General features: G+C 45.7%; 2 protein-coding genes, 2 long non-coding RNA genes, 1 other non-coding gene and 2 pseudogenes across 15 annotated transcripts; 3 read left to right on the top strand and 4 right to left on the bottom strand.

The window, feature by feature from the left end:
• Positions 1-2122: 2122 nt before the first annotated feature.
• Positions 2123-7310, bottom strand: Rtp1 (receptor transporter protein 1). The gene is made up of 2 exons (XM_006985071.3): positions 6750-7310; positions 2123-5050 (listed from the first exon to the last, which is right to left on the bottom strand). Exons 1-2 carry the CDS (start codon positions 7019-7021, stop codon positions 4531-4533), a joined length of 792 nt encoding a protein of 263 aa, XP_006985133.1. The 5' UTR covers positions 7022-7310; the 3' UTR covers positions 2123-4530.
• A 2990-nt stretch (positions 7311-10300) lies between these two features.
• LOC121821857 (U6 spliceosomal RNA) lies at positions 10301-10407 on the bottom strand. Its single transcript, XR_006062732.1, has one exon. It is a non-coding gene; the product is annotated as a U6 spliceosomal RNA (small nuclear RNA).
• A 73912-nt stretch (positions 10408-84319) lies between these two features.
• Positions 84320-216811, bottom strand: St6gal1 (ST6 beta-galactoside alpha-2,6-sialyltransferase 1). 8 transcript variants are annotated; one of them, XM_076548626.1, is made up of 9 exons: positions 216287-216754; positions 188391-188533; positions 169624-169836; positions 131964-132099; positions 127794-128435; positions 122391-122488; positions 90957-91055; positions 89390-89564; positions 84320-87156 (listed from the first exon to the last, which is right to left on the bottom strand). In XM_076548626.1, the coding sequence occupies exons 5-9, from the start codon at positions 128386-128388 to the stop codon at positions 86915-86917; spliced, it is 1209 nt and encodes a 402-aa protein (XP_076404741.1). In that variant the 5' UTR covers positions 128389-128435; positions 131964-132099; positions 169624-169836; positions 188391-188533; positions 216287-216754; the 3' UTR covers positions 84320-86914. The 8 variants fall into 8 exon arrangements, with proteins under 8 accessions (XP_076404741.1, XP_006985131.1, XP_042115032.1 ...); XM_006985069.4 differs by lacking the exon at positions 169624-169836 and having other exon boundaries at positions 216287-216811; XM_042259098.2 differs by lacking the exons at positions 169624-169836; positions 216287-216754 and adding an exon at positions 215368-215502.
• LOC143268097 (uncharacterized) lies at positions 215342-216634 on the top strand. Of its 2 annotated transcripts, none has more exons than XR_013043688.1 (2): positions 215342-215480; positions 215782-216634. It is a non-coding gene; the product is annotated as an uncharacterized LOC143268097 (long non-coding RNA). The 2 variants fall into 2 exon arrangements; XR_013043687.1 differs by lacking the exon at positions 215342-215480 and adding an exon at positions 215531-215656.
• Positions 216812-236123: 19312 nt separating the features above from the next.
• Positions 236124-244545, top strand: LOC102928245 (L-lactate dehydrogenase A chain-like; annotated as a pseudogene).
• A 2736-nt stretch (positions 244546-247281) lies between these two features.
• LOC121821676 (uncharacterized) lies at positions 247282-258792 on the bottom strand. 3 transcript variants are annotated; one of them, XR_013043684.1, is made up of 7 exons: positions 254075-258792; positions 252343-253031; positions 251775-251899; positions 251195-251338; positions 249909-250059; positions 249402-249680; positions 247282-248583 (listed from the first exon to the last, which is right to left on the bottom strand). It is a non-coding gene; the product is annotated as an uncharacterized LOC121821676 (long non-coding RNA). The 3 variants fall into 3 exon arrangements; XR_013043686.1 differs by having other exon boundaries at positions 257222-258792; XR_013043685.1 differs by lacking the exon at positions 251195-251338 and having other exon boundaries at positions 254075-258786.
• An 11035-nt stretch (positions 258793-269827) lies between these two features.
• Positions 269828-277265, top strand: LOC107402225 (small ribosomal subunit protein eS24 pseudogene; annotated as a pseudogene).
• Positions 277266-288358: the final 11093 nt, after the last annotated feature.

The raw sequence follows: 288358 nt of genomic DNA, 5'->3' as shown, positions 1-288358 counted from the left end.
TTCCTATGCTCGGGATATCGCCCAGTGTCTCAGTCAACTTCCTGTTGCCTGCAAGATGTAGGACTCTCAGCTATTCCTCCAGCACCGTGGCTGCCTGCATGTCACCTCGCTCCCCGCCATGATAATAGACTGAGCCTCTGAAACTGTAAGGGAGTCCCCTCAATTAAATATTTTCCTTATAAGAGTTGTTATGGCCATGGTGTCTTTTCACAGCAATAAAACCCCTAAGACATCTACATTCTCAATGTTAGACAAAAATACAAATTTTCATTACGGGATAAACATGAGCCTTTAGGGTCCAGGGGTAGTATACTATGATTTGAATATAAACTGTTCTCTACGGGCTCACATGTAAAACACCTGGTCTCCACCTGCTGAACCATTTAGGAAAGTTCTGGAAATTTTCAGGAGTGGGGCCTAGCTGGAATTCGTAGGTCACTGGGATTAGGCTCTTGGAAGGGCCCGTCCTTTTTATATTCTGTCTTTATCCACCATGAGGAAGTTCCTTCCACTGCCACATGTTCCTGCTGCCATGATGTTCTGTCCAAGCACATGGAGCCAAGCACCACAGAGTGAGAGCCCTCAAAGCCGCGAGGCAAAACAACCCTTTCCTCCCTGACACTGGATTCTTGGGAATTTTGGTCACAGTTACAGGAAGCAAATGATACGGAGAATGAGCAAACAAACATCAGACCAGGCTGCTAATTTAACAACAGCTCCTTCTATTCTCTTTTCCGCCTACCCTCCTGGGCTGGTTAGTGTTTGTTTGTTTGTTTGTTTATTTGTTTGTTTGTTTGTTTGTTTTGTCAGGTTGACACACACTAGAGTTATCTAGGAAGAGGAACCTCAATTGAGAAAATTCCTCCATCAGATTCCCTGCAGACAAGACTGTGGGGGCATTTTCTTGATTAACGATTACGTGGCAGGGTCTGGGCCACTGAGGGCAGTGTCACCCCTGGGCATGAGGTCCTGGGTTCTAGAAGACAGGAGGCCCAGCAAGCCAATAAGCAGCACTCCTCCATGGGCGTGGCCTCAGCTCTGGCCTCCAGGTTCCTTCCCTGCTTGAGTTCCTGGCCTGAATTCCCTTAGTGATCCTCTGGAATTGTAAGATGAAGCAAACGCTTTCCTCTCCAAGACGCTTTCATCCACGGTGTTTATCACATGGTGTTTATAGAAAGTAAATTAAAATACTCTCTTTGCTCCGCCCTTCTAAGCCCTGCTTCCTTGGGTCATATTCCTTCATAAAGAGCCAACCCATAAGCCCCTGCCTCACACTCAGAGCTCTGGGGACTCAGACAGAAGCACAGGCACAAGAGATCAGGGATAGGGTGTGAGGTGGGCATCAGGCTGTGGCAGGAAAGAGCATGACAAAGGAGGCCTGACTGAGGATGAAACTCAAAAGGACTTGAGGGAGGTCAGAGAGTGAGCCAGAGCCTGTCACAAGACCATTCCTGGCAGCGGGAACAGGACAGACGGGCCCTAGGGCAGAGCATGCCCACCGTGTATGAGAACTGCACATAGCCAGTGTAGCTACGGGAGTGGGGCAGGGGTGATAAAAGCTGCCGTAAGATGATGACAGCCACATCATTTCCGGTTTTTACAGAATGGGCAAAGGTACAGCGAGATGATGGGGTCTGACTCAGGTTAAAAAAAATCCCCTAGCTGCAGTGCTCAGAAAAGACCCAGGTGAGGAGAAGAAAGGAGCCTCCCTGTGCCCATTCCACTTGTGAACGGGTGACCGCAAAATACAAATCCTTCGGGAAAGACTTCGTCACTAGGCAGAGCTAGCCGAAGAGGGCATGAGCTGCCTTGACCAATGATGATCCCTGACATCTGGGGTATTCAGAAACAGGCTGGGTAACCTGGCACCGGGACATGCCCTCCCTGGAGGAACCAGGCTTCATGTGGCTGAGTACAGGTTGGGAGGGGGAAAGACCTCAGGATGTTTTTAACCCCAAGACAGGGAGGGCACCTGAGCCAGAGAGAAAATGAGCAGCTTCAAGTCCCAGAGGAAATCAGTCCAGAATTAAAACAGAACCCACAGCTTCCAGTGCCTGGAGAGTGCAACATCGCTTGTCTGGTTCCATGCTACCACCTGAAACAAATGAGCTCTGTCCTCCACATGCTTTGGCTTAAATCTTTTATTTGGGGCATACGAGTACAAGATCTAGGGAAACAAGTGGCGATATGAGAAGAGGAACTTATTGTCATGAGCACACACTACAGAAGCAGAGGTCTGGCTGTAGGCCATGCTCATTGTTGACTTAGTCATTCAATGGGATTTTACTGAGCTCTTATTACATGCTCAATAGAGGTAAATATGATGCGTTGAATCTGTGCTATTTGGAACCTATATTCTAATGGGGAGTACATCCAAGAATGAGGGATGACAACAGGTCTGATGGGTGTTCCAGCAAGAAAGAAAGATTCGGTCATGGAGACCCAGGGGCGGGATAATGTCACTGTACCAACAGATCGCCATGGTGGGAAGGATAAAGGAGGATTACATTCAAAGAACACAGAGTGAAAAGCAAGGCAGCCGAGGAGGGAATTAGAGCCTGAGTTGTGGAGAAGTCAGGGAGGTTCATCAGAGGAGATAAACCAAGCCAGGCATAGTTTATAAACTGGATACAAAGGAAGCCGCCGCTCACTTAGAGGTATTGTACCAGGCAGTAGAGGCAGGGAGCCAGGAGATTTGCTCTAACTGGGGGTCTTCAGATGCACCGCTATCTCTTTCAAAGCTCCCCAGGGTTCCTAAAATACAGCCAGGCAGGCCTGAGAAACCCTGAAGTGACCAGAGGCCTCTGATAGACCGAGCCTGGCTCAAGGTGGCTACTACTGTAGTATCCAGCACCCAGATAAGAACTTGCTAGAGGGTGGGTACCCAGGATATGTGGCTGACTAAAGAAATTAATACTGTGAAGGAAGAAGTCACAGCTGGTTACTACTGTCAGAGCGAGGGCTGGCCCGTGTGCTGACCTACCACATCTCTCCTGACTATGGACAGGATTGGCCCAGAGCAGTACCTGGGTAGTCTCAGTAAGAGAGAAAACAAGATACTGGGGGAGGGGAGGGAGTAACTAATGGCCCAGTAGAGATCAAGGGCCATGTGGGGAATCTCCAAGGTGCACTAACGATGTCCTGAAGGTCTTTATGTACCCCGTCTAATGTAAGTGGCCCTCCTGTCTCCCCCACTGCAGACATTGTGACTTTGTATAAACAAGAAATGGCAGGACAGGAAGTAGGTTACTAACAGAGACGGTGAGCAAGGTCCTCTCTACCGCTCGGGGTGGGCAGCAGGCCATTTCCAGCTTTTCTCCTCTCCCCCACCAGCCTTACTCTACCCTCTATTATCAGAGGGTGTCTGACCCTGTGACTGCAAATCATATGGCATGCCTTTTTGAAGAGATGTGAGATTCCGGGCACTCTCTACCAACTAGTTATTTTGTAGCTTTAATTTACCCTTTCTTGCTGAGATGCCCCATCCCTGTGGTCCAGAGAGTCTCCTTGGCAAAACAAAACAAAACAAAACAAAACAAGCCATTGTGGAAAAGCCAGTCAACTATCATTTCAGCAAAACCATAGACAGCCAGGCGGTTTCCCTGTTCTGGTCCTCAGCACTGCCGAATGAACAGCCGAGGATCTGAACCCTGAAACCCCTCCACCCTAACAGAGAGTGACTCTGTGTGGTTTTCTTCCAAACCTCTCTAAATTCTATGCTGGCTCACAAGCACTGAGTGGGAGGCCTCACTGTGACTCTACCCGGCGACCAGTCTTCTGTCAGCCAGACAGACTGTGGGATCCACCTGAAGGACAAGGTGCTAGGAGCTTCAAGTCTGGGAAACATAGCAAAGAACAGTGGAACAGGCAGCCGAGTGCCCCCCCCCCACACACACACACCTCTCTACTTCAGGGGAAACTACTGTGTGTGCATGAGGCAGAGCTGTGGATCAGGCTCATTTTGAAGGCAAAGAGGTTCCTTTAAAGCTATAACTCGATGCTAGGTAATGACCAGGACAGAGGAAAAGATTAGCAGGAGAGTAAAGTCAAGTTCATTGGCTTTAAGACCTTTTGCAATGACCTAGTCCTATAATTTCCAAGCTTGTTTTCCTTTTGAAGCAATTAAGCATACACACACACACACACACACACACACACACACACACACACATCCTTACATGGAAAGCAGTTCTGTTCTGATTGCAGCAAGGGAGACGACAGAAGTTGGAAGGAGCTGTTGGACGAGGAGAAAGCAGCTCACTCACTCCATCTACCTCCCAAATCAAATGTCCCCGGGGTACCTAGAAGGACTTTGGAACCCTAGATTTCTGTAGAAAAAAATCAACGATCCAGCCCAGACCCTTAATTTTACAGATGGAAAAATTGGGTAGATTGTCCAGGCTTCCCACTGAATCAATGACCGCATCGTGTTAGAACGTGCCCCCATTTTCCCAAGCCAGGTCTCACCTCATCCCCTTCCCACCAGCAGACTCCCCACCCCACCCCAAGCCTCAGACCCACGCGGGAATCCTAGACAGAACTGCGGAAGGAGAACTGCAGGTAGATGATGAGCAGCAGGACCGTGGCCCAAAACAAGCACCAGGGAACGGAGCAGAAGTTGCAGCCTGAGCCCGCTTCCGCCTGTGGCTTGGTGGGGCTGGGCGCACGGGAGAAGGTGTAGGTGGTCGCCTCCTCCTCCAGCAGCTTCTCGCTGGGCTTCCAGTGCACGATGCCTTCCTGGCAGGCCTCGCAGAACTCGCCGCGGTGTCGCCGGTTGTCCTGGCGGCTGGCCACGTGGATGCGGTAGTGGCCACCGCGCTCCCCGTAGCACTGCTCGCGCAGGCTGGTGATGAGGTTGTCCACCAGGCTCTCGATGTTCTCCTCCAGCATGCTGGACTCGTCCAGCCGCGCTGTGCCGCACTCGTAGCACAGCTGCTTGAACACGCGCATGCGCACCGAACCAGCGCGCTGGGCACGGTCCAGGTACATGTGGAAGAGGATGACCACATGGGGCGACTGCCAGGTGTGCCAGCACCAGGAACAGTGGAACCTGCCAGCGAGGGAAGAGAAAGAGAGGGCCATATGGAGGGATGAACAGGCCAGGAAGAGGTAAAGGGATGCGGAGGCGGGCAGAAGCAGAGCCCAGGGGTGGGGCGGTATGCTGACCGTCCCCAGGGTTCATTAGCTCCCCCAGGAGGCCACCGTCCTTGGTCTATGTGAGTGCCCAAGGGACAAGACTTGGCACACGGCATCTAGCAGTGGTCTGCTTCCTGGTTGCTTTCCAGAGACCTTGTCTCCCTTCTGCCTGGTTTCCTCAGGCCTTGTCCTTTGCCCCAACTCTAAGGAACTCATTCTTCACCTATAAAATGCTCTGGGTGCCTTGAGTCCTCTGCCCACACCACGTGAAGTCTGACAGCAAAGCTAGAAGATCCACGGGCCTCTCTGTCAACACTGACTGAACAGGCCGGGCCTACATCAGGAGAAAATGCATGATTAACACCAACTATTAGCACATGGCCAGAGCGGAGGCATTCCCAAATCCTGGAGGTAGAGGCAGTGTGAGCACAAGGTGACCCCGCTCCTGCCAGGACCAGCATTTCCCACACTGACCAGTCAGCCGGGGATCACAGTTCAGCAACCAATTCTGAGTGACACAAAGCCCCCTGCCGACATCTGATGAAGGAACTATTTCTCTCACTCAGACCACACTTGGATTTTCAAAATGTCAGAATTGGAGGGGCCGCAGAAATTAACCTATCACTCATTGTCTTTCAAGACACAGAAAAAGAGCCATCCACGTACACACAGCTGGTGAGAGGGAGCATCGGTATCCTGCTGACTGAAACGGATGGAACAGAACGGAGTTGACTGGGCCAAACTAAGCAGGAAGGCCTTTGCTTCTGACCCAGATACCTGCACCACTCAGCTGCCCTCGCTCAAGTCTCAAACGTATGTCTGAGCCAAGACCCGTGAACTGGACCCAAGGAGTAGAAATACTAGGTTTTCTCAGATATTTTTGTACCTACAAATCACCCGGGAGCCTTCTTAAAATCTGGGTACTGATCTGAGTGTGGAGGGGCCCAATATTCTGCAGCTCTAACAAATTCTAGATGAACATGTCTATTGTCTGTCCTCATCCCTGGAGCGCAAGGCGAAGATGTCGGCTGACCCTTCATTCAGGCTTGGGGAAAGCATAGTCCAAAGAGGAAAGCAGATTGCTTGAGAGGCATGGAGGCCACAGCAGAGCCAGTTTCTAGCCTGCTCCATGTGATAAATGTTTTAAACCAAATCGAGCTGAATTAACAAGGTCTGAACTGAACTTCCCTGATACAAGAGCACAGATACCTTGAATCCCAGGGAACCCAAGCCTCCCTTTTCTCAGCTTATGGACAATTTTAAAGACATTATTAAAGTCTAAAAGTGTGTAAACTGTCAGTCAGAAACTAATAATTATATATATACACACACACACACACACACACACACACACACACACACACACATATATATATTCTACCTTTTTATTTGCTAAGTGGAGAAACTATAAGAACAGTTCTAGCGGTCAGTAGAAGAGCTGAACTCAAACTGGGTGTCCCTTTTTGGAACAGCCTGCCATCTAGTCTACAGTAGCCTAACCGTGAGACTGAAGCAGGCACTTGGGTTCTATGTGTCCTTCTCTCTCCTCTGAAGGTGGCCCAGGTCTAGGGTCCCAGAGGCTGCCTGCAGGTCCCTCTTTCTGGGCCACTCACCTGCCTGAGGCATGAAGTTCCAGGTACTGCTTCCAGCCAGGGGCCAAGACATTGTGCTTGAGGTTGGGGTCTATGATGAAGTCCCAGCTGTCAGCTGGCTTCGCCTCCTCCATCTTCTCGTAGAAGACTTTCTTCCACTCGCCTGTGGTCACGCTCTTACACATGTCCTCGTCAGGGATGAGGGAAGGCAAACTCCACTTTATAGAGAATGTGGGGAGTGAGGGTAAGTGCAAGGCAGGGCAGCGCAGTCTCCACGGTCTAAAAATCCTCATTGGCAGGACCAGGAGGAAGCAGGACCCAGCTCCCTCCTTTGTCCGCAGTGGAACCTGTTTCCAAGGCAACCAGGCAGGGTGCCAGGAGACACAACTTGGGGAGGAAAGAGTCTCTGGAAGGGTACTCCAGCGCCCCGATTGCAGTCTGCAGAAACAAGGTTTCTGAGTCTAAATGATCCAAGGCAGCTTGGGGGCCTGATAAAAGGCTAGACTGCAGACCATATCATCTTGGCCCACAAGAGCATAGAGAGGAGATGACTTGAGAGCTGGCTCAATTTCACCTTACTGCCCCCTGGAGGCATCATCAGCACCTGGCTGCTATGGCAACCACTATGCCTTAGGGAGCCAAGGAGACATGAGGGATGGGAAAATGTAGACTTGTTAGTAGGTAGAAGCATAATGTGGTCTCCCTCTGCATAGCCGCCCCTCTCATACCTGAAACACTACCATTTGATATACCTCATCAGAGACCTCATAACTCACAGTGACTCTGTCACCGTGCAGATCGTATAAATGGCAGAGCCGCTGATGAGCCGCTCCAACTCATTCATTCCCCCGTTTGAAGCATACTGATGTGCCAGACCCCTATGCAAGGTGCTTGTAACTGGGTATGTACCGGGTAACAATAATGTCATGAGATGCATACTTCAAGAACCATTTACAAGAGCAGCCACCTGTGCCCAAAGGTGAAAGTCGTTGCATCACCCAGGTAGCTAGGCAGGACTACTTCCAGGCTGGTTTCAGAGGAGTGGTGGAAGAGAAACCATCTGAGGTAACACGGCCTGCATATAGAAACCTGTAATCTGTTAGTTTATTTAATGGTAAAATAGCTCTCCTTACTCACTTTGATCCAGATCATTGGAAATATTCAACAACCATTGAACAGAGCAGGGGCTGAGGAAGGCAGGCTCGCTAACCTCACTGGAAATTCGTTGAGGGATAATCAGGGGGGAACATAAGATGGGGGGGGGAAGCAATTTTAAACATGGGACACTGGAACAAGGGATTCAAGGAAGGAAAAGTACCCAGAGGATTGTGGCTCTGAAGGGGACTTGGGAACCGGGAAAGTGATTGTGCAGGGGTGGGCTGGGAGACGGGTCCATCCACTAAAATGAGCAAGGTCTGTATCAGGCTCTTGGGAAAGGGCCAAAGCTGGCCCTGTGGGGCGGAGCCTGTGCAGGGGGAGCCAGGATAGAAGCTAAGTGTGCAGATGGGTTAGGTGGTAGAGACAGAATCCACCCTGGGATGGGAGGAGATGAGCAGGTGGAACTGGCTGATGCTACATGTTATCTGGGTAATGACACCATTGCTGTGTCCTGAGGCTGGTAGCATGAGATATCGCTTTGCTCATCTCTGCCTTCTCCCTTCTCCCTCCAAGCTTCCTGAAGGTGTCAAGAGGCACCTGAGGCTCAGGAAAGGATGACAGATAAGAAGGGAGCTGATTCCATCTTCCACATCTTCCTCAAGTCAGGTGTTGATGATGGAACCCACGGCCTGCCAGCGGCTTGCTCCCCAGGACACGTGGCTGGTGGACAACAGGAACTCAGGGCCTACTTATTGGGGGCTAGACTTATAATTTTTAGCTTGTTGTTTTTCCTTAAAAGTTCATACATGCTTATTACAGAAAACTTATAAAATAAAGATAAAATTAAATAAATGCAATGCTCTTCCATAACATCCCTATCCAAAATAACTGTTGTTAGTATCAAGATAAATACTATAGGACATGGTGTCGTGTTTTATAAATAACAACATCTCATGAATATTCTTCTAAGTCATTAGTATTATTCTCTAGTCATATGCCATAGGCTGCATTATTCTGTCATATGAGTGGGCAAAATTAACGTAGCCCATCTTGTTCTTGGGGCAGTGAAGTTGGGTTCAGTCCCTCACAGATGAGCCCTTGTGTGTTTAAAACTCACGCCCATAAACGTGCATTCCCAGCATCAGAAATAATGCTGCTTACAGTCAGAAAGCACATCTCTCAGCCGGGCATCTGTGACTCGCACTTGTAATCCCAGCACCAGAGAGTCAGAGGCAGGAGGACTGAGCTCAAGGTCGTCCTCAGCTCCATAGGGAGTTCATGATTAGTTGTCTCAAAACATAGAAACAAAAAGGAAGCCATTTCCCGACGGTTCCACAAAGTCTTGCTGTGGCTGCAGAATCTCCTATGGTGGGAATTACATACAGATTGCCTGCAAATCCTGAAACTGGAGGTTAGGAACGAAGGGCCTCAACTGGCCAAACAGCTTGGTGGGTAAGGACTTTGGCCACCAAGCCTGACAAGGTGACTGAGTTCTAAGCCCAGGACCCACAGAGTGGAAAAAGAGAACTGATTCCTGAAAGTTGACCTTTGCATTCCACATGCACACCAACGCCATTCCATACATACTCTATAAAAATGGTGGGCCGGGGGCAGAGAATGTAATGAAAACTTAAAAATAAAAAAGGCCTGAAAAATCTAACTTTTCTATCTGGTACCAGACACAGTCCTCCAGGTACTCTTGACTCTGCATGGATGATGCCCTGGTGGACACGGTTCAGCCTCAGTTGGTTTAGCAATGGGATGATGAGAAGACAGTGTCGTCAGTTGTTAACTGCATCAGCCCTGGAATAGCCCATGCCGGTTCGTCGTTGTTTTGTTCCGAATTCCTTTCTATATAGCTATTCTGTTATGTCTGATGTGTATCTTTTCATTAGGGTAAAATGTGTCATTGTGTGAATATATATTTATATTTACATATGAACGTGCAGCCTAATAGCGATCACTAAACAGCAGCAGGTCTCAGGCCCTGTCCCAGATTCTTTATCCACAGTAGTTTATTTTACCACAGTGGCAGTGGCAGCCGCTTCATCGTACAGACACCCCTCTGTAACCGAGAGCTTAGATAACCCGCCCGGGGTTCACCAGTCAGTACTGGCTGAACTTGGATTTTGAACGAGTATGACTGCTTTAAGCAGTGTGCTGTCCAGTGTGGAGTCAAGGACACACTGTTTGCTAGTTAAATGAGTGTGCCCCGTCTCACCACCAGATGCGCCCATTTCAGCCTCCGAGGGTTGCAGACGCGACGAATCGGTATCCTTTCAGCAAATGGCTCCCTGTGGTATGCTGAGGCCACAGCTCCTCTAGATGAGGAGAGAACAGCAAACGATCCCCCAGGCACTCTTTTGCTCCCAAGGTGCCACCCTCAGTGTTGAATTTAATGAATCAATCACACCCACAAACCCACAATGTTCAGTATAAGTATTTGAGAGCCAAAAGAGTCCAAAAATCCTTCTCTAAATTTGGAACGATTCCCTAATCTGTATGTCATCCTTGCCCAGGGGCCGTGCTAACCCTCTCTGCAAGGATCCAATTTTGGTATGTGTGCTGCTGAAGTGAGCACATAGTCTGACGTCTTTCCAAAGAAAATACAGTCCAAGTTGTCTCTGTACACAACAGCCCTGCAAGATCATAAACACTTGGTGCCAGGTACTCAGGCTCAGTGGAAAGAGCTGTGTGTCTGGAATCAGGAATTCAAACACCCACACTGCTAGCCCTTCTGCCAGCTAATCTTGTGACCTCATGTGAGCCGTTTACTTTCTCTGGGCCTTGATGTGTGCATGCATCCACTCAAAGAACCAGAGTAGGTGAAAAAAAAAAAAAAAAAACCTCTGTGGTTCTCCTGACTACAGCCATGCATGCATGCTTCAAAGGGTTTTAGACTTAGTTGGATAATAGAAGGTCGGATGCGGTCATAGGGTAGACGAGAACACTTCAGAAGAGGAGTGCAGGGTTGCCTGGAACCAAGTGCTGACTCCTTGGAGTCTATGGTGTAGAGCCTGCTGCTCCCCGCAGGGCTCAATCCCGGGTTTGTACTAGAAACAGTAAGAGGGGCGGGAATTAAACCTAGAGCCACTGAATATGAACACTGGAAATGACTCGGGAGTTCCTTGGGATATTTCCACAAACCGTTAACTGAGTCAGCACTCTTGTCTCCGAATGAAGGCAGTCAACTCTGAGATAAGTTAACTGAGTTAACCAACTTCTGCAGTTGGTTAAAGATGGAAGCGGTCAGAAGTGGTGGCCAGGGAGAGCTGGAGGCTGGAGAAGTTCCTAGACAGACTCCTAAAGCGAAGAGAAACGGACAACAAACATGGTCAGAAAGAATCTTCTAGAAGTATTTGGCAGTTGTTGCTACAATAAACATTCTGATGAAAAACAAGGACACTAAAAGTGAGAATCACTGTGTGTGTGTGTGTGTGTGTGTGTGTGTGTGTGTGTGTGTGTGTGCGCGCGCATTTAGCCAACTGATGCAATCCCCATTGGCACAAATTAAGTTTAATTTGAGACCTGAGCTTGCTTTGCAGAGGCCAGCGCAATCCACCCTTCTGTATAGCAAAGTGCTTAATAATAATTTTAAAAAAACTACCAAGACTAAAAAGCAAGTAAAAACTTGCCCTTGTTGAATGAGCTCTGACGCTATGGAGTCCAAACTCACAGATCACAGATTTAAATGTCTGGAGCCTTTGGGTTCAGTTTGGTTTTTGAGAAAACCAAACCAAATATAATAAAATATTATGTGATAATATTATAAGCTCACAAATGGCTTAAAACTAAATCCCTACAAGAAAATACAGTGATTAAAAGAAAAGAAAGAAAACCATGCCTCTGACGTATTTGGCTTCATGGGAAATATAATATACAGCTTATTATGCTGCCATTGTTTATCAAGATTCTACAAAAATAAGTATTGTCCCTCTTAACATGCCATGCTAATGAAAAGCCACTACCGACCAGGATGGAGGTCACATCCCTGTGTGGCATTTGTGGACATAAAGGTGAATTTTGGGGAGCTACACCAAAGACCAAAAGTTTCCCCTGGGTCTCAGTGGCCAGAGATCAAAGATGTATACTTGCTTGATATCCCACAGCAAAGAATCTTTCTTCCCCAAATCCCCAGATGTGCTGAGCCACAGCAGTAAGCCTCTTCATGGTGTTGACTTAATGATGAAGATACAGTTACTACTCTCGATTTTCAGTTCAAAGGAATCATCATGGTTCTTCCTCAGTAGAAACAGCCTGTCCTTGGGAATCAAGCTCTCTACACCATCCTGGGAAGAGCATTACTAGCATACTACTGGAGCTAGCTTCGAGAGTGCCGTTGCCTTTTCTACCCCTTAATCATTTGGGACTAGACAGAAAAAAAAAAAAAAAAGAAGCACTGTATCTTGATTACTAATTCAGAGCATGCCGCACACCTCAGAGAATACCGCTGGAGCCTGGCAAGACAGTGTCACCCAGCTGGCTCCTTCAGTGAGCCTCCCAAAGACAGCCCCATGTAAAATCGGGCCAGATGCTTCAGGATGACGGTATGTGTTGCAAAACTAATGAGTTTCAGCTGTGAAGGTCATCCAGCTGCAACATCTGTCACCCCCATTCATCAGGAAGTTGATTTGGCAGACCCGGCTGGGTAGGCAGGTGTCACCTTCCTGTCTCAGCACTCCACAAATACTTCCCCCAGAGCTGCACACTCAGGGAAAGAGTCAGCCTTCCTCAATAGAGAAGCATCCTTCTTCAGTCAGTGTTACACAAGCGCTCATCTGCTGGGGTCTCCAAACAAGCCCCGAGGGTCCAATGGCCCCACGAACTGCAGATGAGCTTCTCACGGAGATTAGCTTCCCCTGGTGATCTTAGGTGGTGATCTTAGGAGGACATACAGCTAACTCGCTCTCGGGATCTGACTCGTGGACTGTCTAGGCAGGAATAAGGCACATTGTCAGATGTCTTGCTGTGGTTCAACATCATTCTTACAGTTCAGAGGACACCAAAAAAAAAAGTAGCTTTTTTCTATCAAGCCTCCAATGCATCTGTTCAGAATTCCCAGAGAATGTGTGTCCAGAACTTTCCCTTCTTTTCCTGGTTCTTCTATTATCTCTTTTTCAATTTTCCCCCCTCTATTTTCAGGGCCCTATGGCCAGTGAATAGACCTCCTTGTCACTGATTGTGACCACTTCACACGGGAAACTCATTCATTACCAGGCTACCAAACATTGGCTCACATGATAATGGAAACTGAGAAGTCTATAAGGCAGAGACTCACAAAAGCAGGTGACATAGTTTCACTCCGTGTCGAAAAGCTGGACAACTAATAACGTCAGTGATGTGAAGACCATTGTGGGAGCTACAGACAACCCAGCCCAAAGCCTCAAGGAGGAGGGTGAATCTCGCTTTGCCATTTAGTTCTGTCTCTTGCTCTAGCATGTCAAATCTACAGCCCATGCACACCAATGTGGTTCCCCTCAAAGTCACAAACTCATTTAAAACACAAGTGATATTTTGGCTAATTTTTTTTTTTTAGTAACTCAATTGCTCAGTTCTAATGTGTAGACTTCGTAGGTAACAATGTCACAGTGTGTCAAGGTTGGAAGGCCTTCAAAAAGATTGGACAGCCATATGAACTGAGATTCCAATGTTCAACTCACTTGAAACATCCTTAAATAGACTAAACAGAAGTAAAGCTTTCCATATTCCTTCAGGGGCCGCAGGATAATTACTGAATTGCTAGATAGCACCTCTGAATCCCAGCTCCTCAATAATGAACTTGTTAATGAGATAATTTTTGAACTTAGTGGGAAAAATAAGGGCTTATTCCCACACTTGTGGTCACATTTGAGTTTTTGGGTTTTTTTTTTTTCTTTTCTTTTTTGAATGTTTTTCTTCCTGCTTTACACATAGTAATTACACATATTATGGGCACAGAATATCAGGGTAATCTGCATATCTATCAGTTCAGACATTTATCATTTCTTTGTACTGGTAATATTCAAATTCCTCTCTGCTGGTGATTTGAAATGGACAAATACCTGTGGCCAATGGTGTTGGCTCTACTGTGCCATGTTGGAAGTGGCTCCTCCTCTCCAGCAGTATCATTGTGCTTTCTCTCCTCCTTCCAGAAGATTCTGCTTTGGGGTCGGAGGTTTTGGAACCATGCATGTAATTTAAAGCTTGTTATATTTGACACAAGCAAAAAAAAAAAAAGTTGAGGGTTCTGTGCAACATGCAAATAGGGCACGAGGCAGGGAACTGCTAAATATGTCCTTCACACTGGTCACATTAGGTGCTGGATCAGTCAACCGAAACCTGCACCTGGAAAAAGTATAGCAACCAATGTTGATCTTCCAAAGACCTAAGTCAGTTCTTTAGTGGATGTGATTCAGGGGAGATACGAAAGGGTCCTCACTTGTCAGCCACTCGGGAGCAAGAGTCCTTGCAAGTCCTGATCCTGCTCTTGAGAGGAACAGAGCAGAGATCTTTTTCCCTAGGACCCAATTCTTGGTTCAGATTGACTCCAGTATGAATGACAGAAGTTCCAGAGAGAGAACCCCCATCTACACTTGCTGAGCGAGGCCCTTCCCTTGAGGTGGGTATGAACCATATCCACCCAAAGCTTAAAAAGGACAGGATAGCTAATGCTGGAAAGAACCCTGAAGAGACATGGTAGAGCTGGCAGAAGACAGAATACCAAGGTCGGTCTTGCTGACAGCTGAAAGTGATAGCCAAGAGCAGGATGATTTCACTCCCTCTCCAGGAGCCTACGGGGCCCTGAGCCCTGCCAGAAGCGAGGGAGGAAGATGCTTTCAGACCAGATCCAAGGCCAAGACATCTGCATCTGTGCACCCAAGGCGAACAGGTTCTCCAGGCCCAATCAAATAAGCATGGCAGGGGCAACTGGCCAAGTGTGCCCCACAGTGAACTAGTCACTGACATTAATTGATGTCATCTTACATAGTAGTCAGTGCAAGGCTGTGTCTGAAGGCTTTGGCACCCACAGCCTTTTGCATGTAGACTGCACCTTTACTATTTTCTTTGGCTCTTTTCCACTGGTTGGCTGAATTGCATTCTAGACACCCAAGACCTACGCTTTTGAAAGCAACTGGCATCTGGTATGACAAAGTGGGGCCACGGATGCCTGCACAATATGCAGAGCTATTTTAGGTGTAAATATGATACTCAGCTAATACTTACCTATGAGTGCAAACTACAAGAGATTGTATCAACAGCAGGATGTCTGTGGAAAGGGAGAAATGACAGCCCCGAATTCTGTCACTAGTGTGCGGCTTGCTGTGTGACCCAGAGAACGGCTTCTCTCCCCTAACATTCCAATGTCCCCTGGACTGGAGCACGAGATCTTGAAATCTTCTCCATGCTGTATCCAGGTGTGGAATAAATGGCAGTCGTCTCCAGCTGAGGTGAAAGAAGGCTTGCCTCCCCACACCTGCCCCAGGCACTCAGAAATGCCTGTTTGCGTTTGACCTCTGTCTTCTGCGTGGGTTGTTGCAGTTTAGCTTCTTTTCTGTTGCTGTGATAAAACACTCTGACCCAGAGCAACTCAACAAGGAGAGGGCTTGTTTCAGCTGACGGGTTATAGGCCATCACTGAGGGAAGTCGTCACAGGGACTCAAGCAGGAACGTGAAGCGGAAACCGTGGAGGAAGTCTGCTTGCTGGCTCCTTCGCAGGCTCATCCTGAGCTATCTTCCTCATACAGGCCAGGATGGCTGCCAGGAATCCACGGTGGTGGCTGGCTCCCCTACACCAGCTAACAGCCAATCCCCCACAGACACGCCTACAGACCAATCTGCTCTGGCTCTCAGGTGACTCTAGGCTGGGTCAATATGGCAATTAAAGCCAAACAGGACAAGCTAGATCGTTCATTTTCCCCTTGCCCAGCATTTTCCAAATAAAACAGAGAGCTATCTAGAAACTGCCTCAAATTCTTAAATACATAAAGTAATTTAAAAAAAAACAGTCACCTTATGATACAGTTCTTGGTTGTGTCTTTACATGAATCAAAGTACCCCCCAACTTTGTTCTGGGTCCATGGAAACCCAGCAGGGTCTGGAAAGAGAGAAACCTAAGCACGGAAGCCAGAACCTGGTCTTATACTTGGGCCATTCCATCTGTGTTGATGATACTCAGGTTCCTCCACGAACTGGGCTCACTCTAACCTGCCAGACACCCTCCCTCATATTAGTGTTGCTGTGATAAAACACCATAACCAAGGCAACCTATTAAAAAAATGTGTTGAAGCCATGCCTGCCAGATGACCAGGTTGGTGCCTAACACAATCGTCCCCAGAGAGGCTTCCTCCAAAAGCTGATGGGAGTAGATGAAGACACCCACACCAAAACATGTGGTAGGGTTCGGGGAATTCCTTGGAAGAGAGAGAGGATGGATTGTAGGAGCCAGAGGGGTAGAGGACACAGGAGAACATGCCCATAGAATCAACTAAGCAGGGCTCATAGGGACTCACAGAGAGTGAAGGGACAATCATGGAGACTGCATGGGTCTGTGCTAGGTCCTCTGTATACATGGTTGTGGTTGTTTAGGTTGGTGTTTTGTGGGACTCCTCACAGTGGGAGTGAGGTTATCTCTGACTCTTCTGACTGCTCTTGGGACCCTTTTCTTCCTACTGGGTTGCCTCGTTGGTCTTGATATGAGGGTTTGTGTCTGTTCTCGTTGCATTTTGTTATGCCATGTCTGGTTGATATTGGGAAGCCTGCTCTTTTCTGAAGGGAAATAGGGGAGCATGGATCCAGGGGAGAAGAGAGGTGGGGGTGGGGAAATGGGAGGAGTGGGGAGAGGGGAGACTGTGGTGGTCCGGATATAATATATGAGAAAAGAATAAATAAAAAGGAAAAAATGAAAGAAAGTGTTTAAATTGGGCTTAGAGTTAGAGTCCATGACGGCAGCACAAAGGTGTAGTAACACGGATAATTGAGAGCCTACCTCTTTATTCACAGGCTGAAGGCAGAGAGAGAGAAACTGGGGAGTGGCAAGTCTTTTGAAGCCTCAAAGTGTTCCCCCAGTGGCACACCTCCTCCAAGAAGGCCACACCTCTTAATCCTTCCACCAACTGGGGACCGAGTATTCAAACATATGCACCCGTGGGAGCCATTCCCATGCAAGCCACCACACAGATGCTGTCCTTGCCCAGGAAAGGACCTGGAATCCATGTGTGTGCCTTTGTTCATCCACCCATTCCCATCTCACCAGAACCTCCACCTTCCACACTGATAGGCATACTGTCCTATACGAGGGTGGCGGGGCAGATGCCTGTGTCTTTCTATAGTACTCTATGTTCGGCACTGAAACATTTGTACAGAATTCTAGTATGGACTGAGCACTGTCTACGTGCCTAGCTCTCACTCGGCTAGGTTTATAGTCTCTCCACACACCAACCCTATGGAGCTGACTTCTGGCTTTCTTCCGTTTGTTTTTCCTCCTCTCATGAGTGACTCACATATGTCTTGAAATGACTAAGTAACTTGTTTTGGGTCACCTGATGACAAGGGGACTGGAGGGGTTTGAACCTGTGTGGGAGCCCGTTCTGGGGTTCCTCGTGGCTTTACCCAGCAGGTCCGAATAGAGGATGATCAGGACCACGGGCCTGAGTGCAGGTGTCTGAGATGGCCTGCACTTGGCTGTGCTGGGGGAGGAGGTCTTTTGCTCCACCCCTTGGCGTCTCTATAAAAACCCTGGACCAGAGACAGTCCGGGCCCGTTGGAATAGGTTCCAGGCCCTCTCGAGGCTATCCTTTATTTTCTATCTGTTTATCTTCGCAACATTCTCCGCTATAAATCCTTCTATCTAATATTTCCTGCTGCTCGCACTCAAGAAAACTCTGGGAAGCTGTGGGGGTGGTGGGTAAACGCCCCACAGAATGGCGCCGTGAACAGGGACTAAAGAAAAAAAAGGGACTAAAGAAAAAAAAGGGACTAAAGAAAAAAAGGGACTAAAGAAAAAAGGGAAAAAAAAAGGGGGGACTAAAGACAAATGAACAGGGACTTAAGACAAAGTAATAGGGACTAAAGATAAAGGAAAATAATAGTTTTAATACAGAGTTTTTGGTGAAAGTGCTGAGTCAGCCCTGCCAGTGGAAAGGCATGCCGGTGTTATGGAATATATATATATATATATATATATATATATTTTTGGTAAGGCAGGGGTTTTATCCTCGAGAGATAAGGAAAGCGGACTGGAAGGATGTCCGATGCTGCAGCGAAATTCTCTTCTGTCAAAATTTTCTATCTTCTATCCCTTTCTCAATTTCTATCTGTGATAAGTATAAGGTATAGGGTAGTAATATAGTTTAGGAAAAACTTAGAAGTATAAGATTGTGTAGGAAAAAATAAGTAAGGCAACTAGACAGAAAAACTCTTCAATTTTCTAACTTTGGGGGCTTTGAAAGCAAACTGGGGAAAAAAATCTTTCTTTGGGCTTTTCGGGTAGTAAAAAAGCTCTTCTTGGAGCTTATGGGGAAGGAAAAGTTTCCTATGGAAGCTTTTGACCTGGGGACAGCTGAAATGCTAAGTCCAAGCAGCAGGAGAAAGTAATTTCTCCCTGAAGCAAAAATAGGGGTGTAAGAAGTCAAAGTTTAAAGTTGGGAAGTTTTGGGAAAAGTTGGTCTTTCTCCTGGGGGGAAAAATCTTTCTCTTAAACTCTAAAGCTTTTCTTGGAAAATTTGGGGGAAAAAACTCTCTTAAAAAGCCTTAATCTATCTCTCTTAAGAAACTTAGAAACTAAAGCCTTTCAGAACTTTCTCCCTCAGAAGGACAAAAATTAGAATCACCTGAAGATATTAGTATGGGGACCACCTGTGATTAGCTCTAAGGGAAAACAACAAACCTCTTAAGACAGCAAAACCTCTAAGTTCTCTTTCAAGCTTTAAAAATCCTCCCTGCAATGCAGGAGGCAGGGACAAGTTCCTAAAAAACCTCTTCAAAGCTCTCTTCAAGCTGGTAAAAGACAGTGGGTCAGAGTACCCTGAGGGAAACGCTTGGGGAGAGCAAGGGTGAACAGCTACAGAGAGCCCAAAAGGGCAGCAAACTTTACCTGAGAAAAGCAAAAAGCCAAGCTTTTCAGCTACAGCCGAGCTGAGGCAGCAAAGGTTTTGAGTGAGCATTTCAGAATGAAAAGGTGCTCCTAATCGCCCTAATGCAAAGATCCCCTGAAGCAATGCAAACTGTTAGCATTGTATCCTCGATTGTGACCAAAAACCCAGAGGTGACTGGCCAGTGTCTCTGAGTTGGAGTGCATTTCGGGGATACTAGGGTTCCTGCAGTTGCAAACTTCCTGGAGCACAGAGCTGAGGCAGGAAGGTGCAGGACCCAGGGGAAGATTGCTAATGAACAAACAAAGCTAAAGCCGGTGGGAAAGGCACAGTTGTCTGCTTTCCAAAAGTCCCGGGATGATAGGTCCACAAATGCAAAAAGGAATCTGAAAAAAGCTTTCCTAACAGAGAAAGGACCTTTCTGGGAAAACAGTAAATCTGAACTGTGTCTGAAGCAGTTGTGCTGCTGAGTCAGAATGCTGTCTGGGGAAAGAGCCCAGCCAGGGCAGAACAGACCTATCCAGGAGTAAAGCTTTCTTTCTGTCAGAGAAAGCATCTCTTTGAGAAAAGCTTTGTTTCAACTGACTTCCTGAGATGAGGGAGTATAGCCCTGAGGGGTGATTGCCTCTGACATAAGCTCTGTCCTTGAGCACCCAGACAAGCAAACACAACCCATTGGGGGACTGGGCCAGGTGAAGGCCTGATGATACAAAGCACCTGTCCTAATGGGAGTTTAGAAATGGCAAAAACCTCCCTTGTTAGATTTTCAGTCTGTACGCAAACAACACAGACCCCGAAAACAAACGGACAAAAAGCCCCTACCTTCAGTAGCAGGGAAAGCCGCCACTGTAGTGTCCGAAACTGTTTCTGGGGTAGAGGGGATAAACTGAGACCAAACTGGGAACTGTCTGGGAGAAAGACTCTGAAGAAACAGAGAAGGGACATAATCCTCCCCAGAAAATATGACCTGAAAAAGCTGCTAGAATTTGAGGCAGATTCAGGGGGAGAAAAAAAAGCCCCTACCTCCAAAGGCAGCTAGCAGAGGTACAGAGCCGCAGACAGATAGCTGAAGGCTCTGCATCTGGCGGGGAAGGAACAAGAAAAATGAGAATAAGATCAGTGGGAGAAAATCTCTCTGAAGGAGCTATGGAAAAGCTCTGTTGCAAATGTTTTTCACTGACCGGCTAAGGCAAACACAAGCCCCGAGGAAAGTTGCTATCAGAAATGCCAGCCTCAATGCCGGCTAACGAGGCAGGTGCGGTTCTGATTCGGGGGCCAGTGTCAAATGAAGGAGAGACACCTGTTGAAGCCAGCTGAGGAGAATAGAAACCTCCCAATGTGCCATAGCTGAAAATGTAAAATGCTTGTCCAAATCTCCCATTGCAAAAGCAAAAAACTTTGTTCAAACCTCCCGGGCAAGAATTTGTAAGCAAGTCTGGTAAAAGAGAACCAGATGACTCTCAAACCCGATAAGAACTATGGGAAATGATATATGGGACTGATATTATTATGGACTGATATAAGGGAAATGCATTCTGGGAAAGGTAGTTTTTCTGCTAAAGATGGCGACATTGACCTGAAACACTTTTGTCAGCTCGAAAATACATTCATGGTAAACTTAAAATACAGCTTTTAAAAGAATAAGGAGGAAAATCGTCTAAGAGTTTAAGTGTCAGTTCCAGTGAAAACTTGAAAGGGTACGGAACTAGGTGCTTCGCGGTTTGGGGCTCCATTGGTAAAATGCCTTCTTTACCCCAATAGCTGTGCAAAGTTTTTACGGTAGTTGGATGACAACAAGCTACCTATAAGAGCAAACAAGCCACTTTAAAGTCCTTAAAACAAGGGAAAGCAGTTTATACACTGAACGTTGTCTTAGATATGAAGAAACTTACGTTGAAATTAAAAAAGTTCTTTGCCTTTTGAACAAACTACCTGCAATGAGTAATTCCTTTGCAAATCTAATAAGGAGACAAGGAAACAGGCATTCAAAAAAGAAATGACTGCTTTATACATGGGAAACAAACTTCAGAAAATCTAGCTGTCTTACAAAAGAGTTGCTTTACCTGAAAGTTCCTTATAAGAAATCAATGCTAAATATCACCGCTGCTAATAACATCAGGAGTTAAAACTAATGAAGTGAAAATACTAAATCCTGAAACTCAAATGAAATGGAAAGATCCCTGCTCGGGATTATGGAAGGGTCCCGATCCTGTGTTAATATGGGGTCGAGGACATGTTTGTGTTTTTTCACAAGAGGAGAATGAAGCTCGGTGGTTACCGGAGCGTTTGGTAAGGAGTGTGGAACTAAGAAAAGTCAGCTCCAATGACATTTCCTATAAAGGAACCAGAATGAAAGTGGCTCGATTAGTATTTCTGAGGTTTTGTCACTGGTGAATGCAAACAGTAAGGAAATAGAGTTCAGAGTTGTGCCGCTTTTGGCTTTACTAGCTCTTTTAGAAAAATATCACCTAATAGTTGTGCAGTATTGGCGAAGAGCTTTACAGCAACTAAATAAGATAATTTCACCCTCAGCGTGAAGTGAAGTTTTCAGAAGAGCATACCAAAAGGACTGCTGTAATAGAAACGTTTGTTTGAATTAAAGTACTTAGGGGAGCTATTATGAATTTGGGTGAAGGGGACAGCCTCTAGTTAAAAACTGTCTACCGCTGACAGTGCATCTCTGCCGGTCCGGAAAGGCTGAGAGAACTCACAACTTTGGGGTGTGGCTTTGTCCTGAGAATGTTACAATCCCCTAGCAACAAGTATCACAACTCTATAATGACAACACTCACTAAATCCCAGTGCTTTATAACAAAGCTAACTATAAACTGTAAACTTTAGAAATGATGTACATACTTCCTGTCTAGTTAAGAGAATCTTTCTAATAGAGATGGTGATAATAAAGAGTAAGAAGTAGAAAGACGAAAATAAGATGTGAGTTTGTAAAAATTCTGTCTTGTTAGATCTGTGTTAAGAAATCTTAACTGTAAACTTTAGAAATGATGTACGTACTTCCTGTCTAGTTAAGAGAATCTTTATAATAGAGATAGTGATAATAATAGTAAGAAGTAGATAAATGAAAATAAGATATGCGAGTTTGTAAAAATTCTGTCTTGTTATATCTGTGTTAAGAAATCTTTAGGTGTTTGCTAAGTTAGATATATGCTAATGGTAGCCTATATAAGTTTGTAAAATACATCTATAGAGTTCCTTTAAGAATATAAGCTTGTAAGAAGTATCTAAGGTAGTCTTAAGACATGTAGTAATAAGCTTGTAAGATGCTAGTTGTAAATGTAAGTTTAAATAAGAAATAAGATGGAATGAATATAAGTATATAAGAATTAATAAGAAATATATTTGCTAAAGTAGTTCTATAGTTTCCTTAAAGTATAAATAAGTAGATGTTAATATGTGAGTTTGTAAAAATGTGTAATGTTGAGTGAGTTTATGCTTAAGCACATGTTATGTGAGTTTGTGAAAAAGTGTAAATGTTAAGTGTGAGTCTATTAACGTATATGGTGAAAACACCTGAGACACAGGAGATAGTGTCCTAGTAGACTGCAAAGTAGGCAGTCTGAATGATTTCAAAAGCTCCAGAAGCCGCTAAGAAGCTAAGAATGGCGGACGCCAGAACCAGCACAAGGCATCCGCAGCTGAGATCCATGGAATATCAACACAGCACAGAAAAACCTGAGCTAACAGCAAAAACGGTGCGGTTTAAAATCTTACTATAACTAAAAAGGTCTGTCTGTGAGAACAAAAGTTGCAGAGACACTTGTTTGAACAAAAATTATTAACTGCAAAAAGTTTTGGTTGAAAAACGTCTCTTCATATTTGGAAGTGAAAGCCTGATACCAGAATTTATTTCTTGTTTGAACTTTTTGAACTTAAAATGAGATAAAATTACAAAAAGATTTTGGTTAAGGATTTCTTCAAATTTGGAAGGCTAGTACCAAAATTTATCATTTGAATTTTGGTACTTAAATGAAATGAACAATAGAAATTTCATTGCAATGGGACAATTTTGAGCTTACTTATAGTAATGACCTAAGAACGGTTTTCTGGAATTGGGTTAAAAATGGAACTGTTTAAATGAAGAAATGTATTTCTACTTAGAATCAAGATGCAATTTTGTGTATGCATTTATGCTTTATTAACTGGTGACTTATGAATTGTTTTGTGGAACTGTTTATGTAAAAATGGAATTACTTATGGAACTGGTTTTGTGTTACAAATGAAACTGTTTAAACATATAAGTTTGGGTTCCTCTAACTAGGTTTGAGTTTTTGTTTAAAAATTATAAAGAAAAGGAGGAACTATGAGATCGAATTATGTTCGCAGAAACCTATTGATATTAATGCATCCTGGCTTTGTGGAATTGAGGAAATGTTTAAGTTTGATGTGAATACATCGAAGTTTTTCCTATGTTCTGTTAACAAGAAAAATGAGTTAAAGTTGTAAGACGGAGAAAATTGTTAACTATATATAGCACCATATATGCTAATTCAAATGTAAGATTGAGAGAATTGTGACTATGTATAGCAATATTTGTTAACCTGTTAATGGTAATGATGAAGCTAAGGGATTCTTGAAGTTTGTAGTCACCGAGTTTTGGTTTAGAAAGGGCTTGAGGCAGCTAAGACTGCTGTAGTCACCTTGGACCTAATTCACAAGAGAAATGCCATCTATATCATCCTCTACTCCCATACTGGGAGGTGTAACAGCTATGGAGATTGCTGTAAGCCATTAATAGTTATTTTTTTTATATATTAAGAAGGGGGGACCTGTGGGAGCCCGTTCTGGGGTTCCTCGTGGCTTTACCCAGCAGGTCCGAATAGAGGATGATCAGGACCACGGGCCTGAGTGCAGGTGTCTGAGATGGCCTGCACTTGGCTGTGCTGGGGGAGGAGGTCTTTTGCTCCACCCCTTGGCGTCTCTATAAAAACCCTGGACCAGAGACAGTCCGGGCCCGTTGGAATAGGTTCCAGGCCCTCTCGAGGCTATCCTTTATTTTCTATCTGTTTATCTTCGCAACATTCTCCGCTATAAATCCTTCTATCTAATATTTCCTGCTGCTCGCACTCAAGAAAACTCTGGGAAGCTGTGGGGGTGGTGGGTAAATGCCCCACAAACCTGGGGCGTTCCGGTAGTTGCACCCACTTTCTTAACCACTGAGATATGTAATGACAGGATTAATTAACTCTCGTCTTCCCCAAGAAAAGGCAAACCCACCAGGACAGGTCCCGTATCAGCCTACTTGCTGATACGGTCTCAGGAACAGATACACAGGAAGCTGGCACTGAATGAAAGAGTGAAAAGTCTGCTCCTTGGGAAGCTGCTTTCTCTCTTCTGGGCCACAGCTGTCTCTATTACACTTGCCAGCTTACTGTGCGTATGATCAAGATATGATAGAAAAAAATAATTCACATATTCAACACGGGGATTATATGGTCTGAGTACTCTTAAATTTGAACCCCGGATAATTTGAAGGGGCCATAATGGGATCTGGTGGACCCCAAGAAACACAACTACACTTCCTCCCTTCGGATACCCTCCCATCAGATCACAAAACTCGGTCACCCATTCACAAATCTTCTTACAAGAGAAGCAGAGAAAGCCATATGCAAGCGTTCCACACGTGCTGAGGGATCAGCTGCTTGGAGATTGCCTGTCAAGAGCCTGATTATCTCTTTGCTCTGAGATAATAGGCAGTGAAGTGTCCTCTGGGTGATAATATTTGTAGACACATTGTAGATTACTGAGCTAAGTATCTCACCAAGCAGATGGGAAATCCACTAACAGAGTCTATCATGTGTCTGGTCTTTTCCTGGTCTCACTTTCACACCTGTCACAGAGGATGAAGGCTGTGGAATCTGCCTGGCTGCATTTAAGGCTTGTCTTTACCTTTTACGGGCTGTGTGACAGCTGGCTAACTTGGTCTCTGTGCTGGTTAGTTTTTTGTCAACTTGATATGAGCTACAGTCATCTGAAATGACAGAACCGCCGCTGAGAAAAATGCCTGCATCAGATTGGCCTGTAAGCAAGTCTGTGGGGCATTTTCTTCATTAACAGTTGGTGTGGGAGGGCTCAGCCCATGGTGGGTGGTTTCACCTTTTGGCAGATAGTCCTGGATTACATAAATATGCGGCTGTGCAAGACATGGGAGCTGGCCAGTTAGATGGTATCTGCTTCAGTTTCTGCCTCAAGTTCCTGCTCTAGCTTCCCTCATGATGAAATAAACCCTTCCCACTCCAAGCTGCTTTGGGTCATGGTGTTTATCACAGTAGGAGAAACTGAACTTGGATAACCCTATGCCATGATTTCCTACTTACAAAATCAACAAATTACAGCACTCCCTTGATTTGCTTACAAGTACTTAATGAGGACACACAGTTCTTAAAACTGTCTTGACTCTGCACAGGATCGTATCTGACTTACATCACAAATGTCAAGTGAATGTGAGTCATTACCACATTTCTTCTGAGCTAGAATGAGCTTTAAAGATCTCTAGGTCAACTCTGATCACAGTGAGCGAGCCCTTAGTGACCTTGGCTGTGTGCAAGCTTCTGCAGCTAATGACTTCACAACTGCCAGAGATGGGCATGGTAGGGCCTTTCATGAAACTCTTTCAAGGAGTTGCGCCATTAGTTTTGCTGTTCCATCCATACCGTGACCCCAGTTTGCCTTCTGGTCCAGTCAGACTTACAATTACTCTTCCTCCTCTACTTCACCAGCTTCAGGAGTTTAAAGGCAGGAGCTGCTCAGATCCTCCATGAAAGGACCAAGCAGACGCCATGACAGGCTGCTCAGTCTTCTCTCAGAGATCAGGCCTCAATTTCAGTTTCCTGAGACTGAGCAAGCAGTTTCTGAGAGGGCCATAAACAAAAGACAATTAATCACTGATGCCCCTGTTAGCAGGGACAGGGAAATAGGATGCACCAAGCCTGGGCCACTGAGGCAGCCCCCACAGTCAGTATGAAAGACCCCCGAAGGTAGTCTTCCCTCTGGAGAGACCCTCGCCCAGAGATCACACCGAGACCACAAGTCAGATGCAACAGCAAGAGGCTTTATTCAGGAACACAGGTACCCGGGGCAACACAGTCCCTCAAGAGGCTCAAGAGACTGGCGCGCTCACGGGCTGGAGTGGAGGGTTTTTATAGGGTCTGGCAGCAGGAGCACGAGGAGCATGGTTTACAGGGTTCTGATTGGGCGATTCAAATGAGGCCAGGTTCAAACTCAGGACAGTTCGTGGTTTTTCCCCCGAGCTCGACACGCCTGTTGACTTGGTTACAAGTTGTTTTTCTGACCTATAGTACCCTGTTCTGGGGCCAGGTGGCCGGCCGTAGACACCCCGTGCTTTTCAGACCTTACTCGAAATGGCATTAGGCTAAGCTAGTATGCTGGGGTCTTTCAAGTACATGCTAGGCTAGCCTGCCTCCACAGCAGCTCAAGGACAAAGCCTGGGACTTGTCCAGGCCTGCCCCAAAATGGATAACTGTAACCCCCAACTAACCCTAGTCAATTAAAAGTTACTAACATGATTGCCACTCGCAGAAACCAATCCCGAGTCTGTTCCTATGTAGTCTGTAGACCCCAAGACACCTCCCTTGTCTTAAAAACCCTGCCCCATTGCTACTCAGGGTCTCTCCTGCTCTGCAGCGGCATGAAGCAGACAGAGAGGCCCAGGTTAACTCGAAACAATAAAAGACTCTTGGCTTTTGCATAGGATTCCGTCTCTGGATGGTCTTTGGGAGACTCTGGGTACAACACTCAGAGCTTTCCTGGTCCTCATCTCGAGTCGGTATCAGAAAATGGCTCTGTGGCGAAATCCCACTAAACGTGGAATGGTAGAGACCAGAGTAAATCTGAAAGTGTGTCTTAGTCAGGGTCATTACTGGGGTGAGGAAACACCATGACCAAAACAACTTGGGGAGAAAAGGGTTTATTTGGCTTATACACTTCCATATCACTGTTCATCAAAGGAAGTCAGGGCAGGAACTCATGCAGAACAGGATCCTGGAGGCGGGAGCTGATGCAGAGGCCATGGAGAGGTGCTGATTACTGGCTTGCTTCCCTGGCTTGCTCAGCCTGCTTTCTTATAGAACCCAGAACCACCAGTCCAGGCAGGGTACTATCCACAGTGGGCTGGGCCCTCCTCTATCAATCATTAATTAAGAAAATGTCTTACAGGCTTGCCTACAGCCCCATCTTATGAAGGCATTCTCCTTGGTGGGGAGGTTAAGACAGGGTCTCACTATACATCACCGGCTGTCCTGGAACTCCCTCTGCAGACCAGGCTGGCTTCAAATTTAGAGATCCATCTGCCCCTGCCTCCTGAGTGCTGGGATTAAAGGCGTGTACCAGCACTGCCTGGCTTGGAGGCATTTTCTTAATTGAGGTTCCTTCCTCTCAGACGACTTTAACTTGTGTCAAGTTGACATAAAATTAGCCAGCACAAGGCGGGGGGGGGGGGGGGGGGGGGGAGGCGGGGGCGCTCCCCACTTGCAGCCTCCTGCCATGTTACCCATGCTAACACAGGAGAACACCTTCAGTGGATGCTTCTCTTCCCGCCCCCGCCCCCCGCATCTACTCACTTTACCCCCAAGTTGTTAAGGAAATAGGGCTCCCCCATTCACAGTGTTCTCTCTTCCAAGACCTACACAAAAAAGTACAGTGGACTCCAGACACCTACTTCTGTCTGGATTCTCGTCTCACCTCTCATTCCCACCCCTTGAAAACTGCCCATCAGGCTCAATTCAAAGCTATCTCCTCGGGTGGTGTAACTGTTTCCTCCTGGATTGAAACATTCCATCCTGTGGGGAAGCTCCTTAACCAGGAAAGTCAACAGCTCAAAATAGATTAAGGATGTCTCTGAAACTGACCAGATTCACTTGGCCCCTCCCAGACTAAACACTAAAAGCTGAGAGTCCCTGAGACAAAAGGAAGCTGAGCTGAAGAGACTCTGACATCAACCCGTCTGCCTGGAAGAAACAGGACCCAGGCAGCCTTTAGGAAGAGGTTTAGACCAGTCACTGGGAAAGGACCCTCTCCAGCCTCTTGAGCTGCAGGCTGTTCAGTGTGCTCCAGATTCCCAGCTCCCGTGCGGGGGTGGGCTTTGGTGATGCAGCTGTCTGTGAGTCGGTTCTGGTTCTGTATCCCCTCACCCATAGCCCTGTAAAGAACCCCAGTAAAACCTATTGGTTCACCAAGTTAGACTTTGGTGGTATCCACACTCGATCTGTCTTGGGATCCCTATCTGGGGTAAGTAGACATGTGCGTTGTGTCTCCCCAGGAATAGTTTGGCCACACAACACTCTGGGGGCTTGCCCAGATTCTGTGCCAAGAATCCCTCCTTTTCTGTCTTCTTGTTCCTTTACTAAATTAGTTGCTATCTATCTCTTTGTACCGTGCATATCTGATAAACCGTTCATTCATCACCATCACTGCACTAGGAACCATAAGGAACAGAATTTCCCCAGGGCCACATGCTGAAAGAGAAGAGGTTGAAGCAGGGACCAGAGGGGGAGGAGCATCACACACACACACCCTTGATGGCCCAGCCTACAGCTAAAGCTACATGTGCATATTTCCTGGCTTTTAAAAATCCCAATGCTGGTGGGATCAGGATCTATCCCCGGTGCGGTGCATGAGCTGGCTTTCTGGAGCCCATTCCCTATGGTGGGACACCTTGCTTGGCCTTCATGAGGGGATGGGGGCTGGTCCTGCCTCACCTGAATGGACCAGGCTTTGCTGACTCCCTGTGGGAGCCCCTACCCTTTGGAGGAGGGGATGGGAGTGAGTCAAGGGGAAAGGCTGGGGAGGAGCAGGAGGAGAGATGAGAGGGAGATCTCTGGTTGATATGTAAAATGAATAAAAAAAAATTCTTAAAAGAACAAAAAAATCCCAATGCTGCTCCTGGAAAGACGAACTTTTCTCTCCCTACTTCTGGCCCAAACTGCAAGCACACCTTTTCACTGTACTCATGCGGTGGTTTTCTTTTGGTCTGATGGCAAGCTAGGACCTCAGATTCCAGACTCCAGAAACTCTATGGCTGTAAAGAGAGGGTATGTGGGCACCCACTTTCACCAGGTGGGTGGAGATAAGATCCTCCAGACCCCACCGCCACTTTCCTGTCAGGAGTCAAGAGCTGTCCCTGTCCCTGATGTCACTGGGAATTGCCTCTCACAAAGCCCCGGAAGGCCAGTGGCTAGCTGGAGCATACGAGGCCTGTTCCTTCTGCCTGCCTAGGGGTAAGCTTGAAGTGCAATCAAGGGTTTCCCACCGCATGAGCTGAAGCTGAAACGCAATGTGCTGCCTTTCAGCTCTTAGTAGCCATTCCTGCCTTCTTCATCCCACAGGGGGAATGTTCTCCATAGCGCTTCCCAGTGCGCCGGCATCCTCATCCCAGAGGCTGCTTCCAGGAAACCCAACCGTGGCACCTTCAGACTACACAGAGCACACTGCCGCTGCCGCACACCTGGCGCATCCTGCTCTCTTTAACAAGCTCCAACAAGTGAACGCAGGACCAAGGGGATGCTGATGTAAGATGTGAGCACACATGCTGCAAGAGAGGCTGCCACAGGGAGAGGCTTCACCCTGGAGGCCTGGAGACTGAAAAAGGGCCTACAGCCTCAGACTCTGTTGCTTCTGCCATAGCACAGAATACAAAATGAGAGGCGTTCATGACGAGCACTGCATGCTGTCTGTCTGTCACAAGGCTATATGCATTAAGAGGGAGAACGGGGGATATAGGGCAAGTAACCACAGGAGGGAAGGAGGGTGTGTGTGTGTGTGTGTGTGTAGGAAGAAAGGAAGAATGGGGAGAGAAACAATGGAGCCACAAAAAGAGAGTGTGAGGGGGCCAGATTCTTTACAAGATGCGTTGGAAACCTGCAGTCAGCTTATCTGAGTCAGCATTGCCTTCGAATGTTCAGGATGCTATCTATCATGCTTCTTCCGGCCTGTTAGTTTATTTGGGTTGTGTTTTAAATGTGACTGGCTTGATTTGGTTTGTTTTTGTTTTTGTTGTTGTTGTTTCTTCCTATTTGCCCCATTTAAAAAATATCCCACTGAGGCTCAATGTCTGCCTGCAGGTGGCGCCAAGCATCCCCTCATGCTGTCCACTGGCCCGGGCCCCCCTCATGTGGACAGCGGCTATGAGGGGTGACTTTCCCGTGGACATACGTCAAAAGCAGCTCCCTCAGACTGAGAAGGAATCCTCTGCATCTTCCACTGCCCATTGGGATAGCTGTGGAAAGAAGGTAGAGCTCTTCGTGGCACAGAGCCTCAGTAAATTCACAGTCCACAAAGACGGTAAAAATCATTGGTAGGATTGTTGAGGTCTCTGGCGTAAGCTTCTGTTTCACCCAGCATTTCCTGCATGACGGATATCTCTCTGTTTTCTTTCTCCAAAATTCCGTCCAACAGCCCATTCCTTCCTGGCTCACCTGGGCACTTTCAATAAAATCTAGTAACTTCTTTTCTTTTTGGAGTTTTTTGTTTGTTTGTTTGTTTGTTTTTAGGTTCTTTCCTGAATGGCTCAGTGGCCATTTTGTAATGTTCCTTGGTCTTTCTAGACCTGCTTCTGTTGACTCAAGGACCTAGAGGGTAGGCAGTTTTCACTCATGAACCCAACTCCCTGACCTCACCACCTCTGAACTCCTAACTCTCTGCCGGGCTGTTTATACATCTTGCTCCAGACTAAAACTAACTTTGACTCTACCTCAATTTCCTCTCACTAAGGACATCGCTGTGTCCAGAGGTGAGGAAGAGACAGGGAAGGATGGATGAGTGGTGTACCAGTCACTTGCATGGATCATCATGATAGCTCTGGTGTGCTGTTTGACCGGTCAGAATGAGTGTTGGCCAATAATAAGCCCTTCTACATCTCATGTGTGGAGAAATTTCCCATTCTTAAATCGCAGTGTTGTGGCCACACTGGGCTTTGTGTGGTGCTATGCATTTGATGGCTAGCCTGAGTGACTTGACAGTCATGTATTAATGAGGACAGCTGGTTGGCAGCCGGAAGGATGGATCTGAATGAGGAGAGACAGTGGAATGGCCCTCTGAAGTCAACAGCTATCCTCCCCAGGGACCACTTGACAGGAAATGCAGAGGTTCATAACATGTGCTTTGGAGTGTGACAGGCAAGGCTGGTCACTTGCTAGGCCTGAAACTTTAGAGAAGTTCCTGTCCTCCAAAGCCCTTTCCTAATTGGCTCATGGGTGACAGGGTGGGCAGCCTCTCACTCTTTGCTACTTCATGGTTGTTGAGCGGATGTGAGTGATAAATATACGGAAATTTCACACTGACTTTTAAAAGTTAGAACTGAAACCAGAGTGGTGAGCAGAAAAGAGGACATTGTCTGGGGATAGATGCCACTGTCGGCACGATAATCTGGAACTCAAACGGTGTGGTGGGGAGCAGAAACCAGTCGGGTTCCTACACCGAACCCGATCGGAGGTAAGTAGCTCAGGAGACAATGAGTGGCAACAACTTCCCCAGGATGCTGCAAGCAGCTCTTCTTGAGAGGCTCCTGACACACACACCAAACAGCTCACAGAGGCCTTCCTTCAGGGAGCAGAGCTCCCATCAGCCCTTGGGGCCATGGACAAGAGAGCTCAGGCTCCTCCCACTACAGCATCAGTCTGACCATAGTTTGATTCCCTGGGCTCCTCTGCTGGGTGTGTGCACTGGCTTCGCTTAGCGTCAAGTTCTATTTTCCATTGCTATGCTTCATTTCTTTTTCAGGACTCTTGCCAATGATTGATGTAATTCTATTTGCCAAGACCTGGAGTCAAGCATTAGGATGTAAATGGACATCTGGTATGGCTCAGCCTTGCCTTGTAGGTCTGCTTATAATTAAAGGAAGTGTATCTCTAGTGTAGGAATGTGAATTTCTTCAGTGAGCACAGACACTCAAACATGTGTTAATGTCTGCATAACCTGTCTCCAGCGACAGACAACATCGATCTCAGTGCAGTACACATGAACTCTTAAGTGTTTCCGTTTGAAGATTTGATGTCCTATCAAAGCTACAACACATCAATCTCTACATGACACTATACTTAAGATGCATACATAATACAAGAACTACCCAAAAAGTAATTGTAGAATAATCGATGTAGAGTTTTTCCAAAGAGGATGAAGGTGGCTCAGATTCACAACTCACATTACTCACATTTCTGTTTTCCTCCCCTGCTTCTTACCTCATGCATCCAGCAGAGAGCTCACTAGCTACCTCCATGTGACCCCTCCAGGCCTCTAGTTGCCTAGGTGATTCTCCACCATAAAATCATTCCCTCTTTATAAAGATTTTATTTTTTTTAATTATGTGTGTGTGTGTGTGTGTGTGTGTGTGTGTCCATGTCTCCATGTAGCCATGCACACATGGATGCAGATGACGTCAGAAGCCAAGCAGGTAGGATCCCCTAGAGTTGTAGTCACAGGCATTTGTGAGTCACCCAACATGGGTGCTAGGGATGAAACTCAGGTCCCCTAGAAGACCAGTGCATGCTCTTAGCAATTCAGCCATCTCTCCAGTCACACAGAATCATTCTTAACCCTTCTTTTTTTTTTTAAGATTTGTTTATTTTTATGTATATGAAGGTGTGCACCATACGTGTGCCTGGTGCCCTTGAAGGTCGGAAGAAGGCATTGGATCCCTGAAACTGGATGAGAGACAGTTGTGAGATGGCATGTTGGTGCTGAGAATTGAACCTGAGTCCTATGGAAGAACAGCTAGTGTTCTTAACCACTCAGGCCCTCTTTTAATCTATCTTACAAAAATCTAGGGGCTGGTCTGGTGATGACAAATTGAAGTAGTATGGTAGTTTGAATGTCATTGGCCCCCATAATCTCATAGGGAGGGGCACTATGAGGAGGTGTGGCTTTGTTGGAGTGGGTGTGGCATTGTTGGAGGAAGTGTGTCACTGTGGGGGCGGGCTTTGGGGTTTCCTATGCTGCCAAGTTTGTCAGTCAACTTCCTGTTGCCTGTAAGATGTAGGACTCTCAGCTATCTCTCCAGCACCACGTCTGCCTACACACCGCCATGCTCCCCACCACGATGATAATGGACTGAACTCTGTAACTGTAAGGCAGCCCCAATTAAATGTTTCCCTTATGAGAGTTGCTGTGGTCAGGGTGTCTCTTCACAGCAATAGAGACCCTAACTATGACGGGGAGAAGAGATGCGAACAAGCCAAGATGAATCCATCTGGCAATTGCACTCTCTTTGGTGGGCCAGGTAAGGGGAAATTTATGGGCAATCCAAATTAATACCGACTTCCACAACATAGTCTCATGTTTATAAAGGGTTGATGTGTGTATCATTGTAAATCTATTGACTTCATACTTTATTGCAATATTATATACAAGCTAAATTATACCTCAGCTTTCTCTAAAGAGTTTAAGGACACTTTCAATGATGCATAGGGTGTAACAATATATTTTCTTTAGTTCTCTTTTATGTGTTCAGTCCTGACTAGTCTGAAACTCAAAATCTCCTGCCTCTGCCTCCTGAGTGCTAAAATTACAGACATACACCACTACACTCAGTTTACATCTATATTTTAACACTTCCAAAATGTATTTTTAAATGACCTACATATTTCCTTCTACTAAGCAATCCACATTTGGAAACATATGCCTATGATTCATGGGCAATGATGGACAATGCTGTAAGCAAAGGGCTCTTGGGTAGTATCATGTGTATCATCAAAGACTGGTGACGACATTACTGCTTAGAAGCAAAGCTTAGACAGTTAGCACACGGAAAATCATCCCATGGGAAACAACTGAGTTGAACAAATGACTACAGATCATCTCTACAAGATCTAGTGACACCCAGGGTATCACTTAAGAACGTGAGGCAGCAGCCAGGCTGTAGATAACGGGCCCCACCTTTCCTCTAAGGAGGAAAACTAAATATTTGGTATATGAAGATAAATGGAGAGATGAAAGGCTACCACTCGCTAAGGGGGGGGGCAGGACAGGTGGAGAGGATGGAGACGGAGGATCTGATGTTTTCATGTGTGTTTATTGCATTGTTTTTATCAGGTTCTCGTGCCATGTTTTACCTGACGATATACCAAAATTGAGCTTTTATGTATCCTTAAAATTTGAAAAAATATGATAAATGAAGTTTCATAAGTTAATTATTTTGAGTGAACCTAAAACATGATGATTTGGCTGTATTTCCCTGTACCCTAAGTCTGATTGACTGCAGGAATGGGAACAGACCTGCCAAGAGATACTGAACTATTTTCAGCAGTAATAATAGCTATTAATACATTTTTGAAACAGGGTCTCCTTATAAAACCCAGGCTGCCCTGGTACTCCTCATGTAGCCCAGGTTGGCCTCAACTCATGACCTCCTAAGTTAACTTCCTGAATGCTAGAATTATAGCCATCCCTGTTTCTCTGTCTGGTGTGTGTGTGTGTGTGTGTGTGTATGTGTATGTGTGTGTGTGTGTGTGTGTGTGTGTGTACATGTCTGTGCATGTGTGTGGAAACCAAAGGTCAATGTAGAATATCTTCTTCTATCCTAATCCACATTTCGTTTGAGACAGGCTCTCTCACTGACCTGAGAGCTCACCAGTTCGACTAGACTGGTGGCCAGTGAGCTCTGAGGACCCACCTGTTTCCCTCACCCTCACCTGAGCCTCCAGCACTGGGGTTACAGATGCGTGCCCCTGTGTACAGCTTTTATGTGGATGTTTCATCCTCCTATAGACACGCTTGCTCAACCATGTTCATGGATGCTCTATTCGCAATAGCCAGAACCTGGAAACAACCTAGATGTCCATCAGCAGATGAATGGATAAAGAAAATATGGTACATTCATACAATGAAATATTACTCCACTGTTTAAAAAAATGAAATCATGAAGTTCACAGGTAAATGGATGGAACTAGACAATGATCTCCCTGACTGTGATAACTCAGACCCAGAAGGACAAATGTTGTATGTGTTTGCTTACACACGGATGTTAGCTGTTTAAGTCATTGATGAGTAAGATACAATTTGTATAGCCACAAAGATCAGGTAGAGAGTCAGGGACTTGGGGGAAGGGATGGATCTCCCTAGGAGGGGGCAACAGAATAGACAGTTATGGATGGACAAGACAGGAACTGGACTGGGAGGATAAAACAAGGAAGAGAAGGGGCAGCTAATACTAAGGGTCATTTGAGGGGTCATATGGAAACCTAATACAGTAGAAGCTTTCTATAATATGTACATATGTGAAGGCAATCAAAATAAAATCGCCAAATAACAGGGGAGATGGAACCCCAACTGAACATCTCTCAGCACCAAAAGAAGCTTCCAGTACTGTGAATGGGTTACATCTAATCAAGCTGTTGGCCAAAGGGTCGCATGGGAACCACTAAACAGCCCAGGCTATTGCTGAGGCTATTGTTAACAAACTGACAGCAAGACAACGCCTACACAGCTCTTTGAACAAGGGGAAGTTGAGCTGGTGCCTCCCTAGAGCCTGCATGCTATGGACTAGTATTCAGAGCACTAGAAGGTATTCTGCACGCTACCAAAGGAAAAAAGAAAGCAAACACCAACCTGGCTATAAATCCTTCCGTCTGCAACGCTGACTGGTGCAATAGTAACATAAAGCTTGTAGGATAACCAACATACATCTGATTGGAGTTAAGGCACACTCCATGAGATGGAACCCATACTCAGTCCTGCTTGGGTAGCCAAGAACCTGAGACTAGATAGGACAGAGACCAGGAGGAAAACCAAATGCTACTGTTCTGCTAAAGGACCATAACAATAAAAAGACTCCTAATGACATTCTGCTAGTCACAGATCAATGCCGTGCTCAGCCACCATCAGAGAGGCTTCCTCCTGCAGCAGACGGGGCAAACACAGAGACCTATAGCTGGACAATGTGCAGAGAGTGGGAGACCTTAGAGCACTCATTCCCTGAAAGGGATGTTTCCACTTAAATCCCTCCCCCCCCCCCCCAGGGCTCAGAGAACCTGTTAGTTAATTGGCCGCGCTGTGTCTTTATCCTGCAAGGAAATGTCACGAAACACAACAGAATCCGCTAATAAGAATTTTATTAAAGATAAAGGGACAGAGAGTGCACAAGCCTGTAGGAAACACATGTGTGGAGAAGAAGAAGGAACCGGGAACATGGTGCCAGATTTTAAAAGCTGGACGTGCACAGGTCAACGTCACTATTCCACACGTGAGCGCGTAGATCACATGGCCATGTTGCGTGCCTACGTAGCCATGCCACATCACGGATCCTGGTCACGAGAGATGCCTTGACCCGGAAATGGCTATCTTGACCTGGAACTGGCCAGGCGGAAGTGTCCAGGTCCACCGGGCATCCTGGTCACGTGAGATGCCCTGACCCGGAAATGGCTATCCTGGTCTGGAACTGGCTAGGCAGAAGTGTCTGCCAGGCATATGCAAACACGACCGACCATGGGGGCGTGTTGTGAACCCTTCAGAACCCTGCTGAAGAGGAGGCAGAAAGAGTGTAGGAGCCAGAGGGGATGGAGGACACCAAGGAAACAAGGTCTTCTAAACACAGCAGGACCAACGCACACATGAACTCAGAGACTGAGGCAGCATGCACAAACCTACACAGGTCTGCACCAGATGGGGTCCTAGAGCTGAAAAAAAGTAGACACACACCCCATCCCTAACAGAGAAGCTGTCTTCAATTGATAGCCACTTGCAAAGGAAAACTTAGTTTTCTTAAAGCGAGTTTCATTGGGAAAACAGAGAAGTCTTAAGGACAGGCCCCATGTACAACAGAAAACAAACTCAAAAGCATCTTCGTAGAGTCACTTAATGGGGAATATTGGGGTCCAGCCCCTTGATAGTCCTCTCTCAGGGTCCGGGAAGAATCTACAACCAGCTGATAATTAATTTTTGGTGATGGGAAATGAATCTAAGTACACCAAGCTCTTTGTCCGTCTACTTTGTTCCTCTGAGATAAAATCCTATCTACACAGCTTCAGTTCTGCTCTCGTGTCTAGCTCCTCTCTTGCCTGATTTCTCTCTACCTTTGTCTACTGTTCCCTCTAAGTTCTATCTTAATTCTCTCATCTTAAGTCTCTCATCTTAATTCTGCCTCATCTAGGCCCTTCTCATCTTGTTCTTACCCAGCTGGTACTTCCCCCATCTGGCCCTTCCTCATCTTCCATCTCGTCCACACCTTCTCTCTGGTCAAAATCCTCCTTATCGCACTTAGTTCTCCATCCTCAAGTTCTCCTTATACCTCAGTCCCCTCAGTCTCTGAGGTGTACAGTTATAAACCCAAGTCATAGCGACCCTCTGCTAGAGCAAGGTCACCAGGCTTGAATTCTTATAGGGTCATAAAGGCAGGTAAGAATTTTCCTCAGGCAGTGGCTGTCAAGCTTTCTTTTACAACCCAAATGAGTGCTAATGATGGGTTAGTCAAGAAGGGAATTTATTTGCTCAATCTCCATTCCTAGAAGTGGTTAGGTAAGAAATTAAGAGTCTATTAGTAAGGCTGTAAGGAAGGAGATTCTCATCCCAAACAGCACAAAAAAATAAAGCTATCCTCCTGACCTAGGAGACAGGTGTTGTTTCATTTGGTCTTGGAAGCTTGATAGGCATTTTAGATAAACACACTGTTAGGAGTTCTTGGAAGCACGCACAGCATTACAAGAAAATCACTGTAGGAACCAGCTAATATACATACAAAAGCTAAAATATCACCAAGACTTCTTAAGCCATGGCTTGACCTTTAGAGAAGTCCTTGACTTTTCCAAGTAGTAGCTTTTGTAATAAGCTGAATTCCATTATATTTTTCTGTGGCTTGCGGCAGTCACTCTCTCTCTCTCTTTTAAATTTTATTTTATAATTTAATTTAATTTTACATATCAGCCACGAATTCCCTTGTTCTCCCCCCTCCCGCCCCCCCTTCTCCCCCAGCTCACCCCCCATTCCCATCTCCTCCAGGGCAAAGACTCCCCTGAGGATTGAGTTTAACCTGGTAGATTCAGTCCAGGCAGGTCCAGTCCCCTCCTCCTAGGCTGAGCCAAGTGTCCCTGTATAAGCCCCAGGTTCCAAACAGCCAGCACATGCACTGAGGACAGGTCCCGGTGTGTGTGTGTGTGTGTGTGTGTGTGTGTGTCTGTGTGTGTCTGTGTGTGTCTGTGTTATCTTATAGTTCCTTTCTGTATATATCATGACTTCCAGTGTGGGGTTTTACAGGATTTATGAGTATGTGACTGTGTGTGTGTGTGTCTGTGTGTGTCTGTGTGTGTGTGTGTGTCTGTGTGTCTGTGTGTTACCTCATAGTTCCTTTGTATCTATTATGGCTTCCAATGTGGGGTTTTACAGGATTTGTGAGTATGTGACTGTGTGTGTCTCTGCATCTATCTGCATTTCTTGTGTTTTCCTTGGCTCTTTTTCTTGTTTAGTTGTTTTGTCCAATTCCAATTCATTTGTTTTTTATTTATCTCATTGTATTTATTTTACTATTATTCCTTAGATGCCTGCTTGTTTTCTTTTTTATGTATTTTTTATTTTTCTATTCATTTTACATACCAACCACAGATTCCCCTATCCTCCCTCCTCCTGCCCCCCAGCCTTTCCCCACAACCCACCCTCATTCCCATCTCTTCCAAGTCAAGGTCTCCCATAGGGAGTCAGCAGAGCCTGGTACATTCAGTTGAGGCAGGTCCAAGCCCCTCCTCCCTGCACCAAGGCTGTGCAAAGTGTTTCACCATAGGCACTGGGCTCCAAACAGCCAGCTCATGCACTAGGGACAGGTCTGCCTGTTTGTTTTCTAACCAGAGAGACAGGGTGTGGATTCCAATGGAAGGGAAGGTGAGGAGACACTGGGAAGAGAGAAGGGAAAGGAAATTGTAACCAGAATATATTGCATGAAAAATTGCAGAAAATATTGCATGAAAAAAAATATGTTCAATAAAGGGAAAAGAAAAAAATGCTAGCCAGGTAACATTTGTATTAAGTGGAAAGAAAAATCAAAAATCTGATCAGGACTCTGGACTCACTAGAGGAAATACAAAGTATGAGAAAGATGTCAGTCAACACTAAAGGTCCAGTTCTGTCAGCAAGGAGCAGTGTGGGAAATGGCGAGACAAGTGATTTCCTCAAATACATGAGAAAGGAGAAAAAGACCGGGGCTTGAGGGATAAAACTGAACATGAAGTGTGGGTATTTGGGCAACTACTAACAGCCTCAACTATAAAGACACAGTTAAGATCTCACAGGAAGCCTGAGGGATGGCTCAGGCAGTGAAGTCTTTGTAGTGCAAGCATGAGGGACCTGAGTGCAGACCACCACCACCCTGCTACCCGGGCACGTTTGAAAGATAAATAAATACATAGACCTGGGTATGGTGGGTGACGGGTGACGTCATTCTGTATGCTGTGAAAATGTGTTGCTCTGATGGGTTGATAAATAAAGCTGTTTGGCCAGTGGTGAGGCAGAATAAGGTTAGGTGGGACATTCAAAAGAGAGAGAAAAGAAGGAAGAAGGGGGCGGGGGGACGCTGCTAGCCGCCACCAGAAGAAGCAAGATGTAAAGGTACCTGTAAGCCACCAGCCATGTAGCAAAGTATAGATTTATAGAAATGGGTTAATTTAAGATATAAGAACTAGATAACAAGAAGCCTGCCATGGCCATAGTTTAAAAATAATATTAGCCTGTATATGTTTATTTGGGCCTGAGTGGCTGCAGGACTGGCAGGTGAGAAGGATTTGTCCTGACCACGGGCCAGGTGGGACACAGGAAAACTTTCAGCTACAGGTGCGTGCATTTTTAACCACACCAGTGGGAAGGCAGAGACAGGTGGTCCCACACCCACACACAAAAAGGCTGTACTAAATAGACCCTGCAGTTTTTTGAAGGAAACAGTATAAGAAGTTGAATATTAAAGTTGAATATTAAATAAAATGTTTTAAAATAATGATCATGAATACTTTGTATATTATATTTGAAATGGTTTTTAATACTAAAATCTTACTTAAGCAGTAGAAACAAAAGCCCAAGGGTGCGAAGTAAGATTACAAAAGAGATTAATCCAGGACAGGAGTTTTGGTGCACAAATTAATTCTATACATCCCTAGCTATCTGGTGTGGGTGTGGCCATATTGGCTCTGTGTCTATAGCCACCAACATGAAAACAGAAATGGGAATAGTGAGAAGGTTCCTAGTGCCTACACAGAAAAAGAATCAGGTCTTCAAGTACAGCACCATTCCAACACTGAGGCCTGAGCAAAACCTCTCCTCTGGGTCCTCATTAGAGAGCTACAGGAAGGAGCCATCCTCAAACACACCCAAAACAAGCCCAGGACACCTCTCTTCCTAACTTGATTTACCAAACATTTCAAGTGTCTACATCAACCGTGACGACCAGACTAAGAGCCAAAAGACTCATCCCTTCCACACTGAAAAGATGCTGGCTAAACTCTTGTCTCAGCACATGCACGGAGCATCAAGCATGTTTTATAAATAGGATGCTTCTGCAGGCAGAGAGCTCGGAGTCTACTGGGAAATGCTGCTGCTCATGAACCTACGCCATTGTGTAAAGATGAAATGGGCCACAGGAGAACAACAGTGATCCCTGGAAGTGCATCCACGGGCTCAATTCTGATTCTCAGGACAAACTAGTGTTTTTCTGAGAAATGGCTGAAGCCAACTACAGAGATCATCCTGAACTGTTGGTCTCTTTCCCCATCCTCATATTCCTTATCCACACTGCTCCAAAATACACCCTGAAGTGAGAACTCTTCACCATGCCACCCTTTTACCAGTTCCGAACTCTGTGATTTCCTACCAGACAAAAAAAAAAAAGCCTGTTTTTGCAGCTACATGTGCTACATAATCAACTTCCTGCCCACAGCCACAGAGAGAGCTTCAAGGGGCTTGAACTACATCACACCACACTCCTTCTCAAACTTTCCAAAGGATTCCTTTCACTCACTACAGAAATCTAACTTTTGAGTCAAACACATCGCAGAACCCCACCCATCTTCCCGAGAAAGAGACCACTGAAGGGAGACAGAAAGTTGCCGGGTCTTGGTGGTCACTCATTAAAAGAATGATGTCTGCTTCCTTCTCTCCATCCTCATGTTTTCCCTCAACAGCTTGGCTACAAAACACGAAAGTGGACCACAAAGCCCAAGGGTTTAGAGCATGGGACCCCCTTGGGGCTGGAACAGCTAATACGGATGAGGCTCAAGAGGCTCCCACAAACGATCTGAGACCCTCAAGACAAATGGGTAAACAAAGGCTTGGCGGGAATGGCTAAGAAGGCAAAACCCTCATTGCATAAAATGCCTTCATTAAGCCCCCAAATCAATCCAGGTATCAGACTGTCCAGCACAGTCCCTTCATAGGGAACCCCTCTCCCCTGAGGTGAGGCACCAGGGCCAGAATGGGAAGATCTAAAGAAGGCCTCGGACTTCATCTGCTGCTACTTACGCTGTAAGTCACTAACTTTGGAGGTCACAGCGCTGGGCCACTGTCAGTAACCGTTAGGTCTGCAATGGCTCATGCTTCTGGCCTTTGGCCGATGATTAACAGTTGCTAAGGTTGCTTTGGGAAACATAAAAGCTGCTTTTGCTAAAAAAAAACACTAACACTTCACTTGAGCCTACAGATCTCTGATGAGGATCTAAAAACAATGAGCTAAAAGGCTTATCTGTATTTGTATATGTGTCTATCCCCTTTCCTGTCTTAACCCTTAAATTAACCCTTAGAGTGTCTCCTGCTCTGCATGGGAATCATAGTTTTAAAATGCTTTGGCCAAGACTAATAGAGGGTGAAGCAGCCTATTTTCAGTCACAAGCAGGATGTGTTTCTTGTGCCTTGTCCTTGAACTCTCTCTGTAGCTCAAGCACCCCAAGTCCCTAGCCTTGTTGGATAAGGCCAGGCCACACCAGAGGCCACAGTGTTTAAGCAAGAAGCCACTGACAGCTGTGTGAATAACTCAGGGCTCCTGGGTTAAGTAAACCACCCACTGGCCTAAGGACTTCAAAGCCGTGATGCTTGTAGACACAAGGCAAACACATTTGGAAACCACAGCTATGTTCATTGGGAAATCACCCGGTCTCAGCACACCCTAGAGAAAGAACAAGAGCTGCCGCAGCCTCTGTAGCCCGACCAACTCTTTGATCAACATGGGCCCCCTTTTCCTCACCGGCTGAGGGCCCGCTAAAGACGCCTGTCCCGCTCACGGAGACGTGCCCTTCTTTCTGCTGTCCCCCTCCCCGTATGACCCCACTACAAAACACGGCCTCACCTGTCTCCTGCTGCTCCTAGCTTCCCTCTGCTAAAATTGGTTTTTTTTTCTTTTATTGAAAATTGATTTTTCTCACATAAAAGATGCTGATTACATCTCCCCCTCTATCTCCCAGCTCCTCCCTTCCCATCTGGATCCCCCCCTTCCCATCTGTCATTAGAAAATAAACAGAATTCTATGAGATAATAACAAAATAAGATAAAACAAAAATTAACACATTGGAATAGGACAAAACAAACAGAAGGAAAAAGGCCCAAGAAAAGGAAATATATATATATACCCACTCATTTGCACACTCAGGAATCCCATAAAAACTAGAAACAATATATATGCAAAATGTATATTTTATAGGAAAAACAAGACAAGAATGTGTGTGTGTGTGTGTGTGTGTGTGTGTGTGTGTGTGTTTGTAAGATAAAATTTTTTTATAGTGTGGTAGCACACACCTTTAATCCCAGCACTTGGGAGGCAGAGGCAGGAAGATCTCTGAGTTCCAGGCCAGCCTGGTCTACAGAGAGTGTTCCAGGACAGCCAGGGCTACACAGAGAAATTCTGTCTTGAAAAACAAAACAAAACAAAATAAAGCCCTGCCTGACACATTATGAGACAAAGAACTTCCAAAGATGCCATGGTGCCATTGAGTTCATTTTTGGTTGGCCATCTATTGCTGAGCATGGGACCTACCCTTAAGAGGAGTTTGTTTGCCCAGTGAGACTCCATTAGAGAAAACCACTTTTTCATTTGCAAGCAGTTATTAATTGGAGATAGCTTCTGCGTTAGGGATGGGGTGTGTGTCCACCTCTTTCAGCTCCAGGACACCATCTAGTGCAGATCTGTCCAGGCCCTGTGCATGCTGCCTCCGTCTCTGTTCCTGTGTGCACCAGCCTTGCTGTGTCTAGAAGGTCTTGATTCCTTAGTGTTCTCCATCCCCTCTGGCTCCTCTTCCACAGAGTTCCCTGAGGAGAGGGATTTGGTGGATCCATCCCATTTAGGGCTGAGTGTTCCAAGGTCTCTCACTCTGCATAAGATATAAGATGTGGCTGCGGGTCTCTGTATTTGTTCCTATCTGCTGCAGGAGGAAGCTTCTCCGATGATGGCTGAGCAGCACACTAATTTATCTACGGGTATAGCAGAATGCCATTAGCAGTCATTTTATTGCTTTTTTTTTTTTTTTTTTTTTTTTTGAAACAGTAGTATTTGGTTTTACCCTAGGTCTCTGGGCTATCTAGTCTCAGATTCTTGGTCAACCACCCAAGCAGTGTCAGGTAAGGGCTCCATCTCATCTAGTAAGTAGGTCTCAAGTCAAATCAGACACTGGTTGGTGACTCCCACAAGATTTGTACCACCATTGCACTAACTTGTATTGCAGGCAGGTCAGGGTTGTAGATCAAAGGGTTTGTGGCCGGGTTGGTGTTTACCTTTCTCTTTTTGTAGCATGCAGACTGCCTTCCTGCACCAAAGTCACTAGAATATAGGGTAAAAAGCTCTAAGAAGGCAGCTCAACGTTCTCCGTGTTCAACGACTTGTGTTGGTGTTCTCTTCAGCAACAGGGCCTCGCTGTCAGTTTGTGGAGAGCAGCCTAGAGTCTTCACGACAGCATAGATTATTTGGGGGTTTCCGTGTTGGGGTTCCCTAACAACTCAACTAGATGTAACACAATCCCAGTACTGGAAACTTCCTTTGGTAACAAGAGATTTGACAATTTCATTTGGGTTGCCTTCATATAGGTGAATATTTTAGGGAGCTTCTACTGTGCTGGGTTTCCATATGATCCCTAAGTGGTCCTTGCTTTTAGCTGTTCTTCCCCATATTCCCTCCCCTGTCTCCCTCTTCCTTACCTCACTCCCTTCTTCCCTCCTCATCCCCACTTTATCCTCCCATTCCACCCCCTCACCCACCCATAATTATCTATTCTATTTCTTTCTCCTAGGGAGATCTACTGTCCCCACCTAGTCCCTTACTCTATACCTAGCCTCTGTGCTTCTATGGATTCTAACTTAGTTATCATTGACTTAACAGCTAATATCTGCATAAGCATATACATACCTAATATTTGTCTTTCTGGGTCTGGGTTTCCTCACTCAGGATGATTTTTTTTTCTAATTCTATCCATTTATATGAGAATTTCATTATTTCATTTTTAATGGCCAAGTAATACTCCATTGTGTAAATGTACCACATTTTCTTTTTCTACACATCTATTGAAGGACATCAGATTGTTTCCAGATTCTGGCTATTGTGGTTAGAGCAGCAATGAACATGGCTGACCAAGTGTCTCTGTAGTAGGATGTAGAGTCCTTTAGGTATGTCTGGGAGTGGAATATCTGGATCTTGAGGTAGATCGATTCCCATCTTTGTGATGTGCTAGCACACTAATTTCCTTAATGACTGTACAAGTTTGCACTCCCACCAGCAATGGATGAGTGTTGTAGGAGACTCTGGGAATCCAGCTCCCACCTTTCCCACCTTGTCTAGAGTTCTTAGGAGGAAAAGATAAGAAAATATCAGATAGAAAGAGAGACTTAGATGATGAGAAGAAAGACAGAAACACAAGATAGCTTTGGGAGGGCCTGGATCGATATCCAACAGCCTCATCCTTTATTCAAAAGGGCTTTTTATAATATGCCAAGGGGAGGAGCAAAAGACCTCCCCCTTGCAAGATCAAAGCACATCATACAGCCAAGAGTAGACCCTTCCCAACACCTGGCAAACATGCCCGTGACCAAATCATCCCATTATGCAGCCCTGCTGGGCGAAGAAGCTCAGATTCTCTGACTCTGAGTAAGTTCTCACTAGGAAGCCTCTGTGGGCTCCCCAGAGTGTTCTCCTTACTCTACTTCCTCATCAGCACAAGCTGGCACTTGTTTTACTGATCTTACATTCTGACTAGTATAAGATGAAATCTCGAGGCAGTTTTGTTTTTCATTTCCCTGATGACAAAGGATGTTGAGCTTTTTTATTTTTCAGATTTATTTATGTATACAGATGTTTTGTCCGTGTGTACATCTACACACCAGAAGAAGGCATCAGATCCCATGGGACTATAGTTATAGACCGTTGTGAGCTGCCATGTGGGTACTGGGAATTGAACTACAACCCTCTGGAAAAGCAGCCAGTGCTCTTAACACCTGAGCTATCCCTCCAGGCCTGTTGAACATTTAAGTGTTTCTTGGCCATTTGAGTTTGCTCTTTTGAGAATTCTCTGTTTAGATCTCTACCCCATTTTTTCAATTGGGTTGTTTGTTTCCTTGATATCTTACTTTTTTTTTAAGTTCTTTATATATTATGGATATTAGCCCTCTATCAGATGTATAGTTGGTTTAAAAAAAAAAAAAAAGTTTCCTGTTCTGTAGGTTGGTGCTAGCACTTTATCCGAATGATGGTGTTCTTTGCCTTACAGAAGCTTTTCCGTTTCACGAGGTCCCATTTATTAATTGTTGATCTTAGTGTCTGTGCTATCAGTGTTCTGCTCAGGAAGTTGTCTCCTGTGCCACTGAGTTCAAAGCTACTCCCACTTTCTCTTCTGTCAGGTTCAGTGTATCTGGTTTTGTGTTGAGGCCTTTGATTCATTTGGAGTTGAGTTTTGTGTAGAGCAATAAGTATGGATCTAGTTGGATTCTTCTACAAACAGTCATCCAGTTAGACCAGCACCATTTGTTGAAGACACCATCTTTTCTTGGTGTGTGTGTGTGTGTGTGTGTGTGTGTGTGTGTGTGTGTGTGTATTTCTGACTTCTTTAGCAAAAATCCGGTGTCCATAGGTGTGTGGATTTATGGCTGGGTCTTCAATTCGATTCCATTGATCTATCTGTCTGATATTATGCCAATACCATGCTGCTTTTATTACTAAACCTCTGTGTAGTACAATTTGAGGTTGGGGATTGTGGTAGTTTGGAAGAAAATGGCCCCCAAAGGGAGTGGCACTATTAGGAGGTGTGGCCTTGTTGGAAGAAGTGCGTCACTGTGGAGGTGGGCTCTGAGGTCTCATATATGCTCAAACCATGCCCAGTGAGACAGACCACTTCCTGTTGTCTTCTGATCAAGATGTAGCCAGCACCATGTCTGCCTTCACACTGCCACACTCCCTTCCATGACGATAACAGACTAAATCTCTAAACTGTAAGCCACCACTTCAGTTAAATGTTTTCTTTATAAGAGTTGCCCTGGTCATAATGTCTCTTCACAGCAACAGAAACCATAACCAAGACAGACGTGGTGATTGATGCCTGCAGTAGTTCTTTCATTATTCAGGACTGTTTCTCCTATCCTGGTTTTTTTTGTGTTTCCATATGAAACTAAAAATTGTCCTTCCAATTTCTGCCAAGAATTGTGTTGGAATTTTGGTGGGAATTACACTGAATCTGTAGATTGCCTTTGGTAGGCTGGTCCATTTCCTCTATTAATCCTACTGATCCATGAGTATCTTTCCATCATTTATAAAACATCACAGCCCCTTTCCATCTCAAGGCCTGTCCTGTACTCTCCCTGGGGCCTTCCGGCAACATGCATTGTTATTTCATTATTTCATTTGTGTTTCTAGTGTCATTGTCTTTGTGTGGTTTTCCACAAATCACTCTTGTACACTTAGAAGTAGATTGTGGTTTGTTTTTGTTTTATTGTATTATACTGTATTGTACTATTATTCCTTAGAAAGCTGTGTGGATCCAGATGGGAAGGGAGGTGAGGAGGAACTGGGAGGTGTAGGGGCTGGGGAAACTGTAATCAAAATATATTATATGAAAAAAAACTATTTTTAATAAAATAAATAAATAGAAGTAGATTGCAGTAGCTCTTTGCTAGTTATTTATTGTTTAGTTTTATATTCTTATGCCAGGAACATTTGACACTCAATAATTCCAGGTAAATTAAAGAATGAAATACTCAGTAAAATGAATGGGACAGGCTGGAGAGACGGCTCAGTAGACAAAGCGCTTGCTGAGAAGGCATGAGGACCTGAGTTCAGATTCTCAGCACCCACACAAACACCGGGTGGGCAGAGCAGGCTGCTTGCAACCACAGTGCTCAAGAGTCAAAGATCAACTTCCCGGCGCAAGCTGGCTAGCTAGATGCCCTGATCTGCTGGGCTTGGCAGTCAGGTGAGATCCCACCTTAGTCTGTAAGGTGGAGAAGGAAGACACCCAGCGTCAACCTCTAGACTTTATAGCCATGCGCACACGTACACCCACACCTGCACATACATGTGTGCCCCCACGCACGTGAGCATGCAAACACACATACATGAGAAACGTCGTTATTCCACTTTCAGAGTAGGTCGTGGTACATGCCTTAACCACATGGTAAACAATAGTGTCTTTGGGGGGCATTCTGGTGAGCCCCTGACCACCTGCCCACTCCGTGACTGCAAAGGTTCTCATGCCAAATTTCTTTCTGATGGGCTAAGGAAACCTCAGCAGTTAGGCAGAGCTGAGCTTCCTCCTGGAAACAAAAGCCGTTACATGAGAAAGTTCCTTGCAATTGACTCCTGTGGCCTCCTAACCTTCCAGGTGTAATTTGAGCAAGCAGGCATTCTGAAACTCTAGCTGCCTTGGGAGACAGTTGATTGCCTCTGAAGACTGAGAAAGGAATCATGCAGAAGGCTGTTATAATCATAATAAAACACAAGGGGGCAGCACTTTCCGTCCTTACTTTCAAAATCTGAAACGGGAACTTGGACAACCAAAGTTAGGTGTTCAACAGATTATCTAAATCTCAGTGTGGGCATTAGCCACCAGTGAAAATAGGAACTATAGCTATAAGCAACTGCATGAAAGACTCTCACAACACACTGCCCGACACCAAGTGTGTGTGTGTGTGTGTGTGTGTGTGTGTGTGTGTGTGTGTGTGTGTGATGTTCACAAACAGTCCACACTAAAGTATCTCGTCTGGGATATATTCATAGATGGTGAGACTATAAAGAACAGTGAGGAATGGTAGCCTCCACTGTGAGCTGACCACAGTGGAGGCACCCAGGGTCAGGAGGGCGCACAGATGGTGAATGGGCCCTGCAGCGTTCAGTCCCTTCACCTTGGCAGAAGGTACACACATGCCCAATTGATGCTTATCTGTTAAACTTCTCATCAGCGGTTTTGTAACCATCCCAGCAGCAGGGGAGATATTCAAAGGAGAGACACCTGGACCCTCCCTTTGGCCATCACCCCACTGAAACAAAGAACCCAAAGAATTAAAGTTCCCCAGGAATCCCATGCTGGGGGGAAGAAAACCGGCAGGGAGGGATTCACATTCCAGGAGGGGTTCGCACAGTTCTGACAATTTAACGTGCGTGTATTTCCTAGAGCCTGTCTATCTTCTTCCTTCCTTCCTTCCTTCCTTCCTTCCTTCCTTCCTTCCTTCCTTCCTTCCTTCCTTCCTTCTTTCCTTTTCTTTTCTTTTCTTTCTCCCTCCCTCCTTCCCTCCCTTCCTTTCTTTCCCTTTCATTTTCCTTTTCATCTTCTCCACAAATACAAGGGAAACGGGGGTCCCCTTTTGAGGGTCTTACTCTCTTTAATAAAATAATTTTAAAATAGTCAGAAGCGCCCGGACAATTTTATGAGACTTTAAAAGGAAGCCCCCACGGTGACAAGCTGTAAATCTTGCCCGGGGGAGGAGAATGGAGCAGGGGACGACGGCCACGCTGTTTGAATTAAGCAGACACGGAGGTCTGCCACAGGGGAGGACAAGCAGCCCCGCGGCAGGGATGGGCGCCTTAGAGGAAAAGTCAAGCCCTGCGTGTCAGGGAAGGCATGCTGAGAAAGGTAGGAAGAAGAGCAAAGTTACTCTTCTGTGAGAAATTCAGAAAAGCGAGGAGGCTACCACCGCAGCGTGGCTGTCCTCTGAAGAGGCTGTGCTGGCCATGGGGATTCTGGGAAGGAAAATACACTACCTCATTAGAGGGTTAAGTATTCCTCCTGCTTGAGGTGGGTCATTTTTTCTAAGGGGTGGCTCCTTGGCCAGGTGATTGACCTGCTCCGTCCCTGGCGGATTAACTCTTAGTCAGGGAGACTGTAGTGTGTCTCCATGCAGAGGCAGATTCCACTTTGTTATTCCTTAATGGGTCTCCAATGATGCTATAACCCTACAGAAAGGGATGGGAAGGGCTAGGAAGCTCACATGCGCTCTCTCTCTCTCTCTCTCTCTCTCTCTCTCTCTCTCTCTCTCTCTCTCTCATTTGACAAAACTACAGATAAATCCAGCTTCCTTCATCAATGTTTTCTAATCTCTTTCTCCCGTGCAGCGGCTTTATGGGCCCACAGTCCGCAATCACTTGCTTCCTTGCAAGAACAGGAAAGGGAAATAAGAGGTTAAGGAAATGCGGGAAACACTAGTGGGAGGTGGCAGGTGTGTGTATTCAAGGAGGCACAAAGAAACCGCCAAACATGACCGCTTCATTACTGGGGCGGGGTATTGTAGCTGGGAGAGAGAATAGCCTGAGACATCGGGGGAGTCTGAAGTGGCTACCTCAGAGACAGAGAGAAGAGGAGAAAGAGAAAGAGGGGAGAGAAGCAGACTGGCGATTGCCAGGGCTATGGGAGCAGAGAGACAGCAAAACTCGTGGAAGAGACGGGCCAGTTCTAAGGGGCTATGGGAGGGGGGCACGTTAGCTGGAACAGCCTGGGAACTAGTGTGGGGCTCTACTCCGTTAGAGGCCTCTGAGTTCATAGAGAACTCGTTCATCTCCCAGATGCTGGCTCTGGGAGATGGGGAAGGGGCATACGAGCAGATAAGAAAGTGTTGGCTTTTCCTGGCAAACAGAAACCCACTTTACAAGAAAGTTTCTGAGAAATGGTGAGTGTTTACCGGGTCAGAGACCAGCCTGAGCTGAGCCCCAATTGTCATTTTGGGGGGTTGAGACCAGACAGCACACACTTGTAATCACAGCACTTGAGAAGTAGAAGCAGAAGGATTGGGAACTCAAGGTCAGCCTTGGCTACATGCTAAGTTCAAGGCCAGCCTGGGTTACATCACACTGTTATAAGGCAGAGAAGACCACTCGGACACTGGTTCAAGACAACAGAAAGTATTAGTCAGTCCACAAGTACCCTAAGTGTTCAGGACCTGAGCACAGGTCTGAGCCCTTCTTAGGGTGGGCTTTGACACACAAAAACTACATCCTGGGCCCACACACCTCAGTTAGCAAGAACAGTCAGCTAGAAACAGAACTACAGAAACGAAAAAGCAGGGTTAGTACTTCTAGGGACTTTCCCAGAACTGTGGGCTTTGATAGAGGAGGTCTTTGTTTTCATTTTAGCAAGTGTTGCTGACTATGTGCTGAGTTCCAAGCCCTGAGTGGTACTTCCATCATGGCCTTACTGGTGCTAAGGTCTAGGAGCCTGTTACATTTCCAGCAGTTCTTTGGGCATAAGTCAAATAGTGGACCTATCTGGAGGTAGAGGTTATATCATCTCCTTTGCACTAGTAGTTTAATGGAAATTATTCTGTTTTACAGAGTAGTGACTTGAGCAAGCGGGGTCCTATGGTGAGGACCAAGAACCAGAGAATCAAAGGTCCAGCCATGGCTGTAAGTGGAGCAGTCAACCAGGGGGCCAGGAGAACAGAGATGGGCACCAGTTGTTGGATTCTTGACATCTCCTTTCTCTGGCCTGAAGGTTGTTTCTGACCATGGCTAAGCCTTCTCTAATCACCCCTGACTGACTGAGAAGCAATGAGTTTCTCCCAGTGTCCTACAGAAACCCCCTTGTCTCCTAAAGAGGAGGTCCAGTCCTCTTCGACTCTGAAGAACAACCTCATCTAAGGAGTCTAACTGGGCTTCCAGATGGGAAGCAGAATTTTCTAGATGGCTCAGGTCTATGTCCACTTGAGCACTGAGTTCCTTAGTTTTCATTCCCCATAACTAAGGCTGAAGTCCCAACTGCAGCGGAGCCCACGGTGTCCGCCCCACCAACAGGGGCATGAGAACGGGATGGTTTGCCATGCATGGGGGAACCCAGAATCTAGATTAGGTGGACCCCGCCCTCTTCTCCATTACAGATGAACATGTGTGGTATAACATGCATGAGGATGCAAAGTCTGCATCTTCCGAATTGTTTGCACCGGAGGAAACCCTCTCCTTTGCATCCTCATGCCAAGGAGAACCACACGTGTTCATCTGTAATGGAGAAGAGGGCGGGGCCCATGTTGGCTTCAGGCTCTGGGCTGGATTCACTTTACCCACACAAGGTTGCCAGGCTGCAATTTGTGGGCAGGCTCAGACATGGGATAAGGCTCAGCCTCTCGAACCATCTGATGAATAGCCCTCTGGGTCTATGGCAAGGCCTGTAAGGACTTGAGGAAAGAATGGTTAGTAATTTCCGTCTTATGAACTTCACGATATGGGGTGTACCTGGCCCTTAAGGGGTCAAAGGGTAGGAGGTTGGCCCAATTTTTATTAGTCTCACCAACATATTTGTTTACCTGTTCTGAGATTACGGCTTCTAGGAAGAAAGTAGTTTCTAATCAATATTTAGGATCTTTGTAAGATGTAGGGAAACTTTGGCTGTGAAGGCTGGGCCATCCATCATCAGATCCCAGGGAGAGGGGCACCCCAAATCTATTGTTATATCTGGGCCCAAGCAACTCGGCAGTTTTAGTTGCCCCCCAGATGGGTAGCCTGGTTGAGTTTGGCCACCTCTGTCTTCTGATAATACCAGGTAGAATGGGTCTCTCATCTGTTGAGAACCACCACCCATTTGCCTCCTTTATTGGGTCTTTCCTCTGTGTCCACTTGGTTTATTTGTGGATGGATAGGTTGAGCTCTGGAGAAGTTCAAGTTCAGACAGGGTAACCAAGATCCGGAGAGGCCCCACTGTTCTAGGTCACCTATGTGTGGCCAAGTCTGCTGGCCTGTTCACGTGGACCTCTGGGGATTCCTCTTTTGGGACCCTCTGCCGTGGACAGTGGCTACCGCTTTGTTAGCTGTATGGCTTCTGGTAGGGCCAGGAACTCTGTTTTTGGCTTGTTTGTTTGTTCTTTGCTTTCTTGGCTAAGGTGAGGAGCCCCCTCGCTACACAGAGAGGGTCCCATGAGCGTGGGCCCTGGCAGATGCTTAGTGACTGTCCATGCCCACAGTGATGGTTTTGCCCTTCCCCCAGTGAAGCGCCTGGGTTAACACCAGAAGCTCAGCCCTTGGTGCTAAGGTCCCTCAGCAAAGGGACTGGGCCCACAGCACCCTGGCCAAGGTGACAATGATGGCCCTGATTTCATCTTGAACAAAACTGTTCCTCTTCCTCTTCTTGTCGCCGGACATCTGTTGGGTCGGGTTTGACAGACTGGACTGCATCAGTCACTTTCATGCCAATCTGGGATCAGAAAGTAGAGCAGGAGCTGCAGGTTCCCGGCCCACCAGCCCCAAAGCAAAGCAGAGGGAAGGATCCAGCAGGTGTGGCCACAGGGGCAGATAAGCAGAGCTTCGAGCTCCTCCTGGCTGGAGCCGGGGGGCCAGGGCCAGGGCAGCACTCAGAGAGCATCTTCCCCCACAGCAGTGCCGGGGGATGACATCCGAATCCACTGCACCATCACAGAATCACACCTTGCCGTGCCTCCCATCTGGTTGGTGGAGTCTGATGACCCTGACGTGGCTGCTGTCTTGATGGGGCTCTCTGTTGGGTTATTGTCGGGGAGCAGGCTCGCTGGGCTGGCGGCTGAAGTTTTATAGCATCAGATATATGGGTCTGATAATGTAACAGATGAGGAGAGAGCCGAGAGGAGTCATTGAGCAGAATGTGAAGGATCAGGGGGAGTTGTTTTGTTTGTAGAAACCCGGACTGGAGTCCTGAGCTGCAGAGGGGTCCAACCTTGCAGTGGGCTTAAACTAGAAAGCGAGGATGCCACCGTGTTAGATGCCACCAATGGCTGCAGACCACCGCTTCAGCAGATCTGCAAAACACAGACCAGGCAGGAACTGGGCCAAAGTAGGTTAGCGATCCATCCCGTGCAAGAAATGATAGACTCAAGACAACACAGCTACCCATCCTTTTGGAGACTTTCAGGTAAAGCCCACTCACATGCCCACTCTTTGTCCGGCTCTCTCCCCATCTTCAGACACTCCTACATACTTGTCAGGGGCCCCAGATTGACAAGAGACAGCAGTAGTCTCTATGTTGGAGAAGCAGTTAAATATGCTAGGGCATTCTCCATCCCTCTGCTCGGAGAAACAGGTTTATTTGGAACTGTGGCACTAACAGTTGGGTTGGTCTGTGGAGCAAGAGCATTGGTTGCCCTGTGGGCCCGGGTACCACATCCGTGACTCCTACCTCAGCTGCCCTAGGTGTAGCCAGGAGTTTGGGTCCTCAACATAACACCCTTTTCTTTTTCACCAATTCTGCTTTCTTCCTCTATTCAAAGGGTGCCTCCTCCAGACAGAGACTGTATCAAAGGCAACCCTGGAGGACCGATCCTCATCATCTCTGATTTGCTTAGGGGAGCCTTTCTTGCCATGGACAATAATAATCTAGCTAAAACTCAGGCCTTGGGCTGACTCATGGAAGGGTTAACTGGAAGGAAGGGCGGGCAGAAGGAAGTCTGTGTGGCTCCTGGTGCTCTTAGGAGCCCGGAGACACAGCAAGCCAGGGAGCATGTGCCTCCCCGCCTCAAGTGGGGCTTCCACTTTAATCAGACTCTTAAGCAGTGCACATATAACTGCCCCTCCTGGGTCCTTGTCAGATGTAGTGTGGAAGCCATGGTTTTAACCCCTCTTCCAGTAAACTTCACAAAGACATTTTTTAAAGGTGCAAACACCGAGTAAAGAGGGTTGAGGATTTCATTCCATGGTAGACTGGTTGCCTTGCAAGCAGAAGGCTCCAACACTATAAATAACTAAATAATTTTTCCAAATTTGAGTGACAAGGCCAGCAAGAAGGTTTAGTGGGTAAAGATGATTGCCATGCAACTCTAATGGCCTGAGTTAAATCTCCTGAACCCATAAAAAGGTAGGAGAGAACTGACTCCCCAAAGCTGTCTTCTGACCTCCACATGCATGCCATGGCATACAGCCCCGACACACACACACACACACACACACACACACACACACACACACACACACACACATCACACAATACATACACACCACAAAATATACACAGCAATCATATTTTTTTAATGGAGTAATCATTTGCAATACCTACAGCAAAGGAAATAGTAGTATCGGGTGACCAAGAATGTAAAGACATTTTGCGGGGGAATTATGTTGGTGGGATGAGACTGCAGAAAGTCTTGAGCAGCCACCACATGTGAAGAGATAGCCTGAGAGAAAAAGTAAGTGAATAAAACCATGTTAGAACCTTCGGGAACCACCAATGCAGAGCACGGGAGCCGGGGCAGGCCAGAGACAGCACTGGGTATCTGATCAAATGATGGGATAAGAAGACAACAGCATTGGGCGGCAAAGCCATGATCGCAGCTTCTGATGGGAAACTAGGATGTGCTAAAAATTCATTCCTGAGAGGTGACTGGTGATGCCAGATGTTCAAAAGTCTATAGGCATCACACTAGACGCACCCTGTGGGTGGCTGTTGCAGGCATTCTGCTAAATGCTTCCCATGTGTTGATGCCAGTATTGAATTCTGATATAATACCTATATGCTAGATACATAGTTATAACCATCTAAAGCAGTGGTTCTCAACTTTCCTAATGCTGCAGCTGTTAACAGTTCCTCACGTTGTGGTGACCCCAACCATAACATTATTTTTGCTGCTACTTCATAACTGTAATTTTGCTACTGTTGTGAATCATAATATAAATATCTGTATTTTCAGATGGTCTTAGGTGACCCCTGTGAAAGGGTTGGTTGAACCCCAGAGGGGTTGCAACCCACAAGTTGAGAACCACTGATCTAAAGGATGAGGAACCAAAGACTCAGAGAGACTTTGCCAAGGCCCACCCAGCTCCAAAATGCTTCCTGGACTAGTCTGGCATAGACTCCCATATTTCACAACACAAAATACTTCCTCTCATGGAACTCCCACAAGATCTAAAGGCCCAATCAGAAGGAAGAGCCATTGGGAAACCTGTGCTTGCTCAACTGCTGAGGAGAAGGCGCTGTGTGATGTGTTCAGCTTTCCTCGTGATACAGAGAGTGTGGTCAGATCAGAGCAGCAGCCCTTTGATCCCCTTCTCGCTTACACAATTTGTCAGGCTGACCTCTGGAGGCTCTTTGGGAAAGGGAGGGTGGGTTCTGATTGGGTTACTGTCTGTTTAGAGGTTCATGCCTGATGTGTGATGGTAATAAGAAAGCGATCATCTGTTTCTTTCTCACTGTGCTGTTTTCCACTCTCAGGTTCTCAGTGCTCTTGCAAACCAAAGGAACCCAGTGGCCAAGAACAAACCACAGCACAGAACGACATTTTCAACTCATTTATTTACAGTCCTACAGGAGTTCTGAATATGTGCTGAAATGTTCTAAAAAACTGGGAGGGGTCCTGCCAGGACTTCTGCTGCCTACTCATGCTCAGCAGACAGAGCATATTATGAATTACAATATACAATACCATCAAAGAATCTTGAACAATCCCAAAGAGATTTTTTTTTAATACAAAATGAAATTTTTGTTTGTTTATTTGTTTGGTTGGTTGGTTGGTTGGTTTGGTTTTTTTTAAGACAGGGTTTCTCTGTGTAATGATGGTGCCTGTCCTGTATCTCACTCTGTAGACCAGGCTGGCCTCAAACTCACAGAGCTCCACCTGGCTCTGCCTCCCAAGTGCTGGAATTAAAGGCGTGCACCACTACTGCCCAGCCCCATGTCAACTCTTATAAAGGAAAAACATTTAATGGGGTGGCTTACAGTTTCAGAGGTTTAGTCCATTATCATCATGGTGGCACATGGCAGCGTACAGGCAGACATGGTGCTGGAACTGAGAGTCTTCCATTTTGATCAGGAAGTAAACTGAGACATTGGAGGTGGCTTGAGCATATAGGAGACCTCAAAGCCCATTCCCACAGTGACACACTTCCTCCAACAAGGCCACACCTCCTAACAGCACCACTCCCTATGAGCTTACATTCGAACTGCCAGAGGCAGCGAGTTCATGAGTGTGTCCAGTGTGCCATGTCTAGTGGAGACTTTCACAGCAGTAACTCCCACTACAAGCTCCGACTTTCTACGAACCTTGAAAGGGTGACATACACGCCCCACGTATGTCCAAGCACCTCACAGTCACTTAGTCTCTGTCCTTCGATGACTGGTGAGTCTCTGTATTAACCGCAGTCCACTGTAAAGAGGAGTTTCTCTGAGGAGGGCAGAGGGCTGAACAGATCTCTGGGCATAAAGATAAGTAGTTAGAGGGCAGTTTAAAACCATGGGGTGTTTTGATATGAAAGGTCGAGGTGGCAAGTTGGATGACAGAGGCACACATACTTTAAGACAATATTCTCCTCTGTGGAAGCAGAAGAGAAGTTTGCTAACAGAAAAGGTCCACAGCCACCTTCTTCCATTATAGAGAATAAAGACATAAGTAAATCTCAGAATTTTAGAAAAATAATTCTGCTCAGGCCTACCTATCTCAAACCACACATGCAACTTCTATAAATATCTGGCACAACCAAAGTTTACTTTCCTTAAGACTGGGGTCATCAAAAAGGAGCCAGAAAAGGTGTGTGCTGAATTATAAGAACAACAGAGAAAAGGGACAAGAAAATGAATAGAATTTAAAAGACACTTATCCAGGAGAAAGAGTCACCCTGGACATTCTGAAACTTCTCAATATTTTGTCATTAAATCTTCACACACATGAATGTACATATACATGCACACACACATGTATGCACACATGCATGTACACAGAAATATAAAAGCTGGAACAGTTCATGGGGGAGTGAACAAAAATGGAACCATCACAGAAAGAAAAAAAAAAAAGACTATCATGGGAACAGCACAGAGAAAATACAAACTCTGAAACTCGCTAATGGACGCAGAAAAAATGAGGGAATAGACCCAAATTAGATGGAAATAAAGGTAAGAGGCATTGCAAGGAAAAACTACACAAAACCCAGTGTGCATTGGCATCTCCGTGTTTAAATACACGGCAGGGGAGCAAAAGGATGATTCAGATGCAGTTTTCAAAAATAGGAGATTTGATTAAAACCTGAAGTGACACACCATGTCCCCAGGAGAAGGAACAAAGAGACATCCTATAACAAAAGTTGCAGTCTTCAAAGACAAAGGACTCTTTGGGCGACCATGGAAAAATGCTGTCACTTAAAAGGAGAGGAAAAAAAAATAAAGCTGACCTCCAATTTCCCCAGAGTAAAACCTCCAACCCAGAAATCAGTGCAGAAATGCCTTAAAGTCCTCGGGGAGACGAAGCTAAGACCTGTGGACTTTGACTACGTGATGAGCCCTCCCGATAGAAAATACTAACTGACGGACTTCAGTCGGCCAAGGGACTGGCGAAAATGCAGCCGAACTCGCATTGAGAGTGAATCTACTTTGTTATCTGCCAAGGCTTAGAGGAATTCAGGGGCTGTGGTAACGGGGAAGAATGCAAACTTGGGGAAATACTTGGCACAATAACGTTATACTCAGGCGTATTGAATCCTTTATAGAAAGGAGTGAAATGATATCATTAGAAGATGCCAAGTCAAGCAAAAACACTGAAAAGTTATTTACAGAACAGAGGCAACTGCTAAGAAGATAGAGCATTGCATTAGGTAGAAGAATACAAAGAAGAAAATTTGGACCAATTTGAGGATACTCATGGTATGGTCAGAAGATTATGTCTACCAAAGGGTTAAAAATTTCATCTTAAATCCTGGGTATAGTAGTAGCCTTTATACTAAAAACAATACTCTGAAGTATTAAGTAAGCCTACAAATTTAAAAAAAATCCTACCAAATATATTTCATGATAGATACAACACGAAAACATGAGTAATCTGACAGAACTAAGCCGAGCTGAGAGGTCCTGGTGTTGGCCATGCTTAACAGACAGGGAGTACTGGAAAGAGGACATGGTGTCTTTGTTGGTGTCCCTGGTGTACAGAGTCCTGCCATGGCCAGTATCAAGCTATTGATCTGATATTGCTGGTGTCAATTTGAGAAGAAATGGACACTTTTTTTTTCTCTTATGAGTTGTGAACTGGCTTTGACACAGCAATACATGCAGCAATAAATAGAATTCAGATACGGAGAGAGATTTCACCTTGGACCACAAAGCAAAACTAATTTGGGGCTGTCTACGAGGGGTCCTTTACAATGTGAGAGTTGAACACTTTGACAGTGGTGGCGTGGGTGCTGTGGGGCAGAGGAAGGGCAGGAGGAGAGTGTAGCTAGAGTCGTCCTGCCTTGCCCACAGTCAGGACAAATCTCTGTCACCCGCCAGTCCCACAGCAGCTCAGATCCAACCAAGTAAACACAGAGACTTATATTGCATACAAACTGTATGGCCATGGCAGGCTTCTTGCTAACTGTTCTTATAGCTTAAATTAATCCATTTCCATAAATCTATACCTTGCCACGTGGCTGGTGGCTTACCGGCGTCTTCACATGCTGCTGGTCATTGCGGCAGCTGGCAGTGTCTCTCTGCCTCAGCCTTCCGCTTCCCAGAATTCTCCTCTCTCCTTGTCCCACCTACTTCCTGCCTGGCCACTGGCCAATCAGTGTTTTATTTGACATACAGACCATCCCACAGCAGGAGAGAGCACACTTAAAGACAACAGTATTAAATGAGATGTTTTAAAGAATAGTAATAAAGTGCACAGAAACACAATACCAATTGTGAGAATCTATGCACCAACAAGGAATATCACACACACACACACACACACACACACACACACACACACACACACACACACACATATATATATATATATATATATATATATATATATATATATATTCATAGATGCTGCAAGGAGAAATGGATAAAGATGTTTGGGTTAAAAGAGATTTTTATCACTTCCATGCCAAGAAATCCTAAGTGAATGAAAATGAATAAGGATATAAAAGGTCCAGGTGAAGCAAGTCATTGAAAAACAAGAAAACATAATCCTTTTTTGTCAAATCTCCTATGCAGGGACCTTGCCTTCTTTACTAGAAGCCACAAAGGGACAGTCATGACAGCCAATCACACACTAGACTATAAGAATATAGTAATGTTTTGTTTTGTTTTTGTTTGTCTTGTTGTTGTTGTTGTTGTTTTGCTTTTCAAGACAAGGTTTCCCTGTGAAGCCCTGGCTGTCCTGGAACTCACTGTGTAGTCCAGGCTATCCTTGAACTCAGAGATTGACCTGCCTCTGCCTCCTGAGTGCTGGAATTAAAGATGTGTGCCATGATTGCCTGGCTAGTAATACATTTTTTTAATGGAGAAAACCTATATGGGCTACATTCTTTAACATAAATAATAAAACTAAGACATTTACACTAAATTTTAAATACAATTCCCCTACCAGTTGGAAATTTCAGCTTTACAACTTTAAAACAATTCTTGAATCAAATTTAGAGCTCAAATTATAGAACATGTGAGAGTGAATAATAATTATCAAATTATACCCAGAATCCGGGGGTGAAACCAGAGTGTTCAGAGAAGATGAAGGTGAAGGAGTGTGTGCAGTAACCAGCAAGAGAGAACCTTCAGAACTGAAGGACACAGCCACCTGTTCGGGTCAGAAAAAAAGAAAAAAGGAAATAAACAGTGAGCGGAGAGAATTCAAAAGAAAAGGGCTGGGGATATTATGAATTTAAACTTTAAAGCCCACATGCTTGTTCTTTAGAGGACAATAAAGAAAGCAGTAACACTGGTCTGTTGTTGGTCTAATTTCATTAAATTAAAAATTCAGTTGTATAAACTGAACGGTGACAGAGGAAATCATTGCAGACAGAACCACACGAGATGCGTTTGCAAACCCAGGCGACTAAATTTGAAAACGGTGATGAAATATATAATTTTCTAATGAAGCTAATTTTATTGAAATATAACTCAGCCAAAACTGGTCAAAATAGATCAGTTGTTACCGCAAACTTATTTAAAACCTTACAAAGTCCTGTCATCTCCGCTCAAGATACTATTTCAAAACAGTTTCACATGGGACTGTTTCTGAATCTAAAATAAACAGATGACCCAAGAACTTCAATTTTGGAACCAGTTCCTTCCACAAAAGACAGAGGAGAGATGGAAAGAGGGAGGGAGAGAGGGAGGGAGAAAGGGAGAAATTGTACACCCATACAACCTCACTCAGGTACATATATACAAACTCCTAAATAAAAATCCACAACCAAAGCAACACATTCAAGGACTTTCTACCCTGATCAAGTTAGCACCATGAGATAGGACCGAGGTGTCTGCAGGGAAGAACGTGAACTCTGTGGGAATCCCTGGAGGTGTGAAGAGCATGGAACTAGGCTTTGGAAACATCCTGAATCCTAGACTTCCTGGCATTTCCAGCATGCTCAAGCCTACCTCCCGACACTGAGTGACGCACATAGATGTGGACCAAGAAGGGCTGGCATCATCCCACCCTCTGGCTGCTGGTGGTCAAGGAAATGAGTTTCCGATATGGTCCTGGCATTTCTGTGTCTTGACACCTCTTTGGACTCTTCTACTTCCAGATACTGGTCATTTTAATTTTACCAATTGTCACTACTAATGTAACGGGTCCCCAGACCTTAGCACAACTGGTTCCATGATGGAAGTACCATTCAGGGCTTGGAATCCAGCATGTAGGCAGCAACACCTGCCAACATGAGAACAAAGACCTGCACCATCAAAGTCTGTAGTTCTGGGAAAGTCCCTGAATGTGCTAACTTTGGCTTCTGTTGTTCGGCTTCCGTCTAACTGAGGTGTGTCAACACAGGATGTGGTTTTTTTGTGCTTAAAAGCTCATCCCAAGGAAGGCTGGAGACTGCACCCAGGTCTCGAATACCCGGTGTAGTTGCTGGCTGGCTAACAAAGACTTTCTACTGGCTTGAACCCATGTCAGAGCAGTCTCCTCTGGTGGCTTCATCACAACTTTAACATTTGGGACTGGGAAATTCTTTGTGCATGGGGTTGACCTATGCCTTACACCAGCCCTCTTGGCTTTACGACTAAACACAGGAAACTCTACACCCCAGTGCCTACTGTCAGCCTCACCACAGCGACAACCATAATGTCTCTAGACACTGGCAAAAGTCTCCCGAGACTCAAAATTGCCCCAGTTAAGAATCATTTCTGTAGATGAGCCTGCCTGCTGACGTTTTCTGATTCTAACCTTTCCATTTGACACACATAAATTTTAGACCCTGCCGAATTCTCCCCTGACATCCCTCTATGCATACTCTCGCCTCTTTTCCCTCTAGAACCCTTCATATAAACGCGGACTATGTCAACGTTACCCCGAATTCCTTCTTTCATATTCTAACACATAGGTTGTGCCTTAGCCTGGTTCTGTGGACTACCTTCTCTCTTAACTGAAATAGTTTACGCAGTGAATGAGGTTATTGCCAGAGTCAGAGACACAGCCTGTGTCCTTAGCAGCCCTAACAAGATAGTGCCCCCTCCCCCCACTTCTAGCCCATTCTGGCTCCTTTGTGCCAACCACCAATAGCTAGAAACACTGTCTACCTGGAAACCCAGGGGCCTTGTCGGGCTAGAAATCAAGTAGGCAACTTTGCTCTTTTTCCTGTCCTTCACTGCCAACTCCCCGGTCTCATCTGCAGCCCTACAGCAAATCACTTTCAGGGCCCTGTCCTGTGTTCCTGGGGGACACAGTCCAAACCTTGCAGTGGACCTAGTTTTCTTCCTTCATGGGGCCTCTCTCAATCCTCCCTCCTAGCCAATTCCTTTAGCATGAGTCCTAAGTGGTCTTAATAAAAACCTGGAGCCAGATATCAGGGTAAACACTAAAAGATCAGAGAGACAAAGGAAGAAGCCACAGCTACCTCTCACCTCACCAACTCCTCAGCCGAAAGGGAGTGAGCTCCTGTCTCCTCCCACCTTATATTCCTCTCTCTGCCCAGCCATATCACTTCCTGTTTCTACCTCCCAAATGCTGGGATCAAAGGTGTGTGCCACCACTGCCTGGCTCTGTTTCTCTTCTAGACTGAATCAATCTTGTGTAGCCCAGGGTGGCCTTGAACTCACAGAGATCCATCTGCCTCTGCCTCCCAAGTACTGGGATTAAAAGTGTGTGCCACCACTGCCTGGCCTCTCTGGCTAACTAGTGGCTTAGCTCTGCACTCTGATCTTCAGGCAAGCTTTATTTGTTAGATCACAAACAAAATATCACCATAAACTCCCACCCTTTTGTGTCAACCACTAACACCTAGAAACAACGTCCACCTGGACTGCCAGTAGCCTCACCATACTCAGGCTACTTGTCCTGCAGTACAACCACCCCATTTTCATCCCCAATCCTATAGCAGATTGCTTCCAGAGGCCCATCCTCCCACCCTACCTCCATTCCCTGCGGACTTGGCCAAACCATGTGAGGGACCTTCTGAGTCCTCTTATCTAGCCTATCCTCATTCCTTCCTGTCAGCCCCTAATACCTTGAAACACACTCTACCTGGGACCTCCAGTGACCACACCTGGCAGGAGTTCAGAAGCAGTCCTACCAGACACCCGCAGCCACCACACATTCCTAAGATCCAGAAAGGGCGACAGAAACCCAGGACTGGGACATGTGCCCAATAAAGACAAGAACAGATATCAAAGCCTACAATCACAATCATCCCAAACCCAGATGCCGAGACATCAGCAGAAAACCACCATCATTAACAGCCAAGACAACATGTCTCCACCAACCCAGCAAGCGTAGTACAGTAGTCCATAAGAAATGCGATATAACTGAACCACAAGACAAAGACTTCAAAATAGCTATCATGAATATGCTCAAGGGCCTCAAAGAGGACACCAGTAACTCCACTAGGGAAGTCTGTGAAAACACAAATAGTGGAATGAAATGAAGAAAATAGTTCAAGACTTGAAAGTAGAATCACTGGCGTTCCCTGGGCACCCGCCGGCCCTGCCAGCCAGGTAAGCTGGTAAGTGATCTTCAGACCTTCATTCTCCTTCCTCTTCTCCATACCCAACCCCCCAGTTTCAGCCTCAGCTCTGTAGTAGACTACCTACAACAGGCTCCTCTTCCTCTCTGTCCCTATCTCCAGCAGATCACAGAGATCTTCTCCTACTGGCTCCTTCACACACACACACACACACACACACACACACACACACACACACGCACACACACACACACACACACACACACACCATTTTCCCTCAGCTGCTGCCAACTCCCAAAGACATTTCCTGGGAACCCACCCGTGAGACTGCCCAGGACACCAGGTAGGTGATCTTTAGATCTTATAAATCAGGTAAACAACACTCTCACAATAGCCCAAGATATGTGTGTGTGTGTGTGTGTGTGTGTGTGTGTGTGTGTGTGTGTATTATATATATGGATAACTTTAACCAAGCAATGAAAGACTTTTATAATAAAAAAAATTGTGTGACATTGAAGAAGACACCAGAAGATAAAAAGGTTTCCCATGCTCATGGATCAGTTGGATTAATATAGTAAAAATCCTACCAAGAGCAATCTATGATTCAGTGCAATCCCCATCAAAATTCCAGCACAATTCTCCACAGAAATTGAAAGAAGAATTTTCAGCTTCATATGGAAACAAACAAAACAAGCACACAAATAAAAACATAATAACTAAAACAATTCTGAATAATAAAAGAACTGCTGGCAGTATCACTATCCCCATCTCAAATTGTATTTCAGAAATCTCAAATTGTATTTCAGAGTTATAGTAATACAAGCAGCATGGTATTGGTATAAAAACAGACATATTGATTAATGTAATCAAATTGAAGGCATAGACATAAGTTCACACATCTGTGATATCTGATTTTTAATTTAAAAGATCAGGACTGCACACTAGAAAAAAATAACATCTTCAACAAATTGTGCTGGTGAAACTGGATGGCTGGATTCAGAAGAATCCAAATAGATCCATATTTATCACCCTCTACAAAACTCAACCCCAAATGGATCAAAGACTTCAACATAAGGCCAGATAGACACCCTGAATCTGATAAGAGAAAAGTGGAGAATAATATTGAACTCATTGACACAAGAAAAGTCTTTCTGACTGAACACTGGTAGCCCAGGGGCTGTCTTAGTTACAGTTTCCATTGTTATGAAGAGACACCATTACTACAACAACTCTTACAGGGAAAACATTTCATTGGGGCTGGCTTGCAGGTTCAGAGGTTTAGTTCATTATCATCGTGGTGGGAAGCATAGCACTGTGCAGGCAGACATGGTGCTGGAGAAGGAGCTGAGAGGTCTACATCTGGATTGGCAGGCAGCAGGAAAAGAGAGAGCCACTGGGTCTGGCTTGGACAGTTGAAACCCCAAAGCCCACCCCCAGTGACATATTTCCTCCAACAAAGCCACACCTACTCCAACAAGGCTACTTACCCTTTCAAATAATGCCACTCCTTATGTGTCTATGGGGCCCATTTTCATTCCAACCACCACCACACCCAACAGCGCATGGGTGGCACTTCCCACAGTGAGCTGGGCTCCTCCTCTATCAACCATCAGTGAAGAAATTGAGCCACGGTTGCCCACAGGCCAATCAGATGGGGGCACTTTCTTAACTGAGGTTTCCTCCTTCCAAATGACTCCAGCTTGAATCAAATTAACACACAACCAGCCTTCACAGTGGACACCTTGTCAACTTGACACACAAACACACCACTGTGCTGCTAGAACTTTTCCTTTCCTTTGTCTCTGAAATGACTTGTCAATATTAATATCACAATATAAAACATTCTGACTTTTAAAAGTCCCACAGACTAAAAATTCAAATGCTTTAGAAGTTCAATCTCTTAAAACATCTGAAGTCTCTAAAAAAGTTTCTATAAAACATCCAGTTTCTCTGAAACATCCAAAGTCTCTATAAAATTCCAAAGTATCTTAATTGTGTGCTCAAAAAAAAAAAAAAAAAGTAAAATACTTCCTTATTCCTTCTTCTTCCAAGAAGAAAGAACCAGGACACAGACACAATCACAAAAACAACTCCAACTGTGTAAATAACTCAGTGTCCAATGGACCCCAGTAGGCCGGGACAGCTGCATCTCTCTGGCTCTGCCATCCACACCACATACATCTTGTCTCCTAGCTCAGGGCAGCTCCACTCCACAGCTGCTGCTCTCCCGGGTGGTCCTCCCATGGTACTGGCCTCTCCAAAGTGTTGCATCTCCATTGAAACTGAGCCGCACCTTCACCAAGAGCCTGTCCTGGTCTCTCTCCAGGGACTCTGCCCCTGCCACATGGTGTCAGGCCTCAGCTTATCTCCATGACCCCCTCAATCCTGAGGGCTTCACCGCTCCTGAGGTTTTATTTGCACCAGTGGCCTCTCCTGGCCTCTCATCGTGCCAAGCCTCAGCTGCTCTCCATGACTCCTTGGTGCTTTCAAAACCAATCCTACCTGGGAGGCTCTTATACATTACCAAGTTCAGCTGCCATCATGAGATGCAGCCTTGGTCTCCTCTGGACCAGAGTTTCTGGGGGAAAAAAAATACTCCCAGAAGAGTTCATCTCAATGGAGCTGGTATCTTCTTAAGCATCACTAATTTCTCAGCTCTAGGTAACCAACATCAATTGTCCCAGCAAAGCAAAGGTTTATTTTAGTGGGTCTGGTTTCTTGTTGTCACTAATCACAGCTGACCTGGGCCACAAAGTCTTAATTCAAAATATCTAATGCCCCTGGTAGAGTGTTTAAGAGACTCTTAAAACTTCTCTCTGAAACTTCGCAAGCCAGGCCTCCATCCTCTGCCTGTGGCACTCTTACTTCCCAAGCTCCCACAGAATTACCCACTGAGCTCTAAGCACTCTATGCATTCTCCAGCCCAAAGTTCAAATGTCACTCAGTTCTCTCCAAAACGCATGGCCAGCTCTGTCACAGCAACACCCCACAACCTGGTACCAATTTCTGACTTAGCTGGGGTTTCTACTGACGTGATAAAACACTGTGACCAGGAACAATGTCTTTAAAGTTTGTACCGAACACCACGAGGATTCTTTTCCCTGCATTCATGTTGCTCAAGCATCCCTAAAGGCCACGTGGAAGGGCAAAGATGAAAAAAAAAAGACAGCTAAAAACCCTCCCAGGAGTCTATCACATGATTTCCCCCTCCGGCAGGCCAGCTAAGAGCTCGGAATGAGCGGTCAGCACCTGCTCTGTATTGTGCTCCAGGAAGGCTAAGAAATATGAACCTGTAATATGAAGAAAAACTGACACCTCTCCAACATTGATCTCTTTTCCCTTACAGTAATACTTACTTTCCTCTGGGAAACCGCTACTCATCTAGTCTGTGTAATTCTGAGTGCTTCTTGTTAGAGTATCTTGGGACTGAGGGTGTAGTTCAGTGGAAGCACTCACCTAACATATGTGAGGTCCTGGATCCTATCCCAGTAAAATACACACACACACACACACACACACACACACACACACACACATACACACACACACACACACACACACACACACACACACATGCACGCACGCATGCACGCACACGTACACCTCATAACTGAGGCCTATATAATCACAGCAGTCCCTTTTCCAGCTGCAGGGATTGGATGGGATACAGGCATTAATCATATCAACCCTCTCTGCAATTTTCTATGAGTCCCTAAGGGACAGGCTTTCAGTTTCTTCCAGGTTATAAAGGTTGGAGGTTGCCATACACTGTGAGAAACTCTTATAGTCAGTGATATTCTTCATAGTACCTTAATGGCACAGAAAACAAAAGAAAAAATTGACAGTGGGATTACATCAAACTAAAAAGCTTCTGCAAAGCAAACCAAGAGACAACCTACAAAACGGGAAGAAATATCTGCCAGCTCTTCATCTCACAAAGGATTAAATCCAGATACGGAGAGACCTCAAAAGATTTCACAATAGTAGTTATCTAATTTCAAAATGTGGAACTGATCTGAACAGACGCTTGTAAAAAAATAAATAAATACAAATGGCCAACAAACATGAAAAACATGTTCACTGTCATTAGCCACCAGGGGACTGCAAACCCACACTATAACTGGATACCAACTCACCCCAATCAGAACGGCTTTCATCAAGAAAAGAACAAAAAAACAAGCCATTCCTCATTGCTTTTATATTTCCTTTCAAGAACTCCTGTCACAGATGTGCTGTCTCAGTTTAGGCTTTCATTGCTGTAAAGAGACACTGTGACCACAGCAACTCTTATAAAGAAAACATTTAACTGGGAGCTAGCTTATAGCTTCAGAGGTTCAGTCCATTATCATCACGGCAGGGAGCATGGCGGTCTGCAGGCAGATGTGGTGCTGGAGCTGAGAATCCTGCATCTTGCAGGCAATAAGAAGCCAACTGAGACACTAGGCAGTATCCTCAGTATAAGAAACCTCAACGCCTGGTTCCCATGGTGACACACTTTCTCCAACAAGGCCACACCCACTCCAACAAAGCCACACCTCCTAATAGTGCCACTTGTTATGAGATCATGAGGGCCCATGACATTCAAACCACCACATGTGTCTGGTTCTCTTCCATGTCAGTTGTTTTATTCATGACTCTTTTTACTACATTATTTTGTTAAATTCTCTTGGGGTTTGCTCATCCTTCTTTTTTTTTTTAACTTTTATTGATTCTATTTTATTGATTCTATGTGGATTCCACATCATGTACTCTGTTCCCAATTAGCTCCCCATCCCCTTGAATCTGCCCTCTGCCCTTACAAAAACAAAACAGAATTTAAAAGAAAAACCAAAAACTAAACAAAACAAACTAATCAAAAAAAAAAAAAAAAGAGGGGGTAGAATAATCTCATTGTGGAGCTATAGTGTGGCCCAGTGTGTCACACAGATCACCCTTTAGGCCTTTCATCTTTACACGCAAGTGTTCATCACCATTGTCATTGCTGTGCCTCAAGGCCTCTGGCTTCCACTACACCACGGATAATGGGCTCTCACTGGGGCTCCTCTTAGATATCCTGTTGTTGTGTCCTGTGTCGTGGAGATCTGTAGCTTCGTCCCCTTCGCATGCTCCAGCAGCTCTTAGATGAGGTGGATGTTGGGGTGGGTCAACTCACAGCCCTGGTTCTGAGCCTGGGTGGTAGCTGGGTTGGTCAGCCCGCCAGCTTTCCCCCATCGTCACTATCCGGTGAGCTCTCCAGCACTGCCTCAGCCTGGCCACCCAGTGCAGCCTGCAGCAAGGGGCGGGGACAGTTAGTTCTTTTCTGTCAGGTCCTCAGACCTGGGCCACCCACACTCACACTGCTAGGGTCAGCTCTACTGTTTTGCCCAGGCGATGTGCTGGGCCCTCTCTCCTGATATATATAGGGGGGTGGTCTGCTGTCCTGCTCTCACACCTTTGCCCCTGACAATAGAGTCTTTTGCTCAAAACTAAATGGTCTTATAAAAATTAATTAATTAATTAATTAATTAATTAATTAATTAATAAAAAGGAAGAAAACCCTGGAGCCAGATATTGAGATAAATGTTGAAAGATCAGAGAGACAAAGGAACAAGCCATTGCCACCTCTTGCCTCTAGCACTCCTCAGCCTGAAAAGCTTCAGTTCCTGTCTCCTCACACCTTTTATACCTTTCTCCACTCAGCCATCACTTCCTTCCTAGCGCTGGGATTAAAGGCAGGTGTGCTTCCCAAGCAAAGGCACGAGATCTTAAATGCTGGGATTAAAGAGTGCGTGCCGCCACTGCCCGGCTCTGTTTCTCTCCTAGACTGAATCAATCTCATGTAGTCCAGGGTGGCTTTGAACTCACAGAGATCCAGATGGATCTCTGCCTCTCGAGTGCTGGGATTAAAGGTGTGTGCCACCACTGCCTGGCATCTATGTTTAATCTAGTGGTTCTGTCCTCTGATCTGAAGGCAAATTTTATTAGGGTACATATGATGTCACCACATTGTCAGCTCTATCGTGCTCCCCAGGTGGGGTGCAGGGCCACTACCCTGTGCGCTGCAGCTGGTAGTGGGCAGGGCCAGTTCTCTCACTCTCAGGACCCCGGGGCCAGCTCTCTCACCTGGCACACGTAGCAAGGGGCAAAGAGGGGCAGGCATCTTCCCTTCACCCATGTCGCTGCCTGACAGATGAGTGGGGAGAAGCTCTGTCGCTCTCACGCTCTCAGGGCTGGCTGGCCCGCATCCCTGACACCAGGGTCAGCTCTCGTGTGCTATACAGATGATGGGGTGCAGAGTGCTCCTCTTTCTTTGGTCCTCACTGTTAAGTATTCACAGCAGTATATGCTCCACAGGAAACTACACTGGGTTGAATGATGACCTCTTTCCAAAGAAAAAAAATTAACAAGTGTATGTATAGGACCCACTTTGCAGGTCATGAGAAAAGATTACCCTAGGTTGGTGGTTCTCAACCTGTGGGTTGCAACCCCTTTGGGGATCAAATGACCTTTTCACAGGGGTCTCCTAAGATCATCTGGATAGCAGATATTTACATTACAATTCATAACAGTAGCAAAATTACAGTTATAAAGTAGCAATGAAAATAATTCTATGGTTGCGGGGGTGGGGTGGGGGATCCACCACAACACGAGGAACTGTATTAAAGGGTCACAGCATTAGGAAGGTTGAGAACCACTGCCCTCGGTGATCTTGGTGAGCCCTAATTCCAATAGTAGGAGTTCACAAAAAACAGAGGAGCGAAAGGAGAGGAGAGGATCAGAGAGGAAAACAGAGAAACATTCCGAGATGTAAACATTGGGAAGAACATTCTCACTGGAATCCCAATAATACAGCAAATATCCCAGCAAATATGACTAGTTGAAATAAAAATCTTCCAAATAGCAGAAACTATCAGCATATGAGCAGACAGCATACTGAATGGAAAAAAAACAACTTTGTTTGCTATACTTTAGACAAAGGGTTATTATATAGAATATATAAAGAACTGCAAAAAAAAAATAAACACCAAACACCCTAAAACTGCCTACCAATAAATGGGCCAATGAACTGTACAAACAGTTCTAAGAAGACATGCAAATGCCTAATAGATATTTTAAGAATTGTTCAACATCCTTAGTCACAGGAAAATGCAAATTATAACTATTTTGAGATCATACCTCACTCGAGTCAGAAAGGCTATCATCAAGAAAACACACGACAATGAGTATCTGTGCAGATGTGGAAAAGGGGGAATCTTTCCTGATGATGGGACTGTAAATTAGTGCATCCAATTTCCACTTTGGAAATCAGCACGGAAGTTTTTCAGAAAACTAAAAATGGAACTACTATGCCGGGCGGTGGTGGCGCACGCCTTTAATCCCAGCACTTGGGAGGCAGAGGCAGGCGGATCTCTGTGAGTTCGAGGCCAGCCTGGGCTACAGAGTGAGTTCCAGGACAGGCTCCAAAGCTACACAGAGAAACCCTGTCTCAAAAAAACAAACAAACAAACAAAAAGTACTAACTACATTACCCCACTATACCCATCAGGGTGTGTGCCCAAAGAACTCTACATCCTACCACAGAGGGACTGGTACACCATGTTTACCGTCTTCTATTCACCACAGCAAGAAATTGGAACCAAACTAGATATCCTTTAACAGATTAGTGGGTTATGAAACTATGGCACACACACACAATGGGATTCTATTCTGTCATTTAAAAAATGAGATTAATACATTTTCAGGGAAGTAGGTGGAACTGGGAAAATACTGTATTAAAAGAAGTAATTTAGGTTCAGAGGGGCAATTTCCTCCATTAACTCTCATATGTGGATCCTGACTTTTAATTTTTATACATGCATTTATGTGAGGTGAGTATGGACAGAGGCCAGGAAACTGGAAGGGAGAAAAGAGGTTTAAGAGAGGAGGTTGAGCATTGGAATAGCACATGTGATATGACTGTGGGAGGGAAATAGTTCAAATAGGGATGGGGTCCCGGGAGACAGGGGACAGAAGCAGGTGTGGGACATCAACCCAAATTAGGTGTATATAAAAATACCAAAAAGAAAATTTGCTACCTTGGGTACTAGTTCAAAAATAAAGAATACACTATGCACATTATAAATAATAAAAATAAATAATAAATAAATTTTAAAAAGAAAATTCCGTAGTCATGCCACATTTTAATTCCTTATTTTTATTTTTAATTTGTTGTGTGTAATTTTAGTGTCTGTACACAAGTGTGTGTGTGTGTGTGTGTGTGTGTGTGTGTGTGTGTGTGTGTGTGTGACAGCCAAAAGTATCTTGATCACTTTCCACATTAATGTTTTGAGATAGGGTCTTTCTGTTCACACTGCTAATAGTTTCTTTTGCTATTCAGAAGATTTTTAATTTCAGCTGATCATATTTGCATGATTCTGAGCGTATGTCGCTGTCCACAGCTTTTTAGGCATGGGTCTGAACCCAGGTCCTGATGCTTCCATGGCAAGCATTTCACTGACTGAGCCATCTCATCACCTTTTTCATTTTCCTTTTGACACTGCAGATGTAATATATACGTGCTCATGGTTACAACCTCACGCTGTTTTCCTTCTCATTTACCACACCCTTGGATTCCTTCCTAAAAGCGGGCTTTTATGTTTGGCCATAGTGTCAGCATGTAACCGCCCTAAGTTCTTGTAGCATCTGTGAGCTCTCACTCCTAAACTTACTTAGAGATTAAATACAAGGGCAGCCACATTACACGCTATAATGACTTCTGGTATTCTAACAGCACGAGGAGGGTTTATGCCATTGTTAGAGCGGCATATCTCACAACTGAAACAATGTGTTTCAGTCCTCAAAGATCCACACATCCAAATTAACCTCTGCCAGATTTGGCCTTAAACGTTAATGATCTTGGTTACCAGGTACCTGGAGAAGAAGAGGTCCTGCTGTTTCTGGTGCCCCTTTTAGATGTAACAATGTATGCTTTTGTTGTTTGTGAAATTGACAGAAATCTAGAGACATACCTGGGAAGAGAAGATCTTAATTAAGAAAATGTTTGTAGGCAAGAGAAAATTGGGTTGTAGGCAAGTCTGTAGGGCATTTGCTTGATTAATGACTGATGTGGAAATGCTCCATCCACCGTGGACGGTGCCGTCCCTGGGACGGTGGTCCCGGGCGGAATAAAAAGGCAGCTGAAAAAGCCATGAGGAGCAAGTCAGTAAGCAGTGTTCCTCCACGGCCTCTGCACGTTCCTGCCTTGAGTCCCTGCGGCAGCGACTTCCCCTCATGACGGACTGTTACCTAGAAATGTAATAAGCCCTTTCCTCGCTGGTTGCTTTTGGTCAGGATGTTTTAGCACAGCAATAGAAACTCTCGGACAGTTTCATTACTTACATATGGCTTGACATCCTGAGTAATAACACCCTCTTCCGGGTTTCTATTGAGTGATGCCAAACACAATCTGCAACACTCAGGTTCTCTCATGTCCCCCTTAGATGCCACTAATGAAGACTGTCAGTCCCTGAATAAGGAGTGTCTATCTCCCTGTTTAGTACCAAGTAAGTGACAGAAGATAGATTTTCAGTCTCATAAACCCTGAAGATTAAGTGATCAGAGTCACAGAGGTGGACATTGAGGCAGGATCAAAATGTAGGAAAAGTCATGGGGACATGAGAAGGAAGTAGAAAGGAAGACTCCTTTCACCCCTGAAAATAAGAATCCCAACACGACAGTGTGTGCGTGAGCTCCTTCTCCTTCTCCCTTCCCAGCTGTACACCTGCAGTTTCCCTGGAATCTCACCTGAAACCCCATTGAGAGGGAAAGGACACGCCCTAACCCCTCGTGTGCCCCAGTGGCTCCTGCTCTTACCTCTTCAATCGCGACGCCACCCGCAGTACCTCTGGAGCCACCCTAGCCTCAATTATTGAAAAGAGGCTTAGAGACAGAGAATGGGAGGGTCTGTTCTTTTAGTGCAGTTTTTAATTTTAGGAGATTTTTCCTTTTTCATTTTTGTCCTGACTTCAAGCAGCAGTCTTAATTTCATCCTGTTTTTTCCCAAATCATTCATCATTTACTTAATTTCTGATTAAAAGTCATTTCCTTCCAGATATTTGTTTGAAGTCTCTTGATTCAAGCCTTGTTTGCTTTCCTGGCCATGTTTATTTACTTTGTCTCTGTTCCTTGCTTAGGGTGCATTGAGTTGCCGGCTCCTTTTCTTTAAATGGTCTTGCAATGACTTATTCGACCCAGTTCTTTGTGGAGTTGGGATGAGTTACAGTATTCTTGGATTAATGGTGCCCTCTTCTGTCAACATGGCAAAAAGCAGTGATTTTAATGATTATGTTTTGGATGTTTATCCTTTCTGTGAATCCAATCTGAGAATACTGAATCATGCAAAGCTCCGTCTAATCCACTGTGGTCAAAATTAATATGCAAACAATATACTTTGTAGGGATAGTGGGCATTGGTGGGAATGGGAGGGAGATAAGGGACCAGGGGAAGGCTAATCAGAATACATTATATACAGGTATAAAACAGTCAAAGAATAAAATTATTCAGCAAAAAAGTGAGTGGTAAGACTAATTACTATCATCTCCCACTTGTGGAATGTATACTTCTTGTCCCTCAAACTCATGCTCTGTGGATCTAAAGCCCTATTTCCTAGGAGGTATAATTCCATCAGAAGATGCATTATGAATTGCATTAAACTTCAAGCTTGGTGACTAACTGGTTACTACCTGTCAGCCAAAAGATACAGACATCCATACTAACAGGGCAGTTGACTCTCAGCATGATGAGGTAGAGCTGTGCTACATAATGAAAGTGAGGAGAAATGTGCTAAGTATTCAGACAGTTCATTGGAAACTTCTCATGGCTAACATCCAAATGTAAATGGGTGACTACAGCAGCCATGGTCTGGAAAAACATGGCAACCATGGGCTTGGACTTCCTGTTTCTAAGGTCCAACTCCAAGCACCCTGAAAACCATCTGAACCATCACTAGTAGTAATATCTAAAGACAAGGAGAAATCTTAAAAAGTAAGGTAACAGAGGGGGAACTGACAGTTAAATACAAACTGAAGATGAACTGCCATGGCGAGGGTCGTGGCTTACACCGTTAATGTATTCCTTGTAAATGTGTCATGTCCCCACCCCCAATCAAGCTTTACCCATCCAGAATTTTGGAAAGGTGTGAGAAGACAGAATGAACTCAGGATGGAGAGAAGCCAGTTTGTGTGGGAGATATGAGATGAACAAGCGGACCACAACAGAACACGTGGTCTCCAGACCCTCTTCACCACACTTTTCCTGTTCTGTGCACGCACACTGCAGCTCTGCATGTTTGACGGCCAACGATATTAACAGGATTGATCACAAGGCACAGGAACTTGTGATGGTCAATCTTGGTTGCCAAGATGATTGGCTCTGGAGACAAGTAGGCTTCAGGGTGGATCTGTGAAGGTTTCTCCAAGAAGGAACCTCTGAAGGGGAAGCCCCACCCACCCAGAGTGGGCAATGCGGTCCTGCGGTGGTCCAGGTATAAAGAGATCAGAAAGGAAAGTGGCGTTGCCTGCTGGTCTGCCTTCGCTTTGTCCTGGTGAATGAGTCCATCTTACTCCAGCCACCATCCTCGGCTGGCATCGGCAACTAGCATCTTTGGCTTGCCCGTACTGACTGAAGACCAGCAGCATCTTTCCAGGAATCCTCCAGGCCAGACTGGGACTGCTGCAGCCTCCAGCCTGTGAATTGGGCAGCTACTGGGTTCTCAGCCTCTTCGGCACACTGCCAGCCATTGTTGGGCTACCTAGGTCACATTGTGTAAGCCAGCCTAATAAATCTCACCTGTCATGAATTGGTCCTGTTCCTCTGGACAGCCCCATGAAACACAGAACGCTGTAGGCTTGTTCCACCACTTGACTGTCATACCCAAAGAACCTGGGGATTTTACACCTCCACACACACACAAGGGTTCTGGTTGCCAATTACTGGCTGGCAGGAACTCAAAACCCCAGTTTCCTTGTTTCTAGACAGGTTAAGCTGCAATTTACACTCCTGTGTTCTCCTTAGGCTCAGATTAAGACTGGAATTTCATCTGAAAGTACTCCTTTGCTGACACTTTATGTCTCTGTCATGCATCCAATTCCCTTTTTTTTTTTTAATTGGTTTTTCAGGACAGGATTTCTCTGTGTAACAGCCCTAGCTATCCTGAAACTCACTTTGTAGACCAGGCTGCACTCGAACTCACAGAGATCCATCTGCCCCTGCCTCCCAGGTATGGGGATTAAAGGCATGCATCACCACATCTGGCATGTACCCAATTCTTACGGATTCCTTTGCATAGGTGTTCAATCTTTTTGCATTGAGGCATGACAGTCTAATCCACAATTATACTGGGACACATTAATAACTATCTTGGGACACAGGCTACAGGTTGGATGAGCTGTTTTGGAGGGTGCCTTTTTAGTCAATCACAACCACTCAGCTCCTTAACATTGACTTTTGAAAGAACCTAAGACATAGTCCTTTGTCCCACTTGAAATCATCCTATGACATGCACTGTTCAGGCTTGCGCAGATACTTGGATCTAACTGTGGACCTCACTGCACATAGTATTGGACATCTGACTACTCTGTACATGCCTTTGACCACAGGGGTCACGTCTAACCAATCTGCCTTTTTGTCTGCACAGTGATAATGACAGTGTCTTCTCACTGGGTTTAATGACTTCTGAGAAGCTCACCAACTTCTCAATGGTTGCTGGCAAGTCCCGTACAAGAAGCTGTCACTGATGTTGCCACTGTTACTTTTGTAACTATATCTTGTGGTGCCAGGTCTGAGCACAATCTATCTAGACTAACATTTGTTGGTTGAATAAATGAGTAGACAGGAAGATGCACGGGTGGACAAAGAATCACAGCTGGCCAGCATACAGAGAACAGTTTGGCTGTGGCTTCCTCATTCCTGAATGAGACATCTGTATCACACCCTCTTCCCACAAGGCTCAGGAAGCATGGAGGAAGAAGGGGCAGAAAGACTGTAAGAGCCAGAGGTTGTGGAGGACTATTGGGAAACAGTGTCTTCCAGGCATGGCGTGGCTGATGCACTTATGGACTCACAGCCACTTGGCTCCCTGTACAAGGTCATCGTAGGGAGCAGAGGCAGTCCTGAGTGAATGTGATTATTGATACAGGCACGGCTATTTCAAGGACTCCATGCTTCAGACCCTTGAAGTGCCACAGCCTTCCGCTGGTCCAAGCACAGATGTTGACAGCAAGTGCAGAGAGCATGGTCCACAGCTTCCTCCTTCCAGATGTTGACAGCCCGAGACTTCTCCCCTACAGAGACCTCGCACCGAGACTAGCTATCCTCTCCTCCTTGTGCTGTACATAAATGCTCTGCGTACTGGGTTACATCGTAAGTGGCTTCCATTAGAGTGGGTGCAGCAGCCCACCCGATTCCAGCTGTTCTGTATGTGTGTCTGTCATGGTCTCCGTGTCCATGTCACCCCGGTCAGGTTTCCAGGACTAAGCCCTGCAGGATGCTGTGGGTCAAGCCAGTCAGCATTCCAGCAGGATGGTGGAGGGATACAGGAGGTTTCACCTTTAGCTGAGGAGATCTTAGCAGATGGCTGAGGACATCTTGGCAGATGGCTGTGGAGAGGAGAGTCTGTTTTTTTAGGGGTGTGGCCATTGATAAATTGCTCATGCTCTTATCAATAGTGAAATAGTCCTATACTTAGAGATATATGGGCAGCACTCATTGGACTCAGAGGGTTATAAAAGTTAATTATTTGTTTTTAATTAATTTAGTTTTTAAATGATTTTTGTTTTATTATTTTATGTATATGGGTATTCTGTCTGAACATATGAACCTAGTGCATACAGGGCCCACTGAGCTCAAAAGAGGGCATTGGGATCACGTGGAACTGGATTTGGAGACAGTCGCAAGCTGCCGAGGGGGTGATGGAAATAGAACCTGGGTCCTCTCGAAGAGCATCCAGTTTTCTTAACCACTGAGCCATCTCCCCAGCCCCCTATTTATTTATTTTAATAAATTCATTAATAGTTAAACTATTAACTTATTTAAAATGTGTTAATATATTTTAAGACATTAAGTTGAGAGAGGAAGTTCAAGAAGAGTTAGAGCAGGAGAGAGGGCGATGGATAGTATCTGTGAACATTGTATTCATATATGAAATTTCCAAAGAATAAAAAAATGTGGTCTACATACACACACTGGAATATTGTGTACTTACAAAAAAAGAATGCGATCTTATTTGCAGCCCAATAGATGGAACAGGAGAAAACAATGTTAGGTGAACTAATCCAGACACAGAGAGACAAGCACTGTCCTTATCTCCCATCTGTGGATGTAGATTAGTCATAACTAGAGGCCAGGAAGGGAGATTAGATTAGTTCCATGTGTACTGTATGCACATGCTGATAAGCTGAATGGATCCCCATTAATATGTTCAATCCATCAATACTAATCAAGTGTACAACCTTTAAAGTTCTAAGGAAAAGAATGGGAAGGCATTGGCAGTGGTAAGGACACCATAGTAAGAGTTTACAGTGCGCTCCGGGTGTGTTAGAGACTAACAGTCGTAAGTCATTGAGTTAGGCAAAATGGTAAAGGCTCCAGTGTGAGGAGAGATTCAGAAAGCCAGCAGAGCTCTTGGGAAGCAGGCTGGCAGGGCTGTCGTTCTTTCAGTGGGTAAATGTGAAACATAGCCGTGTTTCAGATCAGCTTCGGATGGCGTTTACCGTGATCTGATGAATGACTTATTTCCACTGGGATCAGAGTGGTTCCCACAGCCAGACCTGCAGCTTGCTTTTCCTCAGTGATGCTTGGGGTGCTGCAACCCAGCATGGCTGGATTATCTCATTAGAAAAGGGGGCTGCTCGGGGATTCTCCGTTGGCTGTCTTCTCGAACTCCTGCGGAATGTCACTTTAGTATATCACATGCCTCTCCCGTGCAGTACGCTGCGGCAGGAATCAGGTACTTCCCACTTGCAGAGGGGTCCTCTCCACAGCTTCGCACATAGTTCTCTTTTGATCTCCGTCAATGGAGTCACAGAGCTGCCGTAGCCTTTCTCTTAGTCTTGGCTGTTGGGTTCAGCTGGTCTCCAGGCATTTTCTGAGCAATCTGCCCGTGCATGAGACAGCTTCTTTTCCATCCTGTAGCCAGGATGCCCCAGACGGCAGAGCCAAGTGGTTTTCAGAGCTTGCTGAAGAATTTTATGGAGCCTTTCCCCACCTGCTTTAAGGCTCTCACAACCCACTCCCCTTTGGCAAAAGCTTAAAAGAGACCTCTGAGGAGGCACCACTCAGATCCTCTGGCAATGCCAGGCTTTAGGCTTGTACTCCTGGTCCCAATTTATTCAGCCGAGCTGTGGGTTTCCACAGAGCCAAACAGTGGCCATTAGAAACAAAACAAGACCTCGTCACCACAGAAAAACAGCTTAGCCGTAACATCCAGAAAGAAGCAAAGACTTAAAATCCACTTATTCAAACCAAACACATCAACTTGTGGTCCACTGCCCACCCCACATCCTGCCCCCATTCCGGCTGACCTATTTGCCGACAAGCACAAGTCAACCCCACGCACTTCCCTGTTAGGAGCCATTTTTACTCCCCAAGGTCTTGTTGTGACCCTGCTCCTATACTTAGAAATCCAGGCCTCTCAAATTTTGACTGAAATGGGGCCAAGAGCAAGGCTCTTAGGGGGCTTCATCTTCACGGCAGTCATTGTGTTCCTCATTTTTTTCATTTGTTAACACTAAATGCTAGGCACTAGATATTTTTGTTTCTTCTCCACACTACCATATCCTGTTATTGGCGCTGTAGACTGTTCACGCCATGCTAGGATTTCAAATCCCATAGGTCTGAAGAATTAGAACTTGCACATCTTCTGTTTGCTACATTCTCAGGATGGAGAGAGCCAATCCAATGACTATCCTCCCTGCTCCCATTTCTATAGGCTCTTGAAATTGAGCCAGGCAGGTTTGACTCAGCTTTGCTGTCCCCTTATAGGCAAATGGCCAGAAAGTTCCCTACCAATGAGGCAAACCAATGCCCGAAGGATCCCTACTTCCTGTCTCTACTACAGATCCAAATGGCTGAAAGAACTGTTCCCCTGAAGTACACCTCCGGTAACAAAAGTATCCACTTCAGTTTCAAATGAAGACCTTCAGAGGCCTGACTCTGCTGAAAGTGATCGGATTCTTCTCATGAACTCGGTGGTAATAACAGGTAGTAAGCAACCATGACCCTTGAGAACTAGGGAGGAAACAAACCAGCAATCAGTTTCGAGAGACAACAAATCATTGCCAAGAAGCTTAACTGTAATCCTAAAACAAAGCTGAAGATATCAGAATCCAAAAGTACACAGTAGGCGAGAAGAAACTATTTACAATGCCTGGCATCCAGTCAAAACTTACCAGGCAGACACATAAGCAATAAAGTTACGCTGTTTCCAGGAAGAGAATACAGCTGGAGGTGGTTACAGAAAGTGAATAAACCAATTTTAGAAAGAAAAATACTGTGTTTTTTCTCTCATTTTTGGTTCTTAGATTTCATAGAGATACATAAAGTCATGTATGTGTATGTGACATGAGAGACAAAGCAAAACCATCCAGGGGACAAAGGGACCAATGGGAGGGGACAGGCACACAGGAAGCAGGTGGAAAACACACTCGATGTATAATATACACTTGTAAGAAAATGTTCTTACAGTTTCCGTGCACAGGTGCCTAAAACATGTGGTGATATAATGTGTACCCCAATAAAGCTTGCCAAAGGATCAAAGGATAGAGCCAGCTACTAGATTAGATTTAGAGGCCAGACAGTGGTGGCACACACCCTTAATCCTATCCCTCAGGAGGCAGAGATCCATCTGGATCTCTGTGAGATCGAGGCTGCACTGGAAACAGAGCCAGCCAGTTGTGGCACACACCTTTAATCCCAGTACTGGGAAGCACACACGCCTTTAATTCCAGGAAGTGACGTGGCTGAGTGGAGAAAGGTATATAAGGCGTGGGAAAACAGGAACTAGGGTAATTCAGCTGAGACCCTTTCAGGTGAGGACTCAGAGGATTTCAGCCTAAGGAAACAGGACCAGCTGAGGAGGTGGGGAGGTGAGGTTGGCTGTGGCTTGTTCTGCTTCTCTGTTCTTTCAGCTTTCACCCCACTATCTGGCTCTGGGTTTTTTGTTTTTGTTTTATTATAAGACCATCTAAGATTTGAACAATAATAATAGAACACAAAAGACAGGAAATAGACCTCCACAGAAAGAATTAGGTTCTAAAATATAAACTCTGAAGAAATGGAAATATACGGAATGACCAACAATTAATTCAGAATAGTTGATTTGTTGAAAAATTTTTAATCATGAAAGAATAATGAATTGTTGTTGAATGGCCTAGTATATCCATTTTGGTCAAAGATGTCCAATACTGTTCTGAAAAGAAGTGTCAAGCATGCTATTTTCCTCTGGTTCCAGATCTTAAAGGAAAGATTTTAATTATCTGCCACTGAGGAAAATGTTAGTTGTAGACTTTTTTGTTTGCTTTTTTTGTTTGTTTGTTTGTTTGTTTGTTTGATTTTGTTTTTCAAGACAGGGTTTCTCTGTGTAGTTTTGGTGCCTTTCCTGGAACTCACTTCGTAGCCCAGGCTGGCCTCGAACTCAAAGAGATCTGCCTGTCTCTGCCTCCTGAGTGCTGGGATTAAAGGAGTGTGCCCCACTGTCCAACCAGTTGTAGTCTTTTCATAAAAAGCCTTTATTATGTGGGGTGTATTTTTCTATATCTAATCTGTTGAGTTTTTCATAAGGAAAATATATTTATTTTTAAGAACTTAGATGAAAGGATACTGTATTTTTAATTCATAAACAATATGAAATTAACAGTGACTTAGAAATAAGAAAATTAGAGCCCCTAGAAATACAGAATACAATAACTGAGCTAAACATTTTAGTAGAAAATACGAGCCACAGACTAGTGAGACAGAAGTATCAGAGGATGTAAAGACAGAACGTTTGAAATTATACATTCAGACAAGTGCAAAGAGTGCCAGAAGAGGACTCAGTAGGTAAAGACTAGCTGTGTGAGCCTGACTCACAGAGTTCAATGCCAGACATGGATGTAACAAGCTGGATCAGGTGGCATGTGTCTGTAATCTCAGAACTCCTATAGTGGGATGGGAAGTTCACGGGCCAGCTAGCCTGGTGTACACAGCACGGCAGAAGGCAGAAAGAAAGCCAATGAGAGGAAGGGATAATCGCACCTGTGATTCCAGCAGCCCACCAGAGGAGGGGGAAGAAAAAGAGGAGGGAGGAAATGGAGAGGAGGAAGACCAGAAGGAAAGAAAGAGAAGAAAAAGAGAAAGAGGAGGAGGAAAGAAAGGGGAAATCTGTAGTGGATAGCCATTCCAGCTTTGATCTGGAAATTCCAAGCCCCATTGAGGCTTCGGCAACTGTCACGCCTACAAGGCGGGGCCAAGGGAGGCGCAGAGAGACCCAAGATCTGGATGGGCCAGCATGTTCTCTCGGTGCCTGGACCCTGAACGGTGGAGGTTGACTGAGCGGAGCTCCAGAGAGCACCGCTGGACTTCGATACACCTTCCCCAGACCCCACAACCTACCTTTCCCTTTCTTGTAAGTTACCCACTAAATAAATCTTCCTTTTAACTACGTGGAGCGGCCATAATAATTTCACCAATAGAAATCCTGTCATGTTTCAAAATTGGTCTCCACCGAGGCTTCCCTATTTCCCATTGACAAGAGTCCCTTTGCTCTTCAGCCTCCTCTTTGAACTTGACCTGCACTCTCACGTTTCTCCACTTGACATTTGCATGTATTTTCCTCGGGACAATTATGAATGTGTGCTCAAGAATATAGCACTGTTGTCCAGCTTAACGTTGCTGAAAATGTCTATACGTAGGCAGGGCAGGCCCATCTTCCAGGCTCCTGTTTCATGGAGGGCAGAAACCATGAGACACATCATTCATTATCTTCCAGTGCCAGGCACACAGTAGGTGCTCATGTGCACATGTTTTTGATCCCAGCACTCGGGAGGCAGAGGCAGGTGGATCTCTGAGTCTGAAGCCAGACTGGTCTACAGATCAAGTTCTAGGACAGCCAGGGCTACACAGAGAAACCCTGTCTTGAAAAATGACAGCAATAAAAATTTGTTTGCCAATTAATCCTGAGGAAGACTGAGTATGAGCATGACAACATCCTTTCCACTCTGCTGAACTGATGGCAATCTCCCAGCCTGTGGGAGGAACTTTCTGGAGCACTCCTGCCTCCCAAGAGAGGGAAAAGCCAGTCCAGGGCCATAACACACATCAGAGTACACCCTAGAGGCTGTGCTGAGGGTGACAGCATCTCACGGAGGACAAGGAGCTGGGAATAAGGTAGTGACAGTCCCTGAGATCTGGCATGCCCTTCCCCCCATTCCTAGTCTGGTGTTTGACTAGGGGGCAGATGTCAGCACGAGTTCAGTGCACTAACAGTTTGTGAGCTGGCACAGAAGAACATTCTCTAAGATACCGAGCACTGGGCTGACAGTGAGCAGAGCCCTACGGGTGGGGGTGGGCATGGAGGGTCAGGTGAGCCTCTCTCTTGAGGAGGCATGCTTCTTCCTTCTTACAATTAGCCAAGGAACCAGGATCCCACTTTCCACAGCCCCCATCTTTAACATGTATATCTTAAAAACAGAGTCGGATCCCAGAGTGAAGAACACGAGAAAGCAGTCTCCAGACACAGATGGAGACCCACCCACCAGCTCAGCAGCCCAGCGGGAAGGTCCTCAGGCACAGAGCCACTGGAAAGTTGGCCAGATAGAAATATTTTCCTGTAACTTCTGCTTCCAACTCCCATGCTTGTGGGATCTAAACAGCATTGCTTCTCTATCATTATGGAGATGCGGGAGGCCAAGGAGCTCACAAAGCCAAAGCATTGGATGAAGGGTCAGGGATACACTTCAGTGTTCTCTGGCCAAGCAGGAGGACTCAGGTCAAGGTGTGACCACAAGCGGCTGCCGAGAGTCCTGTCTTCCTAAAGAAGCTCCACTCACCTCAGCATCTATGGCTGTATTTCCCAGAGTCCTAGCTGGGGAGTAGGTACCACTGTTCAACAGCCTTTCCCATCCCCAGCTCAGGAAGCTGCAGCTGGGAGTGGCAAGGTGGGGGTGTGCCAGAGGGGGTGGGGTGGGGGGGTGGGGGTGGGGTTGCACGCCTTTAATCCCAGCACTCGGGAGGCAGAGACAGGTGGATCTCAGCCTGGTCTACAGAGCGAGCTCCAGGACAGGCACCAAAACTACACAGAAAAACCCTATCTCAAAAAAAAAAAAAAAAAAAAAAAAAAAAAAAAAAAAAAAAAAAAAGTGGCAGTGGTGGTGTGGAGGGAGGAGGCATTAGGCTAGATTTGTTAAGGGCCTCCAAGTGTGTGGCTCTGACAACACAAGTGTATTGTCTCAAACTTCTAGAAGCCAGAACTCCCAGATTGAGGTTAGCTCCTCTGAGGACTGTCGGGGAGAAATCTGTTCCAGGCGGCTTCCCCAGTTTCTGGCAGGTTTCTGGCAATCTTTGGCATTCCGTGGCTTGTACATCACCCCGACCTCAGCCTTCATCATTACATAGTGTTTTCTCTGTGTGTGCCTGTCTCTAGATTTCTCCTTTTTATGAGGACACCAGTCATACTGGAAGAAGGGCCCACCCTGCTGCAGCATGACCTCATCTTAAATAATTCGATCTGCCATGATCCACTTCCAAAGAGGTTCCATTCTAAGTCCTGGGGTTAGGAATTCAATATTAAGGATTTGGGGAGACGCCCTTATCTTGAAAGCCAGCAGTTCAGGGAAAAAGAAATCCCTCTCCAAAAACCCGGCTCTTCTTCGGGATTTTTCTCCAAACTCTCTTGGATATTCCCTTGAAAAGTCACTACCCTAAGAATCTAAGGGTTCTGGAATCTGGAACAAGGGCTTTCCTTTCATTCTGTGCCCTCCTCTCTCCTAAGGTGTAGGGTGAATGAAAGCTTCATTACCCGTATCTAGCAAGAATAAATAGAAAAATCAATAAACCATCAACATTTCTAAGATCCTGTCCTTCACAATAAATACGAACACTTGTACACCTGGAATGGTAAAGAGGAAGATTAAGGCCAGAGACTCCTGGGGGGGGGGTATGGGGAACTTGGCATTCCAGATGTGTCTTCTTGGGACACAAGAGTGAACCACTGGTCATCCCTTTTAGCAGGTATGAAGAAAAGAGGCAGATTTTTGGAAAAGATTTATTTTAAAATTTGTACAGTCTTTGGATAATTTAGAATCAACAGGTATGCTGTTAAAGTTTCTGTCACACTCTCAAACCCCAGACCAAGAGCAACAGATTTGATTGGCAGAAAGATCCCATGATTGAGGATGCATAGATGGCTACTGAAGTCAATGCCCGTGTACACAGAGGCCTTCCTGTCAATCACAGACTTTAAACTGTCCAAAAATATTAAACATCTCATCAAATCAATAACAACACTTAACATCCATGTCATAGTCTATTTTACTCAGGCCTCCACATTTACAGAACACAGAGAAAGTTTTACAGACACCAGAATCACATTACATTTAATTAATTTATTCCTCCACATTAATAACAGTTAAAAACTAGAATCTACCCAGTGTAGTTCTCCATCCCGACATCAACATGTACCTCCTGCTGACGGAACGCCAGCCTCCTGGGTGCTCTGTCCCCGGGTCCTGATGCGTTATAATGAGCATGTGAGATGAGAACTTGAAGGAAGCCAGGGATTCCCTAGCCTCGTCCCACACAGCAGCCAAGCAGCCCAATGCTCCGTGCACCCTCAAGCGGACGTGGACCTGAGGCGCAGGCAGGCAGGAGGGCAGGCTCGCGAGTGTTCCACATGGGGCAGTTGCCTCACAATAGAAAGGATGCCATGTTCCTCGCCACTGCCCTCCCTTGCCCCATGGATCACTGAGCAGGCCCTTCATGAGTAAATAAGGACAGCAGGGTACCTACTTCCTATGCACCATGGACACAGTCCAGCCACATGCCCCCCTGTGGTCCCCACACAGCCCTGTGAGGTAGGATTATCACCCCCCCTTTTACAGATATGGAAACAAAGCCTTGAAGAAGAGACTCTGTGTAAAGTGGCACAGTGAGTCAGTGGGGGGTCAACCTGAAAACCCAGGGCCTTTCACTTCAGGCTCTCTATTGTCTGTATAAGGCAAGGGGTCAGCAGTAAACAGGTGTCTGAGGCTCAAGCACTGGAGCCCTGTGAGCACAGGGCCAGCCTTGGGAGTCCACTGGACTGGATCCTGGTGGCCTCGCTCCGTTTGCACTCATTTTTTTTTTAACCATAAACAAGTCATTGGACCACGGGCTGAGTGGGCCATTGCAGTTCCCCACCGGGGAGAAAGGTCTCAGAAAATCCTTATGAGAATATACTTGCCAAACACCGTGGGTACTTCCTGCCCAGAGACCAATGTCACTCCCCTGGCAGGGAGCTGGAGGAGAGAGCGGGACAATCACCAGTCAGTCACCTCACACCTTGTGAGAATCGGTTCTGATTAAGATTCTAACCTAAGTCCTAGAAAACATAGTCCCCATGCCCTGAGAGACCTTCCATGGAGGGCCCATGAGGTCAAAGAAGTTGGGGGTCAGGATATTTGTCAAACAGAAAATGATTAAAAGTAATCCAGGATGGGGCGGAGGGGAGGGGGAGAGAGACTGATTTAAGGGAAGTTAACGAGAGCAGTTAGAAGGCTAGGGGGCAGACATTTAAAAAAGATAAAAAGAGCCCCGGTCTATCTGACTCGCCTGGTGTCTACTGAGGGGCAGCACTTGCTGCCAGCGTGGGTAGGGGATTCCTAACAAAAATATCTTGGGCCCCATGTCCTACCAGGTCTTAGAGAATGTAAGAGGAGGATAACGGGAGAAAGGAAAACGCAGCCCTTCTGATTCGGGTGACAGCTGCTTGACATGTGACTTCTCCTCCTCTAAGATGTCCCCAATGCCACACACAGCTGTACAAGAACATGGCGGAGCCGGCTCCTCCTGGGTGTACAGACAGCAGTGTCCCCCCCCCCCAAAGCCCAGCACCCTGAGTACATGGAATCTTTGCATTCAAGCTGCCTGTTGGGTGTCCGTCTCGTCTACTCAACGGTGAACGGGTTGAGGACAGAGACGGGGGTTTCTGTACCTTTCGTCTCCACATGGAGAGGGGAGGGAGCTACTGCAGAGCCTTTGCTCATCCGCACCCAGGCTTAAGGATCAGCCTCGCCAGACAGGGTGACAACAGGACTGTGTCCCCAGGGACGCGCCCTTGGGAATGACTTCGCTCTGCAGTCACGGAGCAGGCTTCCACGTCCCACACCAATGGTTTGCTTTCCCTCCTCTGAGCCACCCTGCATCTGGAACAAATCATGCCTTGGGGGGCGGGGGCGGCCTCTTTAAGGTGTGAAATCAATACCTGCGTAGAGATTTCAAGCCGCAGAAGGTGCTGGTTGGTGAAGATGACATCATTCGGTTGGGGAAAAACCAAAGTCTGGTTTTGGCGACCCTGGTGAGAACTGTGGCTCTTTTCCCTGCCTGTGTGGAAAGAGAGGAGGGTGCCATCTAGGGTGAATGTGTGGGGCAGAAATCTGAGCTCCCATGCTCTGTGGCTGCAGGGAAGGCTGGGTCTGCCTCCTTGCCATCAGGCTCTGGAAGCCCCAGAGTTCCTGCCAACAAAATTCCCTAGAGTGTAAGAAGCAGGCTTGGGCCTGGTTACCGCTCCTCTAAGCAGGGGTAACCGGGAGACTAGCCATATAATGACCCAAGGAGAAGAATGAGAATGCCCGGCTAGAGACATGTACTCAACAGCGAATGTTCCGGAAGCCGGACAGCGTGGCTTTCCCAAACAAATAAATGTCTTCATCTGTCCCCTCATTGAGATGCTTCACCATATTCTTCTCGAAGAGGAGGGGGTGGTATGCCCCCATCGTGCAGGCGTTGTCGAAGAAGCTCTGGTGGTAATAGCACACGTCAGTCTTGCGCTTGGATGGGATGAACTCATAAACATCTACCTGGTCACACAGTGTCATCATGATGATGATCCCTAGAGAAGGAAGCAGAGGTGAGCCACGCCCAGTGACCACGAGCAACCCAGAACCCTGCCCGCTGACTGTAACTGCTCAGCACCTTGAATTTGGTGAACAGTCACCCAGAGTCCTATCTATTCCTACGATCCCCAGTCTGGGTTTTTCTGATAAGCCGAGGCCAACAGACTGGTCCGTTTTATAGCTTTGGACCCCCAGCACCAAGGCTATGGCTTCGTACATATAGAACCTTCCACCATTCTACAGGATTAAAGGACTCCGCCAGTGAATTCACCAATGGAGTAAGCCATAGTAAGTCAACGTGAAGGAGACCATGAGTGAAACAAGGCTGTCACTGTACTTGGCACTTCCTAGCATTACTACAACCCTGCCAAAGCCTCACAGAGAACAATTAGGAAGACTGACTCAGAGAATGCCTGTTGGACACAGTTCCGAGGACAGACAACTTCTCCCCTTTAGTTGGAGTGAGACAAGAGGAAAGCAGAACCAAAGCACGACCCACTCTGGTACTGTCCAGAGAGGCAGCTGAGTGAGATGCAAGCCCATCCAGGTACAGGGGACTCATCTGACCACCCAGACTTGACCCCGACTGGCTGGGGTGTCTTGTGCAGGAAACAATACCTCCATGTGCCTTCTTCATCAGCCCTAGGAGGGAGAGCCTTGCAATGCTCCTACTGTGTAGGTTATTGTCAGGGTTCAATAAGACCTCAACTGAGAGAGCCCTTTTCAGTGACTACTAATACGGGGTATCTTTAAAATGGAGCAGGCTCCCAACCAGAGGTGAAGCTAGAGACGGTGGCGGCATCTTTGTTCTGGAAGAATCACGTGCTGGAAGAACACATCTGCCCTCCAACTGTTCCTGGCTCCCTGAGGAAGAAGAGCAGCCCTCTGACTGACAAGGTTACCAGGGAAGCACCCTTAGGAATGACAGGAAGGGACACTTCTCCTCAGTGAGGCCTGAGAGCACTGGCGTGGGGTCAAGGGCCAGTGTACTTCGGAGGGAGGATAGGGACACAGCCAACAGCAGGGCAGCGGGGCCACAGGCAGTGTGCTCCTCGGCATGTCAGCCATGGACGCTCTAGAAGCTCCGGGAAGAACCCAGACGCACCTACCTAAAAGCTGAAGCGGAGGTCACAGAGGGGATGACACACCGTAAGGGCCCTAATTTCCTCTCTGCCTCTAATAGGAGAGCTACTCATTCACTCTGGGAACATTTACTATGCCAAACCCACGAGGATAAATAAAACACAGCTAGCACCCGAGCCTGGGACGTAGAAAGATACAACTGCACGGTGGTGGGTCCTGGAACCACCTGGTTCAGAGTGTCCCACTGTAGGTATCCGTGGAAGGTGTGCCCATCCTGCTGCACAGACAGCCTGCACACTCATGGAACCGTCCCAGTGATCCATCCAAAGAGAAAGGGCGGAAAGGATAGATGGGCAGTGAGAACCGAGGGACGTGGGAAGAGCTTAAGGGGAGGGTCTTTGACCAGCAGCCAGGACCCTCATGCCCAGTCCATGCCACGTCAGCTTCCCGCTTCCAACACGACCCCACATGGGCAAGCTTGCCCATCTTCCCTCAGGGTTGTGACCAAAGGCATCCACCAAGCAGGAGAGGTATGACTGGCTCGGGTTCCCAATACGATTCTACAGAGCCGTGTTACCAACTCTATCTGTATTTGAATATGCAACGTTCTGTTCATTATAATTTTTTGGCATTGTGATTTTTAATGACACTGACTTAAAATAGTACTTGATGAATGGGCTTTGGCATACGCTCTACATTGTAAGCCTGAGACGGAGTCTTGCTCGCTCCATCCGTCCAGGATCCTATCTTCTCACTTCCTTCTCTTTGCTTGTGCTTCCCTTTACTCTACTGCCCCATGTCAAACCCTGACTTCTCTCCTCCTCCACAGAACTCTCACCCTGACTTCTTCTCTCCTCCACAGAACTCTCACCCTGACTTCTCTCCTCCACAGAACTATCTCTAACCACCCAGCTAGCGGGGTTCTTCTCTCCCACAATAGCAAGTGTCTCCCTCCTCATTGTAGCCTGAGCTGTCTGAACTGAACTCCCTCGGCAGACGTCCTAAGGAGAAAAATTGCATCTTATTTGAGCTAGAACTTAGTACAGTGTACAGGCTGAGCGACTGTTCTGGTGAATGACCGAGACCCAAGAAGAACGCCAACCTCTTGTACAAAACAACACAGGACTTCTCCACACGCGGACTCACCCAGCATGCCGGAGGACGGAGGGTTTGGCTGAATCCAATCTGAAGAGATCTCCTGAATGATGTCCCACAGTTCCCATGGCATCTGAGGCCTGAGCATGTAAAAGGGCTGGTTGGGGAACAGCCTGCGATAACTCTTATATGTTTCGAAGAAGTTGTAGTCTGGCTTCCGGTACCACTGGAAAAAGAGGAAGTGGTTGGATCAGTAAAGGAATGGGCTCCTTGCACAAACATTCTTGCCAGACATCAACCTTGTCTTGCCGCAGATCATAAACATCTCCAAATCTCAGCCCTTAGTGGGTGGGATATATAAATATATAGTGAGTAGGGCCCAGGACATAGTCTATGCTTATAGGAGTGTTGGACTGGTGACCTTGGAAAGGCTTTCGATATCAGAGTCACCAAGTCTGGGAATGATATCAGCTTAAAGGGGCCTCTGCACCATCTAAACTGTCTTTTATGTGCTGCTCATTTGTTTGTGTGAAAGCCATTTTTGCAAAGGTTGTCCTTGAGCTCCTCGTCTCAAGTGATCCTCCTGCCTCAGCTTCCCCAGTAGCCAGGACCAGTATACCTAAGGAGAGGAAATTGGGGCCCAAGTAGTTGCCTCTGTGGGTTCAAGAGTCCTGCATCCGACTCAGGCAGACTTGGGTGATAACTGAGCTCAGTGGGAAACTGGAGACTTCAGAAGTGAGGGCACTGGTGATTGCCATGGCCTACTAGCCATCAGTGGGCGTTTCAGGATTAAGTGTGCCAAGAGAAGAGCTTTCTGTCCTCCTTCTGTAAAGCTGTTCTCCCAAGGCCACTATAGCCCATGTCAAGAGAGGCTAACCTACATATATAACAAAAAATGAGGGGACAGTTTCAGATAACCTGTGACCCACATCTTTTTCCCTAAAACAATTGATATTGCAGATCTGTGACATTGAGTTAGGAAAGCTAGCCTTGGCACAGGTTTCTCCTAGCTACGCTCAGCTTACCCATCTGTAAAATGGGAGCCGCCACACTTCCACATACTTCCTGATAGTGTTACAAGAGTGAGATGAGAATTCTAGACATTGAGAGGAGAGATGGTAAATTCTTCTCCCACTAGGGCTCATCAGGAGTAAGCTGCCTTGATGATGAATACAGCAAGTAAGCATTAAGGAACAGACCTTACTCCAGATTACCATTGGTCCAGGCTCCATCCCTCCCAATATGTGCCAGCACTGGAAAATACACAAATGAACTCCAGGGAAGGCATGCAGAGGGGCTGGTTAGGATGGGGGGTCTGAATGTGCTAGCCCCCACATAATGGGCTGCCCAAACCTCAGACAGCCAGGAATGGCTCAGTCAGCTACGACTTTAAAAATCTAGAAACAAGCCGGGTGGTGGTGGCGCATGCCTTTAATCCCAGCACTCGGGAGGCAGAGGCAGGGGGATCTCTGTGAGTTCGAGGCCAGCCTGGGCTATAGAGTGAGTTCCAGGAAAGGTGCAAAGCTACACAGAGAAACCCTGTCTCAAAAAAAAAAAAAAAAAAAAAAAAAAAATCTAGAAACATGGAAATCTAAGGGCAGATGGGAGGTCCACTTACATTTGGGATATCTGCATGGTACAAAGATGGGTCCCACACAATGAGGATTCCTTCGTTGTACAAGGTGTTCTTCAGGAAGTGCTTTTCTGTGGTGATTAACTGCAGTGAGAAAGAGAGAAGATGTAACGTAAGCATTTATGTGTACACATTTGGTTCATAATTACAATGGACACATCACCAGGTTGGGACCATCTGAGGCCCTAACCTGGTTTAACGCTAACCTTCAATGGAAAGACAGGAACGATGCTCACGTGAACTGTGTTTATAACAAGCTGTTAGCCATAGAGTAGAAAGGGTCCCACTCAGACTTTGAATCTAAAGGTCACAGTGAAATGGTACAGAACCCCAGTCCTATACTCATACCTTGCCAAGGGGAGAGAAATGAAAAATAATGGCCCATTTTCAAAGATGCCACAGGCAAGCTTGGACCCAGTTACAGATATACTGGGGATACTGGGTCCCTGCTAGCGTCTGCCAGTTCAGCTACAGTCCCACTCCAAATTACTAACAGCCAAGTTTGCCTAATCACCGGGGACATGACAAGGTCACACATCTGAGAAGCTTTAAACAAACACGACATAAAATATAACGATGAGCCCACCCACTATCTTTGGTAAGAAATAGACAAACGTAAGTGGCAGAGGGGAGGATAAACCCAGATGTCATGGACGCTCCCTCCAGATTACTCACTGCATGAGGAAAGGGAGGAAAAATCAGACTCTCTGGGTTAGAAATCTGTTCTTTGAACTCAGTCAATGTGTCTGCCACTCTGGGCTGATGCCTGGACTTGCAAAGTCATAAAATGAATAACTAACTGCCAGGGCTGGAGAGATGGCTCAGTGGTTAAGAGCACTGACTGCTCTTCCAGAGGACTCGGGTTCAATTTCCAGCACCCAATAAAAAAAATACTTCATTATTTGCCTCTGAGAGCTCAAGGCCAGCCTGGTCTACAGAGCGAGATCCAGGACAGGCACCAAAAACTACACAGAGAAACCTTGTCTCAAAAAACCAAAATAAATAAACAAACAAACAAATAAGTAACTGCCTTGCTCTGGTCGCCCTGGGTCTCAATGCTCATATTCTGAAGCAAGGGTCCTCATGCCTCACAGGAGAAGTTAGAGTGCATTTTAAGTCCTTATTAAATATAATTAAGGGTCCACGGAAATCCTTTCAACCATCCGCAAAGTCTAGTGTTTAGTCTGGTATTAGTCTGATTACATCATTTCTCATAGGAGCCAATGCATACCATATAGTTTCTCTGTCACTGAGACAAGGTCACTGTGTCTATGGTTGGGCACCAGAAGTCAGCAGCTCATGTGGAGGGTCCAAATACACTAAAAAATATACGCACTTCAGATGCAGGCGAGAAATGCTCATCTGCAGCCTACTATGAGTATGAGCCACAGCCCAATTCCTTATCCTTCTCTGGCTGCAGATAGGCATTTAAACACATCTGACAAGAGGTGAGTGTGCCGACCTTGATGGGGCACTTTTACAAAACAGATTAAGAACCTTAAACCAAAAATCATATTTAGATTCAATCATTTCATTTTAAGGAATTTATCCCAAGAAAGAATCTAAGCTCGAGGGAATGGATGCATGGAATTGTCAATTGTATTATATATCAACATAATAAAAGTGTGGTAGAAGGCAAATGATAAGACTTGGATACAAAAAGACTCAGGTCCATTCTTTTCTTTACCACTAATACTCACTCTGTTCTCCCCAAAGGAGCTATTCTAAGTCTACCATATGACCCAGCTACACCGCTCCTTAGCATACGCCCAAAGACTCAACATCATACTCCATAGACACTTGCTCAGCCATGTTCATTGCTGCTCTATTCACAATAGCTAGGAAATGGAAACAACCTAAATGTCCTCCAGCTGATGAACAGATAATAAAAATGTTACCTATGCACCTTGGAATGCTATGGAGCTGGAAAGAAAAATGAAATCACAAAGTTCGCAAGGAAATGGACAGAACTAGAAAAGATGATATTGAGTGAGGTAACCCAGGTCTAGAAAGACAAACGCCACACATTCTCTCTTAGTGGAGGTTTCTAGCTCCCAATCATCAGATGTGAGGACGCAGCCTGCAGCAACTACGGAAAGCAGGAAAGTGAAAGAGGACCTCTGCCTGGACAGCAGGGCTGGGGAGTCATGGAGAGAGAGCAGCAGGTACAAGTAATATAATCAGGGAAATGGAAAAGCGAGGCTCCCTGGGCAGTGGGGAGCTAAACACTGGGAAAGGAGGGATGTGGGAAAGAACAATATGGGTTCCTGAAAAAGCCACAGAAATCATACTATTAACTATTTACCTTAAAGAAACCCTATATGTGTAATTTCGTGTATAAATATACAGATACAGTTTTTAACTTTTCAATCTAGGCTAACAGTGCCCCCTCCAAGAGCCAAAGAGCACCTAACAAAAATGTCAATACCAGACACGGGGAGCCCACTTTTGAGTTGTTGGTCAAGGCCATCCAAGCGACTCCCAAAACATACAGCCTATTGCTGTGCCCTTGATTCCAATGACACAAGGGAGATTTACGTATGGTACAAAGAATAGCAACGTCATGTGCTTCCCTATCCCTTCCAATAGATGGAGGATCCCTGCAAGCCTGAACACATAATCTTTAGAGCATGCTCTTCTAAGAGACAGGAGCTACCAGTGGAGGACTCACATCAGCCAGGATTTGTATAGTTAGATTGGTTGCTAAGAAGCCAAGGGTGACCCACAGTCCCTGCCCTCCAGGTGGCCACAGCCAGATAGAAATGGTAAACAATGAAACCATGTCTAAACATACAATAGTATGACACTAGAGACTATGTAAGGATGGCAGTGGGGTGTTGGAGCACTAAGGGATGAAAAATATGAACATGCCATGCCTTATGAACATGGGAGTGGCATGACATTCTTGCTCAAGGGAGCAAGAATGTCCCGAACACAAAGAACAAGTGCAGATCCCCGATACAAGAAGATGTGAGAATCTGGTGAAAATGAAGAGCTGTCGTCATGAACCCTTTCTTTCTTCCTTCCTTGGGAACACCTCAGATATTGATTTCATTGAGTGGCAACCTAGAAGAGGCTATCTGAAAGAAATTCTCGTCAGCTTCTCTTGCAGTTAAATGACTATGTAACACATTCTAACCAGTAATATGCAGCGAGTGTGGCTTCCAGGAGGGACCCTCCCGTCCTGCTGGCTGAAATGGGGAAGTGATGTCTAAAGCTCGAATGGTCATCATGATGTCGCATGCTGACAGCAGCAAAATAAAAAGTAGAAGGGCCTGGCGTTTTGCTCCAGCAGATAATGTGCAACTCAGCAATCAATGTCTGCCCTGAACTTTCAGAAGACGGAGGAATACATTTCGGTCTAATTAAGGAAGTTTGGGGGAAGAGATGAGGTGGTTCCTGTCTCTTATAGCCAAACCTAATTTCCGTTCTATAAGGAAGGTGTCTGTTTGGGGATTATAAGTTGTTCAACGTGGTTAGATTAGAGAGACAGATGCGGGCAGGAGCCAAGTGGTTGGTACTTCCCATCTGTATCCCAAAGGTGAGTCAGCTTCTGGTAGTCTGGCACGCACGAAGGCACACAATGGAGATGGTCATGAGGACGTCCCCACTGTATCTTCCAGGACAGAACTCTGCAACTACAACCCTCATCTTTAGCTTACTCCCTGTATCCCACAAACAGCTGGTCACGGAAAGTGATCAGGGTTGTCTCTATCCCTGTCCCCGTTCTGACAGAATGCTAATACCAGGTGACTGTACAGTAAGTATGTCACTCCATCCTGACACTGCCCCCATCCAGCTGCTTCCTTAGTGCACAAGCACCAGCCTCTCCGGGCTTCTATGAGCTTTCCCAGCACCTGTGGCTTTACTGTCCTCACATACCCCAAGACAGAAACAAAACTTTCTCCTTTATAATAAAGGGTAATAATGTGCCATTGAATGAGGCTTACTCCAACCTGGGTGTTTTTATACATTGTCTCAAAAATATTCACAATGGCCCTAGGAGATATGAATATGCTCGTTAAAAAAAAAAAAAAGTTGTGCTAAACTCAGGGATGCCAAGGAACTTATCAAGTCACACAGCTTATTCGTGTATGAGTCAGACCATGAGTCTTGTACCCATCTCAAGAGGCCAGACTTCCAAACCACTAAAGTGTGGGTTCCAGGCTCTTGGAGAGAGATGTCAAAGTGGAGGAGATTGAAAGTATCATGAAAATACTGATTCCTGTCTGAGGTTAGCACATCACATCTGGAAGATTCTGGAAGGATTGATTAAAGCACCCTTGTACAGGTGAGTAAAGCGAAGAGAGAGGGCAGCATCGTCAGAGGTTATGAGCGTGAGGCAGACACAGAATGAAATCTCACTGGCAGGTTCCCACCAGCGTTCTTCCTGCTCCGACTGAGGACACGCTCACAGCCCCCAAGAGTTTATATAAAACACATCTCCCTGTACATACAGCAACCGCTTGGTCACCTGAGCTGCTGGAGATGCATGAAAAGGCATCTAAAGAAACCAGAGAGGAGAGAAATGGTACACACAGGGAGAGCCGAGCAGAAAGTGGCCAGGGCTGGGATCTGCTGGAGGGAAAGGGGAAAGCCGTGAAACATCACTGTACCCACCCCTCCCACACCCCCCAAATGACATGGTTCTGAACACATCCACATCCATTCCTACTAGGTGAAATTGAAGCACTACCTAAAGAAAGATTCCCTGAGACCTATGGAGGGCTGGCAGTGTGAATCTCTGCCCTGCTCCCCCATAGCTACCTCTCTGTGGTCTTGGTAGACTTACTCCTCATCTCTAGGTCTAAAATGTTTTGTTCACACACACCACATCCTATAAGGCCTTACCTAAGGTACCAGTGAATACTAGAAAGAGCAAAGCTTTTAACTAAGAGTCCTGTACTTATGTGGCAAAGCAGTAAGACCTGGTTCAAAGGATCCTGATGGGAGAGGGGTGAAATCATGATGAGAAGATTCAATCATCCCCATAGCAACAGAGCTTACAGGAACATCTAGCAAGAAAAGGCTACTCCAGGGAGATATGTGTTGCTGCTCAAGGCAACCTTCCCAACCACAAAGTAACAAATACTAACACATTGAAAACTAGTGGAGAGCACGCGCGCGCGCGCACACACACACACACACACACACACACACACACACACCACAGAAGGGGGTATTCATCTATGATTGCACATAACTCCACTGTTCAGACTTTACCTCCGTCTAGTTCTCATTGGGACTTTTTTCTTCCCAGACCACTTTCTCTCTATGTAGGGCTGTGCTCCATTCAAATGATGAAAATCTGATTCACGGTGTGTCTGTATTTAGAGACAGGGCCTTTAGGGAGGTCCTGAGGGTTAAGGGAGGCCATAGGGTGGAGTCCTCACCCACTAAGTGTGACAACCTTACCAGAGGAAGAGGCACCAGGGTCTTTGTGCACGCACTGGAAGAAAAGTCAAGTGAAGACACAGCAAGAAGCCGGCCATCAGTGTGTGTGTGTGTGTGTGTGTGTGTGTGTGTGTGTGTGTGTGTCCTATGAGTATGCATTGTGAGATATAGAAATATATCTGAACATCAAAGAAGGAATCTAAGTGCTTGAAGCTTCCAAAGATAAAGGCAAGCATGTGTATGCACATGTATATATGTACCTATGTGTATATATGAACATGTGCAAATATGCATATACCATATATTTGTATGTATATAAAACATCTCTGTATGTATATGAACATGTGTAAATATGCATATACTGTATATTTGTATGTACATAAAACACATATGTGTATATACATGACCATGTGCTTATGTGTGTAAGCTGTATATGATGTGTATGTACATACACGTTTCTTAGCTCTACCTGCGCAAAGCATAGGGGATCAACACCACTCGATCAGGAGTGAGCACACCAGGACCAGAGCTTGGTTTCCAGAACCATTTTTCAGTATAAAGAAACTGTGAGATTAAAGGGACCTTTGAAGAAATAGAAGTTCCTCTGCAGCCAAGACAGGAGGAGGCAAGAAAGGCTTCTGAACTTTCGGTGCTCCTGAAAAAAAGCCCTACCCTTACAATTCTTCATGTGAGAATCAAATCTTAGCTGTTTCCTGAGTTCGGGGCTCTGCTCTGATACAGACAATACATTTTCTCTTAGGTCCCCAGTCAGGCAAATGGTCACAGCCCACAGTGCATGTCTAGGGGAGCCCTCTGGAGCCAGAAGACGGAAGTGGGCGAGTTTCCTGGGTCTTTATATTTCCAGGCAGGGTAAGAGGCCTGGGAGCTTCACTTCTGGGTGAGTTTGTTTATATATTTGTGGTGGAGTCTAATTAAGGAGAGCATTAAGAGGGCTCAGGGGCAACCACACTTGACTTTCACAAGCAAGGAAAACAAAACCACTTTTGGGAAGTCCTTGCCTGAGCAGTGTCTGGCTAGTAATTCCAGACAGTGGACCAGGCTTTTGTTGGATCATCTTTAACAGCAAAAACTTAGGCAAACGGGGTCAACTCATTTATTTACTTCTTATTTAGAGGCAAGGTCTCTCTGCATTACCTGTCCTGGCCTTGAGTTCCTAGGTGTAAGCAAACCTCCTGCCTCAATATCCCATGTAGCTGGGACTCCAAGAGTGCACCATTATGCCTGACTCTCACACTTCACTGTACAGTATTTACTAAGGAACGTATCTCCGATCCCGAACATCTCATGTGTACATTCACAGCCAAATTAATAGTTAAAGCCCAATAAATATTCTGGAACATCTCACTATATCAGAAAGCACACAGTGCAAAAAAAAAAAAAATAGAGAGAGGGGTGGGGAGAGAAGAAGAAAATGTGAGGGTGTGTACATCTCAAGAAAAAGAGAGCCACCACTGGCCAGATCTAGAATAATTTGCATACAACAGAAATTCAGAACAGTAACAAATTATAAACCACCCAAAGAATAACAATCTGTGATACCATGAAGGAAAGAAGTGTGTGTGTGGGGGGGGTATTTAGCTTGTACTGTAATAGCCCGCCTCTTAACCTGCCTGTCATAACCTCACTGGGATCATGTATCACTGTGGGGATTTCAAAAAAACAAAAACCAATGTGGCGACAGGAAAGGGTTTCAGAACACACAACAACCAAGAAATAGTTCAAAAGCCAACGTGCAAGGAATCTGAGGTGTTTGGGAACCGCTCACTCATACTGCATTACGGGACCTCCTTGTAGCGGTGGGTAGGAACACAGGACACTGCGTACTGCATTCTGGCTGCCAGGCAATTTGCCAAGCCACACCACAATTTGCCTAAACCGCGTAGGCTCAGATGTGAAACTATTGTGTGCTGTGAACTACAGCATTTTTGCTGTACATAACAAAATTTTCTGCTCTTGCATAATAATTTAATAACCGAAAAAATAAAATATTTTCAATTAAAAAAAAAGCCTTGCTATAATGGGATTCTGAGGATTGACTCAGTAGTGTGGAAAGAGCCACCACCAGCTGGAGCAAAGATCGACTCAAACTAAAGCAACTACTAATGCTAAGGAGGGAGAGAAATTTTGATGAACAGAATACAACCGTTCACTTATGGACCACAGATAACGCTACATCTAGTGATCAAAATAAAGTCAACAACAAGAGGGAGATAGACATAGTCTTTTTATCATACAATATTTTGAGGCAATTGTAAGAGGCATGGAGGTCCCTACACTCACAGATAAACCAGGGAAAACAGGAATGTTAAACACTGGCGGGCTATCTCTTCAAAGGGAGAGGTGTATAACTTGTTTTCCACCCAGAAGACTGAGAGTGGACATGGTTAATAGCCTGGTGAGCTCTGTGCTATCTGTAAAGCACACTGCCCAACCCCCAACACTTATGTTGATCTCAGTCAATCTATGACGACATCCTCCTCTGAACCCTAACCATGAGAGTATTGCTTACCTTGAGCCTGCTTCCTTAGGTAATCTACAGAACCTATCTTTACGGAAGATGCCACTTGTACTTTGCTAGAGTGTTGATGCAATCATGTCTTAAGCTTTGTTATATAAACAGGATTGAATTAATTATCACCAGGAAACTTCTTTTCCAAATTGGGCTGTACTTAAATATGCCTAAAACCTGGTGTCGGACTCCCTGAAGTTTGAACCGACACCAACTACTGAGTCACATTGAACCCAGCGTCCTTCTTGTCTCCCCAGGAACAACACTCTGCTGGCCTTGGTGGTCGCAAAGTGCCCCCCAATAGGAAACAACATCATTTATGTAATTTTCCATGCAGGAATGCTTAAAATTAATCTAATACTGAGAAAACAAGGGAGAAACCCAAAGTAAGAAACATTAAAAAAAATATATTGATTTTCCCAAACGTAAGTGTGTTAAAATATTTAAAAAGGGGCTTTGACACACAGGAGAGCGGGATCTGCACCCTGCCTGGGCAGTACACTAGAACTGACCCTGTTGGCAGTGGTACAGGTGAGTCGGCCCTGGGGGGGGGGGCGATGAGAGAGCAGGAAAGATGACTTCTCACCCCCCCCCCGCCCCTCCCCTCCTGCCATGTTGTGACATGGGTAAGGGAAAGATACCCTCCCCCTCCCCCTTGCTACCTGCAGCAGGCAAGAGGGCTGGGGCCCAGGGTTGGGAGCTGCAGCACACAGGAGAGGGGACCCTGCACCCCGCCCCCAGGGGAGCACACTATAACTAAACCTGTTGTTGGGGGCAGGCGCAGGTGAGCCAGCCCCAAGGGTGGGAGAGCAGGAGAGCTGACCCTTGCATGCTCCCTACAGCAATCAGGAGAGAGGGCCCTGCACCTTGCCTGGCCAAGACAGTGGAGCTGGCCCTGGTGGTGTGCCCAGGACCTGAGGGCCTGAGAGCAGGAGCACCGGCCCCGCCCACTTGGGTGGGCTGGCCAAGGCGGTGCTGGAGAGCTCACCCTGGTGGCCAAAAGGGGAGAAAGCTGGCGGGCTGACAGCTACCAGCCAGGTCCAGGCTATGAGTTGGCCCACCTCAACATTCACCTCATCTATGGACTGTTGGAGCATGTGAAGGGGACGAACCTACAGATCCAAAACTGCGGGATCTCCATGACACAGGACAACAGGCTATCCAAGAGGAGCCCCAGAGAGAGCCCATCATCAATGGTACAGCAGAGGCCAGAGGCCTCAAGCCGGACCAAGGACTCCTGGCAATGAACATTTGCAAGGGAAGGTGAGAGATCTAAAGTTGGAACTTGAAGAAAGCAGTAGCGGCTGGCAGATGGCTGCGCTGGGCACTTCCTGGCACATGCAGAGCCCTGGCCTGTATTTCCAATGTTGTAAAACTAATAAACAAAACCACAAAAGCCACTTTGGGGTTTCAGGTAGCCCCGGGAAACAGAGCATATCCAACCCCACCTATGCCCCCCATTGCTTACTTTCTGCATGGCTCAGAGTAACAACTCCCTTCAACTGCTTGAGCCTAAATGACCTTGTGTGACACAGTGATCAAGCTTCACGTCATAAAAATCCAGTGAGCTGGGGCTGGGGATTTAGCTCAGTGGTAGAGCTTGCCTAGCAAACACAAGGCCCTGGGTTCCAACCTCAGCTCCGGAAAAAAAAAAAAAAAAATCCAGTGAGCTAAGACGTGAGCACCTTGGCTGTTGTTTAATTAACGAGGCTCGATGTTACTTCAGGATCAGCGCCAATAGCCATCCAGGGGTGTCCTGGATGAACCTGCCAGTGCACTTGTGGCTCTCTTCCTGGGGCTCCAGATGCTTCTAAGGAAGCTGCTATATTCTCCTGTACTGACATCTCTTCTTTCAGGTCCCCTGAACACAACAGGTGCACAGCTGAGTCTCACAGAAACCATCTCGAGCTGAGAGTTAAAACCAGAGCATTTTCCTTCCTGCTGACTCTTACCACATCTGGCACGGGGCAGATGTGGGTCAGCTGAGCCTTTAGGTGTGACACTCATTTCTATAAAAAGTCATCTTCTTAATGACAAAGGTACCAAGTTTGCTTCCCATGGCTTTGTCACAGCCCAGCTGTGCCCAGGGCTAGCCTCGGCCACAAAGACACAGGGATGACGGAGGCATTTTCTCAACGGAGGTTCCCCGCTTTCAAATAACTCCAGCTAGTCTCAGCTTGACATAGAACTAGCCAGCACACTCATTGTTGGTGTATGTTGTGTAAAAATCCAACTGTTTTTCTACGTGTGGAACTGGACTCTGATTTTTATCAAAATAGTTATTAGTCCTAACTTTAACTGGGGGAGGGGGATTTAGAGTTTTTATAGTAATATTTGTAAATAGATGAAATTTTACTTCTTGCTTTCCAACTTAGATCCATTTTACTTTTTTCTTTCTGAATTACTCTGGCCAGGACTTCCAGGACTTCAATACAAAGAGCACAAGCAGGTAGCCTTGTCTTGTTCCTAATTTTAATGGAAGGCTTTTGGTCTTTCATTGAGTACAGTATCTGCCTGTTTTTCATAACGGCACTTACTATGTTAAGGCAGTTTCCTTCTATTTCATTCTAGTTTATTGAATGTTTTTAATCATGACAAAGAACTGAATTTTGTCAGGGACTTTTTGACCATCATTTTTCCCTTATCCTATTAATTCAGCATATTATGTTATCAACACTTTATGTCAAACCATCCTTGCATTCCAGAAAGAAATCCCACTCGGTCATGGCTGCAATCCTCTTAAAACGCCATCTAATTTGGTTTGCTGACATTTTATTAAGGACTTTTGAATAGTCCATGAGGTACATTGACCTAGTTTTCATTCCTTCCAGGGTCATTGCTGGTTCGACTATGAGGACAATGTTCACAGAATGAGTTAGAGCCTTTCTTCCTCTTCATTCTTTGGGAAAACGTTTGAAAAAAGAATGCTGATAGCACTTTAATATTCAGTATAGTTCACACCATGACGTCATGGGGTCCTGGGCTCTGTCTAGAACCTTTTAAAAATATTGATTCAGTTTTGTTACTAGTTGCAAGTACCAAAGGCTTTATGTTTCATTATGGTTTTGATAGGTTTTGTTTCTAAAAGTTTATTTCACCTAGGTTGTAATATTGATTAGTGTAACTGTTCATAGCATAATCTTTTTAAAAAAAATTCTGCAGAATTATAGTAATGTCTCTATTATAATTTCTGATCTTAGTGGTGGGAATCTTCTCTCTCTCTCTTTTTTTTTTCTTTCTTGAGACAGGGTTTCTCTGTGTAGCTTTTGGAGCCTATCCTGGAACTCCCTCTGTAGACCAGGCTGGCCTCGAACTCAGAGATCTGCCTGCCTGCCTCTGCCTCCCGAGTGCTGGGATTAAGGGCATGCACCACCACCACCTGGCTTCCTCTCTCTTTTTACCTTTGTTCCTTGAGCTAAGATTTATCAATGTTGTTGAATTTTTCAAAGAACCAACTTTGGGGTCCTGGTTTTTCTTTACTGCTCTTTCTCTTCTCTTTTGAAAATCACTCATTTTATTATTTCTTTCCTTCTGCTTGCTTCATATTTAGCTTGTATTTCTTCCTAGGTTGTAAAGTTATGTTAATTTGAGGTCTTTCTCATCTTTTAATGTAAGAATTCAGAGGTAAAAATTTCCCTTTACTGGTACTTTAACTGAATGTGTAAATTTTATATACTTCATTGTGTTGTAAATCATTTCTAAGTATCAGCTGATATCCCTTGTTGTGGGCTACTGAACTACAGTTATGACATATCATAAAAAGTATCCCTAAGAATACTGTATGTGCTAAAACAATCTTGGGTAAAACTGGTCTCAGGGACAGCCCTAAATTCCTACACAATATGACTCTGAGCTAAAGGTTAACTGCTGTCTCTCTGCTTCAGTAAACAACACTTGCTTGCTGCAAATGTCCAGAGCTGCCTTTCTGTATATGTCATAATTGAGTCTTGTGACCTTCAAAACTTGAACCAGCTGGAGGTCACGGCCGATTCCCGAAAATCTGTTTGGGAAAGTCCCACGAGTGGTTAAGACTCCATTGGACTTATTCAGGCCTCTCAGCAGTTTTTCTCTTCAAGGATCCCACAACACCTTTGTGATTTCTTTTATCCATTGGTTACTTAAGAGTGGGCTGTGTGATTTCCAGAGTTGTAAAAGAATATTGGAGATTTTAATACTACACTCTCAGTAAAGGAGAGAACACACAGATATAAGGACATGAAGAGAATCACACAATAAGCAGAGATCTGATCTAATAGGCATGTGGAGGTGCTCTCCAACCAAGAGCATATCTACTCTTCTCAAGGGCAAATGGGATGTTCTCCAGGATAGATTATAAATTGCATGACATACTGGGAGGGCTAACGTTATGTTTTAAGTTTAAATTACTGTACTTAAGAGATCTATGGAGCACAAACGCCTCTAACCTGTGAGCCCCACTTGCCCGAGGACAGAGAACTTCCTGAGATGCTAGGGGCTGGTGTTCATGGAAGACAACAAGTCATGCGTTTTTGCTCCAGTAAAAAAGCTTGGTTGCCCCAACTGTACAGGATGTGCTTGATCACATGTATGCAGGAGATACAGAAGCAGGAAGTATGTCAAGATGTGTGCTTGCCCCTAATTGGATGGAAAGGTGGAAAGTACATAGCCTTGTGGGTTTTGCCTTTATAAGCCTCTGACTAATATAATTGGCAGCTATACCCTGGAAATCTTGGGTATGGATCTGGTTAGTATCTATAGTCCTGGCCATTTAATAATGCTTGCTTCAAATTTGGCTCAAAAAGACATGGTAGAGGTCTTATTCTCGCCCAGTGGATAAACATGTCCTGGAAGCCTTCGGTGAGATCAGACCATCCACTCAAATTCTAAAGCCAGACTCTGGGACTCGAGGGCTGAAGGGCCACCTCAGGAGGTGCACACCTTGAGACATTCCAAGGCTTCGAGGCTTGCTTTCGGTTCTTCAGACTATCAGAATGAACTGTCGTGCTGAGAAAGACAGCAACTATCTACGAAGGCCTCCCGTGGTAAATCAGAGTCATTCTCTGTGACATCTGGTTCTGTTGGGATTCCAATCTGGGATGAGAGGGGGTTTGATGGGACACAACAATATCCTCCTGTCCAGGGCAAAAAAGCAAGATGTTGGCCCCTCTCTTGGTTCTAATTGTTTGGATACTGGGAGCCTGGACAGAAATTGGTTAGGCCCAGTTAAATGTTGTCAAGTTTTGTCTGTCTATTTTGTGTGTGCGGATGGGTCTGTGTTTTCTGGTATACAAACATGGGAACCTAGAGAGAAATTGGTCAGACTCAGTTGAATGTGTGAATAGTAGCAGCCACACCACGTTTTTGGTTAAAAATCTGTAAAATCTGTAACAAAAAGGTTAACTGAAAACTCGTAACACGGGGTTGATAGTTAAAAATCTATCCATAGGTCATCTTATAGGAACCATGTGGGCGCTATCTTGGGATATAACCAACAAGTGGCTGGCCACTGTCCTGGCTGTTGCTCCCACTGGGATGAGGCAACCATGTGGCTGGCAACCATCTTTGCTAGAGTGGATGCCCTGGGACTTCACCACCATCTTAACTAAAGGGGACGTGGCATAAGCCAACCAAGGGGGCGACACCACACAAGCCAACCAAGGAGGCAACACCACACAAGCCAACCAAGGAGGTGACACCACGTCTCCAAGAAACTTCGGACTAGGATGGATTTTTTGTATGGTAATTCTTGTCATAAAAACAAGGTTTATGGGGGAGCTGGAGAGATGGCTCAGAGGTTAAGAGCACTGACTGCTCTTCCAGGGGTCCTGAGTTCAATTCCCAGCAACCACATGGTGGCTCACAACCATCTGTAATGAGATCTTATGCCCTCTTCTGGCATACAGGTATACGTGAGGGTAAAACACTATATACATAATAAATAAATAAATAAATAAATAAATAAATAAATAAATAAATAAATAAAATTTAAAAATAAAAAACAAAAAACAAGGTTTATGAAAGATTTTAAAACGATGCTTGTTTAATAAGGTCTGAAAGCTGCGGCTCCATGCATTAATATATAAGAATGTATCTCATGCTGGCAGCCAATCTTGGTCACTCAAGAGCCTCCCAGGTGGTATTTGTTTTAAAGACCTGAAGGGGTCAGGGAGAGCAGCTGAGGTTTGGCACTGTGTGGCAGGGCTGGAGTTCCTAAAGAGAGTCCAGGTGCAATGGGGACCTCAGCAGTTTTGGAGGTGCTGGTGCCACGTGACAGCCACCAGAAACACTGGCCACAATGAAATGGAGCTGGCTGGAGCCTGGAGAACAGGCTGTGTGTGCTCGTGAGGCCGGGATGGGAGAGGTGACCCAAGCGCCTTGGGGAAGCCCAGAGGATTGCAAGAGAAGCCCAGATGTTGAGCATTGAGTTTAGTTGGCGTTTAGGCCTTGTTTTGTCCAGACTGTGGCTGTGTCCTGTTTCTTCCCTCTTGAAGTAAAAAAAGGTACTTAATTTATTTTTTGATGGTGGAGGAGCCCACAGTTGAGATATTTTAAGCTTTTTCTTAGTAGGAAAATTTTGGTGTTTTGTTAAAAAAAAAAAAAAATTAAATTAAAAAACTGGATATTTTCTTTAAATGCTTAAACTTATGAGACTATAAGACATTTTAAGTTCATAAAATGTTTTATATTATGTTGTCTTTATTAATATGTAATCTTAAAGTAAATAAATAAATAAACAAACAAACAAAAAATAAATAAATAAAAAGCTAAAGCGTTAGGGTCACAGCTATGAGCACCAAACACTAAACACCAGAAACTGGAATATTCCTATCCTATGATACAGGAAGACAATGACCTAAGCAGTCTGGCAAAGAGCCATAGAATGTCTCGCCTTGCCCAAGGTCTGGCCAGGCTAATGGAGACTGACTTAAAAATGCACGTCTAACCTCCTTGTCTTTACTAACTTTGTTCAGCTTTAGCTATTTTGATCAATTGAGTCATACAAGAAACAGATATTCTATAACGGTGCACTATAAAAGGACCAGGAAAATAAAGTTGCCAGTCTCCCTGTGGACTGTATTTATGATTCAGAGTTTTCTTCTGATACTAAAAGAGCTTCAGTTCAAAAATGGTTATTTTTTTTAAAGCTACTTATTATAAACTGTTAAAGACGATTAAGACATTTGCGTTAATAGCCACCTTATAAATGGTCAAATTCTTTAATTGGTTCAGAACCATACTTGTAGTCTTGCTACGTACTAACGTAATTTATTTATAGGCATAAGCTTTATTTAGCCTCTTCTATATGTTGTCAAGGTTAAGCCGAAAGCAAGTAACTGAGAACCAGTAAAGTCTACTTGAAATCAGGCATATTAATAGATGGTCCTCCAAACTTCTCCGAGGCCTGCTGAATACGGCATTTAAAATGTTTAGCGGAAAAAGACCTCTGTGACAGAGAGAAATACCCGCTCCTCGCGGCAACCCTAAGGCTTCCAAACGGCTCACAAAGCTGGACTGCGGTGACACTAACCACTGCCCCATGCCTTGCCTGCTGCCCGGGCCCTGCATAAACCGTGGACACTGTTGAGTTGCCTGCTTTACTCTGCCTAAGTCAAACAGGCAGGCCCCAAGTTCCTCATCCACAGGCAAATCTCAGACCTTCTGGGTCTGGCAGCTGGAGGCCTATGCTGTCCTGTGTGACTGCTGAAGACCTATGATGTCTGCCCCCAATGAAGCCATCAACACCACAGGAGCCTACTAGGGTAATCATCCAGGCAGCTGATGAGTGTCTGTCATTTTAACTGATACAGAGGTCATTTGGTTTATACTCCTTGCTATAATTTATCTTCTCAGGTCTCTGATGGCTGTTGGTAACTAACTGTTGCTGTTTTGGCAACAGCAGGCAATCACGTTCGTCCCCAAAGCTGCAGCCACCTGGTTAGTTCATTTCATATGTAAAAATCAGGCCTTGCTTTTTCTAGAGCTACTAAGTCTCCTACTGAAAAGGTAGACAGATTTGGCTAACAGGCTCCATATTTAAGGATCCACAGGTTGCACATGTAACTTTCTACTATCCCTTTATTTAAAAGAACTTGCACATCTTTCTCCGAGTTCCAGGAATGCCTAGCGTGCTCAGGTTTTGGACTTCTGTCTGCCTCATCCATGGGAACTGTGGCATAGACCTCTTCACTCCTATTGGGACCCTCTTCTTTGTTTGTTGTTGTTTTGTTTGTTGGAGACCCTCTGACGATCCCTTTCAAATCAGGTCTGGCCTCAGGGTACCATAGACCAAGTGGCCAGGAAAACAAAAAAAAAAATTCTCCACTCTCTTTTTCTTCGTTCCAACACCTGTTTGTTGCTATCTGCTCTTTCTCCCTAAGTGTCCTGTTCATATGTGTGTTGGAACGTGGGAGTCAGAGATGGAGAGGCCAGCTTCGGCGTGCTCAGCAAACACCTGTTCCCCCGCAGCGTCTGCTGATTAACCCTCGGTAAGGTATGTATGAATCATTCGTCTGTGACTGAATCGGATTTCAAATGTTAGAGTCCGATTCTTCAGCTGCTGCTTCCCTCTGCCCTGCGTTAACCTCCACCTGGGCTCCGGCAGCCTGCTGCCCCCCCACATGGACATCTCCTCTCCTGCTCGCTCCCCTCTCCCCGCAGCCTGGGAGACCCAGGTTTAAGCTCTAGGCTGCTGTATTCTCCACGTGGCTCTGGCTCTTTCTGCCTGCTGATCCACATGGACACATCCCTTCTCTTCTGCTCCCTCCTGGCTTTTTCTCATCTGTGCAGCCAGCTTGCAGACCTACTATGCTGTCTCTCAGTTCCCACGTGCAGTCCTGCGGCTCGGCCTTCACCCTCACCTTCATCTTGGAACCCACAGGGAACACACCTGCACAGTGTTCCAACTTGCTAAACCCCTCCCTTCCTCCACAGACTCAGATTTTATCACAACAGCCTGGCCTCAGTGCAAATCAATGGCCAAAATTGGCAAACTTTATTTCTAAATTCTCACAAATCATTAACAACTGCCACTGCCACAGACAAATGACCCCAGATATCTTCCATCTAAACTCACTAAGCTCTACACTTACCTCTACTTCCCCACTCCTAAAAATCTTTTCTATGATTTCTTTGCACTCTGTTCTCACACACAAATATATAATATATATATTACATATGCATATCTTATATATCTACATATAAGGTATAGATCTATATCTATCTATAGATCATGCTGTAAACTCTTATCTCAGGATTTGTAAGTTGCTCACTGGGCATGACTTAAAAATCTATATAACTTGTAACAAAGTCTGTTTTCTGCAGAAAGTTTTGTCCATCTTGTTGGAAAGTTTTGTCTGTTTCTTGAGAAAGTTGGTGTCTGCCCGTGTCATTGGGAAGTTTTGTCTGTGTGTGTTTTCTGGTGTTTCCGTAAGTGTTGTTTAAACATGCTGGGACAGAAATGGGTCGATAGTTTTCCTGTCTCTCCTGTCTCTCTGAGTTCTCTGGCCACTGAATTCAGCTTAGCAGGAGCTCAGGTGTCTTTTTGGTGTGGATATTAAGGTTGTTTTATGTTATGTTGGATCATGGCTCTCCCTTCTCGAGACTCAAGTTATATTTAAAACTTTCCTCTATAAATTAGACTTAGTTTATGTGAACATTCTGTACCTCGATATTTATAAGTTTATTGGATATAATTAAAAATTCTATAAAATCTGTGAGAAAAAGTTAACTTAAAACTAGTAACACTGGGCGTTGATAGTTAAAAATCTATGAATGGGTAATATTAAAGGAACCATGTGCCTGATTCCATTTGGGGATATAAACAACATGTGGCTGGCAGCCACATGGCTGGTCACCATTTTGTTAGGGATGTCATGTGACTTCACCACCATCTTGATTAAAGGTGGTCATGTGGAATGGGCCTAACCAAGGAGATAGCAACAGGTCTCCAAGATATTTTGGATTAGGATAGAATTTTTTTTTTTGTATGATGATAAAAACTTAAGGTTATATCTGCTACAACATTTCATTTATGTGGTTCAACTCTTCTTTAGGAAAAAATGTTTTAAATAGCAACCATGTGGCTCTCCTGGATCTTGGCTGGTGACCTCATCAGGATGCAGGCGGCTACATGACTGGCAACATCTTTACTAAAGTTGAAAAGTACATATCACGTGACAACTCTTAGTCCTAATGAGCTCTGTTCAGTGTATCTCTCTATAGACTAAGCAAGCAACAAGTCTCAAATATTTTGGATTGGTATGGACTTTCTTATGATGATAGAAACGTAAAGTTATATTTGCTACAACATACTGTATATGTGATTCAATCCCAGATTTAGAATATACTATCATGATAAAAATTTAAGGTTATAAAGGCCTGTCCAAATTAACAAAAGCTGACTTAAGAGATTAACATCTAAGTACTCATGTCTTTGCTAAGTGCTCAACACCAAGCTTCTAGAGAACTTAGATAAGTGGTAACATGTCTGATAAATAATATACTTGATAAATAAGATTTATAGACTCCTAAGGTCTACTCAGGTTCACGGTAATATCTGTCTAGCTTCATCTTTGCTCACTTTAAGCTTTAGCTACTTGGATAAACTAAGCTATACAAAACACTGCAATATTCTATAGTGGAGTATCTGAGCCCCGGGAGGGTCCTTTTTCCCAGGGTTGGGCCTTTGGGCATTTCCCCCATTCCCTCCAGCGCTTAAGGAAAGTTGCTCTTTGCTAGGAAGAGAGTCATTCTCCTCTCTGGTGGGGAGCTTGTGGCCCTTCCATTAACATGTGGCCATGGTGTCCATTGGCTTGTCAAGGGCAGTGCTGGCCTCTGGGCTCCCTCAGTCCCTGGCTCATGGGTCCCACCCCAGCTCACAGGCCCCCTTTTCTCCTGTTCTGAGTTGACCCTGGGGATCTTTCCCTTGTCGCCTTTTCTGGATTTCTCTGGAGACAGCCTTGGCAGTTTGGAACAAACTTGTTTCATTTTCGCCCACAAAATGGCTATTTTAGTTTCTTTACTGTGCCCATTTTCTATGATACTAAAAGAGCATCATTTCAAAATTTGCTGGTTTTTTTTTTTTTTAAGACTAAATCTAACAGGAATGGAAAATGGAGTGTAAAGTCCTATTCTTATAAAAGCTACTAACTTATTGTAATCTGTTAAGGATAATTTAAAAATGCAAGTTAATGGTCAGTCACCTTAAACAGGGATGGAACATTTAAGTCCTAGTCTTACAAAAGCCGCTTGTTGTAGACTGGTAAGGAACACAAGTGAATAGTCAGTCACCTCATAAAGGATCATATTCTTGGTTGTGGTCAGATTTAACTTTTTATATGTTTTTCAAAGTTAAGCCTTAAACAAGTAACTAGAAACAAGCAATGTTTGTCTAATTTAGCTATACTTAACAGGTAATAGTCCTCAAATGCTTCAGAGATCTGAGAATTTGGCATTTAAAATGTTTAAGAAAAAAGCTTTTCCTGAGAGAGACATGCCAGCTCCTGGCACTACCCTTATCTTCTCAAAAGAAGATGATGGGCACAGAAGAACCTCCACCTGGAGCTTGCTTTAAATGTGGCAAAGCCGGCCACTGAGTCAAAAACTGCCTTTCACCTCAACTGCTGCCGAGACCCTGTCCAGACTGTGGACAAGCAGGACACCGGGGAGTCGACTGTCCCGCTTTGCCTAGACATGGTAGGTTGGTCCCTGCTCACCTCCCCCAACTCACACACACAAGTTCCTGCTCCACAGGAAAGTCTGTCAGCGATTCTGGCCCTGGCAGCCGAAGACTGATGTTGCTCTGAGACCTCTGCCCCCAACAACCACGGAGGAACCTAGAATGGCCGTCTAGGTAGACAGTTTGTCTGTCATTTTTAGTAGATTCAGAAGCTGCTTAGTCTGCACATCTGCTTACTCAGGTGAAATTTATCCTTCTCAGAACTCTGATGGCTTTGAAGACGAGGCTAGTGATGGCTTTGAAGACGAGGCTAGTGAAGACGAGGCTAGTGTAAAATTCAGGCCACGGACCACACTTTCCTAGTGCTCTAGACACAGTTTAATCTTGTTACCAGACTCTGAAAAGAGATTAAAGGAACTCACTCTCCAATGAGTGCCCTCAGTAATCAACCACCTGGGACTCCTGGTGAATGATTAGATAGGAAGAAGGTGTTTTAAGGTGTAAAGTTGATGTGAGGATGTGAAAGCTTAAGCTGTGATAAGAAAGTGACTTAAGGTGTGTAAATCCAAGTTATTAAGGTGTGTAAATCCAAGTTATTAAGGTGTGTAAATCCAAGTTATTAAGGTGTATAAATGCAGGTTATAAAGGCCTGAGGATGTAAAAGCTTAAGTGGTGATAAGAACATGATTCAAGGTGTATAAAAGAATAAGTGTGTTTCAGTTTTATTTTCTTTGCTATGCTACTGTTTAATTAAGAGTTCAAAAGTTCAGCCTTAACTTTAACCAATGGAGTTCTGATAAGCTTTTTATGTAGCTCTGGCAGAGTACCACCCATTATACTATACCACTATATTATCATAGTCACAAGCTCAAGATTTCAAATTCCCTTTGGTTGTTTTCTAAGTATAGACTTTAAATTGCTTCTCATTGTGATAAAAAGAAACATCTGTATAATCTATCTATACACATCTAGTCTTTTGGAGAGAGGAAAGAGTGTTAATATTTTTAACCAGAATCATTTTTGTGTCTCTATCACTCAAAGGTGAGAGTCTACTGCCTTCTCTACAATGGGACTTTAGTACAGATTACCAACAGTGGGGATGCTAATGTGTCTAAAAGTTACCTCTTTTTGTAAACTCAATAAATTCTTGTAAGCTCCAGGGAGTCAACTTGAATCCACCTCAAACAGGTCAAATGGATCCCAGATAAGTACTGTCAATCAACAGCTTAAGTTTCCCCACCCACTACCTATTCCAATGGGTGTGATCTCCCCCTACCTTTCCCAGGTCTTGGGACTCCCCTCCCTCAATTACCAGGACCTAAGAAAAAAATTTCCCCTAAAACTTCTTAACTTTATCTTCTGCCAGTATCCTGCCAGGTCCCCTCAAAAATCTGCATCCTGGACAGCTTCAAAATGGCTACCCCCATGTGGTCCAACCTCAGAGACTGCTTCAACTAGGACTCCACTTTCCTAGTGCTGAACGGACCCACAGAGCCTGGACAGCGAGTGAAATATCCAGCTATCCCAGCTTTCTCGGGTCCCCCAAAGATGCTGATGCCCCCAGATAACAGAAAGCAGTCTAGAGAACACAACTGCCCCATTCCCACCTCACCAGCTACCCCTCTTCCTAGTTCCTCACCTTTTAAAATAAACAAAATGGAGGAGTGTTAGTTCCCGCCATGGCAGCAGCCTGCCTTGGCTGCCAAGACAGTTACATCATCACCAGTTGTCATGTGCACCCCTGAAAAGTGTCCGCCAGGCACAGTTCTCTCTCTTACCTTTCTTGTCTGTTGTCTCTCTTCTTGCCTGGTCTGTTTGTCTGTCTGCCTGCCTCTCTCATGTCTCCACTCTGAGATAGTCTTTCATTCTTCCACTCCTCCGGCCCCACTTCCCCAATAAACCTCTTGTACACCCACACAAAATGAAGTTGCTTTGCAATGACTGCTCTCAGTAATGACGACTCCTGGCTCTGGTAAATGATTAGATGGAAAGAAAGATTTAAAGTTACAAGGGTCTAAGAAAGGAATTTAAAGCTTAAGTGAGTTCTGAAGGTCTAAGGAAGTTATTTAAGGTATGTGAAAAATAACAAATGCTTCAGACTTCTTTCCTTTTCACTGTGCCAATATTATACTAAGACCTCAAAAGGTCGGAGTTTTGACATTGATCAATGGAGTTCTGATAAGCTGGTAAAGCACTGACCACTATTATCAGTCACAAGTTCAAGATTTTAAATTTCTATTGGTTGTCTTCTAAGTATAGACGTAAAGGTGCTTCTCACTGGGCTAAAAACATTTCTGTCCAGTCTATAGATCCGTCCAGCCCTCTGGACAGAGAAAAGAATGTTCATGCTTTTTCACCCAAAGTCATGGCTTTTGCTATTGGCCTGAGTCTACTCCAGCTGTGCTACAGATACCTGTTAGCTTGCTTTTTCTACAACATGGATCTCAGCACAGACTACAATGATGATACTAACATATCTAAAAGTTTTATCTCTTTTGGTACACTAAGAAAGTTCATGTAAGCTTCAAGGAGTTACAACTTGAATCCACCTCTCACAGGTCAAACAGGCAAGTACAGCCTGTTTCCCCATCTGCCTATAAAACAAAAATGGTCTTCAGCCTTCCCAATGCTGTAACCCTTTAATACAGTTCCTCGTGTTGTGGTGATCCCCAAGCATAAAATTATTTTTGTTGCTACTTCATACCTAATTTCACTACTGTTATGAATCTTAATGTAATTAATTATCTATGTTTTCCAATGGTCTTAGGCAACCCTGTGAAAGGGTCATTTGACCTCATAAGAGTCGTAACCCACGGGGTTTGGGAACCACTGCTCTAACCTGTGAGCCCCACTTGCCTGAGGACAGATAACTTTCCGAAATACTGGGTGCTATTGTTCACTTATGTAAACAAGGTTGGTTGCCCCAACTGCATGGAATGTACTTGAACACAAGTAGGTGAGAGGTACATAGGCAGGAAGTACATCAGGATTTGCTTGCCCCTGACTGGACAAAGGTGGAAAGTACATAGCCTTGTGGATTTTGCCTTTATAAGCCTCTGACTAATGTAATTTGGGGACACACCCTTGGAATCCTGAGTATAGACCTGGCCAGTGTCCATCATCCTGGCCTGTATTTAATAAAGCTTGCTTCAAATTTGGCTCAAAAATTGTGGTAGTCATCTTATTCTCAGTTGGCAGGATTAACAATACTGTCTCAGTGAACCTTAACAGGCAGATGTCATTCAAATGGTCTTTTCTTTTGAAAATAGGATGAAGAGAGACAATAGAAGGAAAAGTATTAATTATAGGGATGGCATTTAATAGTCTGAATCTCCAGCAACTGAATTCTAACAACACACACCTCTGATCTTACCTTTTGCTCATAACTCTATTTTTTGTTGCATCATTTAAGAAACTAGTGCATTGAAATTATTAGTTTAATATTTTAAAGTTACAGCACTCTAGACCGAATTTCCAGCAACTGAATTCTAACAACACATACCTCTGATCCATTAGCATCTGTCTTCGCTCCTTCCAGTCAATAAGGGAAAATAATCACATCATCACACATTGTGTGTCCCCACCAAACACAAATGAATAATTTTAACGCACTAAAGTTCTTAAATTATGCAGCAAAATATAGTTAGGAGCAAAAAGGAAAGCCGCATTGGCTTTTAGACCAATAATCTGGAAGTCAGGTTCTGTTTTTCCTCAGGAGATACACTTCTTTGTTAGGATCATGTCTTGGAAGAGGGCACTTGGGTACCCTGCTGCTCTTCCCCTAGTCCCAGACACAAAGCGAGCGACTTTCCTCCCAGCCATCATGCGCTGTCTCCCACAGCTTCAAATTTCACTGTGAGACAAAGTCAACATTTTCTAGGCTTTAAGATTTATTATCATTTTAAATTGTGTGCAGGGGCGTGTGTTCACGAGTGCAGGTGCCCCTAAGCCAGAGTGACAGACAGTGGAGGGTCACCTGGCATGGATGCTGGGGTTGATTTAATTATCTTGCCCTTGTATTTCTACCAGCTTCCCCCCTTAAGGCTTCATAAACCTATTGAACACCACCGCAGCAGCCACTTAAATTGCCACCGATGACATCACTGTGGCTTATGAGCTTACCGTTACTCAATAAATCCTGGCAATGTGGAGAGCCACTGCAGTAGGCTACTGAGCTATAGTTACACCATCTCCTGAAAGTATTCTTAAGGAAAAAACTTTAACTGCTGAAATTATTCCTTCCAGTTACCAGCTTCCGGGTAGGTACATTCCTTAGAGAGGGAGATTCTTCTATGATTGAAATTCCTTTTGGCATACTTCCTCCTCTCCTACCTATACTACCAGATGTACACTCAGTGGAAATTTCTAACCATTCCTTTCTCTAGGCCCTGCGGGCCCTGCAACAGGTTCTTCAGCATGTCTGCAAAATCTCAAGAGAAACTCAGCCAAGAGACTCTAACATGATACCCCACCCTTACCAGGCTGGTGACACTGTCTGGGTTAAGAGACATGATCCAAGCTGGGCGCACGCCTTTAATCCCAGCACTCGGGAGGCAGAGGCAGGTGGATCTCTGTGAGTTCGAGGCCAGCCTGGTCTACAAAGCAAGTTCTAGGAAAGGCACAAAGCTGCACAGAGAAACCCTGTCTCGAAAAAAAAAAAAAAAAAAAAAAGAGACATCATCCAAAAGACACTTGAGCCTCGCTGGAAGGGATCATACATATCCTGTGGTTCCTATCACATCCACTCCTGGATTCATCAGACCCAGCTCAAGTGAGCAACAGACATTCCTGGCCAGTGAGTGAACCATGACTCATTCGAAGGAGCCTTTAAAGGTTAAATTCACCTGGCTCCCAGAGGTGGATCCTGGTCACAATTTCCATATAAAACACAAAAACATCTGAGTACTCTCAAATTTGGTTCCCCTTTCTACTATCTTCTCTGCCTTAACTACCCAATTCTAGGACAAAAAGAAATAGAAATAAAATTCTGTTATAATAGGACAGTGTTTACATTATAGCACCTGGGTAAAATTAGATCATATTGTAAGTACTACTGACTTCTGTCTAAAAGAGAAGTTAAATGCTGAATGTATGTTAGGCACATGTCTTACACCCATTTGTAAACTTGGCCAGGATATTGCCAACCTAACCAGGTTAACTCTTCGACAGGTATCCTAAAGACCATCAGTTATAAAGATTCTTACAACTGGGGAAGAGCCTCTAATGACAAACACTAGATGCCACAGAACTCCATACTCCCTGGGTTATAGTGCATCCAAATGGCATATGTACTAAAATACAAAACTGCCCCCAGACATGTTCCACATTCCCAAGGGACAAATAAAATTGTTCCCACACTGAGGCCGTCCTCTATGGGCCAGTCATATTTCTTTCCCTGAAGGATGATTTTTCACTTATGAACAATACACCTATAATTATATTCCTATACACCTATAATTATATTCCTTTTAACTTGTCTCACAATGCCCATTGATATTTAAGGAGACTGTCTATTATTTTTCCAGTGGTCCAGGAAGAAAGAAGCACAATATGACACTGATGTCAGAGACAGTGCAAGCCCCTAACTAGAGACTGCATGTGGGGGGGCAGCTCCCACCTTTTAAAGGGTTCTTATGATGAGGAGGAGGAATGAGAAACTTTTAGATAGAAAGATAGTGGAGAGGAAACAGACAGAAACACAGGATAGCTTCGGGAGGACCTGGATCAAAATCCACCAGCCCCTTCTGGCTCTTCAAAAGGACTTTTATAACAATGCCAGGGGGCGGGGCAAAAGACCTCCCCCTTGCTAAATCAGAGCACACCACACAGGCAGGTGCAGACCTTTCCAAACACCTGGTAACCATGTCCATGGTCAAGCCATCCCATTATGCAGCCCTGCTGGGTAAAGCAAGCTCAGATTCTCGGATCCTGAGTAAGTTCTCACTAGGAAACCTCGGTGGGTCTCCACAACTGTGATGACAAAATAGCCCTCTCTCAAAACCTGAGGCTGTGGCCATCACTCTCCTGCAGTAGGTCTTCCCAGTCAGGCTGTAGACACCAATAAGGAGCTTAGCCAGATGACCTGTAAAATAGCTAAAGGTTTAAACGATACATCCACAGCTACCGCCTAATTAAATAAAGAACAAAAAGAGCATGGACAGGCTGTACTAGATAATAGAACCACTATGGATTACCTACTGTTACTACTCAGAAGTTAGAGAAATGGGCTGTTTTAATCTGACAGAAGCAATTCAATTAAAATTTAAAAAAAAAAAATTAGAGAGCTATAAAAGCTTGCAGAAGGGGTTACTCAAGACGAGCACTGGGATCTGATTGGACAGCTCCCTTCAGGATTATCAGATTTTACCTGGGGAAAGCAGGTGTTTATTTTTCTCTGTCTTGTTTTATGCATCCTGATGCTCATTGGTGGGTGTCAATGTTTACCCCTTTCTATCTTGCCCGCCCCCCAGCCAATCAGAAGAAAAAGACACTAGAGATACCAGGGGCCCTAAAATTAAATCCCCCAGACTGACTCAATCATTCGACTCATTCTACGAGAACCAGAGAAGAATGAGGGGGCTACTAAACTAGAGTTATGCTGTCTCGTGAAAGAATTCTTAGGAAAAACTTCAAGTGCTAAAATGGTCACTGGTTACACAAACGTCTATACAATGCGTCCCTGACCTCAAGGCTACGAGAAGCCTGAGTCTCTGCTATTTCTCCACTGCTGTAAACAACACTTTGCTTCCTACTGATGTCCACAACCACCTTTCTGTAATCACACAACTGCAGTTTTGCCTTTAAAAGCTCAAGCAAATCTGAGGTGGGGGCTGCTTCCAGCTACTCTGTGTGGGACAGCCCTGCCGGTGGAGAATAGAATTTGCCTTATGCAGGCCTCCTGGGAGGTCTTCCTACAGGTAGTCCATACAACAGGAAAACATGTGTCTGAGTTGCTGACATGGCACAGGGATACACTGGCCCTGGACATCTCAAGCCCCATCTCTCCCCGGTCATACACAACCAGAATTCTCAAAACAAACAAACAAACCCAAAAACTCCTGCTAAAGAGGGAAGATGCCACTCAGCCTTCACCTGAACTGGCTCCTCAGCAGCAGCTGATACAGCTCACTGCTCATCTTCTCTCTTCTTAGTCAGCCTAAGCTCCTGGTAGGACCTCCCTTCTTCCTCTCTCCTCCCTGTCTTTCTGTCTGTCTGTCTCTGTCCTTCTCTGCCTCTGTTCTCTTCTTCTTCTCCTCCTCCTCCTCCTCCTCCTCCTCCTCCTTCTTCTTCTTCTTCTCTCTCTCTCTCTCTCTCTCTCTCTCTCTCTCTCTCTCTCTCACACACACACACACACACACACACACACACACATCAACCCCATTGTTTCCTTACCACATACATGCAGACCGGTCCCAGCTCCTCCTCTCCCATCCAGAGCTGCCTAAACCCCACCCCTATTTGGGTAAATGTCTACCTGACCTCTCTCTACAGATGCCTAAAAGACATCTTAAATAAACCCCAGCTAGAAGTGTGGGATGGCATCCTTGCCCTTGCCACTGTTTGGATAGGAAGTAGCTACAAAAGACGCTCACAGCTCACATGCCGGCAGCTTGGCCCGCAGATGGTGGTGTTATTTGGGGTGCTGTATGGACAGCTTCTGGAAATTCTGGGAGGCAGGGTCTAGGTAAAGAAGTAGGTAACTGGGGAAGTGTCCTTGAAGAACCATTTTGTCCCAGCTCTGCCCTTTCTTCAACCATGGAGTGAAGAAGCTCTTACCTCACATGCTCCCACTGCAGTACTCTGGGCCAATAAGAGGAGGACCAAATAGCCATGGCTGACCCATCTGAAACTGTGAGCCCAAAGTGTCCTTCCCCTTAAGTGGGTCTTGTGTGTTTAGGTCACAGTGATGGAGAAGAAACTCAGAGTAATAGAAGGGATGTTATAAAGGATTTACTCATAGATTTGCTTAGGAGACATTAAGTCACACTGTGGTGGTCTGAATAGGAATGGCCCCCATACACTCATGTGCTTGGATGCTTGGCCCATGGGAGTGAAACTATTAGGAGGTGTGGCCTTATTGGAGTAGGTGTGGCCTTGTTGGAGGAAGTGTGTCACTGTGGGGGTGGGCATTGAGGTCTCAGAGGCTCAAGCCCAGGCTCAGTGGCTCACAATTATTTTCCTGCTCCTGGAAGACCAGGATGTAGCAACTCTCAGCTACCTCTCTAGCACCATGTCTGCCTGCATGCCGCCATACTTCCCTCCCACCATGACTAAACCTCTGAACTGTAAGCCAGCCCCAATTAAATGTCTTCCTTTATAAGAGCTGCCATGGTCATGGTGTCTTTTCACAGTAATAGAAACCCTACTAAGAGACACACAAAGTAGAATTCACCTCAGGGAGCACTGCCTCCAAAGTACACCCTGTATAAGCAGTCTTCTAAAGAGGCCTGTCAGAGCAAAATTTAGGATGCAAAGATGTCAATACTTGTTCGCCAGGTTTGACCTGCCACTGGACCCCATTCCCATAACACAGGAGACAACCCTGACTTAACAACCATCCATTAGGCCTATCCCCATCTCAAGTACCACGCCTTTAACAGGCAACTCAAGGGGGCAGCTCTTCTTGAGAAAACAAAATCCTGCCAGGTGAGCAAGATGACCCTGAGTAACAATTGTTTCAACCAAAACCACACTGGTGTACTTAAAACAATTCTTTAATCTACGGAACCACCCAGCTGACCCCCTATAGTTCTCAAGTGCAGTCTCTACTCTGGTCCAAGCGCACTTTTACAGGCAGCAGGACCCTCCTAACTGAGTCCCTCTGGACACCACAATTCCTCTGCCCAGATGGACGACAGCGAGCTACAAACTCCAAATGAGATGATGACAGAAAAGTGTTTGGTCGTCTGATTACCTTTATGTCTCACCACAACCTACCGCTACCTCCCTCTTCTTACGTCCTCCCATGTCCTCAGCGGGCTTTCACACAGGCTCCCACCCAAGCTGCTGCCATGTGCCCATCTCGTCATCATTTACTCCCCCACCCCCATACATAGCTGAGTAGCACGTCCCCAAAGAAGCCATCCTGACTTCCTTGGCAGGGCTCCCCGCTAGCTCCACGTCCCCACCCCCTTCTGAAGTTCTCTGTTGTAACTTGAGGCTCCTTTGTGTGAGAGTACTTGATTTTATCGATGGGTGGTCAGAAAAGAGAGGCTGAGGCTGCTCCACTCAGGACTGCACTCTCCACGCCCAGCTCCCTGTCTGCAGATAAACAGTAAGAGCAGCTGACTTAGAGACCTCCATGCCAAGGACTGTCCTGAGAGCTAGGAAGCGCCCACATTCCAGAACCAGGTGATGGCTCCCCCCCCCCCCCCCGCCCCTACCCCCCCCACCCCCCGGCCACCTTCAGTGACCCAGCACCAGCAGCCACCAAATGTGACAGATTTTCACTGTCGCCATCAGTCAAGCATCCTTTCTGAAGTCCACACCATCACGGCCCTCTCTGTGTCTCTGTCTCTCTCTCTCTCTTGTGCTCACTCAGAGGCACCCACCCCCCCTCTTGTGTGAGATCTGTTATGTAACACTAAATACCTCCCACGTCTTCTTCATCTGTATTTCACAATGACTCTATCAGGAAAATACTGTTATTCCCCTCTTCAGAGAGTGAACTTATGCGTGATGATTCTGCTAGGAAAAGATAGGGCTGTCCTGCCAAGCCCTCAGGCACGCTAACTGCCGAGGCCAAGAACTGACTGCTGCCGCGTACCTAATACTCTAAACACTCGCTGAATGAATGGGCGCGTGTGCGCACACTCGTCAGTCAGTCCGTCTCACATGGAAGCAGAAGATAGCTCTCAGTGCTCCCTAAGGTGCTCCCAGCTCAGGGTTCCTGTGTCTGGGGCATGAGAAGAAAACCAGGTGAAACACTAGAGGCGAAACGTAAAGAGGTTTCAGAAGGGGAAAAGATCCTAGCTGCACACCAGATTTTCAGGTGTGTGAATCTGAGCCACCGGGAAGCTCAGACTCACCCCCTTCTACCAGGCAACATAAGTCCTGCCACGCTCTTCCTTCAGGCCAGCCCCAGCTAGGGAGAATCTCTCACTTCTTGTCTCTCTGTCCTGTCAATCCCTCCCTCAGGCAGGCCTCCCTGTTGGTATTGTTCCAAATCCAGCCCCTTTTGGAGTCAAGACCAGAGAATCTTGCTAACCAAACCATTTCTTTAACATTTATCTCTTTTGTTGCTGAACAAAGTGATATAGAAATCCAAACTGTGGCCCTAGGGAGATGGTAAAACGCTTGCTGCAGGTGCCCAGGGGCACGCGCTCCATTCCTAGCACCCACAAGAAAAGCTGGGCATAATGGCATGCTCCTGTAACCTCAGTGCCGGGGAGGCAGAGATCGATCCCTGGGGTTTGCAAGTCAGCCAGTGTAGCTGAATCTGCAGCCCCAGGTCCCTGTGAGAGATCCTGTCTCAAGAAAACAAAGGAAAAACCCCTAGGTGGAATCACAGAGACACTGAAAATACCTGGACACTGGAGATGCCACCGGGATAGAGAGTGACGGCTTCTTTAAATTAAAATGACAAAAACACAAAGGTTTAAAACCGGGCATGGTGACTCAAGCAGGTGACTCTCTGCACTTGAGAAGAGAACTGAAAGTTCAAGGCCAGCCTGAGCAGCATAGCAAGATATTCTCCGCCCAAAAGAAGATATGACAGGGGGAAAAAAATAAGAAACAAGTTTGCATGCACAGCAGTTCTGTGCCTCCTCTGTCCCCCCTTCAACTGTGGGCCTCACCCAGAAAGAACACTGTACAGGAAGCAGTGCAGGGTCCAGCTCCTTTCTTTTTTTATGGACACATCACAAGGCTGGCCATGGGATCACTGCCCCTTCTTCAGTGACGTATCTGGGAGATCAAGAAACTGAATCAAGCCGGCAGCTTTGATGCGGACACACTCTGCACCAGGGCCCTGCTGCAGGAAAAGCAGCAGGGCTCTATACTAGCCACATGCTGGCGGGGCTCCTCTGGTCCTCTCCAGGCCCTGGAGTCCTCAGAGGCAGACAGAGATGAGACACTGACCGAGGAACGGCTAAGGCTCCTGCCTTTGCTCAGGGGAGAGCAAACCTCACTGCCAACAGTGCTGGCCTGGAGGCCCTGCCCAGAACTGGTTTATTTATTTAGAGATGGAGTCTTAACCCTGGCTCAGTCTCCTGGGTGGCTGGGACTGCGTGTGTGCAGCGCTGAGCTTGGCTACGGGCTATGTATAATTCAGTGTTTGTCACTAAATTTAGTAACAGGAATTTTGGCAAGAACGGGTCTAAAGTTCTTGCTGGCGTTGAGAAAACAGCATGTCTACTACTCAGAAGTACTTTGGGGAAGGACTTGGGAAACCCAGGAAGCAATGCGTGGATTCTAGGACATGGTCTATAGACTCCGGTGGCGGGGGTGTGTCCTATGTTGGTGCGAGCTCTACGTGGATCCTTGCTCCCTTTTCACAGCCTTCCTCCTTCTCTCTCCTCCTCTCCTGGATGCCCTGGACTCTGTTGTCTCTTGCCATAAATTACAGGCACAATTGCATGGTTACAAGGAAAACCAGAATCCCATTTCCCTAGACCCTAGGCAGCTCCATCCATACACGCTACCAGCATGGAGACATTTTAAGGACACATCACAAGGTTGGCCATGGGATCTTTGTCCCTTCCTCAGTGACGTATATCTGGGACCCGGGAGGTCCAGAAACTGAATCAAGCCGGCAGCTGTGATGTGGATGCCCTCAGCACCGCGGCCCACACTGTAGTCGCTTTCGTCTGGTGCGCCATCTGCAGGAAAGAACTCTTACCTGAGAATTCATCAGGCGAATGGTCGTTTTCGAGCCCACATCCTGTTGGAAGTTGGCGATAGGTGCCCCATTAAACCTCAGGACTGCATCGTGATTATCTGTAAACCACAGGAAATGGAAATGGGGGTGGGGGAGTGAGTGCTAGCAATATGTAGGAAGAAAGACAGAGAAGAGGAAGGAAGGGGAGATCAAACTACATGACATTTTTATCTCATGGTGCATAGAGGCTGCCTGGAGCTGTTTCCACCCCAAGGCATAGCAGGGCAGGAGGAGCAGAGACTCTGATCAGAGGAAGGTCACTGTTCCCAGCTGTGCCCTGCAGGAGAGGAACACTGCTTCTCCTAACATCCTAACAGCCAGCAAATAGACTGAGGGAGGGAATCAGCCCCTCCCCCTCCCCCTCCGCTTCATTTCCCCCCCCCCCCCCACCTCCATCTCACAGAACTGAAGGGAAATGAGAGGAAAACCAGAATTGGAAAGTCCCACCTGATGGGATCCCAGAAAACCACAGCCAGAGGTCATGGGGGGCGGGGGGCACTAAGTGAAACGGAGCCCTACCTTCCTCCTTCCCAGATGCAAGCTAGTGCTCCCCTGAGCCGGCTCCAGACAAGCCAGAAGGCAGGGCAGACCCACTGACACAGCCCAAAATTTCAACTTCCAGAGGCAGGTGGGAAGGGGACGGGGGGGGGGGGGGGAGGTTTGGAGGGAATAATGGAGGAGGCTCCTCCTCGCAGAAAGTTTTGGATAGGTCCTTGATGTTGAGCCTTAGAAAGGATGATCGTTTCTTCATGCAGAAAATACCGATTGAAGACTACAATGCCAGGCACAGTTTTAGACACTACAGACAATGATATGGGGAAAGAAAAAAAAAAAACAGACAAGATCCTTGCCCACAAAGACCTTGTATTTTACTGCATGGAGACAGAAGGTATACACAGCAATCTACGCCTGTCACAGACTATGATTCATGCCGTGACACAGGCACTCGGGAACTCTCCTTTTAATAGTGAGGCGGTTCAGTGTTGAGACCGGAAGGATAGATAGTCAGGCATGGCCAGGAGTCCCTCCAACCAGAAAGCACAGCCAATGCGTAGAGCAACACAGACAGGGAACTGGTTAGGGCGGTGGTTCTCAACCTTCCCATGCTTCGACCCTTTCATACAGTTCCTCATGTTGTCATGACCCTCCCCGCAACCATACAGTTATTTCCGTTGCTACTTCATGACTGTAATTTTCCTACTGCTATGAATTGTACTGTAAATATTTGTATGTTCTGATGGTCTTAGGCAACCCTGTGAAAGGGTCATTCACCCCCCCCCCCCAAAGGGGTTATGACCCACACAGGTTGAGAACCACTGGGCTAGGGAAAGGAAAATAAAGAGAAGCAAAAAGATGCACAGCTCAGCACAGATCAGCACTGGACTGGGGCATGAAGTTGGGATTGATTTTTTTTTTTTTTTAAACCGAAGACCAAAATCCAAAGTCCTTATGGAGCGTGTCATCTCTCATGCTGATTCCTGGATCTTTCAGACCTAAGTCTTCACCCTTTCTCCGCCCACTGGGCCCCACACCCCAACACACTCCACCATTCTCCGCGGAGTTCTCATTTCTTGCTTTTGCCTCAGGGTGCTGTTTTTCTTTCCACTGGGGAAGCAAGAAAGGATGAAGCCAGCCAAATTCACTTCACTATCATTATGAGACATAAGAGAAGAAACACTAACCATGGGTGTCTTTGGGTCATGTGGCCACTACTCTGCTCGCGACCAAGTGGTGCAAATCTCTTGGGCCTCCACAGTTAGCTCACTGTTGTGGGCCTAAGACAGCGGGTGGTGCTGCACAGGACAAAACCAGTCCACACCCCAGCTTGGAGCGGGGGAGGGGGAGGTGTGCCCCTAGCTGAAAAGTCACAAGAGTTTATGGCTTCTAAAGGAAAATGAGTCAGCTTTCTTTAAGGGTGTAGCCCCTAGAGGGTAGACGAAGCCGCCGTGGATGGCCCCACACCCATGAGTGCATGAGCAACCAAACTGAACTCGATGACTAGAGAACTGGAAGTTGGGAGGAGCCAGGGGTGGGTCTGACAAGGGTGGGTGTGGGTGTGAATAGGATCAAAATAAACTGTGTGTGGGGATGAAATCCTCAGTGAACAAAAATGTTACGTGTTTGAAACTGGGGGGCTGGAGAGATGGCTCAGCAGTTAAGAACACTGGCTGCTCTTCCAGAGGACCCAGGTTCAGTTTCCAGCATCCACATGGCAGCTCACAACTGTCTGTAACTCCAGTTCCAGGGGATCTGATGCCCTCTTCCAGCCTCCATGGGCACTAATCACACACATAGTGCACAGACACACATGTGGACAAAACACCCATGCACAAAAATAAAATGTAAAAACAAGACAAAAGCAGGTATGCCAAGCACACAGTGAGTACACAATATGTCATTCTTATTGGTGGCAGTATGTTAAAAATATGCTATTACTTGAAATAAAATTCTCAACTTATCTACGTAGTTTATATTCATAAATACTCTAACAATAATAACATTTAAAAGGTCCCAATGATTATGGAGCCACAATAGTCTGATCTGTGGGACTACTGGAGGCAAGACAGTGAGGAAGGAGTCTCTCTAGCCAACAATCTCGTCATGGATGGAAGAGAACCGACACGGCAGTGGTTCTCCACCTTCCTAAGGCCGAGACCCTTTAACACAGTTCCTCACGCTGTGAAGACCCTCAACCATAAAATTATTCCGTCGCTACTTCACAACTGCCATTCTGCTACTATTATGGATTATAATGTAAATATCTGCTATGCAGGATATCCAGCATGGGACCCACAGGTTAAGAACCACTGCACCAAAGTTCTGCACAGTGGACTTTTCTAGCCCAATTCCTGGGGCTAGTTCTCCACTGGAGGAAAGTAGCAGCCTCTCAGATGGTCTGAACTTCACTGCTAGAAGCAGCATGCACGAAGCCATCACTAGGCTCCATAGTCGGGACATGCCCAACAGCTTCAATGCTGCAACAAGTCTGGAGCCTCAGTGGTTCAGGCTGCTAGTCTGTGGTGTGGATGAATCTGTGAATGAACTCGAACGTTTTTTTTAAAAACTGCATTAAAATGAAGCTGTGGCTCCAGTTTACAAAGAGGTTTGGCTTCCTCTTTCACCCTGAACACAATGTTAGCCAGACAATAACTTGATAGAAAGAACTAGGGTCATCTAACATGAACCATCCTAAACGCCGTTGTTCTATATAGCAAATGCAAAGAGAAGAAAAAAAGAAAGGAAATTGATTCTATTACACACAACAGAAATCAACAACGTTTAGTTTTCTAGAAAGAAATTCAAAGAAACCAAAAGGGTAAAAGCAAAAGTGGGTGTGAGGCTGGCCAGTTGGGAGGCCTTATTAGGATCACTACGGACTTGGGGAGACAGAAAGTGTGTTTTCACCTCCTGCTCTAGAGAATCCGGTTTGGGTCTGTATTCCCCCTTTGAGTGTTTCTGCCTGGTTCCAGGCCCTTCTCCCTGGCAGTCACCAGAAGGAAATTAAAAGGAGCATATGACCTCACCTTCGCCAGGACCCCAGCCTGACGGCAAAGCTTTCCCTATAGCCAGAGTTCTCTCAAAACAACAGAAATAAATGGCTTTGCACAAATGAGTTAGGCCTCAGTTGCAGGGTTGCCAATATGAAAACAGACTTGGGCTCTTTATTAGCTGCTAGGGGTTTCATGAATAGTAAAACAGTGTATTTTGACCTGGGGTCTCTTTCAATTACAGAGCGCTCTGAGAATCAGGCGCATGATTAGAAAAAGGCAGCCAGACTTGCAAACACCTAATCCCCAGGTAGCTTTGCAGGCAACTTTAAGGATTCATTTAACACCTGGTGTTAGCCTATGTTTGCCCCCTCCCTCCCCCCCAAAAAAATTTAAGAGTTCCAGCTGGAAGGCCTGCAAAGGCTCATCAGCTAAAGGCACTTACTGCCCACGTCTGGTCACTGAGTTTGATCTGCAGAATACACATAAAGGTGTCAGCAGAGAACTAACTCCACAAAGTTGTCTTCTGACCTCCATATCCAGTGCATGTACGCGTGTGTATACACACACGCATGTGTGAGCACACACACAAGTTACTGCTGAGTTATATATAACTTAGCAGTAAAAGAAAAACCACAATATATATATATATATATATATATATATATATATATATATATATATATATTGTGGTTTTTCTTTTTAAGAGAAATCTGAAAATTAGCCGGGTGAGACTTAAAAGACTTTGCCATGTATCAGAATTGCAACGAAGGAGACAGCTCAGGGAGTAAAACGCAAGCCTGAGGACGTGAGGCCCAGCTCTCAGTACCCACCTGAAGCCAGACACAGAGATGGGAAAATCCCTGGTAGCTCATAGGTGGCTAGACTGGGGTACCCAGCGATGGCAAAGCACAGAGACCCTGTCTGAAACAGGGTGGAAAGTGATGGCCAAAGCCTGAGGCTGACCTCTGTGGTATGTGGCTGCCCACTCTGCACAGGATTTTAAACAAACAAACATAAGCTTAGATACCCGAAAACAAAGTCCAGTTCTCTGCTTCAAGTATTTTGAAGGTCACTGAAGGGTTTTTGCTTTGGGGCAGCACTATAAATCTCTGTTTGTTTGTTTAATGGAATACTCCATAGAACACCAGTATTTGAAAAAGATTTAAAAAAAAATATTCTAATGGAGAAAGACACAGTAGACCTTCAAGTGATGTTATGGAAGAGAGGATAGAATGATTGTAAGAGCCAGAGGCCAGGGAGGACGGGGGCAAAACAGTGTCTTCCAGAAATGACAGAATCATGGCACTCATGCACTCACAGCGGCTGCGGTTGCCCATCCAAGACCTACATCACCTCAACAACCTCAAATCAGCATGGGGGGCGGGGGGCGGACACTGGAGATCCCACCCCTAAGTGGAGAAGGAGTAAGAGCTGATGGCTTTGGGGTGAAGGACTGTTTTCTTTAGGGGTGTGGGACCTGGCAGGTGGATCACACTACAGTGGAAGACCATATCCGTGTGCATGTGGGCAGCATTCATTTGACTAAGTCGGTCATTAAAAGAAGGGGGGAAGGGACATGGAGATGGGAAGGGGATGTGGTGGGGAAATAGGAGGAATGAGAAGGAGGAAGTGGATTGAATACAGTTAAAATAAATATACTCCATCAATTCTTAAAATTACATTAAAAGAAAAAATGCTTAAGCCTTGGTCCCTGACTTTTTAGACATCTTTGGGGGTATTTCTCACTCCAAGCTGAAAACACTGCCTTGGGACAACTCTCCTGGTCCTCTAAGCTATGTATGCATGGGTTCTTGTTTTAGGGTCTTGAAATTCCCCCAAACCAGTCCCTGCCCAGAGAGCGCTCTTGACATACCAATCTCTCTGCCCAGCTGGGAGGATTTCAGAGCTCCTGCCGAGGAGACAACGGCACACCTGTGCCAGGGCCCAGCCTTGGTCCTAAAGTTCTCCTTGGGCAGGTAACCCTTCCATTCAGTAGTGTTGAAGGGAAAATCTGTGGTCTCTACCATGGATACGTTCACGTGGTCTCGAAGGTGGCAGCGCAGGGTCTCTGCACTGAACTTGACCCCTGGCCCTGGCCCCTTGTAGGACACTTTATACTTGTTCATGTTCAGATAATTCTTCAGGATCTTTTGCAGCCTGGGGTTGAGGTTTTTGGATGAGGAGTCCTTGTCCCACACCTGGTAGGAGGGCTGTGGTTTGACCTTGGCTGTGACCCTGAGATGACTGAGGATTTGACTGTCCTGCTTAGGGTCTTGTTGGCTGCTTGCAGACCTAGACTGTAAACCAGACCCCATGGCCAGCTTCTCCAGGCTCTTCGGCACCTGGAATTCCTTGGCTTGCAATTTAAGAGCCTCATAGCTCCCTTTCTTCCATACACAGATGACTGCTAACAGGAGAAAGGCCAGGATGAAGTAGCTGAATTTTTTCTTCAAGTTGGTGTGAATCATAATGACAGGTATGGGCGGGAAGCCACTGCTGTGAGCAGGAACCAAGCCTAGGAAAAGCACAACAGGGAAAGAACGATGATGGAGGGAATATCCAAAGCGGCATGCAGCGGGGTGGTGGGCCAAAGCAGAGTCCAGCATCAGTGGACTGGAAGTCCACCCTGACTGCCTCCCACCAACGATGCAGCCTTGAGCAAGCCAGGAAGGGGGGAGCAGGGGGAGCCTTGGTTTGGACTCTGAATGTAGACAGCATTCCTCTGAACTCCTCACTGAGCCCTGAACATTTATGCATCTTCCTCGGACTTAGTCTGCACACCGTGACTCTTGACCTTGACTCGTGACTGGTTATACCCCAGCTCACACAAAAAGCTTAGACCAGAGCCTCTCACATCATTTCACTCCTGCAGCCCATGCTCTCTCTGAAACCAAGACGTGTCTGCTTGAAAGCAACAAACAAAAAGGGAGCAGACTAACTCGTCCATACACAAGACCCAGATTCTCTGAAGTCCGACATCAGTGTAAAGAGCCAGAGAAATCCCGCATGCGCTTGGGATACAGTTCTGGAAGGCCTATGATCTGGGACTTCTAGACAGGAGTTAGTCAGCCTCACAGTCCAATATTCCGTGTACCTGAGTAGCTACATCATTTTGTGACAGAGAATAGGAATCCTGTAAGTCAGCAAAGAGAGTCCCTTTCCATCTGGGCAAAGGGCTGCTTTGTTTTCTCAAAATCCTCAGTGTAACTAAATGGAAGATGGGAGCCCTTTGAACTCAAACAAGGTCTGTGTCCTTTGGAAAACACTAAATTCTTTCTTCAGAGTTTACTCACTGTGATGAGTCAAAGCGATTGCACCTGGGGCTTTGTCTACACGGGGAGTCTGAAGTCCTTTCCCACCAAGCTTGTTTATAAGGCTGTTTGAGACAAAGCAGTAGAACCACTAGACGGGAAATTCAGGAAGCCTGGGTTCTTGATTCCATTCTTAGTGACCTTGACCAAGCCAATATGTCTGCCCCTGAGTAGTCATCTCTGCTCGCTTCACCTGTGGTGTGTTGTGAGCGTTAAATAAAAGGATGTGTTGACCAGCTGGAACTACATCAAAGCAAAGGCTGGAGGGGTACTCTGAAAGGGAGGGCAGCCTTTTGACAAGAGGGTCGTGTGGGGAACGATACCAGTGAGTGAAAGGTGGAATGGAGGGTATTTTAGACACAGTAATGTACTCAGGGGATAAGAATTCAGATACGCTGGGCAGTGGTGGTGCACACTTTTAATCCCAGCCCTCGGCAGGCAGAGGCAAGCAGATCTCTGAGTTCAAGGCTAGTCTGGTCTACAGAGCGAGTTCTAGGACATCCAGGGCTACCTAGAGAAACCTTGTCTCAGAAATCCAAACGGAAAAACGAAGAAAAAGGAAAAGAAACCCTACCACTTGAGCACTTTACCTTAACGTCCCACCAGACAGACACTATGAAGTAAATGTTTACAACTCTGTGTGAGAATGAAGACGTTAAGGCTTCAGCAGTCTCCTCCAATGTCACCAGCTCACTGCACTGCGAGAACCAGGATTCCAGTTCAGATTAGTCTGTAGCCACCGGTTAACAGCAGCAGCAGTGGTTCTCAGCCTGTGGGACGGAACCCCTTCGGGAGTCGCATATCAGCTCTCCTGAGTATCAGATATTTACATTACGATTTGCAATAGCAGCAAATTCGCAGTTATGAAGCACCAACAAAATAATTGTATGGTTTCAGGTCACAACAACATGAGGAACTGTATGAAAGGGTCGCAGCATTGGGAAGGTTGAGAACCACTGGTCAGAACTCGGAAACTAGAGCGCCCAGAAATGAAACTCTCAGAGCAAAGCAGCCTCCATCGGGCACCGTTGATGGGCTCCCCTTGCTAGGGCTCTTTCACGTGAATTAAGTGTTATAATATCCAGTATGGTCCTCCCATGAGATCTCTGTGTAGGTTTGGGAAATACATGCAATCCTAACTCCTGTGAGTGATGTGGAAATGGTGAGTTGGAATGTGACTTCCGGTTCTAAGGGAAAGGCCATGGCAGGAGGGTCCCACTTCACTGTTACCCGAGCAGAGGCTCAGGGGAGGCTGCCTCTGCCTTTCCCGGGATGCTTAGGAAAAAGGAATTTCTACAGATGACCCCAATGACAGTCTGAGAGCCCTCAGCTGGCCTGGGCCTTCAGGGCCTTACCACACTCATCTGGAACCTTCCAACAGTGCTTGTGTGGTCCCTTCATTTTATCTTCACCTGAGGCAAGCAAGGGTTTCTCTTCATGGTCACTCAGAGCTGAAGGGCCCATTCTCACTTGCCTAGCTCTGTTGTTGTTTGGTTTCACCCTTTTCTCGGGGGACCCACCACTCAGCTCCCAAATAAATCACACACGGAGGCTTATTCTTAATTATCAATGCCCGGCATTAGCTTGGCTTAGTTTCTTGCCAGCTTTCCTTAACTTATCCTGACTACCTTTTGCCTCTGGGCTTTTCCCGTTCTCTAACTTCTGTAACTCTTATTCTTACTCTGTGACTTACTGTGTAGCTGGGTGGCTGCCCCTGGAGTCCTTCTTCTTCTCTGGCTCCTAGCTCTCTCCTCCCAGATTTCTCCCTGTATATATTTTCTCTGCCTGCTAGCCCTGCCTATCCTTCCTCCTACCTTGCTATTGGTCTTTCAGTTCTTTATTAGAACATCAGGTGTTTTACACAGGCAAGTAACACAGCTTCACAGAGTTAAACAAATGTAACAAAAACAAAAGTATCACACCTTGAAATAATATTCTACTACAAAGCTCTTTGAGCAAGAGAGACCCAGAGAAAGACCCCCACCTAACACTTACCTCAGGGAAAGGAGAGGTGAGCTTTTCTCCACAAATTTTTGGAAAACAATATATGCTTTAATTGTTTTTTATCACCAGACTTAGTGTGTAAACTTCTAGGCTTCGCAGCTGATGAGTTCTCTGCCCTTGACTTTCACCACAAGCCCTACTTGTTAGCAAGCTATGTTTACAAAGCTTGGATTTTGAGCCCAGCCCTTATCAGAGGAGAATGCTTCCTGATATCATGTCTAAGCAACTGGCCCCAGAACCGAACCTGGAACAGAGTGATGCTCAGTAAGGCATTAGTGAGCAGACAAAGCCTAATCAAATGAATCCTTATACCTGGAGAAGACGTCTTGAAAAAGAATGTTGCAGTCATTACCACCCACGGAGACCAAACCAACACTAGATAATAAAGAAAACCTCTGTAAGTAAGGAATCTGCTCTATCTACTTCTTGAAGCACGTTTAATGTCAAATGGAATTCTTGGCATATAAGCGCTCTCATAAAAGGCTGGCAGTTATAGAACAGTTCAGACCTTTTGTCTGTAGTTTATAGAGTTGGACAAACCTGCTGTCCCGCCTCCTTGGCCCTCACTGAACAAGTGCTTAGAAGACTAAGAAAGGAAGAAACTGAGGAAAGCAGCAAAGCTGTGGTGAGACAAGAAAGACCCAGGCCGCTGCCAGCTCAGTCAGGTTCATGCTCTTCTACTCAGGAACGGCACCCTCCACTTTCTCAAACTTCTAGGCATTTCTTACCTGCTTCTGGCTAATCCCTCTGGGGCTGCAGGCCCTCCAGGTCCTCAGGAACCAGCACTATTCTCCATGGGAAGGAGGTTTACTTGATTAGGTCTGGTGGCCAGGGCTCATTTTTCTCAGGATGATCAAAAACCATCTTAAATACAAATAAAAGGGGGCGGAGGTTAGAGTGATGTTTCTGGGAGAGTGTGGTGTTAAACATTAACAGGATGTGTGGGCACTTGTACAGCTGTGGACTATGGCGTATCCCAGGAAGCCCAGAACATGCCGGGAAACATAAAGACGAATTACAGACGCAACACTCAAGATGCATGGACAGGGTAGAGAGTAGGAATGTTTTAGAAAGATTAAAGTGGGCACTACAAAACCATCTGGGGAGAAGCGTGTGATTAGTCTCTCCTTAAAAATAAGTAGCAAAAAGGTTCGCCACCCCCAAAACACTCCGGATAGATTTTTAAAAATTATTTATTTGTACAGAATATTAAATGATATGGGGAAGTTCAATTCATGTATTTTAACATGGTTACCGAACTATAAATACTATTCAAATTCAGAAATAATGCTTTAAAAAGAAAAAGCACTAGGAAAAAATGGTGCCTAGGGTTGTGGAATAAGGGACATTTCCATCTTTGAAGTTTTATGTATATTCAACAATATCTAAAATAGACATGAATTACTCTTTAAGATAAAAAAAAAACAAATATAGCTCAAGGGGGGGTGGATAAAAAGGTATTTAGCTCAGTGGTAGAGTATCTGTATAGTAAACATATAGCCCTGGGCTTGATCCCTAGTGTATCAAAAGAAAAGCCAAGCTTTATATGTTTAGCATAACATATATAACAGCTTTTTAAAGCTAAAAACAGAACTTACTCTATATTTATTGAGTCTTTCCAGTTTTGATGCTATATTCAAAAAATAGCAGCGGGAAAGCTAAGTGAATTTAACTGCAAGAAACTTTAAAAATACAAATAAAGGGCTGGTAGGGTAAAAAGCCTCCCAAAAGAAAGAGGCAAGTAACTTGAACAGATAAATCGTAGATTAAAAACAGCAGTTGAGAAGCATATGATATTTAAGGCTGATCCTAAGAAGGACCCGGGAGGAGCACTGAAGTCCCAGTTTACAGACTGGACAGCACTTGGTGGTCTTGGAAACAGTCGGAGGCATTGCTGGGCAGACCACAATAGTTGTCAGAGCACTGAAGGAGAAGTACATAGCTTAACCCTTCTAGAAAGTATGCGAGCACTAAGACCCTGTGACTATTGATCAAACTGCCATAAATCTAGGGCTGAGTAAACAAAAAGGAGGAAATATGCATTTCAGTCTCCTGAAGTGTAAAATGAGTGCCTACCTCCTACAGTGGAGGGGATTAAAAGAGGATTAATGAGGGAAGAATGTGAACTCTATAAAGCAAGATGTGTATAAAAAGAAAAGGGTTTTAATCTCAAACTTATTTATAATGGTTTTGAAACCTATTTATAAACCTATTTGTATCTAAACACCCCTTAAAGTTACATCCATATGAATATAAATACGTGTGAACTTTGGTAGCTATAGAGAGGAAAACACTTTAACTATTTTAGTGGAAACATGTTATCTTTACACCCATGATTTCAGTTACAAATCAAGCATGTTCAAGGGTCAGGCCTGGAAAGTTGCTGAGGAGCTGGCATTCTTTCTAAGGCAAACTCTTGGGGACAATATTGAAAGTACACTTCATCTGTATTCATCTTCAACTGGCTGCACAATACTAAGCTAGCCTCGAAGCCCATTTCTGGAGACCCAGCACTGTAAGGCAGAAAGAAAGCTTGTGAGCATAACCTTTGACTACTGAGTCTCCTAACACTGCGTTAGCTTTCCTGTAAAATGGAAACCGGAAGAGATCCTATCAGAGAGGACTAGCCACACTCACGGGGTTCACCTTGGTACCCCGACAGCCATCTTTGTCAGCAAAATGGAGAAGCTGCTCCATTGAAGACCACGGGCTCTGGCTGAAAGAAGATGTTGCTATCATGAGCAGGAGCAAGACAGAAGGCAGGCTCTGGGCATGACAGAAGCGCACGTGGAAGATGTCATTTTATCCTTTACCAAAGAGTTCGGGGCTAGGGTTGGGGGTTTAGCTCCGTGGTAGAGCGCTTGCTTAGTTAAGTCCCAGGCCCTGGGTTCAGTCCTCAGCTCAGAGGGAGGGGGGAAAAGTTCAAGGTTTTCTTTACCAATTCCAAGAATAACTGGATTTGGAGCAGTCTCCTGGGAGAATCAGAAAAGGGCTATGACAGCTCCCCCTCTATTCATGAGTTCCCCTTGTGGTGTTAGTATTTACCACTGTATGCGCATTCGTATTCAGGGATTGCCGCCTCTTTTCATTACGGATATAAGAGACCCTGTCAGCCTTCTTCAATGCTATTGTCAGCGAGTAACTACAGACACTTGGTGAGTGTCGAGCTCATAGTAGGAGCTCAGTAAGCATTTGCTGGATGAAGCAGGTCTTTAAACGGTTTTGCTTGTTTCAGGCATTGTTGACGGAAGAGGCTCTTTCATAACCCCCTCCTAGAGCACTGACCCTTGGATGAACCTCTCGCCTGCAGATGAAGGTTTCCTGCCAATCTTAACACACAAGCTTTTAGGTCATGAGATTTTTGATTGGTAGCACCCTCAGACAGAAGGAGGAGGAGGAGGAGGAGGAGGAGGAGGAGGAGGAGGAGGAGGAGGAGGAAGAGGAAGAAGAAGAAGAAGAAGAAGAAGAAGAAGAAGAAGAAGAAGAAGAAGAAGAAGAAGAAGAAGCCACCTATCCAAGCTCTTCCTTTGTCATATCGACTGCATTTCCTCAGAAAGTCTTGCCTCCTAAGAGGATTAAAAGCCATGCCTGACTTGATCCCAAAAGTAAACCAGTTGAGATGGTCTATCTAGATCTACCAAGACAAGGGTCTTCCAAAGGTAGTCATTGCCACTGATGAGATGGCTAGTCTGGTGATCTTCAACCAGCTATAAATGTGAGACCAGGGCCCTTGGCCCTGGAGGACAAACTAGACTATGGTGACGACATCGACGATTCATTTAGCATTGGATACAAGCTAAGCACTGACGGAGCTTACAATTCAGAGCATGTGACTTGTTATCTGCCTGATCTGGGGGAAGAGTCCACGCTCAAGTTCTCACCAGTCACATGATCTTGGTTGACTCATGCCCCAAGACTCAGCTAACTCACCGTAAAGTGAGGATGGTCACTGATCCTATATCCCAGGCCTATTTTAAACACCTACTGAGGTGAGAACCCTCCCCCCACCTGCCGAGGACTGCAACTGTGATAAGTGTTCATACACAGCACTCCATAGAGGCCAATACTATCCCAGTGTTACAAATAGAGAAACAGACAAGAAAAAGAAATGCTTTATCCGGGGAACCCAGGGAGAGCTCTCAATGTTCCAGACACTTTTGCTCCTTAACTTTCCTTCTGAGGGGACTGTCTTCCATGTGGGCCACGCCTACTTTACCTTCCAACACCAACTTCTGTCTTTCAAGCTTTCGGCATTCTCAGTTTTTGTTTGCTTTTGAGACAGGTTTTTTCTGGGTAGCCTCAGCTATCCTGAAACTCACTCTACAGACCAGGCTGGCCTTGAACTCAGAGATCCACCTGCCTCCCGAGTGCTGGGATTAAAGGTGTGCACCACCACCACCACCACCACCACCACCACCACCACCACCACCACCACCACCACCACCCCCCGGCTCCTTATTTCCACAGGGATCACTATGACTCTAATGTGCCTATTTTAGCCCTCTTCCAACTATGGGACATTCCCCTGATGGCAGATCTGTTCCAACCACATAGAGAACTTCTTCCTTTCAGACATCTCTGGTTCCCTTCGTCTAGCTCATAACTAAGAAATGCTCAGCCATTTTTTTTTTTTTTTTTTTTTTTTTTTTTTTTTTTTTTTTTTTTTTTTTTTTTGGTTTTTCGAGACAGGGTTTCTCTGCGTAGCTTTGCGCCTTTCCTGGAGCTCACTTGGTAGCCCAGGCTGGCCTCGAACTCACAGAGATCCGCCTGGCTCTGCCTCCCAAGTGCTGGGATTAAAGGCGTGCGCCACCACCGCCCGGCAATGCTCAGCCATTTTTAATGAAAGAATAAATTGTCTATGACACAGCCCCATCCCTCTTCATCAGTTCCAGCTGCTAGAATCTCCTTTCAAGCATTTTGCAGATGTTCCTTTAGTCTGTTGGTTACTCAAGACGACGTGACAATTTCCACCTCTAGGGACATGTGGCTGTGCAAGCAGCTGCTTCTCTTGTTCAGAAAGACTTTAACATGAAAGAAAAATCGCCCTCCTTGTAAAAATACACCTAGTGGCTTAAGCTCTGCTCACTGAGCCAAGTGGACTCAGAATGACAGCCACGGATACCTGCTCAGCACATGTCCCTGAAGGCTCAGAACCTTCTCATCACAATCTTGCAGCAAACACTCTGAACAGTCTATGCCATTGACTTCTGTATCCCACTTGGTGTTGACATCTCCTCTCTAGTCCAGAAAGAGATGCTCCTTTGCAGTCCGGAAAGATTTTTCCTACTGGCTCACTGTCATTTTCTCCACCATTTCATCTGTCTCAACGCTCAGTGATATTCCCCACTCCCTGAACGTACTCTAGTTCCCAGGCCTCACAGTTCTTCAGTCTTCTCTACTGGGGTGGATTGTGAGCTCAGCCACTCACTCTCAAGGACTTGTTAAATCTGGTTGCATTATTTCCAAAGAAATTTACGCAATGAATAACGTTGGTTTCAGACACCCTCTTTCCAATCCACACTTCAGTCTTTGGAACTTATTCTAATGATGACCTCAAACCCAACAATCTTCTCTGGAGATCCTCCTCTCCCCTCGCGGCCTCACTTCCTCCTGGCCACCTTAGAGTCTGTGCTCAATCCTAGGATGGTTCCCTACACATACATGGTTTGTCAAACTGCAGTTCTGGCTAAATCAAACTCTATCCTATTCAAGCCCCAAAGTCATGCAGTTGAACTGACTCGAAACACACACAGACACATACATGAACAGACATACGCAGACACACGAACACACACTGGTTTCATTTCACATTATTGATCACTGATAGCCAGTCTATGCTTAATGCTGTCCCTCAGTTATGGTCTCTTCAAAATGTACTCACCTGTCACTCTTCTAGAGTTCTGCTTGATCTCCTCCCCTCCTAGTCTCACTCCACTCTGATGAACTTGCTCCTTGTTTTCTAGAAAGGCAGAATGTCCCAATGTCCCAGCACAGAACTTTCTCTGCCGCAGTAATAGCCCACTTTACCTGAGTTCACCCACATTCCTCTTGTTGTTTCAAATGAACTGGCTGGGTCCAACACCTACGATGACTACTACTCATCCACTAGATTCCATATTTAAGCCCGTCCCCTGAGGACCTCTACCTACCAGTTCCAGCTGTAAGCACTGCAGCTCAGATTACCATACGCGGAGCAGTTCTGCTCCGCTCCACTCCTGTTCCTGAGAAAGTTGTTACTTTTCTGCTCTGGCTCTAAATTTGGCGAAAGAAGGTCATCATCCAAACCTCATTCAAGAGATTTATTGGGAGGGAAGAACCCAGGAGAGTGACTGTCTCTGCCAGAGTGGGAAAGGGCAGCAGCAAACTAAACAGGTACAGGACTTATATAGGGCTTCTTAGGGGCGGAGTTTTTCCAGGGTGAAGACTTTCAGGGTGAGAACTGGTCGGATTTCAATCCCTGAGTTTGGACACGCTTGGAGATTGGCTGGATTTTGTGCTCAGGGATTGTTTGGTTTCATGCTCAGGGATTAGTTGGTTTTCCTGCTCAGGGATTGGCTGGTTTTTGTGCTGAGTTGGTCAGGCACAAAGTGTTTTTCTTTTACTGGCCCCTTTTAACCTTTGTCTCTGGTTTTAGGGCCAGTGAATTGCACTGGGCTCAGGGTCAGGCTATATTTCTTTGACTGACCCATTTATCCTAACCACCCCACAAATCACTCTAACTGCCCTTACTCCTGGACTCCGCCCTCACCCTACAGAGTAAAGAGCCCAATCTCTGGACATGAAATCCCACTAGTCTCACCCTGGAAAGCTCTACTCTGAAAAGTTCCACCTCATTCCCGAGAAACTCTATATAAGCCCTGTCTCCTGTTCAGTTTGCTGCTGTTTCTCACCCAAGCAAAGGCAGCCACCATTCTGTGTTTTTTTCCCCCTCCCAATAAATCTCTTGTGTGAGGTTTATTGTGCGGTGTGACTTTGTGGTTTTCCTCGCCTCCAGGCCAACTCGCTATCTTTCCATCTGAGCTAAACCACTTACACTGTATACTCCTGCCTCTAAGGAAATGGTTTCATGAAGCCCTCCCCTCTTCCTCTACACTAGTAAGTGTCCCTTTCTCAATGGTGACCCGATCTTCAGATAAACACACTACCAAAAAAAAAAAAAAAAAACTAAACTAAATACAAGTCATCTCTCATAATTCAGGAAGCCCCATGAACAGTGAGTCTTGGCATCGATAAGCAGGGCACCTGGACAGAATCTGCCCCCAGTACAAGATAACACAGAGCACAGAGCACCACCTATGAACACCCTTACCACAGATGTCTAATCTATATATTGCCCGGGCTTCAAATGTAATTCCAGTTATTAGGAAATGGGGGTGGGGGTGGAGGGGTGATAACTTAAAATAGTAAATAGGGAAGTTCACAGGCATTTCTATTTACTAATTCAGAAAAGAAGATTTCTATAAGACAATTGAACTGATTTTTATCAGCAAATCAATAGACATATGAAAACCAGGTTTTTTAAAAGCTATAATAATAATATGTAATTAGACCTTATTTGAACTTTAATTTGAACAAAAAAAAGTCTTGGAGGAGAAATGGGATTACTTGTATACGTAGTGGGTGTTTTTACTTTAAAATGCTTCAGGCAAAACCAAACCACAGATAAAAATTCTTTTCAAATGTATTTGCATTAAGCTATATAGGGAATAAGACTGATCCGTAAACTCCTGTCCTCTCGACCAATGGATATGATTTGGGAGTGGAAAGAGTTTAAAACTTGAAGAAAAAAGGTTACAACAGGTAACGCTTTCTCTTTTGCTGAAGGAACTAACTGTAAAGTCAGATGCAACTTAACAAAAGGTGACCCACTGTGTGGTTCTAAATAAATCCAGTGTCTGCCCCCTCTCTCCATTTCTCAGTCCCATTTCACCTCCTAGCCCTGGCCCTAGTATCCTCCGTAGTAAAACTCTCTGCGAGATAGTCCACATGCTCTCTTCCCCAATCCCCATCTTCCCATTCTCACTTGAAAACCCCCCAACTTCATGAACCTGCTCTTGGTAGAGGCACTGGGACCTCCGTGTTGCCAACCACGCAGTCTACACTCGGCCTCCCTTCCACTCGGCCATCAACAAGACTCTGCGCACCTGTATGTATATCCTCCTTCTTGACGCACAGCCTTTCTGCACCTGGGCTTTCTCCATCTCTTTGGTCCCCCCCCCCCCCCCCCCCCGCAGCAGTCTGCAGCTGGCTCCTCCTCATCTCCCCCATCTCTAGGCACTGAAGTGCTTTAGCTTCTGTACTCATTCCCCACTGGCTGTTTGCATCTCACGGTCTGATCTCCCTCTACCCAGAAGGCGTTTGCACCCAAAACCTGTTCACTACAATTCATCAGATGAGTTCTGATGGAGAGAGGTGGAGGTGATGTGAGACTAAAGAGTGCAGGGTGGCGAGAGGGGAGCCGGGAGCAACTTCAGCAGCTTCACTATCTACCCACGGAGGCAGGATGGCAGAGAACCCACGATTCTCCAGGGAGTTAGCAAAACGTCCTGTCAAAATGTAGCTTCCTAACTTCTATCATAACCATTCTGATCTCAGTGGTCTGTGCTGGGGATGAGCAGTGTGCATTTAAGAAGCACCAGGAATGCTTTTTTGTTGTTTGGGGTCCTGGGGATCAAAATCGGGGCCTCCTGCCTCTGCCCCTGGCCTACACTCCCCATCCAGTTCAGATGCAGCTGGGCAGTCTACAGCCAGGCTCTGAGGAGGAGGAGGATGCCAGAGCAGCGCCACTCCAAGTGAGGTGTGGAGAGAAGCAACAGCCTGGGAGAGCCTTTCAAAATCCAGGAAGACAAAAAGCACAGGAATCAAGAGTGAGTCACATTTACAGTCATTTAACAAAACCATTTAATGCCTGACTTACACACTAAGACTTTGAAAAACGGGGCTAAGATTTTGAATATCCTTTCTTTGCGTATTTACCATAAGCTATGTTTTGAAAAAAAATGATGACATATGAGAAATGGGGGTGGCTAGTAGCACTTTATCACAAATAGAGAGAGATGCCCAATTTTGGAGAAAGTCTCAGCTGGAGCTATTGCCTCGAAACTCCAGGCTGAAATCCTGTCTTTTCTACTTGTCTGTTTTGTGACACACACACACACACACACACACACACACACACACACACACACACACCCCAGCTAGTGAACTGGTGAAGTTCAGGGAGCCTTGGACTTCATCTGCAAGACACAAGTCATTCTTAGAAGTTCACCTCTACCAGATATGGTAACGACGCAATGACATGCTTTTGTGGCACTATCTCACAGTCTCAAGACAATGATACTTGAGCGCTTTCGGCGTGCTCCTGCGATGTGGTGGGGCTCACTTCATGGCTGCAGCTACCGTGGTTCCTGGAGGAATACATTTAGCAGTTGGGAACATACTTCTGCTGTCTGGTTCTAACACCCAAGCTTCCAAAGTTGGAAACCCCCATGGGTCAAGATGAAAACTTCCACTCAAGTGGAAGCAAACTTCTGCCCAAACACTTCTGACGAGTCACTATTTTGCTAGCAAGGGCACATGATAAGCGACAGGAAAGTGAGTGGTAGCCGGAGACTCTGGAAAGTGAGTTTAGGAAGTGCTGAGCCAGTTTGCCGTTGGAGGGGCAGCAGCCCTTGTAATGTTTACCCAAAGCCAAGCTTCCTAAGGCTAAGGGTGGGGCAGGGGTAGAGGCAGAATCCTGCTCAGATCAAAGCTTCAAGGATAAAGGGGCCTTCTAAAAAGTTCAGGCTTCTAAAGGGTTCTCTTACCAGAGGTCTGATGTTTCTCCAGCCTGGCAGACAATGACGGAATAGAAGCCAAAGTCTTCAGAAACACCAGAGCGTATTACCACGGAGCTTGTCCGACAGCCTACTGACCAGAACTTGTGGGGAGGAGAGTACCGACCCCACAGCTACAGTCCCTGACCAAAGCCAGTTAATTGGAACAAATGAAACACTTCCTGGCCATTTGCTATTTTCTGCCATGTAGCCTACAGGCAAATCAGCAAATGTTGGCCAGGCTAGTGTACAGGTTCTTGACGAAAAGCAGCCCTTCACGTCCCATCAGCTCTCCCTCTGTATAACACCCACTCCCCAGGGCATTAGCTCTCCTTCTGCATAACACCCACACCCCAGGGCACAGATGCCACGTGCCCAGAAGGCATCTCCCCCAGTCTTACCACACCAAAGACCAAACTGCATTCCGCTCCATAATCAAAGGGAATAAGCAGAGGAGGAAGGCACAGAAGGAGCCTATAAAGAGGACTGAGCAAACACCATACTGCTAAGCAACATATCCACCTCTTTCTCTCCACTCCTTCCTACACTACACCATACCCTGTGCTTCAGAAAAATAGAAGACTAGGTCTGTCTCCACAACAGGAAGAGGGACTGTTTCACTTCCTTCAAATCTCTACTGCCCCCACCATATATAGATATATATATAATATATATTATATAAATAATATATATAATATATATATATAAACTTTTTTCTCCTCGAGTGCTTTAGAGTTTCATATCAGCTTCCCATCCCTACAGCTTTTCTCAGCTAAGGTTCCACGAGGAAACAGAATTCAAATATCCTAAAACATTCTTTGTTTATAATATGTAAGGTCATTAACAGGGATCTAGACTGTCTTGACTGTGCTATCATCCTTAGGAGAACAGAGAACATGCCCTCAGAGAGTTTCCTATAAAACTTGTTCTCTTAAAGATGGCTTCTCCCTGGTGTTATTGACATTCTCCCAAGTCCTGCAAAATGAGCCCCAGATTTCCAACCTGGAATTGATACCTGATCATTTCAAGTTGAGCAGTTCTCACGGATTTCCTCACTGTTGCTTTGGTTTTATCTCTAAAAAGATCTAGGCCCTATCATCATCTCAGGGCCCGGGAGCAGGGAGGGAGGGAGGGAGGCTCTTCTACCTCGCCGCGGTCCCGGAGTGTGGAGGAAACCTACGCCAGTGGTCACAGTGGGCACACTCAACCAATGAAGACTGAGGTGGAAGTCCTGAAAGTGGCCAGAGACTCCAGGGCCTAACATTCGCCATGCAGTTAGTTAGAGGGAAATAAAGGAGGCCAGCAAATACGTGTGCAGTGGCACTTTGGAAAGAGATAATGTTTTTTGTTTATTTGTTTTATTTATTTATTTATTTAAAAGCGCATTCTTATACATTAAGTCTTTATTATCTTTTCAAGGTTTATTTATTTATTTACTATGCATGCAGTATCCTGCCTTAGTATATGCCGTAGGCCAGAAGAGGGCACCAGATCTCACTATAGATGGTTGTGAGCCACCATGTGGTTGCTGGGAATTGAAGTCAGGACCTTCAGAAGAGTAGCCCATCGTCCTCTAACCTCCAGCCGAGATAATGTTTGTTGCTGTTGTTGTTGTTATTGTTGTTACAGGCAAAAAGAGTGGGCAAAGAGACGGATGGGCTGAGTGGGCAATAAACTGGGTGTGTGGAAGGCCACTGAAAACAGAGCATCTTCACAGACAGGCAAGGTGCAAGGAGGGGCCATGCAGTCTTCTGAGAGAAGAGGGCTCTACACAGGAGGAAGGCTTCCCAGACAGGGGCAAGCCTGATGCTTCCAGAGCAATGCAAGGCCAGCAACAGAGAGCGCATGCAGAGAACTGGGTCCTGAGAGACATGGGATCACATGGGCTTTAGACTAACATAAGAATTTTGGCTTTCTCTGGGGGACATGTTGGAGAAGTCTCAGTCCTGCTACTGTACTGGGAATCCACTCCAGTAGGATTGGACTGGACTGGAGAAGGCTCAAAAGGAAAACCTCCAGAGAAGCTACTCCAACAGTAGCCAAGTCTAGTGACTCACGCCTACAACCTCAACTCTCAGGAAAGAAGCTGAGGCAGGAGGATAGAAAGCTTAAGTCCAGCATGGGCAACAGTGTGAGACCTGTCTCAAGAAGATAAACAAAGAGGTGGTGGTGGTGGTGAAGAAGAGGGTGGAGAGGAGGAAGGGGAAGAGGAAGGAGAGGAAGAAGAGCTGCCATTGCAGCTCACAGATTGTAGCCCATAGAAGACACGTAGACTTCCTCATTGAGATCCTACTGTGTGCTAGCATTTTATGTTACCAAAATTGATCTTATCACCCTAGGAGCCAGGGTATTGGCCAGCGTCTTCTTTAGTGAAGAAATGAGGTTCAGAATTTACGTCATCATTTTAAGACATCTTTCTGTGTTATATAGCAGTTTCCTCTAAATCGGAACATTATCCTTCTCCGACCCAGGAGGAAGGCGGAGGCTCACAAGATGGCCTCCCCCTTACGGCTACAAAATGAACATTTGAGCCACCAGTGGGAGCGACTTGAGCTGCCTGGCAGCTACATAGAGCTCTGGAGCTGCAGCCTTCCTGAGTTGTCGCCCACCCAAGCTGGGCTCTTCAGTGACGCTGCTGCATGTGACTCATGCCTGCTCCTGTAAGTTACCCCACCACCAAACTCCGGTTAGTAATCCCAATAAAAACTCATTGGTTCACGAAGTTGGAACACAGGCTTTTCCCATCATGCTTTTTGAAATACTGAACATTTTTAGTGGTTCCCGGGAGACCTTGTGCAAGGAATGGTGGTTTTCATAGCTTACTTTAACTTTATCATAACTTTCTTATCTAGGACCATAGCACCTAGAATGTACACCCAGTCTCGCCTTATTTAATAACTTCCAGCCCCAGCAGTGGACAGAATCACACCTCCAAGAGAGCAGGTTTCCCCAGATGGCAAAATGGTAGGCAGGCACTTAAATGCCCCCAACTGCCCCTCATCTGGCAGGGGTAGCTCATTCTAAGTGTATCCAGAAGAATCAGACGGAGTGCTTAGAAATCAGAGCATCAGTGTAAAACCGGGATTTCAGTGATTGCCAAATCAGACATGAGTCTCCCTTCCCAGCTGACCCTTCAGCGGGCAAATGCATCTATATCACAGAGAGGCCTTGCGTGTGAGGGTGTCAGCACCAGAGCTATGCAAGGGGAGGGGTGCGCAGTAACGAAACTGCCCAGAGGACTGGTCCAGGGTATGGTTAGGGGGAAGGTTTTTACAGTAGACAAGAGGGAGAAAATAGTCAGAGGCATCTGGGAAAGTCCAGAGCAGAGAGAGAAAGATGTAGACTGAACCTGGCCAGCGGACTGGACAGGGCCAGGGCTATCTGCAAGAGAGGGGAGCCAAGCAGAGGAGAGAGAGGAGAGGGAGCATGGTGAGAAGAGCAGGAGCCACGATCCGGGAGAACAGCTGGCTTATGAGGAGAAGACTGAGTAGCCGTGGGGAGGGAAGCCCATGAGCTGGAGGGAGTGGAGGCTGAAGGAGGAGGTGAGAAGCACTAGGGTGCTAAAATGGACTTTGAAATCTGTAACAAGCACTTGTGAGTAGAGACTGAGGGAGTTTGGGGGCTACCATGGGCCTTGGTACTTGGTAGGAGCCACAGGTGTGTGTTAATTTGAGAGCCACGGGGCCCCTTTTGCCAGAGGTAAGGGAACTGACTCCTTTGGGCAAATGGGGGACAGCTTCACTAGTTCCTAAGAAATCATTTAACTGCCAGAAATCCTCCTGGGGTTCAGGTTGAACTGGGCCTAAACTCAGTTTTGGATGATGCAGCAGGCCTGCCCTTTTATTAGGGAAAGGATGCCCTTTGGCCCTGACAGGTCTCCGCTTTGGACACTCAGCAGCATAGTTATAGCAAGCGGGGGAACGGACTGCCCGAAAGTCCCATATGCTGAATTGCAAAAGAGGACCAGATGGCTGGAAAGGAAAGGGAGATAGGAAGTAAGTCAAACATTAAGAATTGTCTCAAATCCTGGACGTGCATGATGGTATACAACAAAATTCATGATGGTATACAACAAAATTCCGGCCCTGAGGCAGAGGTCAGAGGACAGGAGAGGCCAGCCAGGGCTGCACAGTGAGTTCAACGTCACCTGTGTGCTACATAGCAAGATCCTGTCTCAAAATTAAAGAGTTTTCTCTTAAGTCTGAGGTCGTCAATTTCTCTATTGGAACTGTGTCTTTTGTGAGGACAGGCTTCATGTCGCCCCTCCCTCCACGTCTACGGGGCATGTCAAGGGCTGTTCTTGTCTTCTATCGTGTCCTTGCCCGTGTGCAAAAGGAAGTCATGGCCAGAGTGCCCTGGCATTGTTTTAAATTATAGTCTTATGTGTATGGGTGTCTCGACTGCACGTATCTCTGAGAGGCACGTACATGCCTGGTGCCTGCGGCGGTCGGAAGCGGGCCTCTAGAAGGCGGCTATGGATCCCTTGGAACTGGAGTTACAGGCAGTTTTGAGCTGTGGATGCTGGAAATGGAACCCAGAGCCCTCTGGAAGAGCAGCCCATGGTCTTAACCTGGAAGCCATCCCTCCAGTAGACATTTCCTAAATGCCACAATCACTGAATACAGCTACCCACACCTTAAGGTTACCAGGGTAAGAAGTGCTTGGCGCTCTCATCTTAGTAAACTAGCGTCTTCCGGAGGAGCAGGCCAAGCCCACACAGGGCGCCACACACAGAGAAAGGGCGAGGAAATCGGAGGAGTAAAGGCTTGCTCAAGTCTGCTAACAGCAGCATCCCTGCTAACATTCCGGTGCCCAACATTGCTCTCAGTGGATTCTGACTGAACCGATCCGCACCATAGGCAGTAGTGAAAGCATGTTACAGCTTACAATAGGGTGGTCTTCACAGAATGGGATGAGGCCGCACCTTCCCTGGGAGGGGCACAAGCAAGAGCAATACCAGCCCAGCCCCAGGTGGGACATGGCTGAGTAAATGCCGGCCCAGGCACTGGCATTACTACAGGCTCTTCCCAAGGCTTTCCTGCCAGAGAGGAAGTGGCAGGCCCATAGCGTCAGACCAGGTCTCTGGATCCATGGCATCGATTCTGGACGTCCAGACATAATGGGGGCTGCCGCTTCGAAGTCTACACAGCACAGAGCACTCCGTCCTCACAACAGGGCTATGAAGTTGGTCTGGTAAACGGCAGGACCAGCACTTGAACCCAGGATCTTCTGAACTCAAAGACGCTCTTGTGCTTATTCTCATACTTAACTATTTTATAAACTGTCATCTTCATGTGACTTTCAGTGAATTTTTTCCAAATTCATTAAATAACTTAATAATATTTCTGTAAAGTTGTTTTTATTTAATTTAGCATTTTATATTTATTCTTCTTGATGATTTGTGAAGTTAGCATAGAAACAAATGGGGTCCACAGTGACATTTTCTTTGTGGTCCCCTTTCTCTCCCTATATAGCCCCCCACTCCTCCCATGACACATATATCCCATTCCCTTCTCCTGTTTTAGACCTCTTCCTCTCCGGGCTCCCTTCCTACACCTACACACACACACACACACACACACACACACACACACACACACACACACCACAACTAGAATCTGTATATAAGAGAAAAATGAACCCTGTCTGATTGGCTTATTTAACATAGTGACCTGGCCTTCAGTTTCATTTTGCTGTGCTGTACTGTCACAATTCTTTACAGCTAAATAAAAACCCACGGTATCTAGGTACCTCATTTTCTTTTTCCACTCATCCACTGATAGACATTTAGGCCAGTTGCATGTCTTGGCTACGAAAGAATATTGCAGGACTCCCTACAGATGTGAAGGTATCGCTGTGATGTGCTGACTTTCCATCCACTGGGTCTATACCCAGGTGTGGTGCAGCTGAGTCATACAGTAGTTCTATTTGTGGCCTTTTCAGGAACCTCCATGCTCACATCTGTAGTGGCTGCACCATGTACATTCCCACCAGCAGTGAAGAAGGGCTCCTTTTCCCACATCCTTGTTAGCATCTGTTGACTGTTTCCTTGATGATAGCCATTACTGGTCATTCATTCTTATTTCTTCTTTTAAGAACTATCTGTTCAATTCATTAGCCCATTTCTTGATTCAGTGGAGAGGACACTTAATATTTTTACTTCATTGTAAAAGCTCAGTCTCTAAACCATTCAAAGTCTCTCTAAAATATACAGTCCATAAAACTCCAAAGTCTCCAAACTGTGGACTTCTGTAAAATCAAAACTAAATTAAATAACTTTACTCCAAGAAGGAAGAACCAGGGCACAGTCACAATCTGAACAAAGCAAAACCAAACTGCCAGGGTAAATAACTCAATGTCCAATGTATGAGACTCATTCCCGACCTCCTTGGTTCCAAAGGGACGCAGGCAGTGGCATGTCCTTGGCTCTGCGATCCACAGCACACACAGTTTGTCTCGTAGGCTCGGGCCAGCTCCACTCCACAGCTACTGCTTTCCTTGACAGTCCTCTAATGGTCTGAGCATCTTCAGAACCCCGGGGTCTCCGTTTCAACTGGGCTGAACCTTCACCACTAGCCTCTCCTGGGCTCTCTTCAAGGACTCTGACCCTGCCACATGGTGCCAAGCCTCAACTTCTCTCCATGACCCCTTCAAACCTAGGGCTTCAACTACACCTGAAATTACACCTTCACCAATGGTCTCTTCTCAGGGACTCCAGCTCTGCTAGGCAGTAGAAGCCTCAGCTGTTCTCTATGACCCATTCATGCCATCAAAACTGGTACCACCTGGGTGACTCTTACACTACCAGGTTTGGCTTTCAGCATAAGGTACAGTTTAGCCACCTCTGGTGCATGGCTTCTGTGTGCTGACTTCGAGGAAACACTTCCCAAATTCCACCTCAATGATGCTGGTCTCTTCTCAACAGTGGCCCGATTCCTCAGGTCCAACTGACCAGCATCCATTGTCCCAACAAAGCAAAGATTTTACAGTTTTACTGGTCTCTTGTTAATCACAGCCCTTTCTTCAGTCCCAGTGAACCAGAACCACAGATACTTAATCCAAAATATCAATGGCCCCAATAGATAGTCTTTAAGAGACTCCCAAACTTCCCTCAGAAGCTTCACAAAGCCAGGCCTCCACCATCTGCATTTCTCTCAACACTTTTACCCTCTAGACTCTCACAGAATAGCCCACTACACAGACCCAACAGCTTTTCCCACCCAAAGTTTAAATGCCACTACAATCCTCCCCAAAATATATAGTCAGGTCTGTCACAGTTCCTCAAGACCTGGAACTAGTTTCTGTCTTAGTTAGGGTGTCTATTGCTGTGACAAAACACCATGACCAAAAGCAGCTAGGGGAGGAAAGGGTTTATTTTATCTTATAACTCTCAGGTCACACTCCATTACTGAGGGAAGTCAGGGCAGGAACCCAAGGCAGGATCTGATACAGAAGTAACGGAGGAGTACTGCCTATTGGCTTGTTCCTCATGCATGGCTTGCTCAGCCTGCTTTCTTATAGACCCCAGGACCACCATTCAGGGGTGGCACGCCCCACATCAATCACTAATTAAGAAAATGTACTGCAGACTTGCCTACAGGCAGGTCTTATTGGGGCATTTTCTCGATTAAGATTCCCTCTTCCAAAATAACTCTGGCTTGTGTTAAATCGACATAAAACTAGCCAGAACAAAGCCCCAACTTAATGCATAGGGAGCTCACACTGGCAAACAAGGACCCAGTCTTTCAAGTTCTCTGTAACCTCCGTGTATCCAGAAGTGAAAAGTAAATGCTTGTAACCCCTGGCTCCCAAGAAACCAAACAGCAAGCTCATGCTAAGGATTTTTGTATTTGGTGATGAATTTCATTCAACAAATGTAGACATTCCTATAACCCTCTGTTTATGGACTCAGTGAGGGACAAAAGTCGTGTACGTGTTCAGTTATGCCTGACTGCACAGAAAGAAGACATGACGTGCTCTGGAAGAATGTGCAGGGACTCCTTATCTGTTAGCCAGAACAGCTCACGTCAGCCGCAGCAGAACAGACATCAGGTTATCAGGTAAGCGTGGCCTGGGGATTCTCTGAGATTTCAAGATAACTCTCTCATAAAGGTCAACAGTAAGCCTACTATTCCCACACTCTAGATGTGGAGAGACTAAGGCTGGGGAATGTCGGAGGAACATTTTTAGAAGGTTTTTCATTTTTTTTTTTTTTTTTAAAAAAAGAGATTCAGGAGAAGTATGGAATTCTCCACATTCACCCTGCTACAGAACCAGAACATTAGTCAGGCTTGCTTCTGGCTCACAGCATATGGAAACCTGGGTGCTGGCCCTTAGACTAATAAAACGAGCCCCAAAGCAGAAATTGGGAAGTCTTTGACAAGGCCCAAAGTGGAAGATTTGTGGTAACTGTCATTGGAACCACACCCCAGAGACAGACAAAACTAGATTTGGATCCCTGCTTTATTAGTCAATCTCTGAGGCAAATAATAGGAACATCCCAGGATTTATTTCCTCTGCTGTAAGCTGTGTACAACTGGACCCTCAGGAAGTAGGCAAGAGTGCTAGGAGCCCGGAGCCTGGCTCAGTTGCTGTGGGATGGGGAAGTCTTCCTTCCTGAGGTGAGATGGCATTTCTGGGAGTGCCGTGAGCCAATATTTGCCTTTGGCTTAACGCAGGACTTAAACGTTCGTCTCAACCAAACTAATATTTGCCCCTTTCAAGTTCTCCCATTTCAAACACTGCCCCCATGGCAAAGGGAACAGGAACACAGAACCTTAAGGGAGCCAGAGCCAGAGTGGCTGACACTGAGGCTAACAGGACACTGAACTCTAGAAAAACCCCAAAACAGATCTAAGGTGTGTTCGTTCCTGAATCAAATCACAGTCTCCACGTTCCCCTTAGAAATCACCCACCCTCTGCGTCTATTTGGACAGATGAAAAGGTTTATGGTCCCTATCTCACAGCTAACTGCGGTACTCAGGAAGCTGGCACAGAAGGTTCACTGAAGTCCCGGAACTGAAGACAAGCCTGACACATAGTGGGACCCATGTCTTATGCCTGTAATTCCAGCACTTACAGAGCTGGGTCAGTGAGGAAGCCCACAGAGGTTTCCCAGTGAGATCTGAGCTTGTTTTACCCGGCAGGGCTGCATAAGCGGATGGATTGACCATGTGCATAGCTACCATGTTTGGAAGGGTCTACATTGGCTGTGCTAGGGGGAGGTCTTTTGCTCCACCCCTTGGCATTCCTTTCAAAAGCCCTTTAGATGAGACAGAAGGGGCCAGCTGATAGGATCCAGGCCTGTGTTTCTTCTCTCTCTCTCTCTCTCTCTCTCTCTCTCTCTCTCTCTCTCTCTCTCTCTCTCTCTCTCCACTCACTCACACACACACACACAACCAAAATAGCAATAACCCTCCCTATTCACAGAATTATGATGAAACACAAAGAAATAATAGACATGAGAGTTTATCAGATGGGCAGATGAAATCTGTTTTACTTTATCCTTTCCATGAAGCCACAAACAAAATGTAGACAAAGCTCTGTCCAATTTGAACTTGGTCCACCCAAGAAACACAGCACTGGAGGCTCCTCCCACAGCACTGGAGACTCCTTCCCCAGCACTGGAGGGTCCTCTCCAGCACTGGAGGGTCCTCCCATAGGACTGGAGGGTCCTCCCATAGGACTGGAGGGTCCTCCCCAGCACTGGAGGGTCCATCCCCAGCACTGGAGGCTCCTCCCACAGCACTGGAGGGTCCATCCCCAGCACTGGAGGCTCCTCCCAAGCAATGTAGGCTCCTCCCACAGCACTGGAGGCTCCTCCCACAGCACCAAAGGCTCCTTCCATAGCAGCTGATATCTGAATTATTTCAGATGTCATTATTTCAGTTTTGGTTGTTTTGCGCTGGTTTCTGTTTCTCTGCTGAGGATTTCAGTTTCTCCACTAATCTCAACACCGGAGCATGGATACAATGGCTGCCTCAACCCCATCTGAGTCATCCTAGAGTCAATGTTTGTTAATTACTTTTTCTTTAAACACTGTTTGAATTTTCCTGTATTTGTCTTTAATATTGAGTAAACTCGGGCTGAATTATAACCTGGACATTTGAACACTGTCATTATAAGATGCTGGGTCCTGTTGAAATCCTCTGGGAAATGTGGCTTCTGTTTGTTTGGGCAGGTAATTAAGCAGCTGACACTGTCCCTTCCCCTTTTACGAGTGGCAGCTGACATTAGTTCAGACTCCAAAACCTTGGCTACACGGTTCATGTTTGCATATCACATGGGCCACTCGGAAAGCTGTCTAGGACTTGCTAGTGGTTAATACCACAATTCTATTCTCAAAGCTTCTACAGTACATCTTTAGATCTGCTCCAAGCAGGTGCATCCCTAGTGTGCCCAGGACCTCTTTGACCCCACGCTGAGGTTATGTTAGTGAGGTTCCTTCACCATCTCTCTCTTCTCGGGATGTCCTCACACTTGCTGGCTTCCAGTGGCTTCTTTTTCAGGTACCCAGAGCTAAAATGACCGTGGTGGTGTCACAGAAGTTCACCCTTCTGTGTGTAAGTCTTGGAGAGAGGACTGGCACGAGTTCATGGTCTGACTCCAGGACCGATCCTATCTGTTGTTTTCCAGCGTTTCTCAGGTGGCTGATTTCTGAGAAGCTGTGGCAGAAAAACCAAACCTCCCCGTTTCTTCTTGTCTTTTTCATAATAGAAACGCTATACAGGTTTCCCTGCCCAGCCAACAGACACCAGCAAAGTGTCCTTAATTCAGCTCACTCTATCAGTTGTCTGCTGAAGACAGCATCGGACCCCTCAACTCTCTTAACCGCCATTATGCTTACTGCCTAGGAATCTAGAAAAGTGTAGTGATGGGTAAAGGCTGTGGAGCCAGGCTGCCTCCATCCCAGCTAAATGTAGGATGTGTGACCTTAGGCAAGGCAACCACTTCTACAAACTTTAATTTCTATAAAATACAAATCATGATGGTAATGATACCTCCCCGAGCTTTTGGGGGAAGATTAGATGAGTTATTGTCTAATAGTCAGGATGGACCTAGAAGAGTACCACATGTATGTATCCTCAGAGTCTCACAGGTTGCCACAGTGATGCTGCAAAAGAGGGAGCCCTGTGCAGGGAAAGGGGGCAAGAGCATGGGAGGAGTCCATTCCCACTTTTTCCTATTTGCTGAAAGTGAAAGTGATTTTTGTTTTGAAAAACCCCAAATTGTTTATCTGTGTGGATCCTCTGAAAAGTCCCACAGCAGAGGGGAGGAGGGTAATATGAGACGGATCAAGAGATCTGTGCTCTGGCCTGGTCCTCCTTGGGAGTCTGGGTCTTCTACGCCACGTCAGGACACACAGACAGTGTACTCTACATTTACATAACTGACAGGGACCTTTAGGGTCCAGTGGGACAGGGCCATTTCTCCAGTTACTCAACGACCCTAAACAGAAAACGAAATCGAAATCTTTAAGCTGTCTTGTAGGGCCTAACGTGACTCTTGCTCTTTTTATTTGTCCCTCATTCCAGAAGGTTGCTACTCCTTTAACAACCTTCACTTTCCAGCCGTACTGAACTAAGGTCAACCCACCCACTTCCCTTATCCTTGAGCTCAAATGGTTATCTACTCATCAGCGTTCCTTGTGTCTCCCTTCCCAACAGGATGACTCTAAGGGTCTCCCAGAGAAAGTGACCTTCCTGTGCCAATACTTCCACAGCCCTCTGTACACAACCCAGGGTCACTTTATAGGAGGTGATTCTGTCCAGCCTAATGTATACAACCCAGGATCACTTTACAGTGGGTGGTTCTGTCCAGCCCACTGTACACAACCTGATCATTTTACAGTGGGTGGCAATCACCTGTTCCATGAGCTTTTGTCTCTGTGACTACACCAGCATTTTCCAAAACAGGTATCATTTTACTGTGTCAAAGTCAGGCTGGCGCCCATGGCCATACCATCCCGACACACCTGGTCTCAGGGTCAACGTTATAGTATAATAACCAGATTTATTAATACAAGAAGCTATATGGTTAAATATCAGAATTCACCACATAAAAGGACAAGCAGTGTTTCATGAAATTTTGACTCCAATAGATATAGAGAACTCCCATGGACCAAAGTCAATGACCAACTCATGGACATTCTTGTTTACAGTCCCATCTATTTCTGAACCTTCTAGATTATTTTTAAACAAATCTCATGAGTCATTCCACTCACAAATACTTCACTGTGTGTGTCTTTAAAAATAAAAGCTTTTGCTGAACGTAGTAGTACCTTTCCTTAATCCCAGCACTTGGAAGGCAGAGGTAGGTGGATCTCTGGGAGTTTGAGGCCAGCCTGGTCTACAGAGTGAGTTCCGGGGCTGCTGGGACTACACAGTGAAATCCCATCTCAAACAAACATACAAACAAAGAAGGATTATTGTCAGCCTTCTGGATACCAGAGAAGTGTAGGTACGGCCTTGCAGGGTATAACCATGAGTAATTTTGGGAGCACACTTTACACCTGTATGCTGTTTTATCATTACCAGAACATTTTCTTCCTTTGGACCTCATAAGGGCTCTTGGGAGACAGAGGGATTACTTTCCTCCAAAGAAACGACACTGAGGTCTAGGACTCCTGTGAGGGGCAGAATCGGCCTCCGGACCCAGAACGTGTCCTGAGAGAGGCCCTCCTTCCTCCTGTACCAAAGTCACTCTCCATGAAGCTGACTCTTTATGACCGCTACTGAGAACACATCTCCAAGGGCCTCGTCTCTGTGGAGACTCTCCAGCTTGGGCCTTCCCAGACAATTTGGGGGTGGGTGGGGGGTGAAGGTAACGGAGAGGAAAGCCACAGCAGTCGGTTATGTATCAAGTCCTAGAGAGGGGAGGAGAACCAGGGACAGTGCTGGCCAACATGGCGTTTTTGAGTCAGGCAGGGACAAATGCTGCTTTTATGTGGTGACCCAAGCTGCAAGCAGTGTCACATGTCACACCCCAGGGGTTAGCCGAGACACACACGGACACCTTAATTATCCAGGAGTGTGTTGAGGCTGAGAAACATTAGCTCGTGCTTATTTTGTTTCTCTGCTTCTGAGAAATTTACGAATAGGACTCTCAAAATGCTTCAAAGCTAAAGGAGAAGGGATTGATTTCTCGCCTCCTTTCTGACTTCCCACCACTCTGTCCTTCCCTCCATCACTCGGTCTGTGCAGAGTTGCACATGCGGACACAGACACAGGTGAGCTGGCCTAGCTCCTGTGAGCTTGGGAGTCTTACAAACTTTTTACTTTTATTTCCATAAACAATAAGCAACGTGGCTGCTTTTTTAAAAAGCTCTTTTGTTTGTTTGCAAGTTTTGGTTTTTGAGACAGGGTCTCACTACGTGGCCCTGGCTGTCCTGGAACTCACTTGGTAGCCCAGGCTGGCCTCGAACTCAGAGATCCGCCTGCCTCTGCCTCCCAAGTGCTGGGATTAAAGACGTGTGCCACCACCGCCTGGCTTGACGGTCACCCTTCTAAAGCCTCTGCACGTAAGTCCTTAAAAGTGTCAGTTCACAGATACTTGGAGAATATATTTTGCATTCCATTTTCAGTTGAGAAAGACCGCATGCCATGTACAATTATTGCATCTCAATTTGAAGAAACAGTTTTAATGAAAGATGGGCAGGATCTTCCTGAAAACTACACAACATCCTGGGGGTCATTATCAAAAGACTTAAATAAATGAGAATATATTTATGTTCATGATTTTGAGGGTTTGGTTTTAAAACAATTGGACCCCCAAACAGTTGCGAGGGTTAGTTTTATAGCAGCTTAACTACTTCACATGCGCCAGATATCCAGTCAAATATCCGTCTGGATATGTCTGTGGGGTTTGGATGGGATTACTATTTACACCAGAAGTCGGAGTGCGTAGCATTTCCCTATCCCACCAACCCCCCACCCCCATGAAGGCCTGACCTAGTCAGTCAAAGGCTTATATAGAGCAAAAAGGCTGACCTGCCCACAAGCAATATGCAAATCATCCTGCCCTGAGCTGGGCCGCTGAGGGTTCTTCTTGCCTGAAATGTCATCTCTTCCTGGGTTTTCTGCCTTCCAGCATTTGGTCTAAGGTTTTCTGCCTTCTAGCATTTGGTCTAGAGACAGCATTGTCAATTCCCAGGTCTGAGACCCAACACAGACCATAACCCCATCCATCCATCCTTAGCATTCTTGTGTTTCCAGCTTGCCAACTGCAGATCTGGAGACTTTTCAACCTTCTCAAAAGCATAAACCAACTGGGGGACAGGGGGAACGATTGGTTCTCTTTCAAGCTTAGCACGCTGATCAACAGCTTCAGTACGCTCTCAATCAAAATCCCAGCTACTGTTTTGTGGGAATCAACAACCAGCTGACTCTAAACTAAGAAAAAATTATTTAAAATCCCAAAGTGTGGCAATCTTAAGGAAACACTGGAAGGGTTTCATCAGACTTCTCATGAAACTACCATCCCAAACAGAAAAGAACAGCATAACAGACTCACACAAGAACAGGCTCTTGAAGAGGACCACACACCTAGGGTCATTCAATTTCTTACAATGGTACCAATGGAGTTCAGTAGAGGGAGGGAAAAAAATCCAGAAAGACTTCTTAATAAATAGTTCTGTGTCTAGATAGCTACACAGGAACAGAGAAAATTCCCTCACAACCACTCTATCCAGAACATAAATTTGAGGTAGATCCCGGGTTGGTTGCCTTTCTCTTTGCCATGACAGAAACAACTCAAGAAGGATTTCCTTTGGCTCAAGGTTCCAGATGTTTTTTTGGTCCATGATCACATGATCGCTTGGCCCCATGTGGTCAGAAAGCCATAATGGCAGGAGTGTGTGACAGGCTGAGCTTCATGTCCCATAAGCAGAAAACAGGGGAGTACAGGTAGGGGACAGGGCAAGCCATGATCATGAACTTCCTCCAAGTCGGCCCTACCTGTACCTTTCACCACCTCCTCACAATGCCAATGTCATTCATAAGCCCATCAAGGGCTTATGATCTTGAGCAGACTGAGCCCTCGGGGTCTGTCTCTGGAACACAGACACCCAGACATGCACTTCACAAAGCCTTCGGTGTTACTTCATCCAGTCCAACTGACCATCAAGATTAACCATCACACTGCTGCGCTACCTAGTGTTGTGTCCAAGAAAAAATAGGCCTGTCTATGATCTGTGTAGCATGAAGTCTGAAGAAGGAAAATAGTCTTACCTTCTTTGACATGTCCAAAGTCAGCTTTGATCCATAAAACAGAGGCAGACACACCCAGAACTTCCTCCAAGCAAGGGGCACTTATATAGAGAGGGTTCTGAGAGCAAGCAGCTGCTTAGGCTTGTGAGTGGGCTGGAATAGGGATTAGCCAATGCTTCGGGGAAGACAAGGTCATTTGGGCAAAGGGAAAGTCCTTGGCATTTCCAGGCATAATCACTGCTTTCACTTTTCCATAGCGTCAATGGATAATGGCACATAACTCGGCCTAGTCTTGCTTTGCAGATCCACTTGTCAGGACTACCCATCTTCTAGCATCTCAAACAGATATGACCAAGTTCATCAGTGTAGCCAACAAACACTCATGACCAAGCACCTACACCAAACATCACAGCATTCCCAAGTGTCTCAGCTCCCAAGAGAGAGGGGCAAAGAAGAAAATTACCCCTGCAAGGTGGTCTACATTTGGAGGTGCTAGAACCCAGTCTAAAGGTTTCCGGGAGTGCTCTTGGGGATGCACAGCTCACCCTAGATGTGAAGAAGAGGGATTCACATCGCATATGAGTGCCATCAGTGATTTCTCTGTGCTTCTTTGAGAATACAACTTTTCCCTTCACTGGTAGACATCTCTGATAAGTGTTGCTGAGCGAAACACATGACATTTTCCATAAGCCTGACAGTTTCTTTGGAAGCTGCCTATAGAGAGACTCCCTAAACTAACAAACATATCAAGTATAATACCTTTCTATGAAATTTTGCTCTGGTTACCTCAATGAGACTTCGTTAAAAGATGAAAAAAAAATCTTGATTCGCCACCCATTTTGATTTGTGGTAGCACACCGACAATGTGGACTGAAAAATAGTCCACAGAAACAAATGCCGTCAAAATCAACACTGTGTAAGGGAGGACCATCTTTTTCTAAAGAACAACATAAAACTGAGGATGGGTGCTCCCCCGCTGTTGCCCCTGTGGAGGGCCCTTGGCATGCAGGATGTTGTGCTCAAATGCTCTGAATACAATCCATCACTCACCCCCTCTCTGAACACAAGTACCGCAATCCCACTCACAGAAGCCTGTGCAGGGGCAGCCTCTAGAAAGTGTTAGGTGAGCGGGAAACCTGTGCCTGCATTCACTGAGCACTGCTCTTGGGACTTTATGAGCAGTATCATCCTTGCACTGATGCCATACACAGGGACACTGCTGTCACTGCTATTTTATTGTATTCAGAGACACAATTTTGCCCTACATGTGGATGAGTCTCAAACTCGAAGCCTCGACCTCCAAGTTTTAGTATCCAAGGTGTGAGCTACCACATCTGCCCTTATTAACTAAGAGGTAAACAAGATTTGAGCTATATAAGAAAACATGTTTCAGATTTCATTCTCTTGTTATCCTGCTGTTTTGTTGAAACTCCAGAGGTTCAATAAATTTGCTCTGACAAAGTATCACCACTGTTAGCTTGTTGCTAATATGTCTTTGTCTCTTGAAGAAGATTCTTATAAGATTTGGAAGATCTAAGTTCACCATTGCCCACAAGCTGGAAAGAACTTGAGAGAAATACTACCTGACTACAGTTTCTTTTCCCACCTACATTTTTTGGGAGGGGGGGCATTCCCTCTCTCCCTGCCCTTCTCTCATCTGCTAAAACTATATATTTAGTATTCCAAATGTACACCTAAGAGAAAAAGTGTCCTCTTTAAAACTCCTTGACTTCATGTTCTGCCATTAACAAGTATTTGTTCCAGCAGAAATTCTAATCATTTAAAGAGTCACAGGTTGTCACCCTCTGGACCACAGATGTGCTGTCTAGCTGCAGATCTGCATCCTGCCCTCCAGCCCACACTCCAGGGGGTTCTGCTGCACTCTCCAGGCTACCTCTCTGATTCAAATGCCGCCTGCATGGACAACACATGAAAAGGCCCACCCTTCCCGTATCTCCACTGGGTTCCAGCCTTCTGAACTCACAACTTCGCCCCATGTTAGCATGAAGCAACCACAAGCGAATTCTACACCCCCATTCCTTTTTGCTTACGGAACTTTCTTGCCCAGAGACTGGACTTCCTTTTAACAAATGTTCTATAACTAATTGTATACATTTTGCTCATTATCCTGAAATGTATGTATTTCAGATATTCCCCTCAGGTACCTCTGACAATTGTTCTATATGTAAAGCTTGCTATGTATGCCTCAACACATGTTGAAACTGTCCTCTCCATAGCTAAATGGTCTATTATTGCCTTGATTACAAATTTAAATTATTAGGTCAACTTCAACTACAGCCTTGGTCCCACAGATGCTCGTGATTAATTCAGGTAACTCTTTATCTAATAATACTTCATTAAAATACAGTTTAACCAAACTCATACTACTAATCAGAGATTAATAGATAAGAGTTAATGTTCCAAACTAACCATCCCCTTTTTGGTAAACTCAGAACCATAATATTTAGACACACTTAATCATACATGCCATACTAGCTAAGGATAGATTTTATATTACTCCTCTGCTCCCTTTTTGGGACAGAGATATTCTTATTATATACAACTATACCTATTAGATGGTTAAGCTAATTCTCAGCTTGCCATCTATACAGATAACTGACTGATCACTAATCATAAATACAGATAAGTGATTATAAGTATAAAATATTAATTGTTGATTATAAATATTTCATTGATTATAAATATATATTATGATACAAATATTGATTAGATATCAATATTAATTACTGATTATTAATTTCAAAATCATTATTTATCAATTTTTCCAGTCATCTCCAAGCTTTTAATTTATCCACATTACTTGCTGCCCTAGAGAGAATTATACATTCTTTTCTTTCTTTTTTTATTAAATGAAAAAAGAAGAGATATTGAGAGCCCCGGGTAGCAAAAGACCATGGGAGTATACAGCAGTGACAACTAGTGTTCAGAAGGTCAACCTGTCAGAACTAAGGGTTCTGTTAGAGGAAACTATCACACAAGGTGTTATGGAATTACTGCCTTTTGAATGAACTGGCTGTCTCTTGTTGTAAACTTCTCGTGCAATAACAGCTATGATTCTCCCCATTTACCATGCATCTCCATGTCACGATTGCATCTCAGTCTTGGGCACAGCTTTTCCTATACATTTGGGACAATTGGACAACTGTCCCCAGCTGTGTTTATTTTTCATTAACATAAATCTGGCCAGGCCCATTCTCCAGACAAAAGTATTTCAGCAAAGATACCTTTTTCCAAGGACAAATGCAGAGAGATAAACATTAGCTCATCTCACTCACAGAGAGAGAAAATAACCACTAACAATTAAGTCCTCAACTCCTTACCTTCATCCTGGTTTATTTACACAAGACTTTTTAGAATTCCCTAATTGATCTTAGCCTTTAGTCGACCCTACCAGAGAAAAAAAAGTCACTCCCCTTTTGGATTGTAATTAGAAGCTGACAATTATTGCTTTATGTGTGGATCCTTATCTCCTCCCTCTGTGACCCTGAAAACTTCAAGCCTCCACTGCTTTGCCAAAGAATTATTGCATATATATACTGGTTCCCCCACAGCACTTGAAGGAATTGATTTAGAAAAACAAAGATGAGGACAGAGATGGAAAGAACTAGACAGATCTGAGATAACAGCAGAAGAGACTGAGAGCAGGAGGGACTGAGAGGAGCTAAGTATGAGAACAGAAAAGAAACCATATAGATAGAATTTATTCAGAAGGGTAAAGTGAATGGACTAAAGAACTCAGTGTGCTTAGATTCGTTTATTATCCCTCAGATTAGAATCCTAGCCACTTGTAGCTTCTGTTCTGGACCCTGGTAGAAATCTCCTCAGGACAGGCACCTGGTGAGAATCTGTTACCTGGCACCCTTGGGTAACCATGGAATCAGAATAAAACCACGAGGAATCTTTGTGAGGTAAGAAAGGGCAGGCCGCGCATGGAGGCCTCATGCTCTGTGCTTTGCCTGCGTGCTCTCTGAACTCTGCACCCCCAGGCAGTGTGTCTGCACCCATGTCTCCGATATGGAAACTACAGCTTGGATGCAATTAATCTCCTCTCAGAGCTGCCAAGTGCCCTTCCCAGCACGTGGTCATCCAGGCAAGGGGTTCCCAGCCCAACTTCAACAAGCATTTCCTCCCCTAAGGGAGTCTGGCTCCACCTTGTGGGACAGATTCACAGGCAGACCAGGATAGGTGGCAGAGACTCCCTCCCTCCCTCCCAGGGAGAAACCTGCTGCTATTTCATTAGGGGTCTTCCTAGAGGTAAAACAATATTATCACGCTACGAGACCTCCTGAGGAGGCCGGCCTGAAGGAGCTTCAGGAGAAACAACCTCACGACAAAATGGCAGCACTGGTTGGCAGTGCTTGTGATGGAGTGGTCATCCCAGAGGCTTGAGGAGAGCAGGGCACTATCAAAGGAGCGACAGGGGGGGACTCCAGGCCACACACTGACAAACAGGAGGATGCAAAGGTCTGAGCAAGCTCCGACTCCATGGTGTTTGGCCAGTGTGCGGGATACAGTGGCTGCTCAGTGAAGTGAAGGGGATGGTGAGGCCCCGTCTGGCCGCGGGTCCCTCCTGCCGGTGGGAAGCTCTCTGGCTTCTCTGCCTGTGCTGCCCCGGGCCCCCCTCGCTCACCCCACAGCCCACTCAGGGATGTGTGCGGTAAGCTCTTGAGAGCTCGAGTGCCATCTGTACAAACCTCAGCTACTTTCACAGGGGAACTGGTGAGTGTAGGCGAGCCTGTCCCCAAACATCCTGTTCCTGCCAGGTGTGGCGACACCTGGAACCCCACCAGCCACTCACGCTCCTCACGGCGGGGGGTGGCGAGCTAGTTTCAAGGCCAGCCTGGGCTGCATAGCAAAACCCTGTTTCAAAATAAAAGGAAAAAAAAATCTAAAAATAGGTAGAGGAGGAAGGGGGAGGGGCAGCCCCCGCCAGGCTTCTAGAGTCAAGAGTCAGTGGTGAGTGAGGGGTGAGGACAGCCACCTATGGCCACACAGCCAAGCGCGGATGAGAAGGGACTCAGGGTGCAGGCGTGCGCTGATGACACGGGCCTCTGTCTACCCACGGGGGCAGAGCACCAGTGACCACCGTCCTGTCCTCATCATCATCGGGTCATCAGCATCATCGTAAGGAGCCTTTACACAAAGGACTGTGCTGGGCGCTGTATTCGAAACCTGCGGGCCAATCCTTCACCTCTGAGGACACTGAAGCTCACAGACAGTGAGTGCTGCTTCCAAAGGCCACACTCAAGAAAGTGGCAGAGGAGTCACTTGGCATTCGCAATCCTAGCCCTCTCTCCTCAGCATGTGACGAGGTGGAGAAAAGGCCTTTAAGTTACTTCACTGGACACCCTTTGTTTTCTAAAACAATAAAACAGAGAGAGAGAGAGAGAGAGAGAGAGAGAGAGAGAGAGAGAGAGAGAGAGACAAACACACACAGACACACACACACACACACACACACACACACAGAGCTGCGCTGTCTAAGATGCAGAGACCATCCCCACTCTGTGATACCCATGGGATGGCATCTGTTGTTGCTGCTGCTGCTGCTGCTGTTGAAGACCTTCCCTTCAATTCCGCTGATATGCTTGAGAAAGCAGAAAAATGACTATATTTAGACTGAAAAAAGTACCGGTAACAGAGCAAGATTTAAAAGTGAAGAGAAAGCTGGGGGGGGGATTTTTTCTTTAAACCTCAGTCCCATTGGGTTATTATGGCCACTTAGTAATTGAGTCAGCTTGGCTGCTCACAAGAGAGACCCACAAAAGATATGTTCCGACCAAAGCCCAGTCAAGCAGTGACCACAGAAACCCCAAGGCATTTGAACTATAGATTCCTTGGTGAACTGTTCCTTGGAGTCTTCCCTAAGGAAGAGCAAATGCCTCTGAAGGCAGTCTCTGCCCCAGCTGGACAGTGAGGCATCCGATCCAGTCAGAGACCCAGCTCACAGTGAGGTCCAGCTCTCAGAACTCAGGAATGCTGTCCTCTCCATGAGGACGCACACTGTCACCCCAGAAAGTCCCCAAGAAGATGGGCTGCAGTGGGGGAGAAACAGATGGTCATGGGAGCCATGACATTAGCTTCTGAGTATCTTAGGGGTGGGGGTCATAACCACTCTGCCTTTGTAGTCCCCTAAAGAGTGCCCCCTCAGATGGGTGGCAGTGACACATGGCTTTAATCCCAGCACTCGGGAAACAGAACCAGGGGGATCTCTGTGAGTTCAAGGCCAGCCTGGTGTACAGAGCGAGATCCAGGACAGGCACCAAAACAACACAGAGAAACCCTATCTTGAGAAACCAAACCACCCCCCCGAAAAAAAGAGTGCCCCCCCCATCAAATTGCTAGCAGTTTACTTTTAACTTGTGGTCATGGCCTATGTTTGGAACCTTTAAAGATACTTTTAGATATTTAGATACTGAAACTAGTCTCAGGTGGTATGGCGCTCTGAAAGATTCAGTTTGACTTTTGGGGGGAGGGGGAGGGGAGGTTGGAAGCACAACATCATACTCGCTGGACTCCCACAACACAGCCCCATTCTTAACATTCCCAGACTTGGATGATTTGGTTTGCATCACTGGATTCCCGTCCTCAGGAGGAGTGTGGCCATATAGGAAGTTGGGTGGAGGGGAAGGAAATGGGAAATGGTAGAATGGGCAACCCAGAGCCTCTCAAATCACCGAAACCACTGGCAGCCCAGAGGACGGCAGCCCTGGCACCTTTGAGAAGGAACCGAGAGGAAGCCCAGTCCAGCTTCTATCACAGGACGGTGTTGTGGTTTCTCCGTGAAATGTCCCCACAGGCTCATGTGTCTCAACCCTTGGTCACCCAGTTGATGGTGCTGTCTGGGATGGTTGTGGGAGACTTAGAGGCTGGAGCCTGGCTGGACGAGGTTTTCTAGCCAGGTCCTACTGCCTACGTGCTCATTCCTTCTCTCGCTCCCTCCCCTCTCCCCCCCCTCCATCGCTCCCTCCCTCTCTCCCTCTCTGCTTCAGGACTGTCAAACGCAAGGTGATGGGGGAGCCACCCTGTCCCTGCTGCTAGCCTTCCCATCATGACAGAGTGCATCCCCTCTGGAACTTGAAGCTAAAAATACACACACACATCCTCCCTTAAGCACTTTCTGGTCAGGGTATTTTATCATAGTAACATAAAAGTAACTAAGAAAGATGGTGCACAGAATCAAGCGCACGCCCTTCTGTCTACAAGTTTGATAGCTCCGGACACAGCTCTGACGTTATGGGAACAAAGAAAGTATGATGGTCAGTGACCACCACAGAACGTCTGGAGCAGCGGACATCCATGTTCGGTATAGGGTGAGGCCATCATAGCCTGAGGGATCCATGCTTCAAAAGTTACAGATTAGATTTATCTGTGAGTTCTGGAAGAGGGAGGAATTGATCCCTTGGGCGGAGAAACTCAAAGACTGTATCAACCACCCCAAAGAGAGCTGTAAGTGCCTTCTGACCTGATGTGTGAAAAGAACCAGTGGGTCTTTACCTATAGTTTGTTGGACACAGGGAAATTCAGAGGCATTCCCTGTAGGAAGAGCCCCTGCCCTGTGTGCTCACACATGCTGGGTGAGGAGCCCCTGCCCTGTGTGCTCACACATGCTGGGTGAGGCGCTCCTGCCCTGTGTGCCCACACACCCTAGGTGAGGAGCCCCTGCCCTGTGCGCTCACACACGCTGGGTGAGGAGCCCCTGCCCTGTGCGCTCACACACCCTAGGTGAATCCAGGCCATGCACTTCTCCCAGTCTCTCTCCATGTACTTGACCGGGTATGGATTTTCAGAAAGTAGGAACCTCCTGAGCCTTCTCTGAGGCTCAGGCACCGAGCACACTTCTCAGCCCGGACTTAGTCCCACGAGTTGGCTTTTGCACGCCTGTGATGAATGCTCACCAGTGAGTTGCCTGCCAGCAAATCAATCATGCTTCCCAAAATCCAGGCCTAGCTGACGAGTCCAATCCCGGCAGGAACCGGAGGGGGCAGCAGCAGGCACTACCTGCTTCTCCTGTTATAAATGGGAAGCTTCGGTGGAAGGTCTTGACTACTCTCATAGCTTAGTGACTAACAATGACAAAGGACAGAAGCCTTAGTGAGGTGACTCAGGCCCATACCGTGAAATTAGCGGAGTATTTGCAGGGTAGAGGCTGGGATAAATAAAGCAGTGAAGAGCTCACTGGAACAAATATCAAAGTTAGCTGCTTCAGAATAAAGCCAGAATCCGGTTCATACTGTCATCCCTGCGGGAAATCCTTAGAGAACTAGTTCCCAGCACCCTCCGACACCAAAACTTACTCAGTCCCTTTCACACGATGGTGTACTTGCATGCCACCAAACATATCTTCCAACGTGCTATAAGTTATCTCCAGATGATTTATAATACCCCACACAGAGTTGATGCAGTGTAGTCATTAGACTGCATACGGTCAATACAGACACAGAAATGTTTTTCCAAATAGTCTCTGTCCAGAGTTGACTGAATCTACGGCTGACAGATACAAAGGAACACCAGAATGATTTGTCCAAGGTTTCTTCTAAAAGGGAAATCGGGAAGGAGATATCCCATGGGAAAGAGTTGCAATGGTCTGAAAAGGAAGACACCTCTATCAGCTCCAGCAGTGCTCACCAGGGAACTCTCCCCAGCTCCATGCTGGAAGGTAGGTCTGATGTCAATCAACCATCCGCACCACGGCCTGGTCAACAATGTGTCAGAGCTGTGCTGCTCAGTGGTCTCTCTCTTTCTAACTATTTTAAAGATCATGCAAGGTGGAAACAAAAGCCTATGAGTCTTATAAATAGAGGTTAGAATCTCTGTTCTCTCAAGACCACGCAACAAACGAACGCAGAGCTGAGACTCAAACACGCGCCTACGGCACACTGAAGAAAGGCCATTCCCACAAGGAAGGCTGATAAGGAAGGTTTCCTGTGATAAAGCAGGGATTGGGTCTGGACCTGGCTAAAACAGTGCTGAGGGACAAGCAGAAGGTGCTGAGCATCCCTGAGGTTTCCTGGGAGAAGACACTCAAATGCAAATGCCTGGTAGTTAGCTGATGTTTTTCAAATACTAAATACTACTTCATGAACACTTTGCTATACTCAAATTGGCCAGTTCTCCATGCTGAAAACACAGCAGGCGAGATCATGCTGAAAGCAAGTCAAATGCGTGTAGATTTTGATCCGTAGTTCTACATCCAAAGCTCACACCTTCTGCACTATGTCACACACACACCCCTCCCCCCTCCCCACTTCCTGCCCGCCAGCAGTCCTTTCCTGGATTGCACGTGGCAACTGAGACCACGGACACTCTGAGACTGGGCATTATTGTCGGGATTCTGCCACTCCAGCTATATGACCGCACATGCGCAGTTCAGTAGCTAAGCAAGGGGTCTTACATCTTACGTCATCAGTGAGCCATGCGATGGTGCAAATGCACGCAGGACGGTCACACAATCAGTGCATATGTGGTATAGCTCTCTAAGCCCATCTGCGCATGTGCAGGGGAATCCTTAAAAAGCCGGACACAGAACTGCTTCCCTCTCCTTCGCTCTCCCCCCTCCACACACCCATCCACTCTCTCTCTGCACGTGCCTCTTCCCAGGCCTGGTTACTCTTTTCTGTCCCCTACCTCCTCCTAATAAAGCTCCGATACAGGGTTTTGTCGTGTCTCTGACCTTTCCTCACACGGTAACCAGCGCCGCTTACTATTTTTTAAAACCAACCATTATTAGCGTTGTGGTTAGGAAAGGCTGTAGAAGACAGGCTGGCCACCCTTCGACCAGCAAACACAGTTCCACTCGATTGCACAAAGAAAAAGGAAATGGGCAGCTTCCTCCAGCTTGACGCCTGTAACGAACACAGTCTCCAAACCACGACAGCACGTGTCTAGGTATGGAACACATTTTACTGGCACACGTCCGAACTCCTCCCTGCAGCCTTTGGCTCCCACTGTTGGTTCCAATTCTCCTCTCTAGACGGAAACAAATCTTTCTTAAGACACTGCAATCTCCCCAGAACCTTTGCTTGTTCAAGTTAAACAATCTCAGCCTCTGAACTGTTCCTTAAGATAACATAGCTTCTGGAGAGATGGCTCAGAGGTTAAGAGCACTGACTGCTCTTCCAGAGGTCCCGAGTTCAATTCCCAGCAACCACATGGTGGCTCCCAACCATCTGTAGTGAGATCAGATGCCTTCTTCTGGTGTGTGGGCATACATGCAGATAGAGCACTTGTGTGTATATATAAAATAAATAAATAAATCTTTTTAAAAAAAGATAACATAGCTTCTGAACTCCTCGTTCCCCTCTGGCCTAGTCCCGTTTGTCTGCACCTGTCTTTCAGGACCCAAACACAGTTTCCAGATGTGACCAAGTATGGAAAGGATGGTAAAGCACCTTCACTGCCAACTGCTAAGCTGCTGGGCAGTTTCCACTGGGTTCATTTGAATGACTCTCGGTTCAGTATCTCAAACTCACTGACTTTCCTTCCAAGTCCTGCTCTTCAGCCAAATGGCCCCCCTTGTCTTTCTATTGGTAGCTGGAGCCTGTGGTGGTTTGCATGAGAAATGCCACCCTCCCCTCTGCCCCCCAGTCTCAGGCATTTGAACACCTAGTCCCCAGGTAGTGGTTATGTTCGAAGAGGCTTAGGTCTGTGGCCTTCTTGGAGGAAGTATATCCCTAGAGGTAGTTTAAAGGCTCCACGTCATTTCCAATATGTTCATTCTGCTTCATTCTGGCTGTTCAAAATGTGAGCTCTCAATTCTTGTTTCTGTTGTCACGCCTGCCACTTGTTGCCATGATGGACCTTTACACCTTTGGAGCTGTAAGTCTAAGTTCCCTTGGTCAGCATGTTTTACCACAGCAACAGAAAAGCAACTAATACAGAGCCTACAGACAGATCCTCACATCCACCTCAGCGCATCCAGCCTAAGTATACAGAGAACATAGACCCTGGCATGTACAGCGTTTGCTAAGTCCTCCAGCTCCCCATCACCCGGAATGTGATCAAGAAGCCCCCTATACATTCATCTAAGTCACTGGTAAAGTTGAGGGAATGCAGCATCTCCATGCGCACCCTTTAAGGTCACTGACATGCAGTACTCCCGCACTACATTTAAACATCATCTCCCAGACCACATTTTCCATCATGTCTATAAAATTGCACCATGAGTTATTACACACACCTGCAATTGCAGCACTCAAGAGGCTGAGGCAGGAAGATCTTGGGTTCCAGCCCAGTCTGGGCTACGTAATGAAGTCAAGGTCAGCTCAGTGGTAAAATGCTTGCCCTAGCATGTCAACCTACAATTCCTAACACTGAAAAACATTCCAAGTCAGCACCATCACCAAAGTTTCCCTAGGTTTTCATATGGATGGTGGTGACTCATGACCTTTTTTTTTTTTTCAAAGATTTATTTATTTATTATGTATACAGTGGTCTACCTGCATGAATGTCTGCACGCCAGGAGAGAGCGTCAGATCTCATTATAGACAGTTGTGAGCCTCCATGTGGTTGCTGAGAATTGAACCCAAGACCTCTGGAAGAGCAGCCAGTGCTCTTAACCACTGAGCCATGCCTTTAATACCAGCACTCAGGAGGCAGAGGCAGGTGAATCTCAGAGTTCGAGGCCAGGCTGGTCTACAGAGTGAGTTCCAGGCCAGCTAGTGCTACACAGAGAAAGTCTCAGGGAAACAAAAAGAAGCAAAAAAGCGGTTTGGGATAGCTGGCATTATCTGCGAAGAACAGGCTCTGGGACTTCATGCAAATGTCTCCGTGTTGACACACAAAGAAAAGCTAAACCAGAGGTGCAGGGGTGGGGGTGTTGTTTGGTTTTGGTTTTTGTTTCTTTGCTTGTTTTTTGAGACAGGGTCTCTCTGCATACCCCTAGCTGCCCCGGAACTCACTATGTAGATCAGGGTGGCCTCAAACCTAAAGAGATCTTCTGGCCTCTAGCTGCTGAGTGCTGGGATTAAAGGTTTGTGCCACCACCCCGGACCTCTAAACTATTTTAACTAGAGAAAAGCTCTAGCTCTTCCCAACCTTAGCCTCTCTGTCTCATGTCCAGGTGTGAAGAGAGTCCGTGGGCATACATTCACTTAACAGTAACCCCCTTAAACCTCAAAGTGATCAGTATTGAATGCTACCACATGCTATGCGTTAGACATAGGCCATCTTAACCACTTGCTTGATATTGTGGGTTTATAATTTTCTCTTTTGAAAATATATTTTCCTCTCCCCTTATTCTTCCATTCTCTGTAAGATCCAGAGTACTGCCAATATACTTCAGCAAAAATAAATGAATAAATAATAAAAGCCCAGGAGTTTTCTCCAGGGTCTGATCATCCCTTCTATTAATAAACAGTTCTCGAGTCTCCTAAGAACGAGGCATTGTGCTAGCTGCTGGGGAATCAGTGGGCTTGAAGCACCTATGTCTCTTAGATTTGTTCTTCAATTTTCTGTCCCCATTGTGTGTCCTGCACTCTCTCTACTGCTGGCCATGGACTTGAGCAGGCTGCTTCAAACATTGATACAATATCCTCTGTAAGGATGGTTGTAAGTTGTGCGTGTGCCTAGCCCAGGTCTGGAGACACAAGATGCATAATCATTCTGTGGTTTGGTTTTGATTTTTCCTCTCTTTCACTCTTTCTTGTGCAGTCTGATAATGTGTCCCTCCTCAAAGACGATGAGATTAAAATAGAAGTTGAATAGTTCTGCTTTCTCCCAGGACGTCTGCCAAAATCGTATCATTGGCTACCATTGGGGAACTAGAGCTGCATTCTCAGCACACTGCTTATTTAAAGGGGAGGGGGGCTGAAATTTTAATGTGGTTTGCAAGTTATGGTTTAATTTTTTTTCAGTCCTTTCCTCCCACTATTCTCTTCATCAAACCACAAACAAATTACCTGAAATCGTGTAAATCTACCTTTCACAGGGGTGGCTCCGCTTGCTGCAAGAGGCAGCTGGTTTGGTGCCAACCTCTGATCTGAGTGCCGAGGTCACCCCGCCATCTTTGGGAAACTCTCGTTCCCTTGGTTTCTCTAGACTGACTGTCACGTTCTCTCACATTTTGTGAAGGATTCAGATAAAACATTATTCTAGTCATGCAAGAGAGCTGCCTGGAGATTTATCTGTCCAAATCATAACCACGACGCAGTTTAAAAAAAAAAAAAAAAAAAGGAAGCTAATAAAACCACATACAGACACACAAGGCACCAAGGGATGTGTTGCTAAGGCAAGAAGGCACCCAGCGCCAGCCCTCCCATGAGACATATTTTGTTGGTGCTCATCAGCGGCCTGCTTCTAAGTTCTACAGTGTTTAATGGACGCGACACCTTTTCTTGTGGACTTACTGTGTGCCGAGCATGGTGATGGGGCCTTGAGCTGAGTAGCAACTGTTCAACATGGAGCAAATTTTCAGGCATAAATGGATGATGTTTCAGAAGTCAGTCACATGTTATCTGTTCACTGAATGCTCCTCCCCCAATGACTTCCGCACAGCTGGGGAGGGGGGGGATGCCTTTTCTGTGGCAGAGTGTTCTGAATTGTTCACACTTCCCCATTCCCTGAAAATAGTTGAAATTAACTCACAGAATTCCACTGAAATTGCTTGTCTAACGGCAAAATCTAGAGACCACCCCCTCCAGGCCTTACTTGAGTTGGGCCTTGTTGACTATCTCAGACTCCCTCCACGTTTCCCTTCTCCCCGCCCACCACTGCACTGACAGTGAGCAGCAACTTGTTGGCCCAGGAGTGCTTACTTAGATCTACCTCTTGCATGAAAATTCCTATATGCGTGCAGCCAGACCCCTGGCGTTGTCCACAGAGTCCTCTGAAAATGTCCGAACTGGAAACCTGTTGTACAATATTATTTTAAGATGTGTTACATTTGTTTGTGCTGTGGGACATTTGTTTAATGATGCAAAGATGTGTTACATCCTTTTGTGTTGCGTTTCTTTAACTCTGTGAAGCTGTGTTACTTTGTCTAAAAGACCTGATTGGTCTAATAAAGAACTGAACAGCCAATAGCTGGGCAGGAGAAAAGATAGGCGGGGCTGGCAGGCAGAGAGAATAAATAGGAGGAGAAATCTGGGAGGAGGAAGACCAAGAAGCATCGAGAAAAGAAGGGGCCAGTCACACAGTCACACAGTCACACAGCCACACAGCCACACAGCCACACAGCCACACAGCCACACAGCCAGCCATGGAGTAAGAGTGAAAGTAAGATTACAGAAGTAAGAAAAGGAAAAAGCCCAGAGGCAAAAGGTAGATGGGGTTAATTCAAGTTAAGAAAAGCTGGCAAGAAATAAGCCAAGCTAAGGCTGGGCATTTATAACTAAGAATAAGCCTCAGTGTATGATTTATTTGGGAGCTGGGTGATGGGCTCCCCAAAGAACAAAGAGCCAAAAAAGTAAAAAATAACCAATTACAGAAACCTATACAGAAATGTTATGTTCTACATTTACTCATTTTTAAACACATACAAACACACACATGTATACACACCACACCACACCCACATCACACGCACACAACACAAACTTTATACATATTAACTACTTACTATGTGCCCGGCACAATTCTTAGTGCTAAATAAAAAAGAACAGAACACAGAATAAACAAGATGACAGCCACCGCCCTGACAACATTCTAGTCCAGCAGCAGGAGACACAAAAAAACATAATGTAACCGTCAGAGGTGCTTCAGTGGGAAAGGGCTATCTCATGCAGGCAGAGTCCTGAAACAGGAAGAGTGTGTGTGTGTAAACCCTGAGGGGTGTGTCTGGTAGGAGGGATGGAAGGTGATGGAGAACACAGAGGAGGAGTCAGGAGGTGCCGGATCAATGGTGTGGACACGGAGCAGAATACCAAGTGCATCCTTCAAGTGCATCCCGTGGTCATAATAAGACTGTGAGCACAGGCAGAGCCCACTTGGACTTAATGCCACCAGAACCACTCAAGGAAGTCACTGTGTGGGGACAAGGACAGGAAGACACATAACACCACTCCTGGCTTAGACTAGGCTGTCTGCAGTGGAGTTGGTCAGATGTAGACGCATGTGAGATGCGCTTTGAAAGCATGTGACTGCAAACAAGATTGGGGTTCCCCAGCGATAAGGGTGGTTCCACTTTCAGTGGAATATGAGGGGCCAGAGAAAAGCAGATCGGGGCCATCCATTAGAAGTTCAACTTGGGAAATTTTTGGGTCCCGGTAAGATTGTCAAACAGCAAGCAGCAGGGAGACCTTTCGGATGGGCTTGTCTGTCTCACTCCTGATCGGCCATGAAACCTCACTGCCCTTCTCTGGTCCTGGTGCTGCCCAGCTGCTGGAATACACGGTCATGTGCATTTTGTTTTGATTGACACTCTCCTCTTTCTCTCGGAGAGATGCCGCCGCCCTTAGCCCTCATTTATCACACTGCTCATCCCTTCTCAGTATTTCAGTCACACAGGGAGCACTTCCTGGGGGAAAGGCCAACTCCGGCCTGCATTCACAGAATATGGGCTGCAGAATTAGCTTGCTGAGCATCACCCCCAGATCATGGTAGCCTGATCCCAAGTGATAAAGACAACGGAAGGCAGCTCATTCTAATCACAAATAGTTACAGATCTAGACTTGGAGAATGGCTACTCACTAATCCGGAAACTATAGCCTCTTTAAGATCAAGTCCTAGGACGAATGAAGTTTTTAAAAGATGAATATCCTTTCACAGTAAAGTGTCTTTTCAATCATAACACACACACTAGCTGACGAGTGAGTCACCACGAGCCACCCCTTATACCAGGCAAGAAGTTACCATACAGTGTTTCTAAAACTTATTACAGGGGTGCCCTCCTTCCCAGCTGGGCTCATTTTTAACAAGAGACCCAGGGAGTCTCAGGACCAGACCACTGGCAAGCGGTGGCACAGCAGTGAAGGAGAAGCACACCGGTCCACAGCAGAGCACCGTTATTTACCCGTGTTACTTTAGGCAGCTAACTCTGCTGAAGTTTAGGTGTGCGTCTACGATTTCAGTGTCACCAGCACTGTCTCACAGGGGACTTAGAGGCATCAAGAAGGCAATGGTCATGTGCCACACACTGCACAATGCCCAGCTCGTCAAGACACTCATCAGAATCAGCAGCAGCCCTGAGCCTGAGGATCTTAACAAACGAGACTCCTTTGCTATTCTCGGAGCTGCACACTTAGCCATCAGGGTGTCCGAGACGAGGCCTTAAACTCAGATCTGGCCATCCGCAGAATACGAAGCATGGCCACCGGCGACTTCCCATGAGCCTCAGAAGTAGGAGGATGCGGACGGGCAGGACGCCAGGGGGGCAGAATGGCCTCCATGAGCACTTCTGACTCGGAGGCCAGACTTGGACACGGTTCATGTTGCTTCCTCAGGAGCTGCTCTCAGGGAGGGGCACCCGCCATCGAGGTGCCCCAAAGCACCTCAGGGAGGAAGGGACGCTTGCCTGGGGCTTCCTCCAGTCCCCCGACTTTACCCCACCCTGCAGGGCTTCCCCTCAACTCCCGTGGGAAATATTCAGTATTCCCATTCTTCCTGTAAGTCTGTACTCAGCCCCGCCTCCTGGGGCTGCTCTCCTGGAAGACAGACTGGCCAGAGTCTGAGAGAGAGTTTTACCTGAGGACCCTGGGCTCCACTCTCTACACAGCCACCCCCACTATGTGACCCTTAATAGGGCGGCGGGGGGGGGGGGGGGGGGGGGTTGGGGACCTGGGGTTAGGAGTGGGAAGGAGGCCTTTGGTACTGTGCTTGGCCTTCAGATCAACCAAACCCACCACGTCTCTTGTCTCTCAACAACTGAGCCCAGGATTTTGATCCGCCCGTTAGTATGCAACTTATTAATCAGTCCTCATTCTTTTCCCACGCAGATGTGTCCCAAGTCCAGGTGATTCAGGAAGGAATAGGATCCGCCCTCTGCCGCTTAGGCCTTCAGGGAAGAGCCATGGCCTGATGGGTGAGAAGCATTAAGAACTAGAGGCTGGGGTGCTGTCAACATTGTCAGAGGAGGTCAGAAAAGGGAAGGCTCATCCCATTTTGAAGCATGAATAGGAGTTGACCAGGCAGAGCAAGGTAAAGTCCGGCTGAGGGTGGCAAGGTCAAACTGAGTCATGAAATGGGCCTGTTGTGTTCAGGGCTAGGGAAGCTGGAAGAATAAGCAGCTCTGTGATCAAATAAATAAATAATAAAAATAAGTGAATGAATAGATAGATAGATAGATAAAAAGCTGGGAGGTGGTGGTGCACGCCTTTAATCCCAGCACTCAGGAGGCAGAGCCAGGCGGATCTCTGTGAGGTCGAGGCCAGCCTGGGCTACCAAGTGAGTTCCAGGAAAGGCGCAAAGCTACATGAAGAAACCCTGTCTCGAAAAGCCAAAAAAGAAAAAAAGCAGCAGCTCTGTGATCAGAACTAGGAGGCATCTGCTGCAGGAAGGAATGGCTCCACTCCAAGCAGAGAACATCATGACATTGGCCTCTAAATCTGTGGTTCTCAACCTGTGGGTCTAGACCCCTTTAGCAACCTTCTGTCTCGAAAAAAGAAAAAAAAAATTACATTATAACTCATAACAGTAGCAAAAGTATAGTCATGAAGTAGCAACGAAAATAATTTTATGTTTGGGGGAGCCACCACAATGTGAGGAATTGTATTAAAGGGTCTCAGCATCATGAAGGTTGAGATCCATGGCTCTCTCTACACTGTGAAGAGCCGAAGCATTCCAGCAGACGGCAGGCAAGGTGTGGCCCATCTTCTCCCACTCCCGGCCTGTCGGCACCACAGTCGCCCTGAGCAGCTGGTGTTGAACTCAGTCAAGTCCACATCGGAACGCCAGGCTTAGTCACAGGGGCAGAGGTGAGACACCAAGGAGACTGTAACCGCCCTAAGAGGGAGGAGGACATTTGAGGACACTTTGGAGTCATCACTTGGGCTGCCAGACTACAGAAACAATGGACCCCAGGAATCTGGAATTCCCCCCAAGAAATTCACACTGGAAGAAGGAAAGGTTGTGTTTCTGAGGACAACCAGAGGAGGAACGTGTCTGCTGTAGAAAGGGTGAGCTTGCCAGAAGGCCTTCCACCCGAGGCGGGGGCGGAATTAACAGTAGACGGAGCTCACACCTTGGCCAGGATTGCTTGGTAGACATACTTCCTGACACCTGTGTAAGCCTTAGCTTCATCTTAAATCCCAAAGATGGACTTGAGGGAAGAGGTCATTGGCTCTTTGTCTCTCTTCCCAGGCCACCAGGGCTCAGGGGCTCCCCCCAAAACTCAGGGACAACCTGAGAAACACTAGGCTGTGTCTCGAGGCACCAAAGTCCCGAAAGGAACCTCAATACGTCACACCTGGGTTTGCATTCTACGGCTGTCCTTTACTGCCTGCACAAGCTTGAATAAGAAACTATCTTCTTGCCAGGCAACGGTGGCACGCGCCTTTAATCCTGGAACTCAGGAAGCAGAAGCAGGCAGATTTCTGTGAGTGTGAAGCCAGCCTGGTTTACAAGCCAATTCCAGGACAGCCAGAGCTACACAGAAAACCCTGTCTCAAAAAACCCAAAACAACAACAACAAAAACTGTCGTCTCATCTTTGAAAGGATAATACATACATACATACATACACACATACACACACACACACACACACACACACACACACACACACACACACACGCCCCCATAGCTTAGTTCTGAGCACTAAAGCTAATTTCCTTCAAAGTGGGGGTGCTGTATGCAGCCAAGCCTCTCAGTTGCTAAACTAATTACTAATATCTTTGTTTTTATCTTGCTGAGGCTTCAAAGAGCCCCACAGGGAGCAGGTGGAGTCAGCCCAGAGGCACAGCGCTGCTCCGTCTCTATGGGAGACAGAAGAATTCTTCCAAATGCTTTCTGCCTCCCCCGCTTCTCTCCACCTCTACAGGATCAAGTTTCCCCCTGACCCAGTGGGTCCAGGAGAGCGCTGGGTCTCACATGACAGCCTGGCAGGCGCAGCTGTTCCCGGGGAGGGCATTAATAATACAGGCCTTTTTCCGCAAACTCTGGCAAAGCATCTGAAGAGACAAGTGAAAACCCTGTGTCCAAATTCTCACTGGGACTCAGGGCGGGGTGGCCAGAGGAACTCACCTCTAGCAAGAGGAACTTAGAACTCTCTGGGGGAGGCTAAAGGAAATGGCTAGAGCTCAGGGGGAGGGGCGCGATCACAGGCATGCTTAGGGAATGCCTAGAGGCCAGAAGCAAGGGGCTACAGCCCTGTGACTTACTGGCCCCTGTGGTGAACAGAGCCACGGATTTCCCCTCAGCAATAGCAAACTACAGCAGCACAGTTGCCTGAGACAGGAGACATGGGAGAGTGTTGTGGAATATTATTTTAACTACGTAAAGATGTGTTACATCTGTTTATGATGTAGAATATTACTTTATCTCTGTAAAGGTGTGTTACATTTGTTTATGTTGCAGAATATAACTGTGTAAAGGTGTGTTACATTTGTTTATGTTGCATTTGTTTAACTAGGCAAAGATGTGTTGCTGTTTCACCTTGCCTGCCTAAGCCACCTGATTGGTCTAATGAAAAGCTGAATGGCCAATAGCTAAGCAGGAGAGGGATAGGCAGAGATGGTGGGCAGAGAAAATAAATAGGACAGAGAGGGAAGAGAGAGAAGAGAATGAGAGAAAAAGACATGCCCGGGGCTAGAAACCAGGCAATCACCAGCCAGTCAGAGAAAGAGAAGCAGAAAAGTAGAGGGAGGAAGGAAGGAAGGAAGGAAGGAAGAAGGGAGGGAGGGAGGGAGGGAGAGAGGGAGGGAGGGAGGGAGGGGGGAGAGAGGGAGGGAAGTAGGTAAAAAGCCCCAAGGCAAAATGTAGATGAAGAGAAACAGGTTAAGTTATAAGAACTAGCAAGAAACAAGCCTAAGCTAAGGCCGAGTATTCGAAACGAATAAGAAGTCTCTGTGTCATGATTTGGGAGCTGGTATGGAGAGCACCCTGGGGTGAGGGGCAGCAGGACTTGCGTGCCCTTTGTCCCTACGGTCTCTGCGCTAAGGCAGTAAGGCACTAAGTACCAACAACTGAAGGGGGATGGGGTGCACAGGAAGAAAACCCCAGCTTTGCCTCCACAGCATGGTCCACACAAACCGAACCCAGCCCTTCACTTGCTCTCAGCCTCTGTCTCCTCAGCAGGAAAACGGGATGGTGCCACGGTCTCAACGTTCCTTTAAAAATGGGATGTAGAACATCGTACATCACCTTGAAGGGATGCATGGAAACAGCGGGCAACCCATAAATGGACTTCTCTCCTTCGGATACGGAGCAGACCCCAACTGTCAATCAAGTCTATCTTCAGTTCCGAAGACAGGAACTGTGGGGAGGTGAACAAGGTACAAAACAGCTGGCCATACCTCCCAGGGTCTTGAAAGAAGTCGGATCTGATCTGGGGTCAGCTCTGAGGCGTCAGTGCTTAGCAGACCAAGACTTTGTCATGGTCATCAGTACCCTCCCAGCTACTTCTCCAGGGTCCAGGATCTGACACTCTCCAGGGTCAGAACAGGGGAAACATGCAGAGTTTAGATTTAAGGAGAAACTCACTCAGTTGTACAAGCTCAGATTGGCACCTATAGGTAGCAGGAGCTTATCTGGACCTGATCACAACCCTGAGGGTCTGGCCTCCCTCATCACTTCTGTGGTGTGGAACAGCTGGACACTCTCGTGGAAACTTCTCTGTCCTGCACTGATGATCAATGGGACAGTGTACACACACACAAACACACACGCGTGGCATAGGTAGAGGGAAAGAGACACAGGACAGAGACAAGTTGAGAAGTGGATAAAGAGGAAATCTTGCTGGGGAGAGAGAAGTGTGGTGTGGAGAAGCTGCTGGTGTGTCTGTGGACAGGCGGAGTTCAAGGTCCCGGAGCAGCAACAGATGGCCAGGGCAGAAGCAGAGCTGAGGAGAACACGGGCACGGAGGAGTGATTGGCTATGTTCACCCAGCACGGTTTCACTCCCATCCACTGCGGGGCGTTTACCCACCAACCCCACAGTTCCCCAGAGTTTTCTTGAATGCGAGCAGCAGGAAATATTAGATAGAAGGATTTAGATTGTGGAGATAAACAGATAGAAAATACAGGATAGCATTGAGAGGGCCTGGAACCTATTCCAACAAGCCCTGATGGTCTCCGCCCCAGGGTATTTATAGAGATGCCAAGGAGTGGAGCAAAAGACCTCCTCCCCCAGCACAGCCAAGTGCAGACCATCTCAGACACCTGCCCTCAGGCCCATGGTCTAATCATCCTCTCTATGTGGACCTGCTGGGTAAAGCCACGAGGAACCTGAAAACGGGTTCCCACAATCCACTCCTTTTGTACTGTTCCCCTTGCACAGATTTGGGATCCATTGTCTACCTCCAGGACCCTCACCACAGTCACCTAATCAACCTCTGCTTCAGATGCCTCGCCTGTACAAGATGAAGTCTCCCTCAAGTCTATAACAACAATAATCAAAAGTGCCTCGAACACTTGAAACAATCCCTGTGTTTAATCCACTCCATCGAAATTTCTCAGTCTAGCTGACGAAGTACACACCTTGCCCCTCAGCCACCAAAAGCACCATCTTTGGAACCCACAGACCCTTAAACTCTAGGCCCCCCTCACTGGCCACTGGCCCTTCATTTGCTCTGGTCATGTCCTCACTCATTCAGATCTTTCCCTTCATCTCACTCCACCTGCCCAATCTGAGCACCCTAATCAGCTCACCTCATCTCCTTCCTCCAAAGCCCGTGCACCCAGGCCTGCGGAAGCCTAGAGCTATTTACCGGTGTGAGAGCAGCTTAATCCTGCTGCTGGGCCAGTACCTGAGCACACCACCCCGGGCTGCAAAAGCCAAGGTCTCTGCTTGCTCTACACCTGAGAGTCACGGAAACAAACACTGGCCCCACACCAGAGAGCCGGAAGGTCAGCTCAAGGTTAAACTTGTCTACAGTGAGAAGCTGGTGAGCCACAGAAAAGCAGCTATCAGCACCTGTTTATTTCTTTACTCACTTTTGTACCTAGCCCAACTGTGGTCTTCAGCAGGCTCTCAGTAAACAACAATTGGAATTGATTAATCAATGAGGTCCCCCTCCTGGAAACACAGAACAATCTTAGGCAAAACAAAATTTTCTCTCATCTATTGCTTGGAAAGATGACCCAACCCATAATGGATTGTAGAAATTTTGCACAACTCAGTAATTTACTTAAAAAAAAAAAATCACCGAGTTTCTCTCTCTCCTCTCTCTCACACATATTTATTATGTAGTTATTTTGAGAAAATATGTGTGGGTACATTTACACAGCATTTGTGGAGGTCAAAGGGCAAGCCGTCCGCTCTCTCCTTCTACCACATGAGTTCTGGGATGGAACTCGGGTCATCAGGCTTGGTAGGAAAGTTTTTACCCACAGGGCCATCTCTGAATCATCTACCCTGGCTCATTTTCATGGACTATTGAGTGCACCTCAGTAAAGCTGTTTCAAAACTATATATATCCACGCCATCATGGTGGCCCTCTAGATTCATTGAACAGAGTCATAAGCACACTCCACAACAGAAAAAGAGACTACCCCTTAAGGCACAGTCTCGGAGTATCCCCTCATACCCATGGGTACATCAGCATGTAAAAGGCTGGACATGGGTAACCTGTAGAGCAGGTTGAGGGGGAAGGTCCTGGATGGCCAAGCATTGGGCCAGGCTACAGTCATCACCCAGCACAAAGCACCAGTACCTTCTCGAACATCACACAAGGACTCTGCCTGTTGCCCAAAGCTAAGGCTGAAAGCCTCAGGTCAGAATCACTTCCTGAGGAAGTGTCCTGTCTCTCAAACCATTCACTTACAAGTATGGGAGTTTCCCACAGATTCTGTGACTTCACATTTGCTAGTGTTAATATTTATGTCTGTCTCTTCAGACAATGTGAGGACTCGGCTCATGTGTTCACACAGAACCAAGATGCTCCACTAAATGAGCAGATGGGATGCTTCCCCAGAGGGACAGGGTGAGGCATACCTTCGGTGGTTTTCATCCATCAGCCCTGCTGGATGTGTTCATGCAGGGGGCACCTGAAGGAGAGGCAGCCAGAGCTAACACTCCCCATGCCCCCCCCCCCGCCATGCACCCCACCACCCCAATCTCCTCTCTGCTCATAAAGCAGCCATTAATCCTGCCTTCCTTAGCGGACAAGCTACTGGAGCCCAGACCCTCAGAATAAACTGCTCACACTCTCTTCCGCCATTCCTGATGGGCAGAAGTCGGAAGAAGGGGAGAGCAGTCTCTACAGTTCGACTCAAGGTTACCTCTGCCCAGGGCCAGTAGGTGAGAATCTTAGCATCAGTGAGGTCACACGCTATCCCCCAGGTCAGGGATCTGCACCACCCGCCTTCAGCCTCTCCCCAGGGTGTGTATGAGTGGGCCCTGAGCACACGGCTGGCTCAGAAACAGCACTGCATCCCCCAGGTTTGGAACCTAAGGTCCACTCATACCTGCGCAGCCGAGTGGATCCCATCAGCTCTCCAGGGAAGTTCCCGATCTCCCGGGAAATGCATCCGCTCCCATCAACCCTATTTTCATCGCAATATCCCAAACTGCTCCTGCTCCAGGAAAAAACTGGCAGCAAATTCTCTTCTGAGTTCCTAAGGGGAGACCTGCGACCATTCAGACACACAGCAGTCTACTCACCGCAGCAGGGTCTCCCCACAGACTCAGATAGTATTCAGGTAGAGTAGTAGGGCAGAGGCAGCTGCAACTGCAGCATGGTTGGGGTTGCAACGGCTACCTATTAGCTAGCTGCAACAACCTTTCTGCATGCCTGCTTCTCTGCGTTCCAATATTTAAACTGGGACCCTCTTAGATTTGTGTTGAAGACAAATGAACTAAGCGGAGAACATTTGGTGGCCACAGCACGTTGTCGCTGTTAATTGCCCTTGTTCCCTCTGCACTGTCCAGAAGCTGCCTCTCTGCCTAGACGGAGCAAGAGCAGAAGGCTCTGGGTCTGAGGTGGCCCTGAAGAGGGGCAGCTGCGCTTGGCACGGTCACACCAAAACACACTGAGAAAACAGTCCTCCCGGGCCAGTTCCAGAGGTCCAGACGTTGGTACACCGGGGCCAGGGAGGGGCAGGCTGGGACCACAGCAAAAAAAAAAAAAAAAAAAAAAAAAAAAAAAAAAAAAAAAAAAAAGCACTTGTAAGTTGTTTGCTCAACTGTGAAGCAAAAGAGAAAAAAAAAAAAAACAGTCCTCCTGGAAAAATACACAGCTCTGAAATATCTCCTTCGTTAGCCACCCAGAACAATGAACTGGGTCAAAGGATAAATAAGAGGGAACATGTCCAGGGCAGCTCTGGAAATGGTGAGGGATGGAAGCCAGCACCGGATCCGTCTGTTTGCCCATCGGAGGGCAGGCACGCTAGGCTGCAACTGCAGACAGGTCTACATTCAGACGGGAGGCCTGAGAGGGGCCGTCACTCTCAGCCAGGAAAACAAGCCGTCGGGCACGGGAGCTACCACTGCAGTTACCAGAGCGGCTGAAGGAAGCAAGCTAGCATCCCCCCGACGTGGGCAGGGAGATGGGGTTGGGGGAGGCGGAGTGGGCCATCACTCTACAAAACATTCTGGCATTCTCTTTCAAAATTAAACAACACGTACGCCATAGAAACCACTGTTTCTAGTCCTGGGCACTTGTCCCAGGGGGAGAGGGGGCGAAAAAAAGAAAAGAAACTTTATGTTTATACAAAAGCTGATGACATCAGCCCCAAGCCTGAGAGTAACCAAAATGTCCTTCAGCAGGTGAAGGGCTGTAGTGAATGAGAAAGGAGTTCCCCACAGGCTGAGGTGTTTGAACACTTGGTCCCGGGTGGTGCTGCTCTCTGGGGAGGTGTGGCTCGGCTGACGTCAGGTATGTCGTTAAGGGAAGGTTGAGAGTTGACTCTTGGTTTCCTTTGCGCAGTTGACACGTGAGCTCTCTGTTTCCCGTTCCAGCTAGCATGCCTGTCATTTGCTGCCATGCCATCCCCACCATGATGAACTCTGACCCTCTGGAATCATAAACCCAAATAGACTTTCTTCCTTGACTCACTTCTGGTCACGGTGGTTTCATCACAGCTACGGAGAAGCAACTAAGACACAGGTCAGGGTAGCTGACATCTGTACCGTGGAATAGTACTCAGCGATGAAAAAGAAAAAAAAAAAGAAACTAGCCCTAGAGTTAACAGCCTTGCTGGGCTTGAGGGGCACCCAAAATGCATCTCAAAAGACTGCATGTTGTGAGAGACAGCTATCCAGGTGGAGAACGGGGAGGAGCCAGGGCGATGACGAAGGCAGAGCAACCAGGGAGGTCTCTGGCTATGGAACACTTCTGAATCCCAATCGCAGAGGCAGCTGCCCTGGTCTACGCACAGAAGAGCAAAGCACTGCCCCGTCGGCAGCACGGTGGTTTCAGGGCCCGCCCTTCCCAGCGCCCCGTCATTATGCAAGATGGAGGCACTGGAGAAACCACAGCTGGGTCTCGCCCCTCTCTCACCCCACCCCCCATCCCCACCTCCCTGTGCAGCTTTCTGTGGATTCTGTAATTATTTCAAGGCAAAAGGGGATTTAAAAACAGGAGTGCGCAGCCAGTAATCAGGAGCTGGGATTACAGACCACCTCCGTCTACTCCACACCCTAGTTAGTGCTCCAAGCAGATCAGACGGCCCTTAGCTCTGAGCGACAAGCTTCTGCTCAAGCCAATGTCTACCCGACTACACACAGCCATCTCTCCGGGTCCGGTACTCCCCCCAGGCACTTCCCACTTCAGGACCGCTGTTCTCCTCTTACCAGAATGTACATCATACTTTCGCCACTCAACTATAATTATTACGTTATTTGTCTGTAGCTCCAGTTCCATGCACAGCACAGAATTGGAGGACATATTTACAAAACCTAGAGAACAAAGCCTTGATGGTAGAATATATAAGGCAATCTTCCAAGTGAATTGTAGGAAGAGATTCAATGTAATTTTTAAGACAAACATTTGTTTTACGACTTCTTTTATTTATTGTGTATACAGTGTTCTGTCTACATGTCTGCTGGCACACCAGAAGAGGACATCAGATCTCATGACAGATGGTTGTGAGCCACCGTGTGCTGGGAATTGAACTCAGGACCTCAGGAAGAGCCGTACATGCTCTTAACCTCTGAGCCATCTCTCTAGCCCCATAAAAAAGGATTTTTTTAAGTAAAAGCCCAGAGATTTGAGCTGAAATTCATATAGGGAAATATGTGGATAGTAGATGCATCCATGAAAAAAGGCTGATCAGCATTAACCCTGAGGGAAATGCAGACAACTCCATAAAGAAGACATCCAGGGAAAGCGGCTGAAGCTAAAATCACCCGGCAGACAGGAACTGGCAAGGATGAGGAACACTTACAATACCAGTAGCAGCTATTCTAGAAGACAGATTGCAGCTTCCTAGAAAGTAAATGCACACTAAATGCACGACACAGGCATTCTCTGCCACGGGTTTTCACAGGAGAAATCTAGGTCTATGACTATCTAAAGCCTTTTCCCCCCCCACAAATTCTTAGCCAGTAGTTCAATTTAATAGTTGCAAATTGAAAGCAATCCAAATGTTTGCCTACAGGTGGGTGGTTAAACTGTAGGACACCCACACCCTTTCAGCAATAAAGGCCGAGATGGCTGATTGGCACGGCAGGGACCAACACTGTAACGGTGCTGAGGGGTGCATGCCGCGGGATTCCACCTTCCTGAGGCCCTAGGAAATGCGAACCGTGGTGACAGGAAGCGGACTGGTCATTGCTGAGGTGCGAAGGACACAGAAAGGAGCAGAAAGAAAGAATACAGCACAGGGAGGAAGGTGGAGAGGCAGGCAATCGGCTGTGAACACTAATGAGATCCACAGCCGTATACATACGCCCAAACTCCTCATGCTGCGCAATGTCAATACAGACAGGGTGGTTGTCTATCAATCATTCCTCGGTAAAGGCAGATGAAGCATGATAATGGGACTATTTAGCAGGCATCTCCTTTAAGGAGAAAAGCCTTATGTAAATTATTAATCTTCCTTTCAGATAGGAATCTTGCAAAGTATCTGATACAGGAGGAAGCTGGATCAGAAAGCCTCCAGGGCCCATGGGGGGCAAGGCGGGTAAGGTGGGGGACTACAGCTGTCATCAAGTCAGGCTCTAGCATCAAAGCCCTCCAAAGCTGAGCACGTCTCGGTGAGGACTCAACGGCAAACGGCTGGCCTGAAGGCTGAGGTGGCAGATCCTAGCAAAAGCACACACTGAAGACTGGGAGGGAGGAATGGCCGAGACCTCTGGAAACTGAGGCGCCACCTCCCCATCCCGGGTTGTCATCGCTAAGAATGCCTCTAGCAGCAGCAAAGCCCACTGCAGACTGCGACTGAAAGGTGGCTGTGCCAGCCTCTAGAGCAGCATTCTGTGTGGCCAGAAGGGTTGGGGGACACAGACCCTGGTCAGTCAGGAGACCAGATCCCAGCTCCACTTGAGTAGTGAACAAGACCTTCCTCTCTCTGGGCCTCTACTTCTGCCAAGGAGGGAGGTGAAGGAACTCTTCCAACCCTATTTTATGTTCTCTGGGCGTCCTGCAGAGCCTAGCTTTTCCTCCTTCTCAAATTGCATGGGTGTCACAGTCAAGAGGAGTCTTGATTCTCTGTGAAACGGCAACCCCTGATCCCCACCAGCCCCAGCTCAGAGAGGAGCACCCTTCTCCATCTGGCAGTGACTTTCTAGACAGCCCCTGGCCGCTCTGCCTCCTCCCTCAGTTACCCCGCGTGCCTCCGTGTCCTAGTTAGGGCTTCTATTGCTGTTGTGGAACACCACAACCAAAAGCAACGTGAGGAGGGAAGGGTTTCTTTCACTTACGCTTTCATAGTCCATCATCAGAGGAACCAATGCAGGATCTCAAGGCAGGAATCTGGAGCCGACGTGCAGGCCATGGAGGGGTGCTGCTTACTGACTTGCTCCACATGGCTTGCTCAGCCTGCTTTCTTATAGAACCAGCCCACCCAGGGTTGGCACCACCCTCAGTGGGCCAGGCCCTTCCATATCAATCACCTCTCAAGAAAATGCATGCCAGGCTTGCCCATAGGCTAATCTAGCAGGGGCATTCTCTCACTTGATGTCCCCTCTTCTAAATGACTCTAGCTTGTGTCAAGTTGACATAAAACTAGCCAGCTCTCCATGTGTTGCTTAGTGGGCTAGTCATACATAGACTCAGCACTTCAAACTGAGGTTAGGGGTCAGGGCACCCTGGGAGGCACAGTGGCTTCAGATGTAGTTTCTGCCTTTCGCGTCGAGCCAGGGAAAGACAAGCTGGAAGTGCATGGCTCCAGGAGGAAGGAGAGCCTATGTCTTATAGGGTCTTGCTTCATGGAAGTTCCTCCCCTTGTCTTTGTCAAATCTGTGTGCCCAAGGCTGGGCAAGAATTTCCTGCCCAAGCTAACTGGGCCTTTTGGCTGCCACGTAGTAAATATCTATGAAACTAGATCAAAGTCTTCTTGCCTGAGATTTTTTTTTTCTGAACAGGACTCCAATATCACAAGGAATAATCCTGAGGGTTGAAATGAAATCAAGAAGCTTCCATATAACAAAGAGAACAACCAATGGAATGAATGGACAGCCTACAGAACCGGAAGAAGTCTTTGCCAAGTGTACCTCAGGCAAGGGATTTCTATCCAGAAAACATAAAGAACTGTAAAACTTAGACACACACACACACACACACACACACACACACACACACACAATCAATGAATGTGTCAATGAACTGAACAGACAGTCCCCATAAGAACAAATACAAATATATGGCAATACATATGTCCTGAAATGTCCAATGTCCTTAGCTACCAGGGAAATGCAAATTAAAACTAGTTTGAGATTCCATCTTACCACAGTCAAGAAAATCAACAACAACAAATTTTGGTGACGATGTGGGGAAAAGGAACCATTTTATTCACTGCTGATGAGCAGGTACACTAGTCTAGCCACTGTTGAATCCCTATGGAGGTTCCTCAGCAATCGACACAGAACTGCCGTAGAGTTAACCATACCACTCTTGGGTATATTCCTGAAGGGTTCAGTCAACACATCAGAGAAAAACGCCTTCCATATCTGTGTTTATAGCAGCACCATTCACAATGCTAAGGAAAGGGGACCATGTAGGTGCCCATCAGCTGAGGAAAAGATAAAGCAAAGGCAAGTCTCTCTACAGAACAGAATTTTACACAGCCATAAAGAGAAATGAAATCACAACACTTGAAAAATAGACGGAACTGGAAATCACTGTGGTGAGCTAAGGAAGCCAGATTCAGAAAGACAAATGTCTTACGTTTTCTCTCACACGTGGACCCTACCCCCAACCACAGAGGAAAATGAAGTATATCCATCATACCCTGGCCCTTGTAAAGAAATCTGAGAAGTGGGGGGACAGACACACAGAAACCCTGTTTCTAGGCAGCAGGGAGGGCTGGGACAGCCACAGTAGGCCCACCTCCTGGGGCATTGGGTGGGAGCCGCAGGAAGCTCCCGGATCTGATGTTCTCTCACACTACAAGAAAGAAAGAGAGCCTCTAGGATTTAGCAGATCAGTTCAGAGATTTGCAAACTCCACTGGCCTGTTCACTGCAACTCAGAGGTGGAGCGAGACTCCCTTAGGGGAGGAAATGCTTGTTGAAGTTGGGCTGGAAACCCCTTGCCTGGATGACCACTTGCTGGGAAGGGCACTTGGCAGCTCTGAGATGAGATTGATTGCATCCGAGCTGTAGTTTCCACATCTGAGACATGGGTGCAGACACACTGCCTGGGGGTGCAGAGTTCAGAGAGCACGCAGACAAAGCGGAGAGCATGGGGCCTCCATCCTCGGCCTGCCCTTTCTTACCTCACAAAGATTCCTCGCGGTTCTTAGAGTCCGGCCTTCGCCGGCATCATCATTGAGAAGGAAAACCAAGCCCCCGAGGAGGAAGGAGGCTTACATCCAAGAAAACCACAGGCTGCTTCTGAAGGGTACTGGGGCTTTGGCCACTATGCAGGGAAAGGCCTGGGAAGGGCAGAGGCAAGGCTGGCAGCCGGAAGCAACAGTCATGTTCCCTTGCTGGTTAAGTACAACAACAGCTCAGGGTCAGACGGCCTCGGGGACCAGGCCACCCCCCCCCCCCCAGCCTAGCTTCTTCTTCCCCAGGATCCCATAGCTTCACCACCAGCAGCTGCTAGGTGGCCTGGATTTTTAGGATGAGGGGGAGGGCGGGCCCAGGTGCCTGCTGAGGACCCTTCCTACCTTTCTCTTTTTCTGAACCACAGAAGGAAACTGGTTGTCACAGATGTCTCACCCTGTCCCTCAACCCTCTTTTAGGGAGCCTGCAAGAAGTGCAAAGTAGGAGTCAGAAGACTCAGAAAGAAGAAGGGCAGAGGCCAAGACTTCATTATGCTAATTCAATTAGCTCTAATCTCCTGACAGTGGGGCCTTGAAGAAAGGGGCTTTTGTGGAAGCCTCGTGTTTGTCAGGAAGTCACAGGCACTCTCTCCCTCACAGAGTCAAAAGCTCCGACTGGGTCCTGGCCTTCACATCCAGTGTCCCTAAGGCTTCCTTTCCACACTTCCCTGGCCAAGCCCCTCAACTTTTCCAGGAAGAAAATGCACCCCAGATGTTGAACAATAAATGGAGGTCTTTCATCCGCCTTTATGAAAGAGTATCAATAATTCAGAACCCCCCAAGTTGTCAGTCAGAGAGAGAAATGCAGCCAGTTTCTCTCCATCAATAAACCAAAGGTTTCCTGGTGGCCCAACCCGCTCCCTGCAGCCAAGGAGGCTCCCCACATCAGACATTCCCATGCCCTTATGTAGAGGGCCCCTCATCATAGCTACTCATGAGGTACTGCGAACAGACCACAAACCACACTCTCCCATTCTCACGGATCGGATCGTCCGTGTGTACTGAAAGCCTACTGTTCATAGGGGAGGCGACTCAGAGTCAGTGGTCCAGCATTTCCCTCCCATGCTCAAGGCCCCAGCTTTGATCCCGAGCACCAGCACAAGAAAAAAGTCCTAGAAAGTCTGCTTTGGTAGCTTCTCTGGTTTCCAGGGCAATTTGTCACTTTCCCACAATAGCCAATTTTAAGCTGCCAACTGTTTTGTATCGTTTTATCTTTTTTTTTCCCCTGGGGTTCTTTTGAGGGGGGAGGTTAGTGCTTTGTTTTGTTTTATTTTTAACAATTGTTTTGTTTTGTTTTTCAAGACAGGGTCCTCTCTGTGTAGCTCTGGCGGTTCTGGAACTCACTCTGTAGACCAGGCTGGCCTTGAACTAAGAGAGATGCCTGCCTTTGCTTCCCAAGCGCTGGGATCAAGGGCCTGTGCCGCCACATTTTAACAACCAGTTTGTCATTTCCTGGATGCTTAGAACCAACTCTGGAGAGATTCTAGACTGGACGAGAGCTCTCCTGGCTCCTCATGGGGTCATCCTTCCACCTCCAGGCAGAAGGGACCAGTAACCCATGGGAGCCTAAGAGAAACTCTATAGAGAGCTATTTTTAGACCCTGCTTTATTTTCTTCCAAATGTTATAGAAGTACTTATTACCTTTATAATCAGAACACATCTAAGTTTATTAAAATCATTTTCAGTAAGCCTAGCGGAATGCTTTGCCATAACCTGCCTGCATAATTTCTGTCATCTCTGTATGTCTCTTGGACTGGTGTGTGTGTGTGTGTGTGTGTGTGTGTGTGTGTGTGTGTGTGTGTATGTGTATGTGTGTGTGTGTGTGTGTGTGTGTGTGTGTGTGTGCGCATATGTTTCCTGGAAGCTTGCTTTCCTGTGCAGAACAGAGCACAGAAGCATCCATCTGAAACTGATGTAGCCTTTGAGGAGAAGTTCATTCTCTTCAGGGTTCAAATTTCCTTAGCAAAGGAGAAAGACTCTGGAAGTTCTGCACTAACAAGGCCTCTTTGGCCTCCAGTGACTTTGCCTCCATATGAACTGAGATGGAGGCGGAAGTTGGGACTAAAACCACCCGCTCCTTCTTCCCTGAGCCTTAGAGAATTGCCCAAAGAGGCATCCTGCCCTCTCCCGCCAGCTCGATTTAAAGGTTCTTACCTCAGCATTGAGATGGAAAGTGGGTACCAGGCCTTTGGGAGGGGCTCAAGGGGGCCGGTTCATTTCAGTTGACTTCTGTGGCACTGATGACTTCTCTCCGGGCCGCTGGCTGCTGCGGTTGGCACAGTTGGCTCTACCCCTGCCTGCAGGGAAAAGTGAGAACACAAGCTGGGCTCAGAAGCGTAAATACAAGCATGTGAGTGCGCACCCTTCCCCTCCCCCCTCACCGCCTCCCCCCTGCCCCACTTCTGAGCCCTTCCAGAGCACGACACTCTTCCAAATGACCTAAGTAGCCGTCTGTTGACCCATGTCCATCTGTTTTTGCCCGGTCTGAGTAACAAATTAAATAAGGCAAATGTTCCTAGAGCCACTGAAGCTACTCGGTATTTGTAGGGAGAAAGGCAAGGTAAGAAAGACATCTTCCGACCCTGTGCTCAGGGTTCCGAGTCCTGTGTTCAGACAGAGCCTGTGGTTTTGTTGATCTCGTCAACCCAGAGCCTACTGTTTCTGCTCTTACGAATGTGAAACTTCTCATTCGTTCTGGAAGCACTTCTAACTGGGTCTGAATTTTCGATCCATAGATTACATCTGAACAGAGTGAGTTAACTGCATTCTTGTGCCAAAGAAATTTTGCTTCCATTTATACATTTAAAAAATAAAATAAAATTTAAGTGAAAGGAAAATGCTACTCCATCTTGCTCTACCCAAGAAAACCACCCATGATAGGCATATCCTTTTTGATTCTCGTATTGTCTTTCTTGTTAGCCAGATTTTTTAATAAAGATAGGGAAGGGTGAGGTGTGGCTTAATGTTGTCACAGTGTTCTGCACTGTCATTTAATGGCTACATAACATGCATGTGCCCCTGGGTTCCCTATGATCTACATGCATACCCTACATAGCTGGACTATAAATTCTACATGACCCTCAAAGGCTTGACATTTAAGTCCTCATGAATTCTTCTTGTGCTAATCACATACAGTATTTGAAACTGTATCCCCCTCCAAAAATATATGTAGAAATCTATCAAAACAAAGAAGCAAAAGACCTCTACAACAAAAACAGATCCAGTGCAATACCTATCAATCATGTCATAGTTCACAAGTTTGGGAAAAAGAGCAATTCAAGGATTCGTATGAAACCACAAAAGACCATGAATAGCCAAAGCAATCCTGAAGAGTATGGGCACAGCTTGAGGGACCGCAGTACCTGGCCTTGACTTACACACTTACACATTGATAGTAAGTCACCAGTTCGCTAATGATGAACACAGCCTGGGGTGGCATCGAAATCCACAGGAAGATGGATGGAATAGAGCAGAGGACGCAGAAATGAATGCCAAGATAATAGTTAACCTAAGTCTTGACAGTGGAGGTAAAAACATACCATGGGGTTGGGGGGGGGGGGGAGCGACTGAGACAGCCTGGGGGGGAGGGGGAGACGGAGGCAGCCTCTTCAACATGCCGTGCTGGTAGAGCTGGATTTCTACCTGCAGAAGCTGAAATTAGATCCATGTCTCCACCTGATACAAAAATCAGTTCCAAATGGATCCAAGGCCCTCATTTACCACCTGAAACGCCTCGATTTCTAGAAGGAAGCCTAGGGAATGCTCTTCGTGGGGGCAGGTGAGAACATTTTAAATAGAATGTGAACAGCACAGGCACTAATCCCACCTATTAACAGATGGGACTCCGTGAAAATAAAAAAAGTTTCTGCAAAGCAAAGGAAAACATCAGCAGGGCATACACACAGCCCACAGAGTAGGAGAAAATCTTTGCCAGTTACAAGGCAGACGAGGGGCTGGTGTCCTGAATTACAGAGACTTGCATAAACTGAAACCCAAGGAAACAGAACTGCCGATTAACAAATGGGCAAAGGAACTGAACAGATGGCTTTCAGAAAGGGGAAAGAAAAAAGAAGAGACACAAATGGCCAGTGAGTATTTTTCAAAGTCTTCAGTATCCCCAGCCATGGTGGAACTAGGAATTAAAACTACTCTGAGATACTATCTAATCCCGGTCAGAACGGCTGCCATCGACAAATCCGACAACAAACGCTGAAGAGTGTGATGTGGAGAGAACGGAATCCTTACTCACTGTTGGCGGGAGCACAAATTAATACAGCCGTTGTGGAAATCAGTCTGAATATTTCTCAAGAGAAACAGAAATAGAAACAGAACTACCACATGACCCAGCTCTTGCACTGCTGGGCACACACCCAGAGAACCCCTTCCTTCCCTACCACAGAGGTGTGTGCCCACCATTTTCATTGCTGTTTCATTCCCTCTCGCAAACAACTGGAGCCAACCTATTTGCCTATCAACAGATGAACAAATAATGAAAATTTGGAGTGGGTGTGTGTGTGTGCGCGCGCGCGCGTGCGAAATCACAAAATCTGCAGAAAAATGGAAGAACTTGGAATGCTCAGAATGAATAACATCACACAAGATCACATAACCTAAGAAAGAAAAAGGCAACAACACAAGTTCTCTCCTTCACCTGTGGAACCTAGCCAACAATATATGTTTATATGTAAACAAATGTACTTGTGGGTATGGTAGAGTACGCAGGCAGGAGAACAGGGACCAATTAGATAACAAGAAAGACTGAATGTGGGCACCAGCCATGAAAGAGGATGAAAAGCTAACTGTTTTTATAGCTTCAATTCTCTCATGCACTTTTTCATTTTTGTGGTGGAGGATACGTGCATAAAACATATTTGATACTGAAAACTTAAAATCTAATGTGAAGCTCCACAACTTCAGATATTCTAACTGTACAGAAGTTCAGTGAGATGTTCAGACTTTGGGCTTTGGGTCTGTTTAATTTTAGAGTGGGCAATTTTTTTTTTCAAATGTGTGGGGGGGGGGGGGGGTGCGTGTACTGGGAAAACCCATAATTAATTCCTTAAGCCACAGTCTGGGAGATCAAATTGCCGGGTCAAAGACTTTCCAAATTGCCCAGGTGTTCCCACAGCGGAGACATTCGACCTCCAAGGCCACTGTGTAGAGAGGCGTGGCATCTCTCCCATGGTGCTCTCTCCTCCACACCACAACCACACTAGGGGAGATGAGGATGGGGTGGGTACCAGGAGTCTGGATTAGCCTTTCTTGTGCTCACAACTAGCTCAGCTTCCATCTCAGATAAGATCCTTGATGCTAGATCCAGGGACCAGTGCCTGAGTAAGAATAGGCAAGAAGAAGTCAGAAAGCCATGAAGGGCAGGGAGGTGTGGTCAAATCACAGAGAGGTGTCCAGGTGGAAATAGGGGGGAAAAAAGCCTTTGAGACAAAGAAAAGCAAGGGCCGTGCCCAGAGGAGACAGAGGTGAACGGAAACTAACAGAAAACTGAAGCCAACCTTGCCATTTGCAGGGCTGGAAATACCAAGGTCTCATAAAAACTCAAGGCAGCACACAGCAAACAGTAAAGGCAACAGGTGATACCAAAAAAAAGAGTTGCTGGAGGCCTTGGCCACTTTGCTGCTGTGTATAATTAATGTCAACAAAACACCAGAAGTCAGCCAGAGGCACCGTGGTGAAGGCGGGCAGCCAGGGCTGCGTGCTCACAGCCAGCTAGCCATCAGCAGCAGGCCTGCAGGAAGGGGCCTTCCCCAGAACAGGAAAGCCGTGGGCAGCCAGCTCCCCAGCCTCCGTAGTGAGAAAGCCTCCCCCCATCCCACACCCCACACCCATATTCTCTCTGCAGTCAGCCTGCTTACCTTCTTTATTCTAGGCCATTTTGATTTCATGAAGGATAGTAATTCACTAGGTAATCCGTCCAAACAAATGGCTGGGTCTCTGAGACCCTGATGTCCCGGGCAACGGGGAGCCATTCTCCTGGCCTTTCCTAGTGGACTATCCCTGCATACCCTGCACTCTGGCAGGCCTCCCGAGGGGATTGTGGGCTCCCTGGGGGGGGGGGCGGTTTTCCCAACTCCTTAAGTAAATAGCATGCAGGTTTCCAACACTGATAGTAAGTCACCTCACATTCCTGGGCCTGCCATGGGAAATGGAGGGGAGAACTTTGAGAACAACTGGAGAAAGAAATAGGCTGACCAGGATTTGTTTGGAAGACTGGGCATAGAGGGAAAGTAGCAGAACCTGAGATAAGCAAACACATACAACATTTAGGAAGGACCAGGAGGGGACCTGCTGAAGGATGAAACTGTTGTGCAGAGACCCACGCCATGGCTGAGGGAGGCAGATGAGAAACCATCAAACCCAGAGAGCACATGTTTGGTGGCCACAGTAGCTATGAACTCTGCTCTTTTATTGTATTCATCCCTTATCTCTTTCACCAAACCCCCTTTTTGATGGGATTTGGGTGAGTTAGACTACCCCCCAGAAACAGTCTCTCCCAGGCCCTGAGTCTGCAGCAATAACGGACTTGTGGAGCAACCAGGCTTGCTAAAGTACTAAAGTTGCTAAAGGTGAGTTTGCCAAGATTTTTCTACCCACACTGGGGAGGTCACTGGTCCACAGGCATAACCTCCTTACCACGCCCCGCCCCCATGGCTTGAAAGAAATGGCCCCCAAAGGGAGTGGCACTATTAAGAGGTGTGGCCTTGCTGGAGGAAGTGTGTCACTGTAGGGGGTGGGCTTTGAGTTCTCCTATGATCAAGCTACTCCCAGTGTCACAGTTCACTTCCTGTTGCCTGCAGATCAAGAGGCAGCCAATACCACGTCTGCCTGCATGCCGCCATGTCCCGCCATGATGACAACGGACTGAACCTCTGAAACTGTAAGCTGCCACCTCGATTCAATGTTTTTCCTTTTAAGAGTTGCCGTGGTCATGGTGTCTCTTCACAGTGGTAGAGACCCTAACTAAGATGTCCCCATGTGCATCTTGTAGTTTCCACGTAGCTCTCATTCTGTCCATACTCCCAACTCTACCTGGTTCTCCCAGCAGCTCTCCCCTGGTCACCCTCAGATCCCAAGAGGGTCACTCATTGGGTTTGACATCTGAATCGGTTTCCCATTTTTCTCCTGGGGTCTAAGCAGCCAAGGCCTTCTTCCGCGTCTGCTCTGTTTGAATCTTCCCACCTCACTGGACTGTCCCCCTATCTTGCTCCTCTGGCAGCAACCCAGGCAATCTCTTCTTTCTTCCACAGATGACTGTAAGGAAGGGGCTGCCTCGGTGATATTTGTCTTCAGGGGTGCTCCCCCAGAGTACTGATGTCTGAGGTACTGACCTCAGACCACAGCCAAGACTTCAAGAGCAGTGCCTGTTGGCCAAGCAGTCCACACACTGAGGAAGAACATACACTGAGAATTTCATGGCCCAGCCTTTGCAAAGCAGGGCAAAGCTAACAAGTTCTGTGTCCTGTCAGGGTGCTATAGCCTGTCACAGGAATGAAGCAGAGGCCAGGTCCCTGGCATCCATTAGCAGCCACCACCAAGCCTAGGGTAAAGGAGTATGCTGTTGACCCTGGAGCCATTATTCCACACCACTTGGGATGTGGGCAGTTTTTCCCAATAATGGCGCATGAACATAAATGAGCTAAGTGCTTTTGTAGATCTTTACACAGAAGACATCCCAAGACCTAAGCCCTGAAAATTTGCTGGGCGCTGAAGTCAAGTGAGAAAACACTATACTGGAAATCCAATAAGAGCATCTGCTAAATTCAAGCATGGGATGGCCCCTACCCCCTCTACCCCCTTTTCCCCCTCTACCTCCCCCCTGCACCTCCCAGGACCCATGCTCCCCCTCAAAGGTTCATCTGTGAGGCCCCAGCCCAGCATTAATGGGATTCCTATCTCAGACCAAGGATTAGCTGCAGCTGTCCCGTGGGTTTCATTCTCATTATTTATCAGCTGCCATCCTAAACACGCGGTGTTCTGACCGACTTTTTTGTTCCTCACACAGTCCTGGGAGGTAAGGAGTCTTCTGCCCATGTGCTGATGAGGTGACAATTTTAGAAAAGAGCCTAGGCACGAAGCTGAAGAATTTCACTCACAAACCTGCCTCCCAAAGGCCTGTACTCACTCCATGTCAAGAGCTGAAGTTAAATCCGAGCTGAAAACAAAATCCAGGAGCCGAGAGAAAAAGCATAGGGGTTCGTTTTCAGAGCTAAGCTCCTCTGACACCACCATACAGAAAAGAACCCCACGGAGAATATATGTGACCACGCGGTGAATGTGGTGTCTCCAGCCGTTACCATCCTGATTTCAACACCCATCCAGATACTGGAACCACTGAGCCCTCTTTTTAATCAAAGCAAAACACATCCATGACCCTTCATGTCAAGGGGTCCCGCCAGGCTCACGGCCGTAGCAGCAACCCCTTCCCAGCCCTCCACAGCCTTGGTGTCTGTGGCTCACATGCAACAACTTTGATCTCTTAGCTACTTCTACGCTGCTGCAGTGTCTGTACACCACACACTTACATGGCTCTTGTTTTCAGCATGAGGGGTTGTTAGTCATGGACTTCCTGTTATGCAAAATAAAGGTTTAGTTCACTTTGAGCCCACATGCTGCTCCTAATGAATTACACCAATTCTATTACGTCCACCTCAGGGCTTCTCATTATTATTATTATGACCGTGTGGTGATGCTCACAGGAGAGCCACGTGAGGGGTCATGACTCACTGCTTTCACATACACCTCTTATCTATCATTTCTGGAGTCTACAACTGTCTCCTGTTTGGATGCCTGTGTTTCAATGTAACTATCACTAACGAATTCAGCGTCATCTTTCCCACAAAAACTATACAACTCACAGTACAACCCAGTGCTGTTTGTTTGTTTGTTTTTAATTTCTTGTTTTTAATTTAAGCTCTCCCTTCTGGAAATTTCTCTGCTCCTACACCAACCCAAACTAGTTGGCTTCGGGGCTTAATAGAGGAGCCCACTTTTTCTTGTTTACTCCCTCGTTGGAGGAACAGAAGCTGTCGCTTCTCAGAAAGCCTCTGTGGGAGGCAAGAAACTGGCTCTTCTCGCATCTGAGAACACCGTCATTCCACCCACGCATCTGATTAATAATTTCTCCTGCAGAGTTTCTCAGAAATCATCTCCTCTTGAAATTTTTCTTAATTTTTAAATGTATTTAGTTATTTATGTAGTGTGCCTGTGCATACAAGGATGCCATGGTGCCTGTGTATACGTCTGAGGACGACATAAAGGAGTTGGTCTGGGGGATCCTGGGGATTGAACTCAGGTAGTCAGGCTTGGTGGCAAGTGTCTTTATCTGCTGAACCACCTTAAGATCTCTCCTCCAGAACTTTAAAGGTCTGGACTCAGTGTCTTGTCACCAGTGTTACCATCTTGTTCTCACACAGAATCCATGCAGGCTCCGGAGTCTCACATTTCGCCTATTTATTTGCATGTACAGGCTATTTGTTCGGTGTTCTTCCACTGAGTCACACCCCATCGCTCTCTAGAAGCTTCCATTTGCATGCATCTTTTTCTTTTTTCATTTGTAGACTTTGTTCCAAGTACTCAGGTGAAATGCTTCAATCCAGCAGCCTACATCCTTGTTCTCTCTACTGGTTTCTGCTTTTCTTTTATTGAAAACAGATTTTTTTTTTTTGATAAAATATATTCTGATCATGGCTTCCCTCCCAACCTCCATTCTCATGGGGAATCCACACCCTTTCCGTCTCTCCATAGAAAACAAACAGGCATCTAAAGAATAATTAAAATAAAATAAGACAAAAGGAAAACAAAGAGAAGAAAAAAAAATCCTATGTATTTAGTTGTTTGTTTATTTGGCTTTTGAGACAGGTTCTCTTGTAGCCAGGCTGGCTCTTGCTTGCTATTAGCCGTAGGTGACAGTGACTTTCTCATCCCCTCCACCTTCAGGGTGCTGAGATCACGGCTCACGCCACTGTGCCCAGTTTTGTGTGGTGTGGAGGCCGGAGCCCAGGATCTCCTGTAGCTAGGTAAGCTCTCTACCAATTCAGCTGCCTCCTCAGCCCCAACACTTTTTCTTGTTATTTCTATAATGCTTTCTCCTCCGGTATCCCTATTCTCTTGTTCTGTACATCTTACTACTCAGACATCGGACTTTGTAGAATAACCCGCTCACGTTCCATTCCACTGCCTTCTTCATTTGTTGCAACTTTCTACTCCAAACCCTGTAGCTATTTACTTCTGCTTGAATGCTTTTAATCCCAAGAGATCATTCTCCTCCTCCTCTGAGCTCTCCTCCCTACACGTCCCTCGTCACCAAACCTTCTTACTTCTGAGTCTAGCATCACAGAGTGGGGGGTTGGTTGGTTGGCTGCTTGGTTTCCTGTACTGTATACCACTGAACCACACCCCAGCCCTGAAGTTCCCACTGCTCTCTAGGTTGCCTCCATTTCTTTGAGTTGTTGTTGTGTGTGTTGTTGTGTTGCCTCTTGGTTTCTATCTTTCGTGTCTCAATTCCCCTCAGATAGCTAATGTTCCTTAGAGATCCTCTGACATTCAAAAGTGAAGCATGAAAAAGGTGTGGAGGCATGGACTCTGGGCTGGCAGGTCTTACCCCAGAGAGACTGACGTCACTCTGTATGTTTCATTGGGGAACTCCTAACCTCGGCATCTGTAGGCCTATGGGCCTCTCAGTTCGGACTGTTTTCTTCTCATCACATGACTGCAAACAGAGCATCACCCTGTCTAGCCAGCGTGGGCGGTTGGCCAGTCTCACTGGGGACCTTGTAGGCACACACATACCCACTCCTTCCCTCGGGGCAGAACAGCATGTCATACGTACTTCTCACATCTTGGCCTTCTATGCCCGATTTTGATCTTGAAAGATCTATTTCTTTTTCTTTTACGTATGTGAATGCTTTGCTCACATGTGTGCTGGAGGCCCACGGAGGTAAAAAGAAGAGGACCGGGTCCCCTGGAACTGGAATTATGGACAGTTGTGAGACACCGGGTGGGTGGCTGGGAATTGAACCCAGGTCCTCTGAGAGAACAAGTGTTCTTAACCACCAAGCCATCTCCCCAGCCCCCTGTGACAGATGCTAGTCAGCTCTGATGGCTTTAGTATGTTCCTGGAAAGATCTTTAAAGGAAATATTAGTTACAAAAATTTGCATAACTTTATATAGGCCCTCACCTCAGTCCCACCAAATGAGCTAACAATATAACGATTTCTGCATAGGAATTACATACATGGCATTCAGTTTGTGTTTCCTATACCTCCAGTCACATTCAAAACATTGTTTGCGGGGATTTTGTTATTCCATGGGGGCTGTTTGCTCACAACAAGGTGTAGAAAACTCGGGCCATGCCGGGCGGTGGTGGCGCACGCCTTTAATCCCAGCACTCAGGAGGCAGAGGCAGGCGGATCTTTGTGAGTTCGAGGCCAGCCTGGGCTACCAAGTGAGTTCCAGGAAAGGCGCAAAGCTACACAGAGAAACCCTGTCTCGAAAAAACCAAAAACAAAAACAAAAAAAAAAAAAAAGAAAAAGAAAACTCGGGCCACTTAAGGAGGTGAGTGCTTGGGGAGGCAAGCTTGTCAGAAAGATAGCAGTCACTGATAACGATGATGATGATGATAACGATGATGACGATGACGTGGATACCCGGCAGATCTCAGTCATAGCTCTGTTCTAGCAAGCTGTGATATTTTGAGAAAGTTTCTTTCCCTCTGTGGGCCCCAGACTTCTCATCTATAAACTGTGGGTTACTCGAGTTAATTCTGAAGTTGTGTTGGGAGGATTTAGTTAAATTCAACCCACGAGTGTCTTATTTTGGTTCTAGGTCCAAGGGAAATCTAGAAAAAAAGATTAAGGCCTTCCTTGGCCTCACGTGGGAAGAATTCACTAATGGAAAAAGAATGTAAGTAAATTGGGTGGCTTTGTACGCTACTGGAGGACTGCACAACTGGTTGAAAGGGAGAGGGAGAGGGAGAGGGAGAGGGAGAGGGAGAGGGAGAGAGAGAGAGAGAGAGAGAGAGAGAGAGAGAGAGAGAGAGAGAGAGAGAGAGAGAGAGAGCCAGGTGTGAGAGTGGAGGGGGCGGATCATTACTTTATATCAGGTTGTTGAATTGTCTCTCTGTCCAGGTGACATTCACACACAAGCCTTAAGAAATGAGGTGCAACAAACCATGGGACTGTGTGAGGGAACAGTCTGGAGGGACCAGCAAAAACAGAGGCCCTGAGGTAGCAATACACTTGTGTCTGAGGTGCAGGCCTCATGGTGAAGTGAAAGGAAGAGGCAGAGAAGAGTAAAAGATGCAACCTGTGGAGGTAGACGCCTAAGAGCATGAGATGGAAGGGATGGAGAGACGGATCAGCAGTTAAGAGCACTGGCTGCTCTATCCAGAGGACCTGGGTTCAATTCCCAGCACCCACAGAGTAGGTCACAACTGTCTGTAACTCCAGTCCCAGGAGATCTGACACCTTCACATGCACATAAAATAAATTTTGAGAGAGAAAGAGAGAGAGAGAGAAAGAGAGAGAGAGAGAGAGAGAGAGAGAGAGAGAGAGAGAGAGAGAGAGAGGAAACGTTGACAGTTTTTGAGCAAAGAAATTACATGTTACTACAACTTTTGAAATGACCACTCTGTGCTTTTTGAAAACAACCCACAGAAGCAAGAGTATAAGCAGGCTGAGACACAAAATTATCCTGAAGATTCAAAATAGAGATGAGCCTGTTCTGAGCCAGTAGGAACTTGGTGAGCCAAATAACTAATCCGTCTCCTGACTTACTACAAAGGCACAGCCAGCATGGCTTACGCTCATGAACATGGCATGAAAGAAGCATCTAGAAGGACTCTGGAGTCCTAAGTTCTGACTCTCGTCTACTGGAGTAGGGTGGCTACTTCAGAAGGGCAGCAGCTCAGTTTCAGGCTTGTTGCGTTTGGGGTCTCTGCCACATGCCCGAGGAAGCCTGTTCGGTGGATGGTTGAACATATGGGCCTGAGGTTCAGAGGTTCAGAGGAAAGGTCTGGCGTGTAGGTACGAGCAGAGGGTGGTCAGCATAACGGACTACATAAGATCAGGGACTGAGGTGAGGAGAAGAGGCCACAGTGAGCAGGTGACGATGAGCCAACCACAGAGAGTGAGGGAAGATGGCTAAGAAAGAGAGCAAGAGAGTGTTCCAGAAGCCAAGAGAAGATGTCTGTACGGTGGGATGGGACAGCCAGTAACACACGCCCCTGCAGAGAAGCCAAGACAAGGCTTGAGATGTGGCCATTGCACCTGGCAGATGAGCCTGACTGATAGAGGCTTGGAGAGCAACAGGGCAAAAAAAAAAAAAAACCTGATCAGACCACACTTACATGGGTGTGAGAGAAAATGAACCACAGGAAAGAAACAGAAAATTATTTCCAGGAGCAGAAAAATAGAGTAATTACTGGAAGTCAGGGGAAATGTGCAGGTATACACAGATGGGGAGGATAGAGACAAAGCCACCATTTAGAGATAGGTTGATGGACAGATGGACAATTAGGTAGATAAATTACAGAGATGGGTACAAGCAGAATGTCACAACAGAGAAATAATATTGGAGAGAGAAGGAAGAGTTGCCAGGGCCACACCTTTAATTAAGGTAGAATAAGATACATTCACAAACAAAGAGGGTGAGTGAGCAGGAGTGTGGTGGTTTGAATAAGAAAGGTCCCCAAGGGCCCATGTAAGTTAATACCCAGTCACTAGGGAGTAGAACTCTTTGATGGGATGAGAAGGATTAGGAGGTGTGGAGGAAGTGTGTCACTAGGGGTGGACTTGGAGGTTTCAAATACCCAAGCCAGGCCCAGTGTCTTTTCTCTCTTGGCCTACAGATCAGGATGCAGCTCTCAGCTCCTTCTCCAGCACCATGTCTGCCTGCACGCCGCCATGCTCCCTGCCGGGATGTCAGCACAGTACACCTCTAAAACAGTAAGCCAGCCCCCAACTAACTGCTTTCCTTTATAAGAGTTGCCTTGGTCATGGTGTCTCGTCACAGTAATGTAACAGTAACTTAAGACACAGCTGAAGTGTATTTTATTTATAGGTAAATACAATTACGCAAGCACATAAAATATTTACCTACAAAACATAATGCATTTATTGATAAAATGTAACCTGAGAAGTACATATTTCACATTGGTCTTTTGTATTGTTTTGTTTCACTAAGGTAGCTAGTCAGGCCTCTCTGTAGATCGTGGCACACGAGGAAACCGCAGCCTTTGGAATTCAGAGAGCTGACGGGGTTCAAGTCACAACTTCACCCTGCATGACTTTAGGTAAACCACTTTCACCTTCAGCATCCTCGTCTGCACAGGAGAAACAACAATGACGTGTTCCACAGAGCTGCTGGTTCAGAGACACTGTCAGGTCCAAAGAAAACTCAACTCCTCCCAAAATTCTGGCACCCGTTCCCCTCTCTCAAAGGAGCCGTTTCCTAATCACTATCAAAGGGGTCAAATGGCTGTCTGTGGTGCCTATTAGCCTACCAGAGTGTATACTGGCCTCCAGGCTCTCTCAGTATCACAACTACCTGCTACAGAGTCCATGCAGGCATCCTGGCTCTTCTCACCCTGCCTGCTACCCTAACCATCTCCATCTCATGCGCTTCCCTCCCCCAGCTTCTCATTCCTATATAACCCTACAGTCTCTCTTTTGTCTTCCTCTCTAGTCATCCTCTCTCTTGGTCTCCTTTTGCTCACACTCTCTTTCTCTTCCCTATCTCACTCCCGCCCCCCCCTCTCTCTCTGCCTCTCTCTCTTTCTTTCTCCCTCTCTCCTCTCATGGCCAAGTCCAGTCTGCTGGCCATGTTCAGTCTACTGCTTTCTCTCTCTCTCTGCTCTGGAATCTTCCAGGTGCCTCATATCTACAATAACCCCTTCCCCTCAACCATACCTTGGAGCAGTCATGTCCTCAGTTTATACCTGCTGCCAAACCCCCAGTTCTTGTTTACACTAAATGCTGCACGCAAGGTCCCCAAACTTCCAACAACTGCAGAAGTCGCTCCGTCCACTTGACTCTTTCCCAACTTGACATAAACACGTCAGGGCTCCTGTACTGTGAGGCCCTTCCTGCCCACACTACCTGGATCCCGCTCTTGGAGGCTCTGCAATGGCAGACTCTGCCTAGCAGTGAGTCTCACTCCTTCGGAGAAGCCCACTTATGACCTGACCCCTGAGCCTGGGAGGAACTCTGGAATGACAATTAGCCCATTAGTGCCCTCTTAGAATTGGGCTTGGCAGGGTTCCTTGCCCATGTCCACCCACCTGTGGAAAAAGGACGGTAGACCTTGTCCTAAGCCAGTCTGAGTGGGCTCAAACGCCAATAGATGCTACATGGGTTTGTTTGCCAATGGAGCCTCTCCATCAGCTCCTGCAGTTAATATTAATTGCAAGGAAGGACAGCGTGTGATGGTTATGATAAATGGTGCTGGTGGTGGCGCAGAAAAGTCACGAGCCACAGCCACGACTACCAGAGGTAGAGAGCAGGGAGCAGAAAGGGAACAGAGAGAGAGGGTGGGAGTCCGCATCTGGCTTTTTAAGGTGGGTATGTAGTCGCCAGCATCCGCTGATGATGCATGCTCTCTGCGCTGCTCCTGCCATCTTTCTCTCCAGACCTGGCTCTCCTCCCTCCTAGCCTCTCCTTTCTAATAAAGCTCTTTGTAACTCTGGTAGTCGTGGCCGTGGCCCGTGACTTTTCTGCTGGTAACCAGCGCCATTTATCATAACCATCACACTCTGTCCTTCCATAAAATTAATATTAGCCGCTCTTGGCCTCCTTTCTAAAGTTTAGACTTTGACACTTGTGGTGGTTTGTATAAGTATGGCCCCCATAGACTCACGTGTTTTAAATGCTTTGCCCATAAGGAGTGGCACTATTAGGAGGTGTGACCTTGTTAGAAGAAGTAGGTCACTGTGGGGGCAGGCTTTGAGGTCTCCTATGCTCAAGCTATGCCCAGTGTGGCACACAGTCTCCTTCTGCTGACTATAGATCAAGAAGTAGACCTCTCAGCTCCTTCTCCAGCACCACGTCTGCCTGCACGCCACCATATCCTGCCATGATGATAATGGACTAAACCTCTGAAACTGTGAGCTTGCCCCAGTTAAATGTTTCTCTTTATAAGAATTGCTGTGGTCATGATGTCTCTTCACAGCAATAAAAACCGTAAGACACCAACCACTCTTACACCTATTTACTCACATGCAGGCATATATTATAGGCTAGAATCCAAATATGAGGGTCAACGTGTGGTTTGTTTCCAAGTTTGGGTCCCCTCACTTAATATTATACTTCCCAGGTCCTTCCATTTCCCTACAGTTTTCATTTTTGTTTACAGCTGTGTAATATTCCACTTTGTATAAGTACCACATTTTCATGATCTGTTGATGAACATCTAGGTTGGTTCTGTTTTCTTGGAATTGTGAAAAGAGCAGCAATGAACGTGGATGGATGCTCAAGTATCCCTGTGGTAGGGTATGGAGTCTCCAGGTCTATGCCCAAGAGCAGAATGGCAAGGTCATGTGGAAATTCTACTTTCCATTTTTTGAGAAACCTCCATACTAATTGGCACCATATTGACTTGACTGTATAATTTGCACTCCAACTAGCAATGAATCCGCGTTTCGCTTTCCTTATGTCGTCTCTAACACTGGTTATCAGATTTATTGATGACAGCCTTTCTGACTAGGATGAAGTAGTATCTCAAAGCATTTCCCTGATGTTGAACAGGTTTTAAAGTATTTCCTGACCATGTGTGTCTCTTCTTTTGAGGACTGCCTGCTTGTTTCATTGGTCTATTGTTCATTGACAGTTGTCTTCTTGGTTTCTTTCTTCATTTTTCCCCCCAGCACTTTGTAAATTCTGGGTACTGGGCTGTGGTCTTTAAAACAACCATTTATTGATCAGCCATGTGTTCAGCTCTAGTTTAAGCATGCATGTCAATGCGATGATGTAGGAATAACTAATGCAAATCATGACTTCGAGATGAGGAACTGAGAAGCTAAGTCTTCAAGTTCACAGAGTGAATAAACAGCACTTGGCAGATTGAGAACAAACAGTTTAAAACTCGGATTTCAACCCAAGTCCATCTAGCTGGAAAGCACGTGACTCCCCCCAACCCCCAAATGCTAAGGGCATCCTGAGGAAATGAGACTACAAAGATAACTGGATGGCAGCAAGCCACTCTGCCTCACCTTGTGAGTCACCAAGACTGTCTGTGGAGACGTAGGTAGAACTCTTCAGATGCAGGAGTGCGCCCTGGGCAAGGCTTCTGGGCTCCTCTTGGCCTGTTCTCCTCCCTCCCCTAAATTGGCAGCCCAGAATAAGTGTTCATTGTGAAGATGAAAAGAGAAGCTGCCACATGCCCTCCAGCAGGAAGCATCTCTGGGAAATTTATTCCGCTCACTGTCATTAACCTCCTCCAGGTCAGGCTCTGGGCCAGCACCCTCTGGCCCCACAGCACTCCACCTGACAAAGGTTGTCCACAGATGAATGACTCAGCCTCATTGCTGTAGTCAGAGCGCCCGCCGGCCGGCTGGCTGCCTCCTTCTCTCACCTGGAACAAACTCCTATGTCCTTGCTTCCTAAAAGGCTCAGACACACGTAGCTCCAAGCCTGGCTCCCCACCAGAGTTCATGTCCATAGCCATACCAGACATGTCCTTTCTTCCACTCCTGCTTGATTCTCCCTCCCAAGGCCATAATTTGACAGGTAGAAAAAATACTCTTTCATGGGCTGAGCACAGATGCAAGGTGTTGCCTGCCCGGACTGCTACAGTTTCCTCTACCAGCTCTCTTGGTCTTCTCTGTAAAGCTACTGTTCATACGGCATGGCCAAGTGTGGCCTAGGAGCATCAGGAGCTGAGCCCATTCCATGAGATGCCCCAGTGCTCAGTTCCATGCTGGGCTTGGGGCTGTGCACAATACCTACTATCCAAGAAACAACAGTCCAACAGATAACTTCATGGTTCAAGAAATGAAGGAACTTCTCTCTTCTCTGTGGGCTTTAGGGGCTTTATCTGAACTAATGGACTAATGAACTCAATGGCTAAGGCTGTTTGCCATTGAGTATGATGGCTGGCATACGGCCTAGCTCTCAGGAGCTGAGAGATCAGTGGATTCGACAAGGTAGAACCCCTTCAACAATATGGAGTACACCGAATATTTAATCTGCATGATCACATCCACACATGGGCACACATTCTCCTATTCTACAGATTTTCTACCTCCAGACCAAGACAAGCCCCTCCCTAGACCTAGAATAATCCTGTTCTTTCTAGAGCAGAAGTAAGGTCCATGGCCATGTTACATCAGTGCTGAGGTCTAGATGCCCTTCCTCCTGGATTTAGTTGGTCCAGGCCCAGCCCTGTCCTCATGGGTACCTCTGCAGGATGAAGATGACCACCATAGTCCCAGACAACCCCATCCTGCCTGTCTCTTTCCTGACCACCAGCCTCTCCCAGATACAGCAGGGAACTGAGCGGCAGCTGGCAGTCCTCACATTCCTCACAGCATGGCTCGTCTGGACACTCTCCTCCACCCTCGCTGAGCTGTTGACAGCCATCCAGACCAACTCCCTAGCCCAAGCATTTTCCAACAACCAGAAAGGCTGGAGGAACGTTCTCTCACCAGGCAAGGGCAGCGCCCGTACCTGCCCCCGCCTTCTCTGCAGCCTCCCAGGGCAGCCCGGGGCCTCTTGTCTGAGTCAGGCTGGCATAGTGCCATGGCTCTTGACCAAGTTGCTTGTCTCAACGCTTCAGGGACCCTGTCCCTAGCTATGAGCATTCTCTCAGACAACTGTGGATGCTTTAGCCATTGTATAATTTTCAGGAAGGCAAAGCCCATGTGCACAATAATAAACCCTCTATGTGGCTCTTCTGTCCTTGTTTTTCCTGTGACATCTGTAACCCAATCTGAACATAAAACCTCCTGAGACTAGGCAGTGGCCCAGTTATCACCCCTTTTATGAACAAAGAAATTAGGATGTCATCAAAGGGCCTAGGGTCATACAGTGGCTGGATGCCAGAGTCCAGATCATAGGTTGTTATCAGGTCTAAAATTTTAGGTAGGAAATTTACAACCTGTGGTGTTTGAATGAGAATGGTCCCCATAGGCTCACATATTTAAATGCTCAGTCACCAGGGAGTGGCACTGTTTTAGAAGGATTAGGAGGTGTGGCCTTGCTGAAGATGTGTCACTGGGGGTGGGCTTTGAGGTTTCAAATGTCCACACCAGGTCTTCTGTCTCTCTCTATATCTGCTGCCTGCAGATCTGGATATATAAAGGTCTTGGCTAACTGCTCCAGTGCCCTGCCTGTCGGCTTCCCGTCATAATGATCATAGATTCACCCTCTGAAACTGTAAGCCAGCCCCCAATGAAATGCTTTCTTTATAAGCGTTGCCTTGGTCTTGGTGTCTCTTCACAGCAATGTAACCGTAACTAAGGCACAGCTGAAGTACGTTTTATTTATAGGTAAATGTAATTATTTATACAGTTGACACAGACATGTACGTGTATCCAGGCATGCTGAGGGTTCGGAACTCACAGTAGCTGTTCTTTCATTTGCCTCCTCCAGCCACAACACGTTACTCACAATGACCCAGACAGGCCACCTACTTCTACACCTCCACAGTGTCCCTGGGCCAGGAATGTCCTTCTTCCAAAGCTTAAGCTCAGAACTCATCTTCAGCACCCAGGCAAACTATCTCCTCTGTGAGGCCCTCTCTGGCAGCCTCTGGGTTTGATGATCTACGGCGCGCTTTGCTTTGTTTTGCCTGGGAGGTGAGTGTTTACATACCCAACTCCCAAATGCCCATGAAAAAGCATTGTCCTGGTCATCGGTTTGCACCACCCACCCCACTCTGCATTCCCTGAGCACTAATGTCCAGTGACAGCATTTTAGATGAGACTACGTAGGTTTTTCTGTTTTGTTTTAGAGACAAGGTCTCACAGGTCACCCTGTCTGGTTCAGAATTCACTCTATGTGCCTCTCAGTACACTCAGTACTAGAAAGCTTTCTCCAGTCCCAGCTCCCAGGAGATCACACAGCACCCAGCTGGAGACCTGCTAGACACCTTTGTGGCCAGGTGTGGCAGTGTGACCAAGTTTTGGACAACAAGAACATGAACAAGAGTGACAGGTGTGCCTCCAAGAATTCTCTGACGGTTGCACATAAGGGTTGGAGGGGAAGGTACTCAGAGTACACTACAGACTTGCATCAAAGTGGCTTTATGTAGTCCTGCATGATAACATTTTTGAATAAAATGTAAAAACATTTTTCTTTTTTTTAAGATTTCTTTCTTTTTTTAATTTATTTTATTTATTAAATAAAAGTACACCTGCAGGCCAGAAGAGGGCTCCAGGTCTCATTACAGATGGTTGTGAGCCACCATGTGGGTGCTGGGAATTGAACTCAAGTCCTCTGGAAGAACGGCCCGTGCTCTTAAGCACTGAGCCATCTCTCCAGCCCCGTAAAAACATTTTTCTAAAAATCCTCCTACTGCCATTCTAAAGGCTCACTTTTTACAACCTTCAGACTGCAGGTGTATCTTTTTTGTTCTCAGCACACGCCATAGTTTTTTCCTTGGGCTTCGCGTCTCTGCCACCAACTTGGTTTTTAATGGATCCCGTTGGGTTCCCTTGCCGAGGTGTGTGTGGTGCTGGGGGGTGTGCCTCACTTCCGCTGGAAAGTGCTTTGCTGCTGAGCGGCTGCTGCCCTCCCGGCTCTACCATTTGAGTTTTCCTCAATTATTTTTCTTGTAATTCTATAACTTTACTTCAGTCCGCAATTCCATCATTCTTTGAGGTCTCAATTTATTAATTTTCAATAAACTTTACTTTGAACAACTACCCTACAGTTCCTCTCCCTAACCCCAAACCAACTGCAAACCAGAAACGATGCTGGGAGATGAAGACAGCGGCAGAAGAACCCGCTCATCTTTGCGTAAGACAGAGCAGGTCTGTTTTCAAGTGAGCTTTGTTCCTACCCAAATCTCTCCCATCTCTCCAGTCCCGCTGAAGATCCTTGCCCCGCCCCTCCGGCCCCGCCCCTCCGGCCCCGCCCCTCCGGCCCCGCCCCTCCGGCCCCGCCCCTCCGGCCCCGCCCCTCCGGCCCCGCCCCTCCGGCCCCGCCCCTCCGGCCCCGCCCCTCCGGCCCCGCCCCTCCGGCCCCGCCCCTCCGGCCCCGCCACAGTTTCCACCCCAATCCCAGACATTTCACAGGTAATGCTTGGTCTCCCATATGAATCTGGAACATTTTAAGAAAAATAACACCCTTCTTCATCTGGTCACATAAAAGTTTCTTTGGAGATTTCTGATCTACTGGTTGGCTGAAGAAATGGGAGAGTGAAACCGAGAGCCTGGCCACGGGAGAGGGTCTACATCAGGCGACGGTCTCAGTGTAACCGAGGTGGGGAACACCAGCAGACAGGCGGAAGGCTGAAGGCTTGGCAAGGGATGCTCCCCTTGGAAGACGAAAGAAAAGGAGCGGTATCCCAGCCAGCAAGCCAGAGCTCAGCCTGCCCCTGCAGGCCCTGGAAAGGAAGCCTGGCTGGAAAGCAAGATACCCACGCTCAAGTCCAAGCACCTCCGTTCCCTGGATGACCCGCCTTTGAACAAGTGGCCAGGCCACGCTTGGCTTTTGTTTCCTCGCCCACAAAACAGGGAATAACAGTGTGTGGCACACAGGAAAGACTGTCCTCCACATTCAATTACAGGTTCCCCACAAACAACAAAACCAAGCATTTCTCAGACCTCCCAGGACTGGAGAACACTGGCGGTGAAGAGAACTTCAGCAGATTGTAGAGAAAGGGCCACCTCCACTCTCGACTGCACCCCAACAGCAGCAGGACTGTGTGTGGGCAAGTGTCTGGGTCCCCTGGAGCTTGATTTTCTCATCTGCAAAATGGAGCTACTAATGCCAAGATACCAGTCTTGCTGTCAGGGTCGGGTTAAAACACACACACACACACACACACACACACACACACACACACACGGTGCCTAATGAGAACCAAGAGCACAGCAAAACCTGTGCCATGTCCCCTCATCAAACTAAACTGCGGCTTAAACAAAATGACATGGCAGAGGCTCTCTGTTCTAGCCCGGAAGACCAGCAAGAGGTTACAAAGGGTTGATTGATCCGAATTTTAAAGCTGTATGAGGGGCTAGGTAATACAGTTTAACTGATACGAGTACTTGCCTTACATGCATGAAGGCCCAGCTTTGAATCCCAGCCCTGTGATTTAAACAAGAAAACCTAGTAACATCAGAGCACTGTGCTGCAGAAAACTCTACTACCTAGAAGACAGGAGCAGGTTTAGAAAGGCTATGAAGAAGAGAACTCCACAGTCATCCTCCCAGGACACATAGTTCTCTCCCAGTTGCCAGGTTTCCCAGTCATCTCAAGTGTATGTGATATATTTATTCATGTGAACATAATTTATGAATATGAGGTCAGGCCGAGCTGAAGTCAAGGACAGAACAGGGGAGGGTTGCCAAGATCCAGGGGAAACTACAGTCGGGCCTCTTTGAAGGCCTCCGTTTCATTCCACATTTGCAGAGTAGGTGAAAACTGGCATTCCTGTCCCCGACTTGTCCCATATCTTCAGTCTTATTATGCATCTTTTTGCTTCTTCCTACGCAGTCAAAAGACTTCCTGGTCTTCCGCGTCTATCGGCTCTGGAGCATCTCCCTGATAAGGACTTTCTCTGCCTTGTTTCCTTCACCAGTCACCACCCTCCCAGTCAGATGTCCCTCAGAGCGGTTCTCTTTCCCACAGCAGTCACTCAGGGAGACTCTCCACGGGAAATCTCTTTTTTTTTAAACTCCGAGACGATAAAAAGCTCCAGTTTCCACATCTATTCCATCACCAGTGTGTCATAAGCTCCCCACTTCCGGTAGCCCACCTCTGTGGGTGGGACTCTCGGAGGCGGAGCCTTCTCAAAGATCTGAAAGCAAGATGGAGTAGAAAAACCCCCTCCTCCAGAGCCTGGGGAACAAACATCACCTTTTCTCAGTTTCCCCCTCACCCTCCTCCTCTCCCTAAGATCCCCAGGCCTGACCCTGAGAACATAAACAGACTTGGAAGGCTCCATGGGGTGGGGGAGAAGGTGATGACCGAAGCTAGACGCTTCGCAGCTCAGTTTTTGCACTTGCAGCTGAGGGCACCCAACCAGGTCAGGCTAGTTCCAAAAATATCTTTTCATCCAAATACAGTCTCTGGGTAGCATTCTGGGTAGGCTTTGGTGCAGTTTTCCAGGACTGGTCCTCAGTGTCCCTGGGCCATGCACTTGCCATCCTTCCCAGAGCTTGATGAACTGGCTTTCCTGTAACTCACTGACATTTACAACCAACTCAAAGTGTACACACTGGGAATATGGTTTATGAAAACAGATAAATGTATCTGCCAGCCGAAGACAAGTTAGGTGAATATACTCAAAATAGAGACTGTGGTGCAGATATGAAAAAACAGTGAGTGCACACTGATATGGAAAGACTTCTCTTTCATACAACAGAGCGAAAGACTCATTTGTACAGTGGCAATCATGATGTAATCCACAAACTGAGTTTGTAAAGGACATCTGAGCCAGGCAGGCCTGGCGGCCCACAACTTTAGTCCCAGCACTGGGGAGGCAGAGGCAAGCAGATCTCTGTGAGTTCAAGGCCAGCTCGAGTACTAGGCCAGTTAGGGCCACACAGTGAGATCCTGTTTCAAGAAACAAACAAATAAACAAAAAATCCATTTGTACAGGACCATGAACACTTGGCAGAAAGTCCTGAAAGGGCCTTCCTCCGACTGTAAAGAGGAATCACTTTGGAGAAGTGGACGGGCTGAGGCCAGGGCTCACTTGCCTAGGATGCGTGCAGCTGGGCCGATCTCCAGGGCTGCAGGCAGGCTTACAAATGGAGAATGGGAGGGACGGCATATGGCGACTAGGTTAATGATTTATTATCCGAATATTCTAAAATAATTCCCTTTTCTGTTTCTGTAAGAAAGCCTCTCAAACTTGCATACGTCTTGGATTTGATTTCAGAGCCAGAAACAGGGGACAGGAAAGAAAACAAACAGTTGAGGCCCTGGCATGCTCCCAAGCTACACAGCTAGTTAGTGACAGAGTGACTGCCAGAGACCACAGGTCACAGGCTAAACTTAGGAATAATGAGAAGTCCAGGAGACTGAGGCTCTGTTGATTACCGCATCAGACCCCCTCTCTTCCTTCTAGGGTCCAGCACCAGAAGAAACCAAAACTCACCCACAGAGATAGACAGGCATGGACACTCACCCCTTCTCCTAATAGAAAGGGGCTTTCACAAGGACACGTGACTCAAGGAATGAAGGGCAGACTCAGGACCTGTTTTTGCCCCCCTCCATACAGAGGGGAGGGGGTAACAACACAGAAAGAAGAGAGATAAGCAGAGTCACGGGTGGTACATCAGAGAAACCACACCATAGACATACCTCGGGGGAGCATGACAGTGATGGTGGGCCCTCCCCCAACCCATATGAGAACCCTGTCTCTCAGGAAGGAAGGCTGGCCATGATTTAGGCCTAACTAATAAGGCCCGTCTGTATTACCTTGATCAGTTGCTACCAAATCTTTATAAATGTGCTGGTAACAAAAAAAAAAAAAAAAAGATCGAAGTCACTAGTAAGAGGTGGACCCTGGCTCAAATCAGGTCTCCTGACTCTAAAGTCTGTGTGTCGTATACTCTACCTATGTCTTTTCGGAACATGCATGGCCTCCATATTTGAGCAGCAAAGCTGAACATGTTCCCAGGATTGCTGTGCCCCCCCCCCCCTCCTTGGCCCTCTCCCCAAAAGCTTGAGCGGTTCCATAATGGCAAGAGAAGCAAGGCCCCAAGCCAGCACAAACTCAATGCCTCAAACATGCATCACCAGGCTGAGTGAAATATTTATGGCTTGGCTGATAAGATATCTAGGGCATGCTTCAAAGAAACATGAGGTCCAGGCAGGGCCCAGGGTTTCTTCAACAGTCATGCCTTTTACAGTGCCCCGATAATCCCAACCTCGGGGCTCCATCCTACAGAAGTTCAGGAAAGTAAACTGGAATTCATCTGTGGGCGTGCTCGTCACAATATCAGTTGAAACCAGTAAAAATGACTTTGCAGGCGTGGCTCCCACAGACATGTCCACTGCTCCAGGCACGACAGGGGGTCTCTTCTGTCATCACCCATGTTTCTTGTCACTCATGTCTCCTCCTTCGGACTATGAGGCTTTTACTCAATATGTCCAATGAATTAAAAAAAATAACCCTGGAGTTGTTCACTGAGCAGTTACACAAACTTTACTGGTAAGATTCTGGAGGTCACAAGAGCCAGACCATAGCTCAAGGCCATGCCCAGGGTCCTTCTCCCTCTACCCTATGTATTGCCTGTGCTTCTGAATTTCTCAGAGAAAAACTGTGGCTACCATTTGAAGACTTGAGGCAGGGCTGGGATAGAAGAGGGAAGCGGAGGCGCCTTCCATGGCATGCCCTCACGGAAATAAGCACTAAAGCGATCAGATCGCATGGGACCATGGGAACTTGAAAGTGCAGCTAACATAGCCGTCGTCAAAACGTTAAACTGTGAAATGCAAGAATCAGAACTATACGTACAATTATTCTCAATTATTTTTTTTAAAAGCCATCAGAATTTTTGTTTGGTTTGGCTTTTTTGTTTGTTTATGAAATCCAGAAACAAAATTACCAGATAGTACATGGCTGTTTGGGATAGTGGAAATTTTTTTTTCTATTTCTCAATCCTTTCTTGTAACATGTTCTTCAACAGGAATGCCTTATGTTTTATAACCAGAACACTTGGATTCAGAAAGCTGACATGACCTTTCTGGTAATGACTTAGGAAAATCACCCCTAGTGTTTTAATATGGAATAACAGCGGTGCACAATATGCAGTGTTGCGGATGAGCTTGTGAGGACACATCCATGGGAGTCAGGGGACTGTCGTGAAGCAAGAATGGATGCATGCAAGCAAGAAAAAAAAATGTTTCCCCAGAATGCTGGGAGTGGGGGGCGGGAACAGGAGGGGTCAGGTGGGATGAGCATGGAGGAAGAGAGTCCTGACTGAGACAACTGGAATCTGGGGGCATCTCTGGGATGAGCTAGAAACCTAGTGCAATGGAAACTCCCAGAAATCTACAAGGGCCAGGACCCAGAGACCTAGGGTAGAATCAAACATGACTGGCAAAAAAAAAGTCAATGAAATGATTCCTAATGACATTGTGCTGTACTCATAGACTGGTGCCTAGCCCAACTGTCATCAGAGAGCCTTCATCAGGCCATGAATGGAAACATGCAGAGATCCACAGTCAAACATTAGGGGGCGCTCCAGGAACCCTGTGGAAGAGGGAGAGGAAGGATTGTAGGAGCCAGAGGAGCCAAGGACACCTCAAGAAAACCCACAGAATCAACTAACCTGGGCTCATAGGAGCTCACAGAGACTGAACAGACAACCAGGGAGCCTGCATGGGTCTGACCTAGGCCCTCTGCATATATGTTACAGTTGCGTAGCTTGGTCCTCTCGTGGGACTCCTAACAGAGTGAACAAGGGCTGTCTCTGACTCTTTTGCTGGCTCTTGGGACCCTTCCCCCTACTGGATTGCCTCATCCAGCCTTAATACAAGGGGAAGTGCTTAGTCTTACTGCAACTTGATATGCCATGTTTGGTTGATATTCGTGGGAGGCCTTCCCTTTTCTGAGTAGAAATGGAGGAAGAGTGGATGAGGGAGTGGGGAGGTGGAAGGGAGAGCCTGGGGGGAGAGCAGGGAGGGGAAACTGCTCAGGGTGTAAAAACATAAATAAATAAATAAATAAATAAATAAATAAATAAATAAATAAATAAATAAATAGTCATTGCACTAAATATGAAAAAAAAAATCATGCTTCCCTAATCAAGTTCTTCTTATCCACGAAAGTCATACACTGATGCCAGGTGTGAGCAAGAAACCATATGTCCAAGCCCTCCTCAGACTCTAAGGCCTCCAGCAGCATCTACTTCCCAGGAGAGCCAGGGTAGACACTGACAGATCCACCAGGCAAAAAAAGAAAACCAGAGCCCAGGAGGTTAACTAGAGTGAATAGCTAAGGAGTCTCTTGTCTTCTGACTTCCATCTGCCCTTAGTTTTTGCAAATATCTGCAAAGCAGCTCCCCAGGACAAGAGCAAAGTGACCCACTCAGCAAGCCAAAGAATTCTCAATGCCAAAGGATTCTCAATGTTAACTGAAAAACTTCTCTACCCCAAACTTAACCATCAGCATCCATTCCTCTGCTTAACAGCCAAACCTATTTAAATCCTTAAGGAACTCATCAGCTTATTGTAAAGGGTGTTGTTATAGCAACCATAATAACTTTGGTTTTACTCTGGGGTACCAACAACAGTTTGTTTGATGCAACACCTTCCCTTTGACGCAAAAAAAAAAAAAAAAAAAAGGCACTAAATGTTGGTTGGGAACAAGTAATTTCTCTTCTCGGTCCTTAATTTTCCCATGTGAGAAGCAAAAGGGTTGAGGAGCATCAAGTTCATTATAGGTGTAGCACCCTGAGGACACACACACACACACACACACACACACACACACACACACACACCTGTGAAGAAAACTTCCAGAAAGGAATCTGTGTCTGCAGAGACTGACCGGTTGATTAGAATTTCAGTGCTGTGGAGACTGGAATTTTGCAGGTCCAGAGGCTAATGACTTTATTATCCTGGCCTAAGTTCTGGCCCTCCGGGACAGCCATTCCTTGCACCCCCACCCACAAGCTGTCCATCCTCTGCCCCACCCTCATCCCCATGCTGGACCTAACATCTTGTGACAAAAGATAAAAAGCCTTTTAGAATCTATTAACTTAGCAGGAAACTGACTTCCACCCATCTAAAAGCTGTGGATGCCAACAGATAGCATCTGAGTCTGGAAAAGCTCCCAGCACTTCAATGTAGCATGTCTAGATACCTGTCTCTCTGATGTACCCACCTCTCCTCTGCAAAACCAAAAAGGCTCCGTGCAACTGCTTCCACCTTAGAACATGGAATTTGGGGTCACCTAAAGCTGTGTTCCCAGGCCATGGTCACTCAAAGTGGCTCCAGAATAAACCATCGCTTATCCCTAAGTTGAGAGCTGCGGTTTTTGACGTTGACATTACAAAGTTAAACAACCTGGAAACCAAGGGGAAAGTAAACACACCTAGGAGGTGAGGGATGCAGGGAGAGGCCACAGACCACAGCTAAGCTTCAGGGAAACTGGCCTCAGTGTTCTATGATTTGCCTGCTTCTCCTCCGCCAAACACGAAAAGCACAGTTGCTTCCATGGGACTCATAAATAATAGATAAATTAATTAAATAAAATCAATGAAAACAATGCTTTGTTTTCCAGCGAGGGGCTCTGGAGCAGCCGGTTACAAGGGACACTTTCCTCCCACTGGGGCTGATGTCAACAGCCCCTGCTTCTGCCCAGACAAAGGCCTCTTAACGCCGGGATGTGAGGCAAAACATCTAAGTCTCTATAGTTGGCCCCAGTTCAATGTGAGAACAAGGGGGCAGCCAGGAGAACAGAACAAAGTTGTGGGAGCAGGATTGGCTGGGGAGTGGGGAATTTCTAAATCTCTCTTCTCCACTGAACAGAGAACCCCGGAAAGGCATAATGGAAGGGTGCAGTTTCCAATTTGAATTATTTTCTTTGTTTAACTCCCAACTGCTCTGCCTAAGGCTACTGCCTTTTAAGCCAGCCGCAGAGTCCTTTGGATGCAGGCGGAGCAGCTGGGATATCCACACTCAAGAGGCTGAACTTTCAGACCTCAGCTTCCTGCCTGTAAAATACAAGGTTCCCTAGCTGCCGCCTGGCCCCTTCAGTAACAATGGTACATGGCTGGAGGCTGTCCAGCGGTCCTCAGAGACAAGTCGGTCTCTAGAGGAACTATCCGAGGTGAAGCATCAGTTAGGCATGGTGCCGTCACTCCTGCACAGGTCGCCTAGGATCGGTTCACCCGCTCTCCCCACCCCATCCTCAGGGCTGCCAAGCCCAGACCTCACCAACTAAAATCTGGCTGCGTGAGCGAAAGTAAAGCGAAAGCAGGCAAACAACGGACCTACCTCTGCGAGCCTCGGACACAAGAGGACCTGGGTGGCCTTGTGTGAAGAGTGACACCTGGTCTAGGCACAGGGACCTCGGAGGAGAAGAGCAAACGAAACCCAAGACCTCACTGGTGCATGTAGCTTAAATTGGGCTATTCTTTCGGTAGGCTAGGGAGGCGCTCGCGATTCCCCAACAGGGGCAGTCGCCAGCGGCACGGGGACAATGGTGTGTTTGGCAGAGTCTATTTTAAAGGATAACTACAGACTCTTGGTTCAACCCACAGCTCCGGGAAACCTCGGGGGAGAGGTGAGGGCTTGTCATCTCTAGGCACGTGCCCAGAAGTAGAGCACACAAGGTGGGGGGGTGGGGGTGGGAAGGGGGTGCTTTTTGTTGACTCTTTCTTGTTTGCTTTTTCCTTTTAAAATCTACAGGTTTAGTCCGACCCCTCACAGGACACCTTTACGAAACGTCTCTCGCCCTCTGGCAGTGAGTGTCACCTCCTAAGCGCCGCACCCATTGGTTTGGCTGGGACAATAACCTGCCCGCAGGCGGCTCGGCAGAGCTGTTCAACGGGGGCTAGCTGCACCCCCAGATCCCTAGCGGGGCACACGTGTGTTTGTTGTGGTGCATGCGTTCCCTCTCCCTCCACCAGGCTCAGTTTCCTGATCGGTTACCCCAGTGGATAAGATCGGAAGGGACCCGCGCTCTGCCAGGCTACGCCTTACACAATACGGGCTCCGGCGGCCCCGCACACGTGGATTTGTTGTGGGTGCGCAGAATGGCGAGCCGCGGGAGGCCAGGGCACCCCTCCCCTGGGCCAGCGACAGACACCCCCAGCCCGGGGAGGTGGCTTTTGCCCAAGCCGCCGAGGCTGCCCCTCAGCGCACCCCTGCACCCCTCCTCCCGGCCAGTGCCGCCCGCCTCGCCCCTACTCACTCTCGGTGCTCTCAGCCGGGAAGGCGGCGGCCGCTGTGCCCACCGCGCGCTCGCGCCGCCCGGCAGCCCAATTCCCTTTGTTAGGGTCAGGCAGTGCCAGGGCGGCTCCCCAGCCCGGCCTGGTCCTGGACTCCACACCTCCAGGTGCCTCCGGACCTCACCGGGCCGGGGAAGAAGAGCCCGGGACTCAAGCTCCGAGTAAGTCCCCCGAGAAGGGGACCAGAGGGGAGCAGTGAGGGACTGGGGATGTAGGTACCGGGGAACGGAGGAGGGAAGAAAAACTGCAGACCGGCGGGAGGAAGCTCGGTCTTCGTTATGCAAATAGAGTCGTTAAAACTAGCAGAGTCCTCATTCACACCGGTCCCCAACCATCCTGACCCTCTGGAGGTCGCCAGCGAGCAGGCTCAAGGTTAAAGGTGCCTGCCTAGGACTCCCGGGAAGGCAGGGAATCTTGCGGTCCCCCTACAAAGAGCAAGCCTAGGGGCGGAGCAATGCGGCAGGCAAGGAAGCCCAAATGTTGTCTCCACCCTCACCCCACCCCCTCTGCATGTCCCGAAGTTTTGGATTCGGTGTGGTCTGGTTTACAAGGGTGCATGTCCTGGCTCCACAGAGGGATCCTGATCGGGAAAGTCACACTTTAACCCTCTGGAAGTCAAATTCTCATGTAAAACACATACACTTTAGACTGCAAAATTTAGAGTTTAACAAAAATATGCCAACATCAAGCGTGGCCTGTACTCAAACTTTTTTTTTTTTTTAATGGAGATGTCCTGTAACCCCAAGACCAGGATACTTTTTCCTGCAGGTATGCAGGCAGACAGTTCTCAGCTAAAATGGTCAAGACAGCCGGGTACCTTACCTCCACTGGGGTTAGTATGAGGCTACTGGAGATGTCAGGAGGAAACATCTTGTTTAAGAAGCAGCCTGGCAGGCTGGCCACATCTGATTACCCAGTGGCCACTTCCGAAAGACTGGAAACGTCTATTGGAGGCCTGGAAGCATATCCCTTCAGTTCTTCATATATTCCAGAGAAGAGATGCCACTACCACCGTCAGTAATCCCAAATATCTGCTTTGTGTTGGGAGAGGAACGAAACTGAGCACCAGACGATTGCTGGTCTGGGTCTTCTAGGACAGCAAAAATCCCCAGTAAGAATGCTTGAAGACTGGGGCAGAGACTCTTCAAGTCCAGGTAGCCACCTCCCCATCACCAACCTGGGAAAGAAAAGATTGCATCCTCCTCCCCAACACCCTTCTTTCAGGCTGTACTTTCTCCATCCTCTGATTCCAAGCCCCTCTGCTGCTGGCCTTTCCCCAGCTGCTCTGGAGTCTGTGGCTTAATACAGAGACCTGAATCAGAAGTGCCAGACAGTGAATTCAGTTCTGGGGCCAAGAAGCTATTTGTTCTTGGGTGAGTTCCACAGTCTCTCTGGGCCATTCTTTCATCTTCTGCAACACGGAGATCTAGAGGACAGCACTGTTCTCAGGATTATACGAAATGATTTGTAGGAAGTGAGTCACTTAGAGTCTACGTATCGAGCGTGCTCATAATAGTGAACCACACAGTGTGAGCGAATAAACAGGCAGACAAACTCGGGTGACTATTTCTGAAAGGGGTGCTTACTGAAGGTTGACGATTTTGTTCTACTACATTAAGAAGCCATTAAACGATGTTCTACGTGGTGCACAGTGCATCTTTGTGCTGTACATTGATTCTCTTGCTGCTGTGTTGGGAGATGGAAGTGGGAGCAGGGCCTGTAAGGGAGAGGACCGGCTTGGAAACTGACATCAGTGGAGATCTAATAAGAACCTGTACACAGTAACTGCCAGAGGCACATAGCTTGTTCCAGAGTCTCTGAGACTACTACATAGGTGTGAAGCCCATTTATGAATGAGGAAATCAGGTCACCCAAGGCCCCTGAGAAGTCAGAATCCCCCACATTCATTGAAAGCCTCCATTCTCAATTTTTTCAACATCCTTGTTTCAACTCAACTTAGGAACTCTCAGGAGAGCAACTCTTTTAAAATGTGGGACAGTCCCTAGTCTTGACCAATCAATGGAGAAAATGAGAGGCTCACTTGGGATTTTGAGCTTGCCAGACTGATGATAATCACACACCGTGGCAAGCATAAGAAGTTCTGGGGCTCTGGGACAGATGAGCAGACGTGTAGGGGTGTTCCCAGAAAAATTCCAGGGGGGGGCGGATAACCATCTGGTGGCTTTCCCAAGGTGGCTCATAAGCAGGGTCTCCTTACGAACCAGTGAGAGACAGATGATAAAGTACTAACGTGGGGACTATGGTGTCGCCACTACCTCGACTGGTTGTTTTCCTTAGGCGTGCGCATTCTGTAAGTTCTACTCCACCATCTGCGTGTACCTTCCGTTCACAGGTTGAAATTTCAACCCTGACCCCAGTGATAGCGTTAGAAGACAAGGCCTTGCAGAAGCAGAGAGGTTAGGAGGGCAAAGCCATCTTGATTGAGACCATTGTCCTTACGAAGGAGACACCGGTGTGTCCTCCTACCACGTTAAGACGCAGCTAAAAGGCTCCAGCTACGGACTGGACACGGTCCTCACCAGTCATCAAAGCTGTTGTCACCTAGACCTTGGACCCACTGAACTTCAGAATAGTGGAGAATACATTTCTAGTGCTTGAAACCACTTAATTTGTGGTGTTTTTGTGGCTGCAGCCTTAATAGACTAAGACAGCCTCCTCCGTGTCTTAGATCACGTCCTCATTCATCTCTTCAGGCAGTTTACTGAGGAATATAAATGAGATCTTCTTAACAGTCAGTGACACTCTTGAGAAATTCCCTGGGGGCAAAAGATATGGCAAGCAATTAGAAGTTTCCTCCCAAAGCTTTTTTTTCAACCCCACAATCCATGCTCACGAAGACCTGGAATAGGTTTTCACGATTCTTCTCTGAGCGGCTTCAGCACACATTATCCAGTAGGAGGCTGGACTCCGGGACCCAATGAACTGTGATCTGCCTGGGCTGCCCACGTTGGCCCTCAGTGCTGCCAAGCTTGAGGACGAGACTCACACAGACAGGGAAGTATATAGAGCCCAAGCAAGAAAATAGGAATAAAACAGCAATGTCTCTAAGCACACACAACCATTCTACTGATGGTTGAGAACAGATAGGCCAATGGCATGTCAGGGACTAAGGAGAAGAACACCACCAAGTCTCTGGAGAGGACAGTAGCCACAAGGGGGGCGGGTGGCCACAGAGCCCATAGTACAGCAAACAATGGCCTAGCAGTGCTGGAGGGTCAGGCTAGACATACTTTGTGGGTACATGGGCTACACTTCACCAAGTTGACCTCAGGTCCACCCTAGGTCCTTAGGGAGAATGAGAAAAAAAATGTGAGTCTCCATTAGTAAATCACTTACGTTCCAGCCAAATATCTCTTATTGTATAATAGTAACTGCTGTATATTCAGCATTTGAATGCAAGGCAGTTTGTGTAAGCGTTCTCACTAACCTTCCCTTTGGGAGGGTTATCCTTAGAAGGCCAGTTTTTGCAGGTCATCCATTGATGCTTGCCCTGTTTTTGCCTAAAGCCAATGTTAGTATGATGTTCATTCCTGGGAATAGGAAGATAACTAGAGATCTGACTTCAAAATCTTTTGGAAGAATTATTTTATTTTTAATTATGTGTGAGGGAGGGGGTTTGTAGGTGTGTGCACATGAATACATGTGGCCTCAGAGTCCAGAAGAGGGCATCAGGTTCCCTAGAGCTGGAGTTCCAGGTGACTGTGAGCCACTCATCATGGGTGCTGGGAACTGAACTCAGGTCCTCTACAAGAACAGGACGTGCCCTTAACTGCTGAGTCATCTCTTCACAAATATTCAAAAAAAAATTTTTTTTTAAATTCCAAACAAGGTTTCACAGCTCTCTTGGATTGGAGATGATATTATTACAGAAAATATGCATTCTTAAAAAGGCAAAATGATGTCAAGACTCCCGGGTATTTGCTGACAGTGAAACTTTCTTTAGGCATCCTCCTAGGTTCCTATTCCTCCATCCCCAGCACCCATCCCTCCACCTCTTTCCCAGATTGTCTCATCTGGACGGCTTGATTAATTGTACTCTTATAGAAAATACCAGCTTTCCTTGGTATCTGCAAAAGAGAAAGAAAGAAAGAAAGAAAGAAAGAAAGAAAGAAAGAAAGAAAGAAAGGAAGGAAGGAAGGAAGGAAGGAAGGAAGGAAGGAAGGAAGGAAGGAAGGAAGGAAGGAAGGAAGGAAGAAAGGAAGAAAGGAAGAAAGGAAGAAAGAGGGAGGGAGGGAGGGACGGAGGGAGGGACGGACAAGCGAAGTTGGGGCCGGAGAGCTGGCTCAGGGTTAAGAGCCTGCTGCTCTTGCAGAGTCCTGGCTCAGTTCTCAGCACCCACACGATGGTTCAACAACCATCTCTCACTCCAGTTCCAGAGGATCCAGTGCCCTCTTCTGACTTCCATGGGCACTGGCACACAAATGGTTCACATATATATGGGAGCACTCATCCACATACATAAAATAGAAACCAATCTTTTTTTTTAAAAGGAAGTAGAAAGCTACAAAAAAAAAAAAAAGACAATTCACATGAATTTGTATCCTCACATTTGCAAAGGGTTTGTATATACATGTAAAAATGCATGTATTTTACATATTTGTGTGTATTTACATATTTGCATATATATAAGAACATCTTTTTTTCCTCCCCATGAGCCCGCTTCAAACTCAGTCACCGAGGGGTGGGTATGTACCATCTGCATACAGATGGAAAACAGACTCAGAGGTAGAAGTGAGTGAGCCACCTGAAGCCCATTTGTAAGCATTGAGCTGGGCCTGGCTCCAAGGTCATTTTCCTTCCAGCTACCTCTGGCTCCCTGGCTGCCAAAAAAAAAGTCCCCATGGTGGCGCACACCTTTAATCCCAGCACTCAGAAGGCAGAGGCAGGCAGATCTCTGAGTTCAAGGCCAACCTGGTCTAGAGAGAGATTTCCAGGACAGCCAGGGCTACACAGAGAAACCCTTGTCTCAAGAAAGCGGGGCGGATAAAATGCCAGAGACACCTCACAATCTACCACTGCCAAAATTGCTACTCTGCCCCCCTGCTGCAAGCCTCATAAACTGCCCCCGGCTACCAAACTCACCAGTGATTCCAGGAAATGCAGGCACTCAGGACTTTCGAGGAAGCAAAGGTGCTTGTTATCAATTCTCTGAAAAGGAGCTGGGATATCCGCCTTCCTTGGGGGACTTCTACGGTGGATGCAGTCGGCTGTGGGTTTACTGCTCTGAGAACGGACTGCTTGTCACAATAACCGGCAGTAGTGATTAAAGCTTGGTGTAAGAGAGTATGTGGGTTCTAGAAACTTCTTAGACGTTAACTAGTGTTCTGGGGGAGAGGTGGACCAATACTTTGTACCTGTTGGTCATTTGTTTGAAACTTGCTTCCTTTAAGGCCTCACATTATTATGGTTTTTTTACTCATTTATTTTTATGTCTCACTAAAATCTCTTTGCTCACTGAGATGTCTAGACTTTGGGTCTGGTTAATTTCAGTGCCTAATGTTCTTTATTTCCAAGTTTTTTATTTTTTTAAAAAATGTTTATTTTAAAAATAAGCTTTGAAATAACTCTTCTTTTTTTTTTTCTTTTTCTGATTTTTCCAGTAACGTGTGCTTTAGGAAATTTGAAAAAGGCCAAGCAAATATACAAAGCAGAGAGGAAAACCATCAGTATATCAGCCACAAGCCAAGTGAACCTCTGGGCCTTTCTCCGTCCGGTTATTTCCTGTGTGCCTTTCTTCAGCTTCCCGTCGCTAAGATTACAGTGTGTATATGGTGATGCCCTGCATTTCCCCTCACTGAGAGCACAGCATCAGTACTTCTGGTGCGAATTTGAGAGCAGATTTTTTTTTTTCATCTACTTTAGCCTTTATTAGATGCAAGGCAATGTCCTCAGAGACGACTGGGTTAGTGGCTAAGTGTCCTGACAATGTAGTGGGGCTGTTTGAATTTGAAGCCCAAAGCTGGCTATATAACCATGGGGAAAATCCCTTGCCCACTTCTGGCTCTTTTTCCTTCCTGTCAGACGAGGATGGTAGTGCCCACTTCATGAGGTTGTCCTGAAGACTAAGTGAGTTGATTTTAAGAGCAGTGTTTACAGCGATGCCTGGCACAGAAATCTGGAGCATCGTTCCAATCAGCCTTCTCCTACAGCTGGACAGCGAGGTTGTTTACAAAATTTCAGCTGGTCTAAATGATTTGCAGTAAGTCATTTGCCAAGTGCACGAGGGGAAGGAAGATGAACTTATATCTTATTGGCAAAGGACCAGACATCAAGATGTGCTATTCATAATTGATTAAGAAATGTAAGCTGGGCAGTAGTGGTGCATGCTTTTAATCCCAGCACTAGGGAGGCAGAAGCAGCTGGATCTCTGAGTTCAAGGCTAGCCTGGTCTATAGAGAGAGATCCAGGACAACTAGGGCTACACAGAGAAACCTTATCTGGAAAAACAAAACAAGAAAGAAAAGAAAGGAAGGGAGGGAGGGAGGGAGGGAGGGAGGGAGGGAGGGAGGGAAGGAAGGAAGGAAGGAAGGAAGGAAGGAAGGAAGGAAGGAAGGAAGGAAGGAAGGAAGGAAGGAAGGAAGGAAGAGTAAGTGTGCCAGGAGGAGAACTCTTTGTGGAAGGACCTCTTGTAACCCAGACTAGCTGAAAACTTATTATGTAGCCAAGGCTAGCCTTGAACTTCTGATCTTTCTGCCTCCACCTCCCAAGTGCTGGGGTTACAGAGTTAAGCCAACATACCCTGCTCAAAACTTCATTTTTTGACAGGACTTCTGTCCTAGTTAGGGTTTCTTTTTCTTTTTTTTAATTAATTAACATTTTTTTCATTTATTTTACATACTGACCACAGCTTCCCCTCCCTCTTCTCTTCCCATTCCTATCCCCCTCTACCCCTCCTCCCATCTACCCCCCTCTCCATCCACTCCTCCTTCATCTCCATTCAGAAAGGGGCAGGCCTCCCATGGGCTTGGACAAAGCATGACACACCAAGTTGAGGTAGGATCAAGCTTCTCCCCTGGATCAAGGTTGGGTGAGGTAATCCAGCATGGGGACAGGTTCCCAAAAACCAGGTAGGTGCCAGGGATAGGTCCTGATCTCACTGCTAGGAGCCTTACAAACAGACCAAGCTACACAACTGTGGCACACATGCAGAGGGCCTAGGTTGGTCCCATGCAGGCTCCCTAACTGTGGTCCAGAGTCCATGAGTTAGTTAGGGTTTCTATTGTGTAAAGAGACACCATGACCATGGCAACTCTTATAAAGGAAAATATTTAATTGGAGTGGCTCCCTTACAGTTCAGAGGTTTAGTCCATTATGGTCATGGTGGGAAGCAAGGCAGCAGGCAGGCAGACGTGGTGCTGGAGCTGAGAGTCCTTACATCTTGATCCAAAGGCAACAGGAAGTGAACTGTCTCACTGGGAGCAGCTTGAGCATATATGAGACCCCAAAGCCCACCTCCACAGTGACGCACTTCCTCCAACAAGGCCACACCTCCTAAAAGTGCCAGTCCCTTTGGAGACCTTTTTTTTTTTTTTCAAACCACCGCAGTAATATTTATCCCAGTTGACATTTACTGAACTCAGTAGGCCAGAAAGGATCTAGACTAGGTTAAAGGACAAAAAGACAAATGAGAAACATGCCCCACCCTTAAGGAGCTTTAATCAGGTTTACAAAAAAATGTCACCATTATTGCCTCTAGGAGGACATTTTTAGGGTGAGATTATTTCTGAAGGTCACTCATGTGGGCAGAGACCTCAAAAATGCCCCATTGTGACCAGCCAGTACAACGGTAGGTACACGTAACATCGCTTCATTAGAAATGGCTATTTGAGAGGACTGTTGTGAACACCAGAGATGGTGTCCATAAAATACACAGGACCGTAAGCTTTCCAGTGAGTGCTGTAAACCTGACAGCCGCCACAGAGCAGCCGCTTGGCTAAGGCTTTTGCAAACGCCATCCCAAGAGCTCTGCTCCGCCCCATTAGTTATCATTTACAGCCAAGGCATTTGGGAGGCAAGGAACATAATCAGGGGCCCCCACACAAGTGATGAAGCTGGATTTGTAACCAAGACATCGAACCAGTCACAGTAAACTGACAACAAGGGGTGAATGCTGCTGCTGGCCTTACGGATCGTTGCTTACCCCCATGCATTTTATACATCTCTCTCAAGACAGAGCTGATATTTTACAAAAGCCACACCTCACGCAGTGTAAGGGAAGGAGAAAGTATGTGACATTCTACACCCAGTTCTCACGGCCCACCCTGCCAAGATATTTTCCTCCTGGTTCTCAGTTGTCTACTTAATGAAATAAAGGCGGGTGGACTGACGTTTCTGAGCTCGACTGACCAGCAAGAATTGTGTTCCCCTCCTCCTCCAGATCCAGTGGTGCCTGCAAGGTGGGAAGCTCCCCCGTGAGAAGCTGACCAAGTCAGTGAGGTTACCTCCACAGGTTTCTGACTCCTCTCCAAGAAGTTCCTTCACATGGTGAAAAGTCAGTCCCAGTGCCTGAGGACAGTGAAATTCTGTTTGAGCTGTTGTCCTGGAGGGGCAACATGCTTCGGACTAACTAAACAGGCCTGGCTAAAGCCTCAGCCACATTCTCAGTCATAACCACCACCCAGAATTAACTGAGTATAAATAGCAGGACAATAATCCTTATTTTCTAATTACTCTGTGTGTGTGTGTGTGTGTGTGTGTGTGTGTGTGTGTGTGTGTGTGTGTGTGTGATGTGTGCTGTGTGTGTGCACACGTGTGCCATGATGTACGTGTGGAAGTCAGAGGACAACTTTTCACTATTGGTTCCTTCCGTCCGGGCTCCAGGAATTGAACTCAGGTCATCAGGCTCTCTTGTGCAGCCAATGCTTTTACACACTGAACCATTTCACCAGTCCAACGAATTTCAGGGAAAAGAGACATATTTCTGCATCACTGGAATCTCCCCTAAAGTTTCCACGCTTCCTGGAAGACTACATCTGTTTTTCACTCTGTCTTGTGTAGGTCATCATGTAAACCTTTGACAGCTTCTAATTAGATCCGTGCGTGTAACAGCCAGTGTCCCCTGGCAGGGGCTGATGAGGGTTTCATGATTTGAATTAATCCAGAACCAGCTCAGCTGAAGTCTAAGTGGGTGGAAAATCAGATATGCATTTGGGAATCACTGGCAGGCCTCACTGCCGGAAACAGCCTCTGCAGGATGGAGCATTACCCATTACAGCCTAGCTTAGTGATGTCATAAGACATTCAACTGTCCAGTTCAATTAGCAAGCAGACGGTGCATCAAGAGAGCAGCAACCTGATAGGCTTGGAGCACCACGGGTCATGACCCTTTGAAGGCCTCTAGATGACTATTTGAAAGGCACAGCTTCCAACCATGACCACAGATGCTGAAGGTTTGTGAGTGTTTGTGCTGGGCAGTCAGGGATGTAGGCACATGTATTAAATCTATACAGCCATGCTTAAAGGCCTGCATCACATCTGTGTGGGATCCTAGTAGGTGACTGTCATCCCAGAAAGCAAGGAATACCATCTGTCCAACACCTTCAGTCAGTTCTTTGGTGAGATGTTCTTCAGACTCTTAGGAAAGAGGGATACTGAAATTTTTGCCTTGCTCAGAATAGATTCAACAGTTACAATCTGCATTCGGAGTGAGCTCCTGAGGAGAGGTTTGATGATGGAATCTGAGCTCATCAATGGTTGGCTAAGGAGACATGGATGCAAAGTCCTGTCCCACCCCCATCCTTCATTCATTTTGATGCTCATTATCCAGTTGAAGGATTTCTAAGACACTCCTACATACATCTTCCCGTCTATCCATATCATACAGATAAAGATACAATGGCCTCCCAAAAGTCACCTGGGTAATAAGAGGCAGAGTTGGGCCAAGTGTCCATATCTTCTGACCCTGTCTTAGATACTAATAAGGAGCCAGAGGGCAGCTCCCCTCCAATATCTGTAGAACTGAAGGTGAGAAACACCAGAAACTGCTGAGGCGCTTCCATAAAGAGACCTCCGAGAGAAAAGTAAATCTGCTCACAGCTTTCTGACTTGTCCTAGTGGTCAGGGGTCATGAAGAAGGTTTTCAGTCCACCTCTTCACAGTGATAGGAGAAGGGACTGCAGAGCAGGAGCAGAAAGGGCCTGAAGGAGATCAGTGCTGCTGGAAGAGAGAAGCCATGGGCCTACAGCAGTACATTCTTCTCACCCCGTTGTTTTCCCCATGGAGGATGAGGTCCTTTACAGCTTTGCGGTTCTCATTAGCTAGGATAAACGTTTTCAATTGTTGGGTCCTGAAGGGAAATAGAGCATAGTAAAGTTGGAATCTGGGTACTGCAGAATGACCTGAGAGATGATAATGACTTCCTCAAATTACTAAACCAACGACTGAGCTATGCCTCACTGGAGATCAGATAACTAAGGCTTAAGGAACTAGAATAATGGGCCGAAGGCTTGCAATTACCAGCAGTGGTGACTGGATTAGGATGTGTGTGACTTCAAAGCCATGCCCTTCAGGTTTTTCCTTGCATCCTCATATGCAAAGATGTGTCATTGCCATTGGAATGTTCTTATACTTTTTCATCCCTCTGACATACCTCATCACTCTTAGTGCTCTTGAACACAACCCATTCTCCAAGGCCCTAGTTCAAGTCTGAACTCTCTTGGAAACCTCAGATCTACAACTATTCATTCCTTCTGCAAAGTATTAAGCATGTGCAGTATTTCCCAAGACCATATCTTTGGTGTTCCTTTAAATTATTCATTCAAGGCTCAGGGAGCCCTGCAGAAGAGGAGGCGGAAAGAATGTAAGAGCCAGAAGGAATGGAGGGCACCAAAGAACACACTCGGACAATGCATCTATGAGCTCACAGAGACCGAGGCCGCATGCACAGGGTCTGCACAGGTCTTTACCGGATGGGATTCTAGAGCTGAAAGGGGAAGTGGCCGCTTTTCCACACCCTTAACCAGAAGCCATTTCCAATTGACAACCACTTGCAAATGAAAGTGTAGTCTTTCTCCAAGGGGAAACCAATCACTCTTAAGGGTAGGCCTCATACCCAGCAGGTAGATATGCAACAGAAAACAAACGTAATAGCATCTTTGAAGGTTCCTTGTCTCATAATTTCATGTCTTTTTAAAATTTTATAACTTTTATTTATTTTATTTTCTCTCTTTTTGCACTGCAGATCCTTTACATATATATTATGGCTTCTGGTCTCGTGTTTTTGTGGGATTCCTGAGTGTGTGAACGAGTGGGTCTCTGTATCTATATTTGTTTCTTGTACCTTTTCTTGGGCTCTTTCCTTCTATTTGTTTTGTCCTATTCTGATGTGTTGGGTTTTGTTTTATCATAATGATTTATATATTATATTATATTATATTATATTATATTATATTATATTATATTCCCTTAAAAGCCTGTTTGTTTTCTAATGAGAGACAGAAAAGGGTTGGACCCAGATGGGAGATAAGGCAGGGAGGAATTGGGAGGGGAAACCATAATCAGAATATATTATATGAAAAAACCCTATTTTTTTTTTTTTTTTTTTTTTTTTTTTTTTTTTTTTTTTGGTTTTTCGAGACAGGGTTTCTCTGTGTAGCTTTGCGCCTTTCCTGGAACTCACTCTGTAGACCAGACTCACAAAGATCCTCCTGCCTCTGACTCCCGAGTGCTGGGATTAAAGGCGTACGCCACCACCGCCCGGCTAAAGGAGCCCATCTTAAAGGAAGTAAATAAGCTGGAGACGTATCACAGTTGGTAGAGACTTGCCTAGCTCATGAAGCCCTGGGTTCCCTAATACCACGTAAAACCAGGCATGTAGCCGGGCGGTGGTGGCGCACGCCTTTAATCCCAGCACTCGGGAGGCAGAGCCAGGCGGATCTCCGTGAGTTCGAGGCCAGCCTGGGCTACCAAGTGAGCTCCAGGAAAGGCGCAAAGCTACGCAGAGAAACCCTGTCTCGAAAAACCAAAAAAAAAAAAAAAAAAAAAAAAACCAGGCATGTAAGCTCAGCGGTGGCCCACACCTTCAGTCCCTGTACACTCACTCAGGAGGCAGAGGCAGGTAGGTCTCTGAGTTTGATGCCAGCCTGATCTATGGAGTGAGTTCCAGGGCTGCACAGAGAAACCCTGTCTCAAAAAAACAAAAACAAACAACAACAACAAAATAGGTATGTTCTCCCAGCATTTGGGAGGTGGGGTAGGAAGATCAGAAATTTAAGGTCATCCCCGGCTACATAGTAAGTTTGTAATTGTCCTTGGCTACATGAAACATAAGGCCTTGTCTCAAAACATTTCTGTAATCTAAAAAGAAGAGGGAGTGGGGGTAGGTAAACATAATTTTAAAAAAAAAAAGAAAGAAAGAAAAAGTAAATGCTTATGGCTGTCTGTAGGAAGACAAGAAAACTTTCTACCCTTTACTTTATTTACAGAGTTTCCCATGTATGCCAGGCTATCCCTGAATTCACACCATTTTCCTACCTTGGCTCTCCAGGGCTAGGACTTACCATGCCCAACTTCTTTTCCTTCTTTCTCCCCCCCCACACACCCCCGCGCGCGCGCACACACACACACACCCCACAGGGTTTCTTTGTGTAGCTTTGTGCCTTTCCTGGAACTCACTTTGTAGACCAGGCTGGCCTCAAACTCACAGAGATCCGCCTGCCTCTGCCTCCCGAGTGCTGGGAATTAAAGGCGTGCGTCACCACCGCCCGGCCCTTCTTTCTTTCTTTAACCTTGTATAAAATTACTTCTTATGACTACGACTATCTAATAAAACAAATGTGTATCGGTGAGAAAGTCAGCACTGTTTCCGTCTCTAAAAGATGTGTGGCTATACCTGATAGATGCAAAGGATGTAGACTGGAAATGGTTTCCTGACATTTAACTCTGAAATCACAGACACTGGCCAAGACCAGAGAACTGGGGCTACAGGGGTGGGAGTGGGGCAGGAAGGGGGGTCTGCCCAAGTAGTTACTCATGACCAGATTAGAAAAACCTGAGGTATTGCATGAGTACTCCATCTTGCATGGGGGTGGTGGGGTGGGGAGGAGAGTCATTTTTTTCCAGTAGTGTAGCCACTGGCTAGTGGCCCATGCTCCAGTAACTAACCATCCCCAAACATGCTCATGAGGGCCACTCTAAGTAAACTCAGTGGGTCACAAAACAGAAGCCAGAAAAACATGAAAGCAGGAGATGAACTTGTTGGGAAGAAATAGATGTTCAGAGGGAGTGGGTGGAGAATAAAAGAGGGTAATATGGGGCTAGAGAGAGGATCTAGTGGTAAAGAACACTTGCTGTGCTTCTAAAGGACCAGTGTTCAATTCCCAGCACCCACCTGGCAGTTCACAACCATCTGTAACTTAGTTCCAAGGGATCTGACACCCTCTTCTGGCTTTCACAGGCACCAGGCATGTACATGGTGCACAGACATACATGTAAGCAAAACAGAGAGAGAGAGAGAGAGAGAGAGAGAGAGAGAGAGAGAGAGAGAGAGAGAAATGAAAGTAGATATGATCAAAATACGTTATACACATATTGTATGGAATAGTCCAAAAAATACATTTTAAAAACTAAGTAACTAGACTGGAGAGGTAGCTCAGCAGTTGAGGGTGTGTACTGCTCTTGCAGAGGACTGGAGTTCAATTCCCAGCATTTACATCAACAGCTTTAATGCCTATAACTCCTGCTGTATGTGGATGTGATGCCCTCTGCTGGCCTTTGCAGAAACTGTACACATGTGCACAAAACACACACACACACACACACACACACACACACACGCACGCACGCACGCACGCACACGGGCACACGGGCACACGGGCACATAATTTAAAAATAAAAATAAATATTTTTTGTTAAAACTAAGATAACAGTGGGAGATTGTCCCACACTTGTAGAATGCCAAAGATGACCTTGTTCCCCTTGTGAAGACACTGACCCCAGAGTGGTCAAGAAATCACCCTGTGTTTAACAGTTACTGACAAAGCAAAGCCTGGGCTCCACACTCCAGATCTCTTTCTGTCACCTTCTAGAAACCTGCTAAGGTCTTGCTGCAGCACCTATGAACTAGTTACATGATGCTTGGAGATGGAAGAAGACAAAGGCTGAAGCTCAGACTTAGAAGGGGTCATTAGATGGAAAACAAAGCTGCTCCCAGACAGCCACAAGGATACTCCAGAACTCAGAGCTAAGTGGGAAATAATAGTGATAATACAAACACTAAGTGGATAGCCTCGTCTGTAAGCAACCTCCAAGAGACAAGAGGTATCCAGCCAAGAGTCTGTCAACAATGGGATCTCTCTTACCGGAGAAATGTGTTTGTCACTGTGAACATTAAGGGATGTATAAAGCTAGATGGTATACATCAGTCACTGGATAGGACCCCTTAATGCAATCAAGGGACACTGTAAGCAGGTGTATGAGGCTGCTACTGTTCAAAGCTCTTCTAATATACAGAACGACACAGTAAGTAATCCCAAGCGGCATGATACAGCAAGGATAAAAGCTGATTAGAGTCCTTTGTGGTCATTATCACATGTTACACATTATATACAATTGCATCTGCTATGCTTGGACACAATTAGCGGTGAAATATCTTTGCTTACCTCAGGGTCCCCACAGACATTTGAGGATACTATGTATAACCTGATAGACTATGCATACTGATACAGAGTTACATACATGTATCCTGATACAGTTACAAAGGCTGTGACATCACTAGCCTGTCAGAGTCTGAGGGCACCACTGTGACAGATACAGCCCATCTAGCCACAGTGCTATCAGGATTGTCATTGTTTTGATCACTTCCTCATCCCTAGAAGAGTCTGGCAGAGGCAGGAGGTAAAATCATCAGTGCAGAGGATGACTCTGGAGCTGCAGTGGCTGGGACTGCGACTCAGTTCCTGTAGGTAAAACCGATGGTACTGAGAAAATAAAAAGAGATGATCCTTAGCAAGTGCTTCTGAGACATGGCCCTGATTATTATACTAGACAAAGGTACTAGAGAATGAATTGCTATTTGACAAGCATGTGTGTACACATATGCATATTTTAGTGCATATTATTGGGGTCACAGGAAGAAAAGATTGTTGCAGGCTGGAGTGCTCAGTGCAGTTTTCCTAACAGGAGCCAAATATCTAAGTTACTGTAGGACACAGGACAAAAGCCAAGATGAATGCGAATGTTCTCAGACTCTCTTTGATAGACACATTTAAAGCTGTTTATTAATGTCAGCAAAATAAATATTAGAAACTGCCTCAGCCACTGAGCCATTAAGCACATTTTTTATAAATCTCTAAAATAAATTACCATGGATTCACTAAAATATTTTCTAACAATGTCTAATGGTAAGTATGCTCATATTCTAAAGCTGTTACAAAGATATTGTTTGGGTGGGAGCTCCACCTCAACCCCTGGCACCCTGGCATGCCTATACCCAAAGAGTCTGGAATGCTCTGGTGGAAGATCTACCTCAACTCCCCTCCCCCACATCTTTCCCCAAATCCACCCCTTCAAAGCCCACCAAACACAGCTCCTCCCCCAGAGAGGCTCAAGACCACTCCCACAGGGGATATAAGCAGCATCCCAGGAAACAAACACATGATTTTCTGGTCTCTAATTCCGGTCTCCTCTCTGAGGGGCTGGAGAATCATCCAGGAATGCTTTACCCATTAAACCGGGGCTTTTTCTAATTTGGTCTTATTTGGATTACTGCGTCAGCAGAGAGGCTTATCAGAGTGCAAAAAAACTTATCAGATACAATATAAGCGGTATCATCTCAAGTTTAAAAAATCTAAAAGGGAAAAAAGACATTTAATGCCTCTTTAAAGCTTTCTTAATTTTTTCAAGTTGTCTACAACAGACATATAAATGCAACTCTATAACAATTTCTTTATTGTGGTAATACATGCCTAACATAAAATCTGCCATTTTAACTTATTTTTAAGGCAGGATCTCACTACTTAGTCTTTGCTAGCCTAGAATTCTCTATGTAGACCAGGCTGGCCTCAAAGTCACAGAGACTTACCTGTCTCTGCCTACTGAGTGCTGGGATTAAAGGCATGTGGTAACATCTGAATCTTCTTAGCCATTTTTTCCATGTACAATTTAATTAATAACATATTTGGTTGATTGATTGATGATGATTTAAAAAGTCAGACCCAGGGCTGGAGAGATGGCTCAGAGGTTAACAGCACAGACTGTGCTTCCAGAGGTCCTGAGTTCAATTCCCAGCAACCACATGGTGGCTCACAACCATCTGTAATGAGATCTGGTGCCCTCTTCTGTATACATGATAAATAAAAATATCTTTAAAAAAAAAAAAAAAAAAAGGCAGACCCAGGGACCTTGTTCATACATGTGTGCATGGAGTTGGTGGGGCATATGCTGTGAATTGACCTCTTAGCCAAGAGTAGACACATTATGGTTTTGGAGTGTGTGACTTACCTGCTGAGGGCTGGCTGGTGCTTCTGCCCCTGTGGACTTCCCTGTAGTCAACGTGTTACAAGGTTGTCATGCCTGGAAAATGATCGAGTCCTTCATGCTCAAATCTCTCCAGTCTCTCTCTGCTCCTGCTCCACAGTAATGCAGTTTCACTCACTTCCTCCAATGCTCATCCGTCAGGAGGGCTCTGCACTACAGAATCTTTCCAGAACTTTCTTTGTGCTCCCTGGCAAGTGTATAAAGTGGATCATAGAGACTGCGCCTTCTTCCTCAGGACTGGCCGGGTGCTGCAAGAGAGTGGTACACAGTAGCGATTTAGGGCAACTATCTCCGGTGTTGGGAGCCTAGCCAGATGGAAGAGCATCCTGACCACAGGCCCGTGTGTCTGATGTGGACGAAGATCCTATGAAGAGCCGTCAGTCTTGAAGTTTAGTGGCGCCCCTCTCCACCCCACCCTGCTTCCTGGTCTACCGAAATATGAAAGAGTGGCGGGCTGCCCCCTGCTCTGCCAAGGACACTGTCGTGATAGTCCGTGCTCTCGGACACCAGGAACCTAAAGGAGGCCTTCCATGCAGCTGTTTTCTCAGCTATTTGGACACAGTAATGGGAAAGTAACTGATACAGGCGCTGACACCGTAGATCATAGCAACAGTCTTAGAGCTGCCAAACTCCCCGCTGAAAGACCTCACCGGCACTACTCACTCCTTGCAAAAAACCGTTCTCAGAGAACTGTTTGCCTTGTTTTATAAACTGTAAAGCCAAGGCTCAGGAAGAATAAAACACTCTCCCAGGATAACTTGGTAACGTTTTTTGTTTTTGTTTTACATTTTTCAAGACAGGGTTTCTCTGTGTAACAGCCCTAGCTGTCCTGGAACTAGCTCTCTAGCCCAGGCTGGCCTCGAACTCACAGAGATTGCCTGCCTCTGCCTCCCAAATGCTGGGATTAAAGGCGAGCACCACCATCACCTGGCAGTGAAGTTCTTTTTTTTTTTTTTTTTTAAGGGTTTTTGGATTACAGAATCTCCCTCTCCCAACATTTAGCACAATCAATAACAAGAATAAAAACAATGGGACTTTTTTTTAATTACCAGCAATTTCCACTTTTAGTATAGATAAATAAACTCCAATAGCTGTAAGATCTAGCCGAATTAATTAATAAAAATACCAATCTGAAGACAATACAGAAGAAATAGAAGAGAGTCGAGGGGAAGGTGGATGTTAAGAAAATGGAATAACTATGATTATAGGGTACTTGTTGTTTCAGTGCACAATGAGGTTTGCTCCATGTGGGAACTACAGAGAATATGCTAGAAAGAAAGGGTGGAAAGTACTAGAGAGAAGGGAGACCCAGATCCTGTGCACAAACTCAGACCAAAGTCTGGTCAAAATCTAGATTACAGAGCAAATGCCTCGCAGCCTGCCCAGACACAGGAAGATGAGCAGAGCCGAGGGGCTCCCCAAAAGACAGGCTTTGTAGTTAAGTCCAAGATGATTCCTCACTAAAACAAATCATCAAGACCTAACTTGGGAAGTACTGAGACATAGAATAGCCATCACACCGAATTTACAATCACCAAGACGCGATCCAAAAGCACCCACCCTACAAAGAATAAGGAAATATGGGCTGGAGTTAAGAGAAAACACAATTTTTCGAGACCAAGTCAGATATTACCTCATTCTGACTCCCCTATTCCATGTTGGGGAGAGTCTCACCAAGGAAGCTTAAAATGGAACAGAGAAAAATCAACCGAAAAGACACTACCAAAATCCTCCTTTGCATCTAAGAGATAAGCAATCGAGCCACAAAACCGATAAGCCGAACCTGCTGTTTTCAGGAAGGGATCGTTCGATGTCATCACGATGGAAGTTAGGAAAATGGACAAAGAATTCAAAATAGTGACTAAGTGATAGGCACAGACCTGGTCGCTGCTGTTCTGAAAGTAGAGAAAGTGTTTTGAAATGTAGCACTGGACATTTCTTTAAAGAGTTCTATCTTTCAAACAACATGATGTATGTGTTCCAATACTACGGGTAGGAAACAGGTATCCAGGCATGTGCTTCCTGATTGAAATTACAGGCTTGTTTTGAGATGGAGCCTCACTCTGCTGCATCCCATGCTAGCCTCAGACCCTCAGTCTGCACTCTACCTAGCTCAGCATCCCAATCGCTAGGATTGCAAGTGTTCAGCAACAAGTCTAGGAATCCTAATGTTTAGAGAAACCTTTTTCTTTTCTTTATGTGTACCTGCTTGACCATATGGGCATCACACGTGTGCAGATTTAGAAAGAGGCACTGGATAGCTTGACACTGGAGTTCCAGGCAGTCATGAGTGGGTCAGTGTGAGTACCGGGAACTAGCTGGTCCTGCACAAGAGCAGCAGGTGCTCTTAGCTGCTGAGCCATCTCTCCAGTCCGAAGGTTAATGTTTTACGTACGTATCTTTTTCTTCCCCTAACTTCAGCACAGACCGTAAGGAATACTCATTGAAGTATGCAGTACCACTCCGAATTCCTTACACATATTGAATTACCCAATGTCTTTCCAGCCTCGTTTTACAGTTCAGGAAGTGAGACAGAAAGCCATTAATGAACTCACCCAAAGACCCCAAACTGGCAAACCATGGATTTGAATTCAAACCCGGACAGTCTGATCGCAGCCCAGGCCCTTCTTGCCCTCTTTCCCCATCTTCACTGAGCATGTGAAGGAGCCACGGTGATGCAATACATGCGGTGGACAGGAACCTGGCAAACTGCAGTGGCTCTGCGCTTGCCCCTTTCCAAGGCACTCAGTTAAATAAACTGTGTACAGCCAAATGAAGTGCCTCTGCGTGTCAGCATGCCAGCTTGGCTCGGGCCGTAAAATAATTAAAGCTTGGATCCTAGGGTGCCCCCAGGGTAAGGAAATACTCATTTTCAAGTTCAGCAATCCCTTGAATTTCACTTTTTCACCTTTAAACAACAGAATCTAGAAAGCAATTTTAAGTTTTAAATTTTAAGTTTTTTTTTTTAAATCCATATATCGTTCTAACTTGCAGGTCCACTTGGAAACACCTATAATCATACTCACAAATAGTCATTTTCTTGCTGAATGGTGAGATGTGCTTCTCAGAGCCCTGGCAATGTGAGGAGCAGCAAGCATGGCCACCCAAGCCTCGCCCGCGCACGCAGGACCCTCAACTGTTTGCCCTCATGATCCCTCACCATCTCCTTATGCTCCCCTCTTCTCCCAGACTTGGGGGTCTGGAGTGGATCGAGCAGGGTAAGGTGGTTGATGGGACCAACAGAGGAGGTTCGGCCACATCTTAATGAGCCCCAGAAAGCTGACATCTCTCTTTAGAAGGGGCAGTATGAGGACCCACTGTCTAGCCGCTGGCCCTGCTAGCCAAGGCAACAGGAAAAGCCCTCTCAGCCTCTTAGGTGAGGAGCAGGAGAGGTGAGGAGCCGCCTGAGCTGTGAGGGATAAGCTTAGAGAGAAAAAGCGAAGCTATATCTCAAGGAGGCTGACCTGGTTCTAAGTTTTATGGGTATCTTCAAAGGGCCTTGTGCAAGAGAATTATATCCAGGATTCAGGTGGGAGGCAAGAGGTGTCAAAAGACCACAAAAATGCCTGAGGAGAGAAATGGTAAGAACCTGTGTCAGAGGCAATAGAAAGAACAGCTTTTGTTCTATAAACATGCAGGGTTGCTTTTGGCAGGCTTTGGGGCTTGGAGCTGGCTTCTCTGCGCACCACCACCATGCTTTGTAAACCACCAAAAAAACCCCTCTTCCTCAAACAAAGGCCAAGTGATGTGCTCAAGACAGCAAGATCCTGTACTGTCAGGATCTACCAAGAATCGTGACATGCTCAAGTTGTCAGATCCTGTGCTGTCGGGATCTACAGTGGGCCTCCTCCCCACCCTCCCGTCCTCCTTGGGCTGCAGGCTGGCTTTTCCAGAAGACAAATCGTGTTCTGTGTTTAATAGGAACCAATACTTCAGAGACCGGGGGGGGGGGGGGGGGGGGGGTAAATGCAGGATCCTGCCCAAGACACAGAAGACTATGATACAGGCCTGACAGAAGTTTGGACACCTGCTCCGGGGGTGACACCTGCCTGGCATGGCTCACATCAGTTTTGCATACTCCCTTCATGAGTCACTAAATGCAGAAGGACCCCGGGAAGGACATGAATACCCAGGAAGCCACTCATCTGGAAGTCTGGGGGCAGGGCAATGAACCTTCCCTTGGAGTCAGTTCCAAAGGATGTTTCTTCAGCATCAATGCACCTACCCACCCCCATCCGCTTTGAGCTCCTGGCCAGGCCAGCTCTTTCAATCTCCCTCACCACCTCTGAGAATCAAATAGGAGACCCAGGGAGGCTTGCCAGCATGGCCTCAGAGAAGGAAGCAGGAAGAAGTTTAGACGTGGGAAATACTACTTATCTGTAATTGTAGCCACAGGCATCCATAATTAAGAAGGCAAATTTACTTCCAAGACAATTGTATAATGCCTTCCTTGCCGAAGGATGTTTTAGGGGAGTTTTCTGCTGTGCCAAAGAGTATCTGATTCCCACTTCTACATGAAGTCACCTAAAATTGACTATGTTCGATCGAGGAGATAGAAAGGCTTGGTGAGACGTGGGCATGCCCTCTTCACCTAGATTGGGGCCTCACAGTCACAAGGGCTCCCTTGTCTTGGAGAAGCTCATATGCAGATTGAGCAACAAATGATAACAGCTATCTAAAGTCCTCTTGGGATCCAGAATCTGCAGTCTGTCCATGCCAGAGGCCCAGGAGGTGCTCTGTTAATGTTTGTCCAACTAAACTGCTGTGCAGATCTGATTCTATCAGGAAATTGATCTGCCATAAGTACTGTCTTAGTTGGGGTGTCTATGGCTGTGATAACATATCATGACCAAAAGCAACTTGAGGAAGAAAGAATTTATTTCATCCTAGACTTCCAGGTAACAGACCATCACTGCAGGAAATCAGGGCCAGAATTCAAGCAGGGCAGGAACGTGGGGTAAGGCCATGGAGGAGTGCTATTTACTGGTTTGCCCCATAGCTTGCTCAGGCCGCTTTCTTATCCACCCAAGGACCACCTGCCCAGGGATGGTACCACCTGCCCAGGGATGGTCTTCCCCCATCAATCACTAATTTTAAAAATGCCCCACAGGCTTGCCTACAGTCCCATCCTATGGAGGCATTTTCCCAATTGAGAGAGAGTCCCTCTTCCCAAATGGCTCTAGGTTGTGTCAAATTGATATAAAACCAGCCGGAAAATGCATTCACGGCTAACCACCCACCCTCACTCACAGAGTCTCTCTAAAAATGAGGAAGCAGATTTAAATGTCTAGGAAGGTGAACAGAAAGACATGTAGCGAGCGAGAGAATGTGGCAGAGGCACTTCCAGAAGGGCAAGTTCTGACCTCAGTTGATTGTCCCAAGTCACAAGTTGTAAAACACTTAGGTGGAGATGACCTGGGATCTTAACTGCTGAGAACCTTGACCACCTTACTTATCGTGTGTAAGCCTTCATTTCTAAAATAAGTACATTCCTGCCTCCTTAATCACAGGATATCACGAGGCTGAAAGACATAACAGGCCAGGTGCCTTAGTTGCCCTCACCTGTGACAAGTGAAAATCAGAATGTTGAAAGGAGAGGCATGAGGTCATGGGCCAGAAAGGAAAGGGACATGGCCATCAGACGGTCAGGTGCTCTGCTTGCCAATCAGCTGATAATTACCACGTGTCTATATGGGCCAGGCATGACCCCAATGGCTTGGGATTCATCTGTGAACAACCTAGACAAAGATTCCTGGGAAAAAGCAAGAAAATACATAGTGTGTTCAAAAGTGTTAAGTGCTGTAGGGGGAAAGTGAGGAGGAGGAAGTGGGGGGCTGGGGGTGGGGCAGAGAGGTATTGAATGGGATCCCGGACACAGAGAGTGCTGGAGAGCTGTGCACAGATTGTCACCATCAATGCAGTGGCTAAGGTAGGTAGGTATCCTTGAAACAAGACAGAGCCAAATACTATAGAGACCGATGGCCCTCGATACCTGGGGAGGGCAGCCTCACACTAGAATGGCTCTCAGGCCTTCCCCGTTCACTTCCTCCAGCACCCCACCTCCAGGGAAGCAGAGGAATGATGTGAGTGAGCCAGGAGCCCGGGAGCACAGACCAGTCACATCCATGGGGGCATTTCTCTAAAAAATTTCCAGCACCGTTCCATGTGGCTGACATGGAGGAATCTGGTTCCGGATGGATTGTGTAATTTTCTCAGACAAGTCTCAGCAGGTTGATACTGGAGTGCTCTCTCTCTTTCTCTTTCTCTCTCTCGCTCTCTCTCGCTCTCTCTCTCTCTCTCTCTCTCTCTCTCACACACACACACACACACACACACACACACACACACACACACACACACACACTTTTCTGGTTGGAGAAACTCAAAAGGAGACAGATTTAGATCTCCCTGGCTAATTTTAATGCCTAAAATATTGAACTGTGGCAAAGATTGAGAGGGCATGTTTACAATGTAGAGAAGAAACAAAATTGTCTGTTTTCTTCTTATTTTTATAGGTGATTATTGTGGGGTATCCACCAGAGAAGACTGCTGGAACATGGGGTCAAGCCAACGGAAAGTCTTTACTAGCCAGCCGGCAGCCGCACTGGGTGTTCAGGATCCCAGTGTAGCCCTGAGCCTTTCTCGGGGTGAACTTTTAAGCATAGTAAGCCATATTCTTTGTTGACATATTCACAAGAACAGTTAGCCAGGTGTAGACTGATAGAAGCCAAAAAAACAAGGTTAGTACATTTAGAGACTTTCCCAGAACTACGGACTTGGATGAAATAGGTCTTTGTTTTCATTTTGGCTGGTGGGGCTATTTCTGTGCTGAATCTTCTGGCCGAAATGGTACTCTCCCATCAAGGAATCAGTTGTGCTAAAGTCTGGGGGCCTACAAATGTCTGAGGCCTAGTTACCCCGATTAAGTTTCACAAATCTGTGTCACATATGGAAGACAACATAAACTTGGAAAGGCAGACATGGCTTCTTTTCTCACCTGTTCGCTGGCTCAACAGCTTCCCTCCCCCGGGACAGGCATGGTCCTAGCTGGTTGTGCCACTTCTCTGAGGCACAGAAAGTAATCCCTTCTGTTGTGAGCTGACTGGATCCCCTTCCTCGGCTCAAACTCCCCCACTGAAGTCCAAGCTCCTCATACTTCAGAATGGGACTAAGGTACACCTGGAAACCACTGCTTTAAAGAAGAGATTCTGGTGAAGAGCTGTCCCTGAGGCAGGCCCTCGGGCATGCGTTATCCTTATGTAGTTACGACAGACACACGGACAGAAGACCTCATGAAGACACCAGGGGAAGCCATCTACAAGCCGAGAAGAGAAAGAGCTCAGAAGACAAAAATCACTGAGGACACCATGTTCTTGAAGTTCTAGAGTCCAGGTGGATGAGAAATATTTCTGTTGGTAAATCACATGGTCTGTGGTAGTTTCTGAGCGCTTCAGCAATCCTAGCAACAAGCTGTTACACATCACACACGTAACTAAGCCCCAGGTGGATGGGAAACAGGTAACTAGCCCTTTTTATTTGCAACTTTTAAGATGATGGAACTACTGTGTACTTCACAGGTTGGGTGATCGCTACTGTTTAAAGCCGCAGCTTAGTCAACATTTCCCCGTCAGTGTACACAGAGCTGTTTCCTTCTTTCAAAAATCCACAGAGTTTTTCGCTGCATGGATGCTTGACAATTTATTTAATTCTTTCTTTATTAGTTGATTTCAAGTCAACTCCAAAAAAAACAGTGAGGTTCGTAAGCTTGGCAATCTGAATATCATTACTGGAACACATATAAAAGTGGAGAGAAAGGTCAGACTACACAAAGTTGTCTGTGTCCTCCACATACACGTCATGGCACAAGCACCTTCACACACACACACACACACATCGTGCATACACACAGCATAATAATAATAATTGTTTTTTTAAAAATCTCTGATGGGACAGGAAAACTGGTACAGCAGTTAAAAGCACTGACTGCTATTCTAGAGGACCCAGGTTCAATTCCCACCACCCACATGGTCGCCATCAACCATCTGTAATTCCAGGCCCAGGGGAGCCAACACCCTCTTCTGACCTCCATGGACACTGTACACACATGGCACACACAAAATACATACAGGCAAAACATCCATAAACATAAAATTTAAAAAATGAATAAAATCTCAAAAAAGTTTTTTTAATTTTATGATAGGTAGCTTTACCTGCATTTCACTGCATGCATGAGTAAGCATGTTAGTCTGATAAACAATGACTGGCTGGCCAAAGTGAATGGGTTTCTTTCTTCCTTTCTTTCTTCTTTTTTTTTTTTTAGTTTTTTGAGACAAGTTTTTTCTGTGTATCATTAGCTGTCCTGGGACTCACTCTGCAGACCAGGCTGGCCTCGAACTCCGAGATCTGCCTGCTTCTGGCTCCAGAGTGCTGAGATTAAAGGTGTGTACCACCACCACCTCACTCAAATTTTGACAGATACTCTCAAGCCGCTTTCTAAAAGTATTACATCATTCTATCTCCCATCAGTGAATGTTCTCTCTCTCCTTAACATTATAAAAGTATTGTGCCACCAGGCAGTGGTGGTACATACCTTTAATCCCAGCACTTGGGAGGCAGGGGCAGGCAGATATCTGAGTTTGAGGCCAGCCTGGTCTATTGAGTAAGTTCCAGGACAGCCAGTGCTACACAGAGAAATCTTGGCTCAAAGGAAGAGTGTGTGTGTGTGTGTGTGTGTGTGTGTGTGTGTGTGTGTGTGTGTGTGTGTATGAGAGAGAGAGAGAGAGAGAGAGAGAGAGAGAGAGAGAGAGAGAGAGAGAGAGAGAGAAATAGTATCTTAAACTCATTACGGATATGTTTGAGTGATGTCTTACATGTTCACATTACTATGTAATTTGTAGGTTAAGGTTGTGAGCATTTTGTTTTTAATCTGTGTAGAAGTCAGGGTGGCAGAACACTAGACTGGCTTTACCTGTTTGACATCTCATGTTCCCATTGCCAGTGGAATTTTCCCATTCCCTAATGCCATAGGGTGCCTTTCCAGCCTGCTCCACAATTGAAATCACCACCACTATAGACATCACTAAGACATTCACAATCTAACTCGGTAGCAAACATATGAATGAAGATTCGCATGTCCGGGTCTATTGGAAACAGCATGGAAGATTTTAAAGTGGAAATGATATTTAAAGGTACTGACTGCAGCCAGCCAGCTAAGAAGCCACTCTTGGCACGTGACAGAACATAATATTGAGCCCAGTGCACACACGTGGGACTTGGAACAGGGCTGTAGGGCATCTAAGGGGAGTCAGGAATAAACACTGTTGGCCAGCCTCAGCTCCTTCACGGGTCGGTGAGTGGGGATACCACAGCCACTTCTGCTACAGTCTAGCACCCACAAGATGGCCAACCGCAAGACCCCTCAGAACTCTCCTCTCTCCAAGAAACCACTTTTACAGAAACCCAAATGACCACAAATAGCTTATTTAACTTGTAAATTGTACTAAACTCTTACATAGAAAATTCTAACAACATAAAGAATACTATAATATTAATAAATATTATATAAAATAGAATATTAATCCCTAAAAGTCACTACTGCTGTATTTTGTAGGAGATCTTTTCAGAGATCCTCCTAAACATATAGTATGAATATTCCGACACACACACACACACACACAACACACACTGTGATGGTTTGAAAGAAAATGGCCCCCAAAGGGAGCAGCACTATTAGGAGGTGTGACCATATTGGAGTAGGTGTAGTCTTGTTGGAGGAAGTGCGTCACTGTGGAGGCAGGCTTTGAGGTCTCATATATACTCAAGCCATGCCCATTGTCAGAGACCACTTCCTTTTGCCTGTGAGTCAAGATGTAGGAATCTCAACTCAGTCTCAAGCACCATGTCTGCCTTTGTGCCAGCTTGTCCCACCATGATGATAATGGACTAAACCTCTGAACTGTAAGCCACCCCAATTAAATGTCTTCCTTTATAAGAGTTGTCACCGTCACGGTGTCTCTTGACAGCAACTGAGACCCTAAGACACACACTAATTACATCAATATATTTATTAACATTAATGGGTATGGACATGGTTTAAATGTGTTCCTCAGTAGTTTCAGATACTCAAAATTTCTTCCAGAATGGGTATTCAGGAATGGAGAAGGAGTTGATGGTATCCCACACCTATAACCTCATCATCAGAGATGCTGAGGCGGGAAGATCATGAGTTTGAGGCCCATCTGAGCTACGTGGGGAGACTCTGTCTCAAAACAAAAGAAGTGAAGCTTTAAGAGGGAGACCCAGTGCTGGGGCCACTGTCACTGAGCCCTGACCATGCCATTTTGCATCCAGCACTGCCCAGGACAAGAGTAGTGTCATTGGGGATGATGCCTTTGGCATGACTTGTACCATCAGTATCCTTTGTTTGTTTGGGGGAAGTTTGATTGTTTGTTTGTTTTTGTTGTTTGTTTCTTAAGACAGGGTCTCACTGTGTAGCCCTGGCTGTCCTGGAACTTGCTCTGTAGACCAAGCTACCCTCGAACTCACAGAGATCCACCTGCCTCTGCCTCCCAAGTGCTGGGATTAAAGATGTGCGCCACCACCGCCTGGTGTACCCTCTGTATCCTAATGAAGGATTTCACAAGATAAGCTTGCTCTTATTGCTGTCACGGAAGACAAACTGAAGGGAGAGGTGATGGATCTCCAGCATGGCAGCCTTTCCCTTAGAACACCAAAAATTGTCTCTGGCAAAGACTATTATGTGACTGCAAACTCCAAGCTGGTCATTATCACAGCGGGGGACCTGCCAGCAAGAGGGAGAGCATTGACTCAATTTGGGTCAGCGAAACGTGAACATCTACCAGTTCATCATTCCCAACATTGAGAAGTACAGTTCAAACTGCAAGCTGCCTATCGTTTCAAACCTGGTGCCTATCTTTATCTATGTGACTTAGAAAACAAGTGGCTTTCCCCCAAACCGAGTTATCAGATTACAATCTGGATTCAGCTTAGTTCTGTTACCTGATGGGAGAAAAGCTGGGCGTTCACCCGCTGGGCTGTCATGGCTGGGGCCTAAGGGAGCATGGAGACTCCAATGTGCCCATGTGGAGTGGCATGAATGTTGCCGGCGTCTCCCTGAAGAATCTGAACCCAAAGCTGGACACTGATGCAGACCAGGAGCAGTGGAGAGAGGTTCACAAGAAGGTGGTTGACAGTACCTATGATGAGATCAACCTGAAAGTTTACACATCCTGGACCACTGGACTCTCTGTGGGAGACTTGGCCCAGAGCATAATGAAGGATCTTAGGTGGTTTCATCCCATATCCACCATGATAAGTGGTCTCTATGGGATCAAGAATGATTCCTCGGTGCTCCTTGTATCCTGGGAAAAAATGGAATCTCACATGTAGTGAAGGTAACTCTGACTCCTGAAGAGGAGTCCCGCTTGACGAAGAGTGCAGATACGCTCTGGGGAATTCAGCAAGAGCTGCAGTTCTGAAGTCCTCAGATGTCCTAGAACTTCACGGTCCAGGCTGTAGCTGGGTTTCTATGGAGAACACACTGTCTCCTCATCTGAGCTGTGGCTAATGCTGTTGTGTTAAGGTGGCCTGGAGAAAACCTCAGTTCCCACAGCTTCATCCTGATGCTAAGTGGTACTTGTGTAGTGATAACCTGGTTAATGTGACTGCCCCACTGTCCCTGAGACACGCTGCCAATTGTGTGCAGGCTTCAATTAACCTGTGGACCCTCACCAAACATGCCTAGGCCAACGAGTTCCCAATTCATCATACCCTGGCGCCAGTGTGTAAATCCATTATGTGTATCTTGTGCAAAACTATTCTAAAGGATGTTATTGTGTGTGTTATGTGTATGTAGTGCACATTGCAATATTATGTAAAAATTAAGTTCTGAGCCGGGCGGTGGTGGCGCACGCCTTTAATCCCAGCACTCGGGAGGCAGAGGCAGGTGGGTCTCTGTGAGTTCGAGGCCAGCTTGGGCTACCAAGTGAGTTCCAGGAAAGGCGCAAAGCTACACAGAGATACCCTGTCTCGAAAAACCAAAAAAAAAAAAAAAAGTAAGTTCTGAATATGAATGATGCAACCAACTCCCCAAGCATCATGCCAACAAAAACACCAAATAAACTTTGAACAGTGAAAAGGAGAGAGAGAGAGATAAAATCTAGTGGGATTTAATTAATTAGGTAATTGGGGCAGCTTGTATCTGGAAAACATTTCCTGATGCAGCCCTCCTGGATTGGAATGTCCTGAAGGCTATCTTTGTTTTCTCACCTTTTCCAGTGACCAATTTTGAAGGATGTTGCCATAGTTACACCTGGGAGTTGTCAGTGTTGGCAATGGGTAGGGTCTTGCCTTTTCCTGTTGTCCTAGTGCAAAGTGTACCGGTTGCCGCTTAATTCTGGTAATCATAACAATTGCAGCCACTTTGTCCACACCCGTCTTCCAGCCTGTCCTGACACTTGAGGACACTTCACACTCTTTTCTTCGCCAACCCACAAGTTTCCACATCGCTCTGCTTTGAATGCTCACTACAGATCTCACTAAATAGAGTGAACGATAACCATAAATGCCATGCTGTCTTGCCTCTACCAAACAATCCAGTTCATTACTTTTAAACCCTACTTCCTTCAGATATTTTTCAGCACGTGGCAAAATACAACCAGATTCTTTGCCAAAATAGCACAAGAAAGAATGGCTTGGAACTAAGTTCCCTGTTCCTTTCTGGAACTTTCTACTCCTGGTGTTCACCATCTACATTTCTCTCGGCGGTCTGGTCTTCCAAACTCTCACACCAGAATGTTCCCTTGAGTGATGCACTCGGCACTCTAGGGGTTCCCTAGTGTGCAGCTCCAAACTCTTCCACATTCACCCCACAAACCAGTTCCAAAGGCTAAGAACCCATGCATTCAGGTTTATCAGAGCAACAAACCCACTCTTGGGACCAATTTTTGAAGAAGTAAAAAAAAAAATTGGCTTTTGGGGATTACAAATTGCTCCTGAAAAAAGTACAAGGAGTAAATTCTATTAATTACCTGGGATGTAAAGTAGATTTACAAAACATTCAACCCAAAAAAAGTACAAATCAGGAGAAATCGATTGCAGGCTCTTAATGACTTTCAAAAAATTGCTGGGAAACATTAATTGGCTATGGCCACAGTTGGATTGAATAATTCGTTTCAAACCTTACAAGGTCACAAGGACTTAGTCCAAGAGAATTATCAGCTGAAGCTGAGAAAGAATTGGCTTTGGTTAAAAAAAAAAAAAAAAAAATTACAGGAGGAACACGTGGATCGTTTGGATACAGAGCTTGATTGCATTCTGGTTATTATACCCTCTACACATTCCCCTACAGGGATTTTAGTGCAGAGGGAAGATATTATCTTAGAATGGATATTTTTACCACACAAACAGAATAAAAAATTAAACACTTACGTACAAAAGGTTTCTGAATTGATTTTAAAAGGAAAATTAAAACTTCATCAATTAGCAGGAATAGACCCAGCAAAAATTTAGTACCTTTTACTAAAGCTGAAATTTCCTCTTTATGGGCAGAAAATAAACATTGGTAAAGAGCTTGCAATATTTTTTTTAAAGCGAGATTAACAACAAATATCCCAAAAGCAAGAGAATTCATTTTATAAAGAGAACTAACTGGTAGTGGGGGATTTATTAAGGCAACTCCACGTAGTTAAAAAGGAGGTTTATTTGGGGGTAACTTACAACAAGTGAAGGGACAGGTTACAGGGTCCAGGAGAGGTGGAATACAGTCCAGCAAGGTTCTCTGGAGAACTCTACTCAGTCTACCACCCAATATCCAGGATCACCAGGAACCAAGAGAGCCAACACATCTGGACCTCGGGCCTTAAGGGCTCCAGTCTCAGCCTCACCTCAGGGGCAGATCATGGGTAGGCATGGCAGTTACGGGAAGCCTCACTGGGGGTGGTATTTCCAGGTTAAAGCTGGAACAGCTACCCACTACAAACTGGATCCTTCCTCACATTGTACAGGGCACATCAATTTCTGGAGTCCCTACATTCTATACTGATGGAAATAAGTCAAGAAAGGCAGGTTATAAATCAGGAAATTTAAATAAAATGTCTCAAAGACCTTATGATTCTGTCCAAAAGTTGAAATTATATGCTATTCTCCTGGTACTATTTTTCAGAACCTCTTAATATAGTTACTGACTCTTAATATGCAGAAAGAGTTGTTTTACACATGGAAACTGCTGAACTTATTCCTGATAATTGAGAATTAACTTCGTTATTTATATAATTACAAGAAATAGTCAGGAATAGAAGTCATCCCACATATATATAAAACACATATCAGATCCCACATGTCTGCCAGGCCCTCTAACACAAAGTAATGATGAAATTGATCAATTATTAAGAGAAAATATGCTGGAGGTCTCTGAATTTCATTGAAAAAAAAAAGAACACCACATCAATAACAAGGATTTGAAAAAGGATTTTTCCATTACTTGGCAACAAGCCAAGGAAATTATAATAAAATGTCCTACTTGTTCCTTATATAACCAAACTCCACTACCTGCAGGAAGTAACCCATAGGGTACTCAAAGAAATGAAATTTGGCAAATGGATGTGTTTCATTTTATGGAGTTGGGAAAATTAAAATATGTACACCATACCATAGATACATATTTAGGATTTTAATAGGCAACTGCTTTGAGTTCTGAAAAGGCTGATTCTGTAATTACACATTTATTAGAAGCTATGGCAATTGTGTGAATAGCTGTACAAATTAAGACTGACAATGCTCCATCATATGTCTCTACTAAAATGAAACAGTTTTTGCATATTACAACATAAAATATATTGCAGGTATACCACACAATTCTACAGGACAGGCAGTTTTAGAAAGATCTAATAGCACTTAAAAATGCTTAATAAACAGAAAGGGATAATAAAGACCCCCAGAGATTGATTACTGTAGCAGGAGTCTTAAAAGTTCTTATTAATAGAATCAAACCTGAGCCAGGTATTGGGGTGAACTGGAAGATCAGAGAACCAGAACAAGCCACAGCTACCTCACCTCGCCGGATCCTCAGCCGGTCTTGTTTCCTCAGACTAGAGGTCTCCGAGTCCTCATCCAGAATGGGTCTCAGCTGAACTGCTGCTAGAAGCCTGAAAGCTTAACCAGCCAAATGCTTAACCAGGCCAAATGCCTCTAGTTTCTGGTCCTCACGCCTTATATATCTTTCTGTTTTCTGCCTCACTCCCTGGGATTAAAGGTTCACTTTCTGGGCTTAAAGGTGTGAGTAAGTAACCATGCTTGGCTGTATCCTTGAACACATGGATTTCTGCCTCTGGAATGCTAGGATTAAAGGTGTTTGCTACCACTGCCTATCCTCTATGTTTAATATTGTGGCTGTTCTGTCTCTGACCTCAGATAAGTTTACTAGGGTGCACAATATTTCGGGGAACACAATACCACCTCAGATTACACAATGCTTTATTAACGTTGAATTTTCTAAATGCTAATAAGAAAGGAACAACAGCTGTAGAGAGACATTGGACAATAAAAAAACTACTGAATTAAATCGGCCTATATAAAGATATGTTGACCTCAGAATGAAAACCAGCATATATGTCAAGGGGTTTTGCTTTTATTTTCACAGAAGAAAAGCTATGGATACCATCAAAATTAATAAAAATTTAATTCAAACAGGAGAGACCTCTTGATGAGGAGGGATGATAATTCATCAACTGATGTGGTGATTCTACATCTGCAAAGGAAAAACATACCAAATTAGGGTCAGGGCAGAGTTTTATTTTTGTCTTTCCAGGAAAATAAAAACATCCTAAAAAAAATAGTAATTGAGGTTACTATTGTCTTTTTAAAGACTTTATTATTTTTAAACTATTTTTTTCCCTATGGCTGTCTATACCCATTTTCTTTTCTTTCTTAAGTGCCTACACACATTTTTAAACACACTGTAACCTGTTTAGAGGGTTGGGTTTTTTTTTGTTGTTGTTGTTGTTGTTTGTTTGTTTCCCAGTCTGGACCTGCTTTACTGTGCACCTGTAGCATATTCTCTGACAGCATGAGTCAAACCTTAAACTCGCCCCAACTATCCTTCTTTTGTCTAGCTATTGGCCATGCAGCTTTTTATTAGACCAATCAGGTGCCTTAGGCAGGCAAGGTGAAACAGCAACACATCTTTACTATGTAAAAAAAAATTCTTTTTCACGACTCTCTCTCTCTCTCTCTCTCTCTCTCTCTCTCTCTCTCTCTCTCTCTCTCACACCTTTCTCTCCCTCTCTTTACCTATCCCTCTCTGCCTCTTCCTCTCTCTGTTCCTCTCTCCCTGTCTAAGGAGCTGAGGTGGAAGTGACTTTTTCATTCTGTCTCAGCCTGCTTTTTAGGAGATGACTTGGAAGTCACAATTTATGCCAAGTTATGTCTGGCTGCCCTTCCACAACAAGCCAATTAAAAAAACCAAATTAAAGGTAGGAAGTGGGGGGGTTGGGGAGGAGGAGATTTCTTTAAAGTGGTCACCTTGGAAAGTAGGTTACAAATACACAGAAAATCCCTCAGGTCTACCTTTAGAGTCCTGAAGATCCGGGAGGCCAAGGATATTCTCATGAGCAGTCCTGGTCAAGGTGCAGGTCATGTCCATCATTGAGTCATCATTATCTGGGTTTTTATATCACCCAGTCAAGTGAAACCTCCCTCAGGGAAATAAGTTCATCTTCTGCTGGTGCATTTTCCTTTTCCCAGCACTGAGATTCCTGGAGAAATTCCATTATCCTTGGGGGCCAATTGTCTCAATAGTCTGATAGCCAGATGGGAGACATAAGTATCTTTGGAGAATGTTTATATCTGCCAGACCAGTACAGGGGCGAGAGATCAGTTTTTAAGAAGATGTTCCCCAGAAAAGCCGTGTTACTAGCTATGACCCAGGAACAGAGAATGGGTGTAGAAAAGGTTTATTTTTTGGTAGTTGTACTAAAACATTTAGTGGGTTTCTTGTTAAAAAACAGAAGCGAAGGAATGTAGAACCCATATCCAACAGGATGAACCAGTCAAATAACAGACAGGGGAACTTACCAAGATGTTTGAAGATGGTCTCTGCACAACCCAGGGAATGTGGGACTAGGGATACAGACTTAGGTTCCTTTGGTTATCTTAACAGCCTGAGGCATTCCCCTGAGCTGTGGGGACCTCAGTGAGGGCCAGTCTGAGACCTTTAACTGTAAGGCTGAAAGGAATTTTGTGATTAGTTTGTATAATAAAGATGCTGCTCAAGGAAACCTATAAATCAAAGACAAAGAAGCAAGGTCAGGGAAGGAGAAGAGCAGGGAGTTCCTTCTCCAGTTACTAGAAACTCCAAAATTCCTTCTAATTAATGGTTTTCATTTAGCATCTAATTTAACTCATTTACAGTTTTCTTTTCTTTCTTTTTTTTCTTTTTTCTTTCTTTTTTTTTTTTCAAGACAGGGTTTTTCTGTGTAGCCCTGGCTATCCTGGAACTCACTCTGTAGACCAGGCTGGCCTCAGAGATCTGCCTGCCTCTGCCTCCAGAGTGCTGATATTAACGGCTGGCATGTGCCACCATGCTCTGCCACACGTAGTTTTAAGAGCTCTTATTTATTTTGCATTACCAATTTTATCAGGATTTTTTGTTATTGTTAACAGATATATTACATTTTAATTAAAGCAGGCTGCCTGTTTGTGATTCAAAAAGAAAAAAAAACCTTATTGCCTAGGACTTTGTTAAGTGTATAAAATAAACAAGTTTGGAGATGTCTCCTTTTTTTCAAATACTTGCAAGTTAATGATTATCACACATGAAGCCAACTACAGTACCTGATGCTGGCTTATCTGAAAACATCTCCTCCTTTTGGAAACCTTGTTCCCCATATATATGTATATGTACATACACATATATGTGTGTGTGTTCATATATATATGTGTGTACATATACATATGTGTGTGAATATATATGTATGTGTATATTTGTGTATATATATGTGTGTATGTGTGTATGTTCATATATGTGTGTGTACATATACGTGTATGCATATATATGTTTATGTGAATATATATGTATGTGTATATGTGTATATGCATATGTGTGTGTGTATGTGTGTGTGTGTGTGCATGTGTGCATATATAAATGTTTTCCTTTTCTCCTGAAAAGTTGCCTGTCTGTGCAAGCTTGGGAATATGTTTAGGGTTAGTTTTGGGTTAGCCTCTTTTGGGATCAACTTTCTCGATCTGCCTGTACTGGGTCTCTGAATTATCCTGTATGTTTACAATAACATGAGTGAACTCAAGACAGTGGGTGACCTTGTCTATACCTCCCCAAGTGAGCCAGTAAAGTTCCTTCTTACCCAGGAATGGGGTTTCCCATGAGGTTGGTGCAGACTGTAGGGGTGTTCCCCTGACATCTCCACCATTTTGGGTGGGAGGGAACAAGTGTGTCTTGTCGTCAGTGTCTTTATCACTTGGTGCTCATAAGGCTTCTAAGCTGAAGGCTTGACAAGATCACAGGAGAAGCAGCGGGAAAACACAGAGTTATGCATTTGAGGACGAATGTCAGGAGACAAAGGCCAACTGATAATAAATCAAAATACTTCAAAGACCAAAAAATAAAAAATAAAAGACAAATAAAGCAAAAACCAAAATGCCCTTCAAGTTCCAAAGGTAAACAAAATATTAAAAATAAGTTGAACATTCGGAATCCACAATGCTTTTAGAGATTGGAAGTAAACAAGCAAGCAAAGCCAAATGTCTAGACCAAAAGTCTTTCAAAGCAAATGAAAAAATTAGATGCCTTAAACCAAACACTTTGAAAGCAAAGAAAACGTTATCAAAGTAGGGTCCTTCTTAACTAGCTCAGCTTAATTAACCATTAGACAAATGGACCAAAGCCCAAACCAAGGGAGGTCCGGAGCCGCAGGAAGAACTCACCAACAATTCACCCAAGGGAATAGCACCAGGTAAGACAGATTCCATAGGTCATGGTCTTGGCTTCCATTCAGATGATTCTTCCAATGAAAAGTGGATCATCTCAGGCCCTGCATTGGGCACCATAACTGTTGAGGCAAAATCACAGCTCTCATTTTAAAGGGAATACGAAATAGTTAATTCTGGAAACATTTTGAGTGTCCATGGTCTGGGAGCAAAGATTCAGCTTACAAAATTACAATATTTCTTGTTCCAACATAGAAGCAGTTTCACAGAGCTTTTCTAGTTTTATGGAAGAAAAAAAGTTATAAATCAGGCCAAGTTTAAAATACACTGGTGGGTACACAAGAGGGGCGGGTACAATGAGATGGGGAGCTACTCTGTGTCCAAAGATGCCATCTAATGACATCCTTAGCTCTTGGGTAGGTGGAGTCTAGTGTTCTGCTAAGTTATAACTTCTAGGAGGTTTTTATTTATTATCATGAGATGTTAATTCAGATACAGAGTGGGGCAAGGAATGGCTATGCCAGAAGGCTAAAACTAGCCCAAGAAAAGTAGTTAGCTTCTGAACCTGCAAAATTCCAACCTCTCCACAGTACTGGAATTCCTATCGATCCATCAGTCTCTACAGACACAGAGTCTTTCCAGGAATTTGTCATTAACAGCCAGATATAGCTTCTTTCTCAGGAATTTTCATTCACAGACTCTCCTTACGATATACACAAATGAAAACAGAATGAAGCCTAAACAGTACAACTGAAACTATTCAAAACTCTTAGAAGAATCTGAAAGGGTAAGTTTCATGGCCATTGAGTCAGCCACGATGCCTTAAATGTGACATTAAAAATTCAAATGACAAGAACAACATTGGATTTCACCAAAATTACAAGTTTCTTTTCAGGGGACATATTGTACACTGAATTATTTGCCTCTCCCCACCCCAGGTTCATATGTAGAAGTCCCAGGCCCATACTACCTCAGAAAGTTAGATAAAACCACTGGAGTGTGTCCCAATGCAGAATAACTTGACTCCTTATAAAAGAAGGACATTTGGGTGCAGATATGTACAGAGGGAATACAATGTGAAGATGTATGTAGGAATCAGAAATCCACGAGATAAGGAGAGAGATACGGAACAGATTCTCCCCTAATGACTCTCAGAAGAACCCAGCCATCTATAAAAAGGCTGGTGTTGTACTTATAGTTTCCAAAACTTCAGGAGAATAAACCAGTCCTGGGTCAAAGCTGGTTATGATGACTCTGGAAAATGAAAATAGAATAGCATTAAGAGTTTAAAAAACTCCCCAAGTAATACAGGCTATTGCTGTTGCCTGTTGTGGAATATTAGTGGAAGATGTGTTACACTTGTTTATGCTGTGGAATATTTGTTTAATGATGCAAAGATGCGTTGCATTCTTTTGTTTTTTGTTTTTGTTTTTTCGGGACAGGGTTTCTCTGTGTAGTTTTGGAGCCTATCCTGGATCTCACTCTGTAGACCAGGCTGGCCTCGAACTCACAGAGCTCTGAGTTCTGCCTGGCTCTGCCTCCCAAGTGCTGGGATTAAAGGCGTGCACTACCACCGCCCGGCATGTTGAATTCTTTTATGTTGCATTTGTTTAACTCTGTAAAGCTTCATTATTTTGTTGCCTAAAACACCTCTAATAAAGAGCTGAACAGCCAATAGCTAGACGGGAGAGAGAAATAGGTGGGACTGGCAGGCAGAGAGAATAAGTAGGAGGAGAAACCGAGGCTAAAGGAGAAGAACAAGAAGAGGGAGGAGTAAAAAGAGAAGGACAGCACGCAGCCACACAACCAGCCATGGAGTAAGAAGGGAAGAAAGACACATAGAATAAGGAAAGGTAAAAATCCCAGAAGCAAAACGTAGAAGAAAAGAAATGGGTTAATTTAAGTTACAAAAGCTGGCTAGAAACAAGCCAAGCTAAGGCCAGGCATTCAAAAATAAGAATAATTCTCAGCCAGGTGGCAGTGACGCACCCCTTTAATCCCAGCACTCGGGAGGCAGAGCCAGGCAGAGCTCTGTGAGTTCGAGGCCAGCCTGGTCTACAGAGCAAGATCCAGGACAGGCACCAAAACTACACAGAGAAACCCTGTCTCAACAAAACCAAAAAAAAAAAAAAAAAAAAAAAAAAAAAAAAAGAGTAAGTCTAAATCCCCATGTATTATTGGGAGCTGGGTGGCAGGCCCCTAAAGAGAAAACAAAAACAAAAACAACCAACTACAGTTGCCCTTGGTTGCTTCCCAGATTTTAAAAGTAAGTCTTAATTGCTAAAGTTACCACACACTTCAGACACAGAACTTGAAGGAATAGAGCCACATCTGTCCTGGAATCCTCCTCCCTGGGGATGCTTTCACAGTATCAGAGGGTGCTATGCAAGCTGCCAAGGGAGAAGAGTGTCCAATAGCCAGCTGTGGCACCTACGAATCACAACAATGACTTGTGTGGCAAGATGTCCACACCACACAATCTCCACAGCCACACAATGTCCACAACCACACAATCTCCACAGCCACACAATGTCCACAGCCACACAATGTCCACAGTCACACAGTAGCAGCACTTATATCTTAGGGCTAACCAAGAGCTGTGTAATTGGATTTAAGGCCTGATTAATAGGAAGGAATTTATACCTGCTACTGGAAACCTCGCCAACTACTCACAGCAGGTGAGGCTTTGGAGCCTTAGGAGAGAGCCTACTACTGCCATTTCCCAGACCAGTATAACTTCTAAGTGCATTCTTACTTATTTTGATTTTGTGTGCACTGGTGTCTTGCTTGTATGTATGTCTGTGTGAGGGTGTCAGATCCTCTGGAACTGGAGTACAGACAGTGTGAGCTGCCATGTGGGTGCTGGGAACTGAACTCAGGTTCTCTGGAAGAGCAGCCAATGTTGTAAACCGCTGAGCTATCTCTTCAGTCCCTCTAACTGCATTCTTAATACCTAACCCACAGAGAAGTGTTCTCATCCTTCATCAAAGACACTTCCTCTTGCAGCATACAGAGACCATTGCATAAAACCACAATTGCTCAAAATGCAGAGAAAAACTGGCTCAGGGGTGCCTAGTCCCAGTTGGTAAATCTACAACAAAACTCCTACATCTAAGGCTCGGAGATAACTGCTGCATGATTGTGTCTTCTGTGTATTACATGGGAAGCTGCCCCCATGAAAGCTCAACAATATGGTCACCTAAAAAAAGACCTGAACAATGACTATATCAGCTGACGTGCCAACCTGATGGGGGAAGTCTCACAAGACCCCAGCCCTCAACAACGAAGTTCAGGAAATTAGTAACTGCTGAGAAAAGGAAGACCAGTCTTCTCCAGGAATCAGTCCCAATTGGTTATCTAATACCAAGTGGCCATCCCTAGAAAAGTAGATACATCAATAATTGCATTCAAGAATGAAAATAAAGGAACTTCCCCCTTGGAGTAGTGTGACCAAGAATTGAGTCCAGTCCATTCTCCTATGTTTTCCATCTATCTGGAGTTTGGGGTTACTGGTCTGTAACTTGTCTGCCTGCCGTCTGTGTCTGATCTGTCTGTCCCTGTTGCCTGTGTGTGCCTTTATCTGTTCTGCATCTGTCTGTGCCTGTGTATCTGCTGTGCTGTGTCTGTCTGTGACTGTGCTGATCCCTAGCAAAGGACTTTCCTCTACATTTAGTTAACAGTGCAGAAAACACAGTATGGGAAAAGACGAGGAGGTCTTTACAGACATCTTTAACAGAATTTTACAAGAGAAGCTGCTTTATCGACCTCAACTCCCCTCCCCCTCCCTTCTGACAGCTCTCCGTCTCTTCTCACTCACCTCCCCTTCCTCTTTCTCTTCTTTAAAAAAAAAATATTTATTTTTATTTCCTGTGCGTTGGTGTTTTGCCTGCACTTATGTCTGTATGAGGGTGTTGGGTCCTCTAGAACTAGAGTTACAGATGGTTGTGAACCACCATGTGGGTACTGGGAATTGAACCTGGGTCTTCTGGAGGAGCAGTCAGTGCTCTTAGACATTGAGCCATCTCCCAGCCCCCTTCTTTCTCTTCTTTAGATTTTTTTTTAACCCAACCAGAGGAAGGGGAGTTGAGAAAAACAGAACCCATCCATGTCCTCAAAGACCTAGAAGGGGGTTTGCAAAGTGGCTGTCAAACCCACAGCCTTAGCACAGAGACTTTAGAAATCAGAAAACTTGGGTACCGTGCCGCCCCTGGTAAACTGGATCTCGTTAGGGAGAAACCAGCGCTATGTGGTAAGAAGTCCTCAAGGCAAACACCTAGCGCTGGCTTGAGCACCCCTGACCCGGGCGGAGTTTCTAAAGCTGTCAGTTCAAGCCTGTTTAACCCTGTGCAATCACATGTAAACAAGAGGCGCTAACCTCTTGTTTCTGCTCAGCAGGGCACTGGTGAGATGCCTTTGCTTCACAGGCTTCCTGTTTTTCTCATGTGGGTCTACTGATCTCCTGTGTCCTCTGCTGTTCCCCAACCTTTTTGTATAGAAACTAAAACTATTCAAAAGTTTTTATGGCGATACAGATTAAAAGATTGGGGTGGTGCTCTTCCGAATCACAGATCATATCCTCATGGCTGTCTCTCTTTTGCAGCAGCTTTACTGAAGTGTAGAATCATACAATTCAGCCATCCAATCTGGCCCTCTTCTTTCACGGGTTTTTAGTGTATTCACAGAAGTATAGAACCACTACAGTATCATACTGGTTGGATTTGTGTGTCAATTGACACAAGCTAGAGTCATCAGAGAGGAAGGAGCCCCAGTTGGGGAAACGCCTCCATGAGATCCAGTTGTGAGCATTTTCTCATTTAGTGATCATTGCGGGAAGGCCCGGCCCCTGGTGGGTGGTGCCATCCCTGCAGTTCTGGGTTCAATAAGAAAAGTAGACTGAGCAACCCATAGGGAAGGAGAGACCGACAGAGAGCCCGGGAGACAGAGAGAGCGAACAAGAGAGAGCTGTGATGTCGGGAGGGACCCTTTAAAGGGTACTGGTGTTGCACAGGGGGAAAATTCGGTGTAGTGACAGTGGAGATGTGTCACATTTGGTGGTGCTGGCGCTAAGTCCCTGAGGGCAGGCTGGTGGAGCGCCTGATTTCTAACGCAACTGACTCTGGCACAGAACATCAGTAGAAGCCAAAACCATTGCTAATGAATTGGGAAGAAAGAAATGCATGCTTACTGTAGAAAGATTCAGGCGTCACCACCTTAGCTCACTGACTAAAATTGGCATCACTGATTATGGGGCAGTCAGACATCACAAACTCCATGATATGATATGATATGATATGATATGATATGATATGATATGATATGATATGATATGATATGATATGATATGATATGATATATTATGGTATGGTATAATATGGTGTGACATGATATGATTTGATAGTTTAGTATGATGATATGATATGATAATATGAATACCATCAACTTACCTAGGAACAGTTCTTGCCTGATATTTTAACTTGCCAATCAAGCCCTTTGTAAGCTTCCATATCGTAAGAAGGAAAGGGGATAAAGTGACTTTATAAGCAACAATAGGAAAAACAGTCAAATCCGGAACACGAGGCTCTCCCGGAACACGAGGCTCTCCCCGTCCGGCCTGTTGACGTAGAAAGCTCACGTCATGCGGGAAGAAACCACCAGTGTTATTCTCTTCTCTGTTCCAGTGATAATCACCTTGTAACGAGAATGTGTGGATCTGAGCTCCCGGGTTTAGAGGCTTTAGTCCACCGTGGGTCTTCCACATTGCTTTAGGCCTATGGCGAGGCAGCGAGTCACCACAGGACAGTTTGTGACACCCCCAGCAACACAAAACTGGCATCAGTGTTCAGGGGATCCTCATGATCCAGCCTGTCATCCTGTTTCAGATTCAATGATGAAAAACAAAAACAATACAGCAAAGCATAGGTTTTAGGTTTTATTTCCCTTTTCTCTTTTTATTTTATATAAGTGGGTGTTTTGCCTGCCTGTGTGTCTGTGCACTACATGCATGCCTGGTGCCTGAGGAGGTCAGAAAAGGGTGTTGAATTCCCTGGAACTGGAGTTACAGGTGGCTGTGAAACATACAGGTGCTTGGAAACGAACCGCAATTCTCCACAAGAACAGCCAGTGCTCTTAACTGCTGAGCCATCTCTCCAGCCCCTAAAACACATTTCTTGACTGAAAATTAACTGAGATAAATAAAACTTTGGAGGATTAGAAAATTTTGAAGCCTGGTGTTGTGGTGCATGCCTTTGATCTCAGGGCTTGGAAGGCAGAGGCAGAAGCAGGCAGATCTGTGTGTTCAAGGCCAGCCTAGTCTACAGAGCAAGTTCCAGGACAGCCAGAGCTACACAGAGAAACCCTGTCTTGAAAAACCAAAAAGGAAAAAAAAAAGATGACATTAATTATTAATTTACTCAAGTATAATACATGTAATAAATATTAATAAACATGGTAACTATAATAAATATAAACACTTATTAACTTAAGTATAAGTATGATAGATACACAGTGTTAAAGTCATGCCATATTTGATTTAATAAATGCTAAATCTAGAAAATTTATAATACATGAAAAGGAAACAATTTACTATCCTTTACAACTTTTATATTTAAAACTTTTAACCAAATATAATGTGTGGGAAAAGATACTACTATGATTTTATTATAGAACATTATATATTACATAAACATTACCATTTCAATCATTTCAAGAATCCACTAGTGCTGGGCATGATGGCATTCATCTTTAATCCCAACACTTGGCAACCAGAGACTGGCAGAGACAGGCAGATCTCTATGAGTTCAAGGTCAGCCAAAGATACACAGGAAGTTACAGGTCAGCAAAAGCTATACAGCGAGACCCTGTCTCAAAAAAACTACTAAGAGAGCCGGGCGGTGGTGGCACATGCCTTTAATGCCAGCACTCAGGAGGCAGAGCCAGGCAGATCTCTTACAAGTTCAAGGTCAGCCTGGTCTACAAGCGAGATTCAGGACAGACACCAAAACTACACAGAGAAATCCTGTCTTGAAAAAACCAAAACCAAAACCAAAACCAAACAAACAAACAAACAAAAAACTACTAAAGGAGAGATAGAATTCAATGGCATCAAATACTTTTATATTACTGTATATCTCATTGTGTTTTTATCAAGCTAACTGAGGTATGAGCCACATGCTATAAACACACACTGTTTAACTGGGCAATACAGGGGCTGCCCCTGCATTAAGATGCAGATTTCCACCCTGTCGGTGTTCAGGCAGTCCCACTCACCATCATCTCAAACAGCCATCACTGAGCATCCGTCCTTCCCTGTAGACTCCCTCTCTTCAATCCTTCCACGTGAATGGAGTCACACAACGCTTGTATTCTGGAATTAGCTTTGTTTTACTCCGCATTTTTTCCATTGATTACAGAAATGTGTCCCTTTGGATTGTTGAATGTCAGTCTCCTGCATCAGTGAACATACAATGATTTGTCTATCCATTTACATGTGGCTGAGCTTTTAGGCTTTCAATCCAGAGCTACTCTACTTTAAAGCTAAAACTGTATGAATATTCATCTGCAACTCTTTTTTAGACAGATGCCTTCCTTTCCCTGTGTTGTGTGGTTAATACACATGCAATAACCAAATTGCTTTTCTGTAGTGCTTTTATAGTGACTACATGGTTACATTGTCAGACTTTTTTTTTTTTTTTTTTTCTGTTTCTCTGTGTAACAGCTCTAGATGTCCTGGAACTTACTTTGTAGACTAGGCCGGCCTCGAACTCACAGAGATCCACCTGCCTCTGCCTCCCAAGTGCTGGGATTAAAGGCGTGTGCCACCACCGCCCAGCACATTGTCAGACTTTCAAATACTAAACAACTACTTTAGTGCTTATGAAGTAATATTATAATTTTTAACTAATATATTTTTGATGATTGATGATTTTCATGATTTTGTGGACATTCATGAAGCTTTTTCACATTTCACCTCTTTTAATGAAATAATGTTGTTTGTCTTGTGTAAGCCTCAGTCAGCTTTATTTGTTTTTAAATTTTAGTAATATATTTGAAGGTGGGTGGGCATATAATACATACAATACAATGCAACAGAATGCAACACAACACAACACAATACAATATAAACTACTCTTGTGCAGCTAGAGGACAACCTGTGGGGGTCAGTTCTCTTTCCAGTCCATGGGTCCCAGGGATCAAACTCAAATCCTCAGACTTGGCAACAGGTGCCTTCACCTGCTGAGCTGTCTCACTGGCCCAGAAGTGTTTTAGAGGTGGGAACTTTTGCTTGTTTCTCATCAGCACTAGGGCTCAGACCTAGGGACCCTTGAATGCTAGGCAAGCATGCCATCACTGAGCGGTCTCCCAAGCCCTTATATTCTTATCTATCAGTCTGTACAGCCAGGTTTCTTCCAGCACAACTCATTCTTTGATCATTTGGAGTCCCAATATTCGACCTAAAGGAGAAGACAAAAAACACTTGACATCTCAAAAATGCTGTAAGTGAATGCTATAATCTGTGTGATTCCCCGAAATTTGTATATTGAGAATGTTGTGGAATGTTAGCTTAAGATGTGTTGCATTCATTATGCTGTGGAATATTGGTTTGATAATGAAAAGTGTGTTGCATTCTTTTGTGTTGCATTTGTTTAACTCTGTAAAGCTGTGTCTGCCTAAAACACCTGATTGGTCTAATAAAGAGCGGAACGGCCAATAGCTAGGCAGGAGAGGGATAGGTGGGGCTGCCGGGCAGAGAGAACACATAGGAAGAGAAATCTAGGCTTGAGAGAACAGGAAGGAATGAGAAAAGGAGAAGGAGAGGAGGACACCAGGAGCCAGCCACACAGCCACACAGCCACACAGCCACACAGCCACACAGCCACACAACCAGCCATGGAGTAAGAATTAGGGAAGAAAGACATGTAAAATTAAGAAAGGTAAAAAGCTCAGAGGCAAAATGTAGAAGAAGAGAAATGGGATATTTTAAATTAGAAAAGCTGGCAAGAAACAAGCCAAGCTAAGGCCTGGCATTCATAAGCAAGAATAAGTCTCTGTGTTTTATTTGAGAGCTAGGTGGTGGGCCCCCAAAGAGTAAAAAAAAAAAAAAAAAAAAAAACGATTACATGTGAATTTGATCCTTAATGCAGCAGTGTTTAGAGGCAGGGTCTAATGAGAGGCTCTTGGGTCTTGTAGATTCCACACTCATGAACTGATTCATGACATTTTAGAAAGAACTTGCAAGGGGTTTGCTCTTCTGCTGTCTGCCCTGATAACACACAGAATCCCTCCCATCTAGAGAATGCAGCATTCAAAGACCATGCAGGGTTCAGATGCCAAACCCTGACAAGATACTGACATGTTGGTCTTGAAGTCCCCAGATACCAGAACTGTAAAAAAAATAAACTTCTGTTTCTATAAATTAACCAGTCTCGGGTATTCTACGACAGCAGACCAAAATAAACGGGGACAGATATCAAACTTAGTGCCACTCTTCATTCAGAAGAAGAATGTAGTAGAAAGGCACTCACTTCTCAGCAGTCTTTAGCCTTTGGTTTCGGACAAACCAGACAAACAGTGTGCTGGTTAGAAGCATTCTTGGATAAGAAACATTTATTTCTAACCCTAACTGGTTTTCCATTTGAGGAGAATGCTCTCTTTCCATATACATAGGAGGCAACTTCAATGGAGATTCTTTTGTTTATTGGTGTCCTGTCCCCACAGACAGCTGCCCCATAGGGAGGGACAGTAGGCTGGGGACCTGAGGCACACCGAAAATGTTTCCAATTCACATTCTCTCACCATGGCCATCCTTACTGGTTTCTCCTGCTTGCTTGAGGTTTAGTTGCTGGAAGACTTTTCATCAGAACAGGAAATCGTTAGGGAAGTGCTGACTTGGAGGAAAAACAGGGACGAGGAGGGGATGTTTACCCAACCAAGGAGGAAGCCCGAGTCTGTGACCAGCGCACAAAGGGGAATGGTGCCCCTGGGTTATCTGGCCAGCTGACGCCGCCATGCACACTTCCTGACTCTTTCTTGGAAACAGTAATTGACTCGAACATGAAATGTGGATAAGAAATATCGTAATTGTGGGGAAAGGCTCATTGGTTGGGATCAACTCCTGGACGTTTTCTCATAAGACTCAAAGTTACACAAATTCTAAATACCTCACTCCCAACTATTCGTAATGTTATCCTTCAGCATATAGACAGCCCTAACGTAAGACACCTCAAAATACAGCGTGGAAATCAAAGGTGTCAGTTATTAGAGGCAGGACCCCTCAATGCAAAGACAACATGCAAAGACCTCTTTGAACATTCTAGGAGGGTGTGAGCTCTGTCTCCAGTTGTCACCGAGTATTTTCCTGACTGTACTTACAGACAATCACTTTCTCAAGAGCACAGCACTCACTTGATGGGACAGAGAAGAGGCCAAACACCACGTCAGTTTCTCTGGGGTGGGGGTGGGGTCACTCACTGCCATCCAACACACACTCACCCTCCTCCTTTCCCTTGATAATAACAGCGGTCTAACTGAAGAAACAGAAACATTGAGTCTATGATCGTATACGCTGACGTTATCATTCTAACACAGCTGTGTCTCTGGAGCTGAGTCTTTCCACCTGGACTCCGTTACCTCTGCTTTTGTCCTCATTGCCAGGCCAATGACAAACACCCCCAACTCTGGCCTGTGAGCCACGGCTGCACCATCAGGTGTCCTTCACCCAGTGCCAATCTGCTTATATTATGCGCTTGCTTAAAAGGTCCTTATTAGCTTTCATCTAAATGCACCTTGCCAGTTGCCTTTCCGTGCATTTTCTCTGACACGTTCTCCACTGGCTGCCCTGAACGGCTCCTTTTGCTTTATTGGCCTATCTCTGCTTTTTAGCTTCTCCTCTGCCGTCTACTGGGAGTGGGTGCTCTCTCTCTTGTCCACCTCAGTTTAGTCAGAGCCTCCTTCAAGCGGTGTCTCCAATGCAAAGACTTCCTGACCAACTCGTAGTGGGGACCTAGAACATCTGCTCCTCTTAAATGGAAATCAAATCTTATACACTTTATGAAACAGATGTAAAACTCAGTAAGTCTGGCTAACCAGCTTAGGCCAATGTATGAGCTCCAGGTTCAGTGAGAGACCATGTCTCAAAAACCAAGATGGCACACACACACACATGAACACATACACATGCCTGCACCACCACACGCAATAGCAATAATAGTAACAATAATAACGAAAACACTGGAAGAGGGAAAGCTCTCTCATGTTCATTGATAAACAGAAGTGATACTGTTAAAGTGTCCATATTACTCACAGCAATCTACAAACTTAATGCAATCCCCATCAAAATTCTAATGTCATTCTTCATAGAAATAGAAAAAATTGGTAGGCAGTGGCGGCACGTACCTTTAATCCCAGCACTCAGAAGGCAGAGGCAGGCGGATCTCGTAACACAAGGCCAGCCTGGTCTACAGAGTAAGTTCCAGAACAGCCAGGGCTGTTACACAGAGAAACCCTGTCTCAAAAAAAAAAATTAATCCTGAGGTTCATCTGGAAAAACAGGACCCCAAATAGCCAAAGCAATCCTGAACAAAAGCCACATTGGAAATAGTAAGTTTGAGGCCAGCCTGGACCATATAAAAAGATCCTGCCTCCAAAAACAAAAACTAAGTAATGAATAATACAATGAAAAATAAGTTCTCCCAAAGACAACTGGGCTCTTTTGTTATTTGATACTAAATTTAGATATTTTTTGTCTATTTGTTTTTGCTTTTTTTTTTTGAGACATGCTCTCACTATGTAGATTTGGCTGTTCTGGAACTCACTATGTAGACCAGGCTGGCCTTGAACTCATAGAGCTCTGTCTGCCTCTTCCTCCCAAGCACTGGGATTATAGATGTACATATCTTGAATGTCCCGCCAAGGCCAAGTGTGCAAGACTTGGTGCCCTGCCCAGGGCACTATTGGTAGACCGTGAAATCCTTAGGCGGTAGAACATAGAGAAGGCCATCATGGTGATGTGCTCAAAGGGGTGCTGGGACTTAGCCTGTGCTCTGTCTTGCTTCCCACAGACTGTGGAGTAGCCTTCTCTGTCACACACTGCCACCACGATGAACTACTGCCTTCCTACAAGCCAACCAAGCCAACTGGCTTCCAGACCTGAATGTCAAAATGAAGCTTTTGCTCTTCGCTCTTTACACTGCTTCTCTCCGGCATTGGTTATAGTAACAGAAAGGCAACCCAGGAGTTTTCCTCTAATTCCTGGATGCTAGGATTACCAGGTTCACTAATTGTTTTTTCTACGCACAATTTATGCAGGCTTACAATCATATACCACAATTCTGCACTTCTGCTTAACTTTGATTATTTAAGCATTTCACAGGTAATTAAAAATTCCTTGTGGATATCACTGTTCATGAATATGCAATAACCTGCGCTGCCATGTAATGATGCTATAATTCTAATGTTCCATTACTGAATATTTAGCTCATTTCCACCTTCTGTCTATTATAAATTATACTAGTAAATACCAAGATGATCTCCCTACAGCTAGGATTATTCTCTTCCTGTGCGGTGTCAAGAATATAATTATTAGACAAAAACCTATAACCACTTTAAGGTCTATGATAAAATTTTGACTAATTTACTTTCAAAAAGTTGTAAATTAATAAAATAGCCTTAGCAAGATTCCAAATTCATGCCCTATGCCTACTCTAAATATTGCTACTTTGGAATCTTTAGTTACATAGTGGAAAATGGTTATAAGTAAAATATGGGGTTTTGTTGTTTCAATCTTTACTTATTAAAGAAAAATGTATTTGCTAAATACACAATTCACTTATTTTCATCTCTGTGTGACTTGCCTCCTCATACCCTTGGCTATGAGTGGGTTTATTATCCTGTGTTTGGCTTCTTCGAGTGTTAGGGACATTAACTTGTCACACTTTTTGCAAATAACTTCAAGTTTACTGGTTGTCTTATAACTTTAGGCAGTTTTTTAGAATGTTTGACAGTTTTATACATGAGTGGTATTTTCGGGGCGGGGAGGGGGGGAGAGTTGGGAGGTGTTAAGAGACAGGGTGTGGTCCTGGCTGGCCTGGAACTCTCCCCGTAGCCCATGTGCTGGGATCAGAGACATGCGCCATGCTGCCTGGCACATGAGGGGTGTATTTACACTGTGTGTGTTCCTTCTCCCTCTCCACCTCCTCAGGTATCCTCCCTACTCCCTCCCAAATCCATGACCTCTGTGATTATGTTCTCTCTCTCTCTCTCTCTCTCTCTCTCTCTCTCTCTCTCACACACACACACACACACACACACACACAGAGAGAGAGAGAGAGAGAGAGAGAGAGAGAGAGAGAGAGAGAGAGAGAGAGAGAGAGAATGATAGACATATGGCTTACTGAGCCCATTCAGTGTGTTGGAAAGGCAGCAAAGTTAATTTTTAATACGTTGTCTTACCTATCTATCTCTTCCTCTACAGCAGCAGTTCTCAACAGGGGTCACATATTAGATATCCTGCATATCAGGTATTTACATTACAATTCATAACGCTAGCAAAAATTATAGTTGGGAAGTGGCAATGAAATGCTTTTATGGTTGGAGTCACCACAACATGAGGTATTAAAGGGTCGCAGCATCAGGAAGGGTGAGAACCACTGGTCTACAGTCTTTTACACATTTTCTTCTTTGATCCAGAGATTTCCTGATCAGTTTTATTTAACTGTTTGAGGATTTTTTTTTTTTAACTTTTGATTCCTTTTTTTCTTTTTTTCTAACAAGATCTTGCTTTATGCCCCTGGTTGGACTGGAACTCCCTATGTAGACTAAGCTGGCTCAGAACTCACAGAGATCCTCCTGCCTCTGCCTCCTGAATCCTGGGAGTAAAGATGTTGTGTATCGGCCGGGCGTTGGTGGCGCACGCCTTTAATCCCAGCACTTGGGAGGCAGAGCCAGGCGGATCTCTGTGAGTTCGAGGCCAGCCTGGGCTACCAAGTGAGTTCCAGGAAAGGCGCAAAGCTACACAAGAGAAACCCTGTCTCGGGGGAAAAAAAAAAAAAGATGTTGTGTATCATTACACATGACAATTTTTTTTTTTGAGACAGAGTCTCATGTAGCCCAGGTTGGCCCAGAATTTGAATTTGCTATGTTTGAGGATGACCCTTAACTTCTATGCCTACTGTCCCCACTTTCTTTCCTAGTGCTGAGCTTCCTGGTGTTCAGTTTATGGGTGCTGGGACTTGAACCCAGGACTTCCTGTGTGTTAGGCAAGCACTTTGTTAGCTGAGCTACATTCCCAGTGCTCCTGCAAATTACTTTCCTGATCTATTTGCACATTTGCTCAGGCATTTCTGAGGAACAGACCCTAAGTAAGTGGAATATATAAGCTTCACATACTAGACCCCAATTCTAATCGATCTGCTATAGCCTGCCTGCTGATCTTAGGCCAGGACTCATCCACCTGGTTTGCTGTGGTTTCGCATCCCAGCAAAGCCAGCTGTTTATCCCACTCTCACGTCCATAAAGTAAGTACTTCTCCTTTCTTTCTTTTCTTTTCTTTTCTTTTCTTTTCTTTCTTTCTTTCTTTCTTTCTTTCTTTCTTTCTTTCTTTCTTTCTTTCTTTTTTTTTTTTTTTAAGAAAATCTCTGTGTGTAGCCCTGGCTAACCCGGAACCTGAACACTGTAGATCAGCAGCGTCCTCACCAGAGTACCAACTTCCATGGGACACACTTACATTTGCTTCACACCATTTCACATTCTTCATTCTTTACTGTGTCAAGGAATCCATACTTTGTTTTTAATTCTTCACGTTTAATTTTATGTTTAATGTTTAACTGAAAACCTTTTATTGATGTTTTAAATAAGGAATCCTTGACATTGACTCAGCCTCGTTCAGCTGGTACAAACAAACTCCTTTTGAGAGACTGTCTCTCATATTCCTTCATCATACCACAAAGAACCCCAGTGCAGCAGAACCCGTCCATGTGAATGATGGCTCAGACGTTTCCTCATGTTTCCTAATACCCAGACTCTCTGTCATATAACAAATTCGGTGACTCACTTTCCGAGGCAAAATTTTCCACAAGGCGGTGCATACTCATGCAAAAGCTCCTGTGAACAACCTGTGCCCCAAATGTCTCAGCCCTAGCGGGGGAATGGCCACGGGGGTTCTTCCTCCCCACGGCACGGGCTCTGGGTGTGAGTCCTTGCTAGACCATCTAAGAGCTGGGGCTTTGAACCAGTTAGCTAGTTTCTCTTACACCCAGCTTCCTTCCTGATCAGCTTGGTTGGTGATATTTAATTTATAAAGTGCCATGAGGACTAAATAACGTAATACCTTTTAGAAGCATCAATAATATTATTGATATTTTTCTCATGTTGTAATATGTCTGGTACAGAGTAGCTGCTGAGTAAATATTTGCTGGATAAATGAAGGATTTCTGTAAAGACTCCAGCGATGAAATGGGACGTTTCTCGGGGGTTTCTAAGCTGGGTGATTCAATGCTAATAAACAAACGGGAAATGATAGTTCTGTTTTTGTCCTGTGAGGGCCTAATAATAGTGCCTTTATTGCTCTATTAACAAACAACTTGCATGACTAGACCTCAGCCTGGTCCCTGGACACAGTCACGGAATAATTCCTGGCCTTATAGCTTTGGATGCAAAGAAAAGAACTCAGCCCAAGCTTCAAAGAGAAACTGGGTATAAATCTAGGAACTGTTGTCTCAGAGGACCCATGAGTAAAAACATAGGAAAACCTTCAGAAACCAAGGCGTTCTCCTCTCTCTCTCTCTTTCTCTCCCTCCCTCCTTCCTTCCCTATCTATCCCTCCTTCCCCCATTTATTTCTCTGCAGCTAGGCATCCTTTCTCTGCACTGAATGGCAGAAGATAGCTCCCCTGCGTTTTAAGTCTGCATAGTGATTGTCCTAGTCCACACTCATGGAGGAATCTGGCTGCCCCAGTATATCAGTCTGTCTGGAGAGGCTATAACAGAATTCTACAGACTGGGTAATTTATGAGGCATAGAAATTAGCTATAGCCAGGCGGTGGTGGTGCACGCCTTTAATCCCAGCACTTGGGAGGCAGAGGCAGGCGGATCTCTGTGAGTTCGAGGCCAGCCTGGGCTACAGAGTGAGTTCCAGAACAGGATCCAAAGCTACACAGAGAAACCCTGTCTCAAAAAACAAAAACAAAACAAAAAAATGCTCTTTCTGCACTCTCTCCTTCTGTATTCTCTCCTTTTCATGCGAGGGGGGGGAGGGGATCTCTCTCTCTCTCTCTCTCTCTCTCTCTCTCTCTCTCTCTCTCCCTCTCCCCCTCCCTCCCAATAAAGCTCTAGAAAGGTTAAAAAAAAAGAAAGAAATGAATAAATTAGCTATTCATAATGGCACATACCTGTAATCCCAATACTTGGGAGGCTTAGGCAGGAAAATCTCAAGGTGGAGGCCAATCAATCTAGTTTACACAGCAAACTGCCTCAAAAATGTCTTTCATTAGCTCAAACTCCTGGAGAGTGGGTAATCTAAGATTAAGATGCCAGTGTGTGGCCAAGTCCTCCTTCTTGCTGGCCAGTACTCCATAGCAGAAGCTGTCACGGGGCAGAAATACAAAAGAGCAAAAGGTAGAAAGGCCTTCCAGAGCTAATGTGCTAATCCTTTTATTAGAACAGAGCCCTTGGGCCCAAGTCACCTGTTAAAGACTCCGCCTCCTAATATTCTTAACAATGGCAACTAAATCTCAGCAGAGCTCGGAGAGAGCTGGCGCCCGGCCCTCTTCAAGCGCCCACTTAGGGCGGTTCAAAGGTCTTTAGGAGGAGAGCATAGTGCATTTCAAGGGCGCCTGAAGAGCAGTGCCAGGAAGCCGCCCGCTGCTGAGTGACAGACAGGAGAGCCTCCAGAGGTCCCCGGGGGGGCCCACACGTCACAGCCCTGACTCCGACAATAAACTGAACCACAGGTTAACCTTTTTAATGTTTTTATTGGTACGTCATAACTGCATATAATGTGTTGTGGTCAATTCTACCCTCTAACTCCTCCCCTATATCCACCACCCCTTTTGCCTCCCAACTTCATACCCTGTGCTTCCACCCACCGAGTCTGCTTAGGGCTTCCGGTTTGTGCAGGAGTGGAGATCGTCCACAGTGGCGCAGGGGCCACATCTCTGAAGAAAACTGATTCCGACATCACTTGCCAACTGTGCCTGGGCTAAGGGTGGAACTTGATGAGTCTCTGCCCACCCACTGCAGATAAACCTTTCATTCTACCCAGCAATTTATTATGAAGACTAGAAAGTTAATGCAGTGAAGAGGACTGGGCATGGTGGCACAAGCCTTTTAATCCCAGCACTCAGGAAGCAGAGGCAGAGGCAGAGATCTCTGTGAGTTCGAGGCCAGCCTGGTCTATAAAGCGAGCTCCAGGACAGCCAAGGCTACGAAGAGAAACCTCGTCTCGAAAAACCAAAATAAATAAATAAAGTGAAGAGGACTCTGAACTTTTTACTTCACTTATTGCTAAAAAAATAATTTGTTGTTTTTATTTAGTAAAGTTTATTCAGAAACATGTTTGTTTACAGGAAAATTATCAAGTGGGAGGAGGATAAAGACTGGTAACATAAAAAAAAATAAGTAAACAGTCTTAAAACCTGTGTCCCAATATTCTTAAGGAAAGCACTTCATGGATACAATTTGAGTTCAGAAGCAAATGCTTCCGGTTTGGTTCCTGCCTCGGGGTGACGGGTTAGCATCTGGAACCATCTGGAACCGTGTCTGCGTTCTGCTCAACTGTCCCTGGCTCTGCCAACGGCAGGGGCCGCGGTACCGTCAAGAACTTACTCTGCTCGGTCCTCCCTCCATCATGAGATTTTTGGAGACTTCAACAGTCTCTCCTCAGCGCAGACGATTTCAAACTTAGATTTATTTTCTTTGACTTTGACTTGATGGTTCAGGGAAATCACGTACATTCTTGAGGAGGGCACCTGCCGTCCCCAAATCCCTCCCTTTTCTTTTTTGCAGGAGTGTTAGCACAGGAGTGTTAGCACAGGAGTGTTAGCACACGTGGGATGTCCTATGCCAGCCAAGCCGAACGAAGCAAGTCAGCTGCAGTTTACCTTTCCCACTGATGACAAAACGCGCTTTGAACGAAGTGCCCGAAGGCAAACCCTGAAGGAGCCTGGAGAGTGAACAGGCGCAGGCAGACCGGACTGAAGCCTGAAGCGGAAGAAGCTGCAGCCTCGCTGAGTATCCCAAGTGCGTGTGACTTCTTCACCTCCTCGACTCAAGCCAAAGGCAGGCCAGGTTCTAGAACTGTGTATCCAGGACTATCAGGAAAACTCCAGAAATCACCTTGGCAAGCCAACAGGCCAAGAAAAGTAGCTGGCCCGGAAGCAGTAATAGAAACTTCTGACTTTCTTGACAAGCGTTCCTGCCTCCCGGTCCTGATGCTGCAGGACTCCTGGGCCTCAGTAACAGCACCGACAGGCACACCTCTACAGCAACCAAAGAAAGCTTGCCCTCTGGCCGGAGAGAAGTAGGAGCGAGGGTGGTGCCTTTCAAAAGTTCAAGAAAACCTAAGTCTTCTTTTTCTTCTCTCTTAATGCTTTACTCCAAACCAGCCCTAGTCACACAAAACAGCTCCAGAGTTCAGGGATCACAACTATCAGATACCCGACAGCCTCCTGTCCAGAAGATCCAGGAAAAGGAGGATCCTGTGAGCTGGAGGATGCCAGCAAATGCCAGAGAGCGTACTAAAAAAGGGTCCTTCTCACTGTGTAAAGGTCCCGAGCTCAATTCCAGGCTGCACAACACGGAATAGGTCCAAGGTCACAGACCCAGCTATCAAGTCCCAGAGAAAATGCCACACATAATGGAAGGTGGTAACTGCCAGGGCTCCGAGCCTGAATTCATGAAGGAACCATCCCCATGGAGGATGAGACACTGTAATCTGCGCCTAAACCAGTTAACTGTTCACACAGACATCACCATTTACGTGAGGATTTTAACAGAACCCAGACTCTTGCTTCACAATACCCAACTGTGCTAGATCCAATACAAAATTCCAAGCCAGCCCAGTGGCAGGAGGGAGGCCTTTGCAAGGACCATGGCAGTTGGAGGCCAAGCTGGGCGGCACAAGGAGACCTTCCCCTACAGAAAAAAAAAATCATTTAATGCTTTAGAAGCCTGGGAAATACATGCAATATTCAGGAAGAACAAAGTTATCAAAAGATGTTTTCTTGTTGCTATGATGAAGACCATGAGCAAATAGGCAAGGCAAGGGTGTATTTCAGCTCACAAGTCCTGACCACAGTTGCTCATGGAGGGAGGCGAGGCAGGAACGGAAGCAGAGATCATAGAGGGATGCTGCTTACTCGCCTACTCCCTTGTCTTTCTCAGACTGATTTCTTACACAGCACAGGACCGCCACCATCCACGGTGAGCTGGGACCTCCCCTATCAGCCATCAAAAAGAAAATGCCCCACGGGACACAAACAGAAAAGGAAGACGCTGAAGTGTCTGTGTGTGAAGATGGTATGATTTTATACATAAAAGACCCTGAAACCTCCACTAGGAAACGTCTACAGTTGTTAAAATCCTTTCCTCGAAGTAGCAGGATACAAACTTAACACACAAAAATCAGTCACCTTCCTATACATAAATAACAGACTGAGAAAAAAATCAGGCAACAGGAGCTTTCGCTATAGCCTCAATGAATAGATAAATATAAAACCTTGAAATAACTATAACCAAGCAATTGAAAAACCTGTGAATAAAAACTTTAAGATGTTGAAGAAAGCCGGGCGGTGGTGGCGCACGCCTTTAATCCCAGCACTTGGGAGGCAGAGCCAGGTGGATCTCTGTGAGTTCGAGGCCAGCCTGGGCTACCAAGTGAGTGCCAGGAAAGGCGCAAAGCTACACAGAGAAACCTTGTCTCGAAAAACCAAAAAAAAAAAAAAAAAAAGATGTTGAAGGGAGAAATTGAAGACAATACCAGAAGATATGAAGATCTCCCATGCTCATGGATTGGCAGGGTTAATATTGTGAAAATGGCCATTCCATCAAAATCAATCTATAGATGCAATACAATTCCTTCCAAAATTTTCAACATATTTTTTCACAGAAGTTGAAAAAAATTAAACCTTGTATAGGAACACAAAACACTCAGGATAGAAAAAGACTACCTAAAAAAATAAGAGAATTGCTGAAGGTATCACCATCCCAGATTTCAAGTTGTATTATAGAGATATAGTAATTAAAAAAGCATGGTATTGGCATAAACACAGACACACTGATCAATGGAATAAAATTGAAGACCTGGATACGATTCCATATACCCACAGAGAGTTAGTTTTTGACAAAGAAGCCAAAAATACACACTGGAGATAAGACGGCATCTTCAGCAAATGGTGCCTGTCAAACTGAATGGCTGCTTGTAGAAAGAATGCAAATAGATCCATATTCATCACCCTGCACAAATTTCCATTCCAAATGGATCAAAGACCTCAGCATAAGACCAAGTACTCAGAATCTGATAGAGGAAAAAGTGGAGACCAGCCTTGAACTCACTGGAGCAGGAAAGAACTTTCTGAACAAGAAGCTGACAGACAGCACAGACACTAAGAAAAACAAGTAACAAGTGAGACCTTGTCAAGCTAAAAAGCTTCTGTAGAGAAAAGCTATACAGACACTGTTGTTTCTGCGAAACAGGAGCTTACAGAATGGGGAAAGAGCTATACAAAGTACACATCTGATTGAGGGTTAATGTCTAAAATACATAAAGGACTAAAGGAACTGAACATAAGAAAATAAATACCCCAAATAATATCCAGAAAATAAATACCCCGATTAAAAAATGGAGCAGAGAACTCAATAGAGAGTTCTCAAAAGGTGAAACCCAAATGGCTGAAAAGCACATAACTGTTCAACAGCCTTAGCCATCAGGGCAGTGAAAATTAGAACTACTTTGAAATATCTTACAGCATCCAGCCTGGCCAAGATCAATAAAACAAATGACAGCATGTGCTGGCAAGGATTCAGGGAAAGAGGAACACTTATTCATTGTTGGTGGAGTACAAGTTTTTACAGTCACTATGGAAATTGGTGGGGCCGCTCCTCAGGAAGCGGGGAACAGATCTACTTCAAGATCCGGCTATATCACCCTTGGGCATACACTCATAGGACTTTCCATCTTGCTCATCTGTGCTCCTTGCTGCTTAATTCATAATAGCCAGAAACTGGGAACAACTTGGATGATGAAAATGTGGTACATTTACACAATGGAATATTATTCAGCTCTTAAGAAAAGTGAAATTATGAAATTCGTAAGTAAGTGGAAAGATCTGGAAGCAATCATCCTGAGTGAGGCAACCCAGACTCATTGCACACTTTCTCTTCTGTGTGGATGTTAGCATTTAAGCCTTAGGTATGTGTGCTACAATCCACAGACCCTCAGAGGTTAGGGACCTAGTAAAGGATAGGAGTGCGGAGAGGACGACCCAAGGATGAGGAAATAGAGTATATGATTATAAAGAGATAGGGGAAAAACTGGAACAAGAGGATTAAATAGGGAGGGGACTGGAAGAGAAGGGTAAAGAAGGAAATACAGAGAGGGACAATACCAATGGCCATATAGAAAACCATATGGAAACCTACTACTGTAAAAGCTTTCTAAAATATACACATACATGAAAGAAATCTAAATTGAGACACCAAATACTAGGGGAGAAAATGACCCAACTATATATCTTATACCATCAAGGAAAACCTCCATTGCCAAGAATAGGTTACATCTAGTGGAGTCATTAGCCAACAAGGCTCCTTGGAAACCCCCAAATATCACAGGCTATTGCCAAAGCTATTGGTTATTTTCCACAGCCTGATGTGTGGTGGTTGGAAGGATGGCCACCATAGGCTCATGAGGAGTGGCACTATTCGGAGGTGTGACCTTGTTGGAGTGGGTGTGGCCTGGTTGGAGGAAGTGTGTCACTGGGGGTGGACTTTGAGGTCTCAGATGCTCAAGGCAGGCCCAGTACTTCACTCTTCCTTCCTGCCGCCTGATGATCCAGATGTAGAACCCCCTCTCCAGCACCATGTCTGCCTTCACTCTACCATGCTTTCCGCCGTGATGATAATGAACTCAACCTCTGAACTGTAAGCCAGCCCCCAATTAAATGTTTTCCTTTATAAGAGATGTCATGGTCATAATGTCTCTTCACAGCAATAGAAATCCTAAGACATGATGGTAAGTCCCTATTGGGAAAGACAACATTTACATATCCCATCATACACAGAGCAGTCAATCTGGTACTCACTAGAAACATCCCTGTGATGACTAGCATTCATGCTTCTAGAAGGTGTTCTGCATGCTACCAGAGGAGAAAGGTAATCATCAACTCAGGAACAAACCTTCAACCTACAGTGGCAGGAACACCTACCACCATTATTCTAAGTGAACGCAGCAATAAAAATAACTCCTAAGGACATACTGTTGTACCCTAGCTCAGCACCTTGATCAACCCACATCAGAGAGGCTTCTTCTTGCAATCGATGGGAACTAACACAGAGACCCACAACTGGACAACACGTAGAGAGTGACTTTGAAGCACCTTCCCCAACAGGATGTCTTCATCAAAGCCCTCCCCTCCAATCGAGCTCAGGGGTCTGTGTGGAAGAGGAGGCAGAAAGATGGTAAGAGCCAGATGGGATGGACGACTGCATGAAAACAGGCTATTCCAGATACATCATAACTGATGCATACATGAGCTCTCAGAGACTGTGGCAGCATGCATAAGGTCTGCACAGGTTCAAGCCAGATGAGTTCCTAGCACTGAGATAGGGAGGTGGATACAGATTCCCACCACAACCAGCCAGCTATCCGCAATTGGTGGCCGTTGGCAAAGGAAAAAATAATTGTTTTCTCCACTGGAGATTCATTGGGTACATTAGCTACAGTTCAGGGCAGGCCTCTTCCCCAGCAGCAGGTGACCAACACAAAATGAACTCACTGGTATATTCATAGACCTTTGGTCTCATCAGCTTTGTTTAGACATTTTTTGTCTTATTGACCTTTTGCTTGTATACTTTTATTTCTGTTTTTTTTTTTGAGGGGATGCATGTTTATTGCTTTGTTTCTTAGAGAAAGAGAGGGAGGGAGTGAAAAACAAAGAACAGAAAGTTGAGTGGGTAGGGAAATAAAGAGGATTTAAGAGGAATTGGAGAAGGGGAACACTTGATGAAAATATATTATTTGAAAAAATGTCAATTAAAATAATAAAGAAAGAAAATGCCCCCTTAGACTTACCCACAGGCCAATGTGATGGAGGCATCTTCTCAATTGAGAAGAGTCTTTCCAAGTGACTTTAGTTTGGGTTAAGTGGGAAAAAAACCCACTACCTAGCACAGATGTCAAACCTTAAAAGTAGAAGAAATAAAATGCTGGAAGGGAGCATGGTCATCTAGAATATCCACATAGAACTGACACAAAATAAAGGCATTCTCAGAGCAAAGATAAGAGAACTTACTCTAAAAACCATTAAAGAACTCCAGGGCTGGGCACTGTTGTGCTCACTGGTGATCCCAGCAGTCAAGAGGTAGAGATAGAAAGATGAGTTCAAAGTCATCCTCCACTCAATAGCAAGCTCTTTGTTATAATTTTTTAAATTTTATAATGTTTTTAAATTTTATTTTATTTTATTTTTTGTGCATGTTAATTGTGCAAAATAAAAGTTTCATGACATTTCCATCTATACCATGTACTTGGATCATATTGAACACCCCATCCCAATATTGTCCTTCCCCTCCCCTCTCCACTTATCTTTCCTTTTCTACATCCCTACCTATCCTTTGATACTAATTGTGTGAATTCTAGCATGCATTTTGCATTTATAGCCAACATCAACTTACAGGAACAGAGGAAAATGAAACTTGAGAAATAAAGAGCAAAAGGAGTGATAACTATCTGAATAAAGAGGCTTTTTGTTCTCGAGTTCTTTAATTCTTTAACGTGTACGAGTATTGGAAGCAAGTATCGCTGCAATGTCTGAAGTGTCTGGGCGTGTATGGATACAATATGTGACAAGAACAACTGTCATGTAGCTAACTATCCCAAATTCAAACTTCTTTTTGCAGGAAAGGAGACACTCAGAAGGCTCAGGAAGCCAGGAAAGCTTGGGGTTCTTGGGGCCTGGTGAGATCACTGAGCACACAATGGCATCTGCCACATAAGCTGATGACCTGATTTCAGTCCCCAGAACCAATATGGCGGAAGGCGAAAACCAACTCCTATAAGTTGTCTTCTGACTCTGACTTCCACATATGTACTGTGGCATGTGTGCACAAGCATAAACACACACACAGAGGCACGCACACATTCACACATGCTTGCTGTGGTAGTTTGAATGTAATTGGCCCCCATAACTTCATAAGGAGTGGCACTAATAAGAGGTGAGGCTTTGTAGGAGTAGGTATGACCTTGTTGGAGGAAGTGTGTCATTGCGGGGGTGGGCTTTAATGATTCCTATGCTCAGGACGCCACCCAGTGTCTCAATTGACCTCCTGTTGTGCCTGCATGGTGTAGGACTCTCAGCTATTCCTCCAGCACCACATCTGCCTGCACACTGCCATGTTCCCTACCATGATGATAATGGAATGAACCTCTGAAACTGTAAACAAGCCACCCCAATTAAATGTTTTCTTTATAAGGATTGCTGTGGTCATGGTGTCTTTTCACAGTAATAAAAACCCAAAGACACATGCATATATATGCACAAACACACACACACACACACACACACACACACACACACACACACACACACAAGCAATGAAGAAACAACTTGGGGCTCAGGAAGCTCACAGTAACTCACGACTCAGGAACCTCAGAAGTTGCAAGACTTAAGACTGCGGGGCCCTTTTCTGGGGTGGTATAAGTAGCAAACAATTGCTAAGGAAAAGGAGACTCTTCGGTGGAAGTGCCTACAGGCTGGGCTCATCTTGAAATCACTCTGAGTCTCTTTTCTGCCTTGGCTGCTTGAGAACCAATGCCATCATAAGTGACACAGTAAGACTCCAGACTAGGAAATTCACAACTAACCATCTGCCACAGCAGGAAAAAAAATTACCTCAGATGTCCTTCACCCTGAGAAGCCAACAGTACCAAAGACAGAAATTCAGGGAAAGCTAGCAAAAAAATGTACAAAAAACACAACAATGTCATCATTGGGTTTGGATTCAGAACCCATTTGGGTGGTGGCAAGACAACTAGCTTTGGCATGATCTATGATTTTTTGGATGATGTAAAGAAGAATGAGGCTCAACACAGACTTGCAAGACACGGCACTTATGGGAAGACTTCCCGAAAATGACAAAAGGAACAGAAGGGCCAGATGAGGAAGGTCAGGGGACCGCTAGTTCAAAAGCCAGGATTGGTGTCGGCAAAAGCCAAAGAGGTAGAGGTTCTGTGGGACCTGGCCTGCTGAGGGTGTGGATGTCTAAGGAGGGACCAGTGAACTAAAAACAGAAGAACACCGTGAGTTCTAGAGCAACCACTAGAAAATACCACAAAGAGACACAGCCCCAAAAGGCAATAAATAACGATCAAACTAATCCACAAAATACCGTGGGAAATAATTATTTTTAAATGTTTTATTAATTGTGTGTGTGTGTGTGTGTGTGTGTGTGTGTGTGTGTGTGTGTGTGTGAAAGTGTGGAGGTGAAAGGACAGCTTTTAGGACTCTCCTCCTACCACTCGGATCCTAGGGACGGAACTCAGGTCCTCAGCCTTGGAGGCAGGTCCTTTTGCCCACTCAGCCATCTCCCAGGCCCTGGCAAACAAATTCCTTAAAAAAAAAAAAAAAAAAAAGATTGATTTATTTATTATGTATACAGTGTTCTGCCTGCACACCAGAAGAGGGCACCAGATCTCATTATAGATGGTTGTGAGCCACCATGTTGCTAGGATTTGAACTCAGGACCTCTGGAAGAACAGCCAGTGCTCATTGAGCCATCTCTCCAGCCCTAAACAAATTCTTAAAGCCAACCATAACAATAATTTTACTCAACATAAACTTTCTACATACCAATTTTAAGGTAGAGATTTTCAGGTTTATTTTTGTTTGTTTGTTTGTCTTAAAGACTCATATGCCTGTAATCTAGAAGAAATAAATTTTAAATATAACAAAATATGTTAAAGTACCATGGTAGGAAAAGTTTTTCTGTGTAAACACAAATCAAAGAAAGGTGAATACTATGTTAATTTTAGATAAACGAAACTTCATAGCAATGAAAATCATCAGAGCTAAATGAAGGTATTATAAGGGCAGTGAGATGGTTAGCTTGTGGGAGGCCAGTGGGGAGACCGGCACCCACATTTTACCCCAGGGTACTCTTAAGGAGAGACGGATAAGAGATTTAGATAGAAGGATAGGGGGAGGGAAACAGAAACACAGGATAGCCTCAGGAGGGCCTGGATCTGGTCCCTCCTGTCTCGTCTAAAGGGCTATTTATAGGAATACCAAGAGGTGGAGCAAAAGACCTCCCCCCAGCACAGCCAAGTGCAGACCATTTCCAATCACCTAGTAACCATGCACATGGTCAAGCAATCCTCTGATGCAGCTCTGCTGGGTAAAGCAAGCTCAGATCTCACTAGGAAACCTTCATGGGCCTCCACACTGGCTCAGTGGTAAAAGTACTTGAGTTCAATCCCCAGGACCCACATGATGGAAGGTGAGAGCTGACTCCAGCCAGTTGTCCTCTGGCGTCCATACGTGTGCTATAGTGCATACAACACATACACAATAAATAAATGAATGTTTTATTTAAAAAAAAAATAGGACATTATGGGGCTGGAGAGATCCAAGGTCCAGCAATCAAAATTCATTGTTTGGCTGACGGATATGTCCAACTGGGACTTACCATCTCATCCTAACACAGACTTCCCTTTTTCTCCTTAAAAAACCCACTCCTGCAGAGACACCCACTGCCGTCTTTGCCCATCCAGATGCAACACCCCCCCCCCCGCCTCCACCCCGACTTGTCCCTCCGGAGTAATAAAATCTCCATTGTGTTGAGAATTTGGGTCCTGGGTGTGTTCTGTGCCAACTCCGAGCCCCTTTCAGGGTTGAAAGAGTGAATTCTCCAAGAAGACACAGAATCAAGTGTGTCTGTGCCTAATGATAGAGCTTCAGAATACATGAAGCAAAAGCTGTCAGGACTGAAAATAATAGACAATCTTAAAATTATTCATTTTTAGTATAATATTAAAACTGTTATTAAATCTTTGAGAATTTCTTACAACGTATTTTGATCATATTCACCCCAACTCCTCCCTTAACTCTTCCCAGATCCACCCCCACCCCCTAACCCCTTTCAACTTTGTGATTCTCTCTCTCTCTCTCTCTCTCTCTCTCTCTCTCTCTCTCTCTCTCTCTCTCTCTCCCTCTCTCTCTCTCAACCTAGGTCCAATTTGTGCCCCCTGTGTACTCACCAGTGTGCGGCCATCCAGTAGAATGTCTTCAACCTTCAAGGAGCCACGCCTTTAAAGAAAACTGACTCTTCCTCTCCTAGAAGCCACCAACTGTCCATAGCTCCTCAGCGGAAGGGGCTCCTGAGTCCCTCCCACTATGTGCTAGAATGTCGACAGGCTTGAATTTGTGAAGAGTGTTTTGTTTTGTAGGCAATACAGCTGCTTTGAGTAAGATTTCAGGATCTTGTTCTATCCAGAAGATCTGCTTCAAACTGGTCCTCCCCCAACCTCTCTGCCTTCTCTTCTGCAATGGCCCCTAAGACTCAGTGCAGGATGATACGGATGTACCACCTCTGGGTGAGGTCTCTCCTGGCATATATTTTCTGCATTTTGACCAGCCGTGCGTTTCTGTGTCAACCAGAGAAACTTCTCTGATGAGGTCCTGAGAGCTGTCCTAATCTATGGGCATGGAGACAAGAATTTAGAGGGTAGTTTGACCCTCTGACCATTTAGTAGAGTAACAGAAGTATGTCCATGTATTCTTGGTCAGATTACAGCCCCAGGCATGAGTGTCCTTTAATCAGAAGTCTGTGGATAACCCCATGACTTCCATACCACTATTGCAGCCCTAGTTCACACTGTGACACACCTGTTCACAGCTGGGTAAGACATGATTCTTCTTCAAGATATTATAAGCCCATTCATCCTAAAATCTTAGCTATAATTCCTCTCTATGCCCTGGAGCTCAGATGGAATGGAGACCCAAGTTCAGTAATGCTAGGCTGCCCCATTATCATGGTCCTTGATAATGTAGATAAAAATCAGTGGTAATTTTCCAGCAAGATCTCTTGAGAATGTTCAAACAGTTTGTTATAAGCAGGTTTTCATTTTTACCCATAGGCCATTCTCCTACTCTGGTGACATTCTCCAGATCTTTTAAAAAAAATTTTTTTTAAGGAAAATACCTCTAAATACTCATGCCTTGACTTACAATTGACCTAAAGTCAGTAAGTGTATTCCATTCTCCTGACTCTAGTGATTGGTTAGAGATGGGTACACCCGCCCCCCAGCCACAGCCAATGAAATACAAGGACGTGCATGCTGGGACTTCTGAAGAAAATAAAGCCTTCGTTTCAATTTGGGAACTATCAGAAAAGACAACCGTCACCTGGATAAATGGTGTGACATGAGACTGTGGTGAGACAGCGTGGTGGAATCAGAGTGGCACCCACACTGTGAGAGGCTGGGTGTAGGGAAAGACAGAAAAGGGTCTTGAGGACTTTGAGCCTCTGTTAAAGCATTTCCAAAAAAAAAAAAAGAAGAAGATAACTCTGATGGTTTCTATTATTAAAAAAATAAATGTTACCCATCATATTTTATATATTTTTTTATAATTTAGATGTGGGTAAAGACTTCATTATTATTATAATTATTATTTTGATTTTTTTTCAAGACAGGGTTTCTCTGTGTAGTCCTGGCTGTCCTGAAACTCACTCTGTAGACCAGGCTGGCCTCGAACTCACAGAGATCTGCCTGCCTCTGCCTCCTGAGTGCTGGGATAAAGGTGTGTGCCACCATACCCAGCTAAGACATTAATTTTTATTGGCTGTTTTCTTACAGTATATTCTGATCCTTCTCTTCCCCTCCCCAACTTCTCCCAGACCCTCTCCATCTCGCTCCCCACCCAACTTCATGTTCTCTCTCTCAGAAAAATAATTAAGCAGACAAAAAATACCAAAACAACAATAAAAAATGAAAAATAGCGCGCGCGCGCACACACACACACACACACACACACACACACACACACACACACACACAGCTGGCTAACTACTCTTGTGCACAGAGCTTGCCCTGAAGTGTACTTGATACGTCTGTCCAGTGACACTCCATTGGAAAAAACTGATTTGATTTCTCCCTTTTCCAGAAATTACTAATTGCTAATAGCCTCTTGGTTAGGGTGGGATTTTATATTCACCTTCCACTTCTCTTTGTTGGAATTTTGTCTGGTTTGAATTTCTGCATGTCTTGTGATGTTGTCAGTCTCTGTGAGTTCATGTGTGCATCAATCCTGTTGTGTCTGGAAGACGCTGTTTCCTTGGAGTCGTCCACCACCTCTGGCTCTTATAATCTTTCCACCTCCTCTTGTGCACAGATACCCGAGCCTTGAGGTGAGGGGTTTGAGGAGAACATCCATTTAGGATTGGGTGTCCCTAAGCCACTCTCTGCACATTTTCCAGTTGTGGGTCTCTGTGTTAATTACCATATACTGTAAGAAGAATGTTTTCTGATGAGGGCTGAGTGAGACACTAATCTACAGGTATAGAAATGTTTAGGGTTTCTGTCGGCAGCAGTAAGTTTGGCAGCCTTAATTTTAAATGCCCTTTTTTGTCCTGTCCCACTTAAGTTGTTCGTGTGAAAAATGTGCAGTTGGTTTCCGGAGGGTGCTGGGGATCAGTTCCCCTGTGGTTTTTCCTGTTTGGAAAACAGTGTCCGGCTTGCCTCCGGATACAGAGTAACCATTCCTTGACCCCTGCTGTTAGAGGGGTATATAAGCCCATGTTGGTACCAATAAAGGAGAGCTGGTTCCCTGACGAACTGAAACTGGGTGTCTGGCGGGTTGCGGCAGTTTCTATTGCTGTGAAGAGACACCGTGACCATGGCAACTCTTTTAAAGGAAGCATTTAACTGGAGCTGGCTTACAGTTCAGAGGTTTGGTCCATTATCATCATGGTAGGAAGCATGGCAGCATACAGGCAGACATGGTGCTCAAGAGGTAGCTGAGAGTTCTATATCTGTGTTGTCAGGCAGCAGAAAGAGAGAAACACCTACTGGGCCTGGCGTGAGCATTTGAAACCTCAAGGTCTCCTGGGAGCCACAGGAATATGCAGTAGGAATTCAGCAGGCTATGGCCAAAGCTAATACGTGGAAGAAGCCAAGGGCATTTCCAGAGGATAAAGCCAAGACTCAAGGAAGTCTTGGTGATATTGGCTCTTGAATATTAGCCATTTTCCTGCTGTGAATTTCTTGCTTGCTATTGTAGCTTCTCCATTTTTAGAACAATGTGTTGATCATTCATTGGGCACAATTTCCCCTATGCTATTGGAATATTTACCTTCCCCAACTTTGCTAAAGCAGCAATACAGGCAGATCCCTAACTTCAGGCCTTTCTGTTATTGTCATTAGCAACATCTGGCCAGGACCTTCTCCAGATGAAAGTATCTTATCTGAGATACTTCCCAGACTTTCTAAGAACAGACTTAAGCATCCAGACAATCTGTTTAAGAAGTCCTGGCAGATGTGCTAATTAAGCTTAACCTTCTTTCTTCCTAATGCTATCTCTGCTCCAAATAAATTAACTCAGAAGTAAAGGGTTTTTACTTACCAGGTACGTCAAGCTGTCACTCAGGTTGCTACCGAGTGCACTCCCCGGCCCTGCCAGAAAACAGCAGCAGCAGAGATAACTTGGACAGATAAGTTGCCAAAAGAAAATAAAGCAGTTTTATTTTCACTCATCACTGACAGACTCCTTGCACTTTACCTAACCACTTCTAAGAATATAGTTTGAGCACATAATTTCCCTTCTAACCGAATGTAGCCCTCAGTTGATTCTATTCTGCATTAGTCACTTCCCTTTTGGGTTGTAAATGATAGCTGACAATTACTGCCCTTTGTGGAGATCTTATTGCTCCTCCTTTTGACTCTGATGGAATTCAAGCCTGGTGACCTTTCCTTATCCAGAGCATTGCTATTGCATGGGTATATAACTGTAAACCTCAGAGACTTAAGAAGAACTAGATTGGAGGAGAACTAGATTGGAGGACTAGAAGACAGAACTAGAAGAATGAGAAGGAAGATGAGGAAGAGCCAGGTGGGGAAGAACAAGAGGAGAAAGAACAAGAGGAGAAAGAAGGAGACAGGAGAGGAGCTAAAATGGAAAAGAACTAGATGGACAAGAACCTAAATGGGGCAGAACTAGATGAAGGAATTAAGATGGCACTTAGAGGGAACAGTAGAAAAATGTAGAGAGAAATCGGGCAAGAAAGAAATCAAATAAGAGAGCAGAATAGAAGCTGGGTGTAGAGAGAACTGACTCAAAAGAATATAATTTATAGACTAAAGAGTTTTGTGTACATAGGTTTATTCAAGTATCCCTCAGATTAATTAATCCACCACTGGTAGCATCTCTTCTGGAACTCTGGGAGAATGCTATTGAGGGGCTGGACCCCAATAGTCTTTGTTAAAAGTCCACTCTCCAGTGACAACACTTCTTCCAACAAGGCCACACCTAATCCAACAAGGACACATCTTCTATCAGTGCCACTCTCTATAAGCAAAAGGGGAGTCTTTTTCAATCAAACCACCAAAAGCAATAAATGTGTCATTAGAAGTCATTTTTATTACTATGCTCATTTAGCAGAATAATAGTAGTAGGTTTTTCCCCCAGGGCCCATAACCTATGTAGTCTTGGGTTCTTGGCTACTTTGGCAGTCGTGAAGTATAAGTTCCATCTCATGGAGTGGGCCTTGAATGCAAACAAAAGGGCGTTGGTTACTCCCCTAACATGTGTGCCACTATTACACCAGTATAACTTGCAGGAAGGTCTCTATTGTAGGTCTCAGTGTTTGTGGCTTGGTAGTGTTAATGACTACCTTTCTCCTCTGGCAGTGTGTAGAGTACCTACCAGCAACATGAATGCTAGTCAGTCAGGGTGAAGCTTCTGGTTGAGGACCAGCTTGACTTTTCTATTTTCAATGACATAAATAAGTGGTCTCTTCAACAATAGGGCCTTACCACCAGGTTATAGAGGGTAACCAATATCCTTGGCAATAGCCTGGGTGTCTGGGGAGGATCTATGGGACTACTTTAGTCAATGACTCAGCAGATGTAACTCATTCCTGAAACTAGGCATTTTACTTGGTAGCATAAGATGTCTACTTGGGGAATTGTCTCCTCATTTAATGGAGACTCCATTTAAATTTCTTTTACATATGCATACATTTTAGGAAGCTTCTACAGTAGTAGGTTTCCATTTAGCTTTTTTAATTGTCTTTAGTGTTAGTCGTCCCTCCCCATACTCCCTCCTTTACCCTGCCTTTCCATATCCCTCTATATTTAATTCTCCTAGTCCAATTTCCCTTTCATTCCTTTATAAAACTATATTCTATTTTCTCTTCCTTGGAAAATCCCCTCCTCATCTCCCACCTGGTCTCTTACTAACTACCTAACTTCTGTGGTTAGTCTAATTGAAACACATTTATTTAAAGCTTGAAAGCTAACATCCACATAGAAAAGAAAACATGCAATGTTTGTCTTTCTGAGTTTGGGTTACCTCACTCAGGATGATTTTTCTAGTTTTACTCATTTACTTGCAATTAAAATTAAATTCAATTTTCATAATAACTGACTAATATTCCATTGTGCAAATGTACCACGTTTTCATTATCCATTCATTAGCTGATGGACTGATGTCTTGAATTTAGAAAGGAATGAACATGGATGAGCAAGTATCTCTGTAGTAAGATGTAAAGACCTATGGGTATACACCCACATGTGATATAGCCAGATCTTGAGGTAGATCTGTTCCTGGCTTCTTGAGGAATGGCCACACCAATTTCCATAGTAACTGTATAAGTTTGCACTCCCACCAACAATGAGTAAGTGTTCTCTTTTCCCCACATCCTCACTAGCATCTGATAATCATTTGTTTTATGAATTTTCGCAATTCTGACTGGGGTAAAATAAAATATCAAAGTAAATTTCATTTGAAATCTCAAAATCTCTTTAATTTTCATTTCCCTGATGGCTAAGGATGTTGTACATTTTTTTAAATGTTTCACAGTTATTTATGTTTCACCTTTTGGGAACTCTCTATTTAGTTTTCTACCACATTTCTAAATTAGGTTATTTGTTTTCTTGAAGTTCATAGATTTGGTAGTTCTCTATATATTTTAGATACTAACCCTCTATAAGATGTGTAATTGGTAAAGATGTTTTATTTACAGTTCTGTAGGCTGCCACTATGCCCAAATGATGGTGTCCTTTGTTGTACAGAAGTGTTTTAGCTTGAAGAGTTCATTCATTAATTGTTGATCTTAGTGTCTGTGCTACCCACTTCTTGTTCAGAAAGTCCTTTCCTGTGCCAATGAGTTCAAGGCTGGTCTCCACTTTCTCTTCTATCAGATTCTGAGCACTTGTCTTATGCTGAGGTTCTTGATCCATTTGGAATTGAAATTTGTGCAGGGTGATGAATATGGATCTACTTGCATTCTTCTACATGCAGCTGTCCAGTTTGATCAGCACCATTTATCAAAGATGCTGTCTTATCTCCAGTGTATATTTTTGGCTTCTTTGTCAAAAATCAGTTCCCTGCGGATATGTAGAACCATATCCAGGTCTTTTTTCAGTTCTATTCCATTGATCAATGTGACTGTGTTTATGACAATGCAATGCTGTTTTTATTACTATATCTTTATAATGCAACTTGAAATCTGGGATGGTAATACCTCCAGCAAAACTTTTATTATTCAGAATTTTTTAAAGCTATCCTGGGTATTTTATATTTCTATAGAGAGTTCGAATATTTTTCAATTTCTGTGAAAAATTTGTGTTGAAATTTTGGAAGGGGTTGCATTGAATCTGTAGATTGCTTTTGGTAGGATGATCATTTTCACAATATTAATCCTACCAATCCATGAGCATGGGAGATCTTCATATCTTCTGATGTCTTCTTCAATTTCTCTCTTCAGTGTCTTAAAGTTTTATTATACAAGTCTTTCACTTGCTTGGTTAGAGTTAGAGTTTGTTTTGGTTTTGTTTTAGACTGTTGTGAAAGGATCTTTTCCCCTGATTTCTTTCTTTATCTGTTTGTTGTATGTATATAGGAAGACTACTGATTTTTGTGTGTTAATTTGTATCCTGCTATTTTGCTGAAAGTGTTTATTAGCTGTTGAAATTTCCTGGTAGAGTTTTAAGGGTCATTTATATATAAAATCATATCATCTGCAAATAAGGATACTTGTCATTTTTTCTTATTTGTACCCCTTTGATCTGTTTCAGTTGTCTTATTACTCAAGCTAAGACTTCCAAGTATTGTACTGAATAGTATGGATAGAGTGAACTTCCTTGTATAGTTTGTGATTTTAATAGAAATTCTTTGAGTTTCTCTCTATTTAGGATGATATTGGCTGTGGGAATGCTGTAAATTATCTTGATTATGTTGAAGTATGCCCCTTATATTCCTAGACTTTTCAGAATTTTTACCATGAAGGGGTATTGGATTTTGTCATAGCCTTTTTCTGCATCTAATGAGATGGTCTTGGGGTGTTGTCTTTCAGTCTGTTTATATAGTGGATTATAATTATTGATTTACAAATGTTGAACCATTCCTGCATCTCTAGCATGAAGCCAACTTTATCATCATTGATTTTTTTAATGTGTTCTTGAATTTGGTTTGCAAGTATTTTATTGAGCATTTTTGCATCTATGTTCATAAGGGATATTGGGCAATAATTTTTTGTCAAGTCTTTGTGTGGTTTTCTATAGGGGTAATAACAGCCTCATTAAAAAAATTGGAACTTTTTCTTCAGTTTCCATTTTGTGGAATAATTTGAGGAGTGTGGTGTCAGTTCTTTGAAGATCTGGTAGAATTTTGCACTGAATCCATCTGGCCCTGGGCCTTTTGGGGAAGGGAGATTTTGATGACTTCTATTTCACTAGGGATTATGGGCCTATTTTAATTGTTTGTTTTCTCTTGATCCAACTTTGTTAGGTCATATATCAAGAAATTTATCCATTTCTTATTTTGTTTTTCAGATTGGTATAATAAAGATTAAATTTTAAGAGTATTCCCTTACAATTCTCTGAAATTTCTTGGTACCTGTTGTAATGTCTCCCTTTTTATCTCTAATTTTATTAGCTTGCCTCTTCTCTCTATATTTTGGTTAACTTGACTAAAGTTTTGATTTTTCTCAAAAAAAAAGAAAACTCTTCATTGATTCTTTGTGATTCTCTTGGTTTGCTTATATTTCATTGATTTCAGCTCTAAACTTATTTGTTCCTGTCTACTCTTTTTTGGGCATTATTTCTTTTTATTTTTCTAGAGCTTTTGGGTGTGTTATTAAGTTATTAATACAATATATCTCCAGTTTTTTTTTTTTTTTTTTTTTTTTTTTTTTGGTTTTTCGAGACAGGGTTTCTCTGTGTAGCTTTGCGCCTTTCCTGGAACTCACTTGGTAGCCCAGGCTGGCCTCGAACTCACAGAGATCCGCCTGGCTCTGCCTCCCGAGTGCTGGGATTAAAGGCGTGCGCCACCACCGCCCGGCTTTATCTCCAGTTTTTTATGTAGGCACTTAGTGCTGTGAACTTTCCTCTTAGAATTGCCTTCCTTGTGTCCCATAATTTTAGATATGTTACATTTCAATTTTTATTCAATTCTAAAAAGTTTTTAATTTCCTTCTTTATTCCTACTTGACCCAATTTTCTTTCAGCGTGAGTTGTTTAGTTACCTGAGTGTGTGAGCTTATGACAGTTTCTGTTGTTGATATCTGCCTTTAATTTATGTAGTCAGACAGGATGCAGGGTGCTATTTCAGTTTTCTCTAGCTGCCAAGTCTTGCTTTGTCTGCTAATACGTGGTCAGTTTTGGAGAAAGTTCTATGGTCTGCTGAGAATAAAGTGTACTCATTAGCATTGGGTGGAATGTTCTGTAAATGTCTATTAGGGATGGGCAGTGGTGGCGCACACCTTTAATCCCAGCACTCTGGAGGCAGAGGCAGGTGGATCTCTGTGAGTTTGAGGCCAGCCTGGTCTACAGAGTGAGATCCAGGACAGGCACCAAAACTACAGAGAAACCCTGTCTCGAAAAAACAAAGCAAAACAAGAGAAAATGTCTATTAGTTCCATCTAATGTATGATATTGTTTAACTGCAGCGTTTCTCTGTCTAGCTTTTGTCTGGATGCCCCGTTCATTGGCAAAAGTGGGATACTGAAACCACCATCACTACGTTAGGCTCAATATGTGGTTTTAAATGTAATGTTTCTTTTATGAGCTTGGGTGCCCTTCTGTTTGGCATATAAATGTTTAAAATTGTGATATCTTCTTGGTGGGTTTTTCCTTCTAGGAGTATGCCGGGTCCTTCCCCA

This window comes from Peromyscus maniculatus, chromosome 12, assembly GCF_049852395.1.
Source record: "Peromyscus maniculatus bairdii isolate BWxNUB_F1_BW_parent chromosome 12, HU_Pman_BW_mat_3.1, whole genome shotgun sequence".
NCBI classification, from domain to species: Eukaryota; Metazoa; Chordata; class Mammalia; order Rodentia; family Cricetidae; genus Peromyscus; species Peromyscus maniculatus.
The sequence above is the reverse complement of the archived record's forward strand: the minus strand, read 5'-3'. Positions and strand labels throughout refer to the sequence as shown.

Coding starts and splice junctions, on each gene's coding strand:
- St6gal1 (XM_006985069.4), bottom strand. CDS start 128,388: ATGATTCACACCAACTTGAAGAAAAAATTCAGCTACTTCATCCTGGCC. Junction 91,056..122,390: donor TTCGCCTGATGAATTCTCAG/GTAAGAGTTCTT, acceptor TTCTCACTGCAG/TTAATCACCACAGAAAAGCA. Junction 87,157..89,389: donor TCCGTCCTCCGGCATGCTGG/GTGAGTCCGCGT, acceptor TTCCTTCTCTAG/GGATCATCATCATGATGACA.
- Rtp1 (XM_006985071.3), bottom strand. CDS start 7,021: ATGAGGATTTTTAGACCGTGGAGACTGCGCTGCCCTGCCTTGCACTTA. Junction 5,051..6,749: donor GAACTTCATGCCTCAGGCAG/GTGAGTGGCCCA, acceptor CCTCGCTGGCAG/GTTCCACTGTTCCTGGTGCT.